Raw genomic sequence first — 288,358 nt, 5'->3', positions numbered from 1 at the left:
GGCACTTTTTCCCTGTCTCCTTCAGAGGAGAATCACCGCAGCTCACTGAATCCCTTGAATGAAGGTCACGTTCTGTTAGGTTGTCCTTTCCAAGCAGTCTTCTGTCTCTAGATTCTTTCAAAGTGTCCTCCCCTCACTCCTTCAGGCACAGGAATAATTACAACATCTCCACCAGCCCTGTGTCCTAGATCAGGGGTCTCCAACCCCTGGGTCATGAACTGGTATGGGTCTATGGCCTGTTAGGAACCAGGCCACACAGTCGGAGGTGAGTGGCAGGTGAGTGAGTGAAGCTTCCGTATTTGCAGCTGTTCCCCAGCACTAGCATCACCACCTCAGCTTCGCCTCGAATCATCAGGCATTAGATTCTCAGAGGAGTACCGGTCCCTGGTACCAAAAAAATTATATATGGACAGCTGTCCTAGATTACCCACATGGTTTCCCTGTACCCTACCCACATCTCTTTAAATAACCCCTTTATTACACTCTTTTGAAATTACACAATCTGAATATGTCATCTGTTATGTGCAGGGACCTTGACTAATAATTGAGTCCCATTGAGAAAATAAGAGTCACAATGGAAATCTGGTCCATCTTGAATGAAGAAACATTTGGTTTGCCTCCCAAGCTCCAAGCAAGCAAAGTAGTAATGTGTTAAGTGAGTACCAGGCTGTTATCAACCAAATTGTTAATCCAAACCCTCTGCCCCAAATCTCTTGATGGCAATCACCTAGTACAAACCAGAGTGTTTTATCTGCAACGAATTAAGTGGCTGTGATATATTACAAGCTTGTCTATAACTTCGTTTTAGGGGAAATTACTTTAAATTATAAGCCCCTAAAATTAAATAATATGTTTAGTCGTTCAGTCTGCCCTAGGTGGTAGATTTATGAACTAACTCATGAAGGTGATGACTAATGAGAAAGTGAAAATCAGCCCTGCTGATACTTAAACTGTGATATTTCTAACAGAATATCAACAGTGTTTCCCATTAGACATAGACGAGGTCAATGGATGACAATATTTTTAACATGACATATCCGAGACCACATTGTAGTTGTGAAATGACTGATACCTTCTTCTGAGTCGACTGTTGCTTCCCCCACATTGACATCTGCAGCCCCACTTCACTCCTCTTGCCTCCTGCACGAAGATCACTGAGATACCCAGTTGCTGAACTGCCCCACCCTTTGGCAGCATCAGTAGAGAGCTGATGTCCACTTTCTTGATTCCTCCTGAGAATCATTCAGCACAAGGTCTCCCCACTCTCTCTTAATGAGATGTCCCTCAGTTCTTCTGTAGAATGTTCCTTTTGCTGCAGCTACCTGAATAAATCTCACTTTTTGGATGTGATGGCACCATGGGACCGTCCAGAATGGAATCCCTGAGCACGTGCTCCACTGTTATTCTTCAGTCCCTTTGGTGTTTTTGTGCACATTCTCCTGGAGTGTGCTTTCACTCTCAACGACCACCCATGCTTAGTCGTTTGCACACACCCCACAGCTTAAGATGCCTCTCCTGGAGGAAAACTCTTAACAATAACCAAAAGATGCAAAATATAACTGCTTCTTCTCCCTCACACCAATCAAGACAACTTTGAGGCATGACACTCTTTTCAGAGCTCTCCTGTGAGAATGAGCCAAAGTTACCCTTGGTTGAATTTTGTGTGATAACACATATTTCCTTGTCAGTTTTGTTTCTTTTACTGGTTCCACCTCCCCTCTCCCCTGTTGATGTTTCCATCTTAACACATTCATATGAATTTTCTGCTCAGGATCTGCCTCTAGGGAACCTAAATTAAGACAAATGGCAATCCAATTTAAATGGGAAATCAATTCAGTGAAGACTTTGGGAGAGAAATGACCATCTTGCCTAAGACTTAGAGAATGTGTAGGAGTTAGGCAGGTGGAAAGGTAAAGAAAAGCATGAAAAGGCATGGAGACAACTCACACACACACCCACACAAAAAAACACAAAAAGAGAGAGAGGTCATCTGCTGTATATGGAGATCCATTAGCCTCTCCATATTGCTGGAGCATCAAGTGTGGACAGTGAGTGTCCAGTCAGTGCCAAGTGATGAAAGGCTTTTGGTATCATCCTTTGGGGTCTGGACTTTATTTCAAGGCTGGAAGGAAAATAATCAGATTTACATTTCAAATCCACCACTTTGGTGGCTGCATGGAGGATAGGTCTAATTAGAAGTCTACTGAAATATTGCATAAATGAGTGAGTGAGTAATTAAATAAAGCACTGAAGTAAGATACAGATGGAGATAGATTCAAGAAATAAGTAAGAAGTAAAATTGTCAAATTCTAGTGGATATAAGTGATGAAAGGAAGGAAGGATCCACAGTTGATGCTTAGATTTCTAAGTTACATCATAGGTGAACAGTGATAACACAGATAATCTACCAATAACAGAAAGAGGAGCTGGTTGAGTTGGTTCCATGAAGGTTTTACTGTGACACATAATGAAATTGGGCAGCCCACAAACCTCATTGAAGAAAATATTCAACCAACAGTCAGAACTAGGATTATGAGTGTCAGGGGAAATATGTGAGAGGGAAAAATAAGTGGTATTGAGATCCCAAGGGGAGATGAGATCCCCCCCCCCCCAGAATGTATACAGTGAGAAGAGCATGAGTGTGAGGAAAAGGCCCTGAAAACCCCAGGTTTAATGTGTCAGGAGAGGAATGGGACTGCTAAAGAGGAAAGAGTCATAAGAGTCAGAGACATTTGGAGAACCAGGAAAACACCTTCTCTTTACTTCCTTAGTCACTAGCCTGCCCTTTTATCGCCTTACACACTATCCAGAAATTTCTAGCTCAGGAAAATGGCAATGTTCCTTTAATATTTTTTTCCTGAAATGTTCTCATGGCCTGCTAACTAAGTGTCCCCTAAAGTAGACAAAGTGCAGTCCTCTGCTCAAAGAACAGCTAGATCAACAAGTTAGGAGGACTCCTCAATGATTTCTATATAAACGGGTCCTAAGCAGTGTCATTTACATACGAACATGCATGCACTAAACCTAACCCATCTCCTTAGACTTTTATATTTGGTAGTCAAATCCCAGCTTTCTTTTTAGCATTTCTTCAAAACAAAGTAGAGACCAAGCCTGTAGAAGACCCAAGTAGCTGGACAGACTTAGAAACTGCCTGCCTCCCTAGACGTCATCAAATTAGTTACCTGTCCAACTGAGTCATGGAAGAAACACATCAGAAGCCTGGAGAAATAAACATACAAAGGAAGAAGTAGTATAGTGCTAAAATGATTCTGACCATAACAGATGTTACTACTATAAGTTGAAACAATACTGCCACTGAACCAGGTAACTTGTATACAACAGAGGGCTAGTCTATATTGAGTTCTTGCTCTATGCCAGTCATTATGCCTGGTGTTTTACCCATATTTTCTTGTTTGATATTCAAAAGAATACTTTGAGTAGGAAATCAGGTAATCTCATTTCAAAAAAAAAAAAATAAGGCCATCAAAGGTAAAGAAGAATCCAAGGGTGACATAGCTAAGGAGCAAAAGAATATGGATTTCAGCCAGTGTTCTGTCTGACACTACAATCCATGCCCTTAACCACTAAGTGACATTGTTCTTCCCACGTCTCTATTCCAGGAATCTCAATGCCGGAAAAGTTTGGAGATCGGTACCAAAAGTACAGATCCCAACACTAGAGCATTCAAAATGGACTTTTGCTTTATCCCTGCACAAGTTCGGGTAATAATTACAAAGCACCAGAAAAATACACACAGAAGCCTCAAGTCTAGTTTTATTATTCATATTGCTATAATAGATATATTCACTCTACATCTATACCATGGTTCTGTAGTAGAACTTATTAAAATGCAGACAAATTTTTATATAGACGTAAAAACTTTAAATCTGTGATGACGTGCCAGATGAAGTGCCAAGTCAAAACAGCACAGAACTGACTGTTGCATCAAAAGAACAATGTGAATTTATTTTAGTAATGTGAATAGCTCACAAAGAAGGTATTTAATAAAAGATTATAGGAATAATAAAGAGGAAAAACAGTTAAAGGCATTTAAAAGGTCACTGATTATTTTTTAAGCAATTAGTCATGAACTTTGGACAAGCCGGTAATGAAAAAAAGAAAGGCCAACACACCTGCCTTCCTGGCCCACCAAACCAAACAGAGGGTAACTTAAGCTATTTGGAAACTAAAGTTCCAGCTTTAATGGTAAGCCTATGTGCAAATTATAAGCTTTTGCAAGAGAAGCTGAGATCTTGCATATAAAGGAGCAATCATATGGTATACTCCAGGGAGATCCTTCTTGTGAGAACACATTCTACACCCTCACTACTCTGGAGAAATTTTCATTCTCATAAAATTTGAGAATGCATTCTTACAGCCTAAAGTCCAACCCATCATGAGAAGAGAGGTGCTTTTTAAGGAATACATCAGCAGTCTGTTGTTTGCCTCTTCCATGCTGACCCTTCATGAGTTTAGTGTGACCATGTTCCGAGAATAGAAAATTTGGTCTAAATGAGAAATACTCTTCAAAATTGCTTTATTGCTATGTTGGTTTTTCTTTGTAATTATGGTTGAGTTATTCCATAAAATTTACTGCTATGATAGTTTCATAATGGCAATACAGTCCAACCAATTTGTTATTCACTGAAGAAGATGGTAAATGGGCCATGGAATCTAAAGCTTCTTTTGCTGATGACACTGGTTAAGTTTTCCAGAAGCTTTTGGTCGGGTTTTCCATAGGAATTGGCCTAGACACAAAGCTCAGTTTGAGGTGTTCTGGAAATAGCATGAGAAAATGCCTTTCTAGCCTTAAATAATGAGCAGAACTGTGTGTTGAAAGGGAAAAGTTTGTGTTGGACTCTAGCAGTGAAGGAAGGAAGAAAAAAAAAATTGGAAAGACTAGAACAAAATAGGCAGAGTGCCTAAAAATAAATATATACATACATATATATGCATTTTTATGTATATATAAAATTATACACATACATATGTATATATGTATGTATGTACATATATATGTATATATAAAATTTCAAAACTTTAAAACTATAGGCTTGAAAAATATAGTGCTCTCAAACTTTTAAAACAGGAGTCAACAGGCATAATTTTGCCTGGCAAGGTGGTATTGAAGAAAGCATGGATCCATTGCTACTTAATTTGAATCTGAATTAAAAATATTAACATATTAAGAATCCTAAAATATTCCTTAGTTTATTAAGGAGTTCATTCTTTATGAAAAGTACTTTAATTTTGCCTGCATATCTGTATCCTACTATAATCTCTGTTTTTCTCTGTCCTCCTTATCGAAAGCAAGTGAAATAATGGACTTAATAAAATGCCCAGCTTGTTACTTAACTAACATAAAATAAAAGTTAATTCACTTCTATCTTCCAAATTTCTTTTACTTCAGCCTCTGAAGTTCAAGTCCATAGCTAGCAATAAAGAGAGTGCAGTAATAATTGAATGTGTGACACAGGCCAAATACCACTGTGTCTAAAATAAATAATACAAATGTAATCCACACCTTATCTGAACTAAGGTTCTGTCTACTATTATATATTTAAGAGTTTTACTCAATTCATAGACAGTGTCTCATTCATGAATGAAGAACGAAGAAACCTGTCAGACATAAATATAGCACCTGCTATAAATAATAAAGGAAATAATATATATAGCAAAGCTCTTTCAGAAATGAAGCATAATCAAATATAGTATTAGAATAATACCAGATATCAAAGAAGGAATATCAAAAAACCAGTACCAAAGCAGAATTCCTTTTTGTTTTTTTCTTCTCACATCAATTGAGTGAGTTTGGGTAACCTCTTTAGTCTTCTGAGTCTCAGTGTCCACTTGTATAAAATGAGAATAATAATACCTATTGGTTAGGGCTGTGGTCAAGAGTAAAGAACATCATGTATGGGGAATCACTAAATTTACAGGTCAGTAGTTCTCAAAGTGGGGTCCTATACCCAGTTTCAGCAACATCATATTAGAAATGCAGATTCTCAGGCCCCACTCCAGACTTATTCAATCAGAGACTCTAGGGGTGGGGCCCAGCAATCCATGTTTGAAAAAGCCCTCTAGGTGTAAAAGTCATGGCTTTTTGATAACTCTGATTCTTGTTTTCATCATTGTAAATTCATATGTGGAACATCCACATATGTACGCATAAAATCCAGTTATAAAAACATTCAAATATAAGTAGATTTGTATCATTTTATAAATGTGAGAACAAAAATTTTAAAGTTATCAAGTTATTTATACAACTTTTTCAAATAAATCATATTATAAAATTATACTCACACATACACACACACACATACATAATTTTCTCATTGACTTTCTTCATAAATTTGGAGATGTGGGCCTATAAGAAATAAAAGTTCTTCAATATACTGGTTTCCAAAACTTTTGGTTAGTGTCATGTCCTGCTGGGCACTCTAATCCCTAATTTATAGATGTCATCTGGAACATGTAGACCTATCAAGCTGACATTTTGTTCTCGATCCCCTCCTTTTTTTAGTCTCACTTCCCCTCAATTGATATTTTTTTCTTATTCTCAGTGATTTCTGTGTTTCGCTTTTTAACCTCTATTTGAATGCCATATAGAAAAGGACTAGAGAACCACATTAATGGCATCACCTTTTAATCCACGCTGAATACTGCTGAAAAGAAAGATTCAGGTAAAATAAATAACATCCATGCATCTCTATAATATATGTTTATCTAGCTAAGTTCTCACTCAGTAAAGATTTTTTTCACTGAATTTTGAATAGGTATTTCTGTAAAGTGACCTTTTCCATCCACTTTTTCTCTTTTCAACAACTGTATAAACAGATTTAAGAGTCTTTTTAAATGTAATTTAGCAATTATAACAGATTTGAAAAATAGTAATCTGAGTTCTAAATACAGGAATTGAAATTACATGGTGTTGAAATCTATCTCCAAAGTCAGGCAAGGAGCACGAAGGACAGGAACAGTAATGGAAAAATCAGAATCCAGATTTGTTTCTCATTTATGCTTTATTTGCTAATGTCATAACAGAAATAGCTTCCAAATCTCTATGTGTGCAAGTTAAGAAGAAGGTGAGAAAAATAGGTAAATTCAGAATCACTTTATTATATCAGGTCTGGTTTCTCAACTTCAGCACTACTGACATTTTGAGCCAGATAATTATTTGTTGCGGTAGTTATTCTGTGCATTTGTAAGATGTTTAGAAGCACCCTTGGTCTCTACCCACTGGATGCCACTAGCACCCTCCTCAGTTGTGAAAACCAGAAATTTCTCCAGACATTGCCAAATGTCCCCTCAGGGAAACAGTTTGCCCCCATTTGAGAACTCATTTTATTATATTAAGTGATGATTACTTCTCCTAGAAAATAAAGGTCAAGAAGTTAAAGAAAAAAGACATAGAAAACATACCACACATTTTTGCCTTTATTCTACATAATGCAAATTGTGTGAAATATGTAAGGGGCAATCAATTGAATGTAAATCCATCACTTGTTTCAAAGAACTGGTTGCAACTCAAGTGGATGAGAAATGTAGTTTAGTGGTTTTTCTATAATCAATACCTCGGAAGCAAAGCTGAGGAATGTATTAACCATATCTTTTTATTTTCTATATTCTGATGCTTTGATATATGGGAACTTGCTGACCCTTCCAGGGTTAGCCAAGTCTTAGAGATAGTAAATAACTCTCCCAGGAGTATACTTTTCAAATAGAAACCAATCTAGAGCTCATACCTAAACAATCTCCTTTATTGGGTTCTCACACTCTGAACCACTATTTATCTTCCCTAATCACTAGGGCCAAGTACCAGATAATAGGAAAAGCCCCTACATTCCAGAGCCTGCTAAAATTATTCAAACTAACCAATACTAAGCCCGCTTACTCTGCCTTGCCCATTCTTCCCACAAAAATCACAATAAGATTTCTCACCCAAACTTCCGCCCTCTCCTTCCGCCTTATAACCAACCCCAGAACTTCCACGTGGGGCCCCCTCTAGCATGGTGTACTTCCTTCTCTTGGGAATAGTATAAACTACTTTTTCAATAGGAATTGTTTCCTGATCTGTTGGTCTTATCAAACCTCGAATTTTCTATTAATACAATCTATTTTGAAACAATAAGCATAAATTAAAAGATGGTGTCAATCATTGGTTTGACAAATTTAATGGAACAAAACTGATCTGATACCTAAAGAGAACTGACAAGTATTAAAAAGTGTCTGTTCTTTTCAGCTCTTCATGTTTTAATTAATTCTTAAACTTTTGATTTTGTCCTCCTTATTTGCTAGTATTATATTTCACCAACTTATTTTCAAGGGTATTTCTGGGGAGAGACTATTAATGTTAATAAAAGAAAGTGAATGGGCTTTGGGTAAAAATAAATCTGGCTTTGAATTGAAAGTTTATAGCATGTGTTCGAGTATTGTGTTTTCACCTGCCTATTTTCTGTTTTACTATTTGTAAAAAGACAATAATACTAAAATGATGATTATAATATTATTTTAAGGATTATGTGAAGCATTGTTAAATGTTTATTCATTTAATAAAATTTAGCTTATTAGGTATCAGGCACTGTACTGCTTTTTTATGATATATAGGATAGTTAGAAACACAAAAGTAAATAAGTAAATAAATAAATGAATAAATAAATAAATAAATAAATAAATAAATAAATAAATAAGAAGTTCACATGAAAGACAGAGCAAAAAAAAACAAAGAAATGAAGAGAGCCAAGTGTGATAGAGGGACAGGCCTGATTGTAATATGCTTTACATATGGTGGTCAGGTAGACATCTTTGAGGCTACTGACTGGCCATTTGACCCCAGGCAATTTCCTACTTCTTTCTAAGTTTCAATTTAAATACTTAGAAAATGAAATACACTTACAGATTGTTGTTAGCACACAATAATGAGTGAGCATCTAACACACAATGAAATATTAGCTATTATGATGGCAGCATTAAAGTTAATAACATTGTCAATGTAGATGAGTTTTATCACTCCCAAGAATTCCTTTTGTAGATTTCATCAAGTCTCAATATGAAGAACTCCTCTCTAGACTAAACCAAGAATTCCATTTTTAATTTTATCTTTAGCAAGACTTATTTCTAATAGAGTGTGCTACATGCCACAGTAATACTTACCACAGTGAGATGTTATTCAACAACTGACACCTTGAGGACAGGATGTAGTGTTTACAGATCATTTCCTAAACAGTGTTTTAAAAAATATAGGTTGAATGAACAAAGAAGGAAGCACTGGTGGAGAAATTTGCAGCTATTGTTTTTTAAGACCCACCTCCACCTCTCTCCAAGTTTCTCTTTCTCTCTCCTTTTTCTCACACTGCTAGATCTTGCAAGCGAAAATTCTCTCCTTCAATAGGTGAGATAATTCTCATATCTTGACTTTAAAAAAGACTTTAGTAATAAAACATATATTTGCTAAGAGTACACAGATACTTCCAACTAAGGTGTAGTGTAATTAAAACAAGAAAAAGAAACTTAAAGACTGTAGAAATTATTAAATAGATGCATGTTCAGAGCAGACAATTTAATTTTTAATCTCATTCTTATGAAAAGAAGAGAATCTATTAAGTAAACCATTCTATACATCCGTATATAAGATGAGAAACATTTTAAGTAAATCTTAATTTTAAAAATAATGACTTAGAAATTAACAATATAGAACACATATAACTTACCATGTGCCAGTAATGATTTACGTTAATTAACAATGATGCAGATACTATTATCCTCATTTTATAGCTGAGAAAATAAACACAGAATAGTAAATAATGCTCAAGTTCACACCCCCAGAAAGTGGCAAAAAACAGATTGATTCAAACCCAGGCAATTTGGCTCCTGTGTCGATGAATTTAGCCCCTATATTATTTGGCCTCTTAAAAGCAAATTACTTCAATATCAATTTCAAGTCTCAGGGTTATACAAATCACAGGACTTCTACAACCGGTAACAATATTTAGATTTTTGGTCTGAAAAAATTCCAAAAACAACTAGTATAAATTTATTTCTTTCATGAACAATAAAGCAAGTACTTAAAAATAAATGCTTCTAGCTCCTCAAAAAAGACCTTTATATGTTGCTTTAGTTTTGCTTTTTGTTTTATCTTAATATGGCATATGTGAAAACAAATTGGATAGAACCATAAATGAATTATCTTGAGATTGTTCGAAGGCAGGTTTTATTAAAAACATCAAGTAACTATTTTAGTGTTTTTGTTAGCTGCTTATGCTTGGGATCATTGGTTAGGGAGAGAAGGAGAGGTGTGTGCACTCAAGTGATATACAACAGAGGAGAAATTTAACATTTACCAGTAAAGTACAAAACCGACACTTTCTTAAAGACACATAAAAAGGAGAAAAAGCTATGCACGGCAAATATACTATATGGAAAGATATATAGAGGAGTTCAGAAAAATAATAGAAATGAGCTATTAATAAGAAACATGCAGAAAATATGATTTGATTTTTATTCCAGAATTTGCTATGTTTTATCATATATAGCTTCAAGGCACTATGGATCTACATAAAGGATTAAGCAATATTTGGTGTTCTCTGCTACTGACCTCCACCCAGTCATTATGCTTTGCAAACCTTTGATTTTTAAAGTAGGATTGGAATGACAGTGCATCATTTTAACAAATCCTTTTCAGCATTTCTGGGAAAAGCAGATATGCTGGCATGCCTTATTAAAATGATAAATTCTTTATATAAGTATTTTAGAAACAGGAATGAAAATTGGTCCATTTAAAAAAAAAACATTTCTGCATAAAGCAGCAAATTTTTATGTTATATAAACACAACTGAAAGAAAAGATTCTGCTGAAAGTGAGGCAATTTTGATAACTTTGGAGAAAACATCTTTGAGAAAGTTACTATAAAGTTAACTAACTATTGGGAATCTCAGTTATTTGAGATGTTAGCATCCAAACAGTTTGACGAAATTGCAAGGTTGAAGGAAACTATAGTGAAAGTTCCAATTCAATTAGAAAGAAAAAAATTGAAGCATGAAAGGGGGAAAATAGCAAATTTTCAAAAGAAAAACATTTTCTTCCAAGATTAGTAGCCAAAGCTAACTTGGCTTCAGGGACGACTCAGGCATGTGACCTGTGGCCTGTGGCCTGTAAAATACCTATACTACTTATATTTTTCCAGGATGAACAAAAACACTTCAGTGCTATGCCCACTCTAGACAATCGAGATGTGTTTAGTTGTCTAAAATTAACCCCAAACTAATTTTGAAAGTACCAGTCTCTACTCTTCTATTTTTTCTCATTGTTGTAAAAGTCATGTTTCTCATAAAACATTTATAAAGAAAGAACAGAAAAAAAAATATGAAAAAGCAGACAAACATTATCTATAATCCTCCCTCTCCAGATATAACTAAAATGAACTATTTCCCTCCAATAATGGCTCAATGCATTTGTCCTTGTTTCATTGAGATCACATGAAATAAAAATTGTGAAATTATTTTTCTACGTTACAAAATCTCTTTTCATTGATCATTTTTAATGACTGAATGGCTTCTCATGGTCTTCTGATGGGGAACCTTTGGTTATTTTCAATTTTTGACTATAACATATAATACTGGGTGTAATACATTTTTCACATATATTATTTTCTTCATTGTGATTAATTTATTTGAATAAATTTCCAGAAAGGAGAAAAAAATTCCTGTATATTCACTTCATGACTACATTTATCTTAAAATCTTACATTGATGAGTTAATGTATGTTTTCATGTAACTTTTCAAGAGGGTGCAGTTAGTATGTTTTCTGAGCTTCTGATAATGTTTTTCTGTTGCCTTTACACATGAATGACCCTGTAGTGATTGTTCCAAGATTCTCTGATATTTATTGTTGCAGTGATGAATTTTGATGTCAGCCTGAGTTATATACCAAGATGTTTTAGGAGCGTGTGTGTGTGTGTGTGTGTGTGTGTGTGTGTGTGTGTTTGTTTGTGTGTGTGTGTTTAATCTTTGTCAAATCAAAAATGTTATAGGAATGAGATAAGGACTATCTTCACTGATTTTTTTTCTGGAATTCAGCAAGCCCTTTTGATTTGTATCTCTAGGTCTTTTTACACTTAAAAAAAAAAAAGGCTACATCAAGTATATCTTTCATTATCTTCTGTCTCAGTATGATTTCTTCTTGAAAACCACATATAATTCTCTGGCTAGATCTCTACTATCTGTCCCCTGCTTTATCTGTCATTATGTCCCTTAATATTTTATCTTTTTGTTTTTTGATAATAGTTTCAAGGATTCCTCCACATTACTTATTCAAATTTTTAATGATATCGATTCTGTTCTTTATTGTCTCCAGTGCAAGTGTTAATTGATATGAATTAATTCTACTCTAGCTTTTTTTGTTTCTCATAACTCTTTCTTAAGTCACAAATCTCAATATACTGAAGTGGATATGCATATACATTCTAGACACACACTATATGTATTCTAATTCTAGCTCTACCACCTCCTTGCTGTGAAACATGGGAAAAGTTTTTTTACATTTCTAAACATCACTGGAAAGAAGATAGTACAGACTTATATAGCGTAATCCTTTCATCTTCTTCCTCTACTCCCTGATTCTGTGTTGTAATCAGGCTTATGGCAGCAGGAGTCACCAACTTGTATAAATCCCTTTAAAAAGAGAGAAAAAAGAGGACATTCATGGTACCTGCCTAAGAAATTTGTCGTGAGGATTAAATTAAATAATATATGAAAAGTGCTTAATCTAGTGCCTGGAACAAAGAAGCAGTTAGCAAATACTAGTTTCTAATTTTGTTATCATAATTATTATCATCTCATGTTGCCTGTATATCTCAGAAGATTCTCTATTTAAGGTTTTCTCCTATTTCTGCTCAAAAGCACACACACGAAAACATGATGATTCTACAATGTTTTCATTCTTATTTATGTTTTAAGTCTATTTCAGCTGCAAGATCTGATTGGTTAAACCTGAAGCATCTCCCCCTCTCCATCTTAGTTTGCCAGACTTTGAAAAAAATGAAGGTCCACCTGATTTGCTCCACATCCAGAAGTTCATTCTGAATGAAAAATGTTTTTGTGGCCAGGCAAACACAAAATTTTGAATAAATAATAAATAATAATCACATGCTTCTACTAAAATATGTTAGAGTCACAAGCAATATAAATAATTTTTTTAAGTTTGCCATGACAACTTTTATTAGAGAGTAAATTTTAAAATTTACATAATGTGTTATTTATTTCATTCAGCTAGTACTTACTGAGTATTAACTATGTGCCAACCTGTTATATGAGCTTCCTGCTTTCATTAATGTTTTAATGGGCATTTCTTTTTCTTTTCAATCCCTCCTGAAATATAAACCTCCTGAGTGGCTTTATATCATGTGCTGGCCACCTTGATACTAATTGAGTCAGTTATGTTTTCCTAAACTTTTTAGAAAGAAAAGAATCCCATCATTCAATTGATTTATTAATTACAACACTTCAAAGAAAAGCAATAACCAGAAACTAACAAAACAAACTACACTTCTAAAGCCTAGCAAGTGTAGATATCCTTACTTCCAGAAAATTCTTTATGGAAAATCTGCTGAATTAGGCAATATATTCAAAATTTAAAATGGATTCAAGGTAAATATTATATAATCATAAAATGTGAGAACCAAAAGTGTCTTTTTTAAAGCCATTTAATCTAATCCTTTCATTTTGCGATTGGAGACTTCAAAGCAGCAGGTATAATAAAGTACCTTGCTTGAGATTCTCACCATTTTGAATAGAGAGTACTGCACAGTGTTTCCAAGACTGTGAAATGGAGACTATATCTCAAGGCACAGTACAATTACACACTCAGTATACAATTCGAGGCACACTTACCCCAATGTGTCTAAATGGCCTGTGATCCAAGCCTTCAGCTAAATTACATAGGATATTCTAAAAAGTTTCTCTAAACATATGTATGTGAGCTTGCTCCAGCTTAGGTCTCTCTCCTATAATTCAAATTTTTAAATCCTAATTCCTCTTGAACAACTTCACCCCCTTCCTTCACATGTTAGCTCAATTGGCACCTTCTCGGGCCTTCTTCTCTGATCATCCTTTAAAAAATTGCAATAAACTCCTTTGCTCCCATCTTCCTCCTAAATTTATTTTCCTCCAAATTATTTATTATCATCTAATATATTGCATATTTTACTTAATTTGCATATTATCTTTACCCAAACTATATTCTTATATCAAATATGAGTTTTATTGTCAGCATGATATAAATATTTTTGAAAAAACCATGAATAAATATTTTTAATAAACATATGAATAGTGGAATTAATTTCCAAGTCTTATACATTTATAATTAGTCTTTTATTCCACTATTTGTAAAAATATTCTTTATAAATATTAGTTGATCTGATATTTTAAATTATGACTAAAGCACTTTTTTCTTAACCTCATTTCATAAAGTAATATCAGTGTATAAATTGAACTATAGTACATAACTACACTATATAATCACATCATGAATTGAGTCCTAAAAGGAAAGGGAAAAAATCTCCTTTTGATATAGAATATATAACTAAAAAGACAGTTCTAGTTCTTTCCCTATTTGATGTCAATCTAGAGTTAATCTGTCTTTGAATTAAGGTAGTACTGCCCACCCTGGACTTTATTCTTTAGTTATATACTATACTCATGATTATTCTCAGAGTATCAAAACATATTAAAAGAGATGGGACATATACACTTATGACCTACAACATACAAGGTTTTTGTCTTTCTTTACTCACTAAAGTCCTCAAGGAGACACAGGAAGAAAAAAACAATTTTTAAAAATAAGATCATTCAGTCCAAATGTTCGTTCATTTTCTTAATTCATGTTAGAATTTATCTCAAAGCATAATTTAATTTTGATTCCCAGGAACTTTAATATATAGGAACTCGGAAGGTTAAATTTAAAATTTCTTATAGTACTCTACCCCTCACTTCAAGGATTTAGTTCAACTAGCCAAGCTAAACTAACTACTGGTAAATTCCTGATATAAAGTAAGATTGTTGCTTTTAGTTTGGTCTTAAGTGAGCAGCCCCACAATGCAAACCACTGGAGCCATCATTACTTTCTTTTTTATTCTGAACAAAAGGTCCTTTCTCTTATTTGAAGGGAAAAAATTACATGAACTCTAGTTTGAAATTGAGAAACTCTCAGATATATGCAATTTTTAAAAATATAGGAAAACCTTAAGGAGCTCATAGCTGGGATCATATGGAAAGATGTGAATGAGATCTGAGTGAAGAGAATTAGAATCAGTTGTATGTGGCGGTATATGATGTGTACATGCAGATACTGGACGTGTGTATTGTAAATATGTATACGTGTGCACCCTGGACAACAACAGCTCCATGCAATCCATCCAAAAGATCACACCATACACAAGATCGTGGATGGCAAAGTGGTGTCTGAAGTCAACAACACTAAAATTCTGAGGCGTTAAGCTCACAGAAGTGGGGCACCACCAGGAGACCAATAAAAAGTTCTGAGATCATTGAACATCAGAAAGAAAAGGAAAAAGATCTAAGACTTTCAAAGAGATGAGGTGTTTGAAAATCAAATCCAAAAAGATAACATTTATTGAGCACTTATTCTGGACCAGACACGGCAATGTACTTTATCCATGATCTCATTCAATCTCCACATTATATCTTTGAATGAGTTGTTATTATCCATTTTACAAATGAGGTCTGTGGTCTGTATTAGTTTCCTAGGGCTACTGTTAACAAAGTACCACAAACTTGGTGGCTTAAATAACAGTTTTTTAACAGTTTTGGAGTCTGGAAGTCTGAACCCAGGTGTCAGCAGGGCCATGTCTGTCTGAAAGCTCTTGGTGAGGGTTTGTTCTGTTTCATGACTTTCTCCAAGCTTCTGGTGGTTACTAGAAATCCCTGGCATTTCTTCACTTATAGAGGCATCACTCTAGTCTCTGCCTCAGTCTTCACATGGCATTTTTCTCATGTGTCTGTCTTCATATCTTCTCTCTTTACATGTGTTTTGGTGTCTTTTCTCTTTTTATAAGGACCACCACATTGTATTTAGGGCCCATCCTACTCCAGTTTGACCTCTTCTTAAGTAATTACATGCGCAAAAACCTTATTTCCAAATAAGATTATATTCTGAGGTTCTTGGAAGTGCATGAATTTTTCGGAAGAGAATGGGGGAGACACAATTTAGCCCAGTACAACATTGCTAAGACCCATAAAGACCTCAGGTACTAGAATTATCAATTTTAAAATGTAATATAAATGTTTAATATGTTTAAAGAAAATGTGGGATTTAATATATGACTAGAGCATAAATATTATAAAAACAGAAGAGCCTATCTCAAAAAATAAAAACATAAAATTTGTTTGGAAATAAAAAGTATAACAACATATAAAATACTCAAAAGTACAACACATTACACATAGCCAAAAATTAAATTAATTAACCAAAATATTTATAGAATTTTCTAGAATGTAGCACACATAAATAGACAAATGGAAAATATGATAAAGTGGTTAAGAGTCGTGTTGAACAAAGTAGGAAGATTCAACATCTATTTAAATGCAAATGAAAAAGGAGGTAGAAAATAAAACAGAAGAAACATTTGAAGAAATTTACACAACTAATAATTACTTAATAGCTACCAGAAGGTTAACAAATCACAAGTAAGAAAATAAAATGAAAGCCACATGTAGGCATACCATGGCAAAACTGTATAATATCAAAGACAAAATCTTAAAATCAGCCAAAGAAGAAATACAGATTATCCTCAAATGAATGACAATTACAATGACCACTGATTTCTCAGAAGCAATAGTGAAAGTTGAAAGAGAATAAAATAACTTCACTGTGATGACAGAAAATAAATGTCAACTTAGAATCATTAGTGTTTATATGTTATATCTTTTTTTATTCTTTTATCTTCAACTTTTCTGTTTTTGTATGTAAGGTACATCTTTTTAAAATAGCAAAGAGCTGAGTTTTGTTTTTATAATCTCCAGTATAATATTATTCATCTATTAATTGGAATATTTAATGTGAACACCAATATGTTTTATTTTAAACATATCATGTTACTATTTCTTTCCATTTGTTCCACCTATTTTGGGTTCCTCTTCTATTTCTTTCTCGCCTCTTTGAATTAATAAAATATTTTTCACTTTCCTTCCTCTTAGAGCATCCTAGTAACACATTTATTTACTCTTCTTTTAATGAATACTTTAAAGTATACAATTTTTGTATACTTTACCTCAGAGATAAACAAAATATCTGATCAACATCTCAGCCAGGCAACATTAAGAATCAGCAAATGTTTGAGGAAGAAAAGCAGTGAGTAATGTTTGACTCACCTTATTTCCATTCCCTTCTCTTCAAGTTCTTAATTACACACATTATGGCTATCTCAGTACCTCGCCTTCTAATGGGTGTTTCACATTTAGCCAGCTTTTTTTTTGTTATTCAGTTAAAAAAAAAAAAAAAAGATATCATAGCCAAATACTAACATAGCCAAATAATAATAAAGTGGGAATAATTATATTTAAATCAAACAGACTCAAAGGCAAGGAGCATTATTGGAAATAAAAAGTTACTCATAGTTGATAGAAGACTATATTTACCAAGAAAACAAAACTATTATAAAATTGTATACACCCTAATAATATAAAAATACAATAGAAATATAAAATATAAAAAGAAAAACAGAAATACAAGCAAAAATTCACAAAATTCACTATCAGATTAGAATATTTTAACATATTTTTTTCAGTAATTGCAAACAGACAAAATGATTGTGGACATAGAATTCTTAAACAATACTGTATTCATCGGCTTTGCTACCACACAGTGCCCAAACAGGTAAACCTTGAGGCCTTAATAACAACACAATTGAAGTTTGTTTCTCCTTATATCATAGTCACCAAGGGTTTGGGGTTATGTGTAGAAATTAGTGGATTAACAAACATACATACAATGTAGAGATTCAACAAAGTCAGAAATTGGTTCTTCAAAAAGACTGATAAAACCAATAAGTTTCTGGCAAGACTGATGAAAAATGAAAGACAAAAACATATGGCCTTTCCATGCCACCCAGATAGGGATCCATGCCACATTATTATGGGTTCTTGTCATAATTTAAGAGGAAAGTCCCAAGCACTTATGTTCTATAGATGAAAGAGAATGTACTCACTTTCCTTGTAGCAGTAACTCAGTTAGCTGGCACCAGCCTTGCTTTTTAAATGAAATAGAACATCTTTCAAAGGAAAAGAAGGCCAGCTGCATCATAATTCCGAAGAGAACTTGGGATTGGCTCATGCTAACTGCTCCCGTCATTGTTGCTAAAGGCAAGATTCTAATCTAGAACATTTGAAAAAGGTATCTTCACCTCTATAGTGTTTGAAACCACATGCAAATTTAAAATACACTTTCAGGGCTGTAAATGTATGTGCTAATATTATAAAGCAAAGCTTGTGAACGATTTAAAGAAAATTTCAGATAGTGCTAACTATTGGGAGCTAGGGAGGGGAATGAAGTTAGAGAAGACTAGAAAGTGGTTTCTAAGGTCTGCAGGTTTCATAATATTGTTATTTTTATTCTCTATATGTATTTTAAAAATATTCGTTTCTACTTAATTAAATCTATTCAATACTTAATGTTTCCATTTTTAAAATAAACTTTGTTAATACAAACTGTTAAGACAGATGTAACTATGTATAAAAGGCCAAGCCAGTGAATTCAAGACATGGAAGCTGATTAACTCTGGAGAGAACAGTGAGAATAAGTGAATGAAACAACCATACATTTTACAACTATAATGTATTCATATCTAGAGTAAAAAAAGTATAATACAGTCATATAACGGAATACACATAGTTATTAAAGTTGCGCTATAGAAACTTATTTAATGATATGAAAAAATGCTCAAGATATATTTTAAGAGACTGAAAAGATTATAATTGTATCATAATATGATAGCTTTAAATTTTCTTATAATAAAAACAATAAAGTAATAAGCCTCCAAAGTTCAGCAAGATGGTAGTAATTTCGATGGAGGCCAAGGATAAGAAGGGAAAAGTTATTCATTCCTTGCAGGATTCCTGTATCTTGACTTCCATAAAGTTTCAAGTTAACAAATTCATCTTGATCCTCAAAGGAGACACTGAGCATGGTTTGTAAATTCCCCTTGGTAGATTTCTGTAGGCCTAACTGACAAAGAAGAAAAATATGTAAACCACTCCTTTTGCCTAAACCATGGGGAAACATTTACTTCCTGAACTTACTTTCTGAAATTTGAGCCCTGAAAGAAAAAACTTTTGATCTGTACTACCTCTGTTCATTCAATCCAGCCAACATTTGTGCTCTCCCTACCTACATAGGACTGTAAGAGTCTATTAAAATATAGATGATAGATAGATAGATAGATAGATAGATAGATAGATAGATAGATAGATAGATAGACAGATAGATAACATCATATTGGCCTCAAGGAGGTGACAGTCTAGTTGGGAAGGCAATGTTCATGCAAATTTAAATCTGCACAATGATGCATTTAAATTAGGGCAATTGTATATCACTTTGTATCCTAGTTAAAGTGCCTACTTTAAGTAAATTAGGTATTTTGAAATTAGATACATTGAAAATGTCAGCAAAAATATTGTCAACTCTTGAGCAAGATGTCATATTTCAGATTAATTTTCAGAACTTTCTGGTAATGGAAACTAACTTGCTTCCTAAACAAAGTCTGCAGTAAAATGTACCTTCTAGTTTATCCAGTTATCTGTAACAGGCTCAACTCTCTGAACCTAAAATGTAAGTCCAAAAGTATTTAGCCAGTGAGTCTAAGAAAATTTTGTTGAGAAAACATGGCCTAACATAACATACCCATAACAGTATCTTAGACTTTCATGGGGTTGACCTCTTTTAAGTTTTCTTTGACTCCTCAGTGGAGAACCTGCACTACTGACTTCAGTTTGACATTATTCTGAGGAGACATTTTGGATCACTTAAGCTTGGAGTCATATAGAGAACATTCGAGTTTGAAGGGTCCTCAGTTAAGATGTTTTCTCTATTGAGGACAATCATCCTTAGTATCTCTACATTTCCAATTTTGCCCACTCTTCTAGGCCCAGAGCAAATACCGTCTCCTTCATGAAATCCTAATTCCCATTCACATGTATGTAACTACCATATCCTGAGAATACCCCCTAAGCATTATCTGCTCCTCATTCATAGCCTATTATTTTAAACCAGGCCTTGCATTGAGCATTTTCAAGGATTTATGCCAGGTAACATTGTATCTCCAGAGCCTACATCAGTGGACAAAACATGATCAGAAACTGTTTGTTGAATAAAAAGACAAACTGTGGACATGTTTTTGCATCTTTTAGAGATCCATGGTATAGTTATCTTTGTAACTGTAGAATTCATAGACTTAAACCAGTGTCGAATAAATGAATTGAGTCCAATTACCTTTAATTTGATTCTAAAGAAACAATTTGGTTGACCCTAAAATCTCAGCACTAGATGCCACAGTAATGACTGTGTTCTGTTCTAACTCTCAGAATTGCCATACATTTTTTTTTTATTCTCCTTCTCCCCTTAAGCAAGGTCTGCATAAGTAACCAGTCAAACATCTTGCTACAAAAGGAAAAAATTAAGGCATGTCCATTTGATGACAGGTTCACTGGGAACATACATTTGGATGAGGTAATACTCATGTAAAGTACAATTTCCATGAGAGATCAGAAGCCTAACACCTTTTGGTAGAGAAAATTGGATTTTAATGGGAAGTGAATATGTTACATAGAAAATTATGGAGCAAACCTGACCCTAAAATGCCCTGATCTTTAAAATCTGAGAAAAATGTATTTAAACAGAGCCAAAAAATATCACTTCTTGTTTTATTAATTGATAAGTCCATTTTAAGCACATTAGTAAGCACATTTCTGAAACTGACCCAAGAGAGAAAATTAGACTTTCCATAGCTACAGTGAGTTCATCAGGCAGATGAAAAGGCCATTAGAAATGCTGCTGGCAAAATATCACTTCTGGAGTCTAATTTTCTTTTTCAGTGAAGGCAGTTTTTCTATAGAGAGGAGATTCAGTAACAGTATGAAGGAATGGTGACTCCCTAGGACCTGGTTCTCGGTTTGCCATTTGAAATGGAGAGCCATTTCTCTCGTGTCAAGGTGACAGCTTTCATTCACAAGTTTTGGCAAAATGTCTAAAATTTTCAAACTCCCAAATCTGACATATACTTTCCCATAAAATTCCAAATGCCTACATGTCTTATTCCTACAATCTTCTAAAATTCCTTCATTAATAATACATGTAAAGAGGAGTAACAGAAGGTGAGGCATGTAAGACACATAACTGATTTTCTCCTAGAACTTCTCTCCTGCTTTATCAAAGAGGCATAAATAACCAAGAAAAAACTTTTAGAAATTTTGCAAGACCTCAACACTAAAAGTTCATCAATTTAAACACTTCTGAGATCTTTCCATCAAAAGCAGCTAATTATGACAAGTTAATACATCTAGAATTCTCTTTTAAAAAACCCTCTTTCATATCCTTGTGGTTCATTTCCATATTTTCTAAAGATCTAACAACCACAGTGGCTGGTGATGGCATAATGGCAGCAGGAAGCAATGGAGACTTGAAGAAACTAAGTTCCCCAATCTCCCAGCAAAAGCTTCTAACTGTGTTGGGCATGGCTGTTTGTTGAAAACCTGTACCTATTGATTTCTCTATTTCCTCTCTTCCTTCTCCATCAGTAAACACACCCATTCACTTTATTCATAATTTGCTGAATGTGTAATTTGTGCCAGAGGGTGTCCTTGTCACTACTGGGAAACTACTGATATGTTTACATTATGGGCCCTACCTACAAGAGGAAGGAGGGATGGATCCAGACATAACTCTGAAGTTTCAACCTTCATGACTGTAGGTATTAGTGTTTCCATTCCCAAGAGAAATGAGAAAAATCAGGAAAGGAAAATGTTCCGATAGAAAAGTATTGCATGAATTTAGTTTTAGACATGTTGTGCCACGCTTGAGTAGCCAGTATATTACCCAGGTAGAAGACATTTGGACATCTGGACCAGCTACATCATAGTTTGGGAGGACAGTGGAATTCATGACAGAAGATAGTGTAAAGAGAAAAGAATTGAATGTTGAATATACAAGGTTCAAATGTACCTGTATGAGACTTACATGCCTCTTCTGAGTCTCTTGGCTTTACAAGATCTGGGATTGTCAGTTGTTTACTTCCATTATGAATGCATTGTATATACCGCAATGTATGTAAGCCCACACAATCAGTCTTTTGAAAGCAACCACTCTTTGCCTGAATCCATGGTGCCTCCCATCTCTTCTAGTTTGGGAAAATTTGTTACAGGGAGTACATCTATTCCCAAGAGGCTACCAAAGCAACTGGATGACACAACGTGGACTGCAAGGTGCTTAACTTTCCACAGCACATCTTGGCCAAAAGGAGGCAGAACAAAAAACTGGACAGATCAATTTCCTCTTCCTTACTTCTTCCAGTCATACCGCCTGAAGATGTTCTCTGTAAGCAAGTGTAGGGACCTACCAAATGACAGCAAGTATCTCTTTGTAGCTCATTGTAAAGAAGTAACTGGAGTAGTAATGCTTCACGTTTCCTGGCTTCCCATTCTTCCCTGTATAGCTTTCCTTTCCATTCACTCTTGCTATGCCAGGATTTGACTACCAAGTAAAGTACTGGCACTAAATCTTTATCTGAAGCTCTATATTCTCTGTCCTAGAATACGGAACCCAGACATAATGCAAATATGGAGGAGAAGTGTGATAAACAGTGTAGCCTTTTTTCTGAAGTGAATTTTAGGGATTATTTTAGAAGAATAGTATTTAAAAAGTATGGGTATCAAAGACCAAGCAGCCTCCTTTCACTCTTTTAATGAATGACCTCAAATGAACAAGGCTGGGAGAGGAATTTTTGTTAGGTAAGGTTTGGTTTTTGTTGGTTTGTTTGTTTTATTTATAGAAATCCTAAGGGAGCGCCTTCCTATCTTTATTCTTTCTGGAGGGAGGGAGGGAGGGAGGGAGGGAGGGAGGGAGGGAGGGAGGGAGGGAGGGAGGGAGGGAGGGAAGGAAGGAAGGAAGGAAGGAAGGAAGGAAGAAAGAAAGAAAGAGAGAAAGAGAGAAAGGGAGGGAGGGCCGGCGGGAGGGAGGGAGGGAGGGAGTAAGGAAGGAAGGAGGGAAGGCAGGAAGGAAGGAAGGAAGGAAGGAAGGACGGAAGGAAGGAAGGAAGGAAGGAAAGAGAGAAAGAAAGGAAGAGAGAAAGAGAGAAAGAGAGAGAGAAAGAAGGATGGAAGGAGGGAGGGAGAGAAGGAAGGAAGGAAGGAAGGAAGGAAGGAAGGAAGGAAGGAAGGAAGGAAGGAAGGAAGAAGATAAGAAAGAAAGACACGAAAGAGAGAAAGCGAGCGGGAGGGAGGGCGAGTAGTGACTTAAGGAAGTAAGGGCAAGAACCTCCCTTACTCCGCACTCCATCCCTCCCTCCCTCCCTCCTTCCTTCCTTCCTTCCTTCCTTCCTTCCTTCCTTCCTTTTTCTCTTTATTTCTTTCTTGCCTTCCTTCCTTCCTGCCTTCCTGCCTTTCGATTCCATAGTTACATTGTTTATTAGGGCTAAGTGAATCACTGAAGATGTATAGATGACATAGTTACCACTGGTCAACTTGAGTGGATAGTCCAGATAATGAGAATGACTAAAGGAGACTCAATACACTTGTAATAAATGCTTGATGGAGGCAGGTTCACAGAGTAGTAGAACACAGGAGTGCACCTGTCTAAGGCTGGGGTCATGGGTAACAAACCAGAGAAGGTTCCTGTAAAAGCTGAGCTTTAGAAAATATGAGAGTTGTCCAAGTAAAGTGGGAAAGCTAGGACATTTCTAGGGACAAGAGTGAGTCTAAGAGAGTAGTGGGCAGAGTGTTCCAGGTACATAAAATAAGAGCCAGAAAGGGCCTGAGACTTACTAACTGCATGTGTTTGGGCATATCACTCGACCTGTCTGATCCTATGAAGTGGGGACAATAGGACCGCTGTGTAGGGAAGATGTGAACATAAGTGAGATAGTGCTTATAGGTAGTAGTTTTTTCTTTTTAAGTCTTAAAAATAGTCAAACCATTTTCTTTCTACTATTTGTTAAAAGGAACCTGAAACAAACAGCAAGGACTGAGACAATCCAATAAATTTCGGAATTTAAAAAAAATATTGAAAATCAAAAAATAAAAAGCTCAAAAAATTTCAAAGCTTCTGATTAAAAATGATTCCTCTCTATCTTTTAAAATCCTCTTTTTTTTTTTTTTTTTTTGCTGCTTGACTTTGAGGCAAACTTTGCTCTCATGTATTGGTTTCCTCCACGTCTGCATCACAGGGACTACAACTTGTGTGTGAGCCTGTTTGAGGTTTACCAAGTCATAAGAATCAAACATCCTTTTCATTGCCAAATAAAAATATGCTGCCAAACCCAAACAGAGCTTGAATTCAAGTGGAGTATCCTTTAAATTTGAAGCAATTTTTCAATTTGGCTAAAAATACTAGTATTCCCTCAAATTCAATACTTACCAAAGAGAAAAATTCAGTAAAGCAAGTCTCTTTTTACTTTACACATAAGGACAAAGCAAAATGATTTTTTAATAATAAAACCATAATTCATACCAGATCATTCAAAATATGTTTGCACATATTTAAATCTTACAGATAAATCTAATTTAGAAAAATATGTGATTCTCGGTTCCTCACTTACTCATCCTTCTTTTTTGTTTTAATTGTGGGTGTGTGTCATTCCAAGCCCTCTGAACAGTCTTGTAGAATTCAGAAAGTTGGCTCTGCTACATGTTTGATAAGTTCCATTTCTCATGCAATGGCAGGAAGATGGAGACCTGAGAACATGTTCATGGCGACTTGTTCCCAACAAATCACAGTCTGGAGAGTCCCCTGGCAGAACTATAGACAAATAATCTCAAGGTTTATTTGGAAGAAGAAAACTTTATGGAAATATCAAGCCCTCTTGGCAGTCTGCAGCTACTGACAATCTTGATTTCATTCCCACAAACTCATGGAGCATCAGGTCCAAAATTCTGGATTCCACATGAGTTCCCAAAAGCCATGAATGTGGAGTTAAATATTTCCCTGCACCAAAATCCATGGGGCATATAATGGCTTCAAGAACAGGGAAACGTTTCTTTTTTGCTCCCTTTGAAGAGCAAAGAGAAGACTTCTGAATTCTGGTTATGGATTTTTAGAGCCCAATTTGGGGCTACTCTACCCTCAGTTTGGTTGTTAACTAACTCTTTATTGCTCTCATGTCTAGATCATTAGTGGAGGGTACTGAGAAAGGCTTTAGGGATACAATGTTGAAAAAATATAGCTCCTTATCTCAAATAGCTCTTGGAGGAGACGGCTAGGTAAATAGGCATTGACAATACTTTTTTTGAATGCCAGGAAATACAAATCCATCAGGTATTGTAGAAGCAACAAAGAGGAGCATCTAACTCAGATCTGGACCTGGAAAGAGGATCGGGGAAAGTTTTCCAGATGAAATGCTCTCAGCTGAAAAAATGTGTGGGTGTGAGCCAGAAAAATAAGAAAAAATTATTCTAGGCAGAGGGGAAAACATACATAAAGGCCCACAGGAAAGATAGAAAATGGCCCATTCAGTAACTTCAAGTACTTCAATATGGCTACAGTGTACAGTATAAGAGGAGAAATGTCAAGAACTAAAGCTAGGGAGGTTAAAAAAAAAAAAGAGGGAGTCAGCATACAACGACACTTTACACTAATGCTTACAAGCTTGAACTTTATCATAAGGACGATGGTAAATTTTTGAAGGGGTTTAATCAGGCAAGAGAAATAATCAAACATCTATTTTGTAACACTATAAATTCTGGAGCATGAAGAAAGAAGTCAGGGAAAACCAATTAGGAGTCGGAGGCTGTGATCAAGGTTATCAATGATAGCAACCTGAACCGAGATCTTGGTAGTGATTGTGGACAGAAACAGATAAACATGAAAGACGAGTAACTGTAGAGACAGCAGGTCTTGGAGACTGATTATTTGTGGGGAATAATGGAAGCGGAAGAGTCAAAGCTGGCACCTAAGTTTTTAAATTAGGTAACTAGGAGATAGAAAGAATAGGAGATGCAGGGCAGAAAATAATAAGTTTGGTTTGGACTTCCTAAATTTGGGGAACCAGAAAAATATTCAAGTGAAAAATTCTAGTAAGGAAGTGGAAATAGAGATTTCTATCTTAGGAAATACGGATTTTTGATTCTCCACCTGCTATCTAGGAGGTGATCTCATAAAAGAATGACATCACCAGGGACGGCGTGTGTAGTATGAGATGTAACAAGATCATAACAAATATCACAGGAAGACCAACTATTAAGGGATCAACCAAGAAAGGAGAGCCATTGCCAGGCAGAGTAGAGAATCTCCCTGAGAATGAAGAATCACAGAAGCCAAAAAAGAGTGTTTCATGGAGGAGTCCAATCAACAATGTGAAATGTAGAGTGGTCAAGTCAGATAAAGCCTGAAAAGCATCCATCTGACTCAGTGTAATTTCAAGCCAAGAAGATTAGTCTTGGTCCAAAAGTAGTATCTCAGCAGCATTTTGATTTACTCAGTTTTAGAGCTTACCAGCTTTTTATAATAGCAACCAATTCTTTACATTTCTTATTATTCACAGATGAAATATACCACTAAGCCACAGAGCTCCAAGTCCCTTAAGTTTCAATGTATTACGGATAAACCTAAAAACTGAACTTTTCCTAATCAAAAAAGGGCTTGGAGTACTATTTTTCCCTCTATCAAGTACTGAGCCAACATTTGGGCAGTCTTTACTCAGGGATGTAATAAATTTATCCCGCTTAGGGTGGGGTATTCCAGACAGCTTTCTTGTTATGTGTCCTTGAAGTGAAGTTCAAATAGAGTTTATGGGAAATATAAATTAAGCAAGTGCTTCTACAATAGTATTTGATTTATTCCAGAAATATTCATTTTTCATGAAGAAAACTTCTCTTTGAGTTAACTTTCGAAGGATATTATGGACAATTTTATTACTCATTAAAATATGTGATCTCTGATTTAGATTGTATAAGACATACTACTATTATTTGTGATATTTCAATTAAAGAAATAAAACGTGATATTCCCAAAAAGTTCAAAGCTTCTTGCTATAAATAGCTCCCCATCATTTGGCTAATTTTGAAGACTTAAAAGGTATTAAGCAGTAAATGTATTTCTTACATCTAATAGAGAAGCCATTGAGGTAAAATCAATACTCTCTGAGATCTCAGTGTGGAACAGCCCTCAAAAACTGTGGGAGCACATGAAAAACATACCTTCTGCCATTTTTTTAAAATGTAAATCCCAGTTTTATTGACAGTAGATGATCTTTATCTATTTGGGATGGCTTGGAAAATGGCTTATGGATCCAAGTTGTCACAATGAATTGAAATCACTCAATTCACCAAGTAATTCCATGCAGTTACATAAACTTGAAATTTAACCTCTGAGAGAGTAGGAACGCTAGTTACATATTTGGAAATAAAAGTGATGGAACAATTTTGTCTTCCACAAAGTCCTCATGTAGCCAGCTTTCCACGAGGTAAAGCATTAACAATAGGCCAATAAAAGTGCACCAAATACTTCTATTTAGTTTAGTTTTGTTTTTCATGAGAGTTTGGTAATTTTCTCCTTTCCTCTGAAAGTGAACTACTCAGAAATTTAGGTTGACATTAGGAACAAATCAAAACATGGGTATCAACCTTAACCGTCCCATCCCTCAAAGCCTGCAATTGATCAAACACCATTAATAACAGCTATCACTTATTGTGTATCTCTTGATCATATCAATTATCTGGTTAGGCACTTGACATTAATAATCTCATTTAATTCTAACCACAACTCTATGATAAATAGAGTTGATAAATAAACATTTGATAAATGAAGTGCCAAGGTTTGAAAAGGTTAAGTGATGTTATATTTTTCACTCCACTAATATGTGGCTTAGCCAGGATTCAATCTCTGACTCCAGAATCCAAGAGATTCTGGACTACTGTACATACGGTCTGTATTTACAGAGCCTCTGCTGCCTCTTCCGTCCACTAAACAATACCTGGAAAATTGAGACACTCATTCATATGTACAAATTCAATTAAAATACCCAGACTCGGTTGTGTGCCCAGATGCCTACAAGTACTTTTTTCTTCTAATTTTCATTTGGGCTATTTGCTTGACCCATGAGGTGAAATTAGGTTATTGCAGACTGATTTATTATGAATTTTTCCTATCCAAGAATAAGAGACACTTTCCTTTGATGATGTAGAAAGTGTGTGGAAAAAATTAATATGACTGGCAAAACAGCCCTTCCTTCAATGTATTTGGCTTTTCCATGGGAGTGTGCCCCATTCATTCTTTCAGCAAGCCTAGTTTCTAAGGCTGCATTCAACTCAACTCTAAACTAGGCTCTGGGGGCTATTTACGAAAGGTTAGAGGCTGATCTCTGCTCTTAATGAAGATAGCAGCTTACCTGGGAAGATAGTTAGCTTACATGAAATCTATGTCCATATATATACCGGTTCCAGATAATGCACTCCAAAATACACATAAGTGCCAAGGATAGCAGAGAAGGGAAAAAGTGCTTATATTTCCAGATGTATAAGCCCTTCATTTCTCATGTTAAGACACAGATGAAAGGGGATACATTTGCCTTTGATTTCCTGACCACTGGCACTTTTGTGTCTTTGCAATTTGTGAGGTTTCTGTATGCTGGAAGCCCTAAGAGGGCCATAAATAGGACTCGTTAAGTAGCAACAGGTAGAAAGTGGTAAGCATCTATGTCTAATGTCCTGACAGATGTGATAGATCCCAGCCTTCAGCGCTGCGGTAAATAGTTTTATGCTTTTCTGCAGGACACACAATCACACATCAGTTCAAGCAAGTGCGTTAGCCCAGCAGTGCTGTGCTGTTCTGAAGAGAGAATGAGCGAGCCAATAGCTACAGCTGGCAGCCAGGAAAGGGAAAATGTGCTCTGAACACTCAGTGAGTCATCCAAACAGACAGGAGGGAGTGTGTGCCAGTTTAGCCTGGGTGCTGCGCCAGAGCTCACACTCTCAGGAGGGTCAGGATTTGCATAGGAGTTGAGTCTTCAAGAGTCAGGCAGTAGCTGTGGATGACTGGATGAATGGGTTCTTTTCCCACTGGTGCCAGTACTAATTTTCCATGGTTCTGAGGGTCCAGGGATTCGCTTCCAAAGGCATAAGGCTGAAGTCCTTCAGAAGTAGCTGGCCATTGAAGGCTCCACCCACACATCCTAAGTTCACACTAGGTGTACCATATTCATATACCTCTGGTTACAAGCCACATTCCAGCTGAGGTTACTTCTTCCTGGCTCATTTCCTCCTGTGGTTTACAATGCCACCAAATTCATCCATATGCTTCATGTTTACTCTCTAGCTACTTATTTGAAAGAGAAGTGTGTTGGTTAAGTTTATAAAAGAAAAGATTGTATCCAGTAATCTGTTTATGATGAATAAGTCTAATTGAATCATTCTCAAGGAAAATTCAAAGTTTATCATGGTCAACATGGAAACAAAACAGGAAGTGTATGGCTGTCAACACAGAAAAATGAACCCATCCTTTCCTCCCTGGGAAGGCAAGTGGATTGTGATAGAAGAAGCACTTGTCCTAAGAAGGGAAGAATTCTTTTCTCTCTGACATGCAGATGAGAAAAAGAATGCATTTACACTACAGCTTTCACAGTTCTAAGCATGAGAATCCCCCAGGGAACTTATTAGCAATAAGGACCTTCCTAGATTCTGATCCAAGAAGATTCTGTATTTTTTAGCAAGTACCCAAAGTGATTTTGTACAGGTCTGAGAAGCCACTTGGAAAAATGCTTTCTTACAGTATATGGGGCCACTAAGGAGGTGGCATTGAAGAGATATTTGGCAGGACCTTCTACCTAAATATTATTTTCATACCTAAGCATTCAGCTGCTTTACTTTGAATCTTGAAGACTTTTCTGTTTTCTGATGAGTGACGGAGAAGTGGAAGTGAGTGGTAGACATGCCTTGAGCAATTATAAGACAGACTTTTATATCTTAAATGTAAAATATTATATAATCTTTTAAGAGATTAAAATAACATTCAGCTAACAGGCTGCAGAAAAGAGTCTGGAGGCTAGAAAAGGAAGTGGGGACAATGAGGAAGGTAAGAGAGACCTGAAACTTTTACCTGAGCAGAGAAGTATTTTGGATTTTATTGTTTTTTGTTAATCTTTCATTCAACATATAGATGTTGAATATCTGCTTTGTGAAAAGCACTATGCTTGGTGATCCAAAAGGATACCAAAACAAACAAACAAAGATTATAATGGAATGAACAGAAAACTTGCTACTTAAAATAACAATTAACTAGAGCTGCTCCTGTTCCTGAGAGAATAAGTAGCAGTGGTGTCCAGTGTAGATGGTCTTCTCTTTAGCTGGCTACCTTGACTGGCTGCTTTGCTTTGGGTGTGACAGATGAGGTACCTAGCATGTAGTTGGAAATGTGCTGGTAAGAAAATAGATAGCCAAATTAGTTTGATAAGAAAGTAAAGAGATAATGGGAGATAGGGGTTTCTGTACCACTGGAGACACAGAGAGGAAAGGTGCATAGGGCTCCTCCTATTGTGGAGATATATTAGCTCATGAGAAATTCTTCAGTCAAGGGAATGATGCTGAAGAAAAGCAATATCAAATATCCTGTTTACTATATGGTGTCAAAAGGAGTCTAGGTACCACTATGACTTTGATACAGTCTGCTACTACACAGGTTTTATATGAGCAACGTTAGGGAAATCGAAGAAAAAGAGTAGTCTCCAAGTCTATGTTGGTGCAGAGTTGATAAGGTAAAGTCTTTAGGATATAAGGAATGAGAGTAACTATTTATGAAAATGAGGCTATAAACCTCATTCAATTTGTAGAAATCATAGGGGAGGCCCTGAACTTCCCAGAGGATGAGACAATTTTATATATATTTCATTAAGTAGAATAACCCAGTTGAAAATCAAGATACATAAAAGAATGTAAGATGTCTTTGAATCTCTACACTTTGCCTCCCACTTCCTACATATATAACCCTGGTTTTTAATGATATTACTCTTGAGAGTATAAGATTTATTCACAATATTAAATGTGAGGTGGCTCTATGTATATGAAATAAATGAGGGTGTGTGGGAGGTGGTTAGCATTCTCGTCTATGTGTAGTGTAAGAAATAAGAAGCGAAAATGCCTTCCAGCCTGAGCAAGAGTGATTAGGGAAGATTTATGGACAAAATGAAGTCTGAGCTCAACCTAAAAAACAATTAGGATCAGAATGGCCTATTGAAATTGAAGGGATAATGTATGAGCAACACAGGAATGGTCCAACCACAGCGCAGGGTCATAGACGAGGACCATTTGAGCACAAATGAGAAAGGACAGGTCAGGGGCAGATTGAAAAATGAACTTCGACTGCCTCTAAAAAGCGTGGAAAGGTTTGAGTCAACCCAGAGGACCTGGATGGACAAGGCCGGAGACATGCAGAGTGGGGCTGCTGATGCAGTGTGTGGTCTTGCAGACAAATCCAGATGCGCACTCCAAGGGTCTTCTGGGTCTTAATCTCCTGAGGGCCCATCTGGAAAGAAAGTCATGCATCCAGGGCTTTGCAAACAATACTTAGTTCCATCGAGGTCTCTATTGAAGATCGGAGGCTATGAGGTCTTAATCCTGACTTCTATTATTTAAGACTCCACCTATTATTCCACAAATGTTTCATGCCTGAGATTCCCACAACCTCATGCCTTTATTAAACAAAGTACAGATTCTCAAGAGTGGAGTGGGTCATGTATGTGAGCAGCAGTGCCCCTCAGCTATGCAAGTTCTTATACCGCAGTAGTGTGTGGCCAATACTTCTTTCTGACAGGCCACCAAGAGAAAAAAGTGTAACCAATTGCAGTTGGAAAGAAGTATGATCCAGAAATACCCATTGTGGAGGACAAGAGCTGACTGTGAGGTTTTGCTCTCAAGAGACGTTGCATTCTCCCAGTCTCCTTATTGTGTTAGGCTTCTGGGGAGCCAGGAGCTCATTACTAGGGGCTCTGCTTCTTGAATACTCCTGTGCTTGTAGAACTGTCCTTATCCCTTCCTATGTTCACAGTGTTGGCCTCTAGGACATCCCTTGTACCCAGTTCTGATTTCAAAGTTACCCTTCCCAAAGTTAAAGGGAAAATGGTCAGGTAGAGTATATGAAGCAGATTCCTCAAGGAGACCATGCCACAGAAATTCATGTTCAACTCAGAGAAGCCCAAATCCTCACCTCACAGAGCTCAATGGAAAGAAAAGATGAAATGCTAAGCAGAACCTTTCTCAGACTGCTGCTTGTGGAAAAATAAGGCAGTGGTGTGGAGTAGGGAGTGAGGAGCCAGTTGATCCAGAGAGTGTTGAAAAAGGAGGATGAAAATGATGGGAAAGGGGAATAGGAGAAGCTCAGAGTCTCTGACTCTCTAGGTAAAGCAGGAAAAACAGGAGGAGATTTAGAAAAGATTTTAAAACCCTAAAATCTTTGACACTTTGGGGGCCTGCTCCATCCTCAAGTCTTCCTCCTTGCACTGCTCTGTGTCACTCTTTTTTTTTTTTTTTTTGGTCATGCCCCATCAAACCCACCAACTCAGTGTCCAGTTCCTCTGGGTCTTGCATCTTTCTCTAACTAAGTTGTTCTCTCTTTTCAGCAGACCCAAATAGGACCTCACTATGTGGGTTATTAGCATCATTCACTAAATGTTTCTAATTCTTCCCCTTGGGTGATAAAACATGAAAAAGTAATAAACCTATTATTTTCATCCACTAAAATTTTGGGAGTTGTTACTGCAGCATAATTTTTTCTGTCTGAACTGATATACATATATTTTATAATAGTAATTTTTCTAAGAACAGGAGCAAAATGCATGCGATTTTTGTGTCAGACTATAGGTAGGTTTGTATGTATGTGTGTGTGTGTCTTGTGGGAAAGGAAATGTTCTTTGAGATAAAATAAGACAGAGCACTGATAGTAAAAGATAGTTTGTTGTATGCTAAAGGGTATTAAGTCATATAAAATTGTCTCTAAGTTATCCCAAATAGCTCTGAGATTTCATTTGCACTTGATTTAGTTATTCTTACGACTTCCTTTGCTGTCAACTGTCCCTTGTACTACTGTTTGCCTTCACAGTGCTCCATGCCCACCACAATCTACAACTTCTACTTCTAATCTGTTTTCTTAGCATTGTAAGTAAATTAAGAGCAATTAGATTTGAATGAGGAACTAAAGGACACTTTTGTGAATAAACAAGTTAAATGTCACACATAAATGTTCTGAAATAATAAAATTAAAATTTCATAATTCTTTATGTTATATTAAGCACTTTTATATTTGTGACCACTTTTAATTCTTACATCTCCTGCATCTATTTTGACTGTTTAGAAAGTATGTTTGCATCATGTCATACTCATGTCTGTATTCCTATTGTGGAAGTTACCACATAGTGACAATCTATGATAGATTGTAATCTTTTTCTCATGTATTTGTACCAACTCCTTCCTTGTGAAAAAAACTTTAATTCTCTGCCTCTGCCATGTGGTTTGCAGTGCCTCCTATTGGAGAAATAGACATTCTTCGCCTGTTGAAATGAGGCTGGACCACACGACATGCTTTTACCAATGGAATGTGAACAGATGTGGTGGTATAAGCCACATCTGGAAGATTTAAGAGACTTGTCATTTTCCTCCAACTCTTGCAATCTTTCAACTCCACCATCAGACTGTACCAAATAGTGACTATTCCTGCAGCCTGGGTTCCAGAAGGAAAGGACACATGGAAGGGAGCTGAGCAGATGCCTGGCAGCCATGGCCAATTTGTAGCTAAAACCATATTACAAGCAAGAAACAAACGTTTGTTATTTCAGTCCACTAAGATTTGGAGATTGTTATCGCAGCAAAAGCCGATTAATATACATCCTAAGCAGGATGTTACTAGAGAGTAATATGCTTAACTTTTAAAGTACTTCTACTTCACTTTAAAAGAGCTGGAAGTGATGGAAGAAGCAGGGCCTTTGGTATCAAGTAGACCTGCCACTTGATGAACTGCTTCACCATGGCCAATATGAAACACCCTACCAGCAACATTTTCCCTCTTCAGCTATTTCTGTCAGTGGCAATTTTTCCCTTACACTTCACTTAGGTTCTTGTTAACCAACTTGAACTCAAAAAGACCACTGACTGCAATCATTTGCAATACATTATTACATTAAAATCCATGAGTTCATTATAATACTCAAAAAAAGGAAAGCCAAAAATAAACTCACTAGTCATCATTTAGACAGCTTTGGCACCAACTTCTTATTGGAAACTTATGAGAAAAATAAAATGCTTAAATATTTCAATATGAATTGTGAATTGTTTTTAAGTAAAAGAAATAGTACCGGTTGATGAGCAAATGTTCTTCTTTACAGAAGAATTCCAGGTAATAAATACTGAATAAATGATTATTTAATAATATCACACAATCACAATTTAACAACCTCTAATGAAATCATGTTTTCAGGAAATAATTATCAACAGATTCTCAAACCATTTGGTGAAAGCCTGATGGGAAGCTGGATATTTGCAGGATGGCAAATCATTACTGTGAGGATTCATGGCTAGTTATAAAGGAGCATACAACTTTACACTGGAGGGGTCAGAATGTTTATGTCATCATTTACAAAAGTGGGACAACCAGACCTGATGAGCCCCTTGATGTGATGTAACAAAGTTCATACAACACCTATATGAAGAATTTTTGTCAGAAAAATGAACCTGACTCAAATTGAGCCCTCAGATATAATTAAGTTTATAGAAATATGGGAAATAGAGAACCGATTCTATTTTCTATAGCCTTATCTTATTTTTCTATATTAATATTGTTGTTTTATTTATTTGCTTATTTTTACTATACATCTGCCCTTAAGGACTATAAGTTCTAATAGCAGAAATTTTGTATAGCCAATTTACCACTCTATTTTCAGGATCTATTGCCATGTCTCACACATTTTAGGTGTTCAGTATATGTATGTTAAACATACAAATAAAAGAGCAAGTTATTTTAATCTTGTCAAACTTCTTTCCACATCTATAAAATGAAGATGACAATATTTGCCTTAGAGGGTTCTTGTAAGGGTTAAATGAAGCAATAAACCAGTACTTGGTACAGTTCCTGGTGCATTACAGATGATCAATAAATAGCATCTATTTCTTCCACATATATTATGCATCTGATCCTCACAATGATAGGGCAGGAATTTTTGCCCACATTTGGCAGATAAGAAAATTGAGGCACACAGAAAGATAGGCCAGAAAGATGACTCTCACTTGGACTTCCAATGGACAGCCAATCACATCTAGAAAAACATGGCTTTTATTTTTGAACACTGCAATGATCCTCACTCAAGTTTGCAAGCTCCTTCACCCCTTACCCCTCCTGCCACTAGGACTTACTCATTCCTGGGGCGGGAGGTGCTAGACCTGCTAACACCTGGAGGACTGTCTAAGTATAGAGTTGGTGTTCCATATTCCAAGGGCCCAGCTCAGTGCTGACCACAGGGCCACAGACTTCTCCTAAGTGGAGCAGGTCTGTTGTCCTTGCACCAATATGCTGCTTTATAAACACAGGAAACCATGTAAAATGTGTTCTGTACCTTCCCAGGAAGGGCTGTGGTGGAGCAGCCCAGTTATCCCACCATATCAGACAGTGCCCAGGGGCTAGGCTGTGGCACTGAGCGTGCATGCTCTCTCGCTCGCGCGCGTGCTCTCTCTCTCTCTCTCTCTCACACACACACACACACACACAGTTTTAAAGCTGAGCAATTAAGTAAACTTCTCACTCAGTTGCGCAGCTAGTGATCCATCTAAACTGCATATAAACAGTGGTCCTTTAACCTACACTGGATTTGGGGGGAATGAGTCGATGTCATTTTGATAATATTATTTATAGTGTTTTCACATTGTAAGTATTCGATTAATAATAACTTTCCCTTAGAGGAAAATCTACAATTTGTTTAACTTTCCCTTCCTTAAATCCATGCAGGGATTCATAAATACATGTTGAATGAATGCCTGACACCATGATTGCTTTTTCTGAGAATACATATTTACTTTGAAGTACTGGGGCAATCCAAACTGCCGGCAGATTGTCACTACTCTACTGAATGCTTTGGCAGAACAGTCCCAAATCACTCATGCCAAACACTGGCAATTTCCAGAATAGTCTGTGGAGTAACCTCTGGCCGTAAGGTTCATTTTAAGGTTTTAATTATTTTAGCATACCCACTCATAATAATATTAGATGAGAAAAGGAAGATTTGGGTATTGTTTTATTTTACTTAGTGGTTAAGGGCATCTAAAATATTATTTGATTAGATACAACTGAGTTTGAATTTTTAAACTTCTAACTTTAATTGTTTCAGAAGTTGAGATCTATCCAAGTGTCCACATTATAGCTGGCCCTGGATAAAATATTTAAAACCACCACAAAGTTCAGTTTAAAAAAAAAAAAAAATCCCTAAGCAGTTAAAACAACAGTCCATGATGTTATACTTTAACTTTTGTTTCTGGAAAGGAAGTTTCAAAGCATTATCATTAATCCTAGAGAATACTCATTTATCTATTCTTTGAAAAGCTAACAAGGGATATGGATCCACTTCTCTTTTTGCAAAGGGTCTTACTTTTAAAAGCCACATTTAGGAGGGCTTGCCTGCTTGTTGACCTCGTGTTGTCTTCAACACTCTTTGGAACAATTTCCCAGCTGTAGTTATACATTCAGCCTAGAAGCTCACAACCCTGGAGGCTTTCTCCATTATCCTCAAATTTACCAACAGAGAAGCTGCAGGGTTCTCACAGAAAAAGCCAAAAGTTGCTTCCAATTTAAGTCATATTTTCCATTTTTATTTTAATTTCTTTCTGATCCAGAGCCTTCCTTTTAGATCGACAAATTTCTTTGAAGCCAGCGATTTTGAGATATTAAATCCCACCGCAGCATTAGCATCTGACACTCTTAAAAAGCTCTTATGGTGCATAAATTTTCACAAACACTTTAAATATTTTGTGGTTCTTAATGTTATTCTATATTTGAGTCAAGGAGCCATGGGACATATTTGAAAAGTCAAAGAATAGAGAAGTATATAAAGTGGAAAAGTGATAGTTCCCCTTTGCATTCCAATCTATGCCACAAATCCCCTTTGCCTTGCCAGAAGTAACTTTGGTGCATTGTCTACCTATGCTTTTCCTGTGCAACTCACAAATGTATTTATTAATGTGGATGCAGCGTTTTACACTTTGGATGATAGCAAGGGTGAAGCTCATTATATATGGGTCAACATCTGGCTTCTATTATATGTTGGATACTACAGAAAATGAAGGAGCACAAAGGCAAATTGCACTCTTATCTCAGCCTTGATATCTTCCTCTGATCACATACACACTTAGAAACACACACACACACACACACACACAGACACACACACACATTTTGACTTAAGTGGTATAATATGCACACTGTTCTGTGACACATTTATATCACTATTTCCTAATCATCTTCCCATGTCAGAACATGTGTTCACTCATCATTTCTGGAAAGCAGGTTTTAAGAAGTGGAACCCAAAGGTGATGCATGTTTTTGTTTCCAATAGATACCACCAAACAGCTTCCAAAAGATCAAAACAATTGCATTCCACTTTTTGTATGAAAGTTCAAGATCCCTCATACTCTCATCAACACTGAATAATAAAAGAGAAGCCTAATATTATGAAAAAATAAATATATGAAAATGTACTTTGGTGTTTGTATATCCAATTAGAGGCAAAAGATTTTTAAAGTATTTGTTTCTTAAATTTTAAAACTATACATAAACGTTAACATGACCAGCACACAACATTTCCCAACCAAATGGAGTTATAACTGTGTTAGTTATATTAAAGGATGAGCTCCTTTAGTAAAGAGGATCCAAAAATACAGCAGCTTACAGAATAAAGAAAATTCTCTTTCCATGGCATAGAACTGAAATGAGTAGTTTAGATGGATAAGACAGATCTGCTACAGGTGGCAATTCAGAGACCAGATTCCTGCCACCTTATTGCTTCTCCGCCCTTGGGAACACAAAAGAAGTATATCCCTACCACATTCAGCAAGAGTCTGAAAGAGTTTTGCCCAATTTTTTAAAAGAATTTTTTATTTTCCAATTAAAATTAAAATAGAATATTGTATTAGTTTCAGATATACAACATAGTGATTATACATTTATGTAACTTATGATGTGATCACCCTGGTACATCTAGTACTCATCTGACACCATACATAGCTATTACGATATTATTGACTATATTTCCTATGCTATACCTACGCTATACTTTACATTTCTGTGACTATTTTGTAACTACTAATTTGTACTTCTTAATCCTTTTCCCTTTTTTACCTAGCTCTACAATCCCCCTGCCACAAAGCAACCATCAAAATGTTCTCTGTATCTATGAGTCTGTTTCTGTTTTGTTTGTTCATTTATTTTGTTTTTCAGATCCCACATATAGTGAAGTCATATGGTATGTGTCTTACTCTGTCTGACTTAATTCACTTCGCATAATGTCCTTTAGATCCATCTATGTTGTTGCATATAACAAGATTTCTCTTTTTATGACTGTGTAATATTCCATTGTATATATGTATCACCTCTTCTTTATCCATTCATCTATTGATGAATACAGGTTGCTTCCATATCTTGGCTATTGTAAATAATGCTGCAATGAACATGTAGACACATATGTCTTTTCCAATTAGTGTTTTGAGTTTCCTTAGATAAATACCCAGAAGTGAAATGAGTGGGTCCTTCTTTGCCTCTTGCTATACCCTTTATTGTAAGGTCTATTTGTCTGGTATAAGTATTACTACTCCAAATTTTTTTTTCATTTGTTTTCATGGAATATCTTTTTTCATCCCTTTGCTTTTGGTCTGTGTGCGTTTTAATCTGAAGTGAGTCTCCTATAGGCAGCATATGTAAGGGATTTGTTCTCTTATCCATTCAGCCACCCTATGCCCTTCAATTGGAGCATTTAATCCATTTACATTTATAGTAATTGTTGATAGATATGCAGTTATTTCAATTTTATTATTCATATTTTTTGTCTTTTTTTATCTTCTTCTCAAAGAAATCCCTTTAACATTTCTTATAATACTGGTTTGGTGGCGATTAACTCCTTTAGCTTTTTCTTGCCTGCAAAGCTCTTTATCTGTCCTTCAATTCTAAATGATAGCTTTGCTGGGTAATCTTGGTTGTAGAGCCTTGCTTTTCATTACTTTGAATATTTCATGCTAATCCTTCCTGACCTATAAAGTTTCTGTTGAGAGATCAGCTGACAGTCTTATGGGACTTCCTTTGTAGGTAATTAACTGCTTTTCTTGCTGCTTCTAAGTCTCTCTTTGTTTTTAATCATTAGCATTTAATTATGATGTGTTTTCTTATTTAGGGCTTTTTATTTTTCTTATTCTGATTGGGTGTTTTTTTCTGCTATCTTATTTTTTAATTCACTAATTCTATCTTGTTCATCTAATGTACTATTGATTCCCTATAATATATTCATTTCAGTTATCATATTCTTCACTTCTGACTGCTTCTTTTTTGTTTTCTATCTCTTTGGTAATCACTGAATTCATCTACTCTTCCCCTAAGTTCATGGAGCATCCTTATAACCAGTGTTTTGAACTCTGCATCTGGTAGCTTGCTTATCTCCATTTTGTTTAGTTCTTTTTCTGACGCTTTGTTCTGTTCTTTCATTTGGAACATGTTTCTTTGTCCCCATTTTTGCTGCCTCCCTGCATTTGTTTCTATGTATTCAATACAGCTGCTATGTCTCCCAGTCTTAGTAGAGTGACCTTATGTAGTAGGTGTTCTGTGGGGCCCAGTGATAACTTCCCTGGTCACCTGAGCCAGGTGCTCCAGGTGTGTCCCTTGTATGGGTCCTGTTGTAGTTGAGCCTTGATTGCTGTTTGCATGTCAGTCAGAGGAATTACCCCTCAGGCTGATTGGTTGTGAGGACTGGCCATGAGTGACTACAGTGAAGGAGCTGTTGTGCAGGGGCTGACCCTACATAGTAGTATTTGCTGTAGGGGGCTCTGGTGCCTGCTAAATCCATCCCTTGGTTAGGGTTGGGTCTGAAGTTGGCCACTGGCTATGTTGGTTCTGGGGCCTCTTGGCAGGTGCTGTCATGCAGGCCAAGATCAGCCACTACCTGTACCCTGCCTGGAGCCACTTGGTATGAGCTATGAAATGGTCTGCCACTTATGCTGGGCTTGGAGGTGCTTGGGAAAGGCTAAGGTGTGAACTGAGGCTGGCTGCTGCTAGAGTCAGGCTTGATGCTGCTTAGCAAGAGGAGCTTGATGAAGCCAGATGCTGCTTATTTTGGCTTTATGAAGCTTTGAGAGATCTTAGGAAAGTCCGCAGCATTAGCCAACACAGGCCATTTGTATGGAAAAGCCACTGGAAGTGGCTTGGGTGGGCCTATAAATCAGGTGGGGCAAGGATCTTAGAGAATCACCAGGGCTGGATAAAAAGTATTGGCCAGGTTGATGGAGACTCAGACATGGTTCATGCACACTGGGTGGAAGGAGAGCTCAACAAAAAACCAATGCCCTCTGCCAGCACTTTTGTTTAGGAGAAAGCTCATCCTCCGGCCCTCACCTTGAAGCCAGACAATTCCTCCCATATGTCCCTGGTGACTTTCAAGCTGCTGCCGCGTTCTGGAACTGGCAGTTGGTCAGTCCGTCAGTAAGTCTGCGTGTGGGCCCTTTAAGAGGAGTGGCTAGAACTCCAGCAGTCCTCCATCTCACTCAGCCACAATCTCCACTGGTTTTCACAGCCAGAAGCTGTGGGGACTTTTCTTTCCAGCACTGAACCCTGGGCTGGGGTGCCTGGCATGGGGCTGTGACTACTTGCTCCTCAGGGGGACTTCTGCAGCTGAGACATCCCTCTGGATTTTTAACTGCCACATGTAGGTGTGGGATCAGCCCATCTGGGTCTCTGACCCTCCTACCAGTCTTGGAGTGGCTTCTTCTGTAAATACTCAGTTATAGGACTTCTGTTCAGCTAGACTTCAGGCAATTCTCAATGATGGATGTTCTGTAGGTTAGTCGTAATTCTGAGGTGGTCATGAGAGGAGGCCAGCACGGTGTTTACCTACTCTGTCATCTTGACCAGAATGCCAATGTTTTAATTTTCAGACCCAGACACATCACTTCTCACATTCCGTTAACAAGAAGTTAGCCATCTAACTGTAAGGGAGGCTGTGTTCTAGCAAAAAGGCTCAAACTCAACCATAACTATTTTCATGGCAGAGGGGAGAGCAGATTTGATGGAATTATCAGTCTCGCTACACTTACTAAACCCTCAAATATCATAGTAATGATTTAAGTAACTGAACTAAATCAAGGAGATACCATTTCCCAAAGTCAAATCCAGGAGAAGATAGAATTGCTATATTCAAAATGTAATGTTTTTACTTATATGTGCTTTAAATTACATGGAAATTTTCTTCCAATGATATTTTTTAAAAGTGTTTACTGCTATTTGGTCCACCCTAGGTCATCTAAAATAACTAAGTCATTTCTCCTTATCTGCAGAAGCATCCTATAAAAATTGTAAGTGCTTAAAACAAAAATCCCAGGACATCCTCTTTGTCATACTTTATTCTTCAATTTGTGGAAGTTTCAATTCATGATTGTTCAATTATGGGCCACTTTTCAAAAGGCTAAACAAAAATTAATTTGTAATAATATTTTAAAAGTATACACAAATAAGCCTAAAAAGAATTTGATGTCTAGAATAAAATTCAACAAATACATGCTGTACAATGAGAAGTTAATTCAAATGCTAGGCCTCAGAGAGAGAATGGAGGGAGCCATAATCCCCTCTAGTTGGACACCAACCTGAACTGCAGGACATACCTAATTCTTGTCTTGCTGGCACAGTGAATACATTTAACTAAAGGCATACAAAAGGACCTTTATTGTTTTCTGGAAGACGATAAGATCAGCTGAATAGCTTAATGTCTTTTTTGGCAGTAAGAGATGGAGTCAGGGAACTTTGGCAACTCAACGGGAGCAATAAAATTGCCATGTTAAAGGGGCACTTTGGAAATTTAGCAATGACAGCAATATAAGACACATGCTGTGCTCAAGATTTACTGCTGGACATGTTACGATAGCATCTGATGTGCTGTCACCCTTTACTAAGCCTGGCAGCTTGCTATTAGACGAGAAGGGAATCCATAATTAAATACTAATAAAGGTAACTTCGGGACTTCAACTTGCAGTCTCCTTTATAAATAAGGTATTTATGACCTCATAAAAAAGGTATTCTGTGGAATGCATGCATGAGCCAAGAACTGTATAAAAGGTGATATAATGACAAAGTACTCAACATAAAACAAGAAGCAGGTAGTTTACCATTAACTTTACCAGATGGCTTCTTTAAGCACATAATAAATTATAAGTGAATGTTATGTTTTTAAAAAATCAAAGGAAGAGAACGGAAGACAGTTCCTTTAGCATGTGCATTTTACAAGATTGCTAATGTTTCAAAGAAATTTTGCTCATTTTTCTGGAAAAGGTCACACCTCAATCCTGTGCCCCTTTTAGATTACACTGATTAGTCTCTTCCATGTTCATAAACATCCCACATGCTCGTGTTTGTTACCTAAAGATATATTTTACTTCTGCTTTTAGTTTGGTACATTTTCTATTTTCAAAATGTGTCTCTTGGAATTTCCTTTATTAATAATTGTTCTCCTTTCAGATGATGTAACTCATCCATGGCTAAAAACTCATTATCTGCTCAACGAGAAGCACTATACATAAAGAAAATTGTGCCTAGGCCAACTGCCTTCTCAAGGGCCTGATTTCAATTTTCTTGCCCTTTCAATCCCAATCTTTCTTTAGGAGATAAATGATAGGGTTCAGAGTGGATTACTTGTTTGAGGGCTTTCTAATAGGAAGACAGTTCCAAGAGAGTCAGGGTTGAGATGGCCAGTCTCATGCATATATGTGACCTGAGTCAAATTACAGTTCAGATGGCTGGTGATGAAAGATAACACATTAACCTGCAGTGACATCTCTTCATCAGATACACCCTTTCTTGAACAGGAAAGGTCTGTTTCCTTTAAAAATTTATGGCTCCAAAACTAAAGGTCACTCAATTCTTTTAACTTCACATGATGATTAAAACCGACAATAATAAAATCATTTTCAAAACTAGAGAGTAAAACATACAAATGTGTGTCCTTTCTGCCATGAGAGAAGTAAAGGAGATGTACATACAAGGTCCTGAAAGATAAATCTTCACCCTATTTTTACAGATATATTCAAATATCCAAATGACAGTGTCTATGAAGCTTCTTCAGTTAGTCTATAGAAACCGAACTGAACATATTGCCTTATCCTATAATGTAGGTATCATTTTGACTGTCCAACTCAGGAGCCCTTGAAACAAGTATGCAAGTAAACAAGAGCACCTACCACTAATAAAGGCCTTCTGTGCGCCAATTCTCAGAGATGTGGTAATGGTCAAATTGATAAAAAATAATTTTGTGATTGTTTTACCTGACACGTTAGATTTAATTTTTTAAAAATTTAAAAGAAAAAACAATCAAGCATCAAAGAAACCTGTCATTTAAAAATAAAGTTAGTAACTTAAACTTGGGTTTCTTTTAGTTTTCTCTACATTTTTTGCAATATTCACTCACCTGTGGGCCTAATGTCTTTTCCTACTAATTCATTGAAACTGCTGTCAACATGTGTGTTAATGACTCCTGTGTCATTATTAAATCCAAGTGCCATTTCTCAGTCCTTAACCCACTTTAGCTCTTACTCATCCATCCAAACAATGTTTACCAAGTATCTACTAAGTGCCAGGCACTTCAGTAAATGCCATGCATAAATGTTGAAGTAGAGTGCATTGTGGAATAAAGGAGTTTAATATTAAACAATAACAGAAATAATTATGTGATTATAGTTGACTAATAAAAGAACAATTATAGTATGAATTAAGAGCATACAATTTGGAAAATATAATTTTAATCAATTTTGTCAATGTTAGAAACTTTCCCCTGAGAAAATGATTTCTAAACTAAAATTTAAGCTTTTCTTATTTACTCAAAAATAGCTGTGCACAACTGTATATCTTACTTATCTTCCATTCGGCCTATGAAAAACATCAGCTAACCAATATACTCACAGATACCACACAATGATAGTTAATGATAATCCTGGATAGAAAGAGAGACTTCATTGCTTTCTGGATCATCAAAATTGAATAACACTTAGTTAATACAGTTTTAATGCATAGTATATTTTAATGTTCAAAACTTTTGAAAAAATTTTTATTCACATATAGACTATATGATATGTACATTATTACTAGACCACTTTAAATTCTTAACCAGGTTATATAACAGTATACTGAATTATCTAATCAGTTTTTTTGTTTATTTATGATTTGTTAATAAATGTGTATAGATATGAGTGTACGTGTGTATGTATATGTGATGTGTGTGTATCAACTATACAGTTGATGCTACATATGTAAAGAATTCAGAACAGGAAAGCATTCAGGGGTCTCAAATAATTTACACCCATAAATCAGATTTTAACCCCTGATAATAACGATGATGTTAAAAATAGCAATTCTCAACACTTATTTAATGCCTACTACATATCAGGCACTGTGCTAGAAACTTTATGCATATTACTTTTTAATATCCACCTCAATCCTATATAGTACATCTGTTAGCTTTTTCTGCATGACAAACTACCCTAAAATATAGGGGGTAGTGTAGTGACTTAAATCAACAGACATTAACTCTCAATTCTATAGGTTGACAATTTAGACTTGGCTCACGTATGTATTTCTTTTGGTCTGAGCCAGGCTTAGTAGATCTTAGCTGGACTTACTTAAACTATAATCAGAAGTTAGAATATAGCACAGTATCTGATACTGGGGCTGACTGATTTACAATGACCTTAACTAGTAGGACTGGGGTAACCAATGCTTCTTTCTGCTTAGTCTCTCAATCTTCAGCATGCCAACTCAGGTCTATTCACTTGGCAGGCACAAAGTTTCAAGAAAGAGTAGATACCTACAAAGTCTCTTAAGATCCAGGCTCAGAATTCATATGCTTTACTTCCGCACCACAGTATATACACCAAAGTGAGTAACAAGGCTAGCCCAGATTTTATGGGTAAAGGAAAAGAGTGCATCTCTTGATAGGAGAGGATGCGAGTTCACACTGCAAGATCATGAAAAAAAAAAAAAGGTGGAAAAACTTGCAGCCATTTTTGTAATCTACCACAATGAGGTGTTATTTCTCCCAATTTTATAGATGACAAACTAAGGCAGGAATATAGTAGCACCTGGCACATAGGAGACATTTAATAAGTACTATAAAAATAAAAGAATGAAGTCATGAATAAAATAATTATATTACTGCATATTTTAATAGAGCTATGATTCAGACCTGGATTGTCGGTTTCCATGGCCTGATTCTTTCTCATCACTCTATACTGGCTCCTAAATATAAAAAAAAAATCAAGTGAGAAATAAAAATTGAGGAACGACATGACATATTTTAGTAGAATCAGACTGTGCCCAGCTGCAGACTCCTGTTGCTAGCCATGAGAGAGCTCATGAAGCAATGATTTTAAAATATTGGACAACAAATAACACAGTACTGTGATTCTTGAGAAAGGGAAAACACTTGAGGAGAACTCTACAAGTGCTCCAACTCATTGCCTAGAAGTTTCCAGGCTGCAGTGCAGAACAGGGAAATCCAAACAGAGCCTGGCAGTCTCCCTAAATTTGAGATTAGAGTTCAAGAAGGCAAGATAGCTAGAATTTGTAGAAAGAGTACTGGAGAGGAAACACCTGCACAGAGGGAAAGTTCCAAAGATCTATAAAAAAAAAATACCCTTGAGTCTATGGCTGAGTACAGATCTGCAAAAGAAGAAACTACTCAAAGCCAGGGAAAGAACTACTGAAAAGCAGTAGGCCGAACAAGTTGTAGAGCTCAAACAGGGCTGAGAATAGTTCATATTCCCACAAGCCAGAGTAGAGAGATTTCATAATACACAGGAAAATGAGTAGAGTAGTGAGGTTAGATTAACTTGAGATGAGGCTTCTCTGAATCAAAGAAGAATTAAACTGGTTTCAAGAAACTTAACTATATGTCAGAACAAAACCAACACTCTAAAAAAAAATTAAAAAAAAAAAAACAGAATCTAACAACAAAAAGAATTACAATATCGAACATCCAATGAAAAATCACCAGCATGCAAGTATCAGGAAAATATTTACCCTACAATCAAAGAAAAATAAATCAATAAAAACAGACCAATATATGACAGAAGTGATGAAGTTGTAAAGACTTTAAAATTGGTATTATACATATAAATATGATGCATGTATTCAAGAAATAGGAAAAAAACATTCAAATATACTGAAATAAAAGCTATAGAAAAGACACAAATAGAAGTTTGTGAGATGAAAAGAGAAATATTTGAAACTGAGAAAATATATTGGATGTGATTAACAATATACTATGCAAGACAGAAGAAAATGTCAGTGGATCCAAAACATAGAACTATAAAGTACTCAACATAAAGCATAGAATGGTAAAAAGACCAAAAGAGACACTTCCCCTACCCCTACCCCAAAACAAAAATGAACAGAACATTAATGGCCTGTGAAAAATATCAGGTTATCTAGGATATGTGCAATTGGAATCTCAAATATGAAAATGTAGGGGGGGGGAATAAATATTTAAAGAAATAATGACTGAAATGTTTCTGAATTTGATAAAACCTATTAACCCAGATGTCCAAGAAGTTTAATGAATCCAAAGCAAATGGAAGGAAAAGAAAGTCACATAACTGTATATTATACAAAATTGCTGAAAACCAGTGAGCTAGTGAAAAAATAAACTTAAAGTCAGCTATGGGGGAGGAAAAGAACAAAGATATAAATGACAACAGACTTTTTGTCAAGAACTACACAAGCCAGAACACAATGGCATAACATTTTTGAAGAACTGATGAATGCTACAGTTAGCAAAAATATCTTGTAAGAATGAAGGCATAATTAAGGTTATTTTCAAACCAGAAGAAAAGAAAGAAAAAGCGGAGAGAATTTATTGCCATCCAACATACACAAAAACAAATATTAAAGGAAGTGCTCAAGCAGAAGGAAAGTGATAATAGATGAAAACTAAAATCTACAGAAGAGAATAAAGAATGCTGGAAATTGTAAATATATAGGTAAATGTGAAATCCTCTTAAAACAGTTTTTCTTATTTATAAATTGCTTTAAAAATAATTCTTTAAAGCAAGAATGATAACATATTTGGGGGTTTAGAACATGTAGAAGTAAAATGGACAACTGTGATAACAAGGTCAAGAGGAAGAAAATGATCGTATACTATCATGGTAAGATTCTTATGCTATATGTAAAGCAGTGTAACATTATCATTTGAAAGTAGACTGTGAAAAGTTAAAGATGTATACTCTAAACCCTAAAGCAACTGCTTAAAAAAAAAAAAAAACTAAGAGGTAAAACCCATAAACCAATAAAGAAGATAAAACAGAATCATAAAGTATTTAATTTAAATGAAAGCAGAAAATAGGAATAAAGTATCAAAGAACAAATGGGGCAATTAGGAAACAAATACCAAGATCGCAGATTTAAATTCTATGAAAATGGCTAAACACTCCTTTTAAAAGTCAGAGACCGTCGGACTAAATTTAAAAGGACCACTCAAATTTATGCTGTCTAAAAGAAAGCCACTTTAATATGAAGACACAAATAAGATAAAAATTTGAAAATGAAAATATACCATGTAAACACTAAACAAAATAAAGTTAGAATAGCTATATTAATTTTAGATAGAGTAATGTTACCAGGAGTAAAGGAGGACACTTCATAACTAATATGGGATCAATGTATATAGGGGACAGAACAATTTTAAATGCTTGTAAATTTAATACATATACAAATACTTTTTGAATTTTAAAAAACATCGAACAAACACTGATGAAATTGAAAAGAGAAATAGACAATCCAATATTATAGCTAAAAGATTTCAATTTTTCCTTGCAGTAACATAGAACTATTAGACATAAAATCAATAGGATATAGAAAACATGAACACCACCATCAACTAACTTGACCTAATTGATATTTATATAATACTCTCTCCTCCAAAAACAGTAGAACACATTTTTTTTTCAGATGCACATAAAACATTTACAAAATAGAGCATATTCTAGGTCATAAACATCCCAATAAATTTTTAAAAATAGAATTCTTATAAAGTATGTTCTCTGGCAACAAGATATTTAAACTAAAAGCTAAAAACAGAAATACATTTGAAAAATCCCTCAAATCTTTGGAGATTAAAAACAAATGCTTTTAAATAAACCTCGGGTCAGAGATCATATCCCATGGGAAATTTTTAAACATTTTGAACTTGATAAAAATACAGCATGCTAAATGGTGGGAGGCAGCTAAAGCAATGCTTAGAGGAAACTTTATAGCATTATATGATTATATTAGAAAGGAAGTTCTCAAATCAATGATCTAAGTTTTTCCTTTAATAAGCTAGAAGAAAATCAAATTAAACCTAAATTAAACAAAAGGAAGCAAGATCAGAGGGAAACGGAAAAATAATAGAGGTAATAAATGAAACTAAACTAGTTTTTAGAAGGAATTGTGCTCAGCAAGAAGGCAAAATGAATTCAACAAATTATAGGATGCAGTATCAAATCATCTTTGTACAAACATTATCACTAATTACAGAGCAATCCTCAGTCCCTGGCTAACAAAATTCTGTTTCTCCATGTTACTTAGAAAACATTTTTTTTTTTCCTGTTTTCTAGAAAATCTGGAACAGATATAAGTAGGCTCTTTACCTTGCTTGGATGCAAAGTAGAGTGATTATGCCTATAGGAGCTGTATTTAGACTACTACTCTGTTAAGGTATAACATGGGAGGAAAACATGAGTCTATACCGATCCACGCCAGCAGTCTTTTGTCAAGAAGATCTGAAATGAAACAAAAAAGTAGGTTTTGTTTTTCTTAGATACAGAGTTAAAGAAAACATTCCTCTCAGCCTCTAAGTGTGAAAAGAAATCCTCTTGCTTTGAAAACAATTTGGATGTTCCATTTGTCTCATTTGATTTTCAAACCAAGAGAAAGAGGTTTCAACTCACAACACTCCCTTTTTTCACTTACAACACAGTACTGTGGACATTTTTCCAGAAAAATTTACTGGAATGTAAACACCAAGATGATAGTTGCAAGACTCTTGAAGAAGATCATGTCAAAATGATTAGCTTTCTTAGGTTTCATTGTCGCCAGCTGCCATGGTAACTGAGTGTCCAAAGCTTGGTGCCTTCTTAAGAATAATAACCTATCCCTACACGTGCTATTTAAGTCCTTCCACTTAATACTACTTTTGGAATGACTTTTATTTTCAGACACTCCAGATGTGTAATCCCTTCACTGATCACACAGTGGTTTGTTTTGAAAAAAAATGCTGTAAAGAGCAAATTCTTTGAATCCATATTTCCTCAGTTGACATGACCAAGCTGTTATAATCTGAATGACATGTGACAGTTGCATCTGTAACAAGTCACAGCTAGAGGAAACTCTGGCAGCTCAGAAGTTGCAGTTTATACTCAACCACTGGAGGAATTAAGGATTTTGGTCTTGAATTCCAGTGTGGCCTGAGGAATGTTAGCAGTCTCTTTTTCCAAAGCAGTGGTGAACATATAACCCAGTTAATTCTTTACACAGGGCTTAGTCATGATCCCCTGTATACTTGGAGAATGTTTTGTATGTGGCAAATAAATGTAAACTCATCCTTGTTTGGCTTTGTCCAAGCTGCAATTCATTAAATTCTCCATCAGTGAGTTGTTCCATTTCTTTAGTCTGGGAAAAGCCTCTTCCAGATAGTCATCTGTAATTTTGGCCATTCCTCTTCTTTGCATAAGTACAATTTAATTAATCATAAAACACCATGGAGTAGTCCATCCAGGCTCACTCAAAAACTTCAAAGTCAGGAAGACACTGGCAAGCTTTCCTTGAATTCCTTTTCACTCTCCACTCTAGAGACTATGGCTCTCCATGCAAGGGACCCAACCATGATATCAACTCCCAAGTCCTCTGGACCCCCCTGAGAAATGCCCTAAGTACCTCTTTTCTAGAAATTCTAACTGCTTCCAATAGCTCAAGACCTTTATTGGACTTACCAGAAATAATGTTAGTCATATCACTTCTAAATAGATACCTCCCTGTCTAAAGAAGGAGACTGGTAGAAGTCACAATAAAGTCTCCAGGACAAACCTTTCATACCAGCATTCAGGAAAAAAGAAACACTCAATACTTAAAATATGGTGTTCTGATAAATATAATCAATATTTATAGCTTGTAGTTCTGTTACTCACTTATTGACTCTACATAAATCTCTCAATGTCTCAGGACCTCACCTTTCTAAGATCTTTCTGGCTCTCAAAGTCCATGATTCTAATGATATAAAAATTCATGAGGTAGAGTGAGGAGAGAAATTATTTTCTATTTATTTTATTTTTTATATTGGTAAAATTTATAAAACAAAAAAATCTTCCACTTTAATCATTTTAAGTGTACATTTCAATGATATTAAGTACATCTAAATCATTGTGCAACCATCGCCATTATCTACCTCCAGAACTTATTTTATCTTCCAAAACTAAAATTCTGTACTCATTAAATAATAACTCAATATTTCTCTCTGCTCCCAGCCCATTTACTTTCTGTCTCTATGAACCTGACTACTCTAGGTATTTCATATAAGCAAAGTAATATAGTATTTTCTCTTTTTTGGCTGATTTATTTAGCAAGTACTCATTTAAAAAGAAAAAAGGAATGGAGAACAAAAACAAAAATTTTCACTGACTCATATATGCAAACTAAATAGGAGTAAATCAAATTAAATGCCTCAAGAATGAGGGACTTATGGTTAAAAAATAGTATTAAAAATTTTAAAACACATAAAACATAGCCTAAATTTTTATGAAATGTGTTTATAAAATTGAATGCAAGTGCTCAAAATAATTATTAAAAGGAATTATATAGTATAAAAAATGTAATAACACTAATTTGGCATTTATTACCAGAAATAGGAAATTATTATAGGGATAAGAGAAGAATAGGGAAAGAGTAAAAATATGTAATATCCTTTAAAATGAACCATTTAGTCTCGACATTAGAAGAAATGTTAGAGAACTATAAGTTACAGGGATGCTTTTAAAGTCAACCACAAGTATAATTTCAAATAGGATACAAATTCTGGCTCAAAAGGAATCTGGGTGGCAATCCCTAATCACACTCTCTCAATTTGTCACTAAATAGCTGCTGAAAACAAAGATAGATGAAAATACTCAATAACATTGAAAACAAAGACTGACAAACATTCAAAATCTGGGAGCAATTAGCACTAGCTAAGAGGCAGATGGTAGAGCTGAAGTTTCTGACACATTTTAACTTTGCTTCATGGAACAAAATTCCTAAGAATGGATTTCAAGCCTCTGTCACCATCCATCCATGTACTTAGAGTCCTGGGATCCATAACATCCAGGACACTGAAAATATCCAGGACACATTGAGAGGTGCTGTCTAGTGTAGGATATCCTTTGCCTAACTCCAGATACTGCAAAATCCTGAAAAATAATCAGGCACAAAGTAAAAGAATTTCTGGGTGCAGTACATCTTTGGATGTGAGTAGTCCCCAAAGATTAAGTCTCCACAGATCAAGTATTTGAGGTACAGTGCATTCCTATAATTTTTCAGATATTGTTATCAGTTCAAATGAAAAAAAAATTAATTAGTGGGGAAAGGAGAAGAAGGAAGGAAGGCAGGAAGGAAGGAAGGAAGGAAGGAAGGAAGGAAGGAAGGAAGGAAGGAAGGAAGGAAGGAAGGAAGAAAAGGAGGGAGGGAGTGAGGGAGAGGGGGGGAGGGAGGGACAAGGAAAAAGAAAGGAAGAAAACCAACCTAGAACAGAGCAGAGTGGACTTTATAAAAGCAAGCAATATAGAAACTAGTGACTAATTCAGGAATTTGTGGAGATTAACCCACTCTAAAGTTATAAATTTGGACAGTGATGAGAGGAGAGTGAGATGACTATGTAACTCAACTGGTTTTGCCAAGTCACACAATATGGAAGGGGGAAGAATAAGAAGAAACAACAAATAGCCCATGAACAAGTACTGCAGAAGAAAAAAGACGAAGACATGTTTGGGTCATCAAAGTGTACTGAAAACATATTTACCTCTGATTTTTCTTGACATCCCAGTCAAATGATTTATAGGAACCTGAAACACACAAACACACACATGCACACAGACACACAAATGGAACTCAAAAGGACAAAGAAAACAAGAGAAGATAAGAGTAGATAAAGATATGAATAAATAGAAAAACTGAAAAGCAGATAGAATTATCTTGACCCTGAAAGAGTGCTGGTATATAAGCCAATTGGCACAACAGATACCAGAAATGCTTTCAGGTACCTTTCGGAGGTTAGAATTAAAAGAATATTGTTTAAAAGTATAAAAAGGAAGCATATAGACCCCTAGATCTCCTCTCAAAGTATGTGAAGCCTGGCAAATACTCACTTCTACCTGGCCAAGGGAAGAGTTTTGAAAAAGCTGAACCAAAGAGATTCTGGAATCGGGAATTCTGGGTGTTCTATAATATAACAGTTAGAAGATCAAGTCAGAAGGTCTAACATATGCAACCGAGACTCGCAGATTCCCTTCTCCCCATGTGACTCCGGAACATGGGCAGCCACACTTATGCCCATTTAGCAGGGATTAGATAGAATACTCCTCGATGGGGAAACACATCTGCCCACGAGGCAAGACCTGCAGATAGAGACAGTTGGGGAACCTCCCATTAAAAATGACTAGACCTCTGTCTAACCAAACTTTAGTGAAGCTGTTACTTGATAAGCTTCTCCTACACCACACACAGAGCCTACAGCAGTTTTAAATGGCCTACAAATATCAAAGGTTGAGGAGAATCCCAAACAGAGATGAAAACACACAAACAGAAAAAAAAGCAACTCGAGTAAGGCAGAGACAACCCAGGGAACAGAAGTAAATTAAAGAAAGAAAGAAAAGAAAGAACAGAAAGAAAGAAAGAACAGAAAGAGACAGAGAGAGAGAGAGAGAGAGAGAGAGAGAGAGAGAGAGAGAGAGAGAGAAAGAAAGAAAAAGAAGGAAGGAAGGAAGGAAGGAAGGAGAGAAAGAAAGAGAAAGAAAAGAGAAAGAAGCAAAATAAATAATAAATGGTCATTCAAAAAGATGAGAAAAATATCGCATACAAAACACAAAATCAGAACTGTTTTTAAAAAACATAGTCAAGGAACACAAATAAGTGTTTGGATATTAAGCATTTGATAAGATAAAAATTCAATTAAAATGTCAAAAGGGAGAATTGAGAAAACTCTACCAGAAAGTAGAACATAAAGGCAAAGATTGGGAAATAGTAAAAAAAAAAAAAAAAAATCAGAAGAAAATCAGAGATACAAAGTAGGATGGTAAATATCCAAGTAATGGACAAGAGAAAAATATTAGAGAAAATTTAAGGGAGGAAAATATCAAGTTAAAATAAAATATAAATTTCTAGAACCAGATGTCATGATCTTCCAAATTGAAGGTCTACTTCACACAACTTGAAAAATGAAAAATCACTTCCCAAGCTACTTGGTAGCAACATTCAAGAGCCTCAGAGATAACGATCCAAAAATCTTCCTAAGTTGGCAGAACAAAATCAGTGTGCAAACAAAGTAAGTGAATGTGCGGGATTTCCCAAAAGTAACAGTAGACCTTATAAACAAATAAAGTAGAGGATGTCAAATTATAAAGAAAAATACTTATAAGCTGCAATTCCATATTCTGCCGAAGGGGCAAAAATATGTAAGGGTAGAATAAAAAGAAATTTTTTAGAGATGCAAACTTTCAAAATTTTGCTTTACTTACACCCTTCTCGGGAAGCTCCTGGAAAATAAACTTTCTGAAACAAGAAAGAGGAACACCGGAGTCCAGGAAAGAAGGAATTCAACATAGGAAAAAAGTGCATTCCTGGGATGATGGTGTAGGGGAATTCCAATATAATGGTGAAGCAAAACCGCAGGCTGATAGCTGTGCAGCAGATCCAGAGAGGAAACAATCTCCATCAGAGTAGGAGGCTTAACGACTCCAGAAAGGACATTTCCAAGAGAAAAATATGACTGGAAAATTGAGACAAGAGTAATCTTCTACAGGAAAGTTTAAGTATGAATTAATGATAAATATATCAAAATTAATCAAATAATAAATAAGCAATTAATGACTATAGGGAAAGCAAAAGAGCTGTATTTATGCTACATTACATAGCTCATGAGGGATATGTACCTAGTCATAATAATGTAAATATTTAATACTAATTGATAGAAAAATTATAAAAATACTCTTTTGAAATACTGGGGGAAGGATTTATAAGAGATATAATCCTCATAGTTCATAGTATAAAACTTATAAAATCAAGAGATAGCAATATAAATATGTTTAGATTAAGTAGGTAATTATGAGAAGAAGCCAAATAAAAAGAGTACAAAAGGTTTGCCTTTAGACACTAGGAATCAGAATGGTCAAGGCCAAGCTAAAGTGAGACAATGGATTGGTATTCTTATAGGCTTGTTACAGGCTGTCAATTTAACTAGAATATCACATGTAATTTACTAAGAAAGAGATATAATTTATGAGAAAATATTTATTTGGATGAGATACAGAAGAACAGTACACCTCTGAAAATGATCTATAGTATCCAAAAGAACTTTTCAGAAAAATGTTCAGTATCCTCAATTAAGAACAAGAAGATAACAGAAGGAAACTTAACATTGGGTGGTAAACACACAATGCAATATACATGTGACATATATTGGATCGTACACTTGAAACCTGTCTATTTTATTAACCAATGTCACCCCAAGAAATTTCATAAAAAGAACAAGAAGATAAAACTTCTATAAGCAAGAAACAGAAAAATCACAAGGAAAAAAGTTAGAAAAGATAATGCCACATAACAATGGACTGAAGGAGCTAACAATATAACAGCAGAATAAAAATCAACACCGGAAACTGTAAGGAACATAAAAACTTACAAAATATGAAAACAATGTTACTGAGGACAAATTAAACAGACATACAAGAAGACAGAGGAAAAGGAAAATGGGATGAAAATGACAAAAGAAAGGATCATAAAGACCGACATCACAGAAGAGAGCTAATGTAAGATACAAGTGTCAAAGAAAAGCACAAATAAATAAAAATAATAATCCAAGTCTGCAATGGGCTAAATGTTTATGTCCCCTCAATATTTCTGTGTTGAAGTCTAACTTGTAATGTGATGGTTATGGAGAGAGAAGTGCTGTGTGAAGTGATTAGGTCCTGAGGGTGGAGCTCTCATAAATGGGATTAGTGCATTTATGGAGGTCCAGAGAGTACTCTCGCCCCTTCCACTACCTTAAAATTATGGCAAAAAGATGGCCGTCTATGAACCAATATGTTGGTGCCTTGATCTTGGACTTCTAGCCTCCAGATCCGTAAGAATTAAATTTCAGTTGTTCAGAAGCCAGTCTATGGAATTTTTTTATGACTTCCTGAACAGACTAATACAGAGCCTTAATAGAACATACTTTGAGCTGAGGAAAACAAACACTATATGTATATTAAAAAGGTCCAACCCAATCTAGAAAGTTGCCAATAAAAAGATGTATCCTTGAAAAAGTTTAAACAAAAGAATGAAGAAAAACAGATCCCATAAATAAAAAGAAAGTACATGTTCCCTTAAAATGAACAATGGATAAAATGAATAATAAAGCAATATTCAGAGAATATAAAAGGAACAAGGTTATAACTCCCAAATTTTACATGTTGCCAATTTGTAGTTTATATGTTAAGACAGAGAAAGACATTATTTATTATACGTGTTCATAAAATACCACATTATTAATTTCCTAGAACTTCTGTAACCAATTTCCACAAGCTTGGTGGCGTAAAACAACAGAAATATATTGCTCATAGTTCTGGAGGCCTAAGGTCCAAAATTAAGGTGTCAGCTAGGCTGTGCTCCCTCTGGAGGCTCAAAGAAAAGAATCCATTCCTTGTCTTTCGTAGCTTCTGATGGCCGCGGCAGAGTCCTTGGTGTTCCTTGGTTGATAGGTCCATCACTCCGATCTGCCTCCTTCTTCACATCGTCTTCTTCATGTATGTATTAAAAGTCCCTCTGCTTCTCTTACAAGGATACATGTGATTGCACTGGATTCACCTGGATAATCTAGGATAAACTCTTCTCAAAATCCTCAACTTAATCATCTTTTGCCATATAAGGCAATATTCTTTTTTGGGGGGAGGCGGACCATATAAGGTAATAATCACAGGTTCTAGGTATTAGGTTGTGAACATATCTTTAGGGCCATCATTTAGCTCACTATACTACCTATGTTAACTTCTTGGAAAAAATATTTGTTAATATCTTTCAACTGATTAAGAGAATAAAATCATGAGCTCATGAATGAGAAAACTGATATAAAAGTATTGGCAGATAAATATGATTTTCTAAATAATTGTTCAAAATTTATCTTCAACTAAATACAGAAAAACAATCCTCAAGATAGAATGTGTATAAAGAAAAAAAATCACAACTGTCTCTAAGACCATATTATTTTATACCTTTTAAATTTTGAACCATACAAGTGTACTACCTATTCAAAAATCATTAGAATTTTTAAAAAACAAGAAATGAATATTTTGAAAAAAATTCTCACATCATAAATATAAATTTTAAGTGAGTTGAATATTAAAATGTAAGATTTGAAATGATGAAACACACTAAAGTTTTTGGTAAATTAATTTTATGATGCATAAGGGCATTTGAATGACATAGTCATTTGAAGAATAAAGTATTATATAACTTATATAATTCATTATATAAAAAAAAAATTAAGTTTTCTATGCACCTAAAACCAAATTGTTTGCAATTTAAAAGCAAACTAGGAAAACATTTATAAAAATTTTGGAACATAGTGCTAATATTCTTATTATATGACAGCAACTTATAAATCAGTGACAGAAATATCTAACATTCTTTTAGAAGACTTGGTAAAGGAAAAGAAAAAAAAACAATTTACTAAAGAAAAAAATGAACAGAAACTTATGAAAATTAGTTGACCACATTTTAAATTAAAGATATGCCTAAGTAAAAAAGATTATATTTTTAGCCTTTCAGGTTAGTGTCAATTATAAAATAGTGTTATGAAATGGGCACTCTCATACACTGCTGGTGAGATCATAAAGCAGTTTAATCAATATCTATTTAGAATATTTTAAAGGGTATTCTCGGGCATTTTTTTTTTTTAAGTAATAAACCCTACACACCACTAGTTTAAACAATAGGAAATTTTTTCTTACATAGCCAGAAGTCAAAGATGAGGTAGAGACTAAGTTGGTTAAAATCAGTATTTCAAACACAATATAAGGACCCAAATTCTTTTCATCTCCTTATTCTTTTGTTCCCAGTATGCTGAGTTGGCCCTAAGGCTATAGCCCTTCATGGTCAAAAATGACTCAGCCTTTCTGGACATAAGGACCACAGCAAGAAAGGGGATTATCTTTAGCAGGAGTGAAGAAATGTTCTCTAAAAAAACACTAGAATTCAGCCCTTCACATTTCATTATAAGAAATGGGTCTTATAAAATAAGCATTGTAAAGTAAGTGCTAACAAAAGGGAATGGAATTTTCACAATTGGTTTAGACCAATAAGGATGGGGCATGGGGTCACAGTTCTCTGAAGCGCATGTCTCTGTGGAGGAGGGGGGATAGGAAAGGGATAAAGGGTGCGAATAGGTGTTATGTTGGGTAGGCAGTAATATCTCCTAAGGATCTCTTGTCTTTGGTCCTTATTCCTGAGGCTCTATCACAGTTTTCCTGTCTCCCCAGGAGGGCAAACTGCACCATTTTCCCATTCTTGGCCCTAGAGTTCAGGGACATATACTCTGTAGTTAATAGGTCCTAGCAGTTAATTGGCTGTGGAGAGGGAGAATGGAGAATGAAGAGGAAGGGAGAGTTCAAATCACTATGCTTCTAAAATCTCCCTCTACCAGTAGTCTGTATAACTTTTTTGTAATCAGGTGGTAAAGATGTTAACTTTCCCCAAATTTTGTTTAGTCTTTCTCTTTGAGAAGATCAAACATTTCTAACCCTTGCATTTGACTCACAGTCTGCCTCTGTTAGGCAGGGCTATATTTCTCCATCCAGTTGGCTCAGGCCTAGCCATGTGATAAGCTCTGGCCAATAAAATATGAGTTAGAGTGATGTATGTGTCTTTACAACAGAAGTTATAGGAGCCAACATGCTCTTGTACTCTTCTTTTCGCCCTGCCACAAGACCAAAATAAGAGCTGTTCCTTCAGCTTGATCTCAAAATGAAGATATGGAACCGAGTCAAAGCTGTCCCTGGGTCTACATGTACATGATATAGAAATAATAGTTAGTTATTATAGGCCACTATGATTCCAATGCTTATATTTACAGTATGACTTAGCAAAAAAGCTGTCTAAAAGAGGAACCATAAATGCAAAACTAATAAATGACTGAAATGAATAATATTGAAGATAAGAATTTGTTAACAGCTACAGGAAGATAGGCAATACAAATTTATGACAAAATATAATAGTTATTTCACTTTATTAGTAAGAATCTTTCAATTATAATTCACTGATTGGCATAACGGTTCTTTGCATTTTTTTAAAGAGCCATTTCAAATTGAAGTGTTTTTTTGTTGTTGTTGTTTTGCTTTTTGGTTCTGTTTTGTTTTTGTTTTTGTTTTTTATAGTTTTCAAGACACGGAAGACTTCCAGGGCAGTGGTGGAAAGAACAAAGAATTAGGGAGGAAAGAATTCCTTGGAAGTGGGGTGTACACTTGGGTAGAAATCAGAGGTACAGATGAGGGGAACAAGTTAAACTGGAGCATCTACAGCGATTCTATGCAAACCCAAGTCATGGATATCTCCCTGGTGTCACTTCAAAGTTATTTTACACACAGATTTTCAGTGAAATGCATACAAAGATGTTAGTAATATAAAGAAAATATATTTCAAATCTAATATTGATATCCCCTGGTTCCACACAATGATAATCATAAGATCTCTAGATGAGAAGGAATTTCAAATGTCAATTGTTATCTTAATGCTATTTTAGTAACTATCTTATAACAACTTTTCTTACATTTATCAGAATCAAAATTGATAAGCTATAATTTATGGCTTGATATTTTCAGAACTCTGAGTATTATAAACTAATATTATGTCTTCCAAATCTTATTAAACAGATTTGATGTTTGAAAGAAACAAAAAAGAAATACTTTTTAGTCTAGCATCCATGATTATCAAAAATGCATCAAGGATGATGGTAAACATTTTTAACATTTGCTTCCTCTTCCTGGAATATATCATCCTTACCATCAAAATAAATCTATTGGCCATTAAATAGGCTCTTTAGTGCATGGGTTCCAATTTACCACAAGTTATATTGTATTAAATAAATACAAAACCTTCATATGACATGTTTATCTTATTTAATCAGGCATTGGGAATTTCTCCAAGCCTCAGAGGATTACACTAAATATGCAAAATATGAAACACCTTTTCTAAGAACATAGCCATTGGTTTTAGTGTTGTTAATAAAATAGACATTATGGGAATTACAGGGCTCACAGTTTTGCACCTCTGTGAAGTAAAGAATAAACCTTATTACTGGTGGTTGGAAAGGCCCTTAACAGAGAAGTGATTCAAAATGTATTTAAATATTTTAGTTATCAAAAATAACTACAGAAGCATAATTAAGTGAAATGTTTTTAGAGACAAAAGTTGATAACATGCCACTGAATGAATAAAACACAAGACCTATTTGATGAAAATAAGGAAAAATGTTTTTGTTAGAAAAACTGCTGACCTTATCAAGTATGTCCCTGGGTCTACATGTACATGATATAGAAATAATAGAAATATTTAAGTCTAAGATTTAATATTTAAATGTGATGAACTTGGAGGAAAATGAATAACAAACACTGTGTAACTGTTAATTAACAAGTAGTGAGAAAAAAAACATCAGGCATAAAACTTTCCTCTTCTGGTGACTAAACAGATAGAGGATGAAAGCTAAAATCCTATAACCTAATATATTGAACACCTGGCACGATCCACATTCTGGCATTAGGTTACAGGATATAAGATCAATACACAAAAATCACTTGCCTTTTTGTACAATGTATAATCCAAAACTGAAATTAAAAAAAAAAAAAAACTATTCCATTCACAGTAGCGTTATCAAAAATAAAATACTTACAAATAAATTTATCTAAAGAAGTGTAAAACTTATACTCTGAAAACTATAAACACTGTCAAAAATTGAAGATCTAAATAAATAGAAAAATATGTCATGTTCATGGACCTAAATACTTCTTGTTAAGATAGCAATTTTCCCCGCACTGATCTACAGTCTCTATCAGAATCTCGGCTGACTTCTTTATAAAAATGGATGACCTGATTCTAAAATTCACATGTATTGCAAGTTACTTGAAATAGCCAAAACAATCCAGAAAAAAAATAAAAGAGAACAAAGTAGGAAGAATCAAACTATGCCATTTTAAAACTTATTACAAGCCATAAGCAATTAAAACAGTATGGTACGGGTATAAAAATATACACGGAGACCATTGAAACAGAATTGAGAGGCCAGAAACAAACCCATGATCTATGGTTAACTGCTTTTTCTCAAGGGTTTTAAGATTAACCAATGGCAAAAGAATAATCTTCTCAATAAATGAATAACCACATGTAGAAGAATGAAGTTGGACTCTTCATTGATATCATATACAAAAATTAATTCAAAATGGATCAAAGACTTAAATGTAAAAACTAAAACTGTTAAACTCATAGAAGAATACATAGGATTGAATCTTCATGACCTTTGGTGTACCAAGTGATTATTAGATATTACACCAAAAGCATGAGCAACAAAAGAAAAGATAAATTGGACTTCCAAATTAAAAACTTTTGTGCTACATAGTACACAATAAAAAAAGTGAAAAGATAATCCACAAAATGGGAGAAATCTAATTTGCAAATCATAATATCTAACAAAGGTCTTGTATCTAGAATATGTAAAGAGCTCCTCCAATTCAGTATTAAAATGACAACCTAATTAATAATAGACAATCTGAACAGACCTTTCTGATTTCCCTCTGCCATCCCACTTTCATTAAGAAATAATTTCTTTCTCTATTCAAGACAAGTTACTCTTTCGAGTTTTTAAATTCCTCCATAATCCAGGCCACATCTCAATTCTTTCTTAGGCCACACTGCTAAGTCTTTGGAAATGTCATATCCTTTACAGCTAAAGAAATGCAAAATATCATGAACATCTATCAATGTCTAAAACCCCTTAGGTATTTTGTTTTTCACAAATCCTGTGAGGATGCTCTCTTTGGTCCTCACCAATTTCCAGGGAGACATTTAACCCTCACTTTTTCTTCCCCGAAGGAACATGATTTCTTCCTCTTCTGACTTTTTTCTTTAGGAGAATTATATACTATATTGTATCATGCTCTAATTAATTAAATGCCTATGTTATTGTAACCTCAAAATATTCATTTTTCTGAAGGCAGGAGTTATTCATTTTACTGATGTTGTATAACAGTGCTAGATATGTCAAAAATTCAATTAATGTTTTTTGATTGATATCTTGCTTTATTGGCTCTGATGTGCTGAATGAAATGTCACAGAACTGTTAAAACTGTTTAAAAGAATAGTTTAAAATTGTTTTGGGTACTTCCAAATTAGAGGATTACTATATGTACCATAAATAAAGTATATCCTAGAACAGCCTAAAAGCAAGTCTTACGTAAAAACTTTCAAATTTCATAAATAACTAGCATTTTACTTTCTGTCAGAATGCAGATTTGTATGGAGAGGCTGACACTGGATTCTAAGCTGGCTTCCTATTTCTTGTGCGTAACAGCTCTCTGGGCCACTTTTGGAAGCTGTGTGTTATTTTGGCATTTCCTTGGATTTCTCATACAAGTAGCACATTATTTCCAGTTCCTGGGCCATCTGAAAGAAGTAAAAATTCTACCTCAGTGTTGCAGGCAGTTAATAACTGGATGAGCGCCAGTCAGGCAAAAAGGCAGTTTAGTCTTTCCACATGCCAAACCTAAAGCAAAGATGGCTAAAAACTGGCTAGAAGAATCCCATAAAAACAGGAACTGACTTGAACCTCACTTAAATATAAACCAAATACCATAATGAGGTTTGAAATAATCCAAACCTCCATCTTTCTTTATTAGTTCTGTTTGTCTTTGTTGTTGGTGGTGGTGTTTTTAGTACCCTTGAACCTTTCCTGGGTTCTAGTCTGGACTAAAAGTGCCAGAAAAACAACACAAAATGCTGTGATTGTATTTATGGCTTAACCAGAAGTGGGAAGCACTGGAAATATCAAGACACCATAATTAAACTTCATCCAATTACAATTCTTTCAACAAAAAAGAATGTAAACAACAAGACAGTAGCCAATGTGGCTTTGAAAAGGACTAAGTCTGAGGCCCGCTGGCAGCATTTTGTAAAAGTATATATATATATATAAATATCTGGAAAAAGAAGAAATGAAACTGCTTATTTAGGAGTGACTGAATAGCAAAGGTGTGAGCGTATGTGCGTGACATCTACTCCAAATCCCAATGTCCATTTTAATTAATAATATCAATGTCTCTCCTGCTAAAAATGTTTAGTTAGTGTGAAGTAAAAATGGATGGTCAGACTTTATATTAATTCCTTGCTTCTGTATGTCTTGAAGATATAAGAATGATTTTAAAAGTAGAAAAGAAATGAAGATATGGGTCATCTACAATCAGAACCAACTTCTGAATGATTGAGATTGAATCTTATCAATTTTTTAACTAGACGCAGATTTTAGATATGAGCAATAAACTGATGTATATTGAACAGCTACCATGTTATCAGCATTGTGCAGACTGCAGGCCCAGTAACTGAGAATTTTGGTTCCAGTAACTGAACTAGGGAAGAACGGCTGTAGGAGGAAAATAATGGTTTTTATTGTAGACATGTGTTGAAATGTGTTTGGCTGGCAAAAGCTGGGAGCTAGAAACTGGTGTTAATTGACTCTGTGAGCTGAATGTAATCTAGAAAGAGATGATGATGATGGAACTACACGTGACACTTATTAGGTACAGTGAGTAAAACAGAGAAACCAGAGAGAATCCAGGGCCAGCTTCTATCACCGCAATCTTGAAATTCTTAAAAATTTTATCTCTGAACTTGTGTTCTGTAACCAAAGTTTGAAGGAACAATGGAGCATGCGTATTAGTAGAGGAAAGATGCGCAATATGCATGTCCTCTCTCCCTATTCACAGAAAGTATTCATGATGTCTCTTGAGCACAGAATTCCAGTGCCCATGATGTACGGGGATTCAGCAAGACTCAAAATGAGTACAAGGTAAGCGTGTTCTATCTTCAATTCAGTCAGAGGGGTGGGGGAAGGCTGAATGTCCTGGAAGACCACAATTTCTATTCATACCTGAATTTGTTGGTTTGAAAGAAATTAATGGCCTTCTAAGAAACTCAGAATGACCAAAAAACCCTCCTGGATCCTTTCTTTCTTCTGTTACTTCCCTGTATTAGCCAAATACTAATACTGAAAATGGCAAAATAGAACAAAAAGAAAGATAAGGCAACTCACATTTCCTTTTCTTTTCAGTCCTTCCTTACTCATTAATGGCTGATGGTGTTGGCAGAATGTGTGCATATTGAGAAGTGAAATTTAAAGTTTGTTTTCTGAAGTGATTCCACTACTCTGGTAAGAATGAAATACACATGTGTATATAAGCCACAAAATACTGATTGTATAATTTCAGTAATTCTACAAATAAATTAAATGCTCTTGAATTTGCATTTAAATTAGTGCTACACAATATAAAGATTAATAGTAAAATTTACACTAACAATGTAAAATATTAATTTGTCTTTACTTAGAATGACAGTAAATAGCAAATAGAAAAACAGCATCATAAGTGAAGAGAGAAACTACAAGAGAAAGGAAAAGCCTTTGTATCTGAATATCATTAATGGTATTTTTCCCACTTTTTTAACACTGGAACCCGTGTTTTCATTTTACACTGAGCGGGACCTGAGAGGATCATTAGGTTGAAGGGCAACGAGGATAATCAGAGCCATAAAGGTCAAAGAAGAAACGTTTGGGAGAGAAAAATTTTGGTTATTTGCTCAGATACAGACATGGAACAGCTCTCTTGCTGGGGTGGGCCAGGGCTCCAGAGAGATAGCTCACTTCTGAAATCTGCCTTTCTTCCCTCTTGCCCCTAGGCTGGGATTGAATATAGACATTGAACAGGGAGGTTAACCTGGTAAACTTTGAGAGAGAAATATGGGGAAGTTAGCTGTATTAAAAGCCAAATTTCAAAGAATTAAGGAGTCGGCAAAGAGAACACCATTGCAACAAGGATAAATTACACCTCAGAAAGTATACTGGGAATTTCTATGGGTAGATGAATGAGGGGTGGATGGGTGGATATATGATAGACGGATAATACATAAGTTTACTTATGTACCTTCCTTTCTACTCTTTATCATTTGGCATTATATTATGAAATGGAAAAATGAGAGATGTGTATACTAAGATATGTGAAAACCAAGAAGAACACTGAAAATACTGTGTAAAAAGTTCATTGTACAGCAAAATATCACTTTTAGGTCAAGCCACTGGGTTTTAAGTCAAATTGGATTTTCATACATAAGTAACTTTATTTTTTCCTTTTTTAAATAAAATTCCTCTCCTGACTAAAGAAAAATGGTGCTATGTCTATGAACAGATGCTGGAGTTGTTATGGAGAATAGGTCATATCTGGTGCTTTTTTCCCTCAGTTATACGTATGGGCACTATACATCCATACTCTGTCCTCAAGTTTGAATTGTGTCCCATGATAGGCATCTGCCTGATGTTGCCTAAAGACAAGAATTCAGTCTGTGCCTTTGAAAGATGCTTCTTTCAAATATGAAGCCAATTGGCCCACATAGGACTTGGCTCTACAACTTCTGCCTTATTAACAGCTAATGAGTAGAGCTCAATGCCAAGCAGAGAAATTCCTGCTTTGATTATTCCAGGTTCAAGGTTATGGCATTGGTCTAGAGACTGAAAATGCTTGAAGGAAATTGAAACGCATCCTGTACTTATAAAAACATAAATTGCATATGTCATAAGGCTATTTTGAGTAATTATACCTAAAAGACTAATACAAGTTGTAGTGAGATTGTTTGCTCTTCAAATATTTCCAAAAGTGTCATATTTTAGCCTCCTGCTAAGAATGAATTCCTGGCCCCAACTATGCTTTCAACAGGTTCAACGATTGTACAGGGGAAGCCAAAGTAGGAGCAAATCTATCTTTTTTATGAATTGCCAACACTTGTTCCTGTTATCATGAGTCTTTTTTTATAGTGTGAACAAGTTTTGGTTTTAATCTCAGCCGGGAGTCCCAGAGTTTGAGGCTCTTGACAAAGGATTGGGTTTGCTCACTTAGGTATAAGTGGCTGTAACAAAGTAGCTTGAAGAAAAAGTGAGGGAAAAGAGACTCTACTAACCTATGAAATAAACTGATAAATACATTTTACTTGTAGAATAATATTTGTCTGAAAATGATTTCAAACAATCAGAGAGCAGAGCTATCCTCTCACCATTATTTGTAGCTCAAGACCTCCCCATCTCACATGGAGACAGAAATAGACCTGGATCTCCTTCCTCTCACTATCCATCAAATCTCTCTTCAGACTCAACAGCAATGCCTAATCCAATTATCTGCGCATCATTGTAAGCCACATAGCTGCCAGTAGTGCATTTTGGAGCCCTGGTCATTTGGGGTGTGTCTTGAGGATGCTATTCTTTCTTTCCTCAGTTGGTCCTATTCGTTTCAGATTTGGGGCAATTGCATGTTTGAAATAGAAATATTTCAGTAATAAACACTCTCTAATTCCACATGACTCACACACACACACACACAATTTAAGAAAAAAACTGCAGAATAGCACTGTAGGACTGTTAGTCATTCCAAGAAGAAAGGGTGTTGTAGGCTGGTTGGAAGTATTTGGGAATTATTTGTAACTTTCATCTCAATGCCTCAAATATCTGTGAGTCAATAGCATCAATGACGGAGATTCTGTTGTCCTGAACAGCAACCCAGTGCTCGCTGTGAAGCTGTAAGACTATAAGTGAGCTTAGGGTTTCCTAAATGTTAGTCACCTACATGCCACCACACAACTGCTATATATTTTAATATATTCTTTGTACTCTTAATCTATTACTAATTTTATGTAGACCTTCTCAGACTTTCAGAGAGTCAAGTTTATCTATTTTAAAAGAAAACTTTAAATGACTTCTTTACTATACTCCTGCTTAACTGAATTGTATGTTCTAGGAAGCATGAACTTGATCCCTACATTTCTTTCGTAATCTCCCTGGCCCACAGCCCTGTGTGATGCTTATAATAATACAGTTTGTCCAACAATGCTCCAAAATGAGGTCAGCTTTTCTAACTTCAAGGAGTTTAATACAAGAATGATTTTCTACACACAAAGCATAGAAAATTCAAAATATTAATTTCCATGTGTGACAGAAAGGTAATGAGAAAAAATTGCCTACAAGACTCATAGGACTCAGACATTGACATTCTACACAATTTTTTATTTGAAGAGACAATATAATAAATGTATTCTAAAGACAGGTTCTTGAAAAAAGATAGTTTCTTGTAATCAAAAACATATTAGCCCTTGGAATTGTATGGTAGTCTCAGCCTTTATTAGAAATGCTGATGTCAAGATGCTCAACCAAATCCTCAACAAAGAAAAGGAGAAGTGAAAAAAGGAAAAATAGAAGGAGAAATAAAAGTGGCCTTTTGAAACTACTTTTGCCTTCACTGTTTGTGCCCAGATTTGAAGAGAATTCACTATTTTCTTTGCTAAAATTTTTCCAAGTGTCATCAAACTTAGAACTTGGGGCATCTTGTCTGGTTTTGGGTAGAGAATAATTACTATCTGTACCCTACAAATGTGGGTAAACTTGCACGGAAATAAACTATCCAAATCCATGACGAACATCAAAATTGTAGACATAAAGAGCAAAGCGGAAAATTGTAGTATGACAAAATAGCTACATTTAATTATGTAAAATTACATAGAATTTTCGTCTTTAGAGGTGCTTTATTTAAACTTACATCTAAAGGCACGTCTTTGGTTAATGCAACTTTCAAGTCAGGGAGTTGACAGAACATTTATTAAGTTTAAAATTCAAGTAGTTCTCAATTTTTTAAAGTTTTAGGACACTTTTGAGAAAAATGTCCTTTAAAACTGTGAGGCCATCTTGATCTCTTTTTTTCATATCAAACCATGCATGTGTCTCTACCTATGAAGGCTTTTTGCTCTCTCCCACAGTATAAATACCCATTTTAGGTTCCAGACTCTACCGAAAACTTCCTCTTCTATGGAGCACTCCAAGAGACGATGTTTCTACACAAGGCTTGGCAGGTGTTATGACAGTCCTTGGTTACCCTTATCCCTGGGTCACCCAAAGAACCTACAATAGTGACCCAGCACTGTTCTAGCACTGGGAGGGACACTCTGGGTAGCTTTCTGGCTGGAGGACTAGAAAATCAATGATGTCAATCTCTGGTTACACTGAGAAACCATTAGGCATCATCATGCCCATTACTTACCCCTGACCTCTAAGGCTTCTTCTAATGGTAAACTTTGTGTACCTTCTATAAAACCAACTCTAGGTTGGTCAGGGACTGGGGGTTCAAGAGTTCACTCTGAGTCAAAAGAAAATCAGATTCCCCTGATCTAAAGGATTGAAGGTAAGAGAAGGAATTACCAAAGAGCATGAAAGCAAGATTGAGCTAACCATCATAAAAAATAGGTAGTCAGTATCCTCATGCTGCTTGAGAGACCAGACAGGCTTCCAGTTCCAGTCCATGCCTATGCTCACAATTAATTCATCATTTCTCAGACACAGCCTAGCACACACTTGGTATATATAAATAATGACACAACAAACAATCACTTTAATTGTGCAACTCTCAGGACCACTGTTTCTATACAAATTGTGACCTTTACTCCTTGAACCAGGTCTCTCTTTGCCGTGCCAGTTTTCTCTCAGAATCTGTATTCTTCTTTGGTCCCTTTTCTAATCTACAACCTGTGACCTCTGTGAGCAAAGATGGCATTCAGAGAATCACAGAAATTGAAACTTACCAATCCCTCTGTCCTTGTGGGGCTCCCAAACCTTGGTGCAACAGAAGTTCCATTTTCCCAAACTCTATTTGCCAGTTCTTTATTAGCTGCCAGTGTCTGACCACTTGAGAAATTTGGCTGAAGCAGAGAAAAAGTACTATTTCTTGGGGGGGGGGGGTTAGTGCTCCTATTTGATCACAGTAAAAGCAGCATCAGACAGAATGTCCTGAAAGGACTCCCCCACCCCCAAAACCCACATCCCCAAGTGACCCTCTTCTATACAAAGTTTTCTAAAGGAGGATATGTTCATTCACACGTCATCTAACCTTCATCTACTAAGTTCTGGATAAAATATCTTATTTATAAAGAAATAATAACAATGACCAAAACAATAATCAGCTCCTTCAGTGAGAGAAACCTGTCAAGCATACTCTAGTACTGATGCCATCTTCTCCTAGCCTTCCACATGGAGTGCACCTGCACCCTCTACCCCAACTGTGGACCAGAGGGGACACCTGATTTAAGCAGGGTCAATTATTGCCACTCCCAGGAACCTGGAATTAGAATGAACAAATATTGAGTTCATTAATTATGTAAAACCAAGCTAGAAAGCCAGATATAGGCTGCCATTTTAAGGTAACCAAGCATATGGTGATGAGTGAATTGGTAAGGTCTGCAGAGAGGCGAGAATGAAACCGACACGCAGCTGAGAAAGATACCAAGAAGCCCCAGGGAAAGATGAAGAAAGAAGTAGGGAGATTAAAAAAAAAAAAAAGTGTACAATAACTTTCCAATTATGGTAGTTCTAGAATTCTTCCTGCAAGGAGATTCATTAGAATCAATTCCATCTAGTATAAAATAATATGAGTAGATCTCTGGTTCTTATAATAAAATGTACACGTATCAGTAGATTTCTTAAAACAAAAAATACAATGGCTAAGTAACAATCTGGAAACATAAGGCTCTTAGTTTTGGTCATAGCTGATACCGAATTCTAAGATCACTTTCCATTTATTAACGTATTTCCTTCCATTTAAATTATTATTCCTGTAATAGGAATGCCCTACATTGTACAATTATTCATTGAGCTACTTTGTGCATAATGATGAATAAAGCAGGATTCCTTCCTGCTGGGAGGTCAAAGATATAAACAAATAATGACATGGCATGTGAGAAACCTATAATACAGGCACAGGCTGATGCTCTAGGGATCCAGAGACACCACCTTATTTAATTTTCACCTACTTCAAAGAGAGCTGTGAGAATTGATACTTTGCAAGAACAATCACACAAGACAGGTAAACATTAGTTTAATTTCAGTAATTTACACTTGAAGCCTGGGGAGGTAAAGTGTAGTTCTCTTGGCACATAACTCGCATTTGATAAATGTGGGTCCCGCCATGTCCTATCCTGCCTTACCATCACCATTTTAACAGCTAAAAATCAGGCACAAGAAAAGTTTGGGCATTTAGTAACTTGTCTGAAAACATGGCTTACTTTAGAGCTGACAATTGGGCAGCATTCTTTTCCTTCTGAGGTAAAATTTCCCCTGACAAGTTTTCAAAAAAGTGTACAGGCCTCCAGTTAAACCATCCTATTAAACAACAAACAGATTTATTTCCTCTCCTTCCTGCAATGACATTAAAATGATAATGAAGAAAAAAAAATGTTTAAAGTATAAACCCCAATGACAAAAAAAAAAAAAAAAAACAAATAGGGGACATGAGCACATTGTCAGAAGAATGAAATAAGGAGGAAAGCTGTGACAGAGAAGGAAGCCCCAGTCTACAACAGGAAGGACCGTGGAGAAAGAACCACCCAACAGAGAGAGGCTGCACCAAGGCCCGCGAAGTGACTCCATACGCCACACGGCAGGACTGAGACGAGGGGAAGGAAACTGGGGATTCCTTTTCCTCACCTCCATGAGGAGAACCAGGTGTCTACCTCCCCCATGGAGACCAGAGGTTTAGCCACTGCAGAAATTCAGAGGAAGAACCTTTGGGTTCAGGAAAATCTGGTTCAGAGCAAGAATAAAACGATGCACAAAGTGGAAAACAGAATTTAATGTTACATCCAGACCCCAGATCCAAGCAACACTTAATAAATTAGACTGCCACCTTTAAGTAGGAGATGAGAACATTCTCCTTAGGAAAAAGCCCCAGAGGAAGTCCTTTTCTGTGCCAACAATGTTGCGGCCCTCTCAAAGTGGTAGCTTTCTGTCTAAGCATCCAGAAATTAAAGCCGCTGCTTGTTATGCTACACACACATAAACATCCAGAAATCGTCCAGTCAGCTTTTTTTAAAAAATAATTAATTGAGATGATATTCACATAGTATAAAATTAACTGTTTTAAGTGAACAAATTCAGTGGCATTTAGTACATTTGCAGTGTTGTGCAACATCACCACCTCCATCTAGTTCCAAAACATTTCCACCACTCCAAAGAAAAATCTTTTACCCATTAAGCACTTTCTCCCCACTCTCCCCTTGCCCCAGCCCCTGGCAACCAACCATCTGCATTCTGTCTCCATTGGTCCACCTATCCCAGATGTTTCATAAAAATGGAATCATAAAACATGTGATCATTTGTATCTGGAATCTCTCACTTAGCATAATCTTTGGAGGTTCATCATGTTGCAGTATATATTAAAACTTTGTCCTTTTTTATGGCTGAATAATACTTCATGGTAGGTATATACCACTATCCAAATTGGCAGTTGATACTTAAGTCTTGAAAGAAAAAACACAACTGCCAAGCACCTTATATAATATGAGAGAAAAACCAAAATAAACAGAAAAATGGAAACTTGAAGAAACCTAATTCAGAAAATACAATAAAACTAAAAAAGCCATGGTTCTTAATATATATCCTGAAATTAAAAATACACACATATACATACACACATATGGCAGCCTTAAAATAAGAAAAGGATGTGAGAAAGAAACAAAGGAATAAAAAAGTTGGCCAAAATAAAAATAACATATAGATGGTTAGAAGAAAAGGTTAAAGATATGTCCCAAGAAGTCTGATGAAAAGACAAATATTGAGAGAGATAAGAGACTTAGATAAATGTGAGATGCAAATTATGCAATGCCTTAACTGTTCTGAGACAAAAATGTTTCTTAGCCTAACATTTTATACTGAACCAAACTATTAGTCAAGGGTTAGAGTAAGGCTGTTTTCTGACATGAAAAGGCTCAGAAAAATAAGCTTTTCATGAAGACTTTATAAGAAATCTACTGGAGGATTTCCTCCAACAAAATAAGAGAGAGAAAAAAAAACGTGGACCCAGCAAACAGATGTAAGCTGGCAACCAGCATGGAAGAGCTCCATCGTAGCAGCTGTGCCACAAGCTGAGAGTGCAATCAGTCCAGATGCTTGCAGGAAAACTGAGGACTCTTGTATCATTGCAAATACAGGGTACAGATGTTGTGCCATAAATTTCCACCAGTAGAATACATAAACATCAAAAGTTCAGGCCTGCCGAGACATGGTGGCATGACTAAAAACGGTATAAATTTTTCATTATTTTCAAAAAAAATACTAAGCTTTCAGTTAAACAGAAATACTGTGACATAGAATAGCTGAGGATCCATATGCTGGTTATTCTCCATTTTCCCCTCTAAATCCATTTTTCACCCTTCTTTGTCCTGTTTCCGGAGAGGCTAACTCCTAGGGACTGCTTCATCAGGTTACTTTGGGCCCTTGGCTTGAAATAGGGTTTGATCAACAGGAAGCACTGATGTAGCATCAGAGGGCAGGAGGCGAGACCAGATATGTACCGACCCTTCTCTCCCCTCTGCTGCTTCAGCATCTGTTCTGCTTTTCTGCAGCCCTATCTCCTGCCAGGTGACCCCTCCTTCATGGCTATAGCTCTCATCAGGCTCCAGGACCATTCCTTCCCTCTTGTTTCTTCAGGCAACGGGAGGCAATGACTCTCCACAGTTGCCATTTCCTAGGAGCTTCACTCCTTCTTTCCAGTTCCCTATATCTGCCCACACCCTTGTAAATCATCCCGTTATTAAACTCTATTCAATTAAAACCTTTGATTGTGACCCTAATAAACTTCTAAGTCTTAACAGAAACAATCAACTTTTACAAAGGCATTAGTATAATACTGTTGAAGGTGAATTGTTTCTTTTTAAATCTTCCCTTCTGAGATTACCTAACAAATCATTTGTGGTGTGGGTTGTGGGGGCAGGGGACAGTATGAGGGAAGAAAAGAGACTTTAAGAGGGAGAAAGAAAAAAATATATTTTATTTCAGGTTCTTAATAGTAATCAGACAGACAAAAAGATTCTTTAGTACTGGTACTTAAAAAGAATTATATTTTAAAGAATAGGAAGGAAGGTTATGCAATGCTTAACACTAACAGTTTAGTAAAGCATATATTCACTACTTTATTACTTTGTGTGCTAAACATGCTAAAAAATAAATTCTTTTATTATTATGATACATCTCACAGTCCTCACTCTAATATTTTTGTTTTGTTCTCTATTCCTGTGCAAGAAAACTCGTAAGTAATAATAGTTATAATTAAAGTAATAATAGTTGCAATCATAATATACATATAATTTTGCATCCTGATTTTTCCATGTAAAAGTATATAATGAGCATTCTTCCATGTTGCTATGTAATTTTCATAATCATTACTCTCAAATTCTACACTGTTATCTAGTCATATGGATATACCATAAATCACAAACCACTGCTGCTCCATTTTCTTTTAGGCCATTTTCCCATAATCTATATGAAAATTGTTACTGTGTACAAAACAACATAAAAAAAAAAAAAAAGCTGATAGCCCTGTTCTTTCCTTAGATTAGCAAACCAAGTTTGGACTAAAGTCTTACTCTAAGACTTATACTGGCCTGCAAGGTTAGCAGTGAGTTGGCCAATGGTCTGTGTGTACTGAGAATCAGAGGAGCCTGGTGGAGAAGCCATCTGAGAGAAAAGGAAGCTGCGGACCCAGACATAGACCAATAACAATGCTTGAACTCTGAGAAGGACAGAGGTTTTAAGTATGACAGTTAGTCCATTCCCAGTGACTAGCTGCATGGCCTGTTTCACCAAATATCCATATGATGGATGCACAGAGCCACACTATTTGGGGACCCATGGATCTCAATGGGAAATAGAGATTTTCCTGCTCCCAGGGAGAACACAGAACACTATTACCTCTCCAGAGGCCCAATGATGAACAGCATCAAAAGCATCCACGTCTACACTTAGTCCCTATGGGGAGCTTGGAGGGTTTCAGGGCAGTGAGTGCCAGCTGCAGATGGCCCCTGTGGCAGCAACAGCCCTGGAGTGCCTTCCATAGCTGCTGGCAGCAGACACTGCCGCAGAGAGCTGGAGCCACAGCCAGGGAACTGTGGACTCCACATCATCCAAATGACTGTTCAAAAGCAACCCTCCAGAAATTCCCCCAAATAATTACAGAAACCTTACGAGGCTGTCTAGCAATTGGAACAGAATTTTTTCAAAAAATGACTTGTTAATATTAATAGAACTTTTAATTATCCTCTGGGTTATGGTAGCCTAGGAATGGTATTGTACTTTACAATTTATATGTTAGATGGAAGGTACACAGACAGTCACAACATTGTTCTCTAATCTCTTTGAAATATTTCACATAAAAGATGAAATAAGGAGGGAAAAAAACATATGCTTCAACAGAAGGAGGGTAAGTATGGGGAATTGACACAAAGTATTCTCAAAGAAAAATTTGCTATTAGACAACAGGCATATTAAACTTTTCTGAAAAAGAAAACTCCCAAGGGCTGTTTTCCAACTACATGAGGCAGTTTAACAACAGTTGTAAGTTCTCATGATTTCAATAAAGAACATTATATGAATAAGCCCCCAAAAGGAAGGCTTCTAAAAGACAGATGCTCATCTTCTTGCCTTAAGAGAAGGTTGCCAGCATTCAACTTTTAGGTTGAAAGTCTAAATTCATCTATTTTATGGCTAAGACACTTGACCTTAACACAACAGTATCTGTAGCCAATTTACATATCGCTGATAAGAAAAAATATCAAAGGTTCCAGTCAAGGTGGTAGAGTAGGTAAATGCTGTGCTTGCCTCCTCCCATGACCACATTCAAATTACAACTAAATTACAGAACAGTCAGTCTGGAGAACCATCTGAAGACTAGTTGAACAAAAGTCCTATAACTAAGGCTATAAAAAAGCCATGACAAGACTGGTAGGAGGGACAGAGATGTGAAATGGGCTACGAGTAAAACTGTCATTATTTGCAGATGACATGGTACTATATAGAGAGAACCCTAAAGATTCCACCAAAACCTATTAGAATTGATCAATGATTTCAGTAAAATAACAGGATAGAAAATTAATATTCAGAAATAGGTCACGTTTTTATACACTAATAACAACTACCAGAAAGAGAAATTAAGAAAACAATCCCATTTACAGCTGTATAAAAAAAAAAATTTTTTTAATTTTAAAAAACCTAAGAATAAATTTAACCAAAGAGGTAAAAGATCTATACTAGGAAAATTATAAAACAATGAAGAAAGAAATTGAGGATACAAATAAATAGAAGTATACGCCATGCTCACGGATAGGAAGAATTAACATTGTTAAAACATCCATACTACCCAAAGCAAACTATAAATTCAATGCAATCTCTAGCAAGATACCAACAGCATTTTTCACAGCAATAAAATAATCTTAAAATTTATATAAAACAACAAAAGACCCCTAATAGCCATAGTAATCTTGAGAAAGAACAAAGTTGGAGGTATCACACTCCCTGTTCCCAACTATGCTATAAGGCTAGAGTAATCAAAACAGCATAATACTAGCATAAAAAACAGACACATATATCAATGAAACAGAATAGAGAGCCCAGAAATAAACCTGCACCTTATGTGATTAATTAATTAATCTATGACAAAGGAGGCATGAATATTCGATGGGCTAAAGACAATTTATTGAATAAATAGTGTTAGAAAAACTGGACAGAATATGAAAAAAAACCCACAAAAAAACCCCCAAAACAAAACAAAACAAAAACTAGACCATCTTCTTATGCCATATATAAGAACTCAAAATGGATTAAAGACCCCAAACCATAAAATTCCTAGAAGAAAACATAAGCAGTAAACTCTCTGACATTGCTTGCTCTTAGTAATTTTTTTTTTCTTATCTATCTCCTTGGGCAAAAAAAAAAAAAAAAAAAAAAAGAAAAAAATAATAAATGAACTACATCAAATGAAAAAGTTTTGTACAGCAAAGGAAACCATCAACAAAACAAAAAGATAACGTACCAAATGGAGGAAGATATTTACCAATGATACACAGCTGATTAGGAGTTAATATCTAAAATTTATAAAGAACTCATACAATTCAATACCAAAAAAATAAACAATCTAATTAAAAAATGGGCAGAGGACCTTAATAGACATTTCTCCAAAAAGGACATACAGACAGCCAAAAGAAAAGGGAACTCTGGAGCACTGTTGGTGGGATTGCAAATTGGTGCAGCTACCAAGGAAAACAGTATGGAGGTTCCTCAAAAAATTAAAAATTAAAAAATTAAAAAACCTAGGACTCATCAATTCCACTTCTGGGTATTTATCTGAAGCAATCCAAACCACTATTTTGGAAAGATATATGCACTCCTATGTTCATTGCATTTACAGTAGCCAAGATATGGAAGCAACCTAAGCGCCCATCAATAGATGACTGGAGAGAAAAGATATAGGAGAAATATACAACAGAATATTTCTTGGTCATAAAAATAATGAAATTTTACCATTTGTGACAACATGGATGGACCTAGAGGGTTTTATGCTAAGTGAAATAAGTCAGAGAAAGACAGATAAGACATGATCTCACTTATATGTGGAATTTAAACAACAAAGTAAACAAAGAAACAAAACAGAAATAGACTCATAGATACAGAGAACAAACCGATGATTGCCAGTTTGGGGTGGGGGGCAGTTCTGTGCACTGGATGAAAAAGGTAAAAAGATTAAGAAGTACAAATTGGTAGTTACAAAATAGTCGTGGGCATGTAAAGCACAGCATAAGGAACATAGTCAATAATATTGTAAAAACTATGTACAGTGCCAGGTGGGTACTAAACTAATTGAGGGGAATCACTGTAAATTAAATAAATGTCAACCACTATGCTGTACACCTGAAACCAATATAAAATAATACTGAATGCCAACTACAATCGAATAATAAAGACTTGATCGATAATAAAAACAAAAGAAAAAAAATCAGGCATAATACAAAGACTAGTCATAAAGGTAAAGGGTTTCCCCCAAGTACATTTTATTAAAAACATGTGAACTTTCTTCTTTCAAACTGAATATATTCTAAAGCATTTAGAATAAATGAATAAGGTTGCTTTGGGTTGCAAGCAACAGAAGTCCAACTTGAACAAAGAAAAAGGTAGTTAATTGGAAGGATCTAGGGTAATTCCTCACAGAATAAAAGAGAGAATGGAATGGTTATGTCTGCATGTAGCTGAAGTAGAGCTGGCTTTGGGGTGACTGGCTCCAGAGACTGGAACCCAGCCAGGACTCACTCCTCCATGCACTGCAGCTTTCCTCAGTACACTGGTTCCATTTCTTTTCAGATGAAGATAGCCTTCCTCCATAGGGATGGTGGCCATAGGTGCCTCCAAAATATTTTTTTAAAAAATCCTAAAAGCTCTAATTGGCCCAGTTTCGGTCACCTTCCATTCCTCTGTGGCCAATGGTATCCTTCCTCTAGCCCAGTCTCAAGTCGGCAGATTCTACCAATCAGAAGAAGGGGAAAAGAGCATAGACAGGGCCACTGGGCAGGTAAATGTGAGGCAGGCTGACTCTCCATTTGTGACTACAAGAACAGAGATTAAGAAAATAAAGAAAAATTACTGACAATCTCATCACCCTCAAATGAATACTTCTGAATAAGCATTCTATTCTGGTTTGTCCATTAGCATACATTTTAGTGTACAATGCTTCACAGAGACACTTAAAAATACATCATTTTGAAATCTATCTGAAGAAACAGGCTTTAAAACACAAAAACAATGCTTCTCTCTTGGGGATTCTCGGGGTTTAGTCCTACCTAACGGACTATTTCTATTCCTGATATATCACCTCTGTTGGTATAAAATATCGAATACTATCAAACTATCACTCTAAATGTCTACATTACCCAAAGTGGTCCCTCATCTAAGCGCTTTTCAAGTACAAGATCTGATTCAGGTACAGGCCTGCATTTCCTTTCATTTATTTGTTCAGCAACATACTGAAAGCCTCTGTAGACCAAGCCCTGTTCTAGGCTCTGCAGAGTTGGTGGGAAACAAACAGACCAAATCCCCTGCCTCTGTGGAGCCGGTAAGACATTGTGGATGGAGGAAAAACAGTTCCAGGATAATAAGTAGGTAGGCAGTCCAAATGATCAAGATGACATTTTTAAAATGATTATTTTAACTCTTTATAATCACTGTACTTTTGAAAATTCATAGTAAATGAAATACAGTAGCCAAGTAAGTCTCAGCGAGAAATTAAAGAAGTTTTAGCAAAACAGCACCTTGATAATTATTTTCCTAAAATGATGGAAAAAAATATCCTAATAGCAAAGACCTTTGCTTATCAATACTTTGGGTAAATGATTAGGTTTTGTTAAAGAACTGCCTCCCCTCGAACAAAGGACCATAATGGTTTTAGCTGACACAGGCACAGACATTACATGGCCTTTACTTTTCTGCCGTCATGATTACATAAAAATGAATCCCCACCCTTACAGGACACAGACATTATAAAACGAAAACTTTCATTTATATTTATGAAAAAATAACTTTTCAATCTTACAGCTTTATTTTTCTCATTTGGAACTATCTGCTTTTAACTTTATTATTTTTCTCACACTTGTGCTTCTTCCTCTTTATTCATTCTCACATTCTTGTATTTTGTTTCTTTTTAAAAGATTTAGTCTATGAATTTACCTCTGAGTAAAATCCTGGCAGAAGCACATCAGTGATCTTATGCTCAAAATATTCTGTAATTGTTTTATATTTCTTCCTTGGTTCCACAGTGACTTAGCTGGGTGCCTTTTTTTTTTCTTCTTCTTTAATCTCTAAGTAGTTGGAATTTTTGCCATTAATTTGGGACGTGGTCAGAAAACATGATGGCTTTTAATATTCCTTGAGGAATTTACTGTTATTTTCTGTGTGCCTTAGTACATGATTGATTTTTTAACTGCTTATATGTACTTTAAAGGGTGATATATTCTGTTTACAGAGGCGCAAAGTTTAAAATATATTTCTATTGACCTAACTTTATTACTTATTATTGTCTACTTTATCTAACGAATTGAAAGTAGGGTGTCAAAGCCTTCTTCTACAACTGCTCTGTCCATAGCTTCTGTATTATGTTTGGTTACATTTTAATTATGCATTTATAAAGAATTTAACTCTCATATCTTTACTGTGGTATATTTCCTTTTTTAAATGTGGAACATTTGTTTCACATAGAAAATGTATTTAAGACAATTATTTAGATGTATCATTTTTATTTAACTTGTTTCCATTCTTACTTCCAGTATGATTTCCTCATCCTTTTTCTAATTTTATTTTTCATTTTCCTGGCAAATATCTTGAATTACCATATTCAGGAAGGTATCAGATATCAGGGTTTCTAAATCTTTGCCCGTGCATGAATATTTTCTATTTCTTTTCAAACTAGATGGCCTAGGGGAGCTTGTGTATCAGAGTCTCCAAACCTCACACCTCTCTGAAAATTCCAACCCCTCAGCCAAAAATTTCTGCTAAAGGTAATGTCGTGTCTCTATCTGGTTAAAATCTATCAGTTGTCTTTCTCAAGTGTACTTGGAACAGGTAAGAGTTTGAGAACGAGTCTTTTAGAATTTAGTGTCCATTGAAAAGACTACGGCTACATTTTGTTTCATAGCAACCTGACTTTACATTCTGAGGTCCTCGGCCGGGCCTGGGCCAAGGCCATCTCTGTGGCTAGTACTGGATGACACTGGGATTGGCAGCCCCTCCGGAGCCACATGCAGTAGGGAGAGGGAGTTCTCTAAACAAACGGCAGATCTGTTACTAGAAAGTGGGGGCAGGGATGCCAGGCAGCCAGAAACCACACGGGTCCACCAGAGGCAAGCTGATGGGAAAGGGATTTCACTAAACCGAATGAGATACCTATGGGATATCTTCTCAGGATTCTCACCAAGAGTTTTTATATTATGTGATTTAAACCTAAGGGATTGGATTGAGGTCATTTCTAGAACTTGGACCTCATTTCTTTTTCTAATATACGCACATCTGTTTACTTAGCTTGGATAATACCTATCGGTTGTATAGAACATGGATGTTATTTTTCTATTCTGAATGGAATTGATTGGATAATTTGAACTACAGAAGATTAAATTCACTTATAAATCCATGCTGTCACAGGAAGCAGACATTATTATGCTGAGACTGAGTAGTGGGGGATTTTGAATTTGGCATTCAATTTAACGTCTTGAGTGTCTTCTCATCACTATTATTTTCACAATATGGAACATCTGTTTCATGTAAATAAATGTAATAAAGACAATGACTTAGATGTATGTGCACATCTTGTGCCACAGATTAAGTTTACTATTAATTTAAGCCTAAGCCATTTATTTTGGAAGGGAAGGGGATGTTTACTGGTGGGGACTGCAGGGCTAACGAGGCGGGCGGGGATGGAAATGCTTTCGAACTCAGGCACTTAGTGCACAGATTATCCCCACAGCTGTCCTCATGCTTGCTAATTCAAAAACAAAGTTAAAATGAAATTAAAATGGCTAAGGGAAAATTCTTACAATATCAAATGAGTACAAAAAAATAGTACTAAAGAGTTACTAACAGCAATATAACTTAAAATAAGTAACACTAACTAAAAGCATAAATATCAACTAAAAAAATAAGTTCAGCTAAAACACATATGCTCAAACAGAATCCACTGTAGCAGGTCAAGATGTGGTTGACTACCGCACAGTCTCTGCTCTGCTGGATAGACCACATGAGCGCAGGGTTCCCAGCATGGATGCCTAGAGTCTTTCGTGGAGGACAGAGACCAAAGCCAAGGTCCACACTGAGTTTTGGTGTCTTAAACTCAGACAGTCCTACCCTGTAAGCCAAATGGATTCCCTAAATATTTTCCCAACTTGTTGCTGACATACACATCTTTTCCCATCCTACATTATACAGGCGATTCTATTTTTAAACCAAGAACAGGGCTTTATTATTACTCCTAACAAATGTTTTGGTTCTTTATTTCAGCCCCTGCCATCCAGAATCTGTGATAAAGGGCTTTTCCTTTACCTGTGAGTTTCTGGCAAATTTGCAAATGTTACTTTCTGTATCCTCCTCCAAATAGCTGATCAAAATAAACGGGACACAATTTTTAACCTGTAGTTTAAATGCAATATATACAGTTGTAATTCTAAGAAAATGTCCATTTTTCTCAGTGTTTATAAAGGAAAACACACATGACCCTGTTCTTCTGCTTCTGGGGGTGAATCTTTCTGCTGGAACTGGCAAGATGAAACTTCTGGAATCTATGAGACCGGAAGCGGGTCTAATAGCCCACCTCGGAGGGCAGGGCTAGGGAGAGGGACGCTGCAAAGGGATTCTCAGGTCGTTCAGGCCTAAAACTATGGCGAAGGGTAAAAGAGGTGAGGTAAGAAACAAGAGGCCTGACAAAGTCCTTGACAAGGACGCTTTCTCCTGTTGGTGCCTTTTGTTGCTGCTAGTGCTGTTTTTCTTTTTAGCTATGTAATAATATAAAGAACATGGGGGGGGGGGCTATTTGTTTTATAACATCACTGCAAAAAAATACAACTACAGGAAAAGTTTGGCACCTTTATAACTTAAGACAGACTCATGATGTTCATCTCCCCAAATTAGGAAGAGAGGCAGCAAGAATAATCCTGTCCCCCATGCTCTGGAAAAAGTGAGTACGTTCATCAGCTCACCTTGTCTCAACAAGAAGGAATAATGAGGAAAAACATTTCAGAAGCTTTATCAACATACAACCACCAAATACAATAAAGTTGAAAATTCGGTATTTCTAAACATTTCACTTTTACTCAGATCTAATCAACAAGTTAACAATCTATTACTCTGCCACAAAACTCCTTTTACTAATGAAAAAAAGGACACACAACCTGAAGACAATCTAATTTTGCTTTATTGAATACTATACCACATCCAATATTTACAGATGTAATTAAATGAAATTTATATGACTATCATATGGATCATTTAAAAAATTAATTTGAAACACTCAATACAATAACTAATTCATAATTTTCTGCCAATATCCATCATGGTTGATTTAATAAAAACTATTTTCAAGAAGAGTTAAGTCTGAGGAAATATAAAACCATTTCAGAAAAATATTCCGTATCTAGTCATAATCTTCCCGTTTTTCTGTAAAAGAAATCAATAACAATTATAGACATTCTGGCTGCCATGAATTACATATAGTTTTTTCTCAATTTCATGACTACTTTCTTTAATGCCATATTTAACTTTTAGTATAGAAAAACTATTCTTCCTTTATCATGATTTCATGATAGGCTTAAATATATTTTTTTTATGTTTAAAAGGAACACATATCCAAATTTAAAACCAGCTCTTAAATATTGCTTTAAAAATAACAACAAGGCATGTGGCCACATGTTATTATTTTGACTCTCGATTATGATGGTCTATAGAAGGGAACAAATGGACTACAAAATGAGAATCTCCTACCCAGTCCTAAGTGTGACAATGTAGTATCACCAGATGCAGTCACAGATATTAGGAGAACATGAGAAACACAACACTTACTTTTACATGTCTGAGAGAATACCAGGGATGTGTGGACTAATGGCCCTAACTCACATCTGCAACAACATTCTTAGAATAAAATTACAAAAAGTGTAGGGGTCCAAGTGGCAGAAGTGGGGCATCCATTTCTCTATCTGCACAAATTTAAATCTCTCCCTTGCTCTCTGGTTTTAGGCGAGCTAGTTTTACTACCCATACACAGAATTAAGAAATTTAACATTTCTTATCTTTAAAACGTATGGGCTGTGTTATTACGCAGAGTCTGTTCTCCCTTTTCCTTTGAAAGATCATGATATTTCAAAATGTTTTATTATTTTTTGGACAACCTAGACATTAAAAGGTAGAGCATTAAATCCTATCTATAGGTCTGAACCACTTAAAAAATACTGAAGATAAAATAAATCAGTGTCAGTGATGGCAACTTCTACAGTATTAAAACCCTGAAAACTAACAGCTTTTAATGACATTCACTGTTGCTAGACTAACACTGCTGAAGAATCAGATAAGCATGACTTAGAAATTATAATGAAACAATATCATTGATTATCTGCAATTTAAAACCATTCACATCCCAAAAAGATTCTGGAAATGATAGAGGTGCCTGATTGATAGATAAATAAATAAATAAAAGAAAAATTTCTCTTATGTACATTTAATAGGTTTTTTGTTCAACAAACCTATTTTTCAGATAATTTAAAGGCAAATTTCTGAATGTTATGAATCAGCATATAGTTGAAATCACTGGAGTCCAAATTAATGGTGCTTGAAGGTCCATATTAAATAACAGATATTATTCCTATTCATGAAGAATTTGAATAGCTCATAAAAATGTACAGAAATGAGAGTAAAAGTTAGACAACAAGGTAGGGTGTGTTTGCAATCAAACCCCTGCAGAGTATCCTCATCTAGTGCTTATTTAGTGCTAACAGATGCATGCATTGTTTTTACAGAAATCAGATAATACATATGCTTGATATGTTTCTATTAAATGTAAATATACTATAAATTTAAATTTTTTTCAGCAAGACATGTTTTGTTCTGGAAGTTACCATTTACCAAAATACAACACACTGATGATCATTGTTCCTTGGGTAATAGCACAGGGCCCCACACTTGTTTTCTTAAAATGCAGGGCAGACTTACCTTTGTGGTCAATAGTTAATCATTTTTCGAAGAGCGTCATAGCACTTCCATTTGTCTGGGATGTAGAATGGCTCAAAAACGTGTGGAAACGGTGTATCATACCCACAGACTCTTGATATAGGAGCCTCCAGGTTCAGGAAACATTCTTCCTGCAGAGAAGAAAACAGATGGTTAACTTTAAGATGTATTTTTATCCAGATATGAAATATTTCAACTTAAAATACAATTGTATCTAAGGGAATTAAAATAATTCAGCATGTTAGAATGTAAAGCAAAGCAGGTTTAAAAAGTAGATAAAAAATAGCATCTTTTGAATGGTCCCAGTTTTACTTAAAATATGTTTTCATGTATGTATACGTATTTTATGCCTATATATATTATTTGAGCCAAACTGGAATTATAACAAACATGCTGTTCTACAAATATAAATGTAATATAAGGCATGACAAAATCATAACAAAATGTTCACAGTAAACTCTGCAGCTCAAAATTAGTGATGGTATATGTTTTCTCTTATTTCCTGTATTTTTCAAATTTTACATACAATAAACATGTATTACTTTCATCATAATAAATGTTTGTAATTACACAGTCAGACTGAAGTTCTACCAGTTACTTGACTGTGTCCTGGTCTCTCTCATAAGCAGGCTTCTGTAGATGCCTTTGGTCCCCTGGCCACGGACACCGCAAGCCCACTGATCTCAGTCTGATGTGCACGCATCTCTCAGGTCTCACTTTAGGAGTCACCTCTGCTGGGAAGCCTTTCTTGACATCTCCCCAACCCTGTACCACCAAAGACAAAGAAAGGGCTTCTGCCCTGATCTCCCACAGCACAATCCACTCACTGTGGTTGCCCAATAATCTGTCTTCCTTGAGAGGCTATGGATTCCATGAGGCTAGAAATCTAGTATAGAAATGTAAAATCTCAACTACAGAAAAATTCTGTAGTAAATTTTCTTCAGAAAAAAAAATATTCAGGTGACAATGTAAAATTAGAAAATAAAATTTTTAGAGAGGTAAAAAAACGAAAAAGAGAGAAATATGATTAAACTATTCTTACGAAGATGATATTAATTTTCCCATTCACGGCTATTACCTGAAAATAAAACCTTTCGTTTTGTATATGCCCACTTTCTACATTGCCTTGCTTCACCAAGGATTTGAGCAGGTCTACATTTTCTTTCATGTTTTACTAATAGTATTTTTAAATTTTCATTTGGGCAGAAATTTTTACATGAAGAAATCCCGATACGCGATGCTCAGTCCCTACCTTCTGTATATATTTCTTCCTATATATTAGGGCAGAAAGGGCACAGGAATGGGACAGATTAGCTCAGAAGGGCACCAACTGACCATTTACACACCTCTCCCTGTCCCCAATAATCACTGTGACTAATAATGTCCAGTAACAAATAAATGTTGACTTTCCTAGCAACAGGAAATCTTCAAAAACTTGAGAAGCTTGCATACATAAGATTTAAAGAGTCACCTAAGAAATTCCACTACTCAGAAGTCCCAAAGAGATGGCAGATCAAGTGGATTATTTCTGGATTGCAATGAGTAATTTTAAAGGTATTTAAATTTTCAATTTGGGATTAACTAGGTTTTCCTACTTTAGTTGATTTTCCATTTTCACTGAATAATGCATTCTTCATAAACAAAATATCCATGGACACTGCAAAATACAGAAAACCAAGGGCAAAATATTTCGCTAAATGCCTTTGATTTTGCACTTGTTATAAAATTTTTTCTTTCTAACTAGTACCCTGGAAAGCTGTCCTACAACAAAATGATCTATCAGTGTTTATGAAAATCACTCTACTTTTATTATCAAACTTAAAATTTGTTTCAAACAGTAATACTTCTAATTCCTCAAGAATGAGAATCACTCCTCATAGGAATACATCTAAATCTTTGCACAGGCATAGAAAAAGGTCTGCAAGTTCACACTTGAACTATAAACCAGGGTCATCCATTGAGGCTGAGAGTGGTAAGGAAGTAATAAAGCACTCCACCTCGTACTTTATAAATATTGGAGTTTGTAGGACACAAAAGTAGGTTTGTGATTAAATGACATAAAGGAAATAAAGGAAAAAATAAAATAAAGGTAAAAACTAAAGAATTATCTTCTTATGTGAATAAAAGTTCCTATTTTATGTTACAAAAAATTGTGATTTTATATGTAGCACTTCCTTTAGAAACAATTACTGTAAGTTACATGGAATTATATGATTATTCCATACTATTTATAAGTATATAAATGTGTTGTAAAAATCATAGATGACTATGATCTACCACCTGGAACAGTTTAAAATTTTAACATTTACTAAAGTATATTAAAGAGACAAATTATTCCTTCTGTGGACTTGTGTTAAAACTTTTTTTTAACGCAATTAGAAATAAGATATTTGGGTCAAGCAGCTGTACACAGTTCCTTCCCACTGAACTGGTTCACATACAAATGATTAATGTGTGAGCATATGTTTCTTCAGGCAACCATTGAAACAGGACATCCTTGTTCTACATCAATTTTCTTCATACAGAAGCTATACATACACACACACACACACACACACACTCAGAGGGAGAGAGGGAGAGAGGGCTGGGTGGGGGGTGGGGGGTGTGAGAGAGAGAGAGGGAATTGAATCTCATGGGCAGATTTGTTGATTGATGTACCAGATTAATTCTCCAAAAAGTATATCTCTCAATTTATTATATACATTATGACATACTAACTATAGCAACCATGTATCCTAAAATTTCAAAACAATCGATTCATCATACTCTTCTTTTCCATTAATCACACTCATACTTTAAAAACCGTGCTAATGATTTTTGACTCAGAAATGGTAATCCTCATAAAATTAGGAAAAATTAATTACCTAGCCCACAGGGTTATTGTGAGGATTACAGGTAGTATCCAACACAGGGGCTAAGATGGGAAGTGTCCGTTTCTGGTCTCTCTTTCTCTCTCTGTCTGGGGAGCTAGACGTGGAATAATGACAGGTGTGACTGTGAGGTTCCAAAGCAGATCATAGTGTAACATTAAGCAGGGGCAACAGAAGAGAACCCAGATAGGTGTCAAGGGGAACTTTTCTCCAGCTATTCGTGGTCCAAAGTTTCACCCTGGATCCAGTGAAAAGGACCGAAAGTGAACCCTAAACTACTTATTTAGTAATGAAAATATATTTTGTTGTTGTATGTGCTTTCACATAAATAATCAGGTACTTAATGAAAAATAGATACTCCTTCCAAGAGATCCTTGCATGAAGCTCTGTATTTCGTACTTAAAATTATGTTTGGATATGTCTTTTTTGTAACTATGAGAATTTTCTTTCTAAAATATGTTCATAAGAATAGTAGCCAGTACTTAGGATACTGCAGGGATGGTTAATAAATGAATGAGTTTTATTTTATCTCATTTAATTGTTTTAACAAATTCATGAGGAAGGTCTTATATCCCACTTCACAGATGAGGAAACCAAGGTGAAGGAACTTGCCCAAGCTATCTACATAGCCAAGTAAGACTGAAACCTGACTATAAAGCCCATATTCTTAGTCACTCTTCTGCAGTTTTAAAGCACTACTATTGAGGATAGCAATAACAACAAAAAAATAAAGTAGAAATTTTTTTAAAATGATGAAATGGAAGGCAGGCTGGGATTAAAGTTTTACAACAGAACCTCAGTTTAAGTTCAGTCTAAGAGACCTCTTCCATATGGATAAGGAAGTTAGGTAAAAGCTAAGACATACCTCAGTATGAAGGCAATGCCCCTAGGAATAAACAGATGGTCCTGGGGATCAGAAACCTCCTAGGCTATCCTAAATGATTCAAATAAGCATAACTCAAATTGTTTATATATTAGCCATCTGGCTTGCTATGCATATTATAACCAGAAAAGAAGCAGACAATGTGAAATAACAATTCCATGTCATAAAAATCATAGACAGCAGGCAAAATGAATTCTTTATGTGCCTATTCTCTGTAACAAAACAAAACAAATTTATTGTTTCAAAAAGTATCTTGTTGAAATTGCAGAGGACAGAGATCCTGTAAATTTTCTAGGAGGTAAAAGAGGATAAGAAAAAAATAAAATGATTCATTATTGTTTTAAGATAAATAAAATATTACTGATAGGTTATTAAAAATTGTACTGCAATTATTCTTATGTTTTGGTGAATATAATGTAGGTTATATGCTGTATACATGTATATGTAAATACATACAAATTGGGGCTTCTCTGGGCTCACTCAAGGTCTCGCAACACTTAACCCCATTTCTTCATCAGAGTTTTAAGTACATCAATCATAGATTCTCCTGTCACTGTGTCATAGGAGTTACATCACTGAAATCAGTCTCCAGCATTCCATACTGTGGCTTTAGTCTCTCTCAATAAATCTTTTTGTTGTGTTTATTGCAAAGCTGCATAATATAATTGATATGGCATGGAATTTGGAATTGTCTAGAGGAAATCGTTCTACTATGATTTAACCTCTCCAAGCCTCTGATTACTCAACAGCAAAACAAAAGTATTAAAAATTCTGCTATTGTATCATCCGATTGTTTTGTAACAGCATTGTTATCTTGCCTAATTACCTCTCTAGATTGTGCAGTAGCATATGAAGAGTACCTGGTTTCATGCCTCACACATCATGGTGCTCAATAACTGCTAGGTTTTTTAGTTTTCCTATTAAAATTTTCCAAGTTTATATAATAAACACAAGGTATTTGAAATGATAGACCAAATCATTGAAGACAAGATTCTGGTACACAGAAGAGTCAACCCTGAGAAATAATATCTGTGATAACACAGAGTCTGAACAGCTAGCTACCATTTACTTGAACATTTACTATGCCTTAAAAATGTAAGAAAACACCAAAACTAAGCACTACATGAGGACGTAGGGTGGGCTACACGCAGACCTCAAGGAAAGGCAGGGCCTGGTGCTGCCCCCTAGTGGAAAGCAGGAAGCCTCGACACTAATTGCCAGTTGCTGGGGCTGGAATGACATTTAAGTGTGGCTGGTAAAGTCAAGAGCTCCGGATACGGCAAAAATTCCCTCCAAGTTGTGCTACTATAGAAAAATAGGCTGCCAGTCAGCTCCTGGAAGGTTACAAGTAAGAGAGCCTAGTACATAACAATGTAATCAAGGCATACAACTTCAAAAAATGAGTTGAGAAAAAAGTTCATAGATATCATTTATTTTTAAAGCAATCATTATTAGGCTTTTGTTTTTTCAAATAAGCATAGGCTTTTGTTTTTTAATTCAAGGCAATTTTGGGCTCAGAATTCTTTCTAAGAACAATTTTAGAATAATTTTTACTCAGGCCTTCTAATCACAGAAAGCTGGATATAGCCCATTGTGCAAGAATACATATCATTTGAGTTGGAAAGTTATGAAGTTCAAAGTGAGATAAGAAAATTTAGGTCTTCTGTGTACATTCCTACTTTCTTAAGCTGAGATTGGCTGACAAAATTCCTTTTTTTTTTCCTGAAAAAGTATTCAACTAATTTTTCTGAACATTTAATGGAAAGTCAGAAAAGCAAGACACTAGTAAGAAGCACATCACAAGTCCAAAATGACATACACTGCTTAGAGGATTATCTGATAAATCAGGATTTAATGTTCCTCCTAGGAGCAATGAGAAAAATCAGTCCCCAGCTTAATTTCAGAGTAGTAATTCAAAAAATTAATTTTTAAATTACTTTTCAAACAAAATAAAGCTCTACGTCATATTACGTAATTGTTATTACACCACTATAACATATAACACATTTAAACTATGAGAATACATTTTGGGGTTTTTTTTGGGGGGGGGGTAGTAAATTAAGCTATAAATGTAATGAGCACTGAACAAGACATACATGGATCACAGAGTTATCATTTCTTCTCTAAGAGAAAACATTAAGAACTTTAAATGATTTGTGAACATAATTAGTTTTAAACCTGAAATCAATAACACTTGGTCCTTGTCAATTTTCATTAATAATAAAACACTGGGGATTTTGCTTCTAAATGCAATTAGTTGTCTAGAGGCCATAATGAGTAGAGGGTCATAATGAGCAGTGCAAGAGTTAAACTTTAAAAATACGAGAAAAACTAAACTAATACACCAGAATGATGTATATTGGATAGCTTTAAAGTCCATGAACTTAGAAACTTATTTTTGATTATAAGTTTATTAGTCCTAGTTATTTATGTAAGGTTAAACTTCTCCCAGCTTCCAAATAGTATCAGAAAATATTTGCTTTAAATTTGTTTGAAATCTGCCATGAAAACTTCCCCATAGCCAAAACGTGAGTTTCATCATACGAAAAAAAAAAAAAAAAATGACTCTAGTAGTTTAAATCATACATTCTCAGCAAATTAACCACAGAAATCTGTGAGGGTACTATGCCAGCAATTCCAAATTAATTTCATTACTGAATTAAATAAAGGCAACCTTACTAATTTAAAATAAACTATTTTTCATTTAAGCTAATACTTTAAATAGTATGTAGCATATTTTTAAAAGAGCTTAAAAATATATACATGCTAGTCTGTACCAATTTTCTGTATAGCACACATCTGTGAAATTAATTCTTCAGACAGCAGAATCCCTAATCTACCCCCAAACTAAAAGGATGCTCCTCAAACATTAGAGCTGTGTTTATTTTATTTTTTTAATACCATGTACATGAGATGCATTCAACAAACTCTTGTTGATATGAGGTCTCTCACTGTTAAGACACAATTGAAGCAATATAACTAAATAAAACAGTATATGAATATAATTTTATAGATTTATATGACACCTGCAACATTATAATTAAGTCTATTTCAGTAAAGCTTCCAAGTAAAATCATAATCTTGACTAAATTAAAAACTGAGATCTCTATTACTTAACTTTATTGGAATGTCTTCAATGTCTGCTGACTTTTTAAAAAATTCTGTTTAATGAAAATTACTGGCAATTTGATATAATTTTTGTTTCCTAAGATTGTTTTCAGCAAGTTAAAGAATGCAACGGAATTCTAATTTAGGGTTTTCATTTAAATTTCAATTCCATTTTAAAAATGGAAGCTTATTTTCTGAAGTTAGAAATAGTATTGCTGATCTAAACAGGTTTCCCTGAATACAGTCTAGCTATCTATCATAAAGTTGGAGCATGATATTAAAATATGCATAGAAATAATTCATGATTTGAATTCAATACTCATGTCAGAATATAAACATGTTAATGTAAAATTATCTATGAATCTCAATATAGTAACTGAAGTAGAACAAATTTCAATATCAAAATTTAACATTAAAATCAATAATTTATTACATGATGTAAATTGCTTTCTTCTCAAAATGAGTTTTATAAATTTCACTGTTTTTAAAATCAAAAATAAGTGAAAGCAAGTGACAACTCATTTCTAGAATTTATAATCTTACCTAAAATCACTTTTTAAAAAAGTACAGAGTGCTCATTATGGCCCAGGGACTACACCAAATACTTTATAAATGTTAACTCATTTTAATTCTCATAAAAAACTAAATTAGCAATCACAAAGGTAAAACTAGCACTCCATCCAGACCACTTTGGTTTTCCAGGTAAAACCTATAAACCTCTAGTTCTGTTTTCAAACCTTCCCCTAGCTAGATGCAGTCCTGAGCTATGACCCAAAGCTGCCTCACCACTGTCACCTGAAGAGCCCTGTGAGAAACAACAGCTAAAAAAAACATTTCTTCATTAACCTGCCTACAACCTATTCTGTTTATTTGCTGAAATTAGTCTCCAGTGATGTTCTGACGCTTTAAAAGTCTAAAGTTTAAATTCTGTTGAGATATGTATACTATGTGCACATTTGACATTAAAATGTACTGTGGCTGCATTTCTTTTGTTAAAACAATTTCTATTCAATAGAAGAGGGAAAAAAAGGCAATGCTCTCAAATTTCCACAGCGACTGAAGCTTCTCAAATTTTATAGTTCAAAATTCTTCCTATAGAAGAAGGCATCAACGACACCAAGTTTGAAAGTGGAATTTCTTTAGACTGTGGACACATGATAAACATAAGCGACCTGCAGCTCTGGCTCATCTCATGAACAAATCGCTCTCTGTAAGGTAGGATTTTTGCTTGGCTTGGCACCAGGAAATTTAAAATACTCCTGTAGAGCAACTTTTGATGATCCCACAAAACATTCAATTTTTCTGTTTGTTTTTCCACAAAATTCTTTGTATAGCATTCTAACACACCACTAAATGGTACTCGGAAGGCAGAAATCAATTCTGGCAAAAGCAACCTGATGAGTCCTTTGTCTCATAAAAAAATGTGTGTGTGTGTGTGTGTGTGTGTGTGTGTGTATTACTTTAAAGTTGGAGAGATTAAACCTGCATTAAAAATCTAGAATCTGTCACTCTCCTAATTTTTCGACCTGTTTTTTAAGTTTCAACACTAATTATAAAACGAAACTACTAGAAAAGAGTGATTTCCCCCTATCTGGCATCATCTTCTTAAAAGTTTGAGAAGCTAGATAAAAAATAATAATAATGCATAAAATATTTGCTATTTTACAAATGAAACCCCTGTTACAATATGTCTTTCTATTGCTTTTTCCTTCTCTTTAAAACTGTTAGGTTTCTAGTTTGTGTTTTAGTTTATGTTTAAAAAAATGCTAAAACAAATGCTAGATGTAAAAAAGGCAAGGGAAGGGGAATAATCAACTTCATTTTATCTACATAATGCCAGAAGAGATGTGTCTATTAAACTCACTCCATTTTAATTAAACTCACTTTATTTTAAATAAGTTAATCTTGGGTGTCATAGCAATACAGTCTTTAAGCGTGGTTTTGCTAAGTGAATAAATAAGACCGAGTTATTTTTCAGCAGTTTAATTCTGGTCACTAGATTACTGCAGTTTTACTAAGAAAAGCACAGCAGAAAGACATGTTCTACGCTATTATCAATTATTAGAGAGATGTGGTCAAAACCTCGTTAATTGGATCTCTGTAGTAGCAGCACTTTCAAAGTTTAATAACTGAACAAATTAACAATGCAAACAAGTTTCTGGCAGGAATCTCTGACCTAAGTAAGAAAAGGCTTTAAGTGTTCTTACTATTTATATGAGGATGACTTTTGCTAACATGCTGAATTTGACCTACTCATTAAAACAGTCAGGCAACTGTAATTTTGTCCGTATCCAATTAAAATAAAATACAGAATCTCAAATATATTTTCCTCTTTATTATATTTACATATTTATGTTTCTACCTTTAAAGTTGGTTAATATTTCTTACAAAGAAGTTTTCAGGTTGAATGTCTATGCATTTGCATACACCCATTTTTTTCATATTAGAATTTTAAGAAGCTAGATAGAATTAGGGGATAAAATACATATGTCTCCTTTTTTACTCCTAATACTGAGTAAACTGTAGACTTATAAGAGGAACCCAAGTCTGCACATATGCTAACACTGTCTGTATTGCCTGCTCAGTGTGAACAAATTTGTAATAAGCCTGCTAAAACCATAAATACATTAACGAGGGGGTTAGTGACTTGGGACCTAGCTCTGGATACTTTTTTACAGTTAAGTAAAAAAATATACTATTAAAATTTCCCAAAGGTAGTATTTATTAATAAATTTGGATTAACTAAATTTATATAGTTCACACAAAATAGTAATGTTCACATAATTTATTTAGATGGACCAGAGCATTTACTATTTTTATTTATTTGAAGTTGAATTAGATTAATTTCATCAGGTCTCTTAATTAGGAATCAGAGGCTAACACATACAGCACTGACGACCCCAAAGAGATCACAGGAGTTTCCCTATTTGTCATATTTCACACGTAATGATGTATATAAGCACACAGAGACACAAACAAACAATCCTGTGCTTAATCAACACACCCTGGCCAGTATCCTGAGAAATAGCATGGTTGCCTATGGGAAAAGAAGCATTTTTCCATATGCCTATCAGTTTTAGAAAAACGAATATGCACGTGCATATGGAGAACAGGAAAACCATATATTTGCTAAATAGTATAACCAAAGAGGTGTTCTTATTTAGTAATAAACAAGTGTAATTATTTGTATATTCTCATTTAACCCTTTTGACAATTTTATGTCGTCACACAAGTGAGGAGCTGAGGTTGGCAGAGTTGAAGTGAGGGACCAAGGTGCTTGCAGTTTTGTTGGTATTTGCCAGCCCTCCTGGTCAATCATGGGTGCATGGGGAAAGATAAGATTTAAAAGTAGGCCAGAGTCTTGCTTGGATGCAAGGTGATTCTTGTGTGTAGTACTATCATTACACCTGTGAAAGAAAAACTGGTGGAATTATCGTCTTGTTTTTGTCAAGTCAAATCAATATTTTTTTAAAGTTTAATAAAAAGCTTTAAAAATGTTAATCACCGGTTATACTGTATGCATTTTAGGCTAGACTAGAAATAGCTTGCAGGCTGTACAAAAATGGGAACTGGGCTAAATTTGGCCCATGGGCCAGAATTTGCTAACCCTTGCCTGAGAACAATCATATAAAAAATGACTTATTAATTCTCACTTTTCAGAAGGAATGAACTAAGAGAACTTAGGTCAAATAAACATAGCTTTGAATATATTTCTAGAATTCTTTCTCTTACTTTGCAAGAGCCCGTGCAGCTCTCCCTTTCTCTGCTGTGCCAGTTTCTAGGAAGAGAAGGGGCAAAAACGGGGGCGTGGGGGGGGAGGATCATTTGTTTAGTACCCCCTCCACCCCGTCATTGGGGGAGGGGCCTTTTTAACTAGAGTTACAGTAGTTTAAGCTCCGATTTATGTTTTGTTTACTAGCAGTTTGCTTGAGTGCAGGGCATGAGCCATCACTGGGTTCTGAACCTATGAATTCTCAGGAAAAAAACGAATGTTCAACCTATGGTAGGCTGTAAGTTTAAAATTTCTTCTACTAAAAGTTAAAAAAAAGTATTAAAGTGTTTCATCAGGAAATTAAATTTGCTTCCTTTTATTTATTTTCTTATCAATGATAGACTCTAGATGAACTTAGGTAGCTAAGCAATTTGAAAAGAATGTGTCAGCTTTTTGATAGATTGGAAAAATATTTTAAATAAATATAGGTTATAAGTTTTACCCTAGCCTTAACTTAAATTGGAATATGAAATTTAATCCTCTTCTCATGGTAAATATTTTATAGCTATTCTCCACTGTTAACTTACTTTGTAGAACTCTAAAACTACAAAAGAAAATACCTGAAGTATTTAAAGAAATGTCTTTTGAGAATAAAATTAAATTTTTTTGCAATTAAAACAACAGACAACAGATAAGACATAGCAGCTAATATCTAATTAAAATGTAAATTTAAGTGTGGTATGGATCTCCCTGTGTCAGACTGTACTTGCCAGCTTCAATTAGTGGTTATTGGCACAGTCTCCCCAGCTGGCACTGGGGTGTTTATTAAATAGCTGTGGGCTCTCGTATTATAGGTGTGAAGCTAGTTGTACACACCTAAGTGCCATCAACTGGACATGGCTGTGTGCAGACGGGACCATCCCCGTGCATGAAAGCAGGCAGGCCCCAGTGTCTGGGACAAGCATTTCAGTCCTCCCTGGGAAAGTATCACTTTTAAGAGCTCTATTAAAAAATCATATATGTATATAATATATCTGGGTTATGATGCATTAGAATTTCATCATTTCCAATTCCCAGTTCCCTAAATGAGCACGCTTATATTTGACATAACAAATCGCCAAACCACAAGGATTTTCCTTAGGTTTCCTCAAATACTAATTATGTAGCAAATCTAATTAAGTTCATATGATTCACTTCAGCAGTAGGTACTTCAGTTACTTCAGAACTGCCAAAAGGGATCTGAAGTTTCTATTCTCCCTCCAAAACAATCATACTCCGCGCCAAACTGATAACTGTTAAACACAGCTGCAGAGCAAATGTGCAGTCTCGGTCCCGTAAATACAGTGTTCACACATCGAGCTGCCCTGCAAGCAATTCTGGATTCAGAACTACCGATTTCAGGTTTATGTTACTTATATGAGTATTATACATGAGTATTAAGTCACTTGTTTTATCCAGCACTGCTTGCATAGATTTCTATAATGCCATGAGTTTCCTCCACCTAAAGACGCTAACTGAAACTCTGAAAACCCCCAGTATTGATAAATATATTTGATCAGCATCTTGTTGAATCGGTTTTCGAGCTCTATAGCTCACATGAAAAAGAGTAAAGGTTGCTTTGTGTGTTTGAGAACACCCTTACGAAATAAGTAACATGTAATATATTTAACCTCATTCCTGAAGAAAATCATATGTACTATGTTTACTATAAACACTTTTCCTTTCATTACAGAAGGCAAGCATACAAAACAACCCTATGGACAGATCCGAGCTACAGAAATTAAGCTTTTTATTTCAGTAACTCAATTTCCATGGAAGGGAATTCTTTTCAGAGGGGCTCTCCAGGCTGGGTGGGTTGCCGGATGCTGAAGGCCATGACCGCATTCCCTCTGAGGCTATTAAATTGCTATAGCAACTACTCTTTCTTTCTCTATCAATAAGCAACAGCTCTGAACACTAATATTCGAGGTGGGGGAAGTGGGGAGGAAGGTTTTCTTTTCTGTGGTGACATTATGAACTAGTTTCAAGATTGAAATATACCACTTTTTGTGCAAAGCAAACAATGTCTTTGTTAACTGAATTATTTCACTAGAATTCAGCTTTATAATAAATGCAAAATTAGCAAAATCAGCCATTGTACTCCAGTTTCAAAACAATGTATAAGAAGTAATCTAAGGATGTTACAGCTGGACATGAGTTATGTGTGTGGGCTTAAGCAGCAGAAGAAAATCAATTTCCAGGGAACAAATGGCATATCAAAAGCAAACTGACAACAAAAAAAACAACATATGCTTCTATGCAGCTTAAAAGAAGCCCACGTTGTCGATAGTCATATTTCTTACTGGTGGTTATTTCTAGATATATAAGTATTACTAGATATGGTAACTGATAACTAGCCAAATTGATTACAATTTATTAAATTAAATACAACTCCCTCCTAGTTAAGGATGTAATTATTTGCCAACTTGTCTTTACTGGCTCAAGTATCAATAGGTATATCTTTAAGCTGCGTCTCGTTTTAGGTGTACAAACCAACATTGCAAAGTGTCATACACACTGATTTTCATAGTCCATAACATTAGAAGTACAATGCCTGAAACAGTTAGCATCAGTAAATGTTTGTTAACTAAACTCCAGTTTTGAATTACATTCTTGTTCACTCTGGAACATTAATGACCTTAGCCACTGATGAGGTAAAAAAATCAGCAAGACGGGAAATGGGGTGTGGAGATTTTTATTCCTTAGCAATCACTGCACACTGTCTTACTGAACCTCCAAACACCACACCATTGCTATTGTGATCATGTCCCTCCCCTAGTTAAGATATTTCTGGCTCCCCAAAATTTATTCTCTATTTATCCCTGTTTCCCTCACAGCCCAGTAACAGATATACAGAGGTCCATCTTCATTGTAAAACTTATTATTTTATAACACCACCTTTACAACAAACCCCTCTCTTCTCAAACTCTCATTTTTCCATCCTCTGCTATATCCACATAGTTCATTTTGCTAATTCGGCGCAAATGCCGCTTTCCAGAAAACCTTCAGGAGGACCTTGATGTTGATTTTTTTTTTTTTAATTCATTTACTCAATCATTTGTCAGTCAAATTTTTCAAAGCCCATGATATTCCTACCTTCATAGTTTTAATATTTAGTACAGGAAATATGCATGAGGAAGCCCTAGAAATGAAGTATGCAGAGGCCTGCAGTAGACACAGCAGGGAGCTATAAGTCGTACAGAGTGCTCAGGGAAGGTGGCATTTGAAAACTGTGAGGAAGCAGCTTTGCTGAGAATACAGAAGGAGCATTCCAACCAGGTGACAAAACAAATACAAAGGCGCATGGGGGCAGAAAAGAAACTAGCATGATCCCGATATGAACAGAGAGCCTGTGGGGGGAGGGGGAGAGCGCACCCTGAAGGAGCAACAACAGAGCAGCGGAAAAGGAGGAGATACCCAGACGGCCGGATGGCCAACGGACCAGCCCTGGCAGAAAGACAGTGACAGATGGTTTTCATTTTTTATATATCTATATGTTACAGAGCCCATGCAAGAGCAGCTACAGAGATCTGCAAAGTTCTCCTAGTAAACTCAGGGTTCATTTATAGGAAAGCAGGAGTATCACTAGAGATGAATATCACTAGAGTTGCTGAGAATCTGAGACATGAAAAAATACAGGGATGAGGGTAGTAAGTGAAAGCACACAGTATGAACAGATCACCTTTTTGTGTGTAATTTGGGGGAAATTATCATTTCATTCAGTACAAAACTTTTTTAGGATCAACACTAAAACACCCGCTTCTGAGGAAGTTAGGAAAACAATGAACGATAAGAAATTTAAAATTGGAAGTATTTTACTATGGTTTGTGGTTAACTGGAATCCTTTCTTGGCTAGTAGTCAAATATCTTTTCTCTTCTAGCAATCTACTTATTACCATATCCAGTGTCTTAGTGATAATATCAATTTCTCATTTACTCGCATTACTGATTCCTTTCCTTATTTCTCATCTCTGCATCTGTCAGTGGTTTCTAATGATTATGTATTGTAAAGAAAAAGGCTCAAAACTGAGTAACGTAGCAACGTGCATGAAGATCACATTTTATAAATGCGATCTATTGTTCCTTTGACAAGGAGTAGGACTTTATTGCCAACAGAAACAGATTTTCATAAGCTTTATCTAAAGGCACTAAAGAAAAACCTTTCCCCCTCATTCAAGTCCTGTGTTGTCACTCACCAAGGATGATTACAATAGAGCAAATTCTAAGCTAGTCCCATGTTAATTTTGCTACTTAGCAACTTGGTAATGATTGTGAGGTAATCTGAAAATGAAGACAAAATATAACCAGAAAATTTTCTATGTACCTAATTATACAAAGTTCAGAAGGATATATTTTTATTTGCTTACCATTCATATTAATTCTGATTTATAAAAATCAGATTATGTGAAAATTCTATTATTTGGAATTAACTAGCATCTCTGTGTACAGACTAATTTCTTAGAAAGTTTAAGCAAATTCCTTAATAAATTTATGGAAATTTCTTAGAAAGTTTAAGTAAAAAAAAAGTTTTTCATGCTGTGAAAGTGTTTCCTTTGTGAAATAGTAACAAAATAAATCTCAATTTCTTTGGGTTTCAGACTCACACTGTACTGGAAAGTAGATAACTTGGGTCCTTATCCTGAATCTGTTATCAGCTAGGTAAGTGACAAGACAGTGAGGCTCTAGCTTTTCTACTCAATCATCCACACTGCCATATACACTGATCGCCATGATAATAAAGGAAGTCAAACTCCAGTTGCTGAAAGAGTAAATGCCCTTCCTGGTACCCTTTAACAAAAGCCATCCTGGCACACAATGTCTGGCACACAGGGGACCTGGAAAACTCCAGTTCTTCCTTATCGTCACATCTCTCAGGCTGGGAGGAAGACAAGGGCTTGAAACCGTTAGCCCTTCGATATTCATAATAGGAGCCAGCACATGTTGAACAAAAAAGAATTTCGGCCCTGAATTCTTGACAAAGCTGAAACTCAGAAGACTGTCAGATGATTATTTTGATACACAAATGGTAAGAAAAAAAAAAGACAATAGAATATAGATGGCCACAGAGCCAAGACATAATAAACTAATAATAATGAAAAAAAGAGGTAGGGAAGGGGAAAGGGAAGGAGAGGAGCAAAAGTGGAGGGGAGGGAAATGGTAGGCCTATCTCATGGGCTTCTAAAATTTGGAAGTATTAACTCTAGTGAAATCCGGTACATGCCTGCCATGAAATAAGTTAAGAAATAAGTTTCCTTATTTACATTATCCTACAATGAAACAGACAGACCAATGGAAGGCTGAACAGAAGGTCAAAGACCTAGAACACGGACGGGGTAAAACAAAAAAGCTAAGGGCTGCTGAAGAGGATGCTAAAGAACATAGGACTCCGACCTTAGTCAAGCAGTGGCATTGAGGTTCTGCTAGTTACCTTGTAGCAGAGACTTTTCTGCAAAATTTATTACCAAATTAAAAAAAAAAAAGATAACTTTAAAGATAGTTTTAGATTTTCAGAAAAACTGTGAAGATAGCAAAGATAATTTTCATATACCCTCCTTCCTACTTTCCAATATTGTTGATCTCTCACATTAGTATGATACATTTATTACAATTCACGAATACCGCTATGTTATTATTAACTAAAGTCCATCGTTTATTCACATTTCTTCAGTTTTTCCCTAATGTCCTTGTTCAAGTCCAATAACCTCTCCAGGATCCCACATTACATTTAGTCCTCTTGCTCCCTTATCATCTCCTTGGCTGTGACAGTTTCTCAGGCTTTCATTGTTTTTGATGACCTTGACAGTTTTCAGAACTACTGGTCAGATTCTGTAGAATATCCCTCTATTGGGATTCGTCTGATGATTCTCTCATGATTGGACTAGAGTTATAGGTGTTTTTTTTTTTTTATCTCAGATATTTTTAATCTCAAACTTTAATTCTAAATTGAAGAGGGGGTGATTGCAGTCTAACAGTTTAAACTTTCAGAAACTGGCAAGTGGTTTTCTGTTCATTTTCCTGTTTTAAAAAAAGTGCTTTCATTTTTTTCTGAAAGACATTATCATCATCATTAAATAGATCAACCCTAAAATGTGTCAATTATGACTGTACACAAAACAGTCCTAAAACTGAGTTATGAGCTTTATCTTAGTCTTTAGACCTCTTACAAACAACCTTATATTTCAGTTATTGATTCCATTTTGCAGGAGGCTTTAATACTCACATTTTTTCTAGACAGTCTGCAGACTCTTAAAATGATATACCCAGGAACCACAATTTTCTATAAAATAGTAACCAGAAAAAGGACAGCAATGCATTTGCCTGAAAATTTTCAGAAATACAGTGATAGAAGGCTAGACTCCGTCCCAGAAGCAATGTTATAAAGAGTTTTCACAAAAAGAATTCATTAAGACATGATATAAATTGCTATATGTTCAGTGTTTAAGTGAATGATTTCAATATATCAAACTGTTTGATATATATCACATTATATTTTAAAATACCATAGAAAGATGATTTTTTTCTGAATTATTTGATGCTCAGAGAAATGCTATCACTATATTTTCTGTATGCCATTCAAAATGTCTCCATAAAAAAGTCATTTGCCTATGTAAAACAATTCATTATATTGACTCGCAGTGACACCATGTATCCACGCAGTGAGCACTACTGCCTATCTATCCAGCATCCATTCTACTTTCTCCCTTCTAACAGTACCTAGATTTTCCTTTAGATATCCATTCTTCTTTGACCCCTCTTCTCAAGTATTTTTGGGGAAACTGACACTTCCCCCAGTTCAAGAGTGAGCTTCCACTGACTTAGCGAAATTGGCACATTCCGTTCCTCTCACTTCACTCACTGGCTGAGGAAATATGACCCTTGTGGTCTAATCAGGGTAAACTAAAACTCTTGCTTAGAAATGCTAAAGCCATATGGCCACCATGAGGGAAATCAGCTCTCTCTGAGAGCAAGCATCTGATATGCAGCACCACCCGTGAGACTTAGTAAAACAATAAGGTGACCACAGGCAGCAGGAGAGGATGAAGAAAAGGATAAAGAGAGAAGGCAGGGTAATAGGGAAAGGACAGGTGTACAAATTACACAGAAAACTCTGAGAACTGCAGGTTCATCCCTGACCCTGTAATTGTTGATTCAGTAACGGCTGAGATTCACTGCTATATATGCTAACACATATATGCTTCATAGGTTGTTACTGATGTGACTATGCTATATCTCCTTCTATAGTTCCTTGAGTTATTGTCCATCTCTTTTCTTCCTGTGATCATGAAAACTTATCAAAATAGCAGTCAACATTTCCTGTCTTGGTTTCCTCCTGCTCCCAATCATTCCTGAAATGATTCCAATCTAATTGTGCCTGACAACACTCTCTTAGGACAGGGTTCGGACTTAACTGCATATTAAAATCACCCAGAGTTTTAAAAACAGAAGTCTTGGCCCCACCCAAAGGCTCAGATTTAATTATTCTAGGGTATAGTCAAGGCATCAGGATTTTTAAAACCCTGGGCAATTCTAATGTACTGCTGAAGAGCTTCTACAAATGACCTCTGAATCACTGAAGTCAATAAATTTTTCTGTCTACCTCATGCTGAACTGGTGGGGGAAATAGTCACCGAGTAGAAAAAAAAACATTTTTCTCACTAATAATTCCCTAATGATGAAAAAAAGAGTACTAAAATCAGTGCGCAGAATAAAGCTCTAGAAATATGGAAGTGAGTTACGATGGCTAAAGTGTGAGTTTTAAGGAAAATAAATACTGTTTGAGAATGTATATGTTAGGAAAATACTGAAAAAGAATGGGTATAATCTGCTGTATACAAAGTTTGTCAACAAATTCCTCTCTATTTAAGAACAGCTTGGAATGGGGCTATACACTAGAGTGTAAACCCACTTAAACTCTGATTAAGAAAAGCTATCTAACGTGTTTTGATGCCTTAAAATTTATCTGTATTGGGAGGTAGTATGTGTGTGTTAAAAAAAATAATAATTATATATATATATATATATATATATATAGTAACAGAATTTGTTACTTTTCTGTGCAGTTTCAGAGATGAAAATGATCACTTGAAAAAATAAAGATCAGTTTGTATTATGTGTTCACAAGTAACAAAATACTTCAAAAGGCATTATTAGCAGAAAACAAATTGAGAAGGTGGGTTTCTATAACCAAAATAACACTAATAATATTACTAGAAATAGATAGCTAACCCCTACTGAGCATATACTAGATGCTGATTTAAGTATTTGACTTGCATTATCTCATTGATCCCTGTGAGCCCCATGAGAGTAAAAAATTATTATCCTCATTTTAGAGATAAGGAAACTGAGGATTATAAAGGCAAACAACTAGTCCAGTTTGCATGTGGCAGAGACAGTATCTTAAATCAGCTCTGTCCAATTCTAGAACCTGAGTTCTTAATTGTTATATTCTTATATAAATTGTTATCGATTCATCAAAATTAGTTTAAATTAAGAAAAAAACAAACCCACAGACACATTAGGCTATATACATATATATTTTTTAAATCACCAAATTTACAAAGAACATTCTGAGCAAGAATAGAAGGCAAAGGCAAGTTTAACCTGACGTGTAAAATCCAGAACCAGTCAAGTCACTTGGGGCATTCTCCATAAACGTTTATTGGCGATGATGGAGAAATTATAATTTTATACTATTTTTGACTCATGCTATTTTTGCAACTTTAAAGTCCTCCCATTGTGAAAATATTTCCCAATAACTCTGCTTTTCATTTCCACACAACCACAAGTCGCTAAGCCAAAGTCTCCTCTGACTAAAGGTGGCTAAGCAGATTCCAATTCCTAAGGAATCCATTTTCTTTTAGAACATGCACACCACAAGCTGGTTTCCATGGACTTAAAAATGAGAGATTTACAGTAAATAGAGGAAAAATGATGGCAGTATTCTACATACATGTTCACCTCTTAGCTGCAAAATAATCTGTATATATACACTCCTTACAATGATGATCCAAACTGGAGCACTTCTCTTCATAAATGAATGTTCCTTGAAGGCGGGTATTATATTCCATTCATCACTGTTTTTCTCTACCGCCCAGCATATGTGGTATACTCCATGAAAATATTTGTTGAGCTGATTTAATGTTTGATATTCACCAAAATTGTACAATATACATATGATGTGAGAAAACACATTCGATTTCATAATCATATTTTGCCTCCCGGAAATCTCAGATTTAATTGTTTATGTTTTACAAAATGTAACTTGGAGTAGAGAGGAACATAAAATCAGAAGGGGAACATTTTATATCTTGATTGTTCCCAAGAATAGCAGACATTAGTTTACTGTTTCATATTAGGTAAGATATCTTAAAGATAACATTATGGTAAAGAACTATTCTTCATTTAAGTGTGGTCCCTTTTTTAAAAGTCAGGCAAACTTGAGTTTTCTGTAAGTTTCTGAGCATTCAGTAAGTTATGGTCATATTAATGAAAAATATAAACTTTTTTAGGTTTAAAAGAGCTGCTAAGACTCGAACACAGAATCCTTATCAGGCTCACACATTAGGCATCCAACATCATTTAGGGCCACATGACAGTAGATCATCTATATCTGTGTGGGTTAAATTGCCATGACAATTCCACAGGCATCCTGTTCAGATAATCCTCCCTGATATAAATACAAAAACGGGGTTTTCAAGGAAAAGTTATTCAACAGAATTGAGAAAGATCTTATGTTACAAGTCTGATGAGTGGACTATTGTTCTCTCGATCCCTTCCTACTTAGACACTTAAGGGTGGGAAATGTGTACCACCCCCAATCCACTGCTGACTTTCTGCACCCAGGGCAGACATCACTGATTGTGGCATTCATTCTTTTTTTCTGAACTCAGTATCCTTCCTTTTCAGTATGCTAAGAAGTTCCTACCAAGAATAGCAGGAGTTGCATGTAAGGTGAAAGCCGTCAGTCCTAGATAAACTATATTGTCTAATTCTTTACCTGTTACAATCTTACCACTTCCATAATATAAGCTCATTTAGGTCAGGATAGACTCTACTCTGGTGTACTGTCTGTCTCTGTGTTTTTATTGGATTTTTACATACTTTGAGGGAAAGGAGTATATCAGAGGTATGGTGAGAAAAATATCTAATTTTTGTGACATTATTGAAGGTTTAAACAAATCAGTTGGCAAGAAATATCTTTGAGAAGACATTACATCTCTGTTTACATTCCAAAAATACAGTCAATGTTGCATATGTATAAATATTACCAGAAAATTTTATGTACATTATAAAGCTAGAAGCTGGAAGAAAAATAATCTGAGGGTGTATTTGTACTATTCAAATATGATACTGTAATTAATAAAAGAAATTTTAAAATGTAAACATTATCAAATTAGGTAGAAAAAAGAACAAAATTATTTATAATGGTTTTATAAAAGTTGAATTCATGTTTTCTCTAACGAACACATGTTCACTTTGATATGATTCAGATTTCATTTTGCTCATTTGAGACAAAGGAGAAAGTGCTCATACTTAGTATTTTAAATTTAGCAGTATATATATTTAGTAATTTGCACAATGTTTCCTGTTTCATTAAAGAGTCATAAATAAATATAACATGTGGCTTGACCTAACCTCAAAAAGAACTGATTCTATAACTTTGTCTATTAATATTTTAAAAGAAGCTACATTGGCAGTCACTTTCATTTAAAACTATTATTATGTAGCTTAGTCAGAGTAAAAATTAGTTTGCTTTAAATTGTCATTTTCCATATTATATTGCCAAATTTACAAACAATATGGAATTTATAGAAAAATGAGATCACCTTTCTAATACAAATTAAGCATTATAAATTATCTTGAAAGAAATTCACAATTCCTAAACCTAAATAAACACATTCTCTCACCTGAAGTTGTACCATCATGGCTTCACTACGCACCCATTTACGCATTACAACCAGAAGACTACGAGTTTCCTTCAACAGCTAGAGGCTACTCCAGAACCATAAATAAGAGAAAAGTTGGCCTGGATCAAGCCATTTGTTCCATATAATGATGGCATAAATATGATGAGTAATTCAAAACAGATCATGATAATAAATGGTGACAGTCATACATTATTAATAAACAGTTTTTTAAAATGTTTTCTGTATGCTGTATGCCATTCTAAAAGCTTAACATTATTAAGTCATTCAAACCTCAAAATTCAGGGGGTTGGGTACCACCAATGGGAAAACTGGGGGTAGATAAGAAATTTGTGCAAGACCATGCTCTTGGTAAGGTGTCAGCCAGTATTCTGATTCCTACTGGTTCTTTTTAAAAAGAAAGGAGTAAGAAAAAGAAGAAAAATGCAGGTTGTGACATGTAATTCTCTTCCACATAAAAAATTCCACAAGCACAGTTCTTTCCATAAAGATTGAGAGAAGGCAGAAGACTTCTCTGGTTAGCATGCTCATGCTATCTGCTGCCCATCTCCAGCCACCTGTAGACAGCTTTCCCTGAATCCTCCAGGGAGACCTAAGTTCTTACTGTTCCTGTATTTCCATTATCACACACACACACACAAACTATACACGTACCCATACATAGGACTGATCATACTGCATGTCTGTCTCCCTATTAGACTGTTAGCCTCTTGAGGGCAAGGGCTATATCTTTTTATCTGGTTATCCTTACACTTTACACATTTAAATGATTAACTGATTAAATTTCTTGTCGGTTATAGGAGCCCCAAACTGCTCTTCATAGAAAAAGCTAAAATAGGAAGGAGTAGGAGGTGATAGGGTACTAGATTATTGCCCAAACATCCATAACTAGTGAGATTCTACTGCTATTTCTATGAAGTACAATGTATGCTATGACACAGGGAGTTGATGAAAGTTGCAAGAACTCTGGCAGATTGAGGACCTAGTGGATCAAGAATCTCTAAATAAATCCTAGAGTTGCTGGAGGAAAATAGAAGGTGAGACAGCCAAAAATCCAGTCTATTAACTTGAAGGAAAGCAGTTGGGTTGAGAAGCCATGGTCTACAGCCATATGGACTAGGTTTTGTGCTTTTACAATAATTATATCTCACAGTGGTGAGGAAGAGGAATGGGTGGTACCCAGAATAATAGAAAAAAAAATCCCACAAAAAAAAAAAAAGAGGGGGAGGGAGATTGTGGTAGGAAGAATAATTGCCCTGAAGAATGCCCATGTCCTAATCCCCAGAAACTGAATATGATACCTTACATGGAAAAAGGGGTTTTGAAGACGTGATTAAGATTAAGGACTTTAAGATGAAAAAATTACCCAGGATTATCCCTATGGGTCCAATCTAATCATATGAATTACTAAATTTGGAAACTTTTCCTACCTGTGGTCAGTGAAAGGGAGATGTGACTATGGAAGGAGGCAGAGAAATGTATTATTGCTTGCTTTTAAGATGGAGGAAATACCATGAACCAAGGCATATAAGTTGCCTCTAGAAGCTGGAAAAGACAAGTAAGAAACCCTTGAGAATCTTGCAGAAAGGAACTAAACCCTGTCAACACCTTGATTTTAGCTCAGTGAGACACATGTGATGGACACCAGAACGACAGAACTGTAAAATAATAAATTTGTGTTGTTTTAAGGCACTAAATTTATGGTAATTTGTTATGGCGGCAATAAAAAATTAATATAGGGACCTTCGAATTCTAGATCAATTCTGCTCTTTCAGAGTGGAAGGTAAAAAATGAAAGGCGCTCTGTGTGTGTGTGTGTGTGTGTGTGTGTGTGTGTGTGAGAGAGAGAGAGAGAGAGAGAGAGAGACAGAGAGAGAGACAGAGAGAGAGAGAGAGACAGAGAGAGAGAGAGAGAGAGAGAGAGAAAGGTGGCGGGGGCGGGGGAGGGGGAAGCCAGCCAAGGCAGTGAGGAAGGCCACAGTTGACCCTGATAGCTCAACAAAGGCTGAACAGAATGACAGGACAACTTTTTAAAAAATTAGAGCAAGCCCAGAGAGAATGTCTAATGTAAAAGGTTGATACGGTAAAGCTTGTTCATCTTTGGAGAAATGCTGCACCACAAGATTCTCTTCTGGGAAATCTGATTTGAACCAACTTAAAATGTCTAAAAGCAAACAGAATAAAAGCCACACTGTTTAATGCTCCTAAATGGTTTCTGCCCTCCACTGAAAGCCAAGGTCAGGGTAGTCTGTGCGTGAGACAGAGAGGCAGTGCACAAAGCATTCTGTTACAAGCTCTGGCTCAGGCTGCTGGGGAACAATACAGCAATTGCTACCCACTGAGGGATTAACACAAATAAGACCGCTTTCCTCTCATTTCTGCCAGAACTTCTAGGCAAACAAATAAGAAATCACAAGACAAAAGTTATTCATATGAAGTACTGTATTCTAAGAACTCATGGGAAGCATCTTATTTCATAATTTTATCCATTAATTAAGAGTGAAGTTAAATGCAATGAAGACAGGACATCACAAATACATTTGCTTATGTTGTTACCCATCCTATAGTCATAAGATATGAATCTAATGGTTGGTGGGAAGGAAAGTTCTGATGGAAAGAACTTATATCGAATTAGAATGATGACCATGTAATATGGGGGAAAAAACGATGCAAATGAAAAAGAAAAAAAAACCAGTTTGTTTGAGTTTCGCTAAATATTTTGTTGTATAATGATACAGAACTATAATTAGTTCTATTTACAAATTAAATCATTATGAGTCGAAAATCTAGACAATCGAGTATCGCTTACGTTCTCAAAATGATTGAACTCTCAATTTAAAAAGCACTCATTAAGGTTTGTAAATGTTTTAACATCTGTTTTAATGATTTAACTGTCAAACTAAATTATCCTAAACTTGAGACTGTACTGCTTATCCAAGCCTACCTGTTATTTTCAGTCTATCAGAATCATGAAATTACGGAACATGAATGAAACCTTGGAAGTCACGCTAGACAAACAACATGCCTGAGGGGAGTGATATTCTGACAGATACTCTCATTTTTTAAAAGGCTCCAACTGATAGAGCATTTTTCCTTATAGAATCTTCTACAGACCAGTTTATGCTCTAACTTATGCAGAGAAAAACAGAGAATGAAGCGGTCATTTATTCTGCACCTACTTTGTGTCAGATATCATCCTAGGTGCTTTACATATTTTTAAAGATTTATTCTTGATATCATCCCAGCGAAATACTATGAGCTACATTTTAGAGATTAAAAAATCAACAACAACAGGCCAAAATATAGGATACTACTTCCTCTCTAACTAAAATAACTAAAAGTCAATGTTATACAAATATTTAAAAAATGTATTTTAATAAAATTGCTGAGGCTAAAGAAAGTATGAGACCAAAAAAACCAGATTAATTGCTTTCTTGATATTCAAATTTACTGCCAATAATCTACATTTTTAATAGTAGACAAAAAAATAATCAGTTGATTTATTATAAATATTTTTAAAGATAAAATATTGACAAGCAATAGATACACAGTAAATTATGTTATTTAATTTGGGTAAAATTATGAAAATCATGTGAGTGTACATATATATGAATGACAAGCTAAATTAGTAAATAAAATCAACCTTTTTTTCATTGAAGTTGAATAGTACTGTTTAACAATTACATGTATAAGGTTAAACAGTACAATGTAATAACCTGGTACTAACTTTGAAGTATACAGTAGAAAATACATTTAAATACACTCCATGTTAAAAAAAAAAAATCAATGTTAGTGATATTTTGCTCTTTCATTTTTACTGAGGCTTGAAGTGGTAAACAGATAACTAAATAGCTAACAACAGAAGAATGTTGAAGCTACTGACATATGATGAAATACCTTTTATGGTCATTGAAAATACATTTTTTTAGTTTTTATTTTTCAATTAGAGTTGGCATTTAATATTATTTTATATTAGTTTCAGGTGTACAGCATAGTGGTTAGACATTTATACAAGTTATGAAGTGATCTAGATTAGTACTCATCTGGCACTATACATTATTGACTATATTCCCTATGCTTCATATCCCTATGACTATTTTAAACAATATTTTTTCAAATAATTAAGGAAATGAGACAATGTTCATGGTATAATGCTAAATGGGAAAAAAAGCAGGAAACACACACATAAAGCACAATCCCAAAAGTGTAAAAATAAAATGATATACATATCTATTTAGGTACACAGGGACAAATGTAAGAAATAGCCACTGCTTAATGAACCTTGTAGTTTTAGTATAACCGTTTCGGTTTTTCCAATTTTGCTCATCTTATTCTGTTTTATATTATAATTAATTTTCATATATATATTTCTCTTTAGACTGTAAGCTTTTGGAGGTTAAAGGCCATCCCTTAGCTGCAACTGTAGAGACCTTTGCTGTATTTGGCATTCAAAATTTTTGCTAGACTAAATTGAATGAAGCATAGGATGGTCTATGATTTTGCTTTGGGAATAGTTTCTATATTTTTAAAGTTTTTTTTTTTTTTAAGTCACAATTATACTGTTATGTAGTTCAAAACACATCTGGACACAATTCTATTTGAATGGATTATCTATGATGTCAGTAAATTTTTCTCTTTAAATAGGTTTATACCCTAATAAAAAAAACAAATTTCTACTCCACTCTGAAGTGTGTGCTTCATATTCTACTAAAAGAATAAGACAATGAAAACTAACAAGCGTCAATTTGGACATTTAGATCATGTTCCGTGTTAAAATAAAATATGCCTAATGCGAACATAGATAATTTATAAATTTTCTAAATTACATAGTTTTGTTACCCTTTCAAGTATGGTACTGATATTTTTCATTAGAAGGCATTTTTGTAGTTAGTAATGGACACATGCAGAGATTAAAGTTTCGATTTACTCTATTGAAAATTTAAAAGGCATGTTCATTCATGGGGAATATATAAAAATATGTAACAGAAATTCACTAGCACCATGAAGCATAGAACACTACAGAAAGGGAGTAAGGACAGTTAATATTGATACAGTCCAATTTTAGATTATGAAAAAAGAAAATCAACTTATTGTATTCTTATTATGTATTTGGCAATGCACTAGGCACTTTGCATATATTATCTCATGTGATCCTTATAAGTTAGATTGGTCATCCCCATTTTACAGATAAAGGAATTGAGACTTATAAAGGAAAATAACTTTCCCAAGAAACCACAGCTGTTACACGGTAGATTCTAACACCAGTCTGTCCAATTAAATAAAGCCTTTTTCTCCAAGGCCATTATGCCTTTTGGGAAAGAAAAGTTGGTAGTGAAGACTAGCTGAAAGACTGTGAGCAAGTTTCAAAATAAGCTGCTAGCTATATGACTTAAATGACAAGAAAAGCTTGAAGACCAAGGTTCTGCTTTAAGGGTAGAGAATAAGTTTCATGAATAGGTCTCAGATGGGCTGTAGCTTGGCCTGATGAAGAATGCTTCTGGAAACCGACTTTCACCTCACTCAGTCTCATAGTAAACACCATTCAGGAATACGTTGTGGTTTACCTGTACCAGCCACTTGATCTTGATTAGCAGGCAGACCTGGAGCCAGTCTTCAGAAGGAGACTCTCCAGTAGGCATGGAGCCAGCTCCCAGGAGGAAGAAGAGGTCAAACAAGGAAGTGCTTATGCCGGGTATCAATCCACAGCTGCATGACTTCATGAGATAATACCAAACTATACTTCTATATGAGAACATGTTGTATCATCACCTGATTTACTTGTTTCCATCAGTTTCTGTATCATTCTCCATTAATGAAACTAAATTCTTTATCTGTGTCTGACGGTGTCTTTCCATCAACACATATCCTATTGCCACAATCTTGCAAAGGTTTTTAAATAGCTTCTTCCTATGAATGGAATCCCAGTCCTATCAGCTCTGGCTGACTTATCTGCTTAGATGCTGAGGACACTTTTACTCATTCTCAAAGAAAATTCTACATTCTTCATGAATTTTCTGGACCGATTTTCTTAGATTCATTCGGGCACCTTTTCTCTGTTTAGACTGTATCGTGCATATATTCCCATTCTATTGGTAATCACCTTGTTCACTAACAAATATCTCTCCACACTAAACTACTATCTTTGACCTGTTTTTTAAACCCTAGTCTATCGTATGGTAGGTGCTCAGTATCCATTTATTAAATAAACCTGCTATTCATTGTTTTTATTACTTAAGGTATATTTCAGCAATTTAACACTGAATTAAATCTAATACAAACTATTTTCAAAAAATGACACAAGGATGGAAGCATTTTCAGAAACAGAATAAGTGGGAAAAGAAAAAAAAAACATCAGTAATAGCTAATATTTCCTGAGTACTGTGTGCCCAGTAATGTCTACTAGTTTTATATGTATTAATTCATTTAATCTTCACAATAACATTATGCAGAATGTAGTGGTATTCCCCTCATTTTCAAGATGAGAAAACTGAAGCAGAGGAAGATTAAATAACCATCCGGGATCATACAGTAAATAAGAGGTAGAGCTGAGATTTAAATTCAGGCGGTCTGGCTCTAGAGTCATGGTACTTAACGACTGCCAGTCAAAGCCCTCCCTGTATTAATGTTTTCTATATTTCTTTTCACTGAATCCATGAAAGTAGTTCTGTAAGATGAGACAGATAGACTCGAAGGATAGGTCAAATTGAATCAAACTTGATCTGGCCCCACAGCTCTGCGAGTGAGTGAGTGGCAGGACAGGTGTTCTACAGGTGCTGTGTCTCTGGGTGCTTCGTAAGAAACACAGAGACAAGTGATGCCAGCATTATCTATATGTGAGCTGCCCCTGCTGTGTGTCAACCTGTAGCACATTATCCCTCATCTAGTTTCCCCTGTGAGGACTATTTTGTGCTTTTACTCTTCTATAACATTTTACAATCAACTTGTCAAGTTTCAAGAAAAAACCTGCTTGGATTTTGTTTGAAGTTGGACTGAATCTATAGGTCAATTATACAACTTAGTATTATAATGAATTTCTTTACCTATAAATGTAATTTTTTAAATCATTTAAAATTGTTTTTAAATAATTTTAAGTTTTGTAATTTTTCTATAAAGGTCTCAAATGATTTTTAAAGATTATTCCCACATAACTGCTACTGTAGATACTGATGTTTCTGAAAATTGTATTTTCAGTTTGCATTTGATATTTATATGTAGCAACACTGTTATACTCTTCAATTAATCTGAATGACTATATAGATTAACTTGGGTTTCCTATATAGAAAATCATATTCACTGTCAACAGATGAAATTTTTCATTCCTTTCTCCTGGTCTTATAAATTTTAAATTCTTATTCTTGTCTTACTGTGTAACTAGACATTTAGTACAATCAATATAATTACTTACAGTGGGTTTCCTGGTTTCTAATTTTAAAAGTAATGCCCCCAACATTTATCATTAAATATCAAGTTTGTCATAGCTTTTTGGTAGATAATTTTTATCGCACAAAAGAAAGTTATTAATTTGCTAAGTTTTTTTTCTTCTTCTAATGATACACAGGTGTTAAAAATGATTGAATCTTCTTCTGCAAACACTGAGATGGCTAGAAAAACTTTGCACTTATGTTTAGGAGTGAGATTGGTCTGCAGTTTCCTATTCTTAAATTGCCCTTGTTTGTCTTGAAGTTATATTAAGTTATAAAATGAGATAGGCCAGGTTCTCTCTTGTTTTCTAGAAGAGTTTGTATATAAAACATTGAACTCCAGTAGAACTTAACTATAAAATAAATTGGGTCTGATGCTTTCTTAAGAAAAGATAAGTAATTAGTTCAATTTCTTTCACACTTATAAGAAGATATGAGTTTTCCTTTTCTTCTTGGGTCAACTTTGGTAATGTTTATTGTTCTAGGAAAGTAAGAATTACACAATTAGTTGACATGTACGAAACTAAATTAAGAAGTTTGGGGAGACCTTAGAGAACAAAAATTTGGAGCAAACCCACTAAATCAGATCCAGAAATCCAAAATCCCAAATACAGGAATGGCAAAAGATACCAACAATCTTTACCCCACCAAAGATAACGATGACAACTGAGATCTGCCAAAAATTCCTTATGATTGAAGAACCTATGAAAATATCAGAATTATGCTAACATGTTCACTTTCCTATACTCTGACATGTCACAAATGCAACTTAGAGCATTTGATCTTATCAGGATGATAATTACTTTTGAATTAATCATTTATTACTACCAGAGCTTTCGTTGTCTTAAGTAAATAGACCATTTTCTAAACAGTCTAATATTCCTTTGTGTTCAAGTTAAACGATCTTTAGTTTGGTTCCATTTTTTACTTTTCCCCATTATATTACTATTCCGACTTAAGGAAGATGTTGATCAAATTTCCTGAAACTACAGCACTAAGTCATGCCTTAGTCTTAACTGAAATTGAGCATTATGTTTTCATAAATGTCAATCAGAAATAAGATTATAAAACCATACTGTGTATGTCTGATCTGCTTTCGTAACACATAATTTCTTCCTTCAAATTTTTGAAAAGAGAGCTGTGGTAGGGCTAACAGACCTTGACTTGAGGAACCTGTGAGTTAAAAATTTACACAGCATGGTTTCATGTCACCTCCAATTAACACCTTCTCCATTCAAACCTTCACACTAGAGAATTGGTCTGTTACCTTCCAGACTCATTCAGAGTCTTAGGAGAAAACAAAAAAATTACCGCTTCCTGTGTTTTCTAAACCACCATAGGGATTCGGAATATAAAACCTGTATTTCCTAAAAGCCTCTTAAAAGTACTCAAGCTAACACTTTCAGACAACTATAGCTGTCTTTAAAAGAAGTGGCATCTGTTCAACTTTAAGACCAAGGTAAGTTTAGTCGGTGGTCACACTGTGCTCCCGAACTTCTACCAAGCAACTAAGAAGCCCCAGAATATTTAAATGACCTATAAAATAATTGCACTTTAAAGGTACATAGGAGAAACAGTAAATGTCTACGAGGCTGCAAGTAAGGACAGCATGTGAGAGAGAGACAGAGAGAAGTAAAGATTATGTGACAGAGTCTCAAAGGCATTCACAGATGGTGTTAAACTTCATCCAATTTTTCTTGAGCTGTTAGGCGGTCATGTTCAATTTTCTCACTCTGACATTTTAGATGTTCCTGCAACTTCCATCATCATGGTGTAGGTTGAAAACATGGTTAGCCTATTTCCCTAAAATATCACCCTAGGCAAACAACCTAATCTAAGAACCACTATTTGCACACTTTCTTCTCTCCACTGAAATAAGCACAATTAATAGAAAATATTAAGATGGTACAATAACAAGATGATTAGGGCAACGGGAAGTTGAAAATAAAGCTGAGCGTAAAACAGACCTGAAGTAAAGAGATTATTGCCTCTTCCATGCCTAGAGGGAAACATGCAGCTCCAGGATATAACAGCACCCTTTCCAGGGCTCGCCATGTAGCTCTGCCCAGCCAGCAGACAATACTGTCTCTAGGCCTGCAAATTAATTACAGACCCCAAAATACTACCTTGCCCACATGGGTGAGATGCAATCTCCCTAAAGGTCTTACGAACACCTCAAATCTATTCAACAATTAGTTCAAATAAAATAATCTCTAGTAAAACTAAAAACCAGGTACATAACGAGTCCACAGAAATCCGTGACCAGAAACTGCTTCTCACAGAATAGTCAGTTGTGCTTTCTAGATGCTGTTACTTTTAACTGAGTCAACTATATACCTTCTCAAAGCATCTATATCATCACAATGAATCTTATTTATCTAATAACTTTTTGTTCATGTTTGTTGATAATGTAAAAACAATTTTTTAAGAGGTAGTGTACAGTTACTTGCTATATATTTCATTTCTTTTATATTTAATGTTGATTTTTAACTTACTGTTTTTTCATTATTCCAGAGCATAGTAAAATGAAAGTATTAAAATACAGAAAAAAAATTCCTTCAGTTATGATTCTACTTTAGGTGAGGATCTGGTAATCTTATAAAAAAGGTCATTAACCAATAATAAGAAATAGCAATACAAGATGAACATCAAATTAAAAATTAAAACCTTCACACTCAAAATTCCCAATATGCAAATATATCCTCTAACAATTAGTTATCTATATTCTTTGAAGAACTGTAAACTAAGAAAGAATGCTCACCAAACTTTCCTATCAGTAATAAGGAAGTTTCTTGGTATTTGAAAACTTAAATTTCACATAATCTTTAAAATAAAATCTAGTTCTTAAAAACAAAAATAACAATATCACAAATATGATGTTATAAATGCCTACTTGTTTTTTAAAAAAACTAGGCAAAATTTATGACAAATCAAATGTTGTACCATTTGATAATTTTATAAAGCTTTGCTGCTTGAAAAAAAGGATTATCCAATTAGAGATTATTGATAGTATTTATTTTTCAATCAATAAAACTCGTATCAGTCATATAGTAAAACAAACTGAAAATTTTAAGTGCAATGGTCCCAATTCTTCATAAATGTTCTCACAGATACTTAATAGAAGTGTTTTTCAACTTTTACTAGAGATAGAGTATCTGTTTTTCTATAAGAGACAAATTTTAGGGAAATTTAGTCTGGAATTGGATAGCCACGGTTCAAATCTGCTGCCTATTGTGTGGTTGATCAGGTTGCTAACCTTCTCGGTGCCTCAGTTCCTTTTATAACATAAAGATGACAGTGGCTTCTCTTTTATAGTATCATTTTTCATTATAGTTTTGCACTGATAATACTGTAAATGAATTAATGCAGGTAAAGAGCCTAGAATAGTGGTTGGCATAATAAATTTTGGAAATATGTCCTTTACTATATAATTTCACTTCCCCATTTTCTTTAAACAGAATACGTATAAATCAATGACAAATGGTTAAAAAATGAGCTAAAAAAAAAAAACCTTTAGAAAAATAAGTATCCCTTTCAAATTAATTACTTAGTTCAGATTTCAATAGCCCACTGTTACCTGTAATTGAATACCCTGATTACTTAGGTACAGCATTTTTAAAACCTTGAAATGTGTAAGATTTTTTTTAAAGATTACTGAAAAGCTTGAATGTTTTTGGAACACTTCTTTTAGGATAGACTGCTCCTATTTATATTTTCTTGGAGACCCATATTTTCTTGGTCCTGTTGATATTAAAAAGCAAAAACAAAACAGAGAAGTAGGCCTAAGGAGCTAAAATGTCTGCATGATAATGAAAAAATTGGTGTATGTCATCATCTTATGAATTTGTACAATTTCCTAAGCAAAACAAAGAAATGAGTGATGGACATCAGGTTAACATACTGACAAAAACATTAAAATGAAAGCCAATTAACATCATCGATTGTTGAGAGAAAAATGTATGAAATACGAATAAAAGATGAACAAAACTACAAAATAAAGGACTGACCTTCTCAAGGAAGGATGCAGATTTTTAAAGTTTCTATTTCCATTAAATAAGACAGAAGAAGGGAGAAGACAGCACTCTTTTTGTTCTCCTTTTTTATGTGTGTATTAATTTTTTGAAAAAAGAGATCTTGGTACAGGCGGTGTTGACTCTGTAGAGTCTTTTCTTATTTTGCTCTAGGCCTTGCTCTTATACAGACTCCTATGTCTGTCCCACATGCAGGTTTGCGTGGGCACACTCATGAGAATGCAAAGTTATAAGGAGGTCAAGGAGAGATCAGAGCAGAGGAAGTGGGAAGTTGGGTTGGGCATTCTCTGAATCTTTTTTTTTTTTAATTTCATGTTTTGCCCTAATTTTTCGTTTCTTTTGTCTTTCTATCATCTATTTTTACCAGACTTATTCAGCTACAATTTATAAGTGGACTTAGCTAGTTTTGAAAATACTTTCTTTTCTCCATCTGTCTGCTAGATTTATTACAGTAGCATTACCTCAACCCTAGAGGATCTTGACATAGGATTATGTAAATCCTAGTAACTGAATCCACAAAACACAACAGAATTCTCCTTTGAGTTCATGCAATATCATGTGAAGACTTTTCCCTGTATGATTTTTACTTCCTACTTTTATTAAAATAAAGTTCTATCTACATTTCTTACCATTCGCACTGGAAATTCTGCCCCCTTTTAAAGCACATCATCCCATTTACACTAACACTCATATTTGTGAATCTCAAACATAAGCAGTGCTGCCACCCCACAGATCTGAGTTTTCAAAAGAATGCTGCTTCATTCCATATGTTCACATCACAATGTTTGCTTCACAGCGTAGCTCACATTTCACTTTATTTCAAAATTTTGTTTCAGCACAACTTAATATATTTTCCGTTATCCCTTTACACTATAAGTATAGAAAACAACAAATCTAAAATATAGTTTAAAGCTAAACAAATATAAAAGAAAAAGTAGTGATAGAGCTGGTTGTTGTTTTCAAGGTCTGACTAGCTAGAAAATTCAAATTGGTTTACACTATATATAACATACATAGTGCTAGCTAGCTGTATTAGAAAATGTTTCTATCACTTACTTACAGCATATGGCTTTGCCAGAAAAGTCAGCATTTCAAACACCTAGTCCTCAACATGGTTCATGCTGATTATGTCATGGTTATAGAACTAAGCATTTTGCAAAATAAAACGGTGTGTAATAAGTTTTTGGCATTCACAAGAGATTATTTTAAAAACTCATAAGAAAAATTCCATGACTTATTCTCAAAAATTAGTATTGTGTCTATGACAAGCTTCCTATTTAGGCACTAGGAAAAGGAAATCTGTCAAAATGGGAATAATTTTTTTTTTTTTAACAGTTAGACCAAGAGAAGTGGATCTCATTTTCCTACTTCCTACCAGTTCACCTTGGTGTGCCATGGAAGCTGAAACTCTATGGTCACTTACTGTACATATCTAAACATTTCTTTAAATAATACAGGTGTCAGCTCTGACATACAGATGACCAAAGGCTTCATGAAAACCAATCCAAATATGAAATCACAAAACACTTGACTTGCATAGAACATAATAAGGTAAGTATTATTACTGGTGATTATACTCTCTCACATTGACATCAAAAACAAACTTTTACTAATAATAATTACTTGTGATTTTTATCTACAGAATGATTGTTAATTTTAAAATGCTATAGACAGTAGAGAGACTGTTGGCTTCACAGTTATAAGGCAAAAGACTCTTAAACTAAACCAGTATTCACCTGATAAGCCCAGCTATCCTTCCCAACATCTCAAAGGAAATATCTCTATTTGTATAACATAAAATTCTATCCTCTCAGAAAACATTATTTTAAAGTTAAGTGTCCCTGAGGAAAACAAATGCATTACCTGGTAGCAAATGAGCTAAGTTTTGGTTGTTAAATAATCTTTTTAATAGAGGTAACACAATGATGATGTTAGAAATAACTGTTTTTGATTATTAACTTAATGCTCCTCCATCAATGAAAAAATAATTTTTTGTCCCAATTTTACGTAACAAGGCAAGTAGTAAGAGAAGTCATGCAAATTTAGCAAATTTCTATAAATAGCATGACCAACATTTCAAAATAGGATTTCTTTTTTGAGAACATTTGTTCTGAAGAAAAAAATGAAAAGTAGGCTTACTCTTTAGGAAAGTCATTTAAAAATGTTTTATGAACCTCCTACTTTTTAAAAAATTTCGGATTTAGAGAAATATATCTTTCTTAATTACGTGTCATAATGATCTCCCTCTTTTCAACTTTAGCAAATATACTCTAACAGCACCATTAAAACTAGTGTTAACTCTGACGTCCTTGGAAGAAATTAACAATGTAGGAGCAGTTTCATAAATAACACCCTATTCTATTATACCATTTTTAAAAACCACAAGTAAAAAAGCAAATTCACATATTCTTCAGAGGAAAATACATGCGCGCGCGCACACACACACACACATCCCCTTTCATACTGACAGATGATCTACTTTAAGTGATTTTCAAATGATGTTAAGTAATTCCATAATTTTTTTAAGATCACCTTTGATCAACCACATGAAAGTTATCTGCCTACATTCAATCTCATTTCTCTACCTTCTTCCAGTATAACAGGGCACTTCTATTCTTGCCTATTAGGATGAAGAAGGTTTTCATAGGCACGAACTATCTGGAATAATGCTCAGTCCATCCAGGGTGAGAGAATGACAGTTTTCTTGCAAAGATACTCATGTTCACTGAGGCTAGCATGAAGAGAACTGTCAAAAAAGGCAAAGGGAAGAAAGGAAGGGAGGCAAGAAAGGAGGAAAAAAAGATACTCCAAAGGGCCAAGAAGATATCCAAGTGGCACGCGTACTAATAAGAGGACTTGGCTTCACCTATGCTGACTCGGTGTAAACACTGAGGCAAAAGACTTTCAAACTAGCATTAGTCAAGGTCCTGGTTTTGTAAAATATATGGGTTTTATTAAAATGAATACTGTGTTTAACTCATTAAGTAAATTGATAGCTGTACACACAATAAAACATTCCATCATATTAAAAGATAATTTATCAACAACTGTATAGTACCTCACTATTTTACTGTACCTGAACTATGTTTCTGGAACTGTCACAGGAAAGCTGGTTTTAATAAACTATAGGATTGTGTCATGTTGGAATATTATTCACAAAATACATTCAATTTGCTCTGCTATGTACACTTAGGGAGAAGTCTATACCCAGAAAAGTTGATGGTTAAAAAATAATGCATAAATTTATTGTCAGGGTGTAGAGGTAGGAGATTCTTCAGTAACGAGCTGTAAAGGCAAGTGTAAGTTTTTATTTCTTTAACTGTCAATATAGAGTTAACCATCAATATTTTTAAAAGACAAATAGAATAAAGAAAAAAAATGGAGCTGGAATATTAAAAAAAAAAAAAAAAAAGCCCTCTCAGGGAACACCAAGATTCTGTGTTTTAGAAAATACTCAACAACACAGGCATGGCGATTATTTTGTACTGTTACATTGTTTATATTCTAACATGGAAATTTAAAATTGAGCCAGGAAAAAAATGCAGAAATATAGTTATGAATAGGACCGACAAATTCTTTCAAAAGATAGGAAAAACCAGAGCTTGTTTTAAACAATGACACAACTACAATTGTGGATGATATAAATGTGAATTTTGAAAGATTAGTCATCTCAATGCACTTCTTAAAACATAAATATTTAGACGCTCTTAAAAAGTCATGAATTATACTTTTCACCTAATAATTTTGATAAAGACAAATAGATTCTTGATGCCATCTGCAATATAGCTTAAAAGTAAATATCACTAAATGATCCTCTAAAAGACTGGAAAAGAAAAGTATCTCTTCAAATGGATTAAGATGTTAAAATAAAGTCCTTTCTTTAATATAACTTGAAAGAAAATCAAATATTCAACACTTCCCCCAGTCAAATGCAAATTTTCAGACATTTCTGCAAATTAAAACATCTTGAACACTTTCATTAATATTGACAAATTTAAAAATCAAAACAATTATAAACCAGATGATTTCTGCATACAGCTTTCATTTTCAACTGCTTGTTTTGGGGATAAGTGCTGATTGTAACTTGTCTTAATTTTCACAAGTGTTTAGATTCAAACAGCAGAAAATTCATTAGTAGTAGCTCATTTCTACTTTAATGTCTATTTTAAACTCGACCTTGTTTTGCTGAGCTATGAACTCATTCATGAAAAGAGATGATGGTCTTTTAACAAAACAAACTAATTTGAGCTATAAATTTAATTACATAAAATTATCAAAATAAAATGAGCTTTCAACAACAGCAACTTCACAGCCCACCAAGATGTCTGACCAACTAGTTGAGAAATTTAATTATGCCTCCAGGAGGCCAATCTAGCACCTCATCGATTGTAAATACAACACTGCCAAAACATCCCTGACACTTCTGTACAAATTTAACATGCTTCTCTGTATTTGCCTAAGACATTGTACAAGGCGGCCAAGAAGACTGGACAGGTCATGGCTACGTGCTCTGCTGTCTCTCATTTACAAAATTTGAAATAACCTTATTAATGTCTGAAAATTTTTAAGATGTCCATTTAAAAATATATTTTTTTACATACAAGAAACTATTTCACATCAAATAAGGAAATGAAGTATTTAAATCATTTTGACTAATTTTGCTTTGAAGATACAATTAGATGTTCAAGAATTATTGCTCTGAAAGGAAACCACAACTCTTCAGGCACTAAAATACAATTTAAAAGTACCAAGTGATAGAAATCACTAACTTTTTGAAGAAGGTAATGCTTTCCTTCCGAAAATCTATCTTACTCATTTGATATTCTATTCATTCTATAAAACTTCATTGGTAACTATGTAAATGTATTTTTTTTAGCCTCACTAGAGAATTATGGGGAGGAATAAAACACCACTGGCTTATTCGAAACAAATATAAATGTGGATTTTGAAATATTAGTTATTTTGAGGCACTTCTTAAAACATAAATAACTTTGTCAAAAGGACACAAAGTATAAACGTGAAGGACAATAGCATATAACATCAGTGCCCATTTCTGAAGTAACTTTAAAAAAGACAAATTATTATTATTATTACTTTTGGTCAACAAATTGGAGAGATGGTATACAAAGAACAACAATTCAGTCTATCAATTTTTGTGACTAGGGATTTCTATATACACCATAAAACAGCAAGAATATCATTAAAGATATCCTTGAAGAATATCTCCTTCAAAGAAATGGCTAGCAGCAGTAATGTGAGGAGCGAACAATTCATTTAAATTATTCAGTGTCTGCTTAGTGCCAAGCATAGTTCTAGTCACTAAGGTTGTGGGCACGACAAGCCAGACATGGTTCTCAAGCTCATGAAGCTTGCCTTCTACTGGGAGGAGGACACTAAACAAATAAGACTCCCACAGACATTTCAAGGGCTATGAGGATATTTTGACAGAGCAATATGTTGGAAGAAGATTCTGGGATGGAGGACCCATGGTAGACGAGGCACATGGGAGAGTCTAAGCAAGCATGATTTATTTCAGAACTGAAGTTACTAGAGAATCCACATGCTTCTTTAAATAATTTCAATCTCATGATGAAGGACACTTTCATAACGTAACCTTTCAGTTGAGTACATTTCCTTTCAAACCTTCCAGCAGAGTTCATTTTTCCTATCCAAGTAGCAGATCAATTGGTCTTAAGTGGGATGGACAGGAGTGGTCTTAGGACATCACCAAAAACACAACAAAATGCTAACCGGAGGGTACAAAGAAAGGGGGGTTGGGTGGGGGGAAGGAGGATTGGTATGAATGCACCTTTGAATTCAAAGAGGACTTACTACTTTCGACTGGAAAAATATTCAGGATTGTGTGAAAGAAACTAGGGTACTTCATCATTACCCAGAGAGATGGAATGTGGACGATCTTTTTTTATGACTGGCTGACATCCAGAAAGATTTCAGAAAGAATGATAGACATTTCCTACAAAGATAATACCAAAAGAATGAAGGGAAAATAAGCAGAGGATCCAATGTTAATATCATAACATGCTAGTAATGTTAGTCTCAGTATCACTGACTGACTGACACAGAAAACTTAAATAATATGAACATACCAAAATAATGCTGCTTTCACTTTTATGAGAGCAATGAATCAACTCTAACATGCATGTGGGGGACAGAATTAACCTGCAGAATAACCAAATCTATGCAGTGGGGTTTCACTGGTTTTAAACTCATCTCACATCACAAATCTGAGTATGTAACTACTATCACTATGAATGACAATTCCAAAAACTCGAATGTACATGATTAAGAAACGATGTCAAAATAAAATATAAAATTTTTTAAATTAACTTTGGGAGCAAAATGGGGTTTCTTACTTGAAACAACTTAGGAAGAACTGGAAGATTTACCATGCCATGTGGGTGAGATATGTAATTATAATGAAGCTTTCAATTACTATAAATTATACATACATAGAAAATAAAGAATTAAGACCAAAATATAAATCTGTAGATTTATATTTTGCAAGTTTTTTTTGCAGGTTTTTTTCCTATGCCTAGATATATGTATATATATATTTTTTCTATTAACAAAATTGGGTAAGTAAAACACCTACCTGTAGGCTTGCATAGTGAGTTTTTCACTTAATAGTATATGTATACAAAATTACAATGCTATCAAGTATTCTTATATTTTAATAAATCCACATTCATAATTTATTCAACTGTATCCCTGTTATCATTAATACTGTTTCCAATAGTTTCCTATTAAATGATCAGCACTGAGAAGGATGTCCTTATACATTTTTGCGTGTAACTTCAAAGTGACAACTGCTAGAATTCCTGAATCAGAAGTCTTGAGACTCATTCCCATACTGATTCCTGGAAAAAGAAATGAATGCTTATATTTACCCTGCACCATCTCAACACTAAGTATCATTCATTTTTAAGAGATGCCACTCTTATGAGTAACAAATGATATTAATATCTCATTTTTTTTTTGAAATTTGCATTTTTAGCCATAATAAGTGGCATATGGTTTCATGTTTACTGGCCATTAATAGTCCTAAAAATAATCTGTCTCTATCCTTTTAATAAAGGAGCTATTAATTTCCTTATTGATACTGAAGAATGTTTAATACAGTACACGTATTAATCTCTCACCATGTGTTCCATCACTTTCCAAGTTGTCATTCTCTTATTAACTGTGCTTATTTTCCGTGGCTCAAAATTTTTCATTTTATGCAAATATATTAATTTGCAACAATACAACTGATCCCGCTGCTTTTTTATTCTTTTACTCAAAATATGTCTTACCCATCTCCATATGAGTTATTTTTACATTTTTCTTTTAGATTTTGTAGTTGGGTTTTTTTCTTTTTCTTTTTCTTTTTTCCAGTTCATTTAGAGTTTATTAGGGGGACGGGAAAGAGGTGGCGAGGAACAGGGAGAAGTTAAGGAGGCTGCCAGGGAGGGATTCAAATGGAGAAAACAGCATTCCATGCTGAAAAAAACAGAATTTAAAAATTGAACCCATGTCTACCTGCTTTATTCCTCTCCTTTCCTTGAAAGTCAAATTTCTTGAAATAGTAGCCTATGTTTCTTGTTTCAAATCTTCACCATTCATTCAATCTACCCACCCAAATGCAATGTGGCTCCTGACCTGGCTCCTCCTCTGCTTTCATCAAAGTCATCGATGTCTTCCAGGTGTTATGTTCAAAGTATAACTCTGGAAACATTTAATATTATTGGCCATATCCTCCATGGTAAAACTCTCCCTACCTGTCTTCTATAATAGCTCTCCCCTACTCCCTTCTTTCTCTCTGGCCACTTCATCTTACCTGCCTGTACAGCACTTCTTTCTCTTTCTCTTAAATGTTGGTATACCTAGGGACTCCTTCCAGAATTTCCCACCTAAAGACTATCCTTTTCCTTTATGATTATATCCATCCCGTAACGACCTCAGTCATTACAAGAGGGTGATTCCTTAATCTTTTCCTACACTTTAGATTCTCTCCTGAGCTATGGAAACACATTTTCATCCTCATTTCAAATACAAGTCTAAAAGGAATTCAGCATGTTCCATAAAATATGTGCTTAAGCCTGAAATTCCCCACCTCAGTGAAACAATACCTCCATTCAAAACTCACCCACCCTAGAAACCAAGCTTAGCCATCCTTATTTTTGACTGGTGCCTGCCTCTCTATTATCCACTTCTGTCCCAGCCCTGCTGGCTTACCTAACCAGTCAGAGAGTCTTTCTTTCAGATTCTCCCTCCTCCTCTCTCTAAAATTTACCTTTCTCTCCAACCCCACGTCCAGGTCCTCAGTTTAAAATACCCTTAAGTCTCTCACCTAAATCACTCCAATAGTTTCTTAAACTCTGTGACTTTCTGCCACACCCCTCCCAATGCATCCTCAACATAAGCGCCAGTTTTTTCTAACTTGGAAATCTTCCAATGTTAATCTCCTGCTTAAAATTTAATTACACTCTTTTGCCTTAAATGATAATAACTGTAACCACTTCTTTTTGAGTTCCTACTACTTCCTATTTGCCAGGAACTTTATAAAGTATATTTTAAATACATTATATGCAAGAACTGGAATTTATACCTGTGTGAGCTGGCTCTACTCTGTTATTTCTATTTTCTCCACACAAAAACAAATTCCTCAGTATTGCATATAAGGTTCTTTAGGATTTAATTCCTACCTCGTTGTTGATCCTTATCTAGTGCTACAAGCTTCACGTGACTCTTCAATTGTTCCAAAATCACCTTAATCGAGAATAACAAACATTTTTCCCCATGCACCTTTATTTCCAGGGTCATCATACTCACTCTCCAAGAGTTAATTGAGCCGTCACATCTAGGTTAGATCAGGTATTTTTATAATTCCATAGTCTTCTAAATATTTCTCTATTCTACCACATACCACAGTGTAATAATCTGTTTTATATCTATTTCTTCTCCTAAACTCTTAACCGTGTCTATTTCTTAAATGAAATGACCAGATTAAGGCCATGCCCAGAATACTCAGTAAGGGTTGGTAGCAAGAATTAATTATCATTCAGGAAACCGCCAGTAGTGTGATCAGCATACTGGAGTCGTGAAAGGATGCAAGAAGTAACCCTGGAAACATTGGTTTGGGCAGATGAAGACCTATTTCTACAGCCAAAGAAGATCTACTAAAGGTTTTTAAACAGAGAATGAACAAAATTTCTTTTAAGAAAATAATAACTAGTAATGTGATATTTTGTAAGAAGCTGAAGAAGATAATTTAAAAAGTCCAGAAAAATTTGAGGAGAAATAGAGCTCATTTTGATATAAGCTAATTTCCTGACACTGGCAGATAGCCACGTACTGATGTCTGTCTTTTCTGCTTCATGTTAAGATCCTTCCACATAAACCATTTTCTCAGATAAATTTCTCGTCACTACTAAAATTCGCATGAAGTTGGAATTTTGAGTCTAACACTTAAGAGCAAATCTTGAAAGTTTCTAGTTTGAAAGTTTCGAAAATAGCCGTACAAATGGTTGAGCCTACTCAAGAAAAAATGGGGAGAACAGGTGAGTTGATGGTGGAAACAGGCATTAGGGCAAAATGTCATTTTTAAAAGGCCTTCCTATATATGAAAATTGTGTTAAACATCTTTCTTGATGTTCTGGCTCCATCCAAATAGATTTCAGTATAAAAGTACACTGTGCCTGATTGCTATATCTGTGGTTGTTGTTGTTGTTGTTGTTGGAGGAGGAGGAAAATGCTTTGCATCACTGGTTGAAAAAAAAATTCAGATTACAAAATTGCAGTAAACTGTTCATCAAATTGCTACTCTGGTAGTTTTCTCTGATGACTCTTACTTTATCAACATAGTAACATTAATTAAACATATTTCCATGATGGTAAAAAACTCAAGACCATTTAGGACCTTTTCCCTCTTCTTCAGATTGATGTTGTTAAGAGTGCTTGCAAATTTGGTAGTAATGAGTTCATCAGAAAAAAATCCTACTGTATAATCCTTTTTAACATGAAACAGTAAGAAAAGCAAAATTCCCTTCCTTAACATTATGAGTTTCCTTTTAGACAATGATTTGTGTAAATCCTATAAACTATTATAATATGATTACCTTAAAAATATATTTCAGTATGCACAATTTCTGTGTTCTTATTCTAGGAAAATGGACCGCACAGAAAGGATGGAACAATGATATGGAAACTTACCATTCTCTCCAATTGGACTCTTTATTACAGACTTATTGCTTCCATGTGTTAAAAAAAAAAATTAAACCTTTAAGCAAACCCCAGTCCCTAAATTTTTTGGCACTCTTATTAAATATTGAATCCAGAAGAAAAAAAAAAAAAAGACCTTTTTTTTAATTATCACAAGCCTATCAGAGTCAAGATGTATTTCATCATTATGGAAATGTGTTAGAAATTAATAATAAAAGCTGGTTTTGACAAAACAAAAAACATGCTATTTAAAGCTGCTAAAATACCACAAATTACCTGGTCTCAATGTTTAAATAAATAATATCCATTTTTAATATTTCATTTGAAAAGATATAATATAAATTCATTTGAGGGAATATGGAAATGGATGAGGTTACACATTTTTTTCTGTAGAGTAAAAAAAATTTTTAAAGCTGTGATTATATAAAGCTGAGGAATACAAACATCACATAAATTCATTCATATAATTTTCTGAAACAAGGAAATCTTTGCCCAAATTATACTATGAAGTCAATGAATTACCTAAACTCCGTTGTCTTTGTACTTTTCCACAAATTGAGGTGCACAATGGGAATGCATAACTCCCTAAAAGAAGCACATCTCCAAGTTTTGGTGTGTGTGTCAAATGAAAGAAGGAAAAAGTTCCCTCACCCCAAAGTAAGAACAGATGGGAATGTAAAATTAGATGGGAAGAGACAGTGAAGCTTTGGATGACCCACCAAGAAATCTTCCCCTGAGGGGAGCCAAATATACCAGACCTCTGCTTGTTCTGCTTCCCAGTTAACTTCCAAATTAAATCCAATAGGAATGCAGAGCAGTCCTTAGATTCAACATATTGGTTTTTATCTTTGTAAGCATTTCTATAAATTTTATTAAAAAACTGTTGATAAATATAAGTTTAAAAAGTTTATAGTCAGTGTAAAGCAGCTCCTAATCACTTTTGTGAGTATAACATTACTTCATACTTAGACTGTTAACAATAAAATTTTTAAAAATAAATGGCATTATGAAAAAAAAGGCACAGGCATGAACAAACTTAAGACATGGACACTGAACTGATGGAAGAATCATCTGCCAAAAATTGAAAAATTATATAAATAAAATATAAATATATTTTATATTTATTCTTTTTATATTTTAACTATATAACTAAATCATCTTAATAGCAATGCTAGCAATACTTCCTATACCTGGCAAAAAAAATTTCTTTTATTTGATATATAATTTTATATAGCATGATATAATTTTTCTAAAATTACCAACTATAACCTTAAAAGAATCCTCTCTGTAGGGCTATATTTCTCTTCAATATTTTTTATCTTTAATATGGATAATAATTTAGAACCAAAAAAACAAAAAATGATTTCAGGTTTGAATGCACTTAAAAACAGTTTTGTTGTTAATAATAATTCCCTTAAAATATTACTAGTTTAAGAACAATTGTGTAAGATTAATTATGAACTTTTAAAGAACTACCAGGTAACTTCCACAAAATAGTGCTTATGAAGATTATTTTGTGCCTGCTCCTGTTCACATAAAATTTTTGTTCGCTAATACAATAATTTGAGTAACTCAGTGTTTTAATAAATATTAATCAAAATTGCAAATCACTCTCATTCATAATTCCAAAATTCTTTTCCAAGACGACAATGAAAAGTTCTGTGTACCTTTTCCCTGCAGTCCCAGGAAATTGGCTTTCAATGTCTTAACCCTGTTTTATTTTTTTAACCTAAGTATACACAATAAAAGGAAATATAGAAATATGACTTGTTCCAAGCGGTGAAAGCAACTGCACCTCACACTTAGGTGACTTCAGTTTAAACAACCCAAGGCACTGGTATTTGATATGGGCTTTTCTTATAACAGGGAATGAGGTCTTTCATAAAGAAGATGCTCAGTATAGTACATTGCATTTAGTTGAATATGTGCTCGAAATAATTACTGAAAAGTAGATTTTATTATTCGAAGTACTTTAAATTATACACAATAATTATTACCAAAAAAGAAGAAAATCTCTCAAGGTGTCTAGCTTCCTTTCTTTCTGTTTTAAATTCTCTCTTATCGATACATAAAAACCACAACAGGCAAAATTTAGAGGATACTATGTTGATTTTATTTTACTGAAATTTATTTTCTGCACTTCTCATTTGTGCAAATAAAATCTGATTTAAGTGAAAACTGTTAACATTTTCAAATGCATCCCCGTATTAATAAATCAGATTCTAATTCCCCAAAATATCAAATGCAGATCCCTCTACATAATTTACACTATTATCTTAATTCATTTTCTAGTTAGTTGGTTGAATGATTTTAACATGGAAAACAGAGAACATTTTATAATGAATCTAATACTGCTACCTTCCTCTTGGGGGATGGGAGGGGGCACTTTGAATTAAGAATGCACACGCATACACACAACATTTACTCAATATTCCTGTCCAAGTCTCAGATAATCCACCATCTTTTTAAACTTGATAAGTCACAAACACATTGGATGATAAACATTTATCTATAAAAAGAATATCATTGGTTTAGGTCAGGATTTCTCAGATGGCAGAAATCTGAAGATCTGTGGGCATATTATTAGGAGTCAGAGTGTCACAAAGTATTCTGTTTTGTTTTGGTGTCTTCATGTTATGATATAAATATAATTATATTCTAGATAGTCTCATTCGCAACTTTTAGCACTTATTATCTCAATTTCAGAATCTGATTCTGATACATTGTTTATGATGTTGGTGCTAACTTTTTTTGATGGTGACTGTTTAACAAAATACAGTGTTTTTAAACTGGAATTCATAGATGGATTCTTGGGGCCTGAGAGACATTTTTCTGTCAGCATGAGTCCACCTACTATTCAGCACCAAGAGACACTAGAGGATCTTTCTAATTCCTCCCCTCTTTACAAAATATGTTACACTCTATTGCAGCTTACTATTAATTAATGAAGATTATATTTTTAAAACACACTTAGAGAAAGAGAACTTCACAAGAGGAGTTATATATGTTCTACTTGTTTTCCCTTTTACATTTAAATGTAAGTTTCTGAGATAAAACAGCATTTAGTGGGCAAAACAAACAAAGTTGTCAGATAAAAGTTCTATTAGCAACTATCATTTCAAATGGTTTAACAGACTACATATTAAATAACTAAGAGTCAGAAAATCCCAGTTTCTTTTTTCAGTTTTGCCTCTGACTTGAAATAGTATCTTGGTATTAGAATGATTCATTTTTATAACCCCCATTTTTTACAAAGTTAGTACATTATGCTACTGAATAAAAAAAGTGTACAATACCAGGTACTCATGTTATATAATGATCAACAGTATGTTTCAAATTTTAATTTATATAATAAATAGGAAAACAACAAATCTAAAAAACTCAATTTGTTTTTCTTATTTTGTTAGAGACGAAATATATAACATGTAGAAAGAACAGTATAATTTTTTTCTAATATAATTATGGATTATTTTGATCTAGTTTTAAAAACATTTATGTTTAAATTTGCTTCATCTAATTTAAAAATGTTTAGAGTGTTGTGAATTAGAACTTAAAAATATATTACCTGTAAACAGGTAGAAATCATTGTTTACTGGTTAAAAGTTTAAAAATAAAAACTTACCATTACTCATATATCATAATCTTATGTAAAGTTTTTAAACCATATACTCTTAATGGAATTCTTAACTTATATGTATTTTAACAATGGAATCAATACTGGTAAAGAGAAGTAAAATGTTTGCAAACTGCAAAAATGTTCAGAATTTAAAATGCATATACTTTACATTTAAAATATACTTACCTAATTTTTAACTTTAAAGATTAGGGAAATAAAACTCATTTAAATAATTTTATTTCCTTAAGTAAACGTTCTCTATAAAGAGGTGTAATTTTAATTTTTCCTGATATGCAGCATGTTAACTGAACACTTTTAAAAAAGGAATGTTTTTAAACTTCTAAAGTGTGACCAATAGCATTAAAAAAATCACTAATTAAACTAAAATATTATTGACTTTGAAATTATCTATTGAATTTAAATTACTGACTTCTGATAGATTCCTTTTTTGTACGGTGAAGGCTAGAGAATTTAAGATTAATTTTGTAATCAGCATATTTCATAATAAGCTTAAGTTTTATCAAGAGAAATATCACATTCAAATTTTAAAAAGTGTTCTTGCTATCCTAGCAAACACAACTGATATTAGTATATTAAACTCATTTGTAACTTTCTTCATCCTGTGAAGTAATTTTCAGCTTTTATTATTTTAACATTTCTTTTCTAGATGATTTAATTAGACCATTAAATAAAGGACAGTGAAGTGAAGTCAAATGAAAAACGTGCAATTCCAAAAAGTACATACTTTTATATATTGTGATAAGCAATTTTTTTCTTGGAATACACACATGCAATTGCACAAATGTTAAAATCAGTGCCAAAAAGTTATTCTACCTGAACTGTAGAGCTGATCTCCGACGCAAAGCCACCAGTCAAAGGAGCCTCGTGACTGATAAGCAGTCGCCCTGTTTTGACCACAGACTGAAAAAAAAAAAAAAAGAAAACCTGATGTTAAAGAGACTACACATTTTCAAGTATATGATAATAGTTTTAATTAAGTAATAAAAATTCTTTAAATTTAATAATGAAAAATTAGTAATTCAATATTATGCAAAATAAGTTACAACTCTCTTTCAACTGGACAGTCATTTGATTTTTGCCCTGTTAAAATATTTTTCAATATAGTTCATAATCCTAGTATAAAAAAATGAGATCTGAAATTCTATGTATGTCATTGAAAATGCATTCCATTATAAAATATTTTGTGTTATAAACAAAATTACTGTATTTCACATTTTCTTGTCAATATCATTTTTTTCTTCATATTACTTTAAAAATAAAAGTGCTTTTTAATTCATTTTAAGGTTATTTGTATATAAATAAAAATCTTAGAAAATACTATTTTTTTGGAGAAGGAAAACACAAAAATAGCATGTAAATGTTGTAGCAAAGAAAAAGTTCAAGCTTCTAGATATTCAAGAGGACCTAAAGGAATAAATTATTGCAAAAGTAAAAGAGAAGTTACAACCCTCTTCGTCCATGTGCGTTAAGATCTGGTTAACGACCACAACTCCGTTTTAATGTAGAAAATGTCACAAATAATAAGGATGTATTCTCAATACTGGCTCAGTGTGGTTGTTCACACTGTGCTTGATACGCTCTGTACAATAATAAATCAAAAAGTACAGCTATATCATAGCAGGATGCCAGCTCCCGTTGGAAGGTAAAAAATATTAAAATCAACAGCAAGTTATAGCTTAAAATACTCTGAACTATTACCATATTACCAAACAAAAGTGGTAATTTCTCCTCTACATTTCTATTAATTTGATATCACCTTCCTACATTATTACATTACTATTTTATGAATATGAAATAAAATCTTCCAAGCAATATATATATATATATATATATATATAAAAAATTAAAATCCTTCGTTCTAGACAATTAGAGTTTAAAATTTTTAAAGTATGCAGCACTTTAAACCAGCAGATGTTATTCTCCAAGATATGGCCAGCAGCCATGAGGAAAAATAAGTTACTGTATCTACTAAGTAAATAGTGACTGGAGAACATAAAATTTTATGAGCACCTTAATGAACACCATCCCTACCCCCAATGAAATGCCAACCTTGAAGTATTGCTATTTGGATTTTATGATTGTGATTAATTATGCCATTTATGACAGTCACAAATTAAATTTCAATGCACCCGGTTAGAAATATAAACAAACAAAAATATTCCACAATCACAGAAAAACACGTATATTCTCAAAGTATTCTCTAAAAGATGTCCTGACTAAAAGAATTGCCAATTGAAAATCAATTTGACAATCAGACCTTTCTTACAGCTCTGAATCCCCACATCTTTGCCAACGTAAGAGTGTCTAAGGATGACATAGCTAAAATCTATCCCAACTAGACAACACATCTTAAATTTCTAAGAAGTAGAAATGAGAAACTTCTATTAAAATGCTGGTGTCACCTTAAAACTCCACATGACAGAACTGGTACTTTTGAGCTGAGCTGAGCCCTATCCAAGATCAAATGACAACCTTTAGAATGATCCTTGATGGCCAACAAGCAACCTAGGCATATAGCCTAGGCTTCTCAGAGCCTCAATGACATAGTAGAGAAACTAAGCACAGACGTACCCAGGACAAAAGTTTCCAACCCTTCAAGTTTATGCAACACGATGTGTAAGCTGATGAAATCCAGAGAACTTCTGGCTGTCTTTCAGCAGGGGAAAGGTTAAACAAACCAAGATACATCAATGCAGTCAAATATTATGCAGTCATGAAAAAGACTAAGGACATGAAATCGTGCCCATGATAAGTTAATTGATAAAATAAGCAAAGAGAAGAAAAACAGAATCTCATTTTTATGAAAAAACAACCACCACAGCAGTGGGGACAGCAATAAAAATAGCTATATATAGTGAGCCAATGTGTGTAAATAGTCTGGAAGGATTCATTCCAAACTATCAAAACTTATTTTTCCTGAAAAACAACAGTGAAGAAACTGTAGAAAAGGGATTTGTTTTTTACTTTCTATAAAAAGTATTTTTATAGTATTGAAAGTATTCTCAATACGTTTAAAAAATAAAAATAAAGGAAAAGCATTTAAATTAATGCTGAAGGTAACAATGTGGCAGTCATTTCCTCAACAACAACAAAAAATGTTTTTATAGTATCTTAGGACTAACTTCAGATGCAACGGAATCCCAAGGTCCCCAACTCCAGCAGCAAATAGGCACACTAAAAACACAGGGAGTCAGCCTTCCCATACCAGTGTCTGTATGATCTGCTACATATCAGGATCATATCCAGCTCATCTCTTGACCCAAAGGCTCTTGGATTCTAGACAGAGTAGGAAATAAGCTATTGGTATCACAGAAGGTAACATTCTTCAATACCTCTGCATGTGTGTTATGTAAATATTTGTGCTCTTGAAACAGGAGTCATGCACTGACAGTTATGGAAGTAATTCCAGAAGTTTCTAACACACCAAGTGCTAGAGGGTAGGCACAATGAAAACAAAGTAGGAATGCTGTGAGTTTATGAAAATTGTCCAGGTATTTAAACCAGTGAGAGAGATGGGGGCGTAGGGGAGGGGGGAAAGGAAGAGAGAGAGGACGTAGCAAGAAGAGAGGAGTGAGAAATAATGATCATAATCACAAACAACTGACTGTCGTAAGAGTTGCTTTGTGATAGGCTTTGAGCTCAGTTTTTTACATTGATTACTTACGTTATTTTTGAAAGCACCTAAGTTTCATCTTTGCTTTTTAAAATCAATCTTGTTAAAATGTATAAAAGAAAACTGCATCGAAATCCTAAATAATGCCAAAATTTAGAAGTAACAGGTATTTTCAAAGTCACACTCTCAAATACTTAGCATATATCTTTAAGAGACTGAGTCTAAAATTACAGTTCAATAATTTTGTAAGGTATACTATAAATTCAGCTTTTGAATCATTCCTAATTTTAATTTACTGAAATTTCTGAAGATGGTTTATTTTCTAATACTGTTTTGGAAATTATTAATGCTATTAATATTATGATAATAAGATTGCTACAAATCTACAAAATTGGAGAATGTTATTCATTCTATATGATTCAATTAGCTAATCTGATTAAACTACATATATTTGTCAGTGTTAACAGACAATTAATTTTCATCTATTGAGGCACAATGATATAAAACTTCCAGGAAATTTAACTAGCCGAATTCAGCATTTTGACATACTAAGATAGCAAAAATTAATATGGAGTCTTTCAATGGAGACAGATGTTAACCTTTTTAAAATAACTACAGTTATAAATACTAATAATACTTTAAAGTTCATTTTCTTCAGAAGAAACTTAAAGTTTGCTTCTGAGATAAATGTGTTTTTCCACTTGAAAAAAATTAAAAATCTTTAAACAACTTTTCAATGTGAAAGCTGAACTTATCAAAGCCAGGAAAGATCACATATGGCTGGAATTTTCGTATCTGCTTCTTCAACTTCTTGCACTCAAACCTGCTCCAGGACCCTGGCCTGAGGGAGACGGGGTACCAGTGAGTTAGAGGGAACAAATGGCACCAGGGAAAGTTGTGCCAGTTAAATTCTAGGACTGTGAATAACCGTTCTCTCTGTCCTTTACCACAAAACAAAAACCCTTTCTTTTCTACAGGGGCTCCAGAAGATGTGTCAAGAAAACTTTAGAAACAATTCTGAAAAGCTAGGAGTGAAACAGCCTATGGCTGCTGTCAGTTAGAGCTGGTCTGCCCTGGATTTATCCCTTGGAATCTCACTCTTTCTCACTATTTCAGTTAGTCATCCCCTCCTCCAGGGCAACAGCAGCATCCTATTACAGAAGGAGATAGCAAAATCTCAGCTCACAGGATGGCATTGCTAACAACAGACAGATCACCAGACTGCACCCCGAAGTACCTGGTTCCCGGTTTGGCCACTTCATTACTATTCTCCATTGTCCATCTTTACCCAGATGTCATTACTAACGGCCATGACTTCAAGTTATCTAGGCAGCGTACCTAGCACGATGTTCCGAATACGGTATATACTTAAGAAATTTAATTAGCTAATAATCTATTTTAATAATTTAACTACATTAAGCATGTCATTGTATATAACTTATTGAATATTGCTTTCTTGGCAAAATATATTTTTAAAATAGTGCAAAAGTACACTTCGGCACATCCCAGAATGATTTAAATATGAAACAACAGACTCTGAATTAAAGATATTTTAATGTTGCTTTAACAATAAGATATCTGTGTTAATGGTAGAGTTGCTAAGTTATACTTCATTTAAATGACTGCACAGATTTTGGCTGCCCAAACACTGTACATATGGTTTAGTGAATGTAGCCTTTAAAGATTTTAACACAATCCAACCAGGAAAACTGTTAAGCTGTCATTCCAGAAGAAAATGATACAGAGGGCAGACCATTAAGCTTGCATCTGTTTGAAAGTGCCAACAATGACATTAAAAAAAAAAAACATATATATAGAAACCAATCAACCTGACCAACACCAAGTTCAGCCACTCTTTCTGACTGCTGATAAGTAGGAAAATAACACTTTGGATACACACTTTATAGCTCTTTTAACATTTCTACCTAAATATAAGGCCAATGAAAAACAAAGAAATTCCAAAGTTGGCTTTTACTACTTCCTTTTGAAATCAATCTACTTATAAATACATGTAAGCAAAAGTAATAGTAAATTTATACTGTGTTTTATTAAACAAAAACATAGCAATATTTATGTACACCATTTAGAATCATTAAAGACAATTTTAATTAGCTTCAAATATCATTGCAAATGAATTAAATTTTTGAAATATTTTCTTGTATAGTAGCCAAATGCATTTGAGAAATTAACCAGAAAAACCTCATAATCGCAGGCCAAAAAAAAGTATTAACATATGCCTTGGAACTATTATTAATCAGCATGATCCTTACACACAATCAGACCATGCACCGATATTCCACTGGAGAAATGCCAATGCTGAAAGAGAAAGAACAGTCACGAACTCTAGAAAAAGTTCGGAAAAGGCCATTTTGGCAAGGATATTAGTGATGGAGTTACAAATATTTTGGTATTGGAGAAAAACGGTGTAAACTGAGAAAAACTAAATCCTTAGAGCTTTATCACCCATCTGGAAAAAGGAGGTAAGGGAGCAAGCAGAGCATAAAGAGAACTGAATCAAGTCACCAGGAGAAAAATGAGCAAATAATACTGACAAAAGCATGAAATGCTTGAGAAATTTTCAGACATCGTCTTTACTTCATTCCTGCCTGAATTGTTTATATAATCAGATCTGAAATGCTGAAAAGCCTAGGAAAAACTACTTTTGCAAAAATTAGAAATGGATATCTTTCTGAACGTTATTTTAAAACATGTCAGATGAAAGTGTTACTATCAATCAACCTTACCTTTCCAGCTTGTTTCCCCATAGTCTCTCTAGACTCCGGTCATGTCAGGCCAATCACTACTCTGTGAATGTGACCCATGCTTTCCCGCCTTTGATGACTTCCTTCTCCAAATTGGCAGGCATTCTATCCCACCCTCAAGACCCACCTCATACAACCCCTCCTCCACGGTTCCCTCAACTCTCTAGGCATTCCCTTATTTTAAACCCCATGGTACCTTTTTCTTTATTTTCTTATCATATTATATATATTCTAGTAATCACTTCCTAATAAAATTTGAGGTAGTTGACAAGACAATGCTCTATGAAATCTAAAACCAGGGTACAAGGGGAAAAGTCAAGTACTAGGGTCAAGACAGCACTCACCACTATACTTCTGGTGAGGAACCCTACTAATTTACCTCATAGGATAGCCCTGTGGGCATCTCTCTTATGACCCCTTTCAAGAGCACTCAAAATTATAAGTGTGAGAAAGTGGTGAAGAGTCAAAGAAGTACAAATCAGTGGTTGATAGACGGTCACGGGGAGGAGGAGAATGGCATAGGGAATACTTAAATTTGTCTCCGAATTGCTTCTCAACAAATAAAGTTTAACTTTAAAAAAATTACAAACATGAAAAGAGGGATTTTGTGTTATTTATATTTGTGACTACTGCAGAACACAGCATATGACAAATATGCATTAAGTTGAGCAAATTATGCTCATTTTTATTATTTTGGGACAAATGTATATATTAAAACAAACAGCTTGAAAAAGTACCTAAATATCTTTTGTTTTTGTTTTCATTCTAGAGCACAAAATTTAGAAAGTATTGCATATTCCATCCCTAACTAGAATACCTAATATACAGATGTATATGTTCAATAAATGTTCTTAATATTATTTTTTAATGAAAGCATAAGAGACACAGTGGTTTAAATGAGTCACTGACAAGTCTCTGGTTTTCTGATGCTTTGAAGCTCTTAAGAGAGACTAATAATGCTACAAAAGGCATTGAAAAGGAAGTCCTAAAAACCCTCTAGTCATTTTTATAATTCTGATATAGGACTACCTGGGCCAACTCTTTTCACCCATATTTCCTATTATGGATTGTTTCTGAAATAAGAAGTTATTTTTATATCTTTCTTCTAATTAATGCCCTATCATTTTTTTTAAACAGGACTTAAAATACTTCCATAAACTCGTGCCCCATTGCTGCCTCAACTTTATCAATCTTTTTTGAATAAGAGAAATTATAGCATATCACTTGGATATTAATATTGTTGACTTCCATATTATAGCATTTTAGAAAAATATTAACAAAGATTGCTATTGAAAAAACTAAGCTGTACTTCTGAAACACAATCAGGGTGTTGTATCTTCCCTATCTTCTATTCTGAGAATCATCCTGAGTTCTTCCAGGCTTTTTCTTTGGAGTTTACCATGGCAGGAAACATTTAGAAGTACAGCAGCTGCACTATTTTTTTATATTCCCACTACCAATGCACAGGGGTTCCAATTTCTCGGCATCCTCACCAACAACTGTTATTTTCTGTTTTTTTTTTTTTTTTTCCAATAGCAGACATCCTAATGGGTGTGGGGTAGTATCTTGTGGTTTTGATTTGCATTTCCTTAATAATTACTAATGTTTAATCACTAATCAATTTTTAATCTTTTCCTTTTTATTTTTTTTCATCAGGCTGTTTGATATTTTTGTTGTTGATACAGATACCATTTTAAGAGTGCTTAATGCATCTAATTTCTTAAATTGACCCCTTTAAGAACTGGAAATAAAATCTTGTCAGAATATGATACACCATATGGAAAAAGATATAATCAAACTCAAAGGATCACCATGTTCTCATTCTTTAAAAAGCTTCACATCTGGTTTCCTCACCATCCTCCATTCCAAAACAGACACAAGGACATTTTTTCCTAAGATCACTAATGTCAAATAGATCCTTTGCCAAGTTGATTAGCTCAGACGGCACTCCTCTCCTGAGAAGTCTTCAATGGTAAATCAGCTAGCCAGAATCACAATAACTGATAACTGATAACATTAGCTGTAGTCCACTGCCCAAGGAAACAATGGCATCTAGTTACACGCTATGGAACTTTCTGAGCCTCTCATCATTGCTTCGTACTCTGCCAATAATTATGACTAAAATAATGCCAACAAAGAAAATTTAGAACATTGGTACATACAAACCAGAAAATCACCTTCATCATCTTATTGGAGCACTATATGCAATTCCCAAATAACTTTTAATGTATCAATTCCAAAAGTCATTGATTCCTATTAAAAACAATTTATTGAGCCACTCACACGTGCCAACACTGGGGAAACAAAGATGTGTTAACCAAAAACCCTCAAGGCTTGTACTATGGGTTCCCACGTGTCCTTGGGCAAAGCATAAAATTTTTTTAAAGTAATTTAAAGATAGTTCAGGCAGAACACTAGAATTAAAATTCAAGTTATATTTGTTAAAAACAGTATTTTTTCTAATTTTAAATGTCAACTCCTGAGGTCTTTTCTAAAATAACATTGAAAAGATGAATTTTTCTCTTCTCAAAACAAACAATTACTAATATTCTCTACTTTTCTAATCAGAAGTCTCTGTTTGGCAAGTTTTTCTCAAGTGTTGACAACAGAGGGAAATATTATGTCTGGCCATTATAGAAACTGACATCATCCCCTGTGCTCCCAGCATACCATGAATAATAAGAAAGCGACCTTAACCGAAACCAAGATTGTCAGCAGTTACATTTTACACTGCTGTTTTAAGCACATATCAAGGGTACAATTTTCCCTGAAGCCAGCTGGTTGTCTACCAAGGTAATACCTCTCTAGGGAATGACAGAAAGTATAAACACTGCTATAGTTCTGCATCACCATGGATAAATGCTTTTATTTTCTAAAACCTGGTCCAATTCTGTTGCAGTAAGTGGATTTTTAGTCCATTATGAAACGAAAATCATGTGTAGCTCATAACATATGACCGAAGCTTAAAATCTCTTGTATCTTTTTGGGGTATGACTCAAAAAATTGGTATGGTAAAACTCGAAGGACATTTCAGCAAAAGTTACACATATATTTGAGTATATATAAGATACCACAGAGAGAAAGCACATTAAAACTAAGATGATAAGGAGAAATTATTTATATGATGGTGGTGTTGAGAAAAAATTTTCTTTTAGCAGAAGTAAAATTTGTCTACAAAACATCCACTGATTACTTGATAGAGAAGTTAAGCGGCACAAAGGCACAAAAATCTCAAGGTCAGGAATTACAGTATCAAAATTCATTGCTAATGAAATATCAGTGAGAAGTTAAGATGTAAAAATATTAGTTCTCTATATGTAGAGTTGAGCCCTATTTTTTTTCTGGGGTAAAAACTCTGAAATTTTCCTTCCTTGTACACCCCCAAAATAATAATTCATTCCTGTTTGATATACAATTCTCTATTCTGCAACTTTTTTATTGACAATGACTTAGAAAATAGAATAAAATGAATGTGGCCATTATAACACAAGAAAGTGAGACACACCTATAATACCTTCAATTCTGAATGATAAATATCATTTTTTGAGGAGCGAGCCTCAAAGGATTTTGTTCTTTTTTACTAACTTTATTATAAATTGGTCATTTTACCTTTATGAATAAAATTATTATAAAAAATATTAATCAATAAAAATGTTCCATCACTCTAATAATTTTTTAAAATAAGTAAAAAATAACAATGACACCTCATCTATTAAAGTCAAAAAATAATTTAAATTTAAATTCTGGCACAGAATGTAAATTGACATAAATCTTTCACAAAATATCTTGGGAATATATTTATCAAAAGCTACTAAAGGTTCCAATTCCTAGAATAAGCAATCTCAGTTCTAAGGTTTACTCTCAGAGAAGGATCCAAAAGATGTAAAATACTGGACTTCTGATTTAAAATCATTGTGTGTAGGTACTGCAGCAAAAACATTGGAAAAAAAAATTAAGGAACACTGTTTTAGAACCAGGCCCTCATAGTAACGACTTAAATACCATATTTGACATATAGACAAATTCTGTTTAAAAGGGCAAAGCATTTTTAAAACATTGCATTTAAATGCCTTCCACAGCTACCATACATTGCACACTGTCTAAAACCAAGGGTTTCAATAATTTCCTTTAATCTGCCTAACTTTTGAAGTCCTCTGAGTGTGACTTACAGTTCAGAATGGCAGAGAAGCAAATAGAGGGGTAGCAGTGGAGAAGCTCTTCTCTGTCCAGGATGGTGGGGCTGGAAGCTGTACAGCACATCCTTCTGCTTAGAAATTTGAGAAGGATTCCCCCAGTGAACAAATGGAGAGTAGAATCAAAGTGAATCCTCACACTCTGGTTTCTGACAAATGAGTCTGAACAAAGAGATATCATTCTGTTCACAGATGAGTAAAGGAAGCAAAACACAGAGTAAACTATAAACCTAACGAAAACAAAACACAAACAAATAAAAAACACTGAAAATTATCCTGGTCCTTCAAAAGAAAAGCATGCCTTTGAAAATGGTCAACTCAAGACCTAGAAGAAAGTGCTTAAACAATTTCTGTGCATTCTCAACAGAATATAAGATCTAACCCCCAAGATATAGGAATAAAAATTCCAAGACCATAAGGGTGGGTGAAAAAGGATATAGATGAGAGCTGAAAGTCTCACATGGGAAGTAAAACCATATTAGCAAAACTAAAACCCACAGTGGTGATAAATTGTGTATCTGGTTATTTTCCCCTATTGTCATCCACTAGCCCAGTAGTATATGCTCCCCATTCAGTGGACTTCAAAACTATAACCTGAATGAAAGAATATGGATAACCTGGCCTCCACTGCAAGTGTCAGAAAAATAGAGACAAGAAACAAGCTGACAGGAAGGCAAGGTGAGAGTAAAACAAGGTATCATTTCTCTTCCTTCCCTGGCCACAGCATGACAAGGAGGGGTCTCCCTAGGCTCCCTCATCATCTCAAACACCCCCAGAATCCTTGCTGGAGAAGCAAGGCCAGGCCTTCCTCTCTTTCTTCCATTTTCCTTTCCCAGAATTTACCCGGGCCCTGGTTTTGCCCAAACTGAGAGTGGAGCTAAGAGTGGAAAGGAAAAGGAGGAAGGAAAAAAGGTTCCTCTTCTCAGTCTAACAATGACTTAAAGGATAAGGGCACAAAAAAATCAGACTGCTTACAAAAAACTTTCATTTTAGCAAGGGACAAAAACAAACGCCTCGGCACCCCAGGGAGCAGTGTGAATAAGTGAGGCAATAACAAGTGGTGGGTAATGTGGACAGTCATGGAACACAGGCCCTGACAAAAGTGGTCAGTCATCTTTCTTTTTTTTTTTTTTTTTAAACATTGTGAAAGCCAAGCAAAATATATCTCTAGGCTAGATTCTGCCCAAGAGTTTGCAACCTATACTTTAAGGAAACATCTTTCTGGCGAAACAATACTTTCTTTCAAATGTCAAGATGTACTTTCTGCCATGTTATCTTTACCCACAAAATTATACACTGAATTAGGCGGCTTTCCATTCCGGCCTTCCCAAACATTTTGCGGATATTTACCAATATAAATATCCATTTCGTTGAACGTTACATTTAGCAGAGCAGACCCAGTGTTTCAAAAGAAAGACATTTGAGCCATTTCTTCACCACGTGTTTCTAAAACCCAGAAAAACAATAAGCTCTCCAAGATAATGTGTAACGTTAAGTTTTCAGTAGTCCTGTTCTATGCTCCAAAATGACCTAAGTGGACAATTACAGCATTTGAAATTTTAAATGTACAGAGAAAAAAGCAGCCTACAGCTCTGAAACTCTTCTTCTTCAAAGCACCCGTGGTAACATAGAACTCCTGAAGCATTCACAGTGTCCTTCGAGTCCTTACCAGGAGGCCTCCAATGTTTTTTATATGCTAATAAAAATGAAAATGAATCTGCCAATTATTTTTAGTCCCTCATAAGAGAAATACTGTACCAAGAATATATACTATAGATGAGATGCATTTTTATTGATTAAAGTTTTAATAATTTTATCAGAAATGTAATTTTCTAGAGACTTCTTTCACATAAAGGCGAGCTATATAATTCCTTTTAATGACCCCCTTTCTCCCCCCAACACACACACACCACCACCACCATCTTCAGTTTTTAAAAATGTAAACTACTAATTTTGTCCATCAGCATTGGGAGCTGGGCCACGCCAAGAGCAGTGAGAGTGACATCCAGAGCTAGTGTGTCTGTCTGAGCCACAAGAAACACATATAAAGAGGAAGCATAGACAACATGGCCGACATATTCAAGCAAAGAAAGAGAATGAAGGTGGCACAATGAAAATAATCAGGTTTATTTCAGGACCCACAAAGAAAAAAGGTTGGAACAGCCAAAGATGTAAATAATGAGGATAAGATTATGAGTCATAGTCATCATATGGGCTCAAGATGATGAGTATTTACTGTTTTATCTTCGCTACTGCCATTTTCCCAGAGGTACCAGTCCCCCACTTGGCACAGTTCAGCAAGATTCCAAACTAATGCTCAGATTGGGCTTTGGCCCTTACTAATCAAAAATTCATTTCTAATAAGTATATATGTTGATGTTTTTGAATCTATTGTATATTATCCCTTTATTTCTGATGGTGATTAATGTTATGATCATTTCTAGTAATCAAGAGAAACATACTAGGGTTTCGTTATTTGATATCTGTGGTCATAAAGAACTTAAGAAATCGTTCATAAGTCTCAAAGAGAAATAATCATTTCTCACATCTACTATAAAAAAAATGACACATAAAATTTGTGCTTGTGTTTATATGTTCGTCTTTTTTCACAATTTTTTATCTACACTGTATGAAGTTCATGTATTAAACCACAGCTTCCAACAAAATCAGAAAGCTTTCATGATGGTGAAATAGTAACATAAACTTCAGTGCTATTGCTCTTCGGTCCCACAGCATTGTGACGCCTGAGTGTATCACTTTACACTGGGACAGCAAACCATAATTCTGAAATCGGGGAATAGTTGGCTCAGCGTGACTGACACTGAAACCATAATATTGTAGCTGGCCTTGAAGCAGTGAGTTACCCTGCTCATTGAGCAAGATAATGGGGAGGAAGGGGGTTGCTGGGAAAAGACATTCAAGACATAAATCTGCAAATTCTCAATAAGCTGTAGCTAAGTGTTCAGTACTCAATCTGAAAAAATGTCAAAAGTCAGTTCTGTCAATAAAATTAAGTGGCAAGACTAGTAATATTAATAAACATATCTGCACTACCTTGAATCCTGAACTATTTCAGCACATCTTTATTAAATTTATTGGGGTGACACTGGTTAATAAATTATATAGGTTTCAAATGTACAATTCTTTAGAACATCATCTATATTACATTGTTGTTTACCAACCAAAGTCAAATCTCCTCCTATCACCACATATTTGACCCCCCTTGCCCTTTTTCTACTTCTCCCTCACCCCCTATTCCTTCTGGTAACCACCATACTGTTGTCCATGTCTATGAATTTTTGTTTGTACATTGTTTGTTCATTTGTTGCTTTCAGTTTTATATCCCACACAAGTAAAATCATATGGTTTCTGACTTTTCTCACTAAGCACGATATTCTTAAGATCTATCCATGTTGTTGCAAATGGTAGTCTTTCATCTTTCCAACAGCTGAGTAATATTCTATTTTATATATATACCACATCTTTTTTATCTAATCACCTATTGAAGGATACTTCTATCAAAGGACATCTATCAAAGGACACTTCAATTGTTTCCTTGTCTTGGCCACCGCGAATAATGCTGCAAAGAACAAAAGGGTAGATACATCTTTATGGATAAATGTTTTTATATTTGGGGGGGAGGGAGGTTATATATCTGCAAGAGGGATTTCTGGGTCATATGGCAATTCTATTCTTAATTCTTTTTCAAGAACTTCCATACTGTTTTCCATAGTGGCTGGACCAATTTACATTACTCACAACCTCTCTAACACTGTTCTTATTTGTCCTGTTGATAATAGCCATTCTAACAGGCATGAGGTGGTATCTCATTGTGGTTTTCATTTATATTTCCCTAATAGCTAGTGAAGTTGAGCATGTTTTCATATGTCTGTTGGTCACTTGTATATCTTCTTGGGAGATGTGTCTGTTCAGGTTCTCTGCCTATTTTTTAATTGGATTGTTTGTTTTTTTGTTGTTGAGTTGTATGAGTTCTTTATATAATTTGGACATTAACCCCTATTGTGGGTACTACTTGCAAATATCTTCTCTTAATTTGTTGGTTGCCTTTTTGTTTTGTTGATAGTTTCATTTGCTGTGCAGAAGCTTTTTAGTTTCATAAAGTCTCGTTTGTTTATTTTGGCTTTACTTCCCTTGCCTTTGAGGTCAAATTCATAAAATCCTCTCGAAGACCAAGGACCATATATTTAGTACCTGTTTTCTCCTATGTATTTTATTGTTTCAAGTCTTACATTTAGGTCTTTGATCCATCTTGAGTTTTTTGTATATAGTGACAAACAGCAGTCTAGTTTCATTCTTTTGTATATAGCTTTCCAATTTTCCCAGAACCATTTATTGAAGAGGATTTCTTTTCTCTATTGTATGTTTTTGGCTCCTTTGTCTAGTTATTTGTCCATATATATGTGGGTTTATTTCTTGGCTCTCAATTTTGTTCCATTGGTCTGTGTCTGTTTTTCCACCAGAACCATGCTGTTTTGATTACTGTCACTTTTTAGTCTAATTCAAAGTCAGGAGGTGTGATACTTCTGGCTTTGTTCTTTTCAATTAGGATTGCTTTGGCTAGTCAACATCTTTTGATCTTTTGTGGTTCCAACAGATTTGTAAATCTGATCTTTTTTTTTTTTAATGCCATTGGAATTTTGATGGAGATTGCACCAAATCGGTATACTGCTTTGGGTAATATGGCCATTTTAACTATGTTCATTCTTTTAATCCATGAACATGGATCATCTTTTAATTTCTTTATGTCTTCTTCAATTTCTTTTAATAATGTCTTCTTATAGTGTTCAGTGTATAGGTCCTTCACATCATTTGTTAAAGTTTATTACTAGGTATTTTATTCTTTTTGTTGCAATTGAAAAATAATTTTTTTCATTTTTTTCTGAAATTTCATTATTAGTAATAGGAATGCAGTGAATTTTTGTACAATGATTTTGCATCCTGAAACTTTACTGCATTTGTTTATTGTTTCTAATAGTTTTTTTTTTTCTGCAGTCTTTAAAGTTTTCTATATAAAGAATTATGTCATCTGCAAAAAGTGACAATTTGGATGCCTTTTTGCCTTTTATTTCTTTCTCTTGCCTGACTGCTCTGGCTAAGTCTTCTAGTACTGTGTTGAATAACAGTGGTGACAGTGGGCACCCTTGTCTTTTTCTGGATCGTAGAGGAAAGCTTTGTTTTTCACCCTTGAGTATGATATTAGCTGAGGGTTTGTCTATATGGCCTTTTTTATGTTGAGGTACTTTCCTTCTATACCCATTTTATGAGTGTTTTAATCATAAATGGATGTTGTACCTTGTCAGATGCTTTTTCTGCATCTATTGACATGATCATATAATTTTTTATCTTTTTTTATTTTTCAAATTAGTTTTTATTATGGTGACATTGGTTAACAAAATCCAGTAAGTTTCAGGTATACAATTCAACAGTAAGTCATATATATATTACATTGTGTTATATGATTTCTTTACCCTTTATTTCGTTAATGTGGTATATCACATTGATTGATTTGCACATGTTGAACCATCCTTGCACCTCTGGAATGAACCCCACTTGATTGTGACATGTTATCTTTTGAATGTACTGTTGTATTCAATTTCTCAGTATTTTGTTTAGAATTTTTGCATCTGTATTCATTAAAGATATTTGTCTATCATTTTCTTTTTTGTGTTATCCTTGCCAAATTCTGGTATCAGGATAATGTTGATTTCATAAAATGTATTAGTAAATGTTGCTTCTTCTAAATTTTTTGGAAGAGTTTGAGAAGGATAGGTATTAAATCATCTTTGAATGTTTGGTAGAATTTGCTAGTGAAGAATTCACTGGTTCCGGATTTTTACTTTGGGGGAGGTTTTTGATGATTGTTTCAATTTCCTTACTCTTGATCGGTCTATTTATATTTTCCATTTCTTCGTGATTCAGTCTAGGAAGCTTATATGTTTCTACGAACTTGTCTATTTCTTCTAGGTTATTTGTGGTATACAGTCTTTCATAGAATTCTTGTATGGTTGTATTTCTATAGTGTCTGTCGTAACTCTCCTCTTTCATTTCTAATTGAGTCTTTCCTCTTTTTTTCCTTAGTGAGTCAAGTCAGAGGTTTATCAATTTTATCAACCTTTTCAAAGAACTAGCTATTTGTTACATTAATTTTTCTATTGTCTTTTTGTTCTCAATTTTATTTAATTCTGCTCTAATTTTTATTATTTACTTCCTTTTGCTAACTTGGTGCCACATTTGTTCTTCTTTAAGATGTGATGTTAGGTTGTTTACTGGGGATCTTTCTTATTTCTTGAGATAGCTCTGCAATGATACAAACTTTCTTTATTATCGCTTTTGCTGGACCCCAAAAGTTTTGATATGTTGTATTGTCATTCTCATTTGTCTCTACATATCTCTTGACCTCTCCTTTTACTTCTTCTTTGACCCAGTCATTGTTTAGTATCATGTATACCTTTAGTATAATCTTCACATATTTGTGGTTTTACCAACTTTGTTTTTGCAGTTGATATCCAATTTCAAAGCATTGTGGCTGGAGAATATACTTGGTATTACTTCAGTCTTCTTAAATTTGCCGAGGCTAGTTTTATGTCCCAATATATGGTCTATCCTTGAGAACATTGCATGTGCTCTAGAGAAGAATGTGTAATTTGGTGTTCTGAGATAAAAGTCTCTGTAAATGTCAATGATGTCCATTTGGTCTAATTTGATACCACTTTTTAAAACCTCAAGATAAGAATTAAACCAGAAAACAAGATCAGGGAACCGGCATCTATTTTGAAATAATCATTTTTATATAAAAAATTATAAAGAACAGTCCAATTCTCAAATAGTGGCCCCTACCATATATTCCCATCATTTAAGAAACATATTTAGTTTTGAAATAATAATAATATAAATAATGAAATGCATATAAGTGAGGATAAGGTGGCAGAACAACTCACATTAAAAACAAAATCTAGCTTTTCTATTTACCAACTGTGTGGCTTAAGTAAATTAACTTCTCTGAGCCTAGGTTTCCATCTATAAAATGGGGATGATACTGCCTACTTCCAAGGTTGCTGTGAGAACCACTCATTCCATACATGACATGCCTGACAAGTAGAAGGCATTCACTAAATGGTAGCTGTTGCCGTTATTATCATCATTATGATCGCCGTCACCACCAAAGCATTCTCTCATAAACTTAAAGATTGGGAAAATGGTCTTCAAAGGAAATATGACCCTATCAAGTGTGAGCAATACAAATTTTGATGGTCAAACTCCTAACCTAATTTGACCTTTTGAATTAAGTGATTTCTAAGTTAATCTTTGGGCTGTAACAGATTCCAAGCCCTCACCAAGTGTAGAGTGTATAACTATAGGCCCCACATCGCCACTAAATTTCAGCAATGAACAACAGCAATGAGCCTGATGTAGCCCAAGAAGGTCAGAGTCATCACAGAGAGAGGAGTTTGCTTTCTCCAGGCCCATCATCCAAGTCAGTGCTTTGCAAACTGCACTTTCAGAGGCTTTTGTCTAATATGTGTCAAACTGAATAATATTTCAATAAAATGCCTTTGGAAGAAAAATTCTGAAAACTAATTTATAAACTGAAATTACTCTGATACTTAAAGGTGTATAAGTAAAAATATAAGCTCTTTGTGCATATAACTTAGATAACAATAAACCAAAGAAATTTCAAAGAACATATATGAACCAAAAGAAAGAAAATTTATGTCAATAATATTAATTTAATGTTACTTCCTGAGTCTCATTCTCTCAGAGGGAGAATAACACAGAAATAATAGCAGAACTATTTATGTTGCTTTAATGACTGTGTGTCCCTACACAGTATATTAAGCATATTCTTTATGCTCAAGAGGCCAAGAAAGAAAAGTTACTAAGAATATGGAGAGGATCTCACCTAATAGAAATTAAAGATCTTGGTTCATGTAATACAGAGCATTCTCCATTCCTCTAGCCCTGACCATAAGATACCACTCCAGGACATCTTATCGCAATTGAGAAAAAAACACATGCAAATAAAGTAAACCATGCTTAGAGGCACAAAGACATCCACTCTAATTAACTCCAACTTGAGAGAAACTTCTGGGGAAGACATCAGAAGAGAATTACAGACCAAAGAGTTATAGCCTAAAGGTGAAGAATATGGGTTATGCCTTCAAGTGTTAACTTGTACTTCATTGATAGAATGCACTAGTGCTACTAAACTGTTGCTCTTTCTGATAACTCTCAACATTGTGGAATAAATGTTCACACTACGCTGCACTGTCTATTCTCATCAGGATTGCTATTTAGGAGATAATCCCCAAGCCAAGAACCCTTGGGCTGGAAAAGGCAGATCCTCACTCTCCTGGTACTTGGGTGAGGCTTAGAACCCTTTAGGCAGCTTACCCCAATGCATCAAACCGGCCAAAAAGCAAGGTAGAACAAGTTATCAACATGCACGAAAAGTGGGAAAGGAAGCATCAGCAATCACTGTTTGCTGCTTCAGAAGTTTTTATTCCACAGAACTAGAGGATAGATGAAAAAATGTTTACATAGTTGACATTTTTAAGAAAAGATAAAGTTTTGTTGAAGATTTTCTCTGGTATCCTTCTAAACAAAGAAGTGAGGTGTCTAAAGCCATTGCTTGTCCTCTATTTGTAATCAGAGTTCTACTGGTTTTCTCTGAGTTAGATTAAACAAGTGCCAAAGTCCTTACAAGTTCCAAAAACCCCTGAAAACATAAATCTTTAGCTCAGTGTGATGATCTTTTCTTCCCAGGCACATATGCTATGAAAAGTCAGAAGCTGGTGAAAACAGAACCTGTCACTGATCTTCGAATGCTGAGCTTTTAGGCAGAAACAGCATACCATCGATCATTCCGTATTGTTTTGTCTCAGTCAAAGAAAGAAAAGGAAAAAGTATGTAAACAAATTAATGTGGAAAACAGACATATTATAGAGCCAGAACATTAGTGGAAAATTTGGGATACATAATAGGAAATACTGCAAGGCAGAATATAAGGTCTTTATATATATAATTACTGTTACATATAATCAATTCCTTGATTGATAGGCTTTATCATAAAATGAGAAAAATATATGTATGCGTTACCCCACACAACTTATTTATACTATTATATTATATACATGTACATACATATATGTGTATAATATCATGCAATGTATGTGCATATGTATGTATATATTTGAGGGGTGGTTATACAGGTGTGTGTGGACAGAGGGAGAGATAATAAAGAAAAGAGAAACTAAGATTTTAAACCAAAAGCCATCAATCAACCCAATATAAAAATTTAAGCCCCATGACAGGACTTTGTTTATTCATTGCTGTCCCTTGGTGCCTCAGTGCATAATTGCTACTCAATAAACTCATTTGTTAAAGGGCTAAACGTTACTTTTTTTTTTCTTTTTAAAAGAAGTCTCATTAATAACATTAAAGAAACTATAACCAGGGCGAATTTATTCTCTCCTCCCCAGCTTTACTGACATATAACATCGTGTAAGTTTAAGGTATATAAGGTAATAATTTGATAAATGTATATGTTGTAAAGTGATTACTCCAGGGTTAGTTTACATATCAGTCACCTATCATAGACAACTTAGTGTGGTGAAAACTTTTATGACCTACCCTCAGCAACTTTCAAGTATACAACATAGCATAACTGTAGCCATGCTGTACATTACATCCCCATGACTTATTCATCTATAAGTAGCAGTTTGCATGCTTAGACCACCTTCACGATTCACATCCCCCCTCCGACCTCCTACACTTGCTGTGTGCCCTTAGCAACTACCAATCTGTTCTCTGCTTCTGTAAGATCATACAGTACCTATCTTTCCCTGTGAAATTTATTCTTAATGTAGGTATTCACATTTGTAAGCAACTATAGAGACTGTAAAATTGAAACAGGAAACTACTAGATTTTGGAATAAAACCATCCCATCCACCATAAGTATACAGATTTGGAAACATCCTCTCATACACACACACACACACACACACACACACACACACACACACACACTCCACCATGAGACAACCACATTTATATCTATATCACGGCTAAATCATTAACAATAACATCTCCTGCCTGAAAAGCTAAGCCAAGAGATGTCAACCACAGTTGACGTACTTAATTTAGAAAGTATAACTAAAACCTAAAATAAGAAGCTGCCTGACTTCACAAACAGAGAAAAGTGCTCTTCTGTTGAACCTAGGAAGAACTATTGTAAGACTATTTCCTTTACAAATAAAAAGTATTTCCCGAATTCTGTGAACTGCTCTAGCAAATGAATCAAACCCAAGGAGGGGGTCATGGGAACCTATATTTTATAGCCAAGTCAGATAAAAGTTATGGGTAACCTGGGGACCTACTACTTGCATTTGGCATCTGAAGTTGGGATAAAGGCAGTCTAATGGAACTAAGCCTTAAACCTGTAGGATCTGATACTAACTCCAAGTAGAAAGTGTCGAATTGAGTTAAAACATAGGACATTCAGCTGGTGTCAGAAAGAATTGCTTGGTGGGGGAAAACCCACACATCAGGTGACCAGAAGTGTTAAAAGTATTATAGGTCGACACTGTAAGGGACTTCCAACAATCATATTTTTAAATGGCTTTGGTTTAAATTGTGTGACATGTTCTGTCCACTTACATTTTTTAATGCTTATTATTTATCTTTTACTTTTAGTATCTGTTACTCTTTTAGTATCTTAGATTTATGTATAATTATTCTTGGCAAAAATTTCAATGTTAAGAATTTAGTTTAGGATTGTTTTTAATAGTAAACATTATATTTTCATGGATAAGTAACCATCCAAGATGGCAGACATATATTGCCCTAGTTTTATGCAAAGTACATAGATTTATTTTGGCTTCCGTTCAGTCGATGCTTTTAAGGAGCAATTCAAAATATTTCTCAGATTCTATTCAGAAAATTTAAGTTAAGAAAATTTGTTTAAATAACTTATACCCAATAACCTTGTCAAAATATAGTTTTACAACTGACATGCCAGCAACTGGAAAATTAAGGTACTTTCCTAATTCTTCTAGAATCATGTTCAGTTCATGACACAGTCATATTCATCAAATGCTAATGACAACAATAATCTCAGCAATAACATTGTTTGGATTTGAATTTCTCCAGAAACCACTCAATTTGCCACTCCATTTGATCTAAAAAAAAAAAAAAAAAAATGAGTCCCAGTGTTGTTTGGAGGAATTTTTGGAAATTTTACTTTAAAATGCACTTCGGCATGACCTTTGGACTTGGGCAGCTTGAATCAACTCCTAGCTCTGCTGCTCACTCGTTTTGTAAATATAGGCAAGTTTCTTAACCTGAGCCTCAGTTTCTTTGTCTATAAAATGGATGAGTGATAAACCTGTCTAGGAGTATTGTTAAAATGCTTAAATGAAATAAAGAATATAAAGCTCTTAACATAATGTCTAGAGCCACAGTAAGCATTCTGCTACAATGTTAGCTATCGTTATGGCATATTATCGAGTTTTTTGTCTGTGTCAATTCATATTCTCTTTAAATTAGTTTTTTTAATATTCATATTATGTCTCCACTGACTTATATTTAAAAGCAGCAATAACTCAATCAAAAATCTGTGCACAGATTATGTTGAAAATATTTTTGTAAATTACATTTTAGGCTTAATAACTTAACTCTCTATCATTACCTTGAAAAATTATATATGAGTGAACCAACCATCTGTTGTTGCTTGCTACAAACACTATAAACAAACAGAAACACATAAAAGAAAAAGATGGTCTTTAAGACACTAAGAGTAGTTTTCCAGAAAATAGAGTATGTGAGTGATACATGAAAATTGAGGTCTGGAGAGAGAGTCGTTGTCTCTTAATTGTACATAATCTCTTGGTTTATACGATAAACATATGGCAGAAGGAGAAAAAATATAAACACAGAAAGGACACACGATCCACCTCCCTACAGCAACAGATTGCTTAAAAATTATGAGCATTGGGTTATGAATATCATCTTAATAGAATTTTGCTTTTGTCACATATCCTTGGGACAGGCCTGGCATTCTGGAGATATTTTAAATAAGTTTATAGCATCCCCTAACCTTAAATAGGACTCATTAAAATACATAATTAACTTGTAAAATATCAAACTATTTGTTCTATTTGCACGTAATTACCTGAAAAATGATAGAATTATTGTAAAAGATTTCACAACTGCCATGGCTATTTAAACCTAGTGAATGAGTCGAACTCAAATTAGTTGAGAGATGTATTTTTAACAAAAAGAGATCTAGATTTTGAAATAGTAAAATAAAATAGGATTTCAGAGCTTACAAAATGAAAGATCATCAATTTCAACATTTCTGAATACAAGAAATCCAGGGTCCACAAAGTTAAATGACTTAACCAAGAATACTACCTACTTAGTGGTAAAGCCAAACGAGAATCCTAATCTCCTTCAACAACCAGAAAAAAATTCTCAAATAGTTATCACATAATTCCTAAACATATAAACAATCTCTACATTCACCAGTTAAACCATAAAAACTGCTGCTACAACTACTAAGCACTTTACGAAATAATCACATTAAATCCTCACAACTCTGAGTATGCTTTACAGATGAGTCCTCAGAACTAGAGAGGTTAAGTAACCCATATATACACAGGGAGCCAGTAATTAACTTGGATAAGCATGCTCTATCTACTGCACCATGCAGACTCTCGTGGCATGACACTCATAGTTACTATACTGTATTCACTCCATCTTCCCTATAATGTGTAAGACTAGATGAACCCGAACTCAATGCTGCTTCAAACGATAAAATATAGTTGCTGGTTTCAAAGAGGCTTTACTCATTCCAATCAGATGACAGCAGCAGTAGTACACAGAAAAGGCCCTCGCCTTCCTCAGCCATCCAGATACCACTCTTCCTGTCTTCAGGATGAAAAGCAACATAAAGACCCCTGAACTCTGATATTTTCTCCCATTCCTCCCATTTCTATTAATTAAGGGCTGTGATTAGATTTTGAGAAAGCGTGTGAGGGCTGGATACATGTTGCAAAGGACTTTAAAGCCATTTTTCCCCTTCCTCCATTTGGTAGAACAAGAATAAGATAGAGGCTGGAAGTCAATAGTTACAATTCTCAAGGCCTATTAATTAAGTTGTGCAGCAGCCACAATTTAATAAGAGCTTATAAAGAAATGCTGAAAGATCTGTGAGGAGAGTGATGCCACCGTGATCTGAATTCCTAGCCTCAGCTCTCCCCCCAAATGGAAAGTCAAGAATAGTAGGCTGTGAGGAAGAGAACCAACGATCAGGAGAGAAACAGAGGTAAATGATCAAAATGCTAAATACTCTGAGGCTGCTCCCTGGGCCACTTGCTGCACCACAATGAACTATAACACAGAGGTAAGTGTGGGATGTGAAGAAAGAAAAGTGAAAAAAAAAAAGACAAAATCCCTACCCTTACAAAATTTATACTCTAATATTATTATAGCATCATTTCAGAGCAACACATTACAGGTAAGTGTTTATAATTAACATACCTTACAAATGCTTCTGTAAACTTGAGGAGTGTTTCGAGCAATAAGTTAATTCAGTTGTCATGGGAGGTAATTTATTAAGTTACTTTCTTATATTCTTTATCTTTATGAACTATAAAAGAATGTAAGCTTTAAAATATTAAATACCAGCTCTTGTGTTTAATTTTTTTACATTCGAATCACTATAACAAGGTCATGTTTGCTTCCCCTGAACACCATCCTCTCACCTCCATTTCCTAAGAGTATCTTAGGCAACTCTTGGATGGTCTGTCTTAAAATGTTTGACACATAAGGAACTAACAGCAACTCCTGTGAAATGACTGTTATAACCAAAAGCTATTACACTACTTGGAGCACAGCTTCCCCTGCATTTATATATGATGCACACATAGAGAATATAAGATTTGATTTGAAACTAGCAGCTATCTGTGCTTTTATGTGCAGCAGACGGGTTAAAAAAAAAAAAAAAAAACAACTATGAGATCACTTAGTCCTCCAGGATGATTAAGCTGCTTCCTAAATAGAAATCAGGATAACTACAGAAGCAAATGTATTTTTTGGATATTTTGGAACAGCAAAGTTAATGTAGCTCTTCCTAAAATGCTTTACATAAACAGAGAAGAACTTGCTCAAGTGGCATTATCAAGCCCATGGGACATTTAGCAATGTTGGCAGACAGTTTTGGTTGTCATAACTGGGGGTGGAGGGATAGGGAATGGAATGCTATGACCACCTGGTAGAGACCAAAGATGCTGCTAAACATCTTACAATGCACACAACATTCCCCACAACAACAAAAAATTATCTAAAATAAAATGCAAATAGTGCCACCGTTGAGTTGCTCTAGTCTAAGATTTTCACTGATTTTCAAAACTGTAATTTCCAGAAAGCCTGTCAGTGATATTAAGCACATAAATACCTCAACATCTGTTTGAGGTGGCCTCCCCCACCAGCATACCTGATTACAGTAGAATAACTATAAGTCTAGTAGTTATTCAGTAGGGAATTCATCTTTACTTCCATTCATTCCCTTGGCTTCGATCACAGTCTTTATGCTAATGACTCCCAGATCTGTCACTGGGAGTCATAGACTCTCTCAGGTATCACACTCTGGAAAACCACAAGCTTTTCCCATATCCAAAGCTAAGAGCCAACCCTCACCACACCCTAGCTCTGCCACAATCCTCCCCTCCTTATCTGCTCCATCTCTTGTATTCCCAGACTTGGTGAATGGCACCTCCATTGACTGGTACTCAAGTGGGAAGCCTAGGCACCCTGGGCTCAACCCCCTTCATTCCCAGTACTATCACTATATTTTGCACATAATTGTCACTTGATCTAAATATTGAATATGAATTAATTTATAAGTAATAAGCCCAACGAAGCAGAGAGAGAGAGAGAGAGAAGGAGGGAAAGAAGAGAAAAAACCATACATCAGAGAATGTAGTTCAGTATAAAAAAGCACTGCATTTGAAAGCAGATCTCATGTTTAAAAAACAGAGTCACAGGCTCCAAAAAAACCAAAGAAACCCCAGGACATGACTTAAACAGTGAAAAAGATGCTGAGATAACAGAAGATGCTGACCAGCGGGGGTGCTGACTCTGAAAAAAAATTAATTTATTTTTTAAAAATCAAGCTCTACAGGCATGAATGTCTCAAAGCATTGAAAACAACAAAAAACAGCGTAAGTAGGAGAGTTAGTAAATATTAATAACAGCAACAACCTAACACCTGCATAAAGCTGAAGTTTGCAATGTTTACATATTACACGTCATTTTATTCTTTGAAAAACTTAGAGGCAAGTAGGTCTTATAATTACTTGGCAGAGATACTTGGGACTTGCACTGATAAAAACACAGAGGTTTTAAACAGCCATTTAGAAAGAGCTATGGATTGTTCTGAATGTTAAGTAGCAGAAGGCATGAAAACTACCTTGACACAGTCTGTGTTCAAGTAATCCTCATCCCCCCCACAGACTTCCACTAACACAGACATGGGCAGAAATTCACAATGGTCATTAAGGAGCTGCTATTTTAGAAACTGAACAGGGGTCACTTCAAGAACCATTTCTATTCATCTTTCGTCTCTAACAATATAATTTGGTTGGCATCCTTCCACAGTCTCCAAAAGTACTGACAATGTGCTTTGTTGTTATAAATGAGTCATTCTGTCTGTTTGAGAGACAAGATTCCGGAAGGTTTAAACAAACTGTAAAGACATCAAACTGTATCAGAGAGGGGTCAGAATTTAAACTTTGACCAACAGTTTCCTCTCTGTGTCTAACATGAGCTCACCTGTAACACATCTTTGACAAAATAACAATTCTGTTTATAAATATGGGTGGATATCAGCCTGACTCATTATCACGGGGCTGTAAACGATTGCGTACTCCTCTTGTGTGCTGTAACTCAGGTCTAGTCAACAAGATTTATCGGGATAGTATTTCTAAAATATCATCTAATTTGTTTTTCATTCTTACTGAGACAGCTTCTGCTTTGGGGGACAGGCACATACGGCCAGAAGCAAAGACTTTGTTGTTCAGTTCTAACTTTCTAAATAGAATTTTTAAAATGAGATCAGCAGAAGCAATTGTCTTGAAACCCACCCTCTCTATTGCAAGAACTTGAGATAGAAATGGTATGTTTTAATGTTCCAAAAGCATTTGGCTTGGAACATTTAGAATTCAGAGTTTATATGAAAATTACTCAGATTATGGCAATAGCACAATACAAAATTAGTGCAGTTGTCCTGGCATCAATAAGAGAGACAAAAGTCGATTGGTTGGTAGAAAGAGGTAAAGACCAAAGTGTCTGACTAGAGTTTAGACACCAACTGAGTCTTGAAACTGTATGTATGCATGTGTGTGTCTGGAGGAGGGTGAACAGGAGATAGAGTAGTAGTAGTAAGGTGGTAAAAAATTCAAATGGACCAAGGGTTATCACAAATATTAGGGGTTTATGCCCAGCTTCCTATCTGAACATTTCTGGGAGAACCATTTTGGTGGGTCCTCCAAGTTAGTGTGGGATAGATATCACAGAGACGCAACAGTGGTGAAATTTGCCATGGCAGAATGGGATTGAGAGGTCTGAGCTACTCTGTCTTCCTGGCTCCAGTGGGATCTCAAAGAGATCCAAAAACATTCCCACGGCCCCTTCAAGAGAGGTCTGGGAGAGCTTTCCTGGCATTAGTGGAGATAGGGGGTGGGGATACTGAGCACAGAGAACTAACTATGGGGCCAGCCAATGAGTCAGCAAGCAGTCATCACCATTTTATCTAACCAAAAAAATCAACCATAAGATGCCTCAGATTTTGACACAGCAAGAGGGGATCACATGAAGAAAAAGGCCAAAGCCTGAGCAGGAGGAGATATGTGGGCCAGGCAGGCCTAAAGAGCACATGAAAGTACTGCTCATTCTTCATGGCATCCTTCTAAGTCAACCAGAAGTCAATACTTTGTCCAACAGTACAGAGAATTCTACATTAAAGAACAGTTATCTGCTATTCCAGTTATTCCAATTCTATTAGACTCAACTAGATTCTGTAATTAACAGAACAAATGAAGAGTACTGGAACTTATATAATGATCTCCATAACGTTTTTATCAAGTATCTAAACAGTGACCATATGCAGTGGTAGGCCCAGCAAGGAAGGAAGCTCAAAATGCTACAAATGAATGTGTCCCAGCTTCTGGCTTCATCTATTTTTTGTTTCCTGAACCTTTTGGATAAATTTTTTCTCCTTTCCTATAGAAAATCGTTTTTCAATTTTACTTCAGAAGACTACCCCCCTAAACTTGTTATTTATTCCACCTCCATGTTCCCACAGCTACCTTTTGATAAACATTTTCTTGGCATTATCAGAAAATACTGAAATAATTGGTTCACTTACCTCTCTCTCCCATGAATATCTTTAAATTCTCAGTCTCTATTGCAGGTGACTTTCTTCATTAAAGTGGCAAGTACTCTGCTTACATTAAAATTCAGTTCATCATCAAAGTAATCAAAGAGGATAAGGACTACTATGGTCATCTCCATTTCAGAGATGAGGAAATGGATACACAGAGAGGTAGAAAAATAGAACTGAGACTCAAACTTGGGCTGTCTGGCTGCAGAATAGATGCTCAATAAAAGTTTCTTAAATTAAACTGAACCCAACCTAGAAAAACTATGATTCAGAAATCCGAAGTTCCTTTCCTACAGATACTGTCTTTGGTCAGCATATTTTAAATCAATAGTCCATGAGAATCTAATTAAAGAAACACTGTATCTTTTGTTTAAATAATTTGTCTGTTGTATTACAGATGTCTTTCTTCCAGTGCCATACTCCTTCACTTTTTCCAAGATATCATTATTTTCTTGAGCCAAAAACCATAATATAATGATTTTTGTCAGCTTCCACAAAGCTAGCTTTTTGGTAGAAAAGAAACTAATTTTTTCCATGAACTGTTAAAAGACATTATCCGTAACTATTATAGTAGACATACACACATAAAGTACACACCAAATGCCTGTTAGCCATTTATCCTTCAAGACAAAGAAATCTGTTTCCTATTTAGATAACAACAAAACAAAAAGATTTATGCCTAATTCTTTTAATGGTAATTTTAATGAAGTTTTTATTTTAATATATAAATGTTGGAGCCCTTCAGGATTTGATTTATGAGCAACCTCTTTTAGAATCTCTATGGATTATTACCTCGAAAAGAAGTTGAATTTTCTAATGTGTTTGAAACTACTCTTTGTCTAGCTATTACTTCTACTATAACACACACCTTTAGTTATGCTATTTTATGGTTCAAGATATATAACTACACACACACAGGTACACACACTCACAAACACACACACTAACCTCGAAACTCTGCCCTTCCCTCTCTGTATCTCTCCAGTCTTCACTTCCATCTGTCATCAAACACTTCGGCCTTTCCCAAATATCAATATTTGACATGTTTCCCAATTACAGTTTCCCCAACATAAATATCCAGTAGTTTCTTTCATTTTACAGATTCAGGTTTATAAGTTTAGGCATCAGGAAATAGTGCATTTTTTCATAGACACTTCACTTATATTTAGAGCCTGTCACACTTTACTGAAAAAAAAATGAGTCATTCATTCATTCCTATATATATTAAAATAGGCAAATATAAACATATTCTTCATAATTCTAGTTCTCTATACTTACACTGAGACCTAAGGTAAGATTATTAAAAATATAGATACTTGAGGACTTTTCTCACTAATTCCTACCTGTTACCAAACAATGCTTAATTTAGCCTGATTTTACCCAGATATTAATTTAAAATGTTCTTTCTATGCACCCTGAATCTTCTTATAACAGATATATACACATTAAGCTCCTATCGCCTTGTCAAAAAGCAAAGTTTGTCACAAACCACGGGGCTTCCGGCTCCTTATGCCTTCCCAACCGGGATGCTCCCACCTTTGGGATTATACCCACTGACTTTCCAACCTTCGTGATAGTGGTGAAAAGCAAAACATAATAGCTTTTGCCTGGGAATAAGCAGCCTCTGTATCATTGCTCTAATATCTCTGTACTTTCAGTTGGGTCTTAATGCTAGGTCATGCTTCCTTTTGCTTTGTCTCTTATATTTTATCCTATTAGCTATTCTTTTAGTGACTAAATCTTGCCTAGTAAGTAGTCTGTGATAGGGGTGTGGCATGAGAGCCCTGATATTCCATGCCTGAGTTCTTTTCCCCTTATCTCCTGATCCAGAGATACAACCCTACACGTGATAATGAGATGCCATTCTCTACCACCAGCCAAACAGTTCTCTGCTCTGACCCCTAGCTGAACAGTCAAACTACAGATCTACCTTTACCCTTATTTGACTCAGGTCTCTGGATACCTATCTAAATGGCACACTTTATCTGTTTTCTTCAATATAGTGTGAGACCCCATTTCTGGACATTACACAGATTTTTAAGTCTACTATTTCTAAACCCTAAATGTACTAGAGCTGGTACTCAGTATCCCTAGCAAACATGAGCAATAAGATTGTGGGAAAACATACAAAAGGTTATGGAAGAACATAGGAAGGTTTGACTAAATGGAGAAATAAAACATATTCATAGAAAGGAAAAGTCAATATTGCCAAGATGTCATATTCCCCAAATTATGTATAAATTAAATGCAATTTCCATCAAAATCCTAACAGGTCTCTGTGTGTGTATGTGTGTGTGTGTGTGTGTGTGTGTGTGTGTGTGTGTTTAACTTAACAAGTTAATCTTCAAATTCCTGTAAAATACAAGGACCAAAACTAGCCAAGAAAAAGTGTGAAGAAGCGCAAGCTGGGGAAATTTGTCCTGCCAGATACCAAGAATTACTATAAAGCTATATTGTTAAGACAGTAAAGTATTAGTGGAAGAAGATTCTAAAGCAATGCAAAAAACAAAACAAAACAAAACAGAGACCCCATAAATAACCCATGAAGACATGAAAATTAGATACTGACAGAAGATGAATCACAAATTCATGAAAAAGAACATATTACTCAAAAAATGGTACAGGGTAAAAAAAAAAGGGTTCCTACTGTAAAGCCCACTAAAAATATCTGATGTAATTAAGGTTTGAAAGGTAAAACTTTAAAACTATTCAAAGAAATACAAAAGAGTGTCTTTAAATTGTGATAAGAATTTATTTGAAACAAAAAATCACAAATTTTAAATTAAAAGGTTGAATAAACCTGACATCAAAATCTAAAACTTTTCTACATTAAAATGTACCATTAAAATTTTTATTTCAAGCCCCAGAGAATGGATACTTGTAATATTCATAAAGGTTTCTTATCCAGAAAATAGAAAACTCCGCAAACTAATTTTTTTTTAATTCCCCAATAGAAAAATGGGAGAGAATTTTCAGAAGAGGATCTAGAATAGCCAATACACTCATAAAAAGATGTTCAGTTTCACTAGTTATTACGGAAATTCTGATTTCAACCCAGGAGGATACCATTTTACAGTTTCATTATGACAGGACGTCTCACATACTGCTGGTGAGTGTTTAAATAGTACCACCACACTGTAGAACGATTTGAAAATACCTATTAAAGTTGAAAATACAGATAAAATATGACCAAGAAGATTCATCTCCAGGCATTTGTGAAAGAAATAGTGCATGTATGCACAAGGAAACAAAACAAAAGTATTCCCTGAAGCACTATACATAATAGAGAAACTATGAAGACAACTTACACATCCATTAATGAGAAAACAGATTAATTAATTTTGAGATATTCAACAATGGGACACTAGTAGATAGAATTAGAAAGGTATATACATATATGTGAGCAAACTACTCAAAGCTGTGCTCTTACTGGACCATTTCCATCATGCTCTTATTTATCCTATCTCTATAAAATAAAGAAGAAATCAACATTATATTGAGTCCACTTCCACCATCCTATACCATCCTCCTTTGCTTCCACTTTGCCAAAAAAAACTCCTTTACAATTTTCCATATTAGCAGTTTTCGATTCCTCTCATTTCTCTTAAACATACCTCGGTCATGTTTTTTCCCTAGCATTTCACTAAAATTTTTCTCAAATTCACCAATGACCTCTGTGTTAATAAACCAATTGCTCAGTTCTCAGTATTTATCTACAGATCCTATCAACATCATTTGACATAGCTTGCCACACACTCTTCTTCATTTGGCTTCCAGGATTTCATATAGCCTTGTACATCCTACCTCAGTCTCCTCTGCTGGTACCTTCCCTTCTCCTGACCCTGAAAGTTGGAGGGTTCCAAGGCTGCCTCTCTGTTCTCTATCTATACCCAATCCCTTGGTGATCTTACCCAGTCTCATAAATTAAACCATCTATCTGCTGATGACTCTCAAATGTATATTCCTAGCTCAGAACTCTTTCCCAAACTTCAGATTCATATAAGACATATGAAACACAACACAGATGAAGTTCAGTTCCTGATCTTCCCTCTACGAAGCATATCTTTGCAGTCACCAAAAACTCCACCCTTCCAAAAGCTATGGTCAAAAAATTTGAATCAACCTTGACTCTTCTTTCCTACTCCTTATAACCAATCTGTCAGTAAATTCCATCGTCTCTGCCTTAAAAAAAAAAAAAAAAAAAAGACAAAAACAAAAAAACAAAAACAAACAGAATCTGACCACTTCTCTCACCACCTCTACTGTTACCCAACTTGGATCAAGCCACCATCATCTCTCTTCCAAATTGCAAGTCTCCTAATTGGTCTCCCTGACTGCTCAAAATATTCCAACACAGCAACATGATCAAGACTTTTGCAATACATTATGTCATTTCACTCCGCAATAGCCTGCATTTCACTCAGAGTAGAAAGTGAAGTACTAACACTGCACTCTCCAACAACCTCTCCCACCTCACCTCTGACTACACTTGCTATCACTATTCACTCTCCAGCTACACAAACTACCTTGGTGTTTCTACTAAGCACAATTTTGCCTTATGGCCCTTGCAGTGACTTTTCCCTCTGTGTGGAACATTCTCTTCCCCAGAGTGACATTTTGAGATGCCTCTACATGCTGACATCAATATCCAAGAGTGTATATTCACTAAAGAGAAATAAATTTCCTTTCTCAAAGGTGGTCAACAATTACCTGTTTACTGAATAATTTAGAGATAATCTCCTCAAAACCCAATTCTCATTTTTTTTTAAAAAAAGAGTTAGTTTTCTATAATCTTCCTAGCCAAAACAAAACTTTAAAAAATATATTTAAGTTTTATAATATATTTCAACTTGATATAAAATGGTTTCTACTGAAGAATTTCTTTTCCTTTCCCTCATTCTTTTTTTCTGTTTTACTCCTTCCTTTCCTTACAGCAGTTTCCTTCAATTGATGGAGATAATAATAACATTTTTTCCTGATGAAACAATAAAAGGCAACATATTCTGAGAACTTTGGTTCACTAATTATTTTCCTATTGGGCCCTTTTTAAAAAAATTTTATTTTTCACACTTGACATTCAATATTATTTTATATTAGTTTCACATGTGCAGTATGGTGGTTAGACATTTATGTAATTTACAAAGTGATCCCCCCAATTAGTCTACTACCTGCCTAGTAGTATACATAGTTAGCTTACTAATTATCTTGATTTTCAATTTGTGATCTGGGCTAGGAAGTCGAAAGATTGTTTCATAGTTAAGCATATGAGTTTTGGAGTCTGAAAGCCTTGAGTTCAAGTCCTGGACATGCCAGTTTACTGACTAATGTGAACGTGAGCGAGTTATTTAACCTCTCACAAAATGGGGACAGACAGTACAGGTTTCCTGATATTCAAAAGGAGAGCATTCCTATGAAATCATTTCTAAGCTGAAATGGCACAAAGCAAAGAAGCAATTACCATTAATTTACATGGAAAAAAAAAATGTGTGTCTTCTCAGATTCAAAAAAACAACCTACCAAATTATACCAATTACATTCAGTTTTACACTAAGCGTTAACATTTACAAACTCTCTTGGACTTTCCTGATACCTTAGGAGACATCTTGCTAACAGCCGCACAAGGAAAGTAAATGGCGACAACGCACAGATGCTCACACAGTTCAAAGCCATGGTGGCTTAACGCTGAGTGTAGTTACTGGGAAAGGAGCTTGGTGGCGCCACTCTGGCGGCTTGGGTTGCCTGCTGCCTCATTAATGGCTTGCTGTAAAACGAACTCTGAAGGCTATTTTTGCTTTTTGCATTTTCTAGTAAAATCAAAAAAATCCTCTGGATTTCTTTCAGTTAGTGAAAAAACAGGTACTAATTTTGTAAAAGTGAAGTGATGTGAGCTTTTGAAAGGCAGGGGATATTTGTAATAGCACTTAACCCTAAGGTGTTAATGTGAAGAATAAATAAGGTAATAAATAGAAAATGTTTAAGGAAATTCCTGACAATAAACACTAAGGAAACTTTAGCAACAATTATCACTGTTTCATGAATGATTTTCTACAAGCTTGATATTATAAATAACTATGACAGGCATTATTTTCTGCCACCATTGGGATTACTGAGCATGTTTTACTAGAAATCACCTACATAGATCTTTTCTAGGTGATGTAGTATGAAAATAAGAGTAAATTGAAACAATCTATTCTGCCCCAAGTTATCAGAATCACTGAATTGTAGGTTTAAAAGGAATTTTATACCCAGTCACCTAGTTCAATTATTCAATCAGCAAAATGCTTGATTATCCTCAGTAATGAACTTCTTTCTGGCCCATTTCTGAGCATCCTAGGAAGAAAAAGCTCATTATTTTCTTAGGCAGCCCATCTATGCAGAAGGTCCTTCCTTATACTGAGCAAAAACTCGTTGCTCTAAATCATCTACCAAATGTTAAATTTATCTTAAATCATCTGCCCAAACTATAAAGAAAAAAGCTGACCTGTCTACACCAACTTCCGCCTTCAAATATTTGAAAAATACTTCAATTCCCTTAAAAAACATTCTCAAAATTAAGTACCTACAATACCTTCTACAATAACATGGCTTGAATTTTCTCACTCTTCTGTTGGTTCTCTTCCAAACCTATTGCAAGGCATCTAAATTCCTCTTAAAGTAAATCTATATGGAAAAAAAATATTATTTTACTTCATGTTAAAAGCTGACCTTAGAAAAGCACATATTCTTCTGCAAAATATTATATTTTCCAGTAAATGATAATGATGTCTATTATAACAGAGAATACTTTTAATTTTTTTCCAGATATAGACTCACATACCTGTATGCAATACATACAAATAAATGAGACTGTATGGATTATTGGTTAATGGCACATACTCTGAAGCTGGACAAACTAGGTTTTTCAAAGCCTGGCTCAATCCTTGATGCGAATTGGGAAGAATTATCTAATCCCTCTCTATCTCAGTATTTCACTGTAGCTACCTAATGCTGATGTGGTAAAGAATAAAAAAGTTAATAAATGTAAAATGCTTGTAACTGTCATAGAATGAGGGCTTTAGCTTTTTTCCCCATATAAATAACAGAGAGCCTTGGGCTATATATGGAAATATATAAGACCAGGAGACCTAAAATTATATTTATATTCGTGATGAAGTTTTTATTTTTCCAGCTAAACTGAGACCCATGGCTTGAATTAAATTTATGTTAATGCATATATTCTGAACAGTAGACTATGATTTTACATTTCAAACCATTTCGACACTGACTACCTAAAAGGCTTTCACCTGTAAGAGCACAAAATTGTATGAAACAGTCCTTCTTTCAAACAGTCCTTGGCTAAGCTGATAATATACATGTAAATGAATTACCATAATATGGATAATGTATTAGTTGTACGGATAAAGTGCTGTGGGAACACGGCAATGCAACATGAAAGACATGAAGCAATAATTTGCACCCTAATCTTCAATAGAACACCTAAATGGCTGTAGAATATTTTAAATACTTGGAATAATCTATTACAACTAGATTAGTTTTACATTTCACATTCAAACTTTAAGGGCTGCAAAACCAACTATTCTACATGGAGTGCTGGGTAGTTGCCTGGTTGACTATAACCAGATCTTACCAGCAACTAGCCACTGATATCCAGGTTGCACGGATAAACAGAGCCATTCCCATCTGCATGGCAAGACTGACCAGTGGTTCCCAGTGCCAGTGCTCACAGAAGCATCAATTCCCAACAGAGTTTCACTGCTCTGTAAAGCAAATCAATTGTTCTGTTGCCTCCTGACACTGTATAAAGCTCAAAGATGACAACACTGAGATTGTTCAAGAAGCAGGATATGACTATAAGTTATCCTTCCACTACTCCATAAGCAACTACAAGGAGAATTAGTAGGACTCAATTTTATTCTACATAATTCTTTTTACAGAACCTACTAACTGCCATTGGCCTTTAGACAGAATTATTGTGGTTAATCAACCGAGAAGAAATAGAAAGATCAAGGATACAGGCTTTTGAATCGGATTAACCTAAATTCAAATACCAACTTGGGCACTAACTTAAAAATAATCTCATCTACTTTATAGAAGACACTATTCTAGAAAATGGGTTTTATGTTTCCAGTGATTAACCACAGGTTACTCAACTTGTCCAAGCACCTGTTCCCTCAAAAATAAAGTAGAAATTATACCAACTACCCCTTAAGGTTGTGAGGATTAAAAGAAGAGCAAAGGTAATGGGCTTTAGTCAGTGCTAAGGATTAGCTATTGTTGTTACTGCTGTTGCAACAATCTGCTCTGAAAACTAAAGAACAATATAAATTTAAAATATCATTTATTATCAAGTTACTAATATATTCAAAATCTGCATCCCAGCTCTGAATTTACATACAAATAGAAGCTGAGGCACACTATTCATCTCTGATCATAGCCAACAACAAAAATCAAAGTCCCCAACAACCAAAGTCCAACTAAATAGCTACAATATTCATTTAAAACTATTTTCTTGGTTTCTTCATATAATAATAATAAAGACACAAGATTGTGCTGAGTGAGACTATGTCCTCTATATAAATGTTATTTATGTTCTGTTTGACTTATTGGAGTTTAGTATTTCAGGAAATAAAAGGTCTAACTCCTTTTAGAAGCCTCTGAGTAAAACCGGATAAACATTTAGAATATCATGAAAAGGAAAGAGGTCTAACAAATTGAGACCTGACAGCAGTACTCTACTTCATTGGACATTTGGCAAGCAAAGTAGATAAAATGAAGAGATTAAGAACTACAAACAGATATGGCATTTACCTAAGGAAATTCTAAATAATCCTTCTGAGCTAAGGAAGCCTAATTTAGATGAACAGAGTTCACAGTAATGAGCTCTGTGTTCTGAAAATAGCTGGGAACTCCCAATAAAGAGAACTAATCCAGTCAAGTAAGAACACTGATGACCTACTTCAAGATATAAAACAACGTAAATGATCAGACAAAAATGACTAATTTTGATTTCCAGTTAATAACACCAAGTAGGTTTCATTGTATAATTACAGAATTCTATTTTGTAAAAGTCATACTAAATTGATTTGGAAAAGGCCACTGCTCTGGATACAGCTAGGTTGATAAACATTATGAGCCATCTTAATGGATTACAGTGGAAATTAGAACCTTTGAAAAAAATGGAATCAAATTTTTATTTGTTACTGGAACTAGGATACGTTAGGCTTGCTAAGACAACGAGATAAGAGCAAATATTATGTCAAAATAGAAACAATGATTAAGTCCAAGAAAGTACTTAGCACTTAAAAACATTAAAAAATAAAGCTATTACCACTGCATGTATTAGTTGGGGGATGGGTAATCAGAAGTGAAGGAATAATTTTAAAAACAAAAGACAGTAGCAAAGCATAAAATGGAAATATAAAATGCCTATGGTATTGTTATATATTATGCAAATTACACATTCACAGGGTGATATGAAAAATGAAAATCATGACTTGATTAAAGGAGGAACTCCTGGGCAATTACTGTCTTAAATTTCTGTTGTTTTTTTAATGTGCTTGCTGTAAAGTAAAAATAAAAGAGAGTAAATACATTTATATATTTTTTACATAGTGCAGGTATGTTAGAGAGAATATAAATATGTATTTATATCACAGAAAAAAAGTAATTCTATTTAAGGGAGCCTGATAGTGAATTCTTTGAAGAAAGAACAGGATTTTGACATTCAAAGCACAGGGCAGATATCACGAAGTGTCAACACCCAGTCCAGAGTTTCAGGAGGCTATGTCTTAATTAAGATATCAGATTCCTCTGGTCAGCACCAGTTCTAAGCCAGCTGCTAGGCACCTTAGAGATGTTGGTGTATGTTTAAAGACAGGGCTTGGATGAAAGCATTAGTGGCCTTGTAGGGAAAACACCAAAGATACTATCCATGAAAGAAATAATTAATTAGCCGGACTTCATTAAAATTAAAACTTCTGCTCTGAAAAAGGCTGTACCAAAAGAATGAGAAGACAAGCCACAGATAGAGAAAACATTTGCAAAAGATAAACGGACAACACCAAATGCTGGTGAGGACATGGTGCAACAGGAACTGTCACTCCTTGCTGGTATGAATGCAAAATAGTACAGCCACTTGGGAAGACGGTTTGGCAGTTTCCTACAAAACTAGACCAACTCTTACCATAAAATGCAACATTCATGCTTCTTGAAATTTACCTAAAGAGGCTGAAAACATATTCCCACAAAAACCTGCACACCGATGTTTATAGCAGCTTTATTCACAACTTTCAAATCTTAGAAGCACCTAAGATGGTCCGTTAGTGGGTCAATGAGTAAATAAACTGTGGCACAATGGAATATTATTTGGTGCTAAAAAGAAATAAGCTGTCAATCTGTGAAAAGACGTAATGTATATTACTAAGTGAAAGAAGCCAATCTAAAAAAGCTACATATTGTATGATTCTAACTCTATGACACTCTGGGAAAGGCAAAATTATGGAGACAGTAAAAAGTTCATGGCTGCCAGTGGTTGTGGGGGTGGGAAGGAGGGATAAATAAATCAAGCACAGAGGATTTTTTTAGGGCAGTGAAAATATTCTATATGATACTATAATGATGGATATATATCATTATACATTTGTCCAAACCCCACAGAATGTATACAATACCAAGAGTGAATCATAAGGTAAACTATGGACTTTGGGTGATTATGATGTATCACTGAGTTAATCCTTGATTTTTTTTAAAACAATGTACCATTCTGATGAGTGATGTTGATAATGGGGAGACTGTGCATGTGTGGCAGCAGGGAGTATATGGGAAATCTCGGTACCTTCCTTTCTATTTTTGGTAAACCTGAAAATGCTCCAGAAAAATAAATCTTCAAAAGAAAAATCAGAGTGTATCATAAAAGCTAGGGAATCGGTGGTGACTACCTCTACACTTTAATTTTCTGAAAGCATTCTGGAATCTTAACCTAAACAAGAATTTATACAGTAATAATCCTGAGTTTAAAAAAAAAGTAAGTAATCAAATATTGAAAGGAGTATTGAAAGAAGGCAGTGATGCACATAGTGTTTTTAGAATGCTGTCTATCAAAATAGTGATTTTTTTAAATGTAGAAATTTAATAGCTCAGCGTCATATAAAAACATTTCAAAGGATTTTTACCATATCATTTTATAAAACTGAAACTATACTTTCCATTTTACTCTAAAAACTGCTTTTCTCCTAAACAATACATCATAAACTGATTTCCAAATCTACTGATATAATGTAACCTAGTTAAACATAAAATTCCATAGTAATGATATACAGTGATTTATTTACCCTACGAACAAAATTGTAATACTATTCTTTCACAGCAATGCTGGTGTACTCATGCTTTTATTTCTACAAGCAATACACTAACATTTTTAGAGCACATGCTAGGCGCCAAGCACTTTAATACCTTATTTGCATTATCTGATTTAATCTTTCCAACTATATATGAGGTGGTATTATAATTATCCTGTTTTACACAAGAAAAATACAGGTTATAGTGACATCAATCATTTTTCCTATAGCTACTGGCCATTTGGTTTCTCTTTTCAAGAACTGTCCTTTCTGCCCTTCGTTCTACTGGGTCACCGTAGAGGCATTTTGCATGTTATGGATATTAGCCCTTTTTCTTCATATGTGTTAAATATTTTTCACAAATTACCATTTTTCTTTATTTGTTATCAAATTTTGTAACTTTGCCATAAACAAAATTTCATTTATATTTAGGCAAACATCTCTCTCCTTTCTTTATAGCCTCTACCTTTTCTGTCTTATTTTAAAAATATATCTTCCAGTCTTAGTTTATATAATATTCTCTTAAATTCTTTTATTATTTCATTGTTTAGTTTTTATTTTTAAATCTTTATATACCATTAATTTATTTTTATATATAAGGTACGGATTCAACATTATTTTTTCAGATTAATGTAAACTTTGTTAGCACCTTTTAGTAAATAAAATGTCCTTTCCAAATAACTTGAAATATCATCTTTGTTGCATATTGTGTTATCTATTTGAGCACTATTTTTAGATCTATATCATGAGTTGGAAAACCACAGTTGATAAATCCAGTCACACCCATATAGCCAGCTGCTTTCATGCTGTTAAGGCAGGGTTGAATAATCAAGACTGAGACCATATGGTCCACAAAGTTGAAAATATTTACTATTTGGGCCCTTCACAGAAAAACTTTACTAACCCCTGACCTACATGTTAATTCCTAACCATACATTAACACGGTTTTACAGTAAATTTAATTTCAGCTAAGGGAAAATCCCCTTCACTGTTCTTTCTTGGCTATTTTGAGGCATTCATTTTTCGTTAGGCAGTTAAAAACTTTAAAACTCCATTAGGATTGAAATTGGGGTTGTAGTAAATGGTGTTTATGTGATATTGCTTTGCCATCCAAAAACACAGTATGTTCGAGTCCTGTTTTAAGGCCTTCCATAAGACTTTATTGTCTGTATACATTCACTTTCTTTCTTGTAAAATGTATTCCTATTTTATGGTTTATTTGTTTTGATCATGAGTAGGCTCTCTTAGTCATTTTCCATTTCTAGTTATTTATCAGTAGTATAAACAAAAACTATTGATTTTTTTTTTTAAAAAAAAAATCATTGTATACCAAGCTTCCTTTCTTGATTCTTTTATTAATTCTCCTTTATGTAGTTAAAGTCTCTTGGGTTTCACAAGTGTACAAAGATATCCTCTAAAATACAAATAATTGTTTTTCTTTTCTATATTTAAACCAATTTTTAAAATTTCTAGTTTTACATCATTATTCAGGTCCTCCAGAAGCATACTGATTTATAATGGTGAGAGCAGGCACTCATATATTGTTGCTAACTTGGCTGCTGGTTCCTTCTACAGCTACACCAGCCTTCTTGCTATTGTTGCTCTAACAGGCCAAGCATACTCCTGCCCTTAGGCCCTTTGCACATTAATGCTCCCGACTCTTCCTCCCCAGATACAAGCATATCTTGTTTTACCACGCTTCTTAGAAGTTACATTTTTTACAAAGAAGGCAAGACCCTCCCACCAGCAAAAACTTTGCAACTTGCTTTACTGTGGTGGTCTGAAACCAAACTTGTAATATCTCTGACATATACTTATATTCGCATAGCTTTCTTCTTAGTTTATATCAAATATCTGCTCAAAAGAATCCACTTCAGAGTGGTCTTTCCTGACCATTTGTGTAACATAGCACCTCCTTTCACCTCACTATCCATAAAATAATTCTTCATAAAATTTATCGTGACCTGACATATGTATGTATATGTATATACGTGTGTGTATGTACACACACAAAGACACAATTTGTGGATGATCTCTCCAATAGAATCTAAGCTCCAAGAAGGCAAAATTTTGTCTGTTCTGTTTGCTGCTATGCCCTCCACTTCTAGAACACCTATAAAGTACTCAATGACAATTTGTTGAAGGAATAAATTAAATGAATACATAATTTTAACAAGCCTTAAGCATATCCTAGTTTGGCAGGATGTCTTCTATAGTGTTTTAGTGAAGAGTTCTTGACACAGCACTATGCCTCCCTGAGGAGTTAGTTCTCAGGTTCCCAAAATCTTTGAGGTCCAGGTACTTTCTCCACTGCTGGAATTTTCCCCTCCCGTCCCGCAGAAAGGAGAATAAAGTTCTGAAGCCTTCCGAGAGGCTAATCATTATCTGAGTCATGAGTATGCCTCAAATCTCTGCACACGTCTGTTCTGGCTTGGATCTGATCTGAAGAGCAGCAGAGGCACCAAAGGCTGGTTACAATAGATGCAAAGCCCTACACCTCAAGCCCATCCAAATAAACACAAAACCCGGGTATAAACACTGCTTGTGCAGAGAAAACACCATTTCAGGACAAGTCCTTTAGCTGCCTCCCTCCGCCCCCCCCCCCAAAGTTCCTTCTAGAAATTCTTAAGCTGCCGTTTTTTAGGTGGTTGAGAGAAAGCTCAGAGGCACAAGTTTAGATGCCACCTTTCCAGAATTCCCCCAAGGAACTGGATTTCACTCTACCGTATTTTACATCTCCTATATGTAAAACATAATTTAATTCACATAATCTGATCAATCACTGAACATTTAAGAAATGAACCATACTGAAGTACACTACCTACTTAAAAGTTTTTGAATGTTGGAAACAAAAACTCTGCAACAGCTCAGATTATTAGTTCACTGAAGTTTCATCAATCAATGCCTCTTCTAAGTAATCCCAGAAATCATGAAAACAAAATTTAAATGTATACTTAAATCATATATTCTCACCTGTAAATGGAAAAGAAGTTTGCTTATTTTTAACAGCATGGCTGCTTTCTTATCCATCTAGGCGTTTCCCAAATTTTCCTGGAGGAGGTCACTTTAAATTCATTCCTCTACTATTGAACATTACATCTGGCCAGGGAAAATGTCTTACATACTTTATAATACGTTATTTGGAAAGCTGTTGCTGTTTGTTCACAGAGTACCCCCATGTCATTCCAAAGAGCCTCATCACCACATATGGTGGTTGGAAAAAGCAACCACTGTGTCATCCCACAATCAGAAGAAATATTTCCAACCCTCTACAGTGGGTTTCTTCAATTGCTCACGAGAATAAAAAGCAAGGGAACTACAATGAGTCACAGACTTACTCTTATTAGATATTAGTTCTACCATTAGTAGAGTGATTTTTATATTTTTCAAAACTTTCTCACATACTTTAGCCTGGTACCTCAATTACAATCCTTTGAGGTCTACAAACATAGGATATCCTTTAAGGAGTTTTATGGCCCACACCTAAGAGCAGGCTGAATTATTAACTGCAGACTGCAGTTCAGGTTGCTCAAGTGTTTAGGTTTATAGGGTGCCCAAATGTGAGAAGCTCAATGTTAACGGGCTAATAGGATTTTAAAGGCATAATAGAAATAGCCTTCTAGGATACAAAAACTGAAAATAAATTTATGTAAACTGAAATCCAAATACTTTTTCAGGATAACCATAATTCATCCACTGTTTTTTTTTTTTTTTAAAAAACACAGCTAAATTAAATCAAAAAGGGAAAACCCTAAAGAGATGAAATAATCTTGATACAACTTAAAATTTTTGGTTAACTAGATGATTTGGAAGGGTCATGTGAATTTCCATGAGACTTCCTGAAAGGATTTTAAGAGTTTAAGTGATTAAACAATCCTGCAGTGTCCTGTGAAATTACTTAATGCTATGATTTACATGAACATAAATACTGTATTTTCTCAAGAGATTAAAATATTTACACAAATTAGATCAGACATACATCTTTTACTTAACACAGACAATATAGAAAACATATTAAACCCATTTGGGGCACTTTGTTTAATTTATTCTCGTAATCTGAAAAGTCACCCCACCTATATTAACTAAAGTATCCAGATAGGTGTTAAGTCACTCAATAAAACTCTCATTACCTTTTTTTTTTGTTGTTATATAGATTTTTTTAAAGACTAAGGAGAAAAAGTCTCCGTTTTATAAAGCAGGGAAAAAAACAGAGGTTGACCCATTTCTCAAGGTCATCCAGCAACTAGCAGAAAACCAGGGCTTAGGATCCCTCCCTCTCCAGGCCACAGAGTTCTGTGTTCTAGCCAGACCTGCAGGTGGCCTTACAGCCTAGGGGGGCTTCAAAAGTCAGGGTAGTCCATTTCCTGGTAGGAAAAGAAGGAAAGAATGTATCAGGTTATCCTTATAAAAGACTAAAGGCAGGCCCCATGCTACAGAAAAATCTGACAGCTCCAGCTGGAAGCCTTTCTCATTCATTCTCTAAAACAAGTTAAGTAAGCCAAGCAAATTCAACTTCTTATTGTATATTTCTATTTCTAGTAAGTGACTTTGGGGAGACAACTGGTAAAATCAAGAAAAGGAGACTATTCATGACTCAAACCCTATACTTACTTGTCAAAGGACCCAACATGTACCCCTACCATCTTCATTTAGATTAATGAGCCAATAAGGGATGTAAACTGTTCCTACTTTTATAGCCATGGCGTGGTAAGATAGCTAGAGGCTTCAGCCCAACAAGACCATACATGTTCTTTCTCAAGATTAATAGTCATGGAAGTTTCAACAGGCCTCCCTTCCCCAAGGGTGGAACTGTTACAGACCACAATTTACTTGAGAGATTTGGGGTTTTAACATCCTTTCCTTGTAATGCAAGAATCTTCTCATTGAATGTCTTTATATGCAACATATTATTGGACCAAATATCCTACAGCAGCCACACATTTTAAAAATTACCTCATGAAAAAAATAAGACTATACAGAGGAACGTTGTTATCATAGTCACTAAAAAATTACTTGTTCTAAAATAGATACCACAAAAACTCTCACTGCCATAATTTGACAAAATCTATCAGCTACACAGCCCTAATTTATAGTTCGGTCAATATACATTTCAATAACTTATAGTTCGGTCAATATACATTTCAATAACTTAATTTTAGGATTAAGAGTAAACAATATTTTATTTACAAAAATATCATTGATAAATGGCTAAGATCATCTAACAAAACACATTAACATCCTAGTAAAGAAATAGGTGAGCAGTTGGTAATGAATAGAACAATGCCAATAACAATATCGAGCTTTTTTTAAAAGCTTGTATCAACCTAGTGGTATTGCCACAAATGTCGACTATATAAACAATGTGGGCAAATATGGAAAAAACTAAAGTGCCGTGTGTTGACATGAAAATGTCAATGAAATTTTTGTGAACTAAAAGTTTTTGACAAAAGATGCAGTCTTTCATAGATACAATATATCCTTACAAGTTCATGCAGTGACTGGTCAAAGAATAAAAGTATCTAAGTGCCCTTCTAAGAGAAGAATATTCACTCAAGTATTATTCCCAATGTTATGTACTCTAATATGCCCTATATTTTAAAGTGGGTTATTTTGCCAAGGTGTTTTTTAAAGCAGCCATTTTAATTTATCTTTATAAGGACACCATACTCTCAACGTGCTATTTGTTTTTAACTATAACATCTCTGACATAAGTGCATCTGTTTAACATACACAATGACATGGAACTCATGACCTTTTAAATATTCCAGAATAGAAGCATAAAAAGCACACATCTCCTGACTTCATGACAGAAGCCTGGCCACAGGAGACAAGTCCTAATAAGCATTCAGCTAGACTGACAATATATCAAGTATAATTTTTAAGTCATCTGAAGTTAAAAAGGTCATTGGACATTGAGAGTATGTCCAAAGAATAGCAGTCAGTACAATTTTGGAATCCAGAAACCAGAAGATTTAAGTAACAGTTGAAAGAGATGGATGGAATCTTTAGCCTAGAAATGGGAAGACTATGAGGAGGCTTAGAAGTTGTCCAAACATTTGAAGTTATGTAGAAGTAGATACAGAAATGGTTTTACAAAAGAGAACAAGAATCAATAGGTAAAAGTTATAGAAAAGCAAATTTCAGTTGAAAACTTTCTAACGGCTATAACTGCATGACCAGGGAACTGGCTGACTCATTTAACAGGAAGAATCTAATAAGACCTTGAATGACTATCTGTCAGGGTGTTACAATACAAGGCACAGAAAGCTAAATGAGGTGGCTTCCAAAGTTTGCTCATTTTGGCTACTTCTCTATTCCCCTAAAGGACCTTGAGCAAAACAACCAATCTCTCTGCTGCTAAAGTTGTGCTAAAGTTGTAAAACTGTGGTACTATAGTAGCATTATAATTTTATGGTGGTATAAGAGAGGAGGAAAATATGTGTCTTACAGAGATAATGAAGCATGAAGCAGCCCTATGCTTGTGATATACACATCAACTGACCTGATTGAAATGTTTAAATAAGGGATGGAATAGTGACGATCTTTATGATGCACACAAAGGTAGGATAAACCCCATGAGACCCTTTAGAGCTATTAGGGAGGGAAGAGCATAAAAGTCTCCTGAGCAGTACCATAAAGGCAACCGCTGTGACTCGAAAGCAGAGTGCAGGTTACCCATGAGTCTAACTCCCAAAGAGCAGTTTAGCCACTGGAAAATCTGGCTCTAATTCCTAGTTGTGAAAGCTTTTCAACTGCCAGATTTTTCAGTCACATGGTAACGGGGCTTGTCAGGCTTCCTTAAAATTCCATTCTTCAAAATTAAGCCTCTCATCCCTAGAGAGATTAATTAAAAACAAAAACCCATAATTCCAACCATTTACCCTTGGGTCAGAAATACTAATGAGAAACTAGACTCTCAGATAAAAGGCTACTTAATAGATTAGTCAACACCCACTCCACCCTTTGGAATGGCCTGCCCAACCTCTCCTGCAGGAGTGTAACCAAACTGAGAGACAGAAGAAAAATGTATCAGGTGATTCTCACCAAGATTAACAGTTCCAAGCCTTAGCAAAGGGACTTGTAGTATTGTTACTACATGGTATCTCTCACACCTCAATAACTCAATGTACAAAAATGGAGGATTATTCCCTCCCCCTTTTTCCTCCCCACCAATCCAGTTAGTTTGGAAAATGTCAGAGGGATTTAATACTAAATAGTATCAGTTACATGATTAAAAGAACTAAAGAACAATAAGAGCCACAGGAAAAGGGTCATTTTATTAGTTTCCTAATGTGACATGAGACATCAGAAATTAATAAGGAAATGCCCTAACAAAAGATCACTACATAACATTATTGGTAATGTGAATTTAACCAAAGGGAAATTAATGATTTGAAGCAAAGCACCTGCAGCTTTTAGAAAGAAACTCAGCAAGAACTCATTTATCTAGCACTATAGGAGCTGAGTTATTCAACACATTTGAGAGTTCATCCCACTCACACCTTTAAGCAATAATATTGTATTTCAACCACAATACATAGAACGGAAATGAATCTATACATGACAGAATTTGGAACATCAATTATAATACCATGGGATCAAGGTAGATGTCTCCCTTGTTTCCACAATTAATGACTACAAACTGCTGTGATTTTTTTAAAAAAGATTCTTATGTACTTTTTTTTTTTCTTTTTCCAAAGAGTATCTTGTTCTCAGGCTATCAATGTATCAGCTTTAGTCTGGGCAACTTCCTTATCTCTGTCAACATAACTTTTCCCCACTTTCTAATGGGCTGGTTCTAAATTCTAATGTGAGCTCGGACATAAGAAGTTTGTTAGAATTCTTTGTGAACTAAAAGTTGAAGGGACATGATTAAGGGCTTTGCAGTCTCACCTTTAGACAGAGCGTTTGTGCTTTTATGTATGGGTTTTATTGCAATCACCTCAAACTACTTAGAAGACATTTTCTACCTACTTCAATATTTTTAGCCACATTCTAGAAAAATGAGAGTCTAAGAAACCCAATATCTAGTAAGTCAAAAGTTCATTTATTATGGGGCAAGAAATGAATTTTTATCTCATATCTACTATACGCGTCTGCGCATACTAGTAGTTGTGAAAGATACTGGGACAAAATGCAGAGGCTAGTGAGAGAACTAGATGAGGACATTAAAAACTACAATACAAAAGGAAACCTGCTCTGAGACAGTAGGTTGGATATAAAGTGCCCTGGGAACACTTAGAAGAAAATGAGTCCAGTGCAGGCTTACAAGACAATGAGAAAACAGATGAGGAAAAGCTTCCTGGAGGGGAATACTTTGTAAACTGAGTGTTGAAAGACTAAAGAGATTTCAGATCTATCCAGAGGAAGAAGGGGTACAGGAAATAGCATGTGTCAAGGCACTGCAGTAACAACAGGATGTTTTCAGGGAACCACAAACAATATTGTATAACTGGACTATCGCATATGTGTGGAGAAAATCGCAGAAAATGACATGAGATAGTACGCTAGGGTCAGATAATGGAGGGCCAAATATATAATAATAAGATTTTATATTTTCCCTAGAGGGCAACCCAAAACTACCAACAAGATTGAACTCTAAGAGTAGTAATCCAAGTAGTTCTTCAGTTTAGAAAAATTGCCCTGGCAAGAAGGAAGGGCTTCAGAGAATTAAGAGGACACTGTGTCCTAGAGAGGAATCATTATGGTTTGAATAAGGCAATGAGAATGGAAAGGAACAAATGGTTCAAGTGGTACAGCAAGTCCAGGGTAAGTCAAAGTGGATTTAAACTGGGGGAGAGAGGGAGGAGAAGATAGTAGCAGCTGCAGAAAGTTAAAAAGGTACATGCCAGAGGTGTTATTAAAAAGTCACTATAAAACGTGACTAGTGGATGTCTGTTCTACTTGCAAAACTGGAGCAATAATTTACCATTTTAAAAAGAAGATAAAGCTAGCTTTAAAAAGGGAGTTTAAAGCTGTAAAGTATTTTACGAGAGATAAAAAAGAGAAATCCTGTTAAAATATAAAAGTAGATAACATCTTATAATATTTGTATTATGTTATTATATTATTTATATTGAGATACAATATTTATTATATTCCAAAATGCTAAAAAAGAGTTTCCCTTTATTTCACACAATCTTTGATGTAGAAGACACTGTTTAGGCTGTCCTCCCCAATCCTTCTCTAACATCTGCCAGATGATCAAGCTTTTCCCATTAATGAGGGTCTCATTACCACAAGAGGCAACTCATTTCATTTTTTGGCAGTTCCAACTGATTTAAAGTCCCTTTATGAATAAAACTGATATAGCCTTTTTACTTTGACATAAAATTGCTTCCATCAAATTTTCCCAAATATTATACTCAGGATTTTCACGTGATGAATCTGTTTTAATGTGTACAAGACCATTCTTAAAGCACCTTTAAAAAAATAAGAATAAATCAAGAGGTTAACTTCTTCTATATGATAGCCAATAACCAGATCTTTGGGGCCTTACAACTACCCGTTGTTTAACTGTCAGTCAGGTGGGCTGTATTTATAACATGCAAGTCTCTCTCCAGTGATGGCTGTTTCACTAGGTCTTTATTGGCTTTTGCGTAGAAGATCCATTTTAACTGCCAGTTGAGTTACTTGTTTTCCTTTATTTACTGTCGAGAAATAACATTAATTTTGCTGCCAATACCGATTAATCAACTTTACCATCTAAAATTTCATATATTCTATTGGAAGGATTTATTTTACAAAGCTAACTTTCCCTTCTTTCCCATCCCCAATTGTGAATTATGGTTATTGGCAAAAGAAGTATAAAAGATATTCAGGTTGTAAGTACCAAATCCATTTATTCAAAACAACAAACTGTGCAGAAAATTTCTCATGCCTTTATCAATAAGCCAGAAATCTATATAATGAGGTTGATACTTTCCATTTTCTATTTAACAATCCTATCAGTTCAAGATTGGGCTTAAGAAATATCACATTCAATGTTTGCTATCATTGCTGTCATTAAACATTGTTCAGTGGGTCTAGTGAAATGAGAAAAAAAATAAGTATATAGAGTGGAAAAGAGAAAATTCCTTGCAGAATAAGATTACCAACTTAAAAATTTGGAAAAATCAACTGTTGAAATAAATAAGATTTTTTGTGAAATATACAAATCCTCATGCTTCTTGTTAAAAAATGAAAAAAAATGTAATGGAGATCTTTCCAACTCAAGATGATAGACTGAATATATATGCTTTTGTCTCCTGCTCTCCCCAATACAGGAAATGAATATAAAAGGAAAAAAACCAGAATAGCCAAAACAACAAAGTCGGAGAGAGGTTATGATTATTAAGAAACAAGTCTCTTGTGGATGTGTGATGAAAATACAGACAAGGCAAAGGAAGCCAAAGCCCAGACACTTGAGGGAGAGGGTATGGTCAAGAACGGGGGTACACAGGGAAAGAGAAAGTTAATCTCTCCAGAGTTCTCAGATGGGTTCATCAGCAGGTGTGGAAAACGGGTATAAGAATAGGGAATGAAAACAGGGAAATTAAATAAAGCAGCTATACCACCTGCCCCACTTCTCCCAATGAAACACATCTATCCAACCCTGATCCCAGAGACAATCCCAGCAAAGAAGCTAGTAACTGATAAAACCATTCAAATTACCTACAAAGGCAGGCCTATACTGTGAGAGTTGATGTCCAAGAGGAGAGCCTAGCTCATCCGCACATCTAGCAGCACTCCTTCCTGCCTAAGGACAGGCTTCCCATTCACTCACCCTAAAGTTAAGTCTCACTCATGTGCACAGATCTGCTCAACTTTTCCTATAGAGGAGATGCCTGCTGAGGAACGAGACCTACAGGAAAAATGCACCAGTCAGCTATCCAGAATAATCAACAACAACAAAAAATTACAAAAGAAACACACTATTGAATAAACAGAGATAATTTATAGAACAGAATTTTAAAATACTATTGTTGCATTATTTTATAACATATATACATATAATTTATATATGAGTATACCCAGAAAAACTGAAGAAAGCAAAATAGCAAGCTACAAAAAGAACTGAGCATAAGAAAAAAATTGATTGTTGAAATTAAAATATTCAAAATAAGAATTAAAAGATAAAATAGAGAAAATGTCACAAACATTGCAAAAACACAACTGGACAAAAACTAGCATAGGAAAGATAAGAGACACAGAGAATCATTCTAGAAGGTATATTATCCAATGTGAGTTTTTTTAAAAGGGAAAGGATATAATTATTTTAAAAACGGTAATAAGTACCCAGAGGTAAGTCATGAGATGCAAAACAGGATGGGTGAAACAGACCCACAGTTAGCATAAAACGACCAAAAAAAGCATAAAGTTTCCAGAAAAACAAACGGAGGGAGATCACTTACAAAAGAATAAGAAGCACACTGGCATCAAACTTCTGTCCCACTGTTACACAAGCATATAATGAAGCATTATCTTCAATGTCCTAAGTAAAAGTTATTGTGAACCTAGAATTCTATATCCAGCTAAAAATCAAGTGAGTGCAAAATAAATATTGTTTTCCAAATGCAAGTATTGAAAACCTCCCTTGTCCACATGTCTTTTACCTGAAGAAGTTAATTATGTATGCCCCTTATTAAAATGAGGGAGAAAACCATGAAAAAGGAAGTCATTGGATCCAGAAAAATTACGTCTTTAAGAGTGACATGGAGAAACAGCACTGAAGACTGTTGTGCGGCAGATTTAGAGAACGATAGTCAAGACCCTCATTCAGGTTAGATGCTTCTCAGAAGGTCAGAAAGAAAATGGATTCCAGGCGATAGTATTGATCTTCAAGATATGTTAAAGGCTGGTTATGCTTTTTCAAAGAGAAAAGGAAAAGTAATTAAAAACTCTAAAAAATCCAAATACTAAAAAAATGCTATGGCCCAGATATGAAGCACTATAAGGAAAGGCAAATCATTTGAGCTAGATGCCAAGAACATCTCCTTTAAGCGGTCCATAGGCAGACACTTGGACTGAAGTAAAAATAAATAAATAAAATCTTACCCCTCTCATCCACCACCCCACCACCCCCACCCCCACCCCCCGTCAGCTCAGTGATGAAATATCTTTATTTTATTATAAAAACATCAAGAGTATTTATTGGTTTTCAACTTTTAGAATTAGCCTACAGACAAAAGGTTGAGAGATTTCATTATGGCTATAGAAAAGAATTTAATGTTAACGGTCTTGACGACATAAATTAAATAGCTGATAGAAAATGGGAATTGCAAGGGAAGAAAAAGAGGTGGAAGTAAGGGTAAGAGGGTATGAATGTCACCTTCTTACACAGTGAAAGATCAAGAGATACTGAGAAAAGTTAACAGAAAAAGATAAGAGATTTAAATAATTGAAATCAAAAGGCAATCCACAGAAGAAATAAAATAACTTGAAACTGAGGAAATGATAAGGTGAAACTAAGAGGTAATGCAAGCACACTGGATCTTCATGTGTCAGAGCAGGGAGTAAAGTTTAAATTTGATAAATGAAGGTATATGTACATTGATAGATGAACATGTATGTGTATATTCATATGAACATGTGTTTTGGACCCAAATAACCCAAACTTTTTAACACAGTCTCCACATTTTGAGGTTTTTCTAATTATTAATCACGCTTTCTCAAGGTAGAATGTAAAAAAACAAACAAACAAACACTATGTGTTCCAGTCTCTATCATAGCTAAAATCAAAATGTGACCTAGGCTCCATCTAGAAACTTAATTCAGGAGGACTGGGCAAGAGGAGCCCATTTTTCTGGCAGAAGGTGTGAAATGTAGTTTAACATCAGAGGCAATAGCAACTGACCTAGTCATGTTGGCGTAAATGCAATTTGCCCCAGCACCACATTAATGTTTTATGCCACTAAGAAACAGTAAAAGGCAAAGCATAACCGCAGAGCCTCAGAGAAATTCAATTCCATATTATGCCTTTTGGCTGACGCTGGACCATCTGCTCTGTTTTAGAAGTGTTTATTACATGGTTCTCCCCAACTTTTATGCATTTTGCCCTTAACTCCATAACTCAGCAGGTTCAATCCTTCCTGACTCTAATTACAAACCCTTACAAAGTTATATAGGTTTTAAGTGATCTGCCCAACCTATTTTTTCCATAAACCCTGTTGTTTTTAGAGAGTATTTGTGTAGAATCCAGTACTTTGCAGAAATGAATAAATCATGTTATAGGCAAAATATCTGTACAATGTATTACCTAGAGATATGAAAGTAGCCATCAGAACAACAAAATAGAGAAATGGTTAAAAGTAGCTGTGTTTAGGCAGTGAGCCAGGGCCAGGGGCACAAAATGTTGATGAGTATTTATAAGCTCTGCTTAACTATATATGTTGTTGACATGTTAATGTATTGCTTTAACTTTTAAAATCTCTTCCACTGCCGCACATGAAAAAGGAAGATTGGAGGTAGGTAGGGATGGGAGATAGACTAACAACGACACTGCTCAAAATATTGGCAAAAATACAAAAAATATATATATTGAAAAATAAACTTAAGTGGTAGAAAAACTGTAAGAAATTATATAACTTAAAGATATAAAAGAAAATATAAACAATAGAAAACCAAGTTCCAGGAAGAAAAAGCAACAGAAATGTGTGACGGGAAGTGTGAGTGTTTTGGAAGGGTTGATTATTCATGACCTAGATGAGTGGCTTAAATTCTGAAGTAGATAAATTAGAGGTAAATGGCATACTTCCTAATTTTATATTCAAAAGCCTTTGTGGACCAATTTCAATAATTTTTTAAATTATTACAGCTAGATACTGCAAAACCTGGGTGTCGTAATAGAAAAGGCAAGAAAATATTACTGATTATAGCATAAATGCTACAATTTTTAAGTGTAAGTACCAGTTTAAGAGGAAAGTAAATTAAATGATCAGCAATGTAAAGAACAGAGAGTCAACAAAAGGAAATTTCTTATATTACACCTAAAATGTTAAACTAAGAACACAATGTACCTGTGATCTTTTTTCACTATAAAATGAGGTAATGATTTTCTTTTCATTGCTGTTCCTAATAGCAAAAGCAAATAGTTCAAACAAAATAAAAATCTTGAGTGAAATTCAAATAGTATAAGTGTATAAGGGGACACATCAAAAAAGATTAGAAATAGAAAAACGATTATATAATTTAATCTTACTTTTTCCAGTTCCATGTAGAAGGAAAAAAATAATGTCAAATGAAATAAAATGTGGCAGTATGATTTACAAGGTGTGTACAGTATTTAGAAATAATATATTTTTTAAAGTGTTGTACAGGTGGGCAAATGTGCAAGAAAATTCCTGGAATATTTTATAAAATCTTACAAGCTCAAATTTAGACACATTTTATTAGCAAAACTCAAATGGTAATTTTAAAGCATGAAGTTGCTTAGTTGTAAAATATTCTAACATGAGGCCCTGTTGTACTATGAAAATATTAGAATTCAAGAATTTAAGACCTGAGAATGAACCACAGTTCTGCCACTTATTAGCTGGCTGGCTAAGGGAAGTTCCTAATCTGAGATTCAGTTTCCTTATCTCTACAATGGAAGTAATAATTCTTAGCACATAAGACAACTAAAAGGATTAAATCAGAACATATATGGTTATGACAAAAAGCCCAGCACAAAATAAACAAACTAAAAAGTACTGACCCTCCTAGTAAATTCATTAGTATTGCCAATGTGTTTTACACTTTCAAATTACATCATATTCAAATCACATCATAAATCAGTTATTTCATTACATCTGAAAACTATTTACAAATTCTGCTCAAACGCTGCTTGAGATGCAGCTTCTCAATAAAAGCAACAGAATAATTTTAAAAAGCAAAGGTTCTGAAATCCAGAGATCTAGGCGGAGCCCAGCTCTGTGAGCTGTGGGGCCTGGAGCAAATTACTCTGCCTTCTTTAAACCTCAGTTTTCTCATCTATAAAATAAAGACACTGACATATAATTAAAAGAACAGTAGTGAATACTAAAGAAGATAAGAGTAAAAATGCCATTTTAACTTTACTTATCATTTACTAAATACTGTGCTAAGCTTTATTATATAAAACATGTTACACAAAATTATATCGAACCCATTATTTTAATCTTATTCAAAACATATCTAAAATGTAAGTCAAACCAAAAAAAGACCAGATGGCAGGAGCGATACTCTCGGTGTATTTTTCTCCTATAAGAATTACCAGTTTCTCCTTTCTTTTACTAAAAAAAAAATTGTTATTACATATTATTTTTGAAATACAATAAGATGATTCGACAGATATTTATGACTATCTTCTACATATTACACATCCTCAAAACTCTTAGGAGTACAGCAATAAACAAAATAAACAAAACTCCCTGCCCTTGTGGGACTCAGAATTGGCCACGGGCCACCACACAAGGCAATAAATGCAGTAGTCACATCCTGAATATAGCGTCCAAGAATCTAGAACTTGTTCCAATTAGTACAACTAACTAGTTGTGGTCAGGACAAAGAAAAGCCTCTGGGAACATGATTTGGCAAAGGTAAAACCAAGTTCCAAAGTGTCAGCCTTCCTAGTTTGGAACAGAACAACTGTTCAGATCAGACTGGATGACCTTACCCTGCCTCCTTGCTGTCTGCAAGGTCACCCCACATCCAAAATAATCCCAAACTAAAATTGAGACTTACTTTCATCATCCTAAAAAAAAAGCATTTAATGTTATTCCAGATAATATTAAGTCTACAAAATTTTTTGAATCATTTCAATATTACTTATTATAATCATGAATAAAATATATAATTCTAACATGTGATTAAAATTACTTATAGTCTACCATTAGAAAAATATACTTTCAATGATTAAACATATGTTAAGTCAGTAATAGTCATAAAACCAAATATCCTTGTATTGTCAAAGAGACATTTTTATTTGGCCATATTTTTTTATTGCAAGCTTTTACTAAAAGCTTATTTAGAGAAAAAGAAGAGCAAAGAGATTTCTAATTTGTTTTCAGTTCAATAGATTATCAGTTATTCTGATACATGCATTAAACATACAGATTACATTATAATATATGCTCTAGAATAAAAGTATTTTCATACTATTTATTCAGAACTATAATATAAAATATGCTTAATTTACAATGACACAGCCAGACCCCACTATGGAAACTCAGTGATATTAACCATGAAACCTGGCTTAAGAGAGGCCTCTAGTGGTTATCGGTAGTTACTATCTCCCCTTCCAACCACCAGCCTCCACCCTCTGGTAAAGCTCTTGTCATTCATTCACTCATTCTCTCCTCTCTCTTTCATGAATTAAAAGCCTCAAGAAAAATAGTTTGTAGTCTATCACTGAATTATTCAATTAAGTCCAAGAAATCAACTAAAACATATATAACTGGTAGTACTAAACCATTATGGATTCTTTGAAGGTAAATTCTCCAATTTGCCCATAAAAACAATTTAGAGACATTTAGTGCAACATAGACGTTAAACATTACCTTGCTAGAGTTACCAATCTTAATAAAAAATGAAATCTAGTCTTTAAAGAAAAGCTCTGAAAAGAACGAACTTAAGGTCTACAAAATTAGAATTAAAGTCATAAAATTTAATACGCTTTTATTTTTATCCTCAGTGGTACTATGGGCCTTCTCAACATGTTTTGCACTATTCACAAATACTTAACAATAAGTAACACCAGGATCAAATGTCAAGACTAAGCAAACTTTTCTTTATACATAAATGATTGCTCCCATTCAAATGCCCAAGGTTTAACTCTTTCCTAGTTCTACTCCTATGATATTGCTTTCCTTTTTTGTTAAAGGCCTCTCTGCTCCCAGAACCACCCCACACCGCCCCCAACACCTGCCTTAGAAACTACCTTACCTTTATCTAGGGTTCCAATGAAATTTTCTGAAGCAAAAATGAAAACAGCCAGATGAAAGGGTAGGAGGAAAGGATGTTAAATCTAGGAACACTGAGCCCTCGCTCCCAACATTCATCATTCCCCCATGCCACAGATGAATTACTTCTAGCTTCTGCCCCACACAAGTATTGCTGAGGCCTTGCCCTGCTCCAGTGAATGCCTACCCCCAAAATACTGAGACTACAGATACCTCAGCATGTAGCCAAAGAACAACCATTTGCATCTATGAGCACATCAAGCACATCATCTGGGAGGTTAAAAAGAGAAAGGAGCGGGAAAACAAGAGACGAACATGAAGAGACGAACAGAGAAAGCAGAGAGGCGATCCTTCCTATATCATTTCCTTTGTTAAAAATTAAAACAATAAACAAAAACATCTCCCAAAAACCTCAGAAAGGTACATCACTTGTGTGTGTTGGGGGCAGGGAGGGGGTGCTTTGAGACAGTATCTTTCACCACAGTGTGTCTGAACAGATAAAAACCCTGATCAGAACTACATAGTAGCTGTAATGGATGTAAAATTCATAAGTCACTTATGGGACCAGCAGGAAGGTCAAAGAGAACAGGCCCTGGCTGACCTCTTTCAGCTCGAAATTCCATAACAAAGAACCACCTGCAATGCAGACAAGGAAATGAGAGGAGAAATGTTCTGAAAAACCCAAACTGACATCATAAGGTTTGAAGGTTAACATGTGTTCTTGATTCATGAGAAAACATTATAGGCCTCTCTAAGCCAATGTACATGTCTGTTATAAAATCCGATCATCTGGATTCCATGCACAGCTGGTGATAATGTGACAGCGAAAAATAAGATAACATTTAAATTTAAAAAGGCCTAAAACCACAAAAATTGTGCACAGAAATGTACCAATAAACAGCCATAAATCCTAATAAATGTAATTAATACAGCATAACAACTCATGCTCTTTCGGATTATTTTTAAAAGATAAAATTATGTATATTATATTTCCCTTGAGAAAATATAAGTGAAAAAATTGGGGAAATATTGACATCCAAAAGGTTAAGAAGTTTTAAAAAGCTACTACACAGAAGAGTAACTCTTGTCTATAAGAAAATGTACTTATAAGAACACATTTTTCAAAAATTATAGATAGCTGAGGTTTACTGTAATCAATTTCACTTCGCTTTTTAGAATAGATAAATTGGCCCTATTCTAATGAGAATTCAAATGAACTTGTATATACCATTGTGAAACATGGACAACTGTTGAGAAAAATAAAAACACATGGTCAAATTAAAAAGACTTAATTGTTTCAATATAGAATAAATTAGTGGATTTATTCATAGAGCGATATCCTATAGCCACTTTTTAAATCTTTGTATAAGCACTAAAAACAAGAAAAACACCAAATTCAAAACATTTCAATGTTGTCAGTTTTTGCAGCATATTACCAAACTTTTCTCATGTTGATATTCATAATTTTTCAGCAAATATTTATCGAACACCAAGCCTGTGCCAGGCATTGTTGCAGGTAATGAGAATTCAGCAATGAGCCAAGAGAAAAAAAAAATCCCTACCCTCATAGTACCTTCTAATAGGGTCAAGATCAACAATACAAATAATAGTTATACAGTATCAGATCGTGTTAATCTCTCTAGAAAAAAAGAAAGTGAAAGGAGCTTTGTAAAAGGGATGGGATTCAACTGAAAAGATGGTATTTGAGTAGTGACCTAACAGTCACTTGGTTGAGAACATTTCTTAAAAGGTATAGAATACGGGTGAGATGGGGTAAATCCCTGTATACCTTGGTAAGAAATTTTACTTTTCCACTGAGTTTAATGAAAAACAACTGAGGCCTTTTAAGATTAGAAGAGATAATGTGACTCACATTTGAAAAGATCAACTCTGCCAATGGAAAGGAAAGGTCAGAACCAGAGACAGTAGTTAGGAGGCTATAGCCAAAACCCAGGTGAGAAAGGCTGGTGGTTTGGACCAGGATCAAAAGATTCAAGCAGTAAAGCCAGTCAAATTATGAAAACATTGTGTAGGCAATGCCAGAGAGATCTGCTTTGAAATTAAATGTGAGAAGACAGAGCATGAGAGAGAGAGACTCCAATGTGTAATGGCAAACTCTGACTTATTTTGGTAATTAGAATATTTCAATATTTAATTAAAGTGTAAGCATGTCAAAATTTGTCAATGTTCTCTATAAAGACATAGAAATTGTCTTATAAACTATCATTTTTCTTTTCTTTTTTTTTTTTTTGCAGTATTTTATGTAGTTGATTCTAAGTTGAATGACAATATGATTCTTAAAATCCTGAGTCTCTTTCAAAGCCTGTCATTCTCCTGCCAAAATCAAGTTCTCATTTTCCATATCCTTTCAAGCTGGACGTCAAGGCCTGGTCACTTTAACACGGTGGCTCACTTTTTAAATCATTCCAACTGCGGTCTGTATCTCAGCAGGAAAGGCCATTAAAGCCCACAACTCTTAACCACCATTCTTACTCCTCAGAAGACTCTGGAATGCAGCTCCACTTAGGAGCTCTTGTTTTGCATCAGTGTGGCTGCTGAGCTGGATCACAAGGTGAAATGGAACAAAGGGCACGGACAGAGTTGAAAGACAAAAGAAACTCCTCTAGGCTAGAGCACACCAAACAAAGCTCTCCAGGAACCTATAAAAAGGCCCAGGATAATAGGAATCCAAAGAAACTAAGCAACTGGAGCACAGTGCTTCCCCCCCACCCCCACCCCCAACTTTCTGTTGAAGCATAACAATATACCAAAAAAGCAGATAAAATGAGTATTCTGCACATTTTCAAAAACCAAAACTATATAATCAGCATTTAGAACAAGAAACTTACCATACCTCTCCTTCATGCTTTTTTTAAATATTATTGATTTCTTAAATTCATTTTCTATTTGTCTCTTACTGGTATATAAAAAATAATTGATTATTGTATATCACATATTGAAGACCTTGTTTCCAAGAGTCTTGGTAACCTCACTTAATTCTAATAATTTTCTTGTAGATTCTACTGGATTTTCTTTATATACAAATCTTGTTGTCAATGAATAAAACCTATTTCTTTTTTTCTAATCCATATGATTTTTATCTCTTGCATTTACGTCTGAGTATCCTTGTTTCATTTCTGATCTCAGGGGTAAAGCTGTCAAAATTTCACTATGAAATATAATTTTGCTGTGGGCTTTTTATAGCTATGTTAAGGGTGGAAAATTTTCAAATGGTCAACTTCTGCTTCCATTGTTTAATGTTAAACAGAGTGTAGTTCTAGGAGATATTCTGTGCAAAGATATGCTAACATTAAAGGTGTAGTTATCCTGTGTAAAGATAAGTTAATGGCCAGCCTCTGCTTCTGTAAACCTGCTTGCTTGCTAGAGGGAGTTTGGGGGCTTTTTAAGCTATTCCTTCTAGAGGTTAGGGGCTGATTCTCTAGTGGAGAGAGTCAGTCGGCCGGCTGGCTAATAAAGGCCCATAATTAATCTCAATTGGCTCCGTAGGTCTTAAATTTGATCGCACCACAACAGTACTCATAGCTGTAAAACAAAATATAAATATACTCTTTATCAGATTAAGAAAATTCCCTACCCTCCCATTTCTAGGTTGCTAAGAAATTTTAATTATGAATAGATACTGACTTTTAACAAATGCTTTTCTGTGTTAGCAAAATATTCATAAGATTGTTTTTCCCATATTCTGTTAACATGGAGAACCGCATCAACTGCTCTGTGAATGTCTGTGAATATCAAACTCCCCTACATGTTTGGAATAAACCCTCCTTTGGCCTTTGTATATATTGCTAGATTTGATTTTCTAATATTTTGTTTCAGATTTTCATATCTTTGCTAATAAATAAAATTTGCCTATAATTTTCCTTTTTTATACTGTCATAAACAGGTTTAATGTGAAAATTATACTGGCCTTATAAAAAGAATTTGGAAGTTTTCCTTCTGGTTTCACTTTCTGTAAGAGTTTGCATAAGAATAGTGTTTTAAAGAATTCTACCAGTAAAGCCATATGGGCCCAGGGTTTCTTTGTATAAGGGTTAATAAAAATGATTCAATTTATTTAATAGATATCTGGCTTTCTAGGTTTTCTATTTTTTAAATTAATTTGGAAATGTTTGTATTTTCCAAGAAACTTTTCTATTTCACCCATAACTTATTTGTAAAATTGTTCATTACATCCTCTTACTACCTTTCTGTCAGTAGGATCTTCTGTGATTTCCTCTCCTTCACACCTGATATTTGTCATTTGTATTTCCCATTTTTTCATTAGTCTTATTAAAGGTTTATCAAGTATTCTAACCTTTCAAAGATCTAGCTTTTACTTTATTAAATTTTTATTCTATACATTTTCTGTTTCACTGATTGCTCTGCTCTTTAGTAATTCATTTCTTCTATCTTCTCTAGGTTTGATTTTCTTTCTGGAGCTAGAAACATATTATTTTTTTGTTGTTGCTCTTTATATTTGTTTTCTAAATATACATATATTTATAGCTGTAAACTTCCCTCAGCATTGTTTTAACTAAATTTTGAAACTTTTGATATGTAGCATCTTCAAAACCATTCAGTTTAGTAAATGTTCTAATTTCTACTGTACTTTATTTCATAATCCATGGTTATTTAAACAAATTAATTTGTAGGGAAGTTAGGGCTTTTCCTGATTTTTTTTTTCCCCTCAATTCTACTTGAATTCCAGTGTTGTCAGAGGACATTCCCTAAATGACTTCAAACTTTTGAAAAGTTATATTTATATCCCAGCATTTAGTCAATTTTGACACATTCAATTAAAAAATAATAGTTTCTTGCATAGTTGGGTGCACAATTAGAACAAGTTTAATAATAGTTCAGATTCTCTATAAACTTACTGGTTTTATCTGCCTGTTTGATTAGCTTTTAAGAGGAGTGTCTTAAAGTCTTCCACTTTAATTGAGGAAATGTCTATATATCCTTTTACTTTTATGTTTTGTCTGTTTTGCCTTATGTATTTTGAAGGTATGTATGTAACTAAGGACATAACAGATTTAAGATTGTGACATCTGCTTCACAGTGATCCCTTTAGCATTACAAACTGTTCCTCCTTATTTCTAGCCAGGCTTCTTGCCGTAAAGCTTTATTTGAAATTAGTATAACTGACCAGCTTTCTTTTATCCATCCCTTTCTTCTCAACTGTTCTGCATCCTTATATTTAAGGTATTTCTTTTAAGCTGCATGTTTTTGTTTTTTTTACATGAAGTCTGACAATCTTAAAAATTTTACTAGGATTACTTAATCCTTTTGTATTTATTTAATTATGAACATACACCTGTATTTGTCCTGTCATCTTACTGTTTTCTATTGACGTATCTGTTTTTTGTACATATATTTCTGTTTCTTTTGCTTTAAATATTTTTATTAATCTGTAGTTCCCTTTTTAACTTGCTGGATATGCACACTATCACTATTATTTCAGTTGTTACTCTAGAAATAACAACATCCATCCTTGATTTATAATCTGTTAAGAATTTTATACTTATCTAATAACCCTACAACAAAAGAATATTTTAATTCCATGTAAAGCTCCTTGAATTTTTTTAGTATAACTTTCCTGCTGCCTAAAAAACTCCTTTAACATTGTTTCTTTTAGTGAAAGCTTGCTGGCATTTGCCTAAGCTTTTTTTTTTTTTTTTTTTAACTTTAGAAAGATATTTTCACTGGGTATAGAATTCTGGGTTGGCATCTTCAGTGATTTAAGATGTCATTCCATAGTGTACATGGGTGTGGGTTTTTTTTAATGTATCCTTTGTAGACGTTCACAAAGTCTCTTGAATACATGGGTTGGTGTTTTAAAATTTCCATGAAAAAAAAATTCAGATATTGTTTCTAACCAACTCATTTTCTCTTCTCCTTCTAAAAATCAAATTCTATATAGGACAAGTCTTTTGACCAGAATCCCTAAAATATTTTATGCTCTTATCTGTTTTAGTCTACTTCTTTCTCTATGTTCCAGTTAAACATTTTCTATTAATTGCCTTCTAGTTCATAAATACTGTAATTTATTTATTTAATTCAATATATTTGTAAACATGTCCATTGAGTTCTTATTGTCAATTGTTTTTCTTTGGTTCTACAATGTTTGATACACACACACACACACACACACACACACACACACACACAATTCCCTAAGGCAATTCTCCACTTTCATACCTCTTTTGTTCCCTTTTTCTCTATGTTCCTAAACATAATCATCATAAAGTCTTTGTCTGCTAACTCTAATATCTGGATCACCTGTATTTCTGCTATTCTTTGTGTTTTCTCCTAGTTTTTGATCAAATGGTCCTGTCTCTTCATACACTTAGCAACTTTTTATTGAATGCTACTTCATCGAGACTCCAAACAGGAAAACTGATTCCTTTTTCTTCCTAGCAGATAGAGAAGGTAAGTTTGACATTAGTCCAATACGGAACTGAGAGAAGTAGAGGCTATATTGTGGGTATGGAAAGATTTGATCTATTTCTGGTTTGTCTCTAATCATACACAAGACCTGACTCCATAACTTTCAATTGAGAGTATAATTGGTCTTTGTCACTTCTGCCTCAAGTGATGGCTTAGCTTTTCAGGCATTTTCTGCTTAGCTCCCACCATAGACATCTTTAGAGTTTGGTAAATATCTGAAAAGGGAGAATGACTACATATTTAAGATTCCTTGAGTTTCCAATTCTGTCATTACAACCCCATGAAATATGGGTTCTATATATCTGGATTCTCAGCTTCTAGTTGAGATTAAATTGGCACCCCTCTCCCAAGTAAAAAGCAGCCCCAAAAAGATCATCAATGTCAAATTACCACTCATTTCAGAGCTTTCAATACACATTGCTGATGTTTTTAAGTCACTCCATCCCAACCCACAGGGTAGGTCTCTGTCCCCTAGGTAAGTCTCTTGTCTCCTAAGCATCTCAAACCTAAGAATTTCTACTCTGGTTTTCAGAGGCTTCCAGCTGTAATATCAAGTTCAGAATTAAAATGAGCTACAGTTTTTAGGCCTGTAACTCTCCTCAGCAACATTCAAGGGAAAAAAAAAAAAAAAAACTGCTTCTTTGTCAGTCCCCAAGTAACTTCTTAGGCTTTAAATTTTCAAAAAATGCTTCAAGGCTTAAGCAAAAAGTATGACTATGTTTTAAAAACATAGTTTAATTCAGATAACATTAACCAATTTCTCAATTGTTTCAGAATCATTTTACTATGCATAGTATACTAGTATATATGTTCGATAGATCATTTTTACCTTTAATAAGCTTTTCTTGATTAGATATTCCAAAAGATGAATTTTGGTATTGAGTTTAACATCTAAGAAAGCTAAGGGATCTAATCATTATAAGATAAAAACAACCAATAAAACAGCACTAATCAAAAAAGATAATAAACATAACTTCTGATTACCACAAAATTCATAAAGATGAAGAACAAAAGCTTAGCTATAGTTAAACAAACAAAAAAAAACTCATTTTTAATATGAGTATTTGATTGTAGGGTCCTCTTTTAAAATCATCTCTAAATCCTAGAAAACATGCTAAGTATCAAAATTTTTTCTCTTTTGACACATGAAAACAGTAGATGTGCCATGATCACCAATGAAGAGAGTCACAAATAGACCCAAAGTAATCAAGAAATAACAAGCTGGCTTTCACTGTCATAACTGGAGGGACATCAACCAGGAAAATGATATAATAAAAGCATCTCAACACAAAACTAAAATGATGACACTAACAAGGCAGAGGTTTGCTATACCACTTTTCATTCAAGAGAGGTTTCTACTCTCCTCTTTCAAGTTTTCCAGTAGTATAGAGTCCTAAGGAAACAGTATCTACATTCCAGGGTCACACAAAGATGTAACCAGTAGATTTAATAAAGTGGGGGTGATCCACACAAGCAAATTTATACAGATATAATTTCCCTCTTTTTTCTTCCTTTACTTCTCCTTACTTTGCTTTCACGGTTATCAACTTAGAGTGTTATTTGTTTTTTGTTTGTTTGTTTTTATCATGAGCTACTACAGATGTTTTTGGGATGTATTAAATATGTAAATAAGATTCTAAAAATATTTGCCTTGACTATATATCAGTATGCCCCACTGTACCTTGACAAAACATCATATCTCCACACAGAAATACCATTCATATTATAAACTCCAAGATAAGTGGGAGATACATGTTACAAACAAGATGCCCACTCTGGGGCAAAGTATATCAGCTCCATTTTAACCATGAGTTGGAACACTTGGCTAGTTGAAGGAAATCCAGTGTCTGAATTTATTTTAAAATGCCTGCAAAAAAAGCATTACTTTCATTCAGTTAAGAATAATTCAAACTGAAATTCTGCTCTTAATTATGGAAACTACAAATATAAAGACTAAGAATATTGTTGAAACCATCTATAACCACGTAAAGTGTTTAGATGGTGTCAAGTGAGTCTACAGAACATTTACTATACCAAATCTTAAATCTTCCACTAAATTTTAAAACAATCTTCACCTAAAAACTCACTATGCTATACTTTTAGAACAGTAGTAACTGCAGATTATTTCTATGTAAATAAGGCAAGAGATAACTTGTAAAGCTATGAGAATGACAAAGCTCTTAAAAATAGTAAATGTAAAATACCCAAAGATCTTACGACTCATTTGCTATAGCAATAAATCAAGAAAAAAACATTACCTAAACTTTAGTAGATAAAACCATCACAAAAAAAGAGCTTAACCTTACTTTATACTAATATGGGAGTAGATGACACTGATATGAAAGATATCATTTATAGTCCAGTATATGAGAACTAAAGTATATTCTTGAGAAGGGACTACATCAATCCTATTAATAGTAAGAAACAAGATTAATCTAATCAGGCCAAAGTTCAAGAAGAAACTTAGAAAACTAAAAATCAGAGCAGCTTAAATCTCACAACATAATTTTCAAAATACGATCCACAGTATAAAGGTTATATAAAGAGCTGTTTTTTTGTTTTTGTTTTTAATGATCCATCTCCATCTCTTTTGAAGAGACAAGTGAAAATTCAATCAAAACATTTATCTGACTATATTAATCCACTGATCGAACCATAACCAATCAGAAGTTAAAAACACAGATGACCTCTGTCATTATTTGCACTACTCCATTACTCATAAAACTCAACCCAAGCCGGCAATATGAAGGACACCATTTTATAATATTCTAAACATAGAGAACTGTGGTAGGAAAAGCCTAATGTGATTTATTTCCTGCATTTAGCTTATTACATAGCATAAATTTCTTTCATGGCATAAATTTAAATTTTTAAATCAATCAAAAATGCTCACAAAGCTCAAAATTTCAAAATAATTCTTCGCAAATATCCAACAAGTTCACCCAAGATCTTAAGGCAATGACACTCAATCAATACTATATCCATACCTTGCAAACTGTATCCACATCCCAAGGTAGTATAGTCCTCAGATCAATGACTTCACAAGACACTCCAAGCTTTTCCTGAGCCATAGAAGCCACTTCTCGGATCACATGAACCTGAAATAAGGAGAAAAATATGCAGAGAATGACTACAGAGATTCAGGCTCACATCTTTAGTTGAGTTCTGACATCATTAATAGAGGTAGTATTTAAAGTTGGAGGAACTGATCTTTATAGAGAATTGTTAAATTTGTTTTAGACATGTTCAACACCATATTCCACAAATAAAGAAAAAAAAAATATATATATATATATATATACACACACACACGTCTAGACAACAGTTGAAAAGAGGTTCTAAGAGAAAATGAGAGCAGTCACAGCCACAGATACTGATTCCAAAGATATCAGCACACAGAGGTAAATAAACTTGCAGGAGTAGGTGAAGTTTCTGGGGAAAACATGTAGAGAGAAGTAAAGGGCAGAACTAATGGAACTCTGTAGATGAACAATATGCAAGGAGAAACCAGATGAAGAGGAGCTCACTAGAAACAAAAGAAAATGAAAAAAGAATAAAGAAACAACGAAAATCAGGACCCAGTGTAGTCTAGAAGCTAAAGAAGAGAGAGAAGCCAATGTCATATACCATAGCAATATAGGACAAGGTTGGATTTTACAATTAGAAGGTCAGTGATATTAGCAGAAATAGGTTTAGTGAGTTAGTGGGAATAGCACTTACAAGGTACAAGATTACTGGAAGTTAAGGAATTAAATACTGGTGGTAAAACTTGTTCTAGTCGTGTGAATAAGGGAGGGAAATATATTGGTATTTAAGAGAAAAGTAGAGTGGAAAAGGTACTTTTTAGATAGCGAAGACACACACACCTTTTTAATATAAGGGACATGGAAAGAAAATGCAAGAGAAAGAGAGACTAACTGAATATTACAGTCCTGGAGAAAGTAAATGGAATATAATCTGAAACAGATTTGGAAAAGTAGCTATTTGGAAAAGAAGATACCTCTCCTTTGAAGACAAGGAAAACAGGAAATGACTGGAAGAAGTGATAGGTATAAAGGAAAAACAACAGGAGTTAGTATCTAATACATTCTAACTTCCTATTAAAAAGAGGCAAGGACACAAACTGAGAATGACAAGGATGTAGATAAAATTGTTTCCCACACTGGAAATGAGAAACCATGAGGACTATACCTCTCCAAGCCAAAAATCAAGTGAAGAGAAGAGGAAGTTGTGGTATTGCAATTGATTTGCATTATCTTCTTTATACTACCGTATTAAATTTTCTAAAATAAACAAATATTTCCTGTACACAGAAAAAAGAACAAGTGACTATTTCTCTAAAAGAGGAAGAGAAAGAAGAGATAGAAAGCCAGAGAAAAAGAGCCATGAGCTGAAATGCTTGGAGACAGAGCAATGGGACAACATGTGCTGGTGAATGTAGAGGTGAGGTTTACTGGAAAAGAGAAAGGTATAGAATTCTGAGGCTGGACCACCGGATGGGTCCACATGGTTAGCAAAATAATCACAGGAGATGGCAGAGGATGAGATGAAAAAGGAAATAGCATGTCAAGTGCAGCAACAAGTAGTGAGGATAAAACATGCTGCAAAATAAACTGTTTTCAATATGTTTCTGAAAACAACATATGTTTTAATATGACTGAATAAGCACCTCACATTCAATGAGAAATCACTATCAGATATAGGTGTAGCACCAAACAAGACCTAAATGTGATGTAAGGAAAACATCGTTTTTAATTCTTCATAGTATTGGGATTAAAAATAGGAGCTTTCAAGTATAACATGAACATTACTGGTGGGTACAAGTGTCACTGACCTGAGTGCCCCAGGCAACTAGAGTAACATCACTCCCTTCCTGTATGACCTCGGCTTGGGACAGAGGGATCTTGTACGGTTCTACAGGAACCTGTTCCACTGAATACAAAACAGAGAAAAAAATGAAAGTTTACTCATTTTCACTCATGTGACATTTGTGCTTTAAAGTATAGAAGGAACTCATTGTGGCAAAGTTTTATGTAGTCTTCCCCTAAATTCCAAGTTATTTGTAAGAGAAATAGCATTTACTATACAGCTTCGTGGCATTACCATACCAGATGAAAACATACAATATAAATGTATAAAATATATCAGCTATCCTGGAAAAGAAAAAGGACTTTAAGTAAAAACTAAGACAATAAAGTATGGGCTTTAGTCTATAATAATGTATCAATACTGGTTCACTAATTGTTAATGAATATACCAGACTAATGTACGATGTTAATAATAGGGGAAACCAAGTGTGGAATATATGGGAACTCTCTGTACTACTTCCACACTTTTTCTGTAAATCTTAAGCTATTCTAAAAAATAAAGTTAAAAAAAATTTAATACCTGCTAAAACTTTATAGAACCAAATTAAGTTCCCAGACAAGTTTTCTATCAAGGAACAAATTTATAATAGTTTGGAAAAAAAATTAAAAACAAACATGTAGTAGGGTCGAATTTTTAAGTACATTTTATTTTTGCACTTTGCATCTATGAATACTTTGTCAACCACAGCAGCTAACAAAGCCTTAATTTTCAAAGCTGAATCCTGTAGAACTCAAAAAGATAACCTGAATAGGCTCTGCCAGGCCAAAAGAAAGAATAAGCCACCTACAGTATCCTAGAGAAAATCATTCATGATTCCTCTGCCAACCAAGTTCAAACAATATAGAGTTCACTGAATTTTGAGAGGAAATCATAAGGCAAATTTTTAAATAAAACTGAGTAGGAAGTTGATGGAATTGCCCCGTTATGCTGGAAAGCCTTGAATTCCTATCTGAGAGCGTTATAGTTAAAAATGGTGAGGAAAAAATGTTGTTCCCTTTTGTTCATTTTCTCCATGTCCTTTTTATCATTGTTATACTTTTTTTTTTTTTAATTCAAAGAGCACAGAAGAGTAAACTAAAAGGTTCCATCTCCTCCCCAGTCAGCCATTCTAACTTCACTGGCCAGAAGTAATCGGTGCTAACAATTTTCTGGATGTCTACAGTAAACAGCTCTCATTCTTTCTGGTGTTCAGGTTTCTTAATCGTCTTCCTACATTTGGGAAATGTTCCACCTTATGAGGCAGGGACCTTTGTCCACAACAGAAATGAAGTGAAGTTCACAAATTCACTTTTTCAGCTTCCCTTGCAGCTAGGACTCAAAACATGGGTTCTGCCAATCATATGCACACATGCCAGACTGAATTGGAAGCTAATGACACAAAAGAGCAGCAAGTGTCCAGAATCCTTTCTAGAGTACTGGTAACTGTGGAGGCAGACTTTGCATCCAGGCTGTGTATCAATGATTCAGATTGCTGTTTCATGTCCTCTGACAGCTGCCAAGGAATCTTTGCAAAACCAGTTATGCAGTGGAATTTGGGGTACTACTTCTGCATATGGCCTCTAAGTCTGCTTCTCGGACACTTCAGAGATCTCTGCACTATTTATTATCCTTCAAAAAACCTTTCCTGCTTATATTAGACAGGCATGAGCTCATCTGTTTGAAAATTAAGAACCCTGATTGATAGTCTTTTCAGATGTTTACAATATACAAATACGTATACACATAGACATATAACTTTTTTTCTTTTTGCAAACAGAATCATATTGTACACACTGTTAAGAACACTTCTACAGTCTCCCTTTTTTCCCCTACTTAGTAAATTTATCTGGGCCATGTTTTCATGTGAAAAAGTTATTTTAAATCATGTTTATAAGTAAAATTTATCAAATTTAATGGTGCAGTTATTAGTGATATGGTAAAAAATTTTATTCCTTATATTTTTGCATATGTCCAATGACATTTCTATAAACAGTGCTAGAAAGAGATGAATATCTTTTTAAAATCACCAATATGCTTGAACAAATAAAATGGTTAAATCCATAAAACTATTTTTGTGGATAAACCCCAAAGCAGATAACAATTAAGCTAACAAACCTGAGAGATACACAGTTAGAAAATTTATAAGCATCGAAAGCACTTTTTAAAAGTTTTTGTGTAGCACACAACTATGTTGAGTCATATACTTCCATTGTTTAAACCAGGGGTGTGCATCCTACAGCGCGCAATTTTTGATAAACAATGTTTTATTGGGACACAGAAACACCCATTCATTTATGAATTGCCTATGCCCTACAACCAGCAGAGGTGAGTAGTTCCAAAAGACAGCATGGCCTACATACCTAAAATAATTACTATCTATCCATTTACAGAAAATTTTGCCATCTCAATTCTAAACAATGCTTTCAGAGGTTAATTCTAGCCCATGGATGGCTTAAATACAGTATTAGATGAACAGACAGACCAAAGGATGGATGGATGGATGGATGGATGGATGGATGGATGGATGGATGGATGGATGGATGGACGGACGGACAGACGGAAGAAGGCACAAACAGGCAGACAGACAGATTCAATACAGAATACAAAGGGAATACAGAGGGAAGCAACAACCTGGCTAAAAGGACCAAGGAGGCTTCATCGCCAAGGAGGGTACAACTCTACATAGCAGTTTTCAGTTGCTAAACCAAAGTTGCTAAATCAAGAACAACACTGACAACATCTGGCAAACATGTCAAAGGTAGCACATAGGCTCTTTGCCATAATCGAGTCTTTTCCCTGGCAGCGAGATCTACATGCCAACAGGCAAAGCTTAAAACCTCAACATGCTTTGTCTTGCTGGTGAGTCAGCGGCCACCAATCAAAAGTCCTGTATTTCCTGCCTTGTGAATCATTTGCCAGCTGGTGATTAGCAAATTCCTGGCACATACAACTCTATGGGCTGGCACACCAAATAAAGTAGGTTGGCATCCTGGCCCATCTCCTTTGAAAAGTTGTCAGTGAGTGACTAACTGCTTCACTGTATTAAATTACCCAGAATGTAGGACCATATTACTTTAACAATTAAAGAACAACATGGCAAACAAAGCTTAATCCTCCACCAAAAATATATCATGTAGAGAATTAAATTCAAGAGGAGTTTTATATGAAAAACAACCCAAAAATCTCTTAAGGTATGCATAAATTTAATTCTAAAAGGAGAATAGGAATACAATTGTAATGTGTTCACTTACTTAAACTTCACAAACAGATCACCTAGAGAACAAGCTATAATTCACAGGTACTTTTTAGTCACATTAATTTGAAAGATATTCATTCCAAGAGAAGGTTATTATTCCAAATCACTTCTCTTGTGTTCCTCGCCCATGGCTATGTGCTTTTGGAATAAGAGCAGGTAAGAGGGGTTAGAGCATGATGCTTCAGGAACTGAAGAGTACTCTATACAGTTATATTACATATTCTTATTTTCATAGCAGTGGGATTAACTAAGACAAGTACATTTTACCACATGCTGATTACATTCTAATCTACACACTAATGAGCAGTCCACAGAGAAACCCTTCAGCATCAGATATATGTTGACAAAAATGTGTGACTTAGAAAAATAAGAAATCTTTCTTTCCAAGGCCAAATTTAAAAGGATGTAATTTTTTGCTCAAATGTAAGTCAAGCTAGTTTTTACTGTAAATTGTAAATTCTACATATGTGTTTCCTCTGTAATTGCAAATGCACATATATTCATTACACACACACGCGCACGCGCGCACACACACACACACATTCATAGCATATATTAGCTCATGCTTGGTCACATTTCCCATCCTCCTCCTCTCCTTTCTAATTGGCTGTATTTCTTATGTCATGTTAAATACATTTTAAAAACAAGAGAGAGTGTATAAACATATTTACTATTATATATCTTTATTTTTTAATAGTCATTGCATAACGAATATATGCAGACATGCTAGAATATGAAATTGAAAGAGTCAGTTCCTGTCCTTGAAAAGCACACACTCAACTGGGAGTTACAAAGATGGAAAGAGATCATCAGCAAACAAATAAAAGCATGATATAGCAGTGGTGGCAAACTGCTCTAGGAATACAGAGGTAAGTAACAACCTAGTTAAAAAGATTGAGGAGGCTTCACCGTTAAGGAGGACAAAACTGAGCGGTGTCTTAGAGATAAAAAGAAAATAAAAAGGGTATCTCAAGCAGAAAGAAAAGGTGTGTACCAAGAAACGGAGGTATGAAATCATGTGTTCATGTGTGTACACCTACAAACACACGTAAACACAGATTTACATGATGTTTCAAGTAAAGGTAAATAGTGAAACCTTTAAATTATATTCCAAGTTCCCAGGGCATATAATTCCTTCTGATGCATGTTAATAACTCATGAAGAAAGCAACCACAAGAGAACAACTCACTCTTAATGACACAAGTTCCCCCTGTGAGGCCCAATCTTACCATAACAGGGTCATTTCTCTGCCCTGGCACTAATCTACACTACAGCAATGTTAGTCTCTTTGAAATGTAAAACTCAGTAGGGCTTTATTCACATTGCATTATACATGATGCAATGACAAAACATAAATGTTCTTTTTTGAAAGAGTACATTTCTAAAATATACATTACTTCACCCTGCCTGACAGCATAGTCAAAGTCTCCATACCTGAGAAATCCTATCTTGTTTGCCAGAATTTACAGTGTAATAGGGAAGGGTGGGCAAATCCACCAACCAACAGCCCTGGCCCCAACCTGTCTCTATTATCTCTGTATCTACTGAATATGGTCATCTCTAACAAAGCATTATATTGCTTTCATGCCCTAGTATCCAACCTGTAAACTGGAAAGCAGCATGTGTCTGTCTGCCACACCATGGGGAAAGAATGAGGACATATTAATTAATCACTGTAGACATCCTTTCAGTTCTTAGAAGACAGTTTTACAATTTAAAATAATTAAATGATACAGTCATTAGACTATAAAAGAAAGTTTTCATTCTAGGAACAGGTATTCTTAATCCTGTTATCGTTTGCTAAATAAAACTGATATTTCACCATAAACTAATATCTCTGTATTGCAATTACTTTTCAGATTGAGGTTATTAATTATGGTCATTTTTTTTTGATAATTTTCACTTCTATAACAATAATTACTTTTAACACATGTTTAAAAGTATATAAACATAAAAACTAAATGCAATTCTGTCTAGTAATTACTTTTAAATTATTCCCCAAACATAGCTGTATTCAATCTTTCCCTCACCTCTTCATCTTAAATTACTGAAAATTTAAAGTCTGTATTAGAAAAATCATATCAACATACTGTTAACAATATTTGTCTATGTCATCAAAATAGTTGTTAAAATATTAATATTATGTTACTGTCTAATTAGAAGACAAAATTAATTTTTGAAAAATAAAAATAATTAAGTGCTAAATTTTGCCACTATTTACCCCATGGTGATTGGGAGCCTGTGTAGACTGAATGAACCAGTATATCAAATCTCAATACCACAAGGAAGAGTAAACCAGAGGGGACTCCTGGAATTGATAGTAGTTCAGGGTCACAACCATGTGATAAGTAAGGCCTTCACAGCATAACTATGTCAATGTTTTACTGAGAATTAGGGCAAAATGATTGCAGAGAAATGAGAAAGCAGATGAACTGAAACGAATAGAGAAAACCACACATAAAAGATTGATCCTGAAGAATAAATATGATTAGATGCATGAAGCCAAAAAGTTGACATTCCAAGCAGTGGGGTACCGTATATGAAAAATGGAAAAGTCAAAAAAAAAAGTCGAGCTACCACCATGTGTCATCTTACATGACGCACTGAGAAGAACATAGCATCTCTTTGATGGTATTCTTGCCAAATAAATATATAACCTGAATTTGTAATAAAGAAACATCACACAAAGTGATTGAGGAATATTCAACAAAAGAGTGGAAGAAATGTGGCAATGATATCAGACAAAAAAAAAAGTGTCTCAAAATAAAGGAGACTAAAAAAAGACAAGGGAAGGCTCTGGATTGAATCCTCATCCAGAAAAAGGACATTAGTGGAACTATTAATGAAATCTGAATTAGTATGTATAGGAGTTAACATTACTGTATCAATGTTAATTTTCTAGTTTTGGTCATTATTGCTGTGGTTATGTATGAGGTTAACATCTGGGAAAGCTGGTGGGTAGCAGGGGTTATATAACAGTTCTTTGTACTATTTTTGCAACCTTTCTGTTTGAACTTATTTCAAAATAAAATGTTTAACAAAAATTTTCATGTGAAATTTCGCAAAAAGAGGCTGACTCACCTTACCAAGTCTCTAATAAATTTTGGAAAAATAAAATTAGGATATTAATGAAGCCAGTGCAACATTTAGTGTTGTATTTGTGACTTCATCTACCTCGATGAATATAACAGTTCTGACTATATAGAGACATGAAGATGGGAAGGCAAAATTCAGTATCTGTGCATGTCCATCAGCTTTTTGCTGGAGACTCCTGACCACTAAATAGGAACCAATAATTATTCAAACTGTCTAAAGAAAAATACAACATCAAGTCAGAATCAGCAAATATTTTGCATCAAACCAAGATACTTCTCACACTGAAAAACACTTAAATTTGAAATTTTAAAATCATTAATGTTGTTTCAGAAGGTCACGCTTTCTTATTACTAAAATATCACTGAAAAAATGAGGAAATTCACCTATTATTTTTAACTAAATAGCAATATTGATTTGAAACAAAGTCCTGGACCCATTTCAAATCAAATGCATTCTAGTATTTCTTTGATAACTACTTAATTTGAAAATCCCACATTTCTAATTCTTTTGCATAATGACACAAATTAGTTTGCTAACATATCAAAAAATCGATGACATGATAAAGCAACCATCATATTTCATATACAACTTCAAAATTAACCTCATTACATTTCCTGTCTCATTAAACGTAACAAAAAAAAGCTTTTATGAGACTTAATATTAGTGAATATGCATCAGTAAACATACATACTAATATTTAACCACATTTGTAATATATCTTGGTCAATCTTTTTACTTAGTATTATTTTTTCATGTACTGTCTAGTGTTCATTTAATAATTTAGCAAAAGTTTTCTCAACAATTTTACTAGCGATTGTGCATCTTTCATGTTTAATATATTAGTTTTCTTTAATATATAGATTTATTTTGTTTTGTTTAATATATAGATTTCTTTAGTAAATATTTTCCAATGCATTTTCCATAGCAAGGAGTTATATATGGGTGAACTTTTTCCTATAAATAGATTCTAACAAGGTAAATTGGAAAACTGGCAAAGAAAATAATTGAATGCTGAATCAAAGGACACTATTTTAAAGCCATTCTCCATCAGCACATGAAGAATTTAAAATTAAAAAAAGTCACCTAACAAAAAGAATTATGTTGAAATAGAATAAGAATATTAACTTTCACCATCAATTGCAGGATGCATCATTATTTTATGAACCACTATGAAAATCTGCCAATTAAACTGACACTGTTTTAAATTTTTATTTTATTCTTATTGAAAGAAAAAATTTAATCAGACATGGGTTTTATTATATCACCCTTACACAGACACAAAAACAAAATACAAGCAAAATAATTGGTTACGCTATTCCTAAAACTGACATTCAGAATCTAATCTTCTCACTTACCTTTTGACTTTTAATTGTTAATGTCCATATTTCTCCAAAGAATACCACTTTCTTTGTCACCAAGCACATTGGTGATGCAGCACTTTTTAAATGAATCCATAGAAGAATTAAAAAATTAGTGTTGGGCTCTCAAGTTAAATATTTAGGAACAGCCTACTTTTGACTCCTGCTTCCAAAGATTGTTGAATTATTGTGAGTCTCTACTTTCCCTGCCCTTCCAACTCATCACAACCATTTGGAATCTCACTGTCAAAAGAGTTGTTCTCTGGTGTTTCTGGAATTCTAAACTTTTATTTAACTTAATAGTGGCTCCAAAGAGCAACAGTAGTGAGGATGGTAATTCAGATACACCAAAGAGAAAAGTGCTTCCTTTAAGTGAAAAGGTTTGTATGCAGAGAGGGGGAAAAAAGTAGTACTCTATATAGGGTTCTGTACTATCCATGGTCAGGCATCCACTGGGAGTCTTGGAACATATGCTCTGTGGATAGGGGGCAGGGAGAGCTACTATATATATAAAATGTTGTTAACTATGTCATTGACAACTATGTCTAAAGGTAAGGTTTAATTGGAAATTTTATATTTTATCTGTCTAGATATAGAACTGTCTATTAAATATAAGTCAATCTTTGACTTTCAGACATCTAACTCTGTACACATTTTGAGAAAAACATCAGGAACTGCCTATATTCAAAAAGTAGAAGACTGTGGCTTGACTTAACATAATACACTGTACATTCAATAATGCTAGAATATGTGGTAAATCCTGAATAATCTTTGTAAGAGTCCCTGATGAACTAAAAATGTTCCACAGTGGCCCTCACACTACCAAACACCAAGCAACTTTTCCTCCTTTCCTTCTTGTTAAATCCGAATTGCCCAATCAACACATACTAGATAGCAAAAATAATTCCTCCCTCTTCTAAAAATCGTTTTTGACTGACTATTCCTGAAACTGGCTGAACGCTGACTGCCCTCTCTTGCTAAAGCTCTACAAAATCCTTACCCCTTTCTCTATCCTAAATTAGAACAATTCTGAGTTGTGCTTATGGCCCAACATTCTGAATAAAGACTCATGCTGTTACTAGAACAAATCACTGGAGATCTTTAAATAGAAACATTTTTCTATGATCCCTTGATGAGGCAGATTTTATTAACATATTTCCTCATGTTGAATAATTCTTATATTTCTGGAATAAATTCTACTTAACAATTATCTAAGTGTTTGTGTATGTGACTTGTACACATATATATACATATACACACACACACACTAATATATTTACTCAAATTATACTATGGATTTTCGAATTTATACTACTAAATTTGAAAATCCAGAGAAAATATGATATTATACAAAGATATAAATGACCAACATTTACTCAATAATGACCAACAACCATAAAAGATTGAAAAGAAAGCCAAAAATCTGTCCCAAAAAAAGTGCACAAGACAATTTTATAAGAAAATTATATTAAAGCTTATAGAACAGATAATTCCTAGAAATCTAATTTGGTCTAGAGCACATAAAAAGAAAGCAACCCAATTGATTCAATAAGACTGGCATAACTCTGCTTCTGAAACTAGACCAGGGTGGTAAAAGAAGGATAAACTATAGACCGATTTTATATATAAACATATACTCATGCTCATACATGTAAAGAGAGACAACTATAGTTTAATTTTATTTATAAACATAAAGGATTTTTTTTTAATCTTCAAAAAAATTTTAATTGAATCCAGCAATATGTTGAAAGAATAATGCATCATGGCCAAGTATACTTTATCCCAGAAATATAAGAATTAGTCAACAGTAGGAAATATGTTATTAAAATTCACCTCATCAAGAGGTCAAAGAAGAGAAACCACATTAACCATATCATCACATACTTAAAAACAGTTTGATAAAATTCAACATCTTGGAAGAAATAGGAGGAAGGGGCCTCTAAGTTAAAAATAGAAATTTCCTTAACTTGATAAAGAGTACTGGCCAGGGTCCAAGTTAAGAAAAGATGAGACATTTCTAATAAAGAAAAAAGATTAAAATGCCTCTCAATTCTTGGAAAAAGAGAACTATAACTATCATTAGCTATAGAAAGTAAGATTTTCTACCTAGAACATCTAAGATAATTAAGTGAAATATCATTAGAGAATTGTGTAAGGTCTCCAAATGCAATATTAACATAAAAAATTAAAAGCTTTTTTGTATACCAAGAGTAATCAATTAGAAATATGTAATGGAAAAAATACCTTATCCATAAGAACAAAAATATATATATATATATATCATGAAACATCTAGTAATAACCTTAACAAAAAATTGCCAAACCTAATGGAAATACCTACACAATTTACTCATGGACATAAAATAAGTTTGAATAAACGGAGACAACCATGTTCTTGGAAACTAAGAATCACTACAGGCAAGATGCAAAAACAGAAGGAAAAACTTTAAAAACTATGTGAATGCATATACTTGTGTGTGTGTGTGTGTGTGTGTGTGTGTGTGTGCGTGTGTGTGTGTATTTTTTAAACACATAGGTTAAATGCTGCTTCAGTGACAACCAGTCCATGGGAAGATATAACAGTGACATTTCTCCAAAGGTAACATTAAACTGTTGAGATCCTGTAGTTTCAAAGTAGACTTCCAATAAATATATTAGCAAAGACACTTTATGACAGAATACAGAAGAAAATGTTTAAAAACAGAAGAACCGGCAAAATTATGATAGGCAAAAAAATAAAAATGCAAAGCTTTTATTATTAGTATTCCCAAATTAAAAGTCTTACAAACATTTCCAGCTTTATTTTTAGCTTCCAGGTTATAAATAGTTACATATTGAATCTTGTCTCCCCATAGTACTTGCATCAAGAATATCTTATCCTCAAAAAGAGAAATCAAGAAAACAATCTCATTTACGATTGTGTCAAAAACTTTAAAATACCTGGGAATCCAATTAACAAAGAAGGTAAAAGACCTGTTTTCAGAAAATTATAAGTCATTGAAAAAAGAAATTGAAGAAGATACAAATAAAGGGAAGCATATATCGTGTTCATGGGTAGCAAGAATCAACATTGTTAAAATGGCCATACTTCCAAAAGCAATCTATAGATTCAATGCAATCCCTATTAAAATACCAATGGCATTTTTCAGAGAACTAGAACAAATAATCCTAAAATTTATATGGAGTCATAAAAAACTCCAAATAGCCACAGCAATCTTGAGAAAGAAGAACAAAGTTGGAGGTATCACACTACCAGATATCAAACTATACTACAAGGCTACAGTAATCAAAACAGCATGGTACTAGCATAAAAACAGATACATTGATCAATGGAACAGAATAGAGAGCCTAGAAATAAATCTACACCTATACACTTACTTAATATATGACAAAGGAGGTAAGAATATACAATGGGGTAAAGAAAATTGGATAGATATATGCAAAAAATAAAAGAAAGCTAGACACCTTCTTACACCATATACAAGAATAGACTCAAAAATGGGTTAAAGGCTTAAACATAAGATCCAAAACCATAAAACTTCTAGAAGAAAATATAGGCAGTAAATGCTCTGATATTACTAACAGGAATTTCTTTTCAGATATATCTCCTCGGGAATGGAAACAAAAGAAAAAACAAACAAATGGGACTACATCGAACTAAAAAATTTGTGTACAGCAAAGAAAACCATCAACCAAACAAAAGGACAACTGATTGGGAGAAGATATTCACTAAAGATACATCTGATAAGGGGTAATATACAAAATATATAAAGAACTTATAAAACTCAACAACGAAAAATAATCCAATTAAAAAATTGGCAGGGGACCTAAACAGATACTTCTCCAAAGAGGAAATAAGATGGCTAATAGAAATAGGAAAAGATGCTCAAGGTCGCTAACCATCAGAGACATGAAAATTGAAACCACAATGAGATATCACCTCACATCTGTCAGAATGGCTATCATCAATAAATCAAAAAACAAGTGGCGAGGATGCGGAGAAATAGGAAGCCTCATACATTGTTGGCGAGATTGCAAATTGGTACAGCCACTATGGAAAGTAGTATGGAAGTTTCTCAAAAAATTAAAAATGGATATACTTTTTGACCTAACAATTGAACTTCTGGGTATTTATCCAAAGAAAACCAAAACAATAATTCATAAAGAACTATATATTCCAATATTCATGGCAGCACAATTTACAATAGCCAAGATATGTGAGCAACCTAAATGCCCATCAATAGACGATTGGATAAAAAAATTATGGTTCATATATACAATAGAATATTACTCAATTATTTAAAAAAAATGAAATCCTACCACTTGCAACAACATGGATGGATCTAGAGGTTATTATGCTGAGTAAAATAAGTCAGACAGAGAAAGATAGATACCATATGATTTCACTTATATGCAGAATCTAAGGAACAAAAAGAACTAATCAAAAACAAACTCACACATATAGTGGACTACTTGGTGACAGACAGAGGGGAGTGGGGTTGGAAGGCTGGGATAATGAGGTGAAGGGTTAAAGAAGTACGAATTAGTTGATAGTTGGTCATGGGGATGGGAGCAAGGCAGAGGGAATGCAGTTAGCATTAATATGATAGCTAGGTGGAGGGGCAGAAAAGGGAGGGAGCAATTGGAGAGATCGTTTTATGAACTACATAGATGTCTAACCAATGTACTACATACTTCGAACTAATTTAAGTAAATAAAGTTTTTAAAAAACCTAAAAATTAAAAAAAAAAGCAGTCATAGACACCACATAAACCAATGAGCACAGATGTGTTCCAATAAAATTGTATTTATAAAAACAAACAAAAAAAAATACCTTATCCTTCCAGTTTTTCACTGTCATTTAGAGATTTGTGTTGTCTGGCTTCATCGATCATTTATTACTCAGGGCTTAATCAAAGACTATATGAGGCTTATAGGAAACAAGAATGGATTAAGAAACATAGGCTTATAATATTATCTTTCCATAAGCCCAAATATATATAAAGAGGGATGTTTGCTTCAACATTGTTTAGAATAGGCAAAATTTAGAAACAACTCAAAGCTTCATAGTAGAGGAAAGGATAAATTATAGTATACCCAAAAACACTTTTTATGACCTAAAAATGAGCTAAATCTTTGTAAAATGACATTGAAATATATCCAATAAATTAATAAGAAAAGTAAGTTACAGAACAGTTATAACATGCTGATTTTTATTATTGTGTATATATATGTTCTTCTATACATTCATATATTTGTATAAATCTAAATGCATGGGAAAAGATTTGCAAAGCAAGTTACAGAATAATGTTTATAGTATGAGCTTATAATTTGATCTTTACATATAACTCAGTTTACATGTAAAGGTGTTCTATACATTCACATATGGATTTAAATGCAAATACTCAGAAAAAGATGAGGGGGAGGAATTGAGTCAAAAACAGAAAAATTCACTTTCCATTTTACAGCTCTAAGATGCTTACAAAGAGTGCATATGCTACCTGACACAAAATTTTATTAAAAACAAAAAATAAATCACTCTTTATCATGTAAAGTAACCTTAGTCATTGAGAATGTATCCAGTTAAATCAGGACAACAACCAAATATAGACACCTGTCTAATGTCCAAAATTAGTCTGAAAGTGAATGTGAATAATAAGGAATATGCCAGAACATAAGAAAAATTCCACTGGGTTCTATTCCACAAATATTTCAGTATATCAGGTCAATCACATAAGATACATAAAAAAATTCAAAGGTAATTGTGCAGTTCAAGTTGAATGAAAACCTTTTGATTCTTCTTGCTACTCAATACTAGATCAGGCCTTCTCAACACAAAATAATAATCTATTAATTGCATTCCCTGCTTATTTTAGGTTTAAGATAAATGCTACCCCACCAGATTAAGAGAGAAGTCTACTGAACAGTTCATAAAGAAAAAACAAATATGAAGTAAAAAATTATGAACTGTAAAAGGTCACTTGTAATCAAATGAAAACTGCAATAAATTGACAGTAAATAACATATGTTTATAAGTAAAGATAAAAATCTGGCAAGATATACAATAAAAAGTCAACAGTACTTAGAGGATAGATTTATGAGCTCCTTTTATCTTCTCTTTTGTACTTTTTAGGAGTTTCAGTAAGTACACATGAAAGACTGAAAAACAGCCACATCCTTTAATCCTGTTTCCACGCCCTTTGCAATGTGACTGCAGCTGTTCCTATGAAGAGATAAAGAGTATTTACCTACCTCTTGAACTCAGGCTGGCCCTGTGGGACTTGCTTTGGCCAGCACACTGTAGCATAAGTGGTGTGTGCCAGATACTTGCAGAGCCTTGAGTGCCCTCTTGAAACCTCTGCTTCCACCATATGAATAAGACTGAGCTAGCCCGCTGCAGGATGAGAGACAAGCAGACCAGCCTCAGCCCCCAAATATGTGAGATAGCCCAACTAAGATCGGCAGATCCAACCCACTCCTGACCTGCAACTGACAGAAGGTCCATGAGGGAGCCCTGATGAAACCTGAACTGCCCAGCTGACCTACACATAAGCTATATAAAAGTTGTTGATTTAAACCAACAAATTTAAAAAATGGCTTGTTAAGCAGCGATAGCTTGCTGATGGAACATGCATGCATTACCCTTTTTAAGAAAACAACATATGGCATTGTTAACCATTAGTCACAACATTATTTACACTAAAATATTAAAATATCTTATTTTCAGCAGGTATGAATCTTTTTAATTAAAAAAATTAAATTAGCTCAATACTATAATAGTACTACTACTTTACAGCTAAGGATCCGAGTTAACATTTAGCAAATCTTATTACTGCTCAGTATGTGGATAAAATAACTGATGTGACTAGATTTTTTTTTTATTACACATCAAAGACTAATGATAGAAGTAACATATCCCTGGAAAGAACAATCACATCAACCACCACAGGAACTAAGAACTTTCACTGGGCCAGGTATGCTCGGTGCCTTTAAATCTATTCATTCATTCATTTCATCTTTAAATCAATTTGATGAGCTAGGTATTATCACTGTCCTCATTGTATAGATGAGAAAAATTAAATATAGAAAGGTTAAGTAGCTTGTCAAAAGTCACTCAGCTAATAAGCAGTACAGCCAATACTTCAAACTCAGGCAGTCATTCCAGAATCCACAGCCTTAGCCACTTTATTAGACTGACCCAGAGCAGAAAGTATGCCTACAGGAAAAATAGAAACCTGACTGGCCACCTAATGTGTCCAAACATGATGAAAAAAGATAGTATTAAGGAGATTAGGGACTACATAGGTAATAGGAACATGAGAAATTAAGCAAATAAAAAAAGAAATAGCATTTTGTTCAGAGAACATAGAATTGTATGCCAAAGAGGAAATGAAAGAATGTTTCTTTTGATCAGTTGCGAATCATACTGATATTGTAATAGCAAACGAAATACTAAATAATGGTATGACCAAAAATTAAACTACAGCTCCATAAAGATATCGGAGACAATTTGGATATGTTGAGGGAGAAGGACAGCACATGATGGGGAAAAGAAGGTGGCAAAAAATAACTAACTTCTAGTAGTAAGTTAAAATGATGTCTAAAGTCTTTTTTAAGAAGCAGCATAAGCATATTATTTATAAATATAATGCTAAATTACCAGAAGAAACTGCTAAAACTGTTGAAAAGGATCACCTGTGGAGAGAGAAGCAAGGACTTGGTAAAGGTTAAGGCTCTGAACTGCTATTTTTGTTACAAGATATATATTATTTGGCTTTTCAAATTCTGTATTAGTATTCAAATCAAAAACTAATTCAAAAATCTAACAAATGAATAAATTCTCTTTCATTATTGGATCAAATTTCATTCTTGTCAGGGAGTATACCTAGTATTAAATGTACTAACTAGCCTGCATAAAAATAATCTGTTTTCTGCCAACCAAAACAAATTTCAATGTGAAATACTAATTCCTCTCCTTTCTGTAACCTACTATTATACAAAAATATCTTCAACGTCTTCTACTGTTCAAAAGCTACTTAAAACAATATTCTTCCCTTTATGATGTATAAATTTATATGTGGTGTATTTTCTAATAATAATAATAAAAAAAATCTTCAGTATTATGACCTATTTTTGCCTGAAAGGATCATTTGAATCCTAGAAATAAAGGAGCACAAGGCTTTTAGCCTTTTTTCTCACTAGAAGAACCCCAGATGAAAGCCACATTTACTTTGATATTACTGATGTCATCAGTCACTCAATTAAATAAAACCAGAAAGTTCAAAAGCCATACAAGAACAGCTTCTCTACAAGATGCCTATATCTGATAATGTCTCAATGACTCATTCTTTTTGAATCATAACTATTTTGCACATTTTTGACACTGCCTAGATTGTTCTTATCTGTCTTTGCTAAATATCCCTCTGCCATTTTTAAAAAGTGTATTTGTATTTAAATATCATAATTACAATAATCTAGAAATATTAGTTATATCCCTTCTAACTTAGAAAATACAAGTTTTATATCTATCGTATATTCAAAATAAGTACAAACAAAATTCAAGAAAACTGCTATATAAAAAATGTGTTACCTACTTTTACTTTCATCTTTATGAAGTTAATGCCTAAACTGAAATAACCAGAAGTTAATTATTTATAAATAAGTTATTTTTATACATGTTGTAGACCAGACATGTGGAAAGTCACCATAGCATAGATAATTGAACATAGAATAGTATATGGGGACCAGGTCCAAAAATGAGGGGTCAAACGGTCAAAAACAGCTGTGAAAGGGCCAGTACTGTGCATTCACCAGTTTCATCCACTCTGCCTAAAATGCAGGAAGACTACCTTTCTCAGCTGCCTTTGCCTCTTGTCTGAGACATGAGACTAGGTCCCTTAAAGACTGCATGAAGAAGAGGCTCCCAAACCCAAACTGTGACCACACTGAACTTGTGATGTGTAGTTTTTATAACTCTTAAAGATGCAAATTAACCCTAAGCCACTGGAAAAATTAATGCAGTACACATACAAACTTTGTACTACACACACTATAAGATAATGGATGTACTGCCTTCATGCATGGCTATTGATATATTTCCGTTCAGTTAAAAAGTAGATCATTTTAATTATGGGAAAATAAATTAACATATTTCTTGGCATAAAACTAGGACACTAGAGGAAAGTGTTTCATTTATGCCCTCTGGGATCAAAACATCTTCCTTTAAACCTAGCTCTATCTGTCATGTATTCCTCTGTGAGGAGGTTTCTTAAACGCTCTAAACTTCATTTTCAGGATAACACCACCTCACAGGGCTTTTGTGAAGATTAAATAACTATGTGCACCATAAATGTCCAACACCTGGCTCTACAGACAGACTGACTCGTTTGAATCCTGGCTGTGTGGCTTTCAGCAAATTGCTTAACTTCCTTAATGATCAGGTTCCTATAAAATGGTGATAGTGACAGAATTATTTTGCTAAGGTTGTTGTGAGGATAAAATGAAATAGCCCATATGTCTACACAACAATATTGCACTGTGTCTAGCACGTAAGTGTTCAAAAAGTGCTTAAAAGACGAGGCAGATACACATGGATTATCTGAATCCTCTCAACAATTTTATGAAGTACTATAATGTATAAATAAATGGGGTTCCTACTATAGCCATTATGACAAACATAGCATTTATATCATGTTTTGAAAAGCTGCAGTTTATTGTGCAAATCAAACTGGGGATAGTTCCTCTTAAAAGAGAAACATGTTTTCTCTAACCAAGATGACATATTATATCAGTTGAGGTTATCTATTATAATAGTAAAGTTTAAGGAGACTGAAACTCAAAGGAGATTAAACCTAAAATGTGATTAATGAACTTCCCCCCGATCCTTCATTGAATCAAAGGAAGAATAGAGGAATAAGAGTAACTTGAAGAACTTTAAGAACTAATCTAATGAAATGGTGAGAATTTTCACTTTTGATTCCTATTTCTCTCTCCCTCCCGTCTCCAGTGAATATATATCAGCTTAGCGCCACAATCGTCTACTAGAAATTATCGTTCACTAAGTGACAGAGGCCTTGGCTCCAGTTTCATCCCAGGAGAACAACACATTGAAAGTGAAGCTGTCTCCACATATAAAATCCCAGAAAATAAGTCAAAATAGCTGGCCTTGAGGCACATGTCTATCATCTAAGATCATAGAGGTCAGATACGAAGACTCGCACCACCCTCAGAATCACATGGGGTAAGAGTAGTGGCCATGGGAAGAATATGTCCTGAAAGGAAAATATGGGACAAAGAGAAGCAGGAGACTAACTAATGAGAGAGAGAGAGAGAGCTATGCACAATCAACTATAGGCTAAAGCCTTGAATAACTACCTACCTCTATAACTGAATCAATCTTGAACAGGATTTAGTGATATAAATTACATAGATATAAAAATTATACATTAGGAAGAAATTCTTTGAGTTAGCGAGTTAACTTTTATAGATGCCTAAGAACTTTAGTTTCCTAAAGAACTCTTTGCCTAGTATCCCTTAAATACTTTACTTCAGAAATTATGTATAGAAATACCAGTCTAAATTTGGGGAAATAACATCTTAATGATGCTGCAGGAGGGAAAAGCAGATAATAGTTGATACAAAATAATAGTTGATGTTTTCCTAAAATATTTCCTATTGCATCAATCCAGTTCTAATAGTACAGAGTGGGAAAATATGCCAGGGAATTACCTTTCTGTCAGTAAAACTATTAATTGACATTATTAGCAAATGCACTCACATCTGTTTCTTAAATATACTTAGACTTCATTCTCTATTCACAAACATTTCTTTCATATTTTCCTTCTCTTTATTTCTCTAAATAACGTTCTTGTAACTTCTTTGGCATTATCTTCCAGTTTACTAATTTCCTCTTTATCTATTTATAATTCCTGGTTAAACTATCAGATTTTTATCTTCCACTCATTATATTTTTCTTTCATAGACATTCCATTTGGTTCTTCAAATTTGCTTGTCTCCTGCTTAGATACTCAACTGCCTCTTTGGGGGGTGTGTGTGTGTTTGTGTGTGTGTAATATGATACTTACCTTTTTGTATTCATTAGATGATAGTTCTAACAGCTGAAGTCTTAATGGGTCTGCATCTGCAGTGTCTTGTTCCTGCTCAGAGAGACTTTTTCCTTGAACTTTATCTGTGGGACTATTCTGAGGCCTGGGTTGAAGTGACTCTAGAGAAGACTTTTGTTTCCTTCTGCCAAATCTCTTAAGGTGACACCAACCCAGAAGCACTTTAAATTATCCACCTATAAGTTTTCAGACCACATTACAAGCACATATTTAAATCATAATCCTGTGTAAGGGCCAACCTATGATAAAAATTCTCAGAGGAGATTTTTCTTTTCTCTCCACCAGCATAAAGTCAAGAGAGGTAATTTTCCTTCCTGATACCTCTGCATCTCACACTGTGGAATGGTCTTTGGAGTCCCAACTTTAAGCAAAGGCTCCTAGTAGATCCTCTACCTAAAGTGGGCCTTGGACTTTGTCTCCAGTCCCCATTGTCCCACAGAGTCATCAAATCAGCAGCTCAATGTCTCCAGGGCCCGGCAAATACCTAAAGAGACACTTTGGTATTCACTTAACTCCAACGGTTCTGAGCATGATATTTCAAAACTCCAGACTCCTGAGCGCCAGCTCAGTATACATTTAAATACACATGTGTGTGTGCATATACATACATCATTTCTTTATTTCAGGGTATCTAATCTACCATTATTCCATTATTACCAGACAAAGACATCTTATTCTACACTATTTAGTCTTGACACCTCCCTCTTCTTTCCCCTGCTTAAATTTAGACACCAACTATTTCATATGATCTAAGAAACTTCTAACACACCCCCCTCCACTAATTCAGTTCCTCGCCATTTCTTAGAGGCTGTTAAAATCTCCTAGCCCAGTCTCCTACTGACCAGCCTTTACCTCGCACTAAGGTTCAGAGGTAGTGAGAGAAAGACATGGGTTCCAGACGGTCCTTTGAATTCCAATCCTCGCCAGCAGGTTCTTGTCGTCCTTGTTCTCCCCTACTTCATGTCCATCAACCCTTCCTGACATGGCAATCTGATTGCTCGGCAGACTTCAGGCTACAGCACCAATCACAGAAGCAAAAACATTTCATAGACTGTGCAGTTTCTATAATTGTGTGTATTGCCCATAATACATTCCTTATTATGTTTTCCAGTGGTTTACATCTCTGATCAAACCCTGACTGATAAAGCAGTACCTAGAGATATGTCACATGCCTTTAAAGAGCTACAGTGTAATCCATCAGATGGATATAGCTTTGTTTATTCAAACAACTGAAATCCCCTAGGGATGGACAAAATGGTGCTTCAATGAACAATAACATTTTTTTTTCCTAGCTGTGATGAGTATCTCAATGAAATAGATTCTTAAAAGTAAACTATGGGTCAAAAGGCAAATGATCATATTATTTCTAACAGTTCTATTGCCTCCTTAAAACTTATGACTTCTTTTGGAGACCGTGAAAGCAATTGTGGCAGTCAGAGATTGGTAGTTTTCAATGTCCACCTCCCATCATTGTGTAATAAAATTTTCAGGTGGGCACTAAGCTAAAAAGTACTTATCTCAGCCTCCCTTGTGGCTAGAAGTGGCACTATGATTAAGTTTTGACCAAAGAGATGTGGGTAGATTCAATACGTGCAATTTCCAAGTCATTCTTTAAAGAGAAGGATAGTTCTTTTCCATTTTCCCCTTTCCTTCTTTCCCTGTCCTGATGGCTAAAATGTTTATGTGATGTTGGGAACAGAATGGCCATTTGGGACCAGGCACTAAATGTAGCATGTTGAAGATCACAGAGAAACCAGACAGAAGGGGCCAGGTACTCTGATGACAGAGGATCCACCATACCAGCCCTAGATTGCCAGTCTGGATCTTTATGTGAGAGAAATAAATTTCCATTCTACGGTCTTATTATGGGTTTTATTGTTAGCCTAACTAATAAATCAAACTTTTTGTGCCTGTCTAATTCATGAATATCTATGTATTTGAGATATCATTCTATGAAATAAATATGAGTTTAAATGCACAGGTTTTATAAACACTGCCTTAGAACAGGTTTTATAAACATTGCCTTAGAACACTCAAAAGTTCTTTTTACTTATAATTGATCAATGTTCCATTTAGTTAAGATTACTGGATAATTAACCTAAATGAGCTATTATGTAATGAACACAACCCCAATTACTGTTACAAAGAACTGTCAGCCTAGTATCATATATATATAAATATATATGTATATATAATATATATACATATATATATTCCTCTATGCACCTTCACAATATAAACTCTTAAAAAAACTTCTAAATATAAAAGTCCACACTTTTAGTCCACTGTTTTAACTATTCCCAATGTACGTTGGCATTCAAGAATGTAGGAAAAAAGTCAAATTATTTATGGATACTAAAGGTCTATTGGTTTACGAAATTAATCTAAAACACTTTCTTTTATCGCTCCATTTGAGTCTGTCAATACAGAAATGTCTTCCACAAGGCACCACAGACTACTCCATCAAAAGTCTCCATTTCTTTTTATATCATTCCAAACAAGTGGAAATTTGGAATTTTCTGTCAATATGAAGTAGATCTGAGAGATTAACAGAGCTGGGGAAGAGCAGACTGCATATAGGCAGCAACTGAAGAAACATTGTCAGTACATTCATGACCCCTCACCAATACCCTTCCTCCAAAAAAGGAGAAACCAGAATATGGTCAGCTGTAAGGTACTAATTTGAACCAGAGGATAAGTCTAAGAAAACCATGAGTTAAAGGCATCCTGAATTCTATATAAGAACCAATAATAAAATAAAATAGAGATGAGCAACTTCAATTATTGCTTCCAAACTGACCTCAAGCAATGGTTCTCAAATTTAAGCATGAGTCAGAATCACCTGGAGGGATACTAAGGCGGATAACTGGGCCCTGTTCCCACAGGTTCTAATTCAGTAGGTCTTGAATAAAGCTTGACAATTTGCATTTTTAATAAGCTCTGAGGATGCTTCTCCTGCTGGCCCTGAGATGAACTCTGATAACCACCTAAAGACACTCATATGAAGATTTTAGTGGCTAACTTCTTCCTAGTCTACTTTCTTCTGCAGAGCAGCTCTTTAGCTATGAAAAAACGAACACCTTTATGGTCTTTACTAAGCCACTAGGGGTCAAAAAACATATTCAGACTTAGTCCTCGAAATGGCACATAACCAATCATGCGGAACCTTCTGAAAAACTTCTCAACCCCAATCCTCCTCAGGGTCTTTTATAAGCTCTCCTAGGGCCAAGACTGCAATAAATGTTTCAAGCTCATGGTCTTAGCTGGAATTCTATAACATTAAGCATTTTCCTTACCAATCTGATTTCAAAATTTGCAGTAAAATAAATATTGCTTTTCCAAATGTTTCTTACCCAGTCTCCATTTATTAAATACTGAAAATATCTGCATCAATTGATTAGCTGTAACAGCTGATTAGCCTCACAAATATGACACCTATAGGATACTAAAATTATTAGAAATCAAATAGCTATTGACTATATACCATCAGTGTCTTCCTATTTACCTTGAGATTTTTTTTAATTCTTAAAGTAATTGTTTTATTCCATAATGGAATATAGAACACAACAGAGTTCTCTAAAAATGTAGACATTCAATTTAAAATGTTTAACTTAAGAGCAACTAGAACTCTGATACAGTTCCAATACAAGTGTAAAATGGCACAATCGCTTTGAAAAACTCTTTAGCAGATTCTTATAAGGCTAAGTCTACATCTACCCTGTGACACACCAACCTCATTTCTGGATGTTTATTACCCAAAAGAAATGAAAGCATGTTCATGAAAACACCATACAAGAATGTCCATAGCAAGCTTGTACAAAATAGGCAAAAACTGACAAATTGTCATCTATTCATACAATGGAATGATACTCAGCAATGAAAAAGGAATAAACTACTCATATAAACATCAACATGAATGAATCTCAAAAACACTAGGTTGAGCAAAAGAACACAGAAGCCAAACACAGAATAGACAGGACTGTGTGATTCAATTTATGTGAGGCCCCAAAACATGCAACTAATCTATGGTAACAGCAATCAGAAAATGCCTAAGTGTGGGATAGGGAGAGTAGATTGGTAGAAAAGATGAATGGATTTATCAGACCTGGAGTGATGAAAATGCTGTATGTCTTATTTTACATAGTTGTTACATGGATATACAGGACGATCAAAAATCTATCAAATTGAACATAATATCTATGCACTCTACTATATGTAAGTCACAACACAATAAAACAAAATGTTTTTATGCTTAACTATTCAGAGTAAAGATTTGCCAAAGCAATATTTCTTGAATTCAAAATATACTTTAGACAGAACAAATCGTTTAATGTTTAAAATGTCCATTACAGCTGATAAATAAGCAGTCACAGATGATGTTTACAGAATTATGATCTTAAGCTAAACGGAGCATAACTAAACACCATAGCTTGCTTTAGACAGTCAGCCCAGTGTAGACCTGATATCACAGCATTAATAGTGCCTCCTTCACTATAAAAAGTATTCCAATTTAGATTAAGACCTACATAGCCTCTTAGCTAAAAGGGCATTTGCTCTTATTTAGTACAATGAGCTCATTCACTTTCTTATTCAATCCACATTTACTAAGCACCTACTAGGTCCTTGCTATCTATATTCTTGCTTCCACTTCACATTGTTTCTGGGTTTCCACAATCAAAATAAAATAGCTAGATGGGTTTTCCCTAAATTTAACATAAAACATATACCTGAGAACAAACTAAATATAGAAACAAATCAGATTGTTCTATAAGGCAAATATAAATCAAACTATTAGAGGGGAGATGTTAATTTTTTGAACTGTGACAAACAAAAATATAAAAATATCACAAATATAAAATAAAGAAAACCGTTACCTGCTGCCCTGTAAAGTATTTTAGGCTCAAAAAATATACAAGGATTTTTATCCTCTATGCATGACAAAAGAAGTCCTTTGGCCTGGAAAGGGCTTCTGGGTACAACCACCTGCAAAAACAGATTTTTTTTTAAAGACAATTTTAGTAAAAATGTATCCCAGTAAATTCACTTACAAGAAGGGTTGATATTTAAATAACCTATTGCTACTAATTAAAAATAGAAACCTGGCATTTTAGCCTAATTATCACTTATTATAAAAATTTACATACTGTCTCAAAAAATTCCACTTATTCAACATTTATCAGATGCCTACTATATCCTTATGACTAAGACTGGTCTTCTGTTAAGAAGCTAAATGTGTGTGTGTGTGTGTGTGTGTGTGTGTGTGTGTGTGTGTCTAAATAAAAGGAATCTGCAAAAAGCATTTTTCTAAACAAAAAGTAAAGATGTCAATATATTCCTATATTTACCTTTTAAATAAAGAAATCTTTTCTACTAATACTCTACTGCAACTTTCAAAAGGCATGCAACTCTCCCCAATTTTAACATATCAGAATCTCCTTTTCCATGAAAAACAGTCTTCATTTCCTAAGTGGAAAAGTCATCCAATGAACTTCACAATCTGCGCACTATAATGCCCAGTTACTGAAAGGCTAAAAGTGTGGACACTGCACACTTCTAGTTGACAAGAAAGGGCTCCAGGACCGCCGTGAGAACACGATTATTTATGAAGATGATGATAATGACAGTAGACTGCACATGTGTTAACTGGGCCAAGAACTCTATGTACATTAATTCATCTCCTGTTCATAGTTACCCCATGAGGTAGTCGTTATTATTTTCCCCAATTTAGAAGTATAGACTAACGCTTAAACAGAGGTCGGAGAGCCTGCCCAAGGTTATATCACTTGCTAAACCAGGGATTCTCGCCCGGTTCAAACTGACACCATAGCTCAAGCTCTTAACTTCTAGACCATTTTGCCTCAAATCACAAACTTGTGTCTAATTTTTAACTATGGTTAAAAAACTGGATAAAGGCAAGAGTTACACAGGAAGAGTTACCATTAAAAGAAACCTGAATTTATCACAAAGGCTCTAATAAGGTTCCTTGAAGCAAGTTATATTTGGTTTTCAAAATAATTTTTATATCATTTTTATTGAAGGATTTTTATTTAAAAAATAAAATAGAACAAATGTCACGATTTCATTTTCCGTAAATAGACTGCTGAACACATTGCTTACCACAACACACAATGTCTTTTATCTCCTGTTCCTACTTTAGTTTCTCTTCGTCAGCTTTCTTCATCTGCTATTTTTAACATCCTGTGCTATATGTATATTTTCATTTGGGATTAAACAAAAGAGAAAGGAGTGGGGTGAGGGAAAGTAGGGGATTGAGAGAAAAAGCCTATTCTTAAAAATACTGGGAAACATCATAAACATTAAATGTGATTCAGCGTTCAGCTTGAGCACACACAAAAAAACTGTTGCCTCAAATGTGGTTTCTGTCCCAACCTACCACTTCCAGTTTACATTGAAAAAATGATGTAACCTCTCCACTCAGCTAAGAAAAACTTTATGACTTCGCTCTGGTAGAAAAAACAAATGAAACATAAAACATAAACACGCATTCACAACCACTTATGCTATCAAAAAACAGAGAGACAGCCCTGGGTAGCTGAGTTTCTATATCGAATCCCTAGAAAGCGCTTCAGTAAATAGAACTAGAAAAGATAATGTAAAAAATTAAGACTTAAAATATGCAAAATATATTTTTATTAAAAGGTCTAACCTATTATGAAAGGCTATAAAAGAAAAGTGCTTCAAAATTAATTGTTTGAACAAATATTATCTTACCTGGACTAAAAAGCACACCTAAGTTACAAAGGCTTTTCTTAGCCTATTTGAAAAGTAAGAAATAAATTGCATTTCAGAAAACATAGGAACTAAACTCATGGACCCTGGACTTAAAGAGGATTTTATGAATTTGACCTCAAAGGCAAGGGAAGTAAAATCTAAAATAAATGAATGGGACTACATCAAACTAAAAAAGCTTCTGCTCAGCAAAAGAAACAGTCAGCAAGGCAAAGAGACAACCATCTGAATGGGAAAATATAATTACAAGCAATGCCTCCGATAAGGGCCTAATGTCCAAAATATACAAAGAACTCATACGACAATAACAAAAAATCAAATGATCCAATTAAAAATTGGGCGGAGGATCTGAACAGACACTTCTCCCTAGAGGATATACAAATGGCTAACAATATATGAAAAGATGTTCAACATCGCTAGCTATTAGGGAAATGCAAATCAAAACCACAATAAGATACCATCACACCTGTTAGAATGGCTATTATCAACAGGACAAGTAATAATACGTGTCGGAAAGGATGTGGAGAAAAAGGAACGCTCACGCACTGCTGGTGGGACTACGAATTGGCACGGCCACTATGGAAAACAGTAAGGAGAGTCCTCAAAAATCTAAGAATCGGTCTACCATATGATCCAGCAATCCTTCCACTGGGTATTTACCCCAAAGACTTCAAAACATATATCCAAAAAGATATATGTACACCAATGTTCATAGCAGCATTATTCGTAGTGGCCATGACAGGGAAGCAACCAAAGTGCCCTACAATAGATGATTGGCTAAAGAAGCTGTGGTACATATATACAGTGAAATATTGCTCAACTATAAGAAGAGATGAAATACTGCCATTTGCACAACATGAATGGATCTCGAAATAATCATGCTAAGTGAAACAAGTCAGAAAAAGTTAAAAACCACATGATATCGCTTATATGTGGGATATAAATATAAAAGCAAAAAACAAACATGACAAACAGACTCATGGACATGGACAGCAGACTAGTGGTTATCAGAGGGTGGGGGTAGAGGAGGATGGAAAGAGGAAGTAGATGGGTAAAAGGAGTCAAATATGTGGTGACAGAAAGAACTCTAACTATGGGCAGTGAACATACAGTGCCATATAAATACGACTTACTGTTGAATTGTACACTTGAAATATTTCCTCTAGATAAGCATATTAGTTAATATTAATAGAATGAACCAAAATGAAAACATCAAATGGTGATCAAATAAAGTACATAAATGAGGATACCTTGATCCCTGGGCAGTGGGCAAAAAAAGCTTCAGGACTCTGAGAATGATAGAGAGCCCCATGGCCAACACAGCCCCAAGGAGCCCGGATGGTGAGGCTTCCACAGTTAAAAAGATCCCCAGAGCGATAGCGATACTTGGCGGCTTCATTAACAATCTGAAGGGAAGAGAAGAGACGTGTCACAATAAGTCCTCTATTCCCATTAATGTTCTTTAACCATTTTATTAGATCTTTAAATAACTTGTAATGTTCTAGCTCAAAGATAACAAAAAGTTCATAAAACAGGGTGTGGCAGACTGGAGGCAAAACTTCAATACTTCATGGGCTTAACCTGAAAAACGTTCACTTATAGTAAAATGTAATCCTCCTACCTGATCAAAAGCAGGGAAAATATAATCTGCAAACTGAATTTCTGCAATGGCAGTAGTACCAGTGACTGCAATTCCAATCCCAAATCCAACAATTCCTTGTTCACACAATGGGGTATTAAAAACTCTATCTTTTCCTTAAAAAAAGAAAAAAGAAAAAGAAGAGAAAGATCATCTTAATATGACAAACAAAAGTAATAAAATGCACAATATAACTGAAAAGTCAATACATGAATGGTGAAATGGAGGGAAAAAAGCATAGAACAAGTGAAAAAAAGAGAAAATAACTAGAATGATAGCTGGTTAAAATGCAAACACAGCAATTATATTAACTAAGTAATCTAAATGTTCCGATTAACATAAAGATTGTGACACTAGGATAAAAGAAAGCAAAACCCAACTACTTAAAAGAAAATAAACAATAAAGATAACAGAAAAGTTGTAAGTAAAAAGAAAAATATATACAATGAGAAACCAACTCAAAGGAAGTTGATAATGCTACTTTAACAGCAGACAAAGTAGACCTTAAGGGGAAACGGGTTCAATTCACAAGGAGGACATAGTACTAAATTTATACTCATGTAACAACATGGTTCCAAATAAATAGATAAATTAACAGAATTAAAGGGAGAAATGGATAAATTACCAATATAGGAGACTTTAATATATCAATATCAGTAACTGAAACATAAAGCATACTAAAATTAAAAAGTAACTATGCAGATTCTAACATCATTAACAAACATGACTTAATGAACTTACACATGACACTGCACCCAACAGCTAAGAATATAAATCCTTTTCAAATAAACAGAGAACATTGGTATTAATTGACCATAGACTGAATTATAAATCCAACCTCAACAAATTTTGAAGAATTAAAACCACACAGAGTATATTCTCTGACTATGGTGGAATTAAGCTAGAAGTCAATAACAAAAAGATAATTAGAAAATCTTTATGCCAGAAAAAAATTTTAAATATATAAGTAACCCACAACTCAAAAAAGAAATTTTAATGGAAATTAGAAAGAATTTTGAACTGAATAACAAAAACTCCATGTATCACAACTTATTATGGTTTCTTCTGATTTCAGTAATGGCAGAGTAGTTTTTTTCAGACAACTCTCTCACATGTGATTATAAATGCTAAACTAAATATAATAAATAAGACTTAAAGACATTGAGGAGACAAAAAGTAGGCATAAACTGAAAGAGACTTGACCCTTTAAAGAAATGAAATACAGTGGAAGAGCATGACATTTATAAGGCCTGTCCCCCAGGGGGACTTCCCAGTCACCGTGACATAAGATAGCTAGTATTCAGACAGACTCAGTCTTATTGGCTTGAGGTATCGGAGAATGGAATCTGGGGATACCAGTGGCTAGAAATTGTGGAACTAAGTCCCTCAAAGAAGAGCACTACATGGGAGTACCCCAAAATCTGTGCATAAATTCTGCTCAAAACCTTGGCTAACCCCTGTGCCTAAAGTAGACTCTAAGAGCCCAGCAGGTAACGGCTGGAAGCTCAATGAACTGAGTAGAGATTTCAGCACTACCCACTAAAGAAGAACCAGAATTTAAAGTTTGAGACTTTTCAAATTAAAGGAACTTGAAAAACACCTTAGGCTTTCCATCAAATCCACAAATTACCATGTTAATAGCATACAACTCAATTCTCCTCTGAAATTTAACCACCTTTTGGCCAATATCAACATTTCATGAAAAAAATCTAACTTCAGGGACCTGGATAGACACAAGCAATGGTCACAGTAGAGCCAGGTGACCAAAATTGGGGGACAGATCTGGGATTCATACTTCAGTTCCATAATTCAAGGATACCAGTTCTTCTTGGTGCGTAGACTTCACTTTCAGCTCAGTCTTTTTAAATCTGAACCACCAATAGGGCAGGTGCTAGGAAATGGCAACCAGACACATCCTGTAGTTTCACTCAAAGCAGCTGCAAAAGCTTAAAAGCATGATACATACTCATCACGATCTGTGACTATCTTCTGATTATGATCTCTATCCTTCATCAGTTCTCTATTTGACTGCAAGTAGCTTGATAATTTCTGAAAATCTGTGATTCCACTGAACTAAGAACAATTCACTGATAGCAAAGAAACACAGATTCCAGCTGCCACCTGTAGAATCCACATCTGTGGAATATGTGAACCACCTGAACCTGAGAAGCAGTGTTCTTGTGTATTCCTTGCTGCTTCAAGTTCTCTGGATTTAGCTATTTTTCATCTCAGTAAATATAGCTTTCCATTGCTAGAAGGCAGAAAAGTTGAGTTTCTCAGAAATCTTACTCCAAACATGCTTAGTTTGAGGAATAGCTTAACAACTCTCTCCAAGTTTCTATGATCTAGCAAAAAACTGCTTCAATATGAACTAAAGATTAACAATCTGTTCCTATATTCTCCCAAACAAGTAATGATTGAAGGTAAAAGCACACATAAAAGGTATAATTCTCATTACTTACTTGTTATAAAGCAATTAACCTGATATAAAGTTCATATACATAGTATCTCAATAGGTAAATTAATAATACATATCATGATTGCACTATTAGCCAAGACAGATGTGGGTTTAAGCACCATCTCCACAAATTACTAAATTTCTAAGGTTCAATTTTTTATTTCTAACAGAAGAATTGTGATACTGAAAAGATTAAAAATTCATACACTTATTCAAAAATTTATAAAGTACCTAATGCTGAATAGTATCTATATGGCATTAGGTACTTTATAAATATTTGAATATTTGAATAAGCAGCAAACAAAACAGAAAAAAAAATCCTATCCTCATGGAACTTACATTCAAATCAGAGAAAACAAACTAAAAAACAAAAAAAGACAATGTGTTATATAATGAGACACTATGGAGAATAAAACAGGGAGTAGGTGATTAGGGGAGGAGGTGGGACTTCTGCAATTTTAAATAGGAAGATGGGGAAAGCCTCACTGAGAGGTGACATTTAAAAGAAAAGTGGAAGAAAGTGAGGAAGCGTACCCATGTATACATCCAAGCGAATGTATCTTCCAGGCAGAAGGACTAGCTAGTGCAAAAGTCCTGGGGTATGAGCAGGTTTAGCACATCAGAGGGAAGGCCAAAAGTCCAGAATGTCTGGTCTGGAGTAAGAGAAATAGTGGTAGAAGATGAAGCTGAAGAGTTAAGAGAATGGGATGGGAAGGTGGCATGAATCAGACAGGGCCTTGTAGGTCATTTTAAGCACTCTGACTTTTAGTGTGAGAATGAGTCGATAAGTAGGTGAGTGAGACAGGAAGCCATCGACCAAAATCATGCCATTCTCTGAAATTGCATTTCAACAGGATCCCTCTGGCTGGATTTTGAATAGCCTATAAATAGGCAAGGGTGGACACAGCAAGACTGATTACAGGATACAGCATTAATCCCAGTAAGAGATGATGAAACATAATAGCAGAAAAGATGTGAGACTCTGATAGAGTCTAAAGATAGAGTCAAAGGATTTGTTGATGAAATGGATGTGCAGTATGAGTCAGAGAAATGCTAAAGATGATGAAAAGTCTTTTTTGCCCTAAGCAACTTAAAGAGTTGCCATTAACTAAGAAATGGAAAACCACAAAGAAGCACGTTGAGATGTCAAAAGTTCAGTTTTGGAAATGTTAAGTTTAAGATGCCTTCAAATATAAGATAAAGCTATTAATTTGGCTGTTGGATATATGAGTTGAAAGTCTTAAGCATAAAGATGACATTAAAAAACATGGAACTAGATAAGATTACCAAGTAAATTTAAATGGGTACATAGAGAAGAGATGCAATATTACAAAGACAATATGTGAGAAATAAATCAGCAAAGTTGAGGAGGGAAAAAAAGGCAAAGAGTTTGGAGGAAAACTAGGAGAATGTGCTGACCTAGAAACCAAATGAAGAAAGTGTTTCTAAGAGGAGTGCTCAATTTGTGCTGTATGCTGCCAATTAAAAGATGAGGACTGAAAATTTTATAACTGGTGACTTTAACATGTGTCTGCAAAGTAAGAAGGAAGGAGAAAACAAAAGCCTTATTCAAGAGGCAATGAGAGAAGAGAAACTGAAGACCACGAGTAATGACAATTATTTGTAGAAATTTAGCTGTAAAGAAGAGCAAAGAAAGGAGCAACAAAGAAGCTGGCGAAGAATATTGGGACCAACAGAGGGATTTTATTTTTTAACAATGAAGAAATAACGGCATATTTGCAGACTGATAGAAATGATCAGTAGAGAAGCAGAAATTGATAATTTTGCGAAAATTAACGAAACAGAGAAGCGGAAGAAAGTGCCTAGTATTTTTATTATTTGAATCTCAGTGAAAACTTCATACATTTCAGATACTGTGAAATAGTTGGCCTTCATGTAGCACAAAAACACAAAACTAAACAAACACAACTTTATCATATAGCAATGTTTAGCTAAACGGCAGGCAATCCAGATAACCCAGAATATTGTTTTAAAAATATTATCATTAATATTAAAATGCTTAAATTATAAATATCACTGAAAACATGAAAACTCCCAAAATATATTCATGAGCACGCAGAGTTAACACTGGTTAAAGAAACAATATCCGAGGAAAAGGACAATATCAAATAAAATAATCGACTCCACTGTTCGATTTTAGAAGAAAAATTCCACTTAGATGAACTAAACAAAGTGTTTTTTTTTTTATTATTATTATCCATGGAGAGTGCGGCGATTGCTTAAAAGCACTACTGTTAGTCACCAAAAAGTTTTTAAACTTTATCAGATTAACTGGAAAAAAAAAAGTAATGAGTAAACTACTCTTTCATTCAAATAAAGATTTCTAAATTAAAGAGAATGCAGGGATATTTCTATACTGTATCAACTTGGGGGGGGGAGAAGAAATTTAAAGTTATTCCTATAAAGAATTTACGAGGGGTAAAAATATGTTCTTTAAATAAATCAAAAGGAAAAACTAGGTAGAGATCTATGAGATAACTTAAAGAGCAGGTAAAATGGTTGGATACAAAAGGATAGTAAGCAGAAAAATGAATCACAGAATCACAAAACCCTAGCACTTTTAAAGACCTGCCCATCAGACCCACATAAAGCATTGTAGAATGTAAAGTAGTATTATCAGGATAGTGGTAAGAAAAATTAAAAAGAGAAAGAGTTTAAGGAACACTACAGAATCAAAAATGATTGAATAGTTATTACTTGAGTGGCACACAGGAGCAGATAACCCCCTGAGGGTTGGCACTGAGAGGTACTCAGCACTGCACCCTGCCCACCCTCACCCTCAATCTATTCCAGCTAGAAGATGTCAATGCCATTTTGACACTGCACAATAAGTCCTCTCTCCATCTGAAGAGTAGGGTAGTGAAGGACAGTCGGTCATGGTGACAGGGTTGTGACAAACCAATGCAAACTCTGAACTAAAATCTTGTTCCATTAGCGAGACCATGAAGAGGCAGAGTGGTCAGCTAAACACGTAGTTTTATCCAAAGATCCCAAGGTTTACCGTTGAGCAGAGTAGGGCTACATAGAGGAGACCCGCTACTCTAATCTGCAATAGATATCCTAGGAACGAGGATGAAGACCTGAGGAACAAACCTTGCCACAGCTGTTTATCTGCAGAAGCCTGGAGACTATGCAGGCCAACTACTGAACCCAAGGGAGCCCAAAGCCTTCCAATGCACTGCTCGGGAATGAGAGCCAGTTGATCACAGGTCTATTCAACCAAATGTCTACTTGGAAGCCCTGGCTCCATACCAATTCTCATCCTCCCACTCCCTCCCTTCCTACCCGCCCCCCACTTCCCCACCCCTGCCCCAGGGAGTACACTGATGTCTGGTCCCTAAACTAAGTGCTATGTGCTATTCAACATACCTTGAGTAAGACCCTTCTGTTATGATGATCCACAAAAGCAACCAACAGCATGACCATGGCAGAACAGAACCAGCTCAGCATTCTCAGAGCCCCATACATTTTCAGGAATTACCCAGCACTGGCTTTGATGAGTGCTGTGGGCCCAGAGAAGACATTCTAACTAGTAATAAATCAACCGCTGGTGTTCTGACACTTGTGCATAACTTGAATTTTGTTCCAGAGCATTATCAATGTGATTTAAGGAGCTAAAATCCCCACTTATAAAATCACCTTATCTTAAATGAAACTCAATTTAAACAATGTAATCTGAACATTTGGTTTCTAGGGACTACGTACTATACGACTATTTAAGCTTAAATCAGCCTCTTCTTTAAGTGACACTCAGAAAAGAAAAAAAAAAAACACAAAAACCCATTTCAGTCAAACTGATATTTACTATGCCTTAAAAAAGCGAACCATGGTTTTGTCATGAAAGATCATGGAAGAAAGATGAACTCTTCGGCTCTTCTACCTTTTATTAAAATCAAATTGACAAGGTTATTGATGTAATTGTACAGATTTCTTAAGTGAAGCTATCTAAAACATTAAGAGATTAAATTGACGTTTAGAGAATACATGCTAAAAATGTACTTTTTCAAATAAATGTACACATAGCTGATACTGAAAAAAGATCCCAAAAAAGTGAATACAAAAAGCATTTCTGAATAAACCTGTAATGACTTCACTTTGCTTGAATACAACCAAAGCTGTTTTTCCAAAAAGTCAAAAGAAATATTTTCATCATCCTCATGATACCAGCTGGAATTTAAAGGCAAGCCATCTAAATTTTTTTTTAATCTTCTTTCATTTATATGGAAATGAGATGTTTCCTAAAACATATCTGTACCCAGTACCTACGTCAACACCAAAGCTCAAAGCACACAAATTCCTCCAGCTGATTCCTGACTATAAGTGAAAACAGCATGCCAACATCATCTAAAACCCTCATGCGTCATTCACCAAGGAGGACATTACGAGCTGTCAATCTAAATTAACCTGCCTAGCATTATAAATAGCCTAAACTTTCCTATCTAAATAGGTTTGGTACCCTTTTCTCAGAAGCAAAGGGAAAAACATGACAAAGAAGCATGCAAAATAAATGAGCTTTCCCCTTTGTAAACAAGAAAAAGTTGACATTAAACCAATTCTAAGCCCAAATTGAAGAGCTATTAATAAAATAAAGCTCAAGAGAACAAAAAAATGAGTTTTAACTGGAAAATAAACAACATTCACTCACTGTATCTGCTTTTTTAAAAAAAATCCGAGTCTCACTGCTGCTATACGAACAAATTAAAAGTCCACATATAGTCAGAGCTAAACACAAAAACCATAACTACAATCCTTAATTTTGTCCCAAAAGTAATAGTCTAAATGCCCCAAATGACTGATACCCAGCAAAAAAAAAAAAAAAAAAAAAAATTGAAAATTAAATTATAACATTTGATTATAAATCCGAAATGCTTTATAATTTTTATAATTTATAGCATAATTTCTTAAGCTCATGCTAGATGTTTCTTCCTCTAAAGTCAACTAGAACCAATAAATCCTACACATCACTTCTATAATCTAATTACTTGTACAGAGCACTTTTCTACTTCACACTCCAGTGATTAAAAATAAAAGCATGTCTGTGTGTATATGTGTACTTATACACACATGTCATCTGAGAGATGCTTAACAAGCTTGCCATAAGCAGCATAATAAAGATAGCTTTCAGCTCAGTTAAATATCTAGGACACAAATGAAAAAAATTAAGTCAAATAAAAGATTTCTTGTTTCTTAACTTCTTTGTTTTTGATTATGTCAAAAGAAGTTTGTTTTTTGAATCAAAAAAGATACGACAAAGGTGATAGACTATACTTAGAAGTCCCTTAAAGCCTCACAGCAGCATTGGAAAATTCCATTAGAAGTCATTCACTAAAATGCAGTCAGTTAAATGAATCATCACTTTATTTACACTAAGTTATGACAACTATCTTCCCATTCTTCTATTCATTCAACCAATTTCTGCATTTGACACTATTATGGGCATCATGAGAACTATAAAGAGAATTTTATATATAATTAAAATTAGGACAAACTAAATACAGTGAGTTATAGACACAGTGTTCAATGGAAACAGACAAGAACTGAGAGAAATCACTTCGAGGTAGGAAAAGCTGAGAGATGTGCTGGGATTGTAGAAGTACAGTCGAATGTGAAGCAGAGTGAGGACTTTCTGAGGAACAGAAATTGTAAGAGGGGCAGAGAAGCTCCGGCACAACCGTGGACACAGCCAAGGACATGGGGTTAAGAACTGAAATGGAAAGAAAAGTTGAAGCTAGTTCACTTACGATCTTAAATGCTAAGCTAATAAAACTGGACTTTATCTCACAGATGTATAGAGTAGGGAGGAGTGAGAACAAAGACTCTTAGGACAAATATTATAATCATTCAGGTCAAAATGAACAGTGGGCATATTGAGGGCATGAACGGTGATAGTGACAGAAGGGAAAGCAGTGAGAAAAAACCCCAGGTAAATCCAACAAAACTTGACAACTCTGAAGCTTTAAATCTGAGTTGTTCTGAGGGTCCATAAGCAGGATCCAAGAGGGAGACGCAGCTTGAAAGTCGCCATACATAACAAAATGCAAGGAAAACAGTTTCTACATTGATGTAAAAGTAATGCACATGTATGCAGAAAGATGAGTTTTACTTGAAATAAACCAAACATAAAAACTTTTTTTAAATGTCAGATTCACTTTTAAATAAATGGTCAGGGGAAAGCCAGAAAGTATCATGATGCATATAACATGATGGAACCCTCTAGTTTGGTCCAACCCAGGTGGCCAGTTAAGATGGGCAATAGTACAGAGTAAATCCAGTATTTCATAATTAAATCTACATTCTATGAACTATTATAGGATAATCATAACTCCTGGAAGCTTTAGTCATCTAATCCATGTTTTTTTTCTAATCTAATCCATGTTTTTCTAATCACAGCCTTTCCTACCTTGAAGTGACAATACTTTTTCCATGAAAATTGCTTTTATTTAGGTCAGCTAGTCACCAATGGCCTCCTAACTGCATACCTATTGGAAACGTTTTAGTCTTCTATTCAATATTTAACTCCTGAAAACTGCCCTAGAGCCTCCATTTTGCCTCAATTTCCAAAGAATCTCGAGTCCTATCAATTCTCCCTGACTGACTTGTCACTGACCCCTTTCTGACTCCATCTTCCCTCCACTGCCAGTGTAGATTCTTACTACCTTTCAGATAGACACAGTGGTTCTCAAATTGTGATCCTTGGACCAGCAGCAGCAGGATCCACAAACTTGTTAGAACAATCCTTGGGCCCCACTTCAGACCTATTGAATCAGAAACTCTTAGAGGTAGAGACCACTAATCTCTGATTAGACAAGCTTTCCAGGTGATTCTGATACATGCTAAAGTTTAAGAACCTCTGGACTCAGTAACGATCTCACCCATGGTCTCCCTGTCTTTAGTCTCATAGCTCCCCCAAGCTGTGGCCAGAGTTATGTTTTAAATTACCAACTTAATTATGTCATTCATCACCTTCTACAACAGTATTCAAAATACTAGATAAACCCATTTTAAAAATAAAAATTAATTGACTTTAAATGTTAAATTATTTGTATTCTGTTAAAGTTGTGCAAACATAGTTTTATAAAACTAGCAACAATTCCTTATTTATTTATCAAGCATATATCAGCAAGATCTTTTTTTCCCAAAGAGAACACACAACATTAAACATTAAGTTAGAAATCAAGCTTTCTTAAACTTAATCACAATCTCTATTCTAGAGTCCCGCCCATCTTCACCTCTATTCCCAGAGGTACTTGGTGTGGCCAATTTCTGAACCTTCAGGTAATTCTGTGACATGAACTAGGCTGGTTTTTGGCTGCCCCACTGCCCATTCCAGATTCTGCTTTTCCAACCCTATTAAGCCTTCCAGCTTCCAACATTTTGTTCATGTTGTCTGTAGTTCCATTCCCCCCATCCTTGTGGACTTAGGCCTTTACAAAAGATCCGTTGGCATTTCTATGGAGTTTTTTAAAGGGAAGAAAAGGAGATGTCTACATTCAATTGTCTTTTTCCCCAAGTCTCAGACGCCATTTCCCATGAAAACTCTCAGCTTACAGTTTAGTTCACCCTCTGTCATTTAAACTTTGGCCTAAATAAAAGAAGCAAAGTTACTGGGCACTTCTTACATAGTTTAATATTGTTATTTCATTCTTACACTGTTATTTTACTTAGCATGTAATTATGCTTTGGCGTAGCAAGTGTAGTGGGATTTCCTTTAAGGCAGGGACCACATCTTAAAAATTTTAGTACCTTCTAGAGCAGTTCTTAAACTTGGTTGCATACATGAATCACCTGGGGACCTTTTAAAACTCCAACACCCTGGCCACACCCCAGACCCATAACTCAATCCCTGGGTCAAGACCTAAGCATCAGTATTGCAACATATGAGCATGACCAAGAAGAAGTACTATGAAGTGAATCATGGTGTCACTGTCTGGACACCTACTGCAAACATTTATCCTACATATGAACATGCACATACACGCACACCTGAAAGGCATCCACTTTCCTAGAATGGCATCTCCAGCAAGCTTGTAGGTCTAATAAATTGGTCTCTATAACCAGGAAAATAACCTGAGTAATCTCAGGACATACTAAAGAAGTGCATTAGCCCAAGACAAATTCACGGATGTTTTTCTACTTGTCAGATGATACTTTAATATTAATTATCCATTTCTAGCATCCACTGGTCAATGTGGAAATGGTAACAGTTGATGCCAGCCTTTCTCTACTGAGGGCACTTCAGCCCATCACTGCCTTCATTATCCCTTCATTACTTCAAGTGGCTAGCCTAGCAAGCATATCACGTGCTTGAATGAACCCAGGGCTATTTTAAGTGGCAACCTTCCAGTTCTGCAGAAACTATAAAACTGACCCACACATAGAAACTGATAGAGTTGCCAGGCATTAGAAGCTCCAGAATAACTACATATGAGGAGCTTAGGAGAAGCATTCTAATTGGAGACTAAAGCCAGACAGCTTGTCTTAATCTTACGTTTTCATAGCTAGCCTGTTGTTTTTATATCTATGAAGTGGTTTGGGAGAATTGATGAAGATTAAAGTCAACTTGAGCACCCCTGATACCATAACGTTAGCAAAGGCAGGGACCATAAATCTATATGTCACTGGACCATCAACAGAGGCCTCTTCATTTTCTTTTTGGGGTCTGTTCTCCAGAGGATGGACATCAGTCCACTCATGGCTGCACACACAGTGATGGCAAGAAATCAAGAAGCAAGGCAAAACAGTAATGAATTGCCAAAGCTGCCACAAAAGAAACCCACAAGAGAAAAATAGGTTCCATGTAGTCTGGAAGGAAGAAAATATATCACATGCTAACAACTGGACCTAATCCGTTAGCAGTCCAGCAGAAATTAGGGAGGAAAGACTCAAGTTATTGAACAAAGACTCCACTAGAGACTACAAATAGAAACAAATACCAGAACGGGGCCTGCAAAAATCAAACTGAGCAAGGAAATCCTGATATGTTAGTTAGGCTTTTCTCCCCCTGAAAGTCATGGACCTATTACAACTCTTAAATAGAACAATACCTCTTCTTGGATCCTGTAATTCCTTGGAACATGGAGATAATTCTGAGAGAAATGGGACGTGGGATGGAAATAAGTGACAGCAGTGGCACTATCCAGCTATGAGAAAATTTAAACAGTGAAAAATTGTGCAGTAACTTTGGCTGTTGATCCTTTGGTAAAATGAATATTGACAGCCAAGGATCACCTAGCCTAGAAAACAAATTTTACTGAAATTTTACTTTAGTGAAATCTCTAAGTGTAATGGACGCTAAAGCTGAGTGCTGATCTGTTTTCTGCCCCATGCCTGAAGAAAGAGTGCGAACTAGATATAAGGGTGAATAAAGGTAATTTGACAAGAACTAAATGAAGGAAATGATTCATTGAGACTATGTGACTCAATGAAAGCAATCAGGAGAAGCAGGGTAGGTTAGAAGCACACAACAGATTTTCGTTCCCCTACAGATTCACTTTCAGCAGACTGTGGGATAAATGAAGGCTTTTAAGAGAACACAACTAATGCAATAATTATATGCCACAATATCTAATTTTTCACTTTTTGTATAAAGAGTTAAACACTGTGAGCAGAGTTCTAACCTTCTCTGATATATGTAATTAAAAGCTAAATGGTCCTTGGGCAAAAACACCACAGAAAAAGTGTTGGGCAAAAAGAAAAGGTGCTTTCTTCAGGCAAATAACTGAGTTGCCCTACAGGACTAAGGAATTTGTCTAAAATGCTGTGGAACTTTTCTATTTATTGTCTATCCTATCAATTTCTCATTTAGATTTGAATAGATATAATGGGCTTGTGCCATTTAATATGTTCCTTTAACAATCAGCATGTTTCTCAAGTGATGTGAAAGTTTCCTTTTGAGTTTTAAGGAACCTCCACTTTAAAAAAAATGCTCAAATTCAGTGTCTACAGATTCTAGATTAATTAAAAATGTAATGCTGTGTTTGTGTGTGTTCCTTTTTGGGAAACAAGTGTCTTTGTTTGTGCTGGACTCCAAGCTGGCAGAAACTAAGAGAGGAAAAAGTGAGGGTTAAATGAACAGACTGCCCAGAAACTGAGATGAGAAATCCTTTATTACCAACGATACTTGAGTGTCCAGAAGCCAAAACTACAGAAAAAGAATCTTTTGGCTAATTTAAGGTTGGCCAGATGCCACCACTTCTGGCTGGTGGCCACAGGACCTGGGGGGCAGGTGTTGGGAATGGTGGAGACGGGTGGCAGGATGCCACCAGAGAAGATCAAGACTTTGTCGCTAAAGCTGCCTTTGGGTATAGCTGCTCACTAGGAAACTGAAAACTTTTTGTCCAACAAGTTTCCCAAGTGATTCCTTAGCACATGATATCTGCCAACCTTTACCTAATTGATCCCTCATCCCCTCTGCCAATCAAAGCAACTGAGAAATCTCATCTACGCTAAATGGGAATAGAAAACAAAGCACTGTGCTCTCCAATCCTCTAAGACTTAACAGAGGTCTTGCTTAACAAACATCTGGCGAATGACATTAATGCTGTCCTCCAGGCAGGGTTGTTTTTACTGGCTACTTCCACTTTGACTGGAAAAATCATTTTTCCTGGTGAATTTAATTATTATGTGACTTTATAACTGTACTATTGAAGGTGTTACACAGTGGAACTACAAGCTAGAATTAAAGCACAGAACATCAAGTTTGTAATAACCTGCATATTTAGATTTGAACCTCCTATAACAGGTAAGTGTTTTCAGGTGACAACATCAGCTCAATGCCTGAGCACAATGTCAACGTGAAGCTGCAAGACAGCTGCTATGGCCATCAGGTATGCAACTTCTGGAAGGAACAACATCCTCACATGTAATTTAATGGACTTTGTGATCTATTTCTTAAATATGAACAAAAGAGGATGGGGGAATTCAGGGATTCAGATATTGAGCAATCTGAACTATCTACATAAAAATTGTTACAATGCTCCCCGTTAGCCCTGATAATTTCTGGGATCTAAAAAGTAAAGCCTTATAATTCAAAATTATATTACAATCAACTAAGCTACTCTGAATACATAAAAAATAAAAAATAAGTTAAAAAAATCATCGGCTTTAATGTGTAAAAATTTAAAGTAAGCTGTCCAAAATAAAACAATTAAGTATGTCTAATGCATCCTAATTCAAGAAATACTAAACACTGAAGAAAAATAAGTTTGTGTTCTTCCCTCTGTTAAACATACCAATCGGGAAGAGAATTTTCATAAGACTCAGCACGAGATTTGGGAAGCCAATGCGGCAACATCATACCTAATATTAAATGGACATATGATATATGTCATACTTGACAGTGACAAGGTAAACGAAAGATCTTTTACTCTCAATATATATTGTCCTTAATAAAATATGGTTTCATTTTTGTAATTCTTAATTGTAATGTTTAAAAAGATATATGAATCAGTTTTATACTTTCTGACAATAATAACCAATAATCACATTTTTCCTAGTCTACTTTAGCCCTAGCCTATCTCCTAAAACCCTGCTGGTGCTCACATTTGGTAACTCTAAAAGACTGCTATTGTCAAATAAGAAAAACTTGCTTCAGGGCATTACACTGACTGATGCTTAAAATGTCAGAGAAAACACCTGTTGGCAGTACTAACATGTATCGTTTAATCAACGAAGGGGAAAAAATAGTCAAAGCAGCAGCTACTACTCCAAAACACTAATCCTTAAACTTATTCACAAAAGAACCACAGTTTTTTTTTTTTTTACAAGTGTAATACAGGTTACTGATAACTAGCTGCTTCTTACTCCATGAATAATCAAAACACTTTATTAAAATTTCTTAAATATTCCTTATATTTCTCATGCTTTTATATAAACGAGTTGCTCATTTATAAATAAGAAGGAAAACAACATAATTCAAAAAGCTCAGCACTGTGTTTTCGGAAGCCTGAGCTTAGACTCTGGCTCATCCACTTGTCACTGGACAACCTGGTAACATCCAAACTCTCAGAACTTCAGTTTCTACATCACGTTGAGAACATCACGTAGATCAAAGTTTCTCAGCCCCAGTGCTGTTGACATTTTGTGTCAGATAAGTCTATTTGGTGGGAAGGGCTGCCATGTGCATCATAGGTCAACATCTCTGACCTGTACCCATTATATGCCAATGGCAACTGCCGATTGTGACAACCAAAAATATCCCTAAACATGGCCAAATGTCCCGAGGAAGGCAAAATCAACACCAATTGAGAACCACTGGACTAGATATATATCCTCAATTTCCCTCCAATTCTGATATCCCACAAAATACATTAAATATCTTATTTTCTTAAATATTACTTGTTAAACTACTGGTCAATATGTCAACTGTAAGGATACTCATTTTGACTTTTAGAGAAATTGAAATACAGTGACCATTTATACCAATTCTAATTTTAGTACATTCTAAATTCGTTTTTTTTTTTTTAGAATGCAAAATTCACAAAAGGATCATTGAAGCAATTTATAAGGGAAACTAATATAAATGAAGCACATATCAATATTTTCATCCCATTTTTTTCAAATGGATAAAAAAGAAGAGGTAAAAAGAAGGGCACATTAAACATGTTCTTTTATCTAGTTCCGCCACACGTGTACTTTTAGAAAACAAAGGAGCCTACAGGAACAGGAGCAATTTAAAGTGCCTGACTTTTAAGAAGAAAAACTCTTAAAGCTACTGGCAATCCTTTAAAAATATTTTTTAATAAGCATATTAGAAAAATATTTATCCCATCTTATTAATTCCTGTTTTCACTCAAATTTCTCGAACAGTTCAAAATCTTACACTTAATATCTGGTATTCAACCTGCTATGAAGTCAAATATATAAACTTCAATAGGGAGAATAAACCGTGTATTCCATTTCCTTAAAAAACTGTTAAGTCAGAAGTTTTTTCTTCAGTAAAATTAGTTTCTACTGCTCAGAAGCCAAACCCCATTTCACAGACTGCTATTCCTCAACGGAATCCAGGAGGATGATTATCACCCAAGCAACCCTTTCCTCGCACAAGAACATAAAACAGAAGGTTGCTTTCTAGGGATGCTATTTCATAACTCATGTAAAAGTATAAGAGACTTGCCAAAGGATTTTTCTTAGAGTTCCCACATTTAAAAATTATACTGGAAAAGGGACTTCATAAGAAAAAATGAAGTACCTAAGGTTTCCCATAGTTCTAAGATGATATAGCAACTGTTACATTTACAAAATCTCTAAATGTAAAGGGAGTCAAAGCGCAAAGCAAATGTGTTCCATTTGTAAACTATAAAAACACAAAGACTGCCTACACATGTCCATGAGGACCATCTAGTCCTCTCCTTTCGCTTTACTGATGATGACACTGAGGCCCAGAGTCAGCTCCCAAATACTGGCATATTATAGATGAAAACTCGTCTTCTCCACACGCCTGTCCTAGTTTTCCTTCCTGAATTCAGTGCATTTAAGTGTCTGGTTATACAATTTCTATGATGTTTACAGAAGTGGTTCTATTCAGTTTCCCAAGTTGCTACGACAAGCCACATTTGCGGTGTAGAGGAATGAATACAGTAATGGAAAAACATCAATCCCATGAAAAGGCAGATGTTTAGGCCTGTAGACTAATTCCATAAGTCCTCCACTGTTCCTTTTCTCACTTAAGTTTTATCCAATGAGTGGACCAAAGTATAGCCTTATGAACCACAGCTCAGCAATGTTCATTCATATCAGTACAGAATAGTTTTAAATAAAAACATACCCTGAACCTGACATACCAAAGTCTTATTTGACTAAAACACGTACATGCTCTATCACACTGAGAATGACAATAGTGAGGACGGAGTTTGTATATGACATGTGGAATCTGTCTCATAACATACATAAAAGAATGTCTGATATTCAACATAAAAATCATGCATACCCCAAAAATCAACTACCCTCTTCTATCCCCTGCTTCCCTGGAAGTCCCCAGTTCCTACTGCTGCTCCTGATCGAGGGATCTCCTTGCCTACAAAGTTTAAAGCTGCCATGTGATACTCAATGGATTGATGAGATTATACTATTCTATTTTGAATTTTCAAATCACTCCTATTATTTTGTTCTTTCAAAGGACTAGAAAGGAGAAAAGCAGTTTAGTGGTGGTGATAAACCCACACTCATCTGGATTATCTGGAATACAAAATAACTCTATTTCCCTTTTTTTTAATATAGCAGTCTCTCTAATTATGCAATTCCTTCTTTTTTATATATTAAGTAGTATTCAGCTTTACAGTATTATGTCAGTAACCCCCAATCCTTCAAATTCTACCTTCTGGAGTTTTAAACGCTTCTCCACAGCCCAGCTGTATCCACACAACGCCAACAGGGACAGTCTTATTTCAAAGTGTAGGCTGCCACCTACTGACTGACTATGATCCCTTCCCACTCGACACTCACCTCTCTCCAGAAAGCTACTCAATCAATCCCTCTCAAAAGGACGTGTTCGCTACGTCATTTAATGCAATGTATTCCACTAAATCGATATAAACTTTTACCTAATTCTTTTAACTTCAAAAAAAAACCCACTAAGCAGACATGTTTCATATAGCTAAAAAGTCCCGGTTTATACTCAAAAGGGCAGAGAATTGCTTTAAAAGGAATATGCTATTTTTTAAATATGCAAAAAGTTCAATTTTAGTAATATATTTATCTTCCATTTCCTTTATTCTTCACTCCTGAATACTAAAGCTCACTCCCTCTCATTAGATACAGTAGTGGTGATTTAATTGTTCCTACTGATTCGACCTGGAATTATTCAAATTTTGAATTTAGTTCTGAAACTGTTGTAAAATTCACAGCAGCTGCTGACAATAAAGCTAAAAAAGCCATTAATTAACTCAGCTTCCCCACTCCCCGACCCAATCAGGTAGACATAAATCTGTAGGAGTCCTTTAAAAGTAGTAAACTTTTTCAAGTGATAGTTTCTTTTTGTTTTAGCCTTTTTTTTTTTTTAAGAAAGAACATCAGACCAACCAAAAATCACTAATGGGAGATAAGAAAATCCCCTTCTGAGGTCAGAGGCCACTGTCTTGGTGAGAGAATGAAGGATAAATTCACTCAACAACATTCACTTAATAAGTACTGCCCGACACTGTATTAAGAGCTAGGGATGCACAGATGATTCAAAAATCTGTTGCCTTTGAGAAGTCATCTGGTGCACAGATTTGGTGGAAAGACAATTACAACATAACTTGAAAAATATAAAATCTGAACAATGATAAAGTAGTGCCCGGGTCTGCTTCAGGAAGAGCTTTATAGAGGAAATGACTGAAGATGAAATAGGAGTTTACTAGCTAATCAAATGGAAGAGAGAGATCCAAACGGCAAGGAGAGGGATTGGAAGGAAGGTGATTACTAAGAAAACTGATGAAACTATCCAAGCAGAAATGATTAAGAATCTAAAGTGAGACACCAGGGCAGTGAGGATGGAAAGAAAGAGGTCATATTTAAGACAAACTATGAAGATAAAATTGTGGGACTTAACTGGATGTGGAGAATGAGAAAAAAGGGGAGACTAGAATCTCCTGGTTTCTGCCTTCAATGGATGGTGGCGGATTCATTGGGTTTGAAAATGTAGTGGGAGGCAATGGATCTGTGGTGTGGATATAATGAATTTAGCTAAATATGAAAGTATGCGTTTGGAAATGCCGAGTTTGAAGTGACTGGAACACTGAAGTAAAGAAGTGCAGTGATATATGGAATCTGAAGCTCCGGCCAGAGGTCTGAGCTGGAGACAGAAATTTGGAAGTCACTGGTATGTGAGAAGAGGTGACATGGATGAAATGCCCTAGACAGAATGGATACAGTAAGAAAAAGAACACCATGGATAAGAACCTGGGCAGGCAGCCAACAGAAGACTCACTAGCTTAAACAAGCACATGGTATGCAAGCACATACTGGCTCACGCAAGATGGAAGAGCGAAAGCTATTGCTCAGTGCCATAACTACACCAGATACAGACAAGACAATAATGCCAGGAAAAACAGAAGGCAGTAAGAAAAGGGAAAACCAAATATTAGGTGGACTGACTCCAAAACAGAAGCCATAGGCATGAATCTACAGGAGCTGAACAGGGCTTCTGAGAACAGGACATTGTGGGCACATCACCTGTGCATAAGGTCACCAGGAGTTGGAGCTGACTCAATGGCATATAGCACATAAGTTACAAAAGCATAATTCAACTTCTGGTTTCCAGTTCCGCATGTAAGGAGCTTAGAAGTTGCCACTTTGTCCTAACAAGTAAAAAGCTGAACAGGTCGAAAAATCGTCTTTGGCCCATAAGAGCAGGGAAGACACAGAGCAAACCACTGCCCCCAAGACTGGACATGAACACAGGGAATCTAGACTTACAGGAGCAAAGGCCCAGGAGCTAAAACCACTGCAGGAACCAGAGCCAAAAACCTGAACTTCAAATGATGAATTGCTGGAGGCTCAGTGTAGACAACTCTGAGAGTTAAAAACTCCAGGGGACCCAGTAATAAGGGGGCCTCCCCACAATTGTGTGGGGCTTACCTTCAGGAGCTCAACTAGGTTCCCATTTCCATCTGGCTTCAGCAGGAGAAGCAGGCAAGAACCATTTCGAAATGCACCAGAGCACGCCTTGCTTAAGGTCTGCCCTCAGGTGAAACTAGTTAACCAAAGCCTGACCAGCTGAGTATAATCAGGGCTAACTGAACTGGAGGAGGTAAAATATCCAACTCCAGCCCACTCTAGCTATCCTGTCCCATCTGAGGGGGAAGAAAAAACTGAGAAACACTTGTAAAGTTCACAGTCCAGAGGCACAGGCTCACCAAAAGAATAAGACCTAATCATAGACGGCTTCCTCTCTTCCCCACATCTCACCACACACCCTAATGGCCAATTAACAGCAGTTCCTTTTACCCAGTGTATCATGTCTGACTATCAAGAAAAAATTACAAGGCATAGCAAAAAGCAAAAACACAATTTGAAGAGACAGAGCATGTATCAGAACTCAACATTGTAAGAGTGTTGGAATTACAGGCCAGGATTTTAAAACTTTTGTGAGTATGCTAAAGGCTCTAATAGATCAAGTAGACAGCATGTAAGAACAGATGGGCAATGTAAGCAGAGATGAAGAACCTAAGAAAAAAATATATATATATAATTGTTTTAAATATTAGTTAATATTTACAAATACATTCAAACACAGTCTGGAAGTGTATATACCAAGATATGTACAGCGGTTTTCTCTAGGTTATCTCTGGAAGTACAGGAAATTTTTTATTTTGTGTGCCTTTCTATATTTTCCAAGTTTTCTACAATGCATATGCATTACTTTTAAAATCAAATATATAAGGTTTTTACATTTTTTTAAAGATCTAAAGTTTATAGAACTCTAAATTAGCTAAAACTAAGTAAGACAGTTTGAGACACTTGAGACTGGCCCAACTCTCTCAAATTCTAAACAGCAATTAGAAACAGATAGCTAGCAAAAGTAAAGGGACAGGATCCAGGAAATCAACCTGCTATAAAGAGAAGAGAAAAGAAATACCTGGGAGCTCCTGGTAGGAGAGGTGGAACATGCTATGGTTTCTTGGATTCAGAGGAGAGTGGAACAAGGAGAAACAACAATTAAAAAAAAAAATCTTAAAGATCTTCACCTCTAACTCTACTAGCACACAGCAGCTTTACAGGGCAGTGTCAAAGGTAAGAAAGGTAGACATCATCTCCTCCCCCTAAATTTAACTGCTTTGCCAGATTAAACTAAGAGAAGAAATAAATGGTCAAAGGCACCTCAAGGCAAACTTCACATTAAGGTTTGAAACATTCCTTACATAGAAAGTCAGGAGTGAAAAAAAAAAAAAAAAAAGTCAGGAGTAAATGCTGGGATGAACCAAAATGCATTCTGATAGTTTCAAGTCTGGGTCAAATGAAGTGAGTAAAAGCAAGAGGCAAAAATCGACTGCATGTCAGGCAATAGACACACATCAGCTATGGGATGAAACAGGTAGAAAGACAATGCAATGGTTCATTTTATGTGTCAACTTGGCTTGCCAATGATCTCAGTTATTTGGTCAAATACCTGTCTAGATATTGCTGTGAAGGTATTCTTTAGATGTGATTAACATTTAAAACAGTATACTTTAGGAGAATTACCCTTCATAATGTGGGTGGGCCTCATGCAATCGCTTAAAAGAAAGCCTTAAAAGAAAAGACCGAAGTTTCCCACACAAGAAAAAATTCAGTTTTAGACTGCAGTATAGAAACCCTGCCTGGGTTTCCAGTCTGCTGGCTTGCCCTACGGATTTCAGACTTGTCAGCCCCTACAACTGTGTGAGCCAATTCCTTAAAAAGCAAATCTCTTTTTTTTACTCACTCTCTTTCTCTTTATAGATCATATATTATATATATATATATATATATATACACACACACACATATATAATATTTTATATATATACATATATTTTATATATAATATTGTATATGTATATATATGCACATGCACGCACACACACACACACACACACACACACATACATACAAATAGACTGCGGACAAAAACAGGGGTTCTATGGAAAGTAACCTCACAGGGTTATCTGACCATAAATTCCTAACTGGGCAGGTCAGGCTGCCCTGTCAAGCCCCAGGCATGTAGCTTCTTTACTATGTGGTTTATCTTTGCCTTAAGCAAGCTATGCCTATTGTTTCTGTGCATCTAGGTTAACACACTTTTGAAATGGCCCCTTTCAGAGCCCCCGAGAGAGCACATAATCTTGTTAACTACCCCGAAATCCCATCCCCACATTGCTTCTTCCCACCTTCTTGTAATCTTTCTTATATTCCCATCTTAATTTCAAATACATAAAAGAAACTGCAAACTGTTACTCTTGGAAGCATTTATCTCAATCTGTTCAGATCTTGCTTTAAGGTGCATCTTCTTTTAGGCTCAAATAAATTTTTATAAAAATTCTCTAAAGGTTTGGATATTTCTTACATTGACAAGACATAGATACATATATATGTGTGTGTGTATACATATATGTGTGTGTGTATATATATGTGTACATATATATACACACTCACACACATATATACATATACATACATATGGAGATATAGATATATCCAATCTTTCTATTTCCCTGGAGAACCCTGTCTAATGTAGGTAATAAAAGATGAAATCTATTCACAAAGATCAATAAGGCAGAATCTTGAACTTTTGTAGCCGCCAGCCCCCAAAAGACACGCGGACCACCAGAACTCAGTGAGTTATAGGAAATACACTCTTTATTCAGCCAACTGGGTCTGCCAGGGGTACACAGACCCCAAATTAAGGTCTATTTTTCTTCTATTTACTACCTATAAACTCACATGTCAGGTGGGTAAGCAGGGTTACAGAAGCAGAAAGCTTGTTTAGAATGTTATATTCCTATAATCAAAGGCCTATGTTCCCATAGCAATAGTCAAACAGTAATATCCAGCAAGAGTCATTTTTTTCGGCCACTGCAGAACTAGAGACAATGGAATTGAAAATGGCTAAGGGAGGCAGCAATAAGAGATCAAAGATTCCTGGACATATGAATGATATGATAAACAATTCATTTAATGAAGATTATTTGGGAATCTGTACTATGTGTAATATGAACTAGATCTGAGGGATGCTACAGTTAGAGCACATTTTGAGAAATCAAGGCCAAAGGATTTTGTGGGTGGCTATAGAAATGAAAAGAAACATATTCACACAATAAGCATATGGCAAACAATTTAACAGGCATATTTTGCATTCTTCAGATCTTTAAGTAAAAGTTCTATAGGAATACTGTTCTTATATAAAGATATTAACTTACCATATTTGTCTCGTAAGCCAACAGTACATCTAAAGACTCCACCAAAGGCAACATCTTCACCAAATATTACTGAAAAACAATATATAAAGAATACATTTTATTTAATAATCCTTCAATGAGAATAACAATGAGAAATAAGTAATTTCAATGTTTACATTTTAAATCAGAAAACACACACACACATACAGTAAAGCCTATCAAATTTACAAAATGTATAGCAGGACAGCTGTTTTAATATCAATAATTTAATGTGATAAGATAACGGTTAACTTACTTATAAAGTTATTCCCCAAAATTTTACAAGTTGAATGACAATGTATTTATCCTAAAGTACAGAATTAAATCTTGATTTTATAAATACATAGTTGAATGAAGTGGTATTTTTCCATTCTTTCTAGTACATATTAATCCAGAAGGTATTAATATATTGTCAGGACCATACGTACTATGGGAAAAAGTTAACTTGATGATGTTAGATATACATGAGAACGAATTCATAGTAAGTGAATTAGACAAACGTATTAATCTCATAATTTCATTACTTAACCTTGATTAATTGGTCTTGTCTTTTATAAATTTCAGATACATATAATGTTAACCATTGAGCTTCAGACAACTATTTCCAGCAAAACTTCAATTCTGAAGTAACACTGCTACCACAATCAACCACAAAGGAAGTTTACCTGCGGTAGGATCTTTGGCCAATGAGTTATCCAAGGCACTTGTTACTGCCTGGAAAAGATTCATTTTCTGAGTTTGTCCTGTGAAAATAAATTTTTTTTTAAAGTAATATTTCATACATTATAAAATACACAAAAATAAACCATTTCTTAACAGTTAATTATAACTTAATTAAAATCAAGGTAGAAAGAGAGGTACAAAATATAGTATGTGAATTTACTGGATTATTAAAGATGATGATGGAAGATACAAAAGCAACACACACTTTAAAACACTTGTTGATGAGGCAAAATGTATATGTAATAAACAATTAAAAAACAAGTATAAAAAAAGAAGACAGAATATAATCTAGCGACCAAATGCATGTAGACAATAAATAAAAGCTAGGGAAATTCAGAAAAGGGAACCAGAGTGGTCTGGGAAGATGCCCTGGATGGCTGTTAGGAACATTAGCCATAAAGAATGCACGTGACCAGTGTGGCGCGTGTTAAATATGCCAATGAACGCAAATGGTCACGGGCCATGAAACAATGAAGAAGGCTAAGGATAAACTTCAGTCCCCAGAACTGCTGGTGTTTGGAGAATATCAGAATCCCACACCTAAACACATCAGACTCGATCCTTCCTATTATCTTATTGCTCAAGTCATAATCCCTGCAAGCCAACCTCTATCTCCCTAAATGGGTTATTGGAGGGTTAAATGGAACAATACATGTAAAGCACTTAGAACAATACCTGACACAGAGAATGCTGAATAAATATTAACTATTTATTGTTAGATTCTGGACTTTGCCCATGTCCTTCATCTGGACCTGGGCATTATTCTGTAGAGTATAACTTCATCTGAAAAAGTTCCAAATGTTGAAACTCAGAAACATTATGACTTTAGAACTATGATTTACGCTGCCCAGTGCCCACCATCATCCTAGAACTTTAGGTCACCTCCTCTCCAAAAGCACTACTGAGAGCAGAGAAAGAATTCTGCCTGAATCTTCTCTGATCCACAAGCCCAGTCTTCATTTGAGTGCCTGATCTGTGCACTGGTGCTCACTTTAACCTAGAGCCATGCTAATCTCAAATCCCTTAAACACCCACTGTTTACCCTGACCATGGCCTATCTGATCTCTGTGTTCCCCAGTAGCCTAGTGTGTCCCAAAGGCCAAGGTCTAACTCCCAGGGCAGGTCACAACAGCGACTGCTATTGCCTTCAACCCTCTGGCTATGAGACAGTGGTAACTCATTTTTTCCTGGAGACCCATCTTCTTGGCAAGACTCCATGCCAGGTTCTGATCTGTGACATTTTGAATCTTCCACTATCTACTGACACTCGGCCTACCAATTCTCTGTCTGCTCTCGCCTCAGATAGCTCTCTGACCCCTTCAACACTGTTGAATGCCTAGGCTTCAGGTCTTGGCAATATCCAGGCAAATCTGCCCTGCTGCCCTTAGTGCCCAGAATAAAGGCCTATTTCTCCTTTTATTTCTAGTAAGTATAACAAGAATTTATTCAAGAAAATACTGTTATATCACCAATGTCAAAGAAACACAATCACACCACATGTCCATGATCACGTCATAACTTATTTTTCTTCAGGCTAAGGCTATATTATTTAATAGATACTTTCCTTAAATCCTTCTCGAGTCTATAAAAACTCTTTAAAGTGTTCATTGGTGCCCAGCATTAGAAGATAATAGTTTAGGGTAAACCTTTTTCCCAACCACTATTACATTTCCACCTTTTCTCCTATTTCATATATTTCCTAATGTAAGATTTTTGTTTGTCTATTAGGATTTTCATAGCTAAGAACCTAGGGAGAAGGAAAATGCCTAAACATCTAAGCTGATATTTACTTCAAGTCTGCTGACCACTAGAATTAATACTGAATGTCCCAAAATATCCTATCTCACAGCAAATTTTCAGTAAACTTCAGTAATAAAAATCATACAAAATAAATCTGAAAAGTATTTCCTGATAACCACAAAGAATTTACTCCTCTTGAAAACAATTTACAAGTAAGGGTATTTAAAGGTTATATTTCCATCTGAGCACATAAATTTTCACTCCAGGATACCTTTTTTCAAACATATTTAAAATTTTAGGGTTCTGGATTAACTGCTACTCTACTAGATGCTTTAAATTTTTAAATTACAATTTTCAATAAAGTAACATCTACTTTTTTGGATGGGTCAAGAGTAAATTGCAAGTTATTCACAGGTAAGATCATTTTAAATATTTAATTTCCTTAAAATTACTTATTCTCCAGTAGGTTACACAAAAGACCATTGATAAAACATGCCTGTGTTCCCTCATGACAGATAAGCACACCTGTAGCACATCCAACCAAAGCTATACCACTGGCAAGACCTGAAAAATGAAAAAAGATGGCCTATGTCCACTGTTCAAAAATTATTAAACGCAGCTGCCAAATCACACAAATAGTAGTGCTAATTAATACACAGCTGCCAAATTTCAAGGCCAGACTGACAACTCTTCTTTCCAAGATAAAAAGTCATAAGAAAACAAACATAAAAATGTATACACAGCAGCACAATTTCCTGAATCAAGGATGCAGGCTAATGAGTACCTTTTGGTAAAACAGAGCTTTATGGCTGGAATTGAGCCACTCAGTTTAACTCATTATAAGTAGAGAATCATGAATAACCAGGTCATCATCATAGCTGCAAAGATAAAGTGGCATATCAGTGGAATGGAAGGGACACAATAAAAGATAAGCTCCAAGAGGCAAAATTCTTCTCTTCATATAAAAGTGCTGTGGTAGAGATCCTATTATGGATTATTAGTGAAGTGACTGAGACACAAAGAGGTTAAACTTCTACTTCGTGTCATTCAAACTTCCCCAGGTCACACCATTAGCTTCTCAGACTGAAAATGTCAAGTCACCTTTAACACCCCTTAGCCCTTGCCCCCAGAGTGCCAAATCTGGTCAATTCCTCCAAATCATACAACCATTCCCACTAGCACTCTCCAAGTTCAAAACAATTACATCCTCTAATGTGGGCAATTACAGTATCCCTCTGACTGATCTCTCGGCCTCCTTACTTTCCCTTCACTGATCCATTCTATAAACTTTCCTAATCATATAACATGAGCAGATCTTAAGTCTCTTTCTTGCCTAAAAACATTGAATGGGCCCTCCACAGCTCAAAGAAAAAAAATCTAAACTTAAATGTAATTCATCCAGCACACCGTAGGGTATATTGGAGATATTCAATCTTTTCTCTCCCCCAACAATTGTTCTGAATTTTAAATTTATTTCCTACCCCTCCTCCTTTTCCTCCAAACAAACTCATTACTTTCAGTTCCTCATATAAACCCCCTGCTTTCTAAACTCTCTACTCATGTTGCTCCCTTCCCTACAAATTCTAATACCAGAGAGAAGCCCCTCACCTCCACGGTGGAGGGTGAGAGGGGGGGCACTCTTCAGTCTACCCTTAATCTTTAGAGCTACCTACCTCCCCCTACTCAACTACAATGGCTTTCTCAGTCATCACAGCCCAAGCTCACACCATCTCAAGGCCTCCGCCCTTGCTCATCCTTGTTTCTTCCTGGAAAACACTGCTCCATCCTGGTCTTTACACAGGTAATTCCTCTGTCATTCCTCACAGTGGGGCTTAAATGTCACCTCCTCAGAGTGGACCCTGACCATCGGTCTATTTAAGTAGTCCCTTTCATGTGTCAAAATAAAAGAATAAAAATACTTTGTAGCACCTATTGCCAGGAGCCATTCTGAGAAGCCATTATGGGGCACTGAAGAAGTCACGTAGCTAAAAGCCATGGTATGGCTGATGAGTTTAATATAATGGTCACCTTGGTAAGCCTCATAAAGTCACCTTTTAAGGTAATGGAATGTTATACTACCATGGAAACAAGAACATGTAGGAGCTACTGTAATTGACAAGCATTGTTTTAGATATGTATGGTGTGCTTTGATTATGGTATTCAAAACTCAGACAAAAAGGCTATGTTAAATAAACTCGGGGCTGCAGCTCTGACTGTATGCCCTCCCGGAAAGATCTTTTCTGTCTTCTCTTTTTTCCCTTAGGCTTCACCCCCCTCTTTCAGGCGCCGCTCGATCTCAGCCAGCTGGCTCCAGCAAGTGGCGCCCGAACAGGGACCTGAAAGCTTGGGACAGAACGCTGATGGAACGTTGAGGTGAAGATGGCCACCGCTGGAGAAAGGGGTCCCCGAGTACAAAGCCGAGTAAATGGAGAGGTAAGTGCGGTGGAACAGTCCGGGAGTAAGAAAAACACCGTGTGAAGTGAGCGCTCAGAAAAATAAGGGTTGCGGCGTTTGTAAATCCAAAGAAATAAGAAGAGAAAAGTCCACTTAATAAAAGAAAAATGGGAAATGGAAATAGCTGGCAGCTTTTTGTGCATATGCTTAAGAATATGCTCCGGGCTAGAGGAGCTAAGGTAGGGCATCGACAATTGTGTAATTTTTTAGAATTTATAGAAAAAGTTTGTCCCTGGTTCCCTGAGGAGGGAACAGTGAATTTAGAGACAGGGAAAAAGGTAGGAGAAAAACTACAAGATTATTATGATGTCCACGGACCTGGCAAAGTGCCTGTAAATACTTTTAGCTTGTGAACTTTAATTAGAGATAGTCTAGATCCTAGGCATGAGAGGGAAAAAGCAAATGAAGACAGTCAGGCAACCACGAAGGAAAATGAAACTAAGCCTTCCGCACCGCCAACACACCCTGAGCCTTTCTCTGAGTTTTTATTTTCTAGACACGGAAAGGAATCATTGGATCCGGGGGATGCAGAACAGCTAGAGGGAGAAGCCGCGCAATATCATAATGAAGGCGGTTGTATTCCCCTCGTGGCGGCGGTTAGCTCTGATAATAAAACTAAAGATCTAGAAAAAGTTGTTCAGGGATTGCAAGGTACAGTACAACAATTAGCTCTGCAACTGTGAAATCAGGAAAAAACACTTAAAATACCTAGCAGAGGCCCCTATAGGATAGATCCTCCGCCTCTGTTTGAGGAGTCACAACCGGTCATTGCTGTTGTTAAGCAGTCTCGGGGGCCTAAACTTTTTTCACCTTTACAAAGTACGTTACATCAGGCAATACAAAGAGGCGATGATATACAGGGGTTTCATTTGACGTGTCCTGTAACAGAACAACAGGCTCAAGATGCACAGGGTCAACAGGTTCTCATAAGAGGGCATAATCCTATCCCTTTTAAATCTATAAAAGAGTTGAAATTGGCATGTGCTCAGCATGGTCCTACTGCCCCTTACACTCAGGCTATCCTAGAAACATTATCTTTAGAAACCCTAACTCCTGCTGATTGGAAGAATTTAGCTCGAGCTTGTCTCACCCCTGGGGATATTTTATTATGGAAATCAGAGTATTATGATCAATGTGAAAAAACAGCAGAGATAAATAAAAATCAGAATCCCCCAGTACCAGTTACGTTTGAGATGTTAGCGGGAGAAGGCCAATATTCTGTAAATGATCAGCAATTGGAATATGAGGGAGGAGCGTATGCACAAATAAGTGCTGCTGCGAAAAGGGCTTGGTATAAATTACCCGCCACTGGAAGGCAAACTGAAGATTTATCTAAGATAAGGCAGGGACCTGATGAGCCATTTCATGAATTTGTAGCACGGCTTATGGAAACAGCTCGAAGACAGGCAGGTATGCTTTTAGTAAAGCAACTGGCTTATGAAAATGTCAATTATGCATTTCAAGCTGCTCTCAGGCCATATAGAAAGAAAGGAGATATGGCAGACTATATCCAGTTGTGTTCTGATATTGGGCCGGCATATACGCAAGGTCTGGCCATGGCCGCAGCATTGCAGGGAAAAACAATTAAAGCCTACTCTGTGTCAAAAATTTGTAGCTCAAGCAGTGAGTAAAACCAGGCAAGCACATCCACAGGTGTACATCATCCATTATATGGATGACATTCTTTTGGCAGAAAAAGAGGAAGGACTACTTCTAGCAGCTTACGCTCACCTTTGAAAAGCTCTTAAGAAACAAGGATTAGTTATTGCTCCAAAAAAGGTGCAGACAGAGCCTCCTTATTCTTATTTAGGACATAGATTATACCCAAAGACTATATTGCCTCAGAAAATTCAGTTGAGAAAGGACCAGCTATTACCTTTGAATGATTTTCAGAAACTCTTAGGTGATATTAATTGGCTTAGACCATATTTAAAAATTTCCACGAGTGAATTAAAACCTCTGTTTGACATTCTCAAGGGAGACCCTGCTCCTACATCTAAAAGAGAATTAACAGAAAATAGTCGGCTCGCTTTACAGAAGGTAGAACAGGCTATAGAGCAAGGACAGGAGACTTACGTCGACTACTCCCAGGGATGGGCCGCTTATGTCCTAGCTACCGCACACATGCCCACTGCGATGTTGTGGCAGAACGCTCCTCTGCTTTGGTTGCATTTGCCTGTATCACCAGCTAGGGTGTTAACTCCTTATTTTGAATCTGTTCCTTGCTTAGTACAATTAGCTCGAGAAGAATCTCGCAAATATTTTGGAGCAGAGCCTTCTTTAATTGGCGTTTCTTTTACTAAACAACAAATAGACTGGTTATTTCACAATGATGACGCATGGGCTATTGCCTTTGCCCACTACCCCGGAGTTATAGATAATCATTTTCCAAGAGACAAATTGTTGCAATTTGTAAATAACCATGCTTTAGTTTTTCCTAGGATTATGAAGCAAACTCCTATAAAGGATACTCAGGTAATTTTTACTGATGGGTCTTCTAATGGCACTGCTGCTTATGTGATTCAAGGTCAGCCACATATACTGCATACACCTCCTGCCTCAGCTCAAATTGTAGAGCTGAGAGCAGTGGCTGCTGTATTTACACTTATGGCTTATTGTTCTTTTAACCTATACACAGTCATTACATTGCTAGAGCTTTACAGGTACTAGAAACAGTAGCTTACATTGACACTGCAAATAATCGAGTACAGGAACTTTTTTCTCAAGTGCAAAGATGTTTGCATGCACAAGTCCAACCATGTTATGTGGGTCACATTCGAACACATTCAGGACTCCCAGGACCTTTATCAGAGGGAAATGCTCTTGCTGATCAAGCTACTCAGGTAATCGGTCTCACTCAGTTGGAGCTTGCCCAACAGTCACATGCATTGCATCATCAAAATAGTCAAAGTTTGAAAAGGCAGTTCAATATTCCCAGAGAGGCAGCTCGTCAAATTGTTAGGCAATGCTCTACATGCCCAGAGCACCAAACTGTACCCCATTGTGGCATCAACCTGCGAGGCTTGAAGCCTAACCAGTTATGGCAAATGGATGTTACACATATTCCAGGATTTGGAAAGCTAAGGTATGTGCATGTAACAGTTGACACGTACTCTGGGTTTATTGTAGCTACAGCTCAAACTGGAGAGGCTGCTAAACATGTCACATCTCACTGCCTCAGATGCTTTGCTATGATAGGCCAACCTTCTGTGATTAAGACTGATAATGGCTCAGGATACACTAGTCAGGCATTCCAGCGTTTTTGCTCACAACTCTCTATCATGCATAAAACAGGCATTCTTTATAATCCTCAAGGTCAAGGAATAGTGGAACAGGCTCACGGTGCTCTCAAAAATCAATTAAATAAAATAAAAAAGGGAGAGCTATACCCTGTCTCTCCACAAAACAATTTAAATCATGCTCTTTTTATCTTAAATTTTTTAACTGTGGATGCTCAAGGATTTTCTGCAGCAGAGTGTTTCTGGCATCCAAAAACTCAGACCACATCCGTGCAGGTGATGTGGAAGGATCCTCTCACAAGCACATGGAATGGCCCTGATCCGATACTACAATGGGGACGAGGGCATGTTTGTGTTTTTCCACAGGATGCTGAAAATGCCAGATGGTTGCCAGAAAGATTGGTCCGGTTCGCAGGGACCTCTCCCCCTCCAGAGATTGCTCCTGATAATGGTGATGATGTTGAGACCTCTGGTTAAAGGAGAATTGTATTGGGCCTACGTACCTGATCCACCCATTCTACATCCATCTATCTGGGAAGGTCCTGAAATTATGGTAAAGGTGAATGACACGTGATTGCTAGACCAACCAGCAACGGGCCGAGGAGATAAAAGAGAAGAAAGAAGATTCAACTATACAGGATCGGGGATTGGTTTGCCTATCTGCTTTTCAAAAAGCTGGTCAGCTACTACTGGATGCCTGCCAGTGTACGGTTCCAGGTTAATTAGAAATGATAGGGAAAAAAGGCCTCTGCTTTTCAGATTTAATTACCCAAAGGGGGGACAAGTGAAATCGCCTCCACCTTCTCCCCAGTCTTTTCCTCTTTGCAGGGAGCAGGAGCTTTCCAGACAAACCATTCATTGGAAAAGATGCTATGTCCCTGCTCCCGCCAGGTATAATGTGACTGGAACAGATCGATACATCTTGGACTGGTCTGGGGGAGAATGGGGAGATATAGGAGGACATTGAGCGCGTACCAGCTGGACAGTGGGACTAGGATGGACAGATACAGAATTTCCTCAAACTTATATTTGGAAGTTGGGTGCAGCCATGGGAGAACTACGCCCTGTGGGATGGAGCCCTCAGATAGCGGACACAAACATAACTGCGTGTATAACCCCACCGCATGTATTGATGATTGGTGGAATTAATGTAACAATGAGAGGTAGAAATTTCTATGTCACGTGTAATGATTGCATTTTAACTAACTGTATTTCTTTTGTTCCAGAAGGAACTACTGTAATGGTCTTTCATCAACCCTCTTTTGTAATGTTACCTGTTAACACATCGGGACCTTGGTATGCAGATCGAGGTTTACAGTTCTTAGAAGAAATCAATAAGGCTTTGCGTAGACAGAAAAGAGTAATAGGATTGATCATTGCTGGAATTACTGCTCTCGTGTGGCTTATAGCCACTACTGCTACTGCTGCTGTCGCTTTATCTCAAAATGCTCATTATGTTAATAATTTGTCTAAAAATGTTACAGCAGCTTTAGGGACCCAAGAAAATATTGATAACAAGTTAGAACAGAAGCTTGATGCTTTCTACAGTTTAGTTATGTATTTAGGAGATGAAATCCAAGGTTTAAAAGTGAGATTTCATTTAGAATGCCATGCAGCATATCAGTGGATTTGTGTCACCTCAAAAATTTATAATGAGAGTCAACATGGATGGGATCGCATGCACTCTCATCTCCAAGGTGTCTGGCATGATGCTAACACATCCCTAGATTTAATACAGCTGCATAGAGAAATTCAGGGGCTGCAGGATGCAGGACCCCTTCAGTCTGATGCAGCTGAAGAGGCTTCAAAATTCTTACAACATCTGAAAAGTTTTCTACCATCCTGGTCTCCTTTGGGTCATTTGCTTATCTCGGCTTCAACCTTGGGCCTTTGCATAATTATAGGCCTATGTCTGCTCCCACCTTTGATGAAATACTTCTTCAATTCTCTGCTGAAGATTTGTGCAGAGATGCATGGTCTCAGGTTCCAGGCTCAGGTTTGAGCTATAAACTAATAACGGATCTCCCATTTGCAGAGGCTGGTAGTCAAAGACGGGTAAGAATCCTTCAAGCCTGGGACCAACCTAAGACAGGGCATGATTGCAAGACTTTCATGTGCCAATTACGGGTAAGGCCCAGGCCTGTGAAGGGTCGCCTAAGACACGCACAGTCTATCTGCGCCATAGCTGAGAAAGCTTTAGCATTTTAAATAATAAAAAAGGGGGAGATGTCGGGAGCCATTCTGAGAAGCCATTATGAGGCACTGAAGAAGTCACGTAGCTAAAAGCCATGGTATGGCTAATGAGTTTAAAATAATGGTCACCTTGGTAAGCCTCATAAAGTCACCTTTTAAGGTAACGGAATGTTATACTACCATGGAAACAAGAACATGTAGGATCTTATGTAATTGATGAGCATTGTTTTAGATATGCATGGTGTGCTTTGCTATAGTAATGTAATGATTGATTATGGTATTCAAAAATCACATAAAAAGGCTATGCTAAATAAACTCGGGGCTGCAGCTCTGACTGTATGCCCTCCCGGAAAGATCTTTTCTGTCTTCTCTTTTTTTCCCTTAGGCTTCACCCCCCTCTTTCAGGTGCTGTTCGATCTCAGCCGGCTGGCTCCGGCAACCTATGAAAGGCAAGAAGTTAATATCTTCATTAATATTTTTAATATATAAAAGTACAGCTGACCTTTGAACGGCATGGGTCCACTTATGCATGAATTTTTTTTTTCAACAAATACAGCCAACCCATCATATCCACCAGTTTTGCCCTTGGATTCAACTAACTACTGTTAGAAAATAGTATTTTTGCATTCCCACCCCTGGTTTCTCAACTGCAGATTCCCAATGGTGGAGGGAAAATGCTGTGCAATAATGGGTGTATGCCCACATACAATTCTGATACTAATTTCAATGTGTGTTTGTGTGTGTGTGTGTGTGTGTGTGTGTGTGTGTGTTTAACATACCACAAAACAATTCTGTGAGACCAGCTGGGTGTCCTATAATTCAACTCAATTCTGAAATGACTTGGAGGTAGCATTAGATTCACAGCTTAGCAGCTCAGTCCCAAAAGACTGCCCCCATTCCTCAATCTGGATAACACCCCAAGTCCAGGTTGTCACCTGTGCTTCTGATTAACCAACTAAAGATCAGTTTCCCATAACCTCCTCCTTGGGTTCAACTAATTTATTAAAACAGCTCACAGAACTCAGAGAAACATTTTACTTACTACATAGTTAGTTTATTATAAAAGGATACATCCAGATAGAAGAGATGTATAAGGCAAGGTACATGAGAAGGGGTGAGAGCTTCTGTGCTCTCTGAGCACATCTTTTCCCCAAAACCTCCACCTATTCACCAACCTGGAAGCTCTCTGAACTCCATCCTTTTGGGTTTTTATGGAGACTTCCATTACATAGGCATGATTATTAAATCATGGGCCACTGGCAATTCATTTAATCTCCAGTCCTTCTGCTCTCCTCAGAGGCCAGGGGAGTGAGACTGTAAATTCCAAACCTCTAATGATAGGGTAGGTTTTTCTGGTGACCATCCCATCCTTAAGTGACTTAGAGACTTCCCGAAAAGTCGACATTATCATAACAAAAGATACCTTTCTCACTCTCCTCACAGAAAATTTCAAGGGTTTAGGGGCTCTGTGCCACGATTGGAACACAAAACAAGTATGTATTTTTTTATTCTAAATCATAATATCACAGTACACCTCACACCCTTATACATGCAAATGAGAGTATAAACCAGTAATTTGAACTATGCATTAAAAATCCATTAAAGTGTTCATACCTTTGAGTCAGAAATATCATCCCTAGGACTTTATCCTACAGAAATAATCTCAGATACATAAATGACACATGCAATGTTTCTATCTGCACTATTTATAACACTGCAAAACTGTAACAACTAAAGCATAATGCTAACGATTTAAAGTTTCCATGTATTTCTGAATGCTCCCTAGTAGTCAGAGACTACTGTTAAGTATATGGTACACATTATCCTCATTTAGTCCTCATAACAACCTACTGAAGTAGGTATTATTATTAACACTTTACTTATAAAGAAACTGAGGCTTGCAGAGGGTAAGTGTGGAGTCCAAAGTTATAGAAGTAAGACCAAGACTGAACCTAAGATAATCTGATTCTAGGGCCAAATTTTTAACCACTCAATTATAGTGTTTCTACTCCACAGAACATGTCTTCTAAAGATTATAAAAACTGTATAACAGTATGGGAAAATGCTTGTGATGAAATAACGCAGATTATATTTGTATTAAAACTACAATTATGGGAAAATTTAACTACACTAATTTTATTAGTGGAATAATTTAATTCTGATAAACAGTAATGGGTGGTGTGATTATTTTTTTTATTTTTTTCTATTATCTAAATTGTTTTTTTTATTTTTATAAGAATAAACATTAAAATGTGATTATTATTTTAATCAAATTTTAGCAATTTTACAATTATGTAAGGGAGTTAAGAAGTCCTGTGCTCTGTTTCTCAAGTATTGGGCTAAAGTTTCTTTGCTCTGAAGAAAGAATTTGAGGTTTAACCTGTTGGTGAGAAAACATTGCTATTCACCTTGACAGTATCTACTAACTGTTCAATAGTGCCTACTACTTACAAAACTGGGACACCTCTAGCAAATTATTTACACGCATTCTAATACCTAGTTTAGAATGGAAATGCTGGAATCTGAAGCTACCACTAACTTTCCTGTGTAACCTTGGACAAACTATCTCAAGATCTCAGTTAACCTAACTTAAAAATGGGAATAAAAACATTATTGATCTCTCTAAGCTTGTCCTTAGCAACAAATGAGATGATGAATGTAAATTTCTCAGCACAGTGCCTACCAATGGTAAGGACTCAATAAATAAATGTTCATTCTTATTCTTATTCACAAGACTCACTTCGGCTCTAGCATACAAGAAGTTAGTAGAAAAGAAAAAGGTAACCGTTTTCGTATTCTTATGTTCCGATGACAGACTGGATCTTTTGGAGATTACATAAAACTTGCAGAAGAAATGGCAAGTCATGTAACTGTCATACTGAGGTGTTACGTGACCTTCCTACCCTTTGGAAGCACTAAAGGGCTTCCTCATCCCTTCACCTACATCAATTACCCTTCCTTGGCTAAGTGTCAACCTAGCCCCAGCACAAGCTCAGTACCAGGCTAAGATGGGAAACCTGGACTCTTTTCCATCACTAGTAAAAACCTATTCTGTGATTTTGGGAAAAATCAATTCGGTAAGTTTACTTACTCTGTTCCCTCCTACCTGCCAAAGGGGCAGGAGGACGCTCTTTAAAATACCGCTGCCTGGTAAGCTGGAACAACATCTAAGGCCAGGCAGGACTGGAAAGTGTGCGCTGGGCCCCACTCCTCCACCCTCAAGCCCTCGCAGACTTCAAGTGTGTCCTCTCACCCATCGGGGGGTGCCGAAGGGCTGCCTCTCAAGGGTTGAAGAGTCACGAAAGTAGTGCGGGGAGGAAACCACAGCCAGACCCTAAAGTAGGACGCGGATCCAGAAAGCAGGTCTGGGATTATGCTGGGATGCAAGGAGATCTGCCTGCCGGCCCCCACCCCGGACAGACAGGGCGTCATTCACTGACAGTGCCCGCCCTCCTGGGGGTCTGGCTGCAGTGGGAGAGGAAAGGACAGCCCCTAGCTCACCGTACTCCCGGGGCTCTGGGTCGGGCTGGAAAGTGAAGTGAGACACCAGCCGCCTCTGGGCCGCATCATCGCCGGCAGAGGCGGGCTGCAGAAAGCCCCGCGGCAGCCCCGCACCACGCAGCCGACGCCAACGTCCCTCGGCCCTGGCCGCACCGAGTCTCAACAGCCGGCTCGCAGTCGCCCCTACCGCAGCCATCCCCACTCGCCACCAAGGTCTGGATGCTGCGCCGCCGCACACTACCAGCAGGGAGGGCGAAGCAACAAGGCAACTTTCACATTGGTTGGGCCGAAGGGGCGGTCCCCTGAAACCGAACTATCGGAGCTCAGAATTCCGGGGTGGGAAAGGCGTTGAGAAAAGCAAGTGGCGGTTCCCCGTGGTGCGCATGCGGAAAGGGTCTGGGGCGCAGGGCAGGTGAGCTCCAATGAAATCAAGCTTGGAGACGCAGCTTTCCCAAAGTTCTCTGAGCCACCCCGGGACCAGGACGCGATTCTGTAATGTTCCACCGTACCCCCGGATTTGTCCTTTTCCGATGTCGTTTACATTGCCAGTTCCGACGGCTTTTTCAGTAGGAGGGTGTAGAAGGACAGGCCCAAAATTTTGAAGGTCTTGATATGCTGATCTAAGAAGTTTGAACCTCCAGGTGTCTGAAGCCAGGAACAACAAAGTGCACCAACAAATCACTTAAAAAAAAAATTCTAACCGCACTACAGTGTCTGCCTGGTAACTATGGAAATGTCTATGTTATTAAAGTGAGACCTACCCTAGCCACATTTCATTGATACTAAGTTGGGAAACTGACAGTTTCTGGGAATTTTTGGAAGTGTAATTTAGAAATAGGAAATGTTTCTGGTCATTCTTCAGAATGACTCCTGGCTCACTTGCTGTCACTTAGCTTTACTACCTGTGTAATCGGTACCTGTTTGGACTCAGTTTGCTTTTGGACACCCCGCATATATAACAGCGTAATATTTTGTTACCTCATATCCTGTTACCTGTTCCCATTCAAACTCCACCAGAGGAATAGAGGAGGCAAGTAGCAAAGGAGTCAAATGCTTGCTTTTGAATTTTAAAATAGATTTTAAAGCTAACGGCAGATACAATAATTGGAGAAAAGAGTTTGAGTTTGAAAAACTGGTTTCTGAGTATTAAACCTCAAGAACCTAAATAACTTAGGGTACAAAATGTATGACTTGAACAAAAGATTATAAAGAGCATGCTAATTTAAGAGCCAGTTTTTCTCACCATCCATGGTGGTAGAGCCACAGAACACAAAAAACTGTAGTATTTTTCCTCGTAGATGGGCCTGAAAGAGTTATCACAGGGTCCTCAAACTCACCACCAAGGCATGGCATTTGAAACAGCAGAATGTCTCTTTCACATACCAAGAGATCCAAATATGACATCAAGGTCCAGGAAACTTGAGGTCCAGCAGTTAGAATGATAATGGACTTGTATCCAGGATATACTTTTTAAAAACTCATAAACTCTTAACAATTAAAAGATAAGTTACCCAATTAAAAAATAGGCAAAGACTCCTATTTATTGGTGGTTGTAATGCAAACTGGTACAGCCATTAAAGGAAGACAGTTTGGCAGTTTCTTATAAAACTAAACATACTCTTACTGCATGATCCAGCATTCCACTTCTTAGAATTTAACCAAAGGAGTAACTTATGACCACACAAAAACCTGCCAAGAAATGTTTATTGCAGCATTATTCATAATTGCCAAAATTTGGAAGCAACAAAGATTTCTTCATTCTGTAGGTGATTAGATAAATAAATTGTAGTATATCCAGACAGTGGAATACTATTTGGTGCTAAAAATAAATAAGCTCTCAAGTCATGAAAGAAAAAAATCTATGGAGGAAACTTAAAAGCAAATAACTAAGTGAAATAAACCAATCTGAAAGGGCTACCTACTGTATGATTCCATCTATATGACACTCTGGAAAAGCAAAAACTATGGAGACAATAAGATCCGTGTTTGCCAGGGGTTCAGAATGGGGAGGGGATGAATAGGCAGAGTGCAAAAGATTTTCAGGGCAGTGAAACTATTCTGTATGATACTGTAATGGGACATACATGTCATTGTACATTTGTCACATAGTCTGTAAAACACCAAGAACAAATCCTAATGTAAACTATAGACTTTGAGTGATAATGATATATGTGGGTTCATTGATTGTAACAAAAGTACCACACTGGTGTGGAACATTGATAGTGAGGCAGTCTGTGTTTGTGTGAGGGCAAGGGATATATAGGAACTCTTTGTATTTTCTGTTGAATTTTGCTGTGAACCTAAAGCTGCTCTTAAACTCTGTTTTAATAATGTCTTATAGTTTTTAGTGTATAGGTCTTTCACATGCTTTGTTAGGTTTATTCCCAAATATTTTATTCTTTTTGTTGCAATTGCAAAAGAAATTGTTTTCTATTTCTTTTTCTGAAAATTCATTGTTAGAATATAGGAACACTGGATTTTTGCACATTGATTTCGTATCCTGCAATTTTGTTGTATTTATTTATTGTTTCTAATGGTTTTTTAGTGGAGTCTTTTGTGTTTTCTATGTAAAGAACCATGTCATCTGCAAAAAGTAACAATTTTACGTCTTCATTCCCTATGCGGATGCCTTTATTTCCTTCTCTTGCCCGATTGCTCTAGCTAGGACTTCCAGCATTATATTGAATAATAGTAGTGATTGTGTACAGCCTTGTCTTGTTCCTGATCTTAAAGGGAAGATTTTTAGTTTTTCACTATTAAGTATGATGTTAGCTGAGGGGTTGTCATATACGGCCTTCCTTATGTTGAGGTATATTCCTTCTATAACCATTGTATTAAGTGTTTTAATCATAAATGGAAGCAATGAGATACCACCTCACAGCTATTAGAATGGCTATCATCAACAGGACAAATAATAACAAGTGTTGGAGAGGTTGTGAGGAAAAAGGAACCATCACACACTGCTGGCGGGAATGTAAATTGATATAGCCACTATGGAAAACAGTATGGAACTTCCTCAAAAAAATTAATAATAGAATTATTGTATGACCCAGCAACCTCTTCTGGGTATTTACCCAAAAAACTTGAAAACATTTATCCCCAAAGATAATACACCCAATATTTATTGCAGCATCATTCATGGTGGCCAGGACATGGAAGCAACCACAGTGTCCTACGATAGATGACTGGATAAAAAAGATGTAGTAAATATATACAAAGGAATAATATTCAACCATAAGAAAAGATGAAATCCTGCCACTTGTGACAACATGAATGGATCTTGAGATTATCATGCTAAGCAAAATAAGTCAGGAAAAGTTGAGCACCATATGATTTCACTCATGTGTGGGATATAAAACCGACAACAACACACAAACATGACAAACAGAGGCTCATTGACATGGACAATGGATTAGTGGTTACCAGAGAGAAGGGAAGTTGTGGGGAGGTCAAGGGGGAAACAGAGTCATTTATATGGTGACAGAAGGAAATTTAACTTTGGATGGTAAACACACAATGCAATATACATGTGACGTATTACTGAGTTGTACTCTGACACCTATATGATTTTATTAACCAATGTTGCCCAATAATTTTAACAAAAAATAAATATACTCTATTTTTTTAATGGGCAAAAGTTTTAAATAGACATTTTTCAAAAAAAATATACAATTGGCCAATAAACACATGAAAATATGTTCAACAATATTGCTCATTAGAGAAATGCAAATCAAAACCACAATGAGTTACCACTCCACATCCACTAGGAAGGCTAGAATAAAATACCTGTAACAAGTGTTTGTCAAGACAGAGCAATTAGAACCCTTGTACATTGCTGATGGGAATGTAAAATGGTGCAGTTACTCTGGAAAATAGCTTATCATTTCTCAAAACATTAAGCTGATTTATCCCATAACCCAGAAACTCCAGTGTTAAGTACACACCCAAGAGAAATGAAAACGTACATACACACAAAAACCTGTACACAAATGTTCATAGCCTTATTGTTCATAGTAGCCAAAAGTGGAAACAATCCAAGAGTCTGTCAACTGATATAGATAAACAAAACAGTATATCTATACAATGGAATGTCATTTGGCAATAAAAATAAATGGAGTACTGTTACGTGGATGAACCTCGACGACATTATGCTAAGTGAAAGAAGTTAGTCACAAAAGACCACATATTGTACAATTCCATTTATATGAAATATCCAGAATAGGCAAATCAATGGAAACAGAAAGCAGATTAGTGGTTGAGAGGGGCTAGGTAAAGGGGTAGTGAGGAGTGCCTGATAATTGGGTGTGGAGTTTTCTTTTTTTTAAGGGAGGGGGTGATGAAAATGTTCTAAAATTAAATAATGGTAATGGTTGCACAACTTTGTGAATATACTAAAAAAAACTCTGTACACTAAAAGGGTGACTCTAATGCCATAAAAATTATATCTCAGCAAAGATATTGTTCAAAAATCAAGTTATAGAAAAATAAGGAAATTACATTTGTATTCCTAAATATGTAGATTAGGAGATTTATCCTTCCATAGCATGTGTTTGACAACATGTATGTTTGTTCACAGACTACTTAAAATTGGTTTCAGTTCAAGACTGGGAGTATGTAGATGAAAGAACTCCATGAGTTTCCTTGCTTTATGATTATCACATAGAATGATCATATTGGGATGATTTTTAAAAGAAAGTCCAAAATATAATCAAAGACCATGTATTTGTTTTCTAAGGCTGCTGTAACAACATACCACAAAATGGGAACAGAAATGCATTGTTCGACAGTTCTGGAGGCTGAGTCCAAGATGAAAGTTTTGGCATAGTCATGGCCCTCTGAAACCTGTAGGAGAATCTTTCCTTGCCTCTTCCTAACTTCTGGTGATTTGCTGTCAATCTTCGATATTCTTTGGCTTGCAGCTTCCTCAATCCAATCCGTCCTTTTGTCATCACATGATGTCCTCACTGTTCTTCCTTTATCTCTGTTATCTTTATGTGGCTATCTTCTTATAAAGACACCAGTCTTGTTGGATGAGGAATCCATCCTACTCTTGTATGATCTCATCTTAACTAGTTACATCTGTAACAACTCTATTTCCCAATAAGGTCACATTCTTAGGTACTAGGTGTTAAGTACTGGGGGTTAGGTACTAGGAGTTAAGTACTGTGGGTTAGGATTAACATATTTGGTGGCGGGGAAGGAGGTATGGACACAATTCAACCCATAACAACCAGAGACTTGTTGGCGGAAGGGAAGCTGAATGGATGGATGCTTTTGATGAACTTTCTGAAGATTCTTGCATTGTTGAAGAGTTTTTATAAATTGTTTAATAGATTTCTTTCAATATGACATTCTATGATTTTAGGAAAAGTTAAATAGACAAGATATTTAGTCAATATAAGATTTTTGAAGTGATATATTAATTCTTCTTAAATGTCTGATGGGCTCCCTTGTAGAAAAAGGATTAAATTTGCTATTTGGTTCCAGAGGGAAGAAAAAGAAACAGAAGAAGCAAATTCCAACTCACTATAAAGAACTTACTAAGTAGACTGTCATGGGAAATAATGAATTTATCATTAGAGATAGTCAAGCACAGGATAGGTGAATACTATTGGAGGAGGCTCATGAGAGGATTTATGCTTCATTTAGGAGTTGTTTAGTGAGAGCTATGCATGCACCAGGTAGTATGTTTTAATGAACATTATTTTAACCGAATCCATGGATCTAAGTCATCTGTACCATCCAGCATGTGAGTTATCCTTCTTTCCACCTTTCCCAAGCATCCAGGGAACTTCTTTCTGGCTTCCTATCTCCTGCAGGGGCTTAAGATGCACTGTGATCAGTCTTTCAGAAACCTGAACCATCTTACATGGACAGAAACCCAGAAAGGACATCCTTCAAAGTGACATTATCTGGCATTTGTGTTCAGCATGGTGGAATAATTTAGATACAAATGCTGGCTCAGAATATTGCTCCAAATATTGATATCTGCCTGTATGTACAAAGTTTCAGAGAGAGCCACTTATTTGTAAACTAAAATACATGGCAGCCTGGCAGTGGTAATTTTTTCATAATCTCCAGGATAATTTGTAAGTATTGCTGGGTTTCTAAAAGCCTAATTAAAGTTATGGCTTACATAATCATGAGTATTGAGGCCAAAAGGAAATTTGAGACCCATATCTAAACTTATCTCCATTTTTTTTCTGTTGTGACCTTAGTCCATTTAACTCATTTCAAAATCTTGAACTGGCATTCCTGAAGGCATCAGAGACTTTGTGAGGATATTAGAAATGCCCGATGGTGACCAGTGTAGAAAAGGAGAGGACAGGAGCAAATAAGCAATGATCCCCACCAATGACCCTTGGCATTTTGTTTTCTGCACCATGTAAAGCAACCCTTCAACATAAGTAAAATATAAGTCCACTTACGTCACATCATGTGCACACACCCTCGTGCATGTGCGCACACATACACACAGAAACATTATGCACAGGTGATTCTTTCCTCTCTTCCTGTCAAAAAAATATAAGCCCTAGACAAGTGGTACTCAACCTTATCTTCACATTAGAATAACCTGAAGAGCTTTCAAAATGTTGTGATAAACATGAGTGGTAAACATATAATAAACGTGCGGCTCCATGTGGTAAACATGAGTTATACTAGTATTCCCATTCCTTCTGCTTCTCAGAACCCAGGCAGATTGCGCTTCCCCAGCCACCTCAAAGTAGGCGTGGCAATGTGACTTGCTTTGCCAATGAATTTGAGTTCAAGCGTAGACAACTAACTACTCCTGGGTGAAAGAATTTAAGAGCTAATGGCGAACTCATCATGTATTCTTCCTCTGCCTCATCAGCTAGCAACATTCCAGACACTAGAGTAGCCATTAGCCTGTTCCTGAAGTGACACTACCTGGGGCATCATCCATTTCCCATATACCCTTATTTGACATAGAGCATGAATGAGAAACAATTCAAAAATGTAAAGTCGTGCAGTATTTTTTATAGAACATAACTTCTAACCATAAGCCAACTACCTTAAATGGTGTTCAACTAATCTGTTCTAACTATTCATAGAAATTCTCAGTTGTATGCTAACTAAAAAACAGTATATTTATTCACAACATAATACATAAACATGGCCACATGCTATTATTGTGGACCTAAATAATTTTCAACCATAATTTCAGCTACTCACCATTTTTACCTTAGGCATATTAGATTTTGGAATCTAAACACCCACAAATGATGCAACTCTCCTCTATTGAGGCAATATGAAAATTCTTTAGATATTTCAATATTTCAAAACAACTTGATGAACAAGTTCTTAGTATCCTCATTTCATGAACAAGAAAACAGGATTAGAGAGATGACTAACCTCAGTTTAAACATCTTAAATCATTCCAATTAATTTTTGAAACATCAAAACCTATTCCCTTATGCTGTTTCTCAAATGTATTTTGTAGAATAATCCCTAAAAAAATTGTTGAAATTTTATATGTCCTCAACTTCACTGAGAAATTCTTATTCATTAGGCCTGGAGTGGAGCATCTGCATTTTAATAAGCTTCCCCTATCCATTGTCTTCAATAAAATGGTCCACATACCATATAGACAAACTCTTTAGATACCATACAGCCTTCCATATACTATGTTCTCTGTCTAGAGAACAGCCACACCTCACCCTACTCACATTTTTATCAGTAAGGGTTATTTGGTTACAAGCTACTGAAATCACCTCTGGCTAATTTAAGCAAAACTATAATTACTGAGAAGATATGGGATAGCCCCCTTAAATAAAAAATAAAAATAAAAATAAAAACAAGCTCAGAAACAACAGAAACCACGTCAGCACCAGAGATCCAGATATTAAAACCCATAGGATGACTTAACTCTAATGATTTTATCTGTTTTTAAGTGATTCTACTTAAGATTCAGTTCCTGGGGGAGATAATCTGGTTCATTGCTATCCCTTGACTAACAAATAGAAGGGTATCTTATTGACCACAGCTATACACAAAGTAAAACAGAAGATTACCTAAACATAAATAAAGGAGCTACTACCAACCAAAGGGGAAATTGGCGCTTGGGGCCAAAAAGCCCCTCCTCTGGATTCTTCAACATAGACTGAAACATTGTCTCTAGAAGACTACTTTAATATGCTTCTTGATTTCTGCAGGATAATGGTGGCTTCAGAAATCTGAATCCCTTACACCTTCTCTGAGAAAAGAAACAGAGTAAACAGGAAAACAAATTAAAAGCACGCAATTTATATTTACAGAATAGTTAGAACACACAGAGTCAAAATTTATGTGTAAGTGAAGAATAAACAGATTTGGCATTAGGTTCACAGAGATGGAAGAAGTTTAGAAAAAGCTTAGTTAAAAAAAGAAAGAAAGCTTTGTTTAGAGCAAGAAGATCATCTGAATAGTCCTATACCTACTAAAGAAATTAAATGCATTCTTTAAAATATTCCCATAGAGAAAACTCCAAGCTCAGATGGCTTCGGTGGTGAACTTTACCAAATAGTTAAGAAATAAATATTGCCAATTTTATTTTAAAAATACAAGATATAGAAGATAAGGTAATTCTTTCCAACTCATTCTACAATACAGCATTACCATGATAGTAAAATCAGACGAAGACATTATAATAAAGGAAAGCAACAAATATTTTTCATTAATACAGATGCAAAACTACTCAATAAAATACTAGAAAATGCACTAAAGAGATATTGAAAACGAAACTACATCATGACCAAATGGATTAAAACATAGGGATGAAAGATTAGTTTAACATTTAAAAATCAATCAGCGCAATTCACCATACCAACAGACTAAAAAACAAAAACAGTAATCATTTCAATAGAGGCAGAAAAAGCATAGATAATCAAAAGGCAGAGGTGATCAGAGTAGATTTTTAAAAAGATCCAACCAAATGCCGTCTACAGGAGAAAATCATTGGATTTAAAGACATAAAATGAAAGGATAGGAAAAAATGTATCATGTAAACAGCAACCATACGAAAGGTAAAATGGGTATACTAATATCAGATAAAATAGATATTTAAACAAAAATAGTTGCTAGAGATAAATAGGGACATTCTATAATGATTAAAGGGGTCAATCCTTCAGGGAGGATGTTCAATTATAAACATATATGCAACCTAACAACAGAGCACCAAAACACACAAGGTAAAACCTGATCAAAAAGAGAGGAGAAAGAGACAATTCAACAACAGCAATTAAAGACTTTACTACCTTACTTTCAATAATGGACAGAACAATTAGTCTGAAGATTAGCTAGGAAACATACAACTTGAACGCACTATAAACCAATGAGACCTAACAGACCCTTATGACACTCTCCCCAACAACAGCAGACTAAACATTCTTCTCAAGCTCACACAGAACATTCTCCAGGATACCTCATGTGTTAGTCCTTAAAATAGACCTTAAAACATTTAAAAGAATAAAATTAATATGAGGTATGGCCTCTGACCACAATGAAGTGAAAATAGAAATTGATAACAAAGAAATTTGGGACACTCACAAGTATGTAAAATTAAATAACATACTTCCAAATAATCAATGGGTCAAAAAAGAAATTTAAAAAATGAAATTAGAAAATATTTTCCCAAACAAGCTCGATCCCGACTGATCTGATAAGCTAAGTAGGGTCAGGCTCGGTTAGTATTTGGATGCGAGACCACCTAGGAAGACTAGGAGCTGTAGGCGTAAAAAATAATAATTAAGGGATTGTAAGCTGACAAGTTGTTTGCAGTCTATGAAGTCAACCAACGGTTGCCTCGTCTAAAAAAAAAGAAAGAGGTAGAGAGATAGAGAGAGAGAAGAAAGAAAGAGAAAGAAGAAAGAAAGAAAGAAAGAAAGAAAGAAAGAAAGAAAGAAAGAAAGAAAGAAAGAAAGAAAGAAAGAAAGAAAGAGAAGGAAGGAAGGAAGGAAGGAAGGAAGGAAGGAAGGAAGGAAGGAAGGAAGGAAGGAAGGAAGGAAGGAAGGAAGGAAGGAAGGAGAAAAAAGAAAGAAAATACTTTGAGATAAATGAAAATAAAGATACAATATATCAAAATTTACAAGATAGAGCAAGAGCAGTGCTTATGGCAAAATTTATATCTGTAAATGCCTGTGTTAAAAACAAGAATAGTCTTAAATCAACTACTTAACCTTCTGCTGTAACACACTGGGAAGAAAGAGAGTATTCTAAACTTAAAGCAAGTAGAAAGAAGGAAAAAATAAAGATTAGAGTGGAAATTAATAGAGAATAGAAAAAATAATAGAGAACAATGAAACCAAAAGCTATTCTTTAAAAAGTTGAAAAAAAAATTGATGAACCTTTAGCTACATTGACCAAGAAGAAAAGAGAGATGAATCAAATTACTAGAATCAGAAGTAAAAGGAAATATAAACAGAAGGAATGAAAAGGATCAAAAAATGGTAAATAGATGGGTATACATAAAAGCTATCATCTTTTCCCATGTCTTAATTCCATCAAAAGACAAATGATCGTCTACGGTAAAAATTATAACATTGTATTATAGGGTATATGATGTATTTAGATGTAAAGTGTATGACAACAATAGTACAAAGGATGGAGGTGTAAATGGTATTATACTGCTCAAGGATCTTACAGTTTGCATGAAGTGGTATGTTATCAAGTCTAAGCAGAGGGTGATAAAGGTTGATTGATAAAATTGTTATATTGGAATATATTTGTTATATTGTAATAGAAAAATGGCTACATAAATAGAGTAGATTCACTAAGATATACTATAGAGGCAGTGAGAGAAGTAATTGATTTAAATACCTGTTTTCCCATCTTTGGTTATATGTATGATCTTGAGTGTATTACTTAATATCTCTGAGTCTCATGGAAAGAATATTAAAACTTAACTGGTGTCATGATGATAAAATCACATAACATAAAAGTTTCTGGTACATAGCAGTTGCTCAGTGAATATTTGTCGAATTAGTTAATTAGCTAATTAACATGTATAAAACGTTTAATACAGAGCCCTGCCCAGAAAAATATCTAATAAACAATAGCTCTGATTTTTCTTTAACGTCACAATTATAGGTTGTAATGACTTGATTAAGACACAAGGTGGCATAAGACAATAAAAATTATTGTTACTTTGTAAAGCTCTTCAGAATACAATTAATTGTACAATGATTTACATACCGCATGTGTTCCTGAAAGGTTGAGATTCATGCTTCCAAAGCAACAAATTTCAGAATGACTTTATTAGTTCATATTCTGGTAGCAATTTCATTTCGGCATTTCAGTGTACCGCCCTTGCCTCTTAAAGTAGTAATAGGCCAAGCTGTAAACATTATAGAAATTATTTTATTTTATCCTCAACTCTCTTGGGAGGTAGGTATTAACTCTAGTTTCTAGATGAAAAAACTGAAACTTACGGCAAACCAAGGCTTGACACAAATGTCTTTAAAAACTGTTACGTGGTCTCCCATGGTCCTTAATTACTCTAAAGAAATTTGAGTTAAAAAATACCTAATATAATTCTTTTCAAACAAAATATAAGAAGCAATCTCTAAGTTTGTTACGCTTTATAAGCTCACATGTGGATGTACAGCATTGAATTTAATAGGCCTACTGTAAAGAATTTTAAGGTGAAAGCTTATTAATAATGTAAAATGTTTATATAATACTCATAACAGAGAGTCTTAAAATACTTTGTGGTTTAAAAAAATTAATATATAGTAGACAAGCATCACAATATTCTATTTACAAATGAAAGAACAGAGCATATATGGGAATAGTTATTTAATCATAATCACTTCATCCAAACTCATCTTGGAATTGGTTTCAGAGTACTCATATGCTTGGTTTACCAGACCAAAGTAGTATTTATTTATTCTCTTTTACTCGACAAATATTTATTGAATACTGTGTGGAGACTCATATAAAACATACACAGATCATCCATCAAAAGTCTTAATCGCTGAAGGAAAAGAATCAGGTTGTGCAATAGGTTCTGAACCAGCTCGCCCAACCTCAAGACCGTCTGCCATTACACTGACACTATGGCTGGTTCTTGTTCAGATGATGCCATAGCCCCACTGTGTAGCTCCAGAGTTGTCGCCAATATCTACTACCCTGAGGGAGAAGGATTCTTGGGCCTTGATAAGGTTCTGTCTTGGGGCCATGGCATGGGACGATAGGAGATTAATGGTTACTGCTACTTCCTTATTTGTATTTGTTCACCAACATAGACCACCTTTCCAGCTTGAAAAACCTTGGTGCATAGAAATGTCCTTTCATTGGACACATGTGTAAGCTAAGACTGATAAAGACAAGCCATTCTGAGACCATTAGGCAACCCATGTAGTGTGTAATATAAACTAGAAAGAAATAACACCCTTCAAAAATACAGCAAAGTTTCTCAGTGTGGTCCCTGACTACTGAATCATTATCAGCTAGTCTACAAGTCAAGATATAGAGTCCTAGACTCTACTTTAGACCTGAGAATTCACATTGCATTTTTAACAGGCTCATTAGGCCACTATGTTATAAAATTTGAATATTAAATATTGGTGATTTATTTTAGCCGAGATAGTCAAGGAGAGCTATACGAAGGGAGTGGCACTGAAACAGGTTCTCGGATATATAGCAAGAACATGCCATTGGTTTATTTTTCATCTTTGCAATTCTCTCAAGCTTTATATATATAACATCTATATAACATCTCAATTGATTTTTAGCTTTGTCTCATTCCGCAAAGGAAATTCTCAGCCATGGCAGAGTATTCTCTAGCCTTGCTTCTCCCCTCAGCACAGTTAAATCACAGGTAAAATGGTACATGTAATGATGAGAGTGTGCTCAAGGGCTGGTCAGTTATCATTCAATGACTCTACAGTGTTAATCTGCCTTCAGAAGGTTGGCTCATGGAATTGTTATAGAGAGGATCGTTTTCTTCAGAGTGATAAACATGGTGCTCAAAAGAGATAACTAAACAAAGAAACTCATTATGGCAAAAGTGGTGAGGTGGCAGAAAATCTAGCTTAACAAGTAGTTGAGCTGGATCAGTGGTATTAATATTTAAAATAATTTTAAGCAGTTTTATAGAAAATATTATGTAGCTATATTTGCAATGATACAGCTTTTTAAAATAGATATTTAAGCAGTTAATTCAAACCAAAAGATACCAAGTACTACAGTTAAAAAAAGGCAGAAAGACTCTCAATTTGATGACAGCTGACCTTGAACGAGCAGTTATAGTAGATGAAGGAAGATGTCATGTGGTATTAGTTAAAAGAAACAGGTTGATAAGAACAAGTAAATGGGGCTAACCATGATGACACTCTTCCTAATATATAGTTGGGTTTCTGCTCAGGCATATCTCTGAAACCGTCATCTTAAAAGAAGTAACATGCTAACCACCAGCTTCTTCACAGCACCTATATTTCTGTACTTATATAAAACATTGACACTATTGACTAACCATATTTTCCTCCTTTAGGCTGCCACTTCATTTTCCCCTACCACTCTGTTATTATCTTCAAAAGTTCCTTTTCCTCCTTTCACCCTTTTAATGCAAGTACCCCTCAAAGCTCTGTCCTTGGGCCTTCCACTTGTCTCTCACAGATCTCACCTCTTTTCACTGTCACTCAATGGTAATTACAACTATCCTCCTGGAGGATCTGTTGTGTACTAAAAAAACAGTAAGTGCTTTACAAATATTTTCCCTGACCTTCGGAGTAATCCCGTTAGTTAGGGATAATTCTTGTCATTCTTCGATGAATAAATTGAGGCTCAGAGGGTTAATTCACTTCCCTATGGACATGCTATATCATATACATCTGCAAGTGATATAGCCTGGATTCAAACCCAGGTAAGCTTGAACCCAATACTTGATCCTTTCCCATACTATGCATGCTGATTGTCATGCAAAGTCCAACACTTTGTACAACAGAGTAGAACTGGCAAAGAGACAGCCAGACAGATCAATGGACAGAAAAGAAAGTTTAGAAAGAGTTCCAGGTATATATGAGGTGATATATGATACAGGTGATATTTCACATCATTAAGAAAAGAATGGGTTTTCCAACAAAAGATATTTTGACAAAAAAATTTTAAATCAAAATTTAATTTAATTAAGCTTAAATTAAAGTTCTAAATATATCAAAATTCCAATTAGATTAAGATAACTGTAGAAATCAAAAGATACCTGGAGACAAATGAAAATGAAAACACAATGGCTCAAAATCTATGGGACAGGGAAATTTATAGCAATACAGACCTATTTTAAGAAACAAGAAAAATCTCAAATAAACAATATAAACTTGTACTTAAAGGAACTAGAAAAAGAACAGCAAATAAAGTCCAAAATGAGTACAAAAAGGAAAATAATACAGATTAGAGCAGAAATAAATGAAATAGTCTAAAAAAACAATACAAGAGCCAGTTCTTTGAAAAGATAAACAAAATTGATAAATCTTTAAACTGACTCATCAAGAAAAAAAGAAAGAGGACCAAAATAAATAAAATTGGAAATGAAAGAGAAGTGACAACTGATTCCACAAAAACAAAAAGGATTATAAGAAAATACTACTAGCAATTATAGTCCAACAAATTGGACAACCTGGAAATAATGGATACATTCCCAGAAACATACAATCTCCCAAGACTGAGTCAAGAAGAAACAGAATATCTGAACGCACCAATTACTACTAACAAAATTGAACCCATAATCAAAAACTCCCAACGAACAAAAGTCCTGGACCAGATAGCTTCGCAGGTAAATTTTACTAAACATTCAAAGAAGAATTAATATCTATTCTTCTCAAACTATTCCAAGATTCAAGAGGAGGGAAGGCTCCCAAGCTCATTTTACAAGGCCACCATGACTCTGATTCTAAAAACAAAGACATTAAAAAAAAAAAAATTATAGGCTAATATACCCAATGCACATAGATGCAAAAATTCTCAACAAAATATTAGCAAACCAAATACAATAATACATTAAAAAAGTCATATACACACGCAAAAATGTAACTAAATTTTTACTTATATTTTCTATATATATTTGTTTACTTATGTTTTCTGTGTTTACTTGTATTTTCTAGGTACATATCTACATAATGTAGAGGACAAGAAGGACTTTCGATAGATACTACTGAGGGTGGAAAGCATAAACAAATTAGTGAGATACTTGGTTACCAAAATATAAATTTCTACAGGAAAAAAAAGAAACCTCTTAAACAAATAGATAGCTCTGGGCCTATGGTTCCACCTTCCTGCTGTCCCCATTGCGGCATCTTATGTCTGTTTAGAGTTTGCTATCTTCCCATCATCATCTTTCCAAAATCAAGTAAGAGAAAGACCTCTAAACACTCAGCTGCGGCTGTGACTTCAGGTAGACCAAACTTTCTAGAACTCAGTTTCTTTTCTTCTTCTTTTTTTTTTTTAATTAAGATGATAAGGGTAAAATTGATTAATACAATTATGTAATTTTCAAGTGCACATTATAATTTCACATCTGTATATTCCATTGTGTTTACCACCCAAAGTCCAGTTTCCTTGATTCCCTTTACCCACTTTCACCCTTCCCCTACCTCCTATATTTGAACCCTTTTACCCCATCTACCATCCCCTTCCTCCTCCACCCCCTACCTCTGGTAACCACAAGTCTATTGTCCACGTCCATGAGTCTCTGTTTGTTTGTCTTGTTCTTTTGTTGCTTTTAGGTCTATATCCCACATATAAGTGATATCATGTGATTTTCAACTTTTTCTGTCTGGGTTATTTCACTTAGCATGATTATTTCGAGGTCCATCCATGTTGTTGCAAATGACAGTATTTCATCACTTCTTATGGCTGAGTAATATTCCATTGTATATATGTACCACAGCTTCTTTAGCCAATCATCTATCACAGGATACTTCAGTTGCTTCTATGTCCTGGCCACTGTGAATAATGCTGCAATGAACATCGGTGTGCAAATATTTTTTCAGATATGTGTTTTCGAATCTACTTTTCTATTAAATAGAAAGTGTTGATCTGGAAAATTTCTGAGATCTTTTTCATTCTTAAACTATGATTTCTTTTTTATAGTTTCTATTCCTTCTGATATAATTTAAGAGAAATAATAAACAACCACCCTCCTTTTCTTGAGTTTAGAACAATTATGAAATAAAACACATTAGAGAGACAAATGATAACCAAGAGAATAGCTCTCTTACTGAAAATGTTGAGTTTGAAAATGTGTATTGAATCCACGACCACATGAGCATATTAACACTACCCCCTAACAGAATTAAATTCACCCACCAGTCAAGAGCTGAGCTAGATACCACAGAAACCCCTACCCTCCACTGCCTGGCAGAGAAGGAAAATAAGGGAAAAGAATGTGAGACTGAGCCACACATGCTCATTTCCTCCTCACAACCTCACCAGAGATAGGAATATAAACTTAGCTGAAGTCCTGGGATATGTAGTCATGAAAGAATGAGGAAGTTCTCTCCAACTCCAATGGGAAGTTACTCTTCTCACTCTAATCACATATTCCTCCCTACCTCTTGTTAAATGACCTAATTGAGTCTTTTCTCCATCATTTAGAAAAAATATATATAATATTCCCTAAGTTGGTTTTCCCATCTCTAGCCTTCCCACCATCTTATACATTTTGTGTACCACTACTAGATTAATCTTCCAAAATCATGTCATAATTATGAGATAACTACACAAAACCTGAACTTGAAATCAGGAACCGTGAATTTTAATCCTGATGGTCTCCCTGAGCAAGTTACTTTACTATGCTGGGTCTGAGGAATCCTCATATATACCATGGCATGGTTCGACTATACTTTCCTATTCCATAATATCAATTCAAGTTTCAAAAACTCCCTATACTGCCTATACTATAAACCCCTTAGCATGGTATATATGGCTCTATACAATTGAATTATGATTTCCAGACTTCATTCCCAGAACTTCTAAGAGGGCCTGGCCTTTCTAGCAAAGTAGAACATTTAGTACTTTATTATTTCTGTGCTGTGCCTTCATCTGCACTATACTCCACTCCCAACACTGCTTCTCCAGACACTATTATTCATTCTAGAAGATACAGCAAAAAAAAAAAAAAAAAGAAAGAAAGAAAGAAAGAAAGAAAGAAAGAAAGAAAGAAAGAAAGAAAGAAAGAAAGAAAGAAAATTAAAAGGTGTTTCTTTCCCAAACTGTTTAGATCTTCCCAGATAGAAGTGATCTCATATTCAGATCTACATTCGAGCTTTATTTGTCATATATCCTCCTGTGTCAGAGAAATTTACTGCTCACTGAATGGCCATGCCTCACTCTCACTTTCCTTTCAGTTAAATGGAGCCTTGTAAATAGTTCTAGATAATAAGCTGATGTGTAAAAGGGATACATTCTATTTCTGGGCCAAATGACCCTTCAGTTTTCTCTTCTCCCTATGTGGCAATCTGACACCTTTGTGTTTAGATGTTCATTTCAGAATACCTGGTAAAATGAAAGACACAAAGGACAGCTTAATTAAGCAAGTAAGATTTGTTACCATAACATAGCTCAGCCTGTTTTAATACAACGACTAATAGAAGGCTGAGAGTCATATATGGTCAACTGCTATTTCTTCAGTAGTATGTAGAAATGTCAATAGTATCATGGTGGTAGGGTATCAATCTTTATCATACCTGTTTATTTATAATTAACAATTATAATAATCTACAAGAATAATGATAGTTATTTATAATACTATTTGTATTATTTTATGTTATACACAGTATTACATATTGTCTCTATTATTATATTGTTTATAATAAATATCAAGATATTTCTTATATTTAAAAAATTTTTAACTTAAAAATAAGCTTTTCATTTAATTCTTAAGATATAATTAAATTTCTGGTCTAAACAATAGGGCAGAGACCCAAATGAAAGTTCTAATCTTTTAAAAACTTTATTCCTTCTCATTGCTGGATTTTGTGACATTTTTGCCACTTCTTAAAAATACAGGTGACTTTAAAACAAGTGATAAGTAAAACCGAGGCTCTGAGAGTTTAGGTAATCTATCTCAGTTCACACAAGCAGGGCAAGGTGCTCCATAGTCTTCAGTATAAAACAGCCTTGCTCAGGAAAGTAACCTGGGGAGCCTTAGAAATCATACTTCTCTGCCTTCTCTACATATCTTCTTCAAGAATCACCCCTTGCATTTTCTTTTAAATCGTTATGAAAAATTTCAAGAATACACTCAAAAATGTTCGAGTTAATGGTCCAATGAACACCCATTTATTCATGGCCCAGATTCAACAATGATCAAGATTATGCCTACTTACTCCATCTATTTTTAAAATTTAAAAAATATTCATATTTTCTTACATAACCACATTGCCATTATCACACAATAAAATTTTCGAGTTCTACACTAATTTTTAAAAATTTTAAATTTAAATGGAAAAATGTTGCTGAGGAAATCCTTTCAAAATGACACACAGTGACCTCTTGTGTAACCTGGAGATGTCCCCAAGTCCAGCAAAGCAGAGGTTCAAACTGTTTAGTGTCACTGGCAGCTTCTAGGGCTTGCAAATGGTGTCATCAGTTGGCATAGGATAAGAGGCAGTTAGCCAGTTCCACTTCAAACAAAAATGCCCTCTCCTCAGATGAAAGGTTATCTCTGCTCTTCCCTAGCAAATTCTCTTCCCTCAGCCACAAGGCAGGATGTTTTTTGTTCTAAAGATACCCTTAGATGAGTGAGACTAGAATGGGAGAAAGTATGAAATATGCAAAGTGAGACTTGAGGAAGCTATTCATTTCCTAAATCTTTGAAGTATGTGTGCATGTGTATGTGTGTATTGTTATATGTCTTGATTTGTGTGGAAAAGGAAATTAGAAAACAACAGGGGAGGTTCACAAAGACTTCAATACTAGACTAAAACTGTGAAGATTGGGGACTTTGGTATTTATGACAGGGCTCATAGCATACTACCTAAAATCTCAGTTTTTTTTTTTTTTTAAATGAGGTTAACTATGAAAAAGCTGTGACTTACAAGCTGTTTAGTTGGGCAAGTCATTCATTCTTAGGCATTGGTTTCCTCATCTAGGTGATGGGGATGCTTCTCATTAGTGTTAGCACAGTGAGAACTAGAGAAAATGTGCACAGTGGAAATCATCCTATAGGGACAAGGTTCTGGTGGGCGGAACAGGCTTCTAAGGACTTCACCGGGGTTTTCCCTAACTTATTCCTGTGATCCAATATTGCAGTAGGTGTGACTTCTGCCCACTTCTTTTCTATCCTTCGTCATAAAAGTTTAGGAGCACTGAAACTCAGTCCTGGGTCACCCATAAAGCACAATAGTGAGAACGAAGAAACTGGCAACAAAGCTAGAGCTCCAATTTGACTCAGAATAGCTTTTCCTTGAGCTTGGTGCCAAAGACAGTCCTAAATACCAGTAAGACATCATGGTGAAATGTCAAGTAAACATAAAGCAAAAAAGCCGAACACAGCAAAAAATGCACATGCCCTGTTTTAAAATATATATATAATATATATGTGAAATATATATTATTTTAAAAGTCGTGTGAGATTAGAAATTGCTGAAGCTGTTTGTATAATATGGGTAAATCACTAAACTGTTTTTTTCTCAGAAAAAAAAATGGTGATTGCTTAATAAGACTTAGGGTAGGAAAGAAAGGAAATTAGAATGAATCTCTTTTGTCGTCTATACGAAGACCTAAGAAAAGAGCACAATACTCAATCCTAGAGAGGTCCACAGGGAATGGGGTGTACTCAAAGCCGAAAACATTCTCCACTCTTAAATCTCTGTATTACTCAATTCCCTGAACTAGGTGGCCCAGAAAGCTCTTACAAAGACACCAACAGACAGCCTGGAGCTTTCAAAATAACAGTAACAATCAGAACAAATAATAATAGAGAATACTTATTCCAAGCCAGTCAAGTACTTTTTACCCATGAAAGCTACTCAGAGACAATATCTCTTAACAAGGAGCTGTCATTGAGAGGCCAAATGGATGTCAATGCTTTTTCCCACCTCTAAATTCAGAGAGAACATCTTTTTCACTTGATTTCACTTGATTCTATCTGGGTAGCAGTGGAAATCAATTTCTGACCCACAGGTTGAAGCTTGTTCTGTAATGTTGGAGATTAATAGAATTCTCCTCATGACTCAGGGAGCAATTCAGATCGGGGTAACTTCTCTTATCTGCCCCAGCCCAGGCACTTCTGTTAGCACATCTTCAAACTGATTATCGCTGCAATATTAAGCTTATAAGACAAAAAATAAAATATAAAATAAAATAAAATAAGGTAAGGGAGTTGTTTAGATTTTAAAAAAAAAATTAAAAACACTTCGTGTTATAATCATTTCAGACATACACAAAGTTGCAAAATTCGTACATAGAATTCCCACATACCCTCAACTGCTCTTTTTTTTTTTTTTTTTTTTTTAGAACAAGAAACATCTTTAGTATATGAGCTAAGGGAGGAGGGAGAAGGATTCCTTACTTTTCTGGGCCTCTATTTTCCTCAGATTGAACTCCAGCTCCTTGCCCTCTAGCACACATCCATCTGCTCAGCCACGTTGGCCTGGTCTCCCAGCGATGCATGCCAAGAATCTCACCCTGCTGCAGCTGCTCCCCTAGAAGACTGCTGGTTTTGGCATTCTTTTTCCCTTCATCATATTTCTTCTGACTTTTCTTTCATTGTTTTTGTTTAAAATCTCTTCAGGAGTCAGCCCCGACCCCCTTCCTGTGGTCCGGTGGCCGTGTAGAGCGGAACTGGTACCACTGTGGGTAGCGTGGACTGTCAGTGAGCATGATGCAGTCCTTTCCTAGGGTCTGGGTGCCCGCCTATTTGTTTTTGGATGTGCTATAGATAACATTCATTATCCTTGTTTTGAGTGTACAGCACTCAGAGTCCCAGGAGAAGGTCCCAATGACCCTGCCTCAAGGCACTGTGCTTCCTGTCACTTCTACACATACAAGACTGTGTATATGATGCAGGACCCAATCTTAGTTGGCAGCAGGATGGCCCAGTTCATATTTTCACTTCTGCTTGTCCTTGGTCTTGTGGCACTTGTGCCAATTGTCCCGAGAGATGCCCATGACTTAGCGCCAGGCTGGAAATAGTCCACTACTTATCTTTTAAGACCTTGACAGTCTTGAAGAGTATAGGCCTATGGCTTGAGGCAACGGTCCCCAACACAGGGACCTGCGAAGCAGTACCAGTTTGTAGCCCGTTAGGAACCCGAGGCATGCAGGAGGTGAGTGGCAGGGCAGTGAAGCCTCATCTGTATTTGTGGCCGCTCCGCAGCACTAGCATCACCACATCAGCTCCACCTCAGATCATCAGGCATTAGATTCTCATAGGAGCACTGGTCCCTGGTGTAAAAAAGTTTGGGGACCACTGGTTTGAAGGATATCTCCTTGTATTTCCGTTTGATGTTTGTTCATGATTAAATTCAGGTTATTCATTTTTTTGACAAGAATGTCACAGAAATGATGTATCTTCCTTATGGAAGTTATTAGAAGGCACATGGTATCAATTTGTTTTTTTAATGTTGAGGCTAAATTTGATCACTTGGTTAAAGTGGTATCTTCCAGGTTTCTGTACCCTAATGTTACTATTTTTTCCTTTGTAACTAATATGTATCTTGTGGGAAGATACTTTGACACTGTGTAAATACTTTAATATGCTAATTTTAACATCCATTATTACCTAAAACAATTATTGTGATTTTTGCCAAATATGATTTTTCTATTTTCATCATTCTTTCTATGCTTATTACTTAGAATTCTACTTAATATATAGCTTTTCTTTAGCCTTCATTTAATTATTTATGCAATGATTTAGTTATATCGGCATGGACCCAGGGATTCTTATTTTATTCATGAGTTATAATTGATTATTGTCATCGTTAATTGTGTTGTTTCAATTGTTATCAGAGTTAGCCAATGGGAGCCCCTTAAGTTGATTTTTTTGTCTTTTTTTTTTGACATGATTCCATCATATTTTGAGGCTTGAAAATTTACATACTGCTTTCTACATTCTACTTCCCTAATTACTGGGGTCCAAAGAATAGGGACCACTTTTAGTTGTACATAAATAAAAAATAAAAAAGAAACATAAGAAATGATAAAGAAAAATCAACACAAGGTGAACTCAGCTTTTTAAAAATATCTATGAAAGGCTTTCCTCCCAATGTTTTAAATTCATGATTCACTTGTAACTTGATGCAAAGATTTACATTCAAACTGGTTTCCCAAGTATGTGAGAAGGTGACTTAGGGGCTGCCAAGAGGTCATTATCGCTAATGGCAGAGTTTGACAATTATAACTCTGTCTCCTTAATAACAAATTAGAGTCTCCTTTCAAAATTTTTGTTATAGTTTTCACATCCCATACTGGTTTTAGATACAACAGATCTAGATTTTTCTATCTTGACTTCTTTGGAATTAAACAGTGTATATGTTCTCCAAAACAGATCATCATCATTCAGAGAGGCTGGTAAAACTTGGATTACAAAAAAAAAAAGAGATTGTGTTTTGCCTATCTTTGTGACTTAATTTTGACGTTCCCGAGGGCAGAATTATTAGCCAAAGTGTGCAGGTGGTAAGTGAGATATGTGCTTCGATGATGCAAGACACTGTCCCAGCTGCTTTTGATTACTACAGAAAGCTGTCAAACACCTACTTCTGTTATTATTTGTTATGTATTATGGGTTACAGGTCAGAAAGCATGAATGACAAAATGCAGCATGGGTAGGGAGGAGCACACAATCTGATCCTTTATCACTCAGGCAATTATTGGAATGGTTGGCAATAACTGTCTGATTTAATTATATATTTACTTATGATGTATTTATTTGAGCATCTCCTGGTCCAAAGCCCTGAGCTAGGTCCTAGTGGGACACTAGGATGTATGAGATAGTTCAAAAAGAACATTCCTAAAGATTAATAAGTATTTTTCTTAAAGGAAAGAAAAAAAGAAATGAAAAGGCTAAATAATGGAACAAGCCAACACACATACACATACACATATCTAAATAAGAAATTGCTAAGTCAATTACAAGGTGTTTCTCTATTGGATGTTGCTTTTTTTGATAATTCAGTGAATAAATAATTTCTTTAGAAAATTTTCGTGAAAAACTTCAAACTATTAAAAATAAAATTATGTTTTAAAATCAGTTCTTAAAAACACACAGTATGATTCTGTTCACATGAAGTTCTAGAATAGGCAAAATAATAAGATAAAACATCAGAACACAGATAGTAGGGGTATAGAAGTATCTGTTGCTGCATAACAAATTACTCCAAACTTAAGAGCTTCAAATAACAAGCATTTATTATCAAACAGTTTCCTTGGGTCAGAAATTCAGGAGTGTCATAACCCAAAGGTTCTGGTTCAGGGTCCCTCATGAGACTAAATTGAGGAACTGGCCAGGATTGCAGTAATCTGACAGTTTGACAGGACTGGTTGATTCATTTCTGAAATGGCTCATTCACACAGGCATTGGCAAAAGGCCTTGGTTTCCTACTGATTGTTGGCAGCCTACCTCAATTCCTTGCCACATGGATCTCTCTATAGGGCTGCTTCAGTGTCCTTACAACTTGGCGGCTGGCTTCCCCGGAACAAGTGATCCAAAAGAGAGCAAGATGGATTCTGCAATGTCTTTAAAAATATATCTGGTCAACCTATTCAGTGTGGGAGGAGACTCTATAGTGGTATATGGTAGAGATCTTTGTGGGCCCTCTTAAAGGCTGGCTACCATAAGGGGTAGGGTATTTGAGAAGGAACTTTCTAGTGAAATGGAAATACTATATAGTATTATAAAATGTGGGTTACATGTATGCATACATTTGTCAAAACTGTATAGCTAAGATGTGTACATTTCAATCAATGTATATACATTTTACATTAAAAATAACTACAAATAATAGTAATAATAATAATAATAATCAGGAAGTGGATGGAGGTACATATGATACAAGAGTGGTAGAATGTTGATCATTATTGAAGCTGGATGGATTGGTACAGGTGAATTTATAAGACTATAATATTAGGCATTATACTTTATAAAATTTCAGTTCAGAGTATCATTTAGAAAGAATCAGGGAATTAAGAAATTGCACAAATATAATATGTATACAAAGATGCATCAAATCATCTTTAACTTGATATTCACAGAAATGTTTTAGAGTGGGTCACACATATCTCACTTTATTAAGTTGTATATATGAATGTATATTCATATGTGTGTGGGGGCGGGGAGAGGGGAGAGTTTCTTGCTGACTCAGAATCATCATTATGCCTGGTTATTATTGTACTATTCTGTGAGCAAAACTTCTCTGGACTAAAGGCAACTGAAGGATAGTTGAGGTTGATTTACATGACAGAATTTAAAGCCTTTTTCTTAGAAATGGTTTTGTAAATACTAAGTAACACCCCCAATTTCTCAATGGTGTTTAACTCTTTCTACAAAGCATTGTACGTAATAACCCTGGACTACTGGGTTTTTAAAAGAAATCTGTTCTCTTTTTATTATATTGTATTTGCCTCCTCTCTTTCTGTTAATCTACAACATTCAGCCCTAGAGCAACCATCTCCCACTTCTAGTGCTGATCCTTCTCCGTTGAGGACTAAGGAACCGGACATTGGTCCTACTCAGAGACTTGGCAACTTAATGTTTATGAGCAGAGCACAAACACTGCAGGCAAACCGCCTGGGTTCAAATCCCTTTTCCACAACTGCTTACTCATTGTTTTGCTTGGTCTGTATTATTTAACTTCTGTGTCTTGTTTTCTTGTATGTAAAATGGGTTTCATAACAGTACATCAGAGGATTGTTGTCAAGATTAAATAAGCTAATACTTGTAAAATGTTCAGCACAATGCCCAGCATTACAGATGTATACTGTTTAAAATAAATTCTGAGGATTTCCTGCTATGCTGCTTCAAAAAGTGAGTAAAAGGTCATGATACATGAATAACAGTTTATAGAGAGCACACACAAATAGAATTTACTGTTCTAAGCACAAAAAGCAACCAAATTAACTTGATATATAGAAAGATTATTATGTCGCAAAATCATATACTACTTTTGCTTAAAACTACAACCAACTCATGTGATTATAATTAGAATTTCTTCTAATTATACTGAACCTACTTTAGAGTTTTGCCCATCTAATTTCAATTTTTTTCTTATACTCTATGTTTATCATCATCTTCATTACAGCATATACTCCAATATCTAGAATTCCCAAGCTTTTGACACTTTACCCACCTTCCTCTTAATTTAAACTCCCCTGGACCTGCTTCCACATTCCCATCTAGTCAGTCTGTTTGGCTGCACTCTCTTCACATTTCTGAACATCTGTCATCTACTTTGCCTTTTCCTGAAAATAACAGCTCTGAGAATAGATGGACAAAGAGGTAACTAAAATTCTATAGCACTCAGCACTAGAAACAAGAAAAGCTCTTGATTATGAAAGAGATTTCTTTATTCCTAGATCTTCAAGAGTAATTCAACCTGTACCGGTTTAATTTTGCCTTGCCACTTAAAATCACAGTGAAACATACGTGATCTTGATGCCCTGTTGTTTTCAGTCCTTTAAAACTCTCATTGATTCTCTTAACGCTGAGAGTAACCTAGTCTGGCCTGCAGTTAACAAGGCATAAAGGATGGTCAATAGCATGGAAAGAATAGGGTGGGAGAAGTGGAAGGGAAGAGCTGTAGAGAGGCAGCTGAGCAGGTACTGTCTGTTCTGAACCTCTTCCCTTAAGAGTCCTAAAAATATTAAGTGCTACTACAATGTGATTCCACGCATAAGGACATGCCTACTCTTAAAAAATTACCTAACGCACCTGCCCCAATTCCCTGAAATATCTTTAAGGATTGAGAATAAAGCACTTAAAAGCAAAACCTGGGAGAATTAACATGCTAATGTTAATGAGTTTTGAAATGTAAAAGATGGTCTCAGATCTTTGCTTGAATTGATGGAGAACTTCATAAACTAGAAAGAATAAGAAAGCTGAGGGGAATGAGAGGGTTAAATTTGCTATAGAACAGTAAATAGGAATCAAAGAGAGAGAAACACTTCCTGGCATCTCACCAGGACTTGGATCACTTTTATCTGTAAAGACAGACCAAGCTATTGTGCAAGGGACTCCAACTGGCCAGGTTCACTCAGATCTAAGTCTTTACCCAGCACTAAGAGGTTTCCCGGGATGTGACATTTTCAGTGCTAAAACCAGCTCTTTCGCAAACCAGGAGCTTTGGTCACCCTAACTATACCTCATTCCAATTGTGGCTCCAAGGCAGGTCATGTTAGACAGAAATCATTTTAGATTAAGGAAGGGTCTGAGGGTACTCTCCATCATCCAAAGGTACAATTAATGGGGTATTTATTTTAATTTATTGGTGTTCCTGGTCCTCATTGTGAATAAATAGCAGTCAACAGATCCACAACCTTTATAAGTAATATTGTAACCATCAGTGATGGACAAATTATTCCCCAAATGGACAAATATTAAGTAAACTATTTGTAATTAAAACAATCAGTTTCTTCAAACTTTAAAATGCCATGATTCGATTAATGATCCTAAAATTATAACACAGATATTGGAATTTTTATAAATAACCTAGTTTTGTCACTAACTGTACTTAACATTGACTTATTGCCCCTTGTACAATATATGCTGAGGTTTTTTTTCCTCGATTTTTCATAACAAAATGATGAGCCAATATCCATCAGGATATCTTTTGGCTTTTTAATTTTCATTAGAGGGTCATATTCGATATGTTGAGTGTAACAATTAAGGATCTGATACCAGGCTATATACTAGCTTGAACTACTTAGTAGTAGAGAGCCTTGGGTAAATTGTGGCTCAGTTTCTCTGTCTTCAAAAATCACAGTAATACAGTAGTCTCTATCTCCA

At 35.2% G+C, this 288,358-nt stretch overlaps 2 protein-coding genes across 2 annotated transcripts; one reads left to right on the top strand and one right to left on the bottom strand.

Annotated features, from left to right (window-relative positions):
- Nucleotides 1–83,576: 83,576 nt before the first annotated feature.
- BCKDHB (branched chain keto acid dehydrogenase E1 subunit beta) lies at nt 83,577–261,678 on the bottom strand. Its single transcript, XM_016149613.2, has 10 exons — nt 261,424–261,678; nt 248,239–248,316; nt 247,556–247,624; nt 225,203–225,336; nt 224,832–224,987; nt 221,706–221,814; nt 197,986–198,083; nt 196,139–196,249; nt 131,254–131,340; nt 83,577–83,725 (listed from the first exon to the last, which is right to left on the bottom strand). Exons 1-10 carry the CDS (start codon nt 261,617–261,619, stop codon nt 83,585–83,587), a joined length of 1,179 nt encoding a protein of 392 aa, XP_016005099.2. The 5' UTR covers nt 261,620–261,678; the 3' UTR covers nt 83,577–83,584.
- On the top strand, nt 252,262–257,994 carry LOC118601744 (endogenous retrovirus group K member 7 Env polyprotein-like). Its single transcript, XM_036219679.1, has 2 exons — nt 252,262–252,469; nt 256,096–257,994. Exon 2 carries the CDS (start codon nt 256,778–256,780, stop codon nt 257,729–257,731), a length of 954 nt encoding a protein of 317 aa, XP_036075572.1. The 5' UTR covers nt 252,262–252,469; nt 256,096–256,777; the 3' UTR covers nt 257,732–257,994.
- Nucleotides 261,679–288,358: the final 26,680 nt, after the last annotated feature.

The sequence above is a fragment of the Rousettus aegyptiacus genome, unplaced genomic scaffold, assembly GCF_014176215.1.
Source record: "Rousettus aegyptiacus isolate mRouAeg1 unplaced genomic scaffold, mRouAeg1.p scaffold_m13_p_1, whole genome shotgun sequence".
Classification (NCBI taxonomy): Eukaryota; Metazoa; Chordata; class Mammalia; order Chiroptera; family Pteropodidae; genus Rousettus; species Rousettus aegyptiacus.
Note: the sequence above shows the minus strand (reverse complement) of the source record. Positions and strands in the feature narration are given on the sequence as shown.

Coding starts and splice junctions, on each gene's coding strand:
- BCKDHB (XM_016149613.2), bottom strand. CDS start 261,619: ATGGCTGCGGTAGGGGCGACTGCGAGCCGGCTGTTGAGACTCGGTGCG. Junction 247,625..248,238: donor GGCCAAAGATCCTACCGCAG/GTAAACTTCCTT, acceptor ATTGTTTTTCAG/TAATATTTGGTGAAGATGTT. Junction 131,341..196,138: donor ATGTGGATACAGTTTGCAAG/GTATGGATATAG, acceptor TTTTTTTTTCAG/TCTGTGGTCAAAACAGGGCG.
- LOC118601744 (XM_036219679.1), top strand. CDS start 256,778: ATGGGAGAACTACGCCCTGTGGGATGGAGCCCTCAGATAGCGGACACA.